Below are 288,358 nucleotides of genomic sequence, written 5' to 3'. Positions count from 1 at the left end.
TGTTGCTTGCTTCGTTGAATTTTTTGGGCTGTGTGATATTCTCTTCACGTTTGTCTAGCATGTAGAACCGATATGCTCACACTTCTCATTGTGCCTCCGTTCACTTTCATAAACGACTGATAAGTTGGTTTGGCATGTTATAAAAATGACACATGAACGTGACACATGTAGCAATAGGCAACCATTACGAAGTAAGTTTAATTTACTCAATAACAAAACAGCTTAGAGGCAAGAAGAAATAGTTTAATTCGCTGGCATATAATTAATAGGTAACCAGCAGGAGGACCAGGGCGCGCTTAAGCACTGTAATGTACAAGCCAGCTTTTCCGCACGAAGGAGCATTGTGCCGGAGATGGTTACGGATTACAGAGAGCTGCAGTAACGTTGTCTAGCCGCGGGTTCTTCACGTGGCTGTGGTACGAGAGAGAGGCAACCAATCCACTACGTACAACTTGAAGCAGCATCACCGACACCACACTACTCGACAAAGCTTTGCAGCAAATGCATTTCTTTGAACGTGTTTGGGCTTATATTCACGAAGAGCAAGGAATGAAAGGACAAGCGTTATTAAACTAAAAGAATTATTTTCAGCGAAATCAGAACAAAGCCCTAACAAAAATAAGGGCAGTCTATTAGGGATTGAGCATCAGAGAAATCAAAGTCTTGTGCTGAATACCATTCGAGACAGTATTGATTCACCCCGTGCAACGGCACGCTGTCCACTCGACGGTCGAGACGTTGCCGTCCAACCCGCTCCACTGATCGTCAGAAAGTTCTGTTGTATTTTTCCCGCGAAATCTATAACAGTCATAATTCGCTGGTGTTGTTCTGGACGACCACTATGAAGCACATCTTCACTGTTTTGCGACTGACGATAGCGACTTATTACGATGTGGATCGCAGACTTTTCTAGCGCACACACACACACACACACACACACACACACACACACAGGAGAAAGAGTTATGAAATATTTACTTAATATTAAATCTAATCACAGATTCGAACTACAGAAGAGACTGCGAACTCGATGACTGCAATCACAATGCTGTTGCGTGCATAATCAATGGTCTGGTAAACTTCGTAGGCAAATTTATCCAACAAAAGTAGTTTTACCCGCGATACCGAATCGACCGAGGTGTTGCGAAGCAAAAGAACAACAGGAGGCAACTCCGGACAGTTTTGAAATTATTGGAAATCAATTTATTACAACAGACACAAAATGGCGCGTTCGTTAGAATGGAAGAAAGAAGCCGTTGATTTCAAACTTGCGGCATTCTGGTCTAGCCATCGTAACAAACTGTAATTTGGCGCCGGCAGGAGTGGCCGTGCGGTTCTAGGCGCTACAGTCTGGAACCGAGCGACCGCTACGGTAGCAGGTTCGAATCCTGCCTCGGGCATGGATGTGTGTGATGTCTTAGGTTAGTTAGGTTTAATTAGTTCTAAGTTCTAGGCGACTGATGACCTCAGAAGTTAAGTCGCATAGTGCTCAGAGCCATTTTGTAATTTGGCCCTGCCACTCAGCAATAGAGTAGTAGGAGGCGCCAGGGCCACCTCCCCTGTGAGGCTGGCGGCGCCACCCGTGTTTCGCAGCGGAGGCACATCGGATAGGCACGGAAATAAAACCGACGGAGGCATGTTCTCCTCCACTCTCTCAAGCAGCATCTAGCTTCAGTCGGTTGGCTTGACTACATCGTGACGACTGGTGTGCAAGTCTGCCAACATCCTAGTAGCATCGTATTCTGAACTTCATTACCTGGGAGTGAGACCGGTAATACGCTCTTATCTCAAGAAGATCCGTGCTATTTCCGCGAGCCCTGTAACAACACACGCTCGCATCTGATTGTGCAAGCGGTCTATCACCAGCATGCCGATGCGTCCGTAGTCAGCTACATGCACATGCGCCCGCGCCTTCATAGTCTCGTCTCTATTACCCTTATGGCTGTTTTCTGTGTGTGATTTTGTGTATATTTTCCCTAGAATAGCTTGCCTGTGTCAGTTACGATCCAGAATTGTGGACTCATGACTTTTCACACAGTCTGAAGATTATCTCGCCTTTCCCCGTCTGTCTGAGATGAATACACGAGCTTTGCAGTATCTCCGTTGCTCTTCTGTAGCCTTCCCCTACCCCTAAAATCTCCAACGCAACCTCCTGCGGGTTGCGAGTTCCTATGGTGAAAATTTAATGAGACAGGTAGATGTTTTAGGTAAGCCCTAATTTATTTGCAAAATTGCAGAAAGAAATGACAGAGTTACAGCTACGCTTGCGGTCATCGGTAGGAATCAGTCATCCTGTTTCCCCATAAACTACCCCACCCTTTTCATACATTAATCACGAGTGGTGACGATGCAACGCCATAAATCTCTTCAGGGTTTCACAGGCCTGGAACATACACTATGTGATCAAAAGTATCCGGACACCTGGCAGAAAATGACTTACAAGTTCGTGCCGCCCTCCATCGGTAATGCTGGAATTCAGTATAGTGTTGGCCCATCCTTAGCCTTGACGATAGCTTCCACTCTCACAGGCATACGTTCAATCAGGTGCTGGAAAGTTTACTGGGCAATGGCAGCCCATTCATCACGGTGTGCTGCACTGAGGAGAGGTATCGATGTCGGTCGGTGAGACCTGGCACGAAGTCGGCGTTCCGAAACGTCCCAAAGGTATTTTATTGGACTCAGGTCAGGTCTCCGTGCAATTACAGGAATGTTATTGTCGTGTAACCACTCCGCCAGAGGTCGTGCATTATGAACAGATACTCGATCGTGTTGAAAGATGCAATCGCCATCCCCGAATTGCTCTTCAACAGTGGGAAGCAAGAAGGTGCTTAAAACATCAATGTAGGTTTGTGCTGTGATAGTGCCACGCAAAACAACACCATAACACCACCGCTTCCGAATTTTAGTTTTGGCACCACACGCTGGCAGATGACGTTCACCGGGCATTCGCCATACCCACACCCTCCCATCGGATCGCCACGCTGTGTACCGTGATTCGTCACTCCACACAGAGTTTTCCACTGTTCAGTAGTCCAATGTTTACACGGAGCGAGGCGTCGTATGGCATTTAGCAGGGTGATATGTGGCTTATGAGCAGCCGTTCGACCATGAGATCCAAGTTTTCTCACCTCCCGCCGAACTTTCACAGTGCTTCCAGTGGATCCTGATACAGTTTGGAACTCCTGTGTGGTTGTCTCGATAGATGTCTGCCTATAACACATTACTACCCTCTTCAGCTGTCGGCGGTCTCTGTCTGTCAACAGGCGAGTTCGGCCTGTACGCTTTTATGCTCTGTGTCCATTCACTTCATTATCACATTGGAAACAGTGGACCTGGGGATGCTTAGGAGTGTGACACCCAAACACCTGACCACGTTCGAAGTCCGTGAGATCCACGGAGCGCCCCATTCTGGTCTCTCACGATGTCTAATGACTACTGGAGTCGCTGATATGGAGTACCTGGCAGTAGGTTGCACCACATTGCACTTAATATGAGAAACGTTTGTTTTTGGGTGTGTCTGGATACTTTTGATCACATAGTGTATTCAAGGAAGGATACAAGATCGCTGTGGTGTTTGTCAATTAGGAAGGCAGCTTTCTATAACTGAACAGCTCGGTGTTCTGGGGTGGATATGAACGGAATGACCCTTCTTCTCACATGGGACATGAAAGCAAACGGAAATGCGGATCCGGTAGAGTTTTGTGACGCCAGAATTTTGAATTTCACTTTGGACTTTTGCGTTCCCAAGTCGAAAAGTCGTAATCAGACACGTCAGATTTTTGCTGCATCTCTCTATGCCAGTGAGGTGAGAGATCGCTTTCTTCGTCACAAGCAGAACGCTGTGGTCGAAAACCACATTTATAAGCACGTTCCGTGCGGCGCATCAGTTCATTACTGAGCGTGCACCAACCGCGCTTGGTGTGCTTTACGTTGAGAAGGGAGTCTTGTGTGAGAAAGCCGCGAGGCACACGACGAGACCAAGAGGCTGTCTGTACATGTTCGGCGAGCGTTCGTCCGTGTGACAGTGGAAACAGTTCCAGATGTGCTGGTCGCGTGAAGGAAATTTTATTCACTACAGAATTCTCACACAGGCTTATGATGCCGTTTCGTCGACGTTGCGGTGATAGCCGCGTTGTCCTCGATTCAAGATGCTTGTGAAGATTTTCAGGACATTGCCAAAATAGAGTCCCCAACCTGTTGATCTGTTCCTTCCTTATACAGTCCCTATTGAGGCCTAGAACTACGCCACTCCGACACACTCCTGCACGGTTTCCAATGTCTTTCCCAGCATGAAGTACACATAGCTGCAGTGCACCTGCCTAACATCTGTCCTCAATTCTGACAAGAGTGCAACCCTCCCTCCTGCTGCACAACTTAGTCACACAGTAGTTTACCATTTGTCTGTAGTCAGGCTGATACGACGCCCAATTCTACAATCGCACACTACAGTTGACAGATGATGTCTGAATCTGTACCTTGCTACACCGTAGGTGTGTTCCTCTATAGTTCATTAATATACAGAAATGTGTGATTGAGAAAGAGAAAATATCATTTTCTGCGTCAGAAGGGGGGAAAATACAGTGTTAAAAATCGAGATGAAGAAGATCACTTCAAGAAATGGATCTTCTCAAATTCCCTGGGGTGCAATACAGCACAATGTACAATCACAGAATTACGAATGCAGCAGTCCACTTGTTACGGCTGCGCAATCACATGCCAAAATGGGGAGATAAGGCTATCCTGGTTCAATATTCGGCTGTTAAAGAGTCCACTGTGCCGCCCAATATGTGGCTGTTGTTGGTGGTTTCTCACTTTCACCTTGCCAAGTGCTGGACCTGGCTACACGTTTACTCAAATATTCCTTAACTTTGGAACTCTATTTTAATACACGTTAATTGCGTCAGTCAACTGTAAAAAATACAAACCACGAAAATAATGCAATAAATCCATTAACGGGAACAGAAGTTTTTTAAGTACTGTTACAAGTGACATAAATGGAATAAACGCCGATAAAGTTTATTTCTTGTTCATTTTGAGGATTCCTAATCAGTGACATATTTCCTGGTTGCTTTTGTTGAGTTTGAAAAGGAATTTCTCATGTTTTCTGATATCAGAATGGCAAATTTACAATCTAGCTGACTATTGCAAAAATTTCTGTGGACGTCTGTGGCGTGAAACGGAGCCACGTCGAGGGCGGCTGGTGGCGGACGAGTGCTGTGCCACGCGGATGCAGGCGGGCCTCTGCCAACTGTTGTCGAGAAGCCAATAAGAACATCCCTGACAGTCGCAGCTTCCTACTGCGAAGCGCTAAGGGCGAACAGTGGCGTCTACACAGCTATGGCAACACTGAGGCGTTGCAATAGTGGCGTTTACAAAATCACGTTACGTTACTGTTGTAGGTAGGCTCGCGAACCTGCCGCGCCCAGCATACTGCGGCTTACATCGACTCAACAAACTATACTATACACATATACAGGACGTATCAAAAAGAATCATCTGATTTTTAAAAATCATAACTATTATGTTATCTGAGATATGTGCGTGAACAACGTACTGTTGGAAAGAGCAAACTCTCCGAGTTTTGCTGACCGGTGTGGCCGAGCGGTTGTAGGCGCTTCAGTCTGGAACCGCGACACCGCTACGGTCGCAGGTTCGAATCCTGCCTCGGGCATGGATGTGTGTGATGTCCTTAGGTTAGTTAGGTTTAAGTAGTTCTATGTTCCAGGGGACTGATGACCTCAGATGTTAAGTCCCATAGTGTTCAGAGCCATTTTTTTTTCTCCGAGTTTTACATGGCTCCCTCTAGGTAGCAGCAGCGTGCGCCCAATTCAGTTCTAGTAAAAATGGTGTAGGGACAACAGAAAGCGTTCTGTGCTCTTCGTATTGTGCAGTGCAGGTCAGTAATAATTGTTCAGCGTGACTTTCGTACTGGGTATGGTGTGGATCCTCCTACAGCACAGAGCATTAGACGATGGTGTGAAGAATTCCGAGAAACAGATCTTTTTTTTTTTTTGCGTAAAGGCAAATACCCGGTCCGTCCCGAGTGTCTGACACAGACGTCGAACGCATCCCCCATAGTTTCACAAGGAGTCCGCAGAAATTCGTTCGCCGCCCAGCTCGACAGCTAAGCATGCACCCCATGTCCATCTGGCGTGTGTTGCGTCGACGTTTACACATGAAACCATACAAAATTCGGCTACTGCAAGCTCTTGGTGAATATGACAACCTACAACATGTGGAGTTCTGTAATGTCGTCCTTGACAAGATGGAGGATGACGGTTTTCTTCCACACCTAGTGTTTAGTGACCAGGCAACATTCCATTTAAATAGAAAGGTGAACCGTCATGATGTGAGAATATAGAAGTTATAAAACGTGAGATGGACTCTCCAAAATGTAATTTGTTTTGTCCAGTTTAATGGGAAAAGAATGCTGAAAATTAGATGGGTAGATCACATAACTAATGAGGAAGTATTGAATAGGATTGGGGAGAAGAGAAATTTGTGGCACAACTTGACTAGAAGAAGGGATCGGTTGGTAGGACATGTTCTGAGGCATCAAGGGATTACCAATTTAGTATTGGAGGGCAGCGTGGAGGGTAAAAATCGTAGAGGGAGACCAAGAGATGAATACAGTAAGCAGATTCAGAAGGATGTAGGTTGCGGTAGGTACTGGGAGATGAAGAGCCTTGTAAAGGATAGAGTAGCATGGAGAGCTGCATCAAACCAGTCTCAGGATTGAAGACAACAACAACAACAACAACAACAACAATGGGAAAAGGTGTATGGTCCATTTTTGTTTGCCGAGAACACTATTACAGGAAGCACACATCTCGGTATGCTTGAGAACTTTCTTTTGCCACAGTTGGAGACTAGACTGATTCTAAAGAGTTCATTTACCAACAGGACGGGGTACCGCCATACTGGCATCTGGAGGTGCGGGAATTGTTAAGTCAAAGGGATACTGAATGATTGATCAGTCGCACTGGACCAAATTATTCAGCTTCACATTACTGGTCTCCAAGGTCACCGGACTTGACTGCACGTGATTATTTCTTGTGGGGGTTTAGAAAAGACTGTTTATGTGCCTCCGTTACCAACAACAATGAATGAACTGAGACATCGCATGACGGCAGATGTGGAAGCTGTACTTCAAGATATGCTCGCTGCAGTGTGGGAATAATTTGAATGCCGCGTTGACATATGCCGTGCATCTCAAGGGGGACATCTTGAACAGCTATGAAAAGGAATGGAAAGAGCTTATTGAGTTTCCCGTTCGTCAAAAAACAAAGTTCATTGTATATGTTTACTAGTCTCGGGAAATATATACGTGCCAAATGGGATGATTGTTTGTGATGCAGCAGCGGCTGCTGCGGTACTCACCCCGCGGCGGGCAGGCTGAGCGCGAGCGCGTGGCGGGCCAGCATGGCGGCGACTCCCCCAGGCGCGCGCCGCCGGCGGCCGTGCGCTGCAACACACCGGGCGGCGGTCAGCCAGGAACTCGGACACAGCTAGCTGCCGACACGTACCGACATCACCACACAAAATATTACTCACCCCCACTGCCGTACCAGCTGTTTTTAGTGGGAGGCGACGCAAGCAAAAATGTTCACTGTTTCATCTAATACGAATTAGGCAAACATTTTCAGCAAAACCTTTAAGCGCACACATCTGCCGAAAGTGTGCGTATGTGTCCAAAGCCGCCAGTCTTATGCTGTTCCAAAAACAGAAATAAAAGTCATTTATATTACAAGTCGTCTGCGCCTTGGAAACAATTCCGTTCTTTTTATTTTGAAAAAGACGTCGTATAGCTGCGAATACAATAATTCTCCGTTGCTCCGAGACCAATTGTCAACAGGACTTTAGATTTACTGTAGACTGCAATATTATTCGACCACAGGCACTCCTCTAAGAAACAATAATGACGACAATTATAACACATTTTTAAAACTACTGGTACAGCGACTACACTGCATGTCTAACGGAATTTTCGGTTTGATTGAAAGACGACTTAACATTCGCCACATTGTCACAGATACGCAACAACGAGAACCACGTACGAAAAATCTGAATAAACACTTTTTCAGGACACACAAGGGAGGTCATATTAACCAAATTAGCACCGTGTTACAGACACAAATGATGGAGAACCACAGGTCAGAACTGTACGACAGGGTGAAATACTTAGCACGGCAGTTTTCACCCAGAACTCACACTATTAAAGGCGAGCAAGGCAATATTATCACAGACGCAAAAGGCATCGCCAAAGTATGAAGTGAATACAGCATCAAGCTGTTCGCTGAGAACTCACAAACAATATCAAGTGACCAGAACACAACGAACACTGAACCAGTGATCCTTAGAGAAGAATTGTAACAACCACTGAAAAAGTTGAGGGATCAAAGGGCACCAGGCCAGGATGGAATTATTGCTGAACACCTAAAAATCATGAGTAACTTGGGTGTCGCCGTTATGCATAGGCTACGTCAAAAGATCTGGCTGGCTGGAAACTGGTCAGACCAATGGTGCCACATCATTTTCATACCACCGTTCAAGAAACTTTCCCCACTTGGCTGTCTCAACTGTAGACTGGTAGCCCGTATCTCCCATGCCAGTAAAATCATGCTCACTACATTGAGTGAGCGGTTCAATACCTTCTTACCTCGACAAATATCGGATGAACTAACCGGGTTTATTCCAGGTAAAGGAACCCACGAGCACTTTCTGAACATCCAGCATATCGTCCAGATAGCAAGGAAATATACGCCGAGGTCACAAAACTCATGGGATACCTTCTAGCTCGTGTCGGACCCGGCGCAGCGCAGCAGCGCGAGGTAGCATTGACTCAAAAAGTGACACTGCCTCTGTAGCCGTCCGTAACTGCGAAAGTGTTCCGGTGCGGGATTTTGTTCACGAACTGACCTCTAGACCACGTCCCATAAATGTTCGGCCGGATTCATCGCGGGCGATCTGGGCGGCCATATCATTCATTCTAATTGTCCACAATGTTCTGCAAACCAATCGGGAACGATTGTGCCTTGGTGACTCGGCGTTCTGTCATTCATAGAAATACCGTCGTTGTTCGGGAACATGAAGTCCATAAATGGGTGCAAATGGCTTCCAACATAACCATTTCCAGCCAATGGTAGATTCAGTTTGACCAAAGAACCCAGTGCATTCCATCTAAACACAGCCCACACCACTATGGAGCCACCACCATCTTGCACAGCGCCTTGTTGATCACTTCGGTCCCTAGCTCCGTGGTGTCACGCCACATTCCAAACCTACCATCAGCATGCACCAACTGTGTGTGTGTGTGTGTGTGTGTGTGTGTGTGTGTGTGTGTGTGCGTGTTAATTCCAAAGCGACCAAACTGCTGAGGTCATCGGTCCCTATGTAAACTAACTTATGCTAAGAACAACACACACACACACACACACACACACACACACACACACACACACACGCCCGAGGGAGGACTCGAACCTCCGGCGGGAGTGGCCGCCCGGCTACAGGTGCCATGTCACTGATTGCAATCAGTGACATGGCGCCTCTAACCGCACGGTTACTCCGCGCGGCTGTTTCACCAACTGAAATCGGTACTCATCTGACCAGTCCACGGTTTTCCAGTCGCCTAGTGCCGAACTGACATGGTCACGAGCCCAGGAGAGGCACTGCTGGCGATGTCGCACAGTTAGCAAATGAACTCGTGTCGTTCGTTTATTACCGTAGCCTATTAACGTCAAGTTTCGGCACACTGTCGTCCTACGTCCTACATTATTTCTGCGATTATATCATGTAGTATTGCTCATTTGTTAGCATTGACGACACTACGCACGCGCCATTGCTCTCGATTGTTAAGTGAAGTCCTCTCGGCCGGCGACTGTATTGTACGTGGTGACAGGTAATTCCCGAAGTTTGGTATTTTCTGAACACCATTGACGCTGGAAATCTAAGAATATTGAATTCCCTAACGATTTCCGAAATGGGATGGTAGACGCGTGTAGCTCCAACTTCCATTCCGTGTTCAAAGTCTGACAATTCCCCTCCTGTGGCCACATTAAGTCGGAAACCATTACTCATGTATCACCTGAGTACAAATGGCAACTACTTCAATGCACTTCCGTTTTATTCCCTGTGTGTCCGATTATACCGCCATCTGTGTATGTATATATCGCCATCCCATGACTTCGTCAGCTCAGTGTAATATCAAACTGTTCGTATAGTTCGTGGATTACAGGAAAGCTTTCGACTACCCTCATCGAGATGGGTAAGCCAAGACATCTGGTGTATCTGATACAGCAACTGCACTTTTGGAACACAGCGAAAATAAGAATCAACAACTAATGCCAGCGTGAAACAAGTATGCATTCTCTCTCCACTATTGTTCAATACATACAGTGAGCACATTATGAGAGATGTTCTTGAAGACTGGTATGATGGCATCGTTGTGTAGGTGGCAGAGAAATTAACAGTATCTGGTATGTAGATAACTCTCTGATAATTGCAACAGACATCAACTGGAAATCACCGAGCGAAAGTTGGCCGAAGGAATGATTCTAGATCTCCATAATGACAACAGATCTGACGTCACAAATATTGCTGGCTACGAAGTCGTCAATTGCTTCGCGTATTTAGGATCTGTTGTCACTGATACTGGAGACTGCAAGCCTGAGATCCGTAGGGGTGTTTCGATTGCGAGAAATTCTACAGCAAAACGTGTTCGCGTCTGGAAGGACACCTCCATGACTGCCAAGACAAAGATTGGCCTCGTCCGATCTCTAATCTTCGCTATCGCGACCTATGCAGCAGCAACATGGATGATGAAGATGGCGGATCGTCGCTGGACTAATGCTCTGGAAATGCGGTGCAACAGAAGATTACTTCGAAGACCACGTACTGCGCACCAAACTAATCAGCTCGACATCTGAACAAGACTGTCGACTGTTATCACCAAAATTGATGAAAATCTTTTGGTAACATTCCCAGAAAGAGGCAATGGGAAGAACCGTCAGACAGGGAAAAAGAGGACGGACAAAAAAAGACTTAGTGGACGTGCGCCACTGCGGTGGATGGACCTTATTACGAACTTGGCGGGGTTGTGCTTACAACAACCAAGTCACCATTCCCAAGACAGCGTTTCACGGAGACAGGGCGTCAACAGGACTTACCCTGCGATACTACTACACCCTAGCGAAGGGTTAGAGCAGAGAGAGACTACTGTTTTACAAACACTGTGAATCGTACCTTAATAACAAAACGAAAAATAAAATTTCTTTGAAAAAGAAGAAGGCATTTATATTGCTGCCTTTTAGACTTCAAAACGTTCACATACAACGTCCAAACGTGGTTTTCCGTTCACAATTCTGGAAACAACAGAGCTCTGTCGTGATGGACATGAAGGAGAAGGGGCTGGTGCGTCACGAACGTTTCACTGCTGGTCTTATGAGGTCTGTAAGTCGTCGCAAGGCACTGAATGACATCTCAGAAAATTCTGACGATGCTGAAACTAACATAATCAGAATGATCAGAGGACTAGTTTCCTGAAACAGTTCTTTAATCATATGACCCTTCAACAATAAGATATGTTCTAATTATATTCTTATACACCAGTAATGGTTCGCAGCATTCAGAGCTGTGCGAGAAGCCTGTTCATATTGAAGTCTGCTATGTGTACTCCACGCAGCCCTCACAAATGACGTGTAGATGGAGAGTTTCTTTGGGAGAACGTAACAAGTATCTCTTCAAGATGAGATAGTCGCTTTAGATCCTGTTGACTGAATCTTCGACCACTCTCAATCCGAAACAGATGAAGAACTTCAAAAGTTTAACCAAGTTTCTTAAATCCTCGTTCCTGAGACAGTTTTGCAGGAACAGGCGATGTTCCTGTATGTTTCAAATTCGCTTGTATTTTGATTGCTCTGCGGTAATTGGATGTTTCAGATTTAGTTTCTTGAATTAAGTTTTGGCTTTCTCTGTTTGTTATGTAGGCTTGTCTTCCGACGCAACGACTGAAAAACTGAGACAAAGGGAAAGAGAAGGCGAAGCACAGTATACGGTGTTAGTTAATTACTTACATGTTCCATAGAGCGTTTGAACGATTCGTTCATTGCAACGATATGGAACCACTTAGTTTACAGGATATGTATACGTCATTACTGTTAACATTCATGAATACATTATTCTTTTTGGTCCTACTAATGCAACTACGAGTACACTTTCTTTTTTACTGGCTACCAGTTTTCAAGTAGAAATTCGTCAGTGGAATACAAGGAATTGTCCAGGAGAACTGAAATAAGCTAGATTTCAAACCTGTGTTGCTACCCATCAGACATTCTATGTTAGTGGAGAAATGATCAAAACTTTTTGCCGTGGCAAACCGAACTCCTTTCCGAGACAGTGGTAACTTTAACAGTGGGTAATAAAGGTCTTTTTCCCTCTATTGCTGTAGACATGGACGTCACTGTTCTTCTCAAACTATCATGGATTATTTATGACTAATTTCATTAGCGAATATGTGTATTGTGATGGCGCAGTTAAATGCCTAGATCCTTGAACAGGCGCCTGCATGACGTCCTTCGGTGAACACATATTATTCTTACTGATCGCTTTTGCGCAATCAACACTTCCCTTCTAAGTGATGAGTTACCCTAGAAAATTATTCTGTAACACATTACTGAACGGAAATCTGCTAAATACGTCAGGAGGTTGCTACGCTTGTTTCCAAGATTAGCAATTAGACGAAGAGCAAAAGCAGCTAAACTTAATTATCTGAGGAGCTCAGTAATATGGTTTTTCCAGTTTAAGTTTTCATTAATATGTTCACCCAGAAATTTGGAGCATTCTACCCTACTTACTGACTACTGCTTATTCATGTGTTACATCAATTGTTCTTATGACTATTTGTTATGCAGGACTGGATGTAGTGCGTCTTTTTCAAAATGAATGCGGGATCAGTTTTCAGAGAACCACTTAACTCTGTGGAAATTATCATTTACCAATTCTTCTGTTGTTTTGTCTCTAATTGGATTTATTATAACACTAGTATCCTCTGAAAAAAGTACCTATTTTGCTTGTTGAATATTAACTGGGAGGTAATCCATATGTATAAAGAGTAAGACTGGTCCCAAAGTTGAATCCTGTGGGGACTCCCTCTGACTATTTTCCCCCAGTCACTAAATGTTTCTACTTCTGACATAGTCTGAATTATTCAGCGCAACCTTTTGCATTCTGTTTGTTAACTATGATTCAAACCGTCTGTGCGAAAGCCATCGGTTCCATAAAACCTACGTTTTTCTACGAAAGTAACATGATCTACACAATTAAACGCCGTGTAATGCTCACAAAAAATACCAACTGACGATATATTGTTATTTAGGGCTTGTACTACTTGATGAGCAAATGTCTAAATAGCATTCTCAGCCGGGCAGTCCTTCTGGAATCTAAACTGTAACTGTAAAATAAATTGCTTCCGCTAAAGTGTGCCACTACTTTTCAGTACGTTACTTTCTCAAATACTTTGGAAAAAGATGTCATTAAAGAAATTGGACGAATTGTTTAAGTCTGTCTTGTCAGCTTTGTTATAAAGACGTTTAACAATTGCAGATTTTAACCTGTCAGGAAAAAGCCCCAGTGTCAGTTATGCATTGCATATAACAATAAGGACATCCTTATTAAGCCGGGACCACTTTTCAGAATTCTATTTGAAATTCCATCAACACCGCATGAGCTTATGCTTATTAGAATTTTTATAATTCTATTAATTTTGGTGAAGGATGTTGGTGCTGCTTCTACAGTAGGTGACCAAAAGTATACGGATACCCTCAAAAGCATACGATTTTGAATATCAGGTACATTGTGCTGCCACCTACTGTCAGGCACTCCATAAAAGCGTCATCAGTAACCATTAGACATCGTGAGACATCCTCAGAACTCGCGGACGTAGTCAGGTGATTTGGTGTCACTTGTGTCATACGTCTGGGCACGAGATTTCCACACTCCTAAACATCCCGAGATCCACTGTTTCTGGTGTGATAGTTAAGTGGAAACGTCATGGGACACGTACAGCACAAAAGCGTACAGGCCGACCTCGTCTGTTGACTGACAGAGACCGCCGACAGTTGAAGAGGGTCGTAATGTGTAAAAGGCAGACATCTATCCAGACCATCACACAGGAATTCCAAACTGTATCAGGATCCACTGCAAGCACTATGACAGGCGGGAGGTGAGAAAACGTGGATCTCATGGTCGAGCGGTTGCTCATAAGCCACATATCTCGCTGCTAAATACCATACAGGCCTACATTTATGTTTTAAGCACCTTCTTGCTTCCCACTGTTGAAGAACAATTCAGGGATGGCGACTGCATCTTTCAGCACGTTCGAGCACCTGTTCATAATGCACTGCCTGTGGCGGAGTGGTTAAACGACAATAACATCCCAGTAATGGACTGGCCTGCTCAGAGTCCTGACCTGAATCCATTAGAACACCTTTGGGATGTTTTGGAACGCCGACTTCGTGCCAGGCCTCACCGACCGAGATCGATACCTCTCCTCAGTCCAGCACTCTTTGAAGAATGGGCTGTCATGCTGTCATTCCCCAAGAAACCTTCCAACACCTGACTGAACGTATGCCTGCGACAGTGGAAGCTGTCATCAAGGCAAAGGGTGGGCCAACACGATATTGAATTCCAGCATTACCGATGGAGGGTGCCAGGTGCCTGGATACTTTTGATCACATAGTGTACGTAATGGCTACTGTACTGCTGTAGGATCTACACTATATTATTATTGTTATTATTAGTATTATTAGTATTAGTAGCAGTGGTCAGGGACACAGCGTTGGCACTAAGAAGTCTTCCAGTTCCTTACACTTCTAACTTAAGAAGTCCAGCAGTCAAGTGGTTTACAACAGTCAATACGGTGCACACATTTCATTTCATCTCATTTGGATTCAAATTTTTCCGCGCGGTATTTAGAGAATGGAATAAAAGAGAATTATTTTGAAGGTGACTCGATGAATCCTCTACCAGGCACTCTGTGATTTGCAGAATATCGATGTAGATGTAGATGTGAATGTGGATGCCGGGTGTGGGCGAAGCAACTGTCGTTAGGATGAGAAGGGGTGTAGAGGAAGCATGTTTTGTAGCAAGTGCCTACCCTCAATGTGGATGGTTAGGTTTCTTTTGTGGTCCACTGAGAAGGTTGTTACAAATGAGTAATACAATTTGCCTGACTCATTAGTTCCTTGTTTAAGAAAACACTTCAAAAAGCTAAATAGCATTAATCACTGAAAACAATAGTGTTCACGGGACTTTATTGCATTCTAAAGTTTAGTTAGGCGTTAATATTGATGTCGTTGTGCGGAGAGTAGGGAAGGAAGTAGAGTATTCCATTTAATATCTGATTGTACTCAAGTATTACAGTCCCAGAAAGGTTGGGAATCACTGATGTGATCGAATTTAAGTGGAAGGAACAGCCGGTCAGGGGAATCAATCGACAGATCTTTTAGCAGCGCTTTTTTAAAAAATTAGAACTGATATCTTCTAAAGTGCCTGTTTTACTAAATCGTGTAGGTGAAATTTCGGAAGCACGACCGGTGACTTCTGCAGTGTAGACCGAAATTTCGAAAAAACAGGATGCGATGTCTGAAATTGCAATTAAACAGGGCGTTATTGCGTTAAAGATTGCAGAACTTTTGACAAACGTGGGGCTTCACGGAAAGAATTATCTGAGGAAATATCAGCTTTACAATTAGCACACGCGAGTACCAGAGGCCAAGCAGAGGTTAATAGATGAGGTAGTTGGGGTTAAACGAACACACTGCGATCTGTCTACAATTGTTCAACAATTATCCATTAGCGTGAACAATACTGCTGCCCAGTGGGAGACAGCGATACATCATCAGTTCAAATGACTCAGCAAGTACTTAGCTCGCTTCTTGGATGTTTGAAAAGGAGACAGTAATTTTTCAGTTAGTTGATACAAAATTCCAAGGCGCTATTGACAGAATTTCTGGTGAGATGACAACAGAGCATACTTGTTCCAATTGTCCGATAGAGAATGAGTCCTGTAAAGCAACAGAAAATGTAGTAAATAGTCTTCACGGGTTGCCGCCGGATCCGGCATCAAACCCCTGAAGACTATTTACAACACATCTGCCGGGAAAGCTTGAAGAGTCACAACAGAAAATGACTTATCACTATGGGAGACTGCTATTAGTGAACAATTAGAAAGTGTTAAGAAGAAATTAGTGGAAGTGAAGGAGATGGTGTATGATGACAAATCGGTTGCACAAGGTTCCGAGGAAAATTTGATTCAACGGACCAAAGCCGAACAAAACGTAATGAGTGCAGTCTGGACTGTTAACTCCATTATTCACATTTCACTGTGTGTTGAGGAGACTGTATCATTCTTTACTTCTGTGATGATAGAGGAATATCTAACTTCCTGGCAGATTAAAACTGTGAGCTGGACCTGGACTCACCCCTGGGATCTTTGCCTTTCAAGGGAAAGTGGTGTGCCCACTGAGCCACCTCAACATGACTCAGGAGCCGCCCTCACAGCTCTACTTCCTCCAGTACCTCATTTCCTGGCTTCCAGCAGTAACTTCTGTGAGGTACTGGCGGAAGTAGAGCTGTGAGGAAGGGTCGTGTGCCATGTTTGGGTAGCGCAGTTTGTAGACCACCTGCCTATGAAAGGCAGAAGTCCCAAGTTAGAGACGCGGCCCACGACACAGATTCAGTCTACCAGGAAGCTTCATATCAGCACACACCCAACTGCGGAATGAAAATTCATTGTGGAGGAGAATCTAAACCGATACAGACAATTTAAAGCGTTTTTAGAGGTAAGAAGAACGTTCATCCTGTTGAATATATAGAACATTTTGACGGAGCAATGCCACGATCGTGATTGGATGCTCAAAGGACAGTATTTGCCAGTGAATATATACGGGCAACAACGTATTAGGGGCCATAGAGGTAGTCGAATATTGTAGAACGTACGACGAATTCGACAAATGTTTTCTAGCCAAGAATTCGTCTGCCGGAGTGCAGGAGCAGCTAAGAACAGAAGATTTCAATAAAAAGCCGCCTCAACGACACCAGGGCACCCTAAGAAATCATTTTCAGGAATATTTATACAAAAGAAGGTACAGGGACATCCTACATCACACACGGATTTGTTGAGGATATTAAAGCACAAGTTGCCCATACACATTTGAGAAAAGTTGATAAATGTACCAGAATCGAACGTTGAGGAGATCATCTGTGGTGTCTAGGAAACCTGGGTACTCGGTTCTCTGGACAAACATTCAAACAAATGGTATAAATGAGTTTTATTACAAAAAAGAGACAATACTTAACTTTTGCAATTACACAGATGTGTTGCAAGCAATTTTCTTCAGTACAAACAATTCCATGTCTGTGCTACATAGAGAGTATAAGCGAAGTAACTTGAGTTAACGCTGCTATTGAACTCGCTAATTGGCCGGCCGAAGTGGCCGTGCGGTTAAAGGCGCTGCAGTCTGGAACCGCAAGACCGTTACGGTCGCAGGTTCGAATCCTGCCTCGGGCATGGATGTTTGTGATGTCCTTAGGTTAGTTAGGTTTAACTAGTTCTAAGTTCTAGGGGACTAATGACCTCAGCAGTTGAGTCCTATAGTGCTCAGAGCCATTTGAACCATTTGAACTCGCTAATCTTGCAGCTGCTATTCAACTGGCGCGTCACCAGTCGGTCACGGCGCTTATGTCTTCACATAGGGTCCCTGCTGTCGTGTTGTCCAATCGCACGCTGACCGACCCCTCTTCAGGATGACGTCTTCTCACAGCCATCTCTCCTCTATTGTTCCCGACTGGCGTGACGGGGCTTGACTTTACGCCGTAACATCACTTCTATTTTACATTCCATAGGCTCAATGAAGACACGAGAGCCACATCGGAGAATAGAAACGTCTCAACAATGCAGAGTCATCCGCAGGGACAACAAACGAATCAGAATTAGCATACTCCAGTTCCTGACGGGGGTACAGCCGGTAATAGAAGTCAACACTGCTACCCAGAGAAACTAATTACGACGCCATTAGCCTCTCAAATGGCGCTCGAGAAAGGGGGAGAATCAGTGAACATCCACTCACATCCACTCAGTATAATTAGATATAATAATGGGTGTGACGTTCAGTGTTCTTAACACCACTAATTGTGGTAATCGACACATTACTGTGTCGCAATCTGAACTGAATGCACAGCAAGGAAACATTCAACCATGGCCATATTGGACGCAAGGCTTGCAGTAAATGTAATCTCTACTTGTTTGTATAGAAGGGTATGTTAAGGTATGGATGTCTGACCTTGACAATCAGCAACTATAAGATACTGGGAGCAATAGGCACCAGACTGCGCAATATGAAATGGCAAACTGGTGTATCACTTGACACAGGAAATGCAGCGACTCAAAAATAAAGCTAGTACCACCTGCTGCGAGGAGCAGTGGGCATTTCTGAGCCACTGCTGGGATTTTGACAACCGACTGTCTCTCCTGGCTACACAGTTTTCACATCTTGCTTTCACTGTAACCGTCGAAATACAGGTGTCTCTGCATCCCTGCGCCACCTCAAGGATGAAGAAGAGCTATTTAAATTTTTATCTGAATTTAACGAAATCTTGAGTAAATAATTAAATCCTCTCATAATCATTGCATCCGAAATATGATTCAGGTATACTGTTCCTCAGTGTGTCAGAAACCTACCTCTTATGGTTTCTTCTCTCTTTGAAGTTTTAATTTTGCAGAACATTAGGGAAGTGTTTTCTGTTTTATATTGCTTTAATAAGGAGTTCAGTTGCATTTCAAATATGTGGAATCTTCGAATGAAATTGATAAACTGATGACGAGTTCACCAGTGTGCCATTCATTTAGAATTGGTCTGGAAACAGCAATGATATTTATTTGGGACTTCTTTCTTCGCTAATGGTCTCTCAAGAAAGCTCATGTATGCATACAGATGCATGACAAGTCTGGCTCAGCTCACTGTGTTACGAAACCAAAAAAACGTTTATTATGTAGCTTTACTTTTCCGAGATGAAAACTGTAGAACTTTGCAGCTAAACTTGGTGTGTGTATATAAATAAAAATCTCCGCGAGATCCCACCAATGACTTGGTACTTTGAAAGAGTGGAGGAATTAGCTCCATCAGATATAGCCAAAAGCACTAATGTTAACAATGTCATTAGGAAACGTATGCACACAGACAAAAAATCATTTTCGTAATTCCCTTACATTAGAAGTGAAAGGATCAATGGTTTTTCGAGTACTGTTAAGCCAATTGTTCCGCAAAACAATTCTCGCAAGAGCTGCACTACCTGTTAAAACTGCTGTCATCATATACAACCATCATCAGAAAAGATTAACATTTCATAAGAGCACCGCAAACTTTGTTTTCTAGAATTCATACGAAGCAGCAGCTAAATGGTTGGCCGGAAATCTTCGACAGCTATTTCAGTAGCTTCGCACATTTTCCAGGTTTTGCTCTCATCACGTCCTCCAAAAGATTTTATTTGTTTTAAACTAGAACAACATTTGGGTAGCCATTGTGAGTGAATCCGCACAGATTCATCAAATCAGGTTACGTTATGTCTTGTTTCTTGAGTGGTTGTAATTGGCAGCTGGAAAAGCCTAGTTTCTGAGCGGATGTGAACTGTGCGATGAGTCATTGTTTCCGATCGTCGGAGTAAGAGCGTTACAGAGATGCTCGAACCCCCGCCAGTTGGCAGACGCTGCATGAAAGGCATTGTGCGCCATGTGTAACCTCAGAGAGGGCTCCTTTCAGCATTGCACACCCTCCCGCATAAATATCGCGAAACGACCAAGACAGTAAAATCGGAGACATTCGACATTATAGATAGCCTTGCCGGCATTCCACCTGGAACAGGAAAGGAGGGAAGTTTTTGCAGTACACGAGTTCCCCTCCGTCATACTCCGTATTGTGGTGTAGGGAGCATACTTTCCCTACATTCCCTGTCAGTCGAAATATATATGTTGTTTCCAAAACTTCACTTTGCTATAGTTTATGAAATGCATTTTCAGTCTTGTTTTGAACTTCATAGCATATCTTTCAGTGCCTTTGTTGAAACAGAGATGTAACACGAGTTTATGTACCACATTCTTTCTAATATGCAAGTGTCAATTGATTCTTCAATTTCAATAATTCGTCGTATCTTTTATAAACATAAACGTCTATGTATTTCTGTGCTGTATATATGTCGATTGTGCTATTGCTGCGTCGTCAACATCAACTGCCAGCAGTATAAGCTGCCTGTCATCTATTGTAGGTGAGGCTACATGTTGGTAAGTGGGAACGTCTATTAATGCCGCACAAGTATACAATAACTGCATTTATTAGAACACTCAAACGTAGGTACAATTCTGGTACAACTGATTAAAAATAGTACTTCCTGGATAAGGTAACTTTAGTAACTATGTCCGCAACCTGACACACAGTACATATCTGATAGTTCCTCTCACAAGTCCATACCTACCACGTAATCTTCCGAGACGACTTCCTGTAGGTCAACAAATGAATAACCATGTTTAGATCTCGTAACAGCACTGAAAATGCTGATGACTGCTGTAGACAGTAACTCGCTGGCCTTTTAGCGTGGACTCCAACTGCGGACTTATCGCCCATGAACTCACTCTGAACTTGTGGTCAGCTGGCTGTGAAGACCTGGCGGAGCTGGTTATGTTATCATGCAGATGAGGAGATTCAGTCCGCGTAATTGGCTGCTGCCAGCTGGGATGACGTTCTGCTTGCTTGTTGGCCCTCCGCATAACGTGATGTCATCCGGCCGGTGAGTGACGTCTGTGGAAGGCAGCCATTGCTCTCTGTCTTGCCGAATGTCCGTGCCAGCTGATTATGCGGTTGCACCCCGTCGCACTAAGGGATCTTGTCTGGCTAACATCCCTCCCCATTACGGGAAGTGAAGCGAAGGATCGTAGGTATGGCCTGAACCTGCGACTGGGGTGACGTCCGTCTAACGCCCACTCGTTGGTTGATGTAGTAGGTCACTACCACTGGTCAGTGAAGTAGTGAAACGTCCCTTTCCCCCCTGCAGGAAGACAGGACAACAGCACCTAGAATTGACAAAGGTTCTGATACGGCGAAAGAACTGATGCGTGGTCGTAGGTCAGCGGCAAAAGGGCAGAAGGAACATTTGAGGTGACCAACCTATGGCACCGACAAGGAAGCAATGGCCCAAATGGAGTGGTGCCGTAGTACAGGAGGGCAGCTGGGTTCATCAGCAGCGTTGTAGTGACAGTGTACAGACCCAGACAGAGGGTGCAGCCTGTTGAGCTTGTAAGACCCTCATGGTGGCGATGTGTCACCTAGAGTGGAGAGCTTGGGAGGAGAGCAGAATTGAGGCCAGGCATACGCCTGAAGAACAACAGCAGAAGGATCCTGTGGGGGAGCAGGAGATGGACAGAGGAAGCTGCCAGTTGGTCTGCCCGAGATGCCATTGTGGAGGCATACCCATCTTGCTGCGTCAGGAGGCAAAGGATCCCACAGCTTGAACTCAGCGTCTGAGTCCAATACAATGGGACGAGGAAGGTCATCCTGTTGCACGACATATGGTATACCCAGTGGAAGCATCCAGTATGACCACCCAATTAGTACCACAAGGGGCCCACTGAAGTTGGAGGGGAGCTGATACCAGGTGCCAGCAACTCTTGTACAGGAGGGAAGGTGGAGATGAGGCAGCATAGTTGGTCACCTCACAGATATGGACATGAGCTGTTGAATCGTAACGGAGATACACAGACACGAGAAACTGTGCTGGTACACTGACTGAATTGTACTGTGCATACACATGACACTATCATGAAGCGACACTTTACAGTTGTTATAATTTGAGAGTAAAAGAAGAGCAGAATTACACCACAAGTATCTGCGTTAATAATGGACTGAAAAGACCCAGTATCTATTTGATATTTAAGAATAATTCGAAGTCCACAAAAATCGTATCACCAAAATGTTCCATACATTATTTTGTACACAACTGATAGGAGAGCAAATTGTTCTGTATTTATCTGCATTATGTCTAAGAGAATTTATACCGGAACAACTATTGTGAGCAGTATCACCATTACAAAATTATAACTGAAAATGATATGCCTAATTCTCAAATTCATCTGTTAAGAATTAGTTTTCCAAGCCTGAGAGGACAAGTCAGACAGAAACAATGGTTTTCTTGTAACTTCAGAAGGATCTGTGTGTAGCAGTTTTTGTAAAGATGCTTCAGCTTCGTGATCCCGTTTGTGACAAAATAGGCGCTGCAGGCGCCGAAAAGCACAAGATGGCCTGTCGTAGTGGATGAAGCACTAAGGGCAACGACAGATTTCTGGCAGGTGGCGAGTCCTGGTCCTGTGGTGTTACCTGAGGGCACGTTGGCGAGCAACACGCAGATGAAGTGGAGGCCAAGGACTGAGGCGTAGTCCAATGCCTGTGCGGCGGACGAGTAGCAACAGAGGGGGAAGGGTGGGGGGGGGGGGCATTTGATCCTGAGTTGCGACCTGAGGTCTGGGTGCCTCGCGCTGACGACACAACGGCTGACTGTTGGTAATGGCACGATGGTAATCTGTCATATCGAAATCATCGCAATGAAATGTCCGTGCAGAACTTTAAACATTCCCTAAGCAGTGAAGTGTTTTTCCAAGTTGTTCACATGGCAGGTCCACCGGCCCTGCACTGGGATGAAGGGGGATGCAGGGGGTGGACGCCGAACGTCTAGGCTTTCCTGCGACTCTTCCTCCTTGTGGTGTCCAGCGTAGTCTGCAGGGACTGGAGGAGAGTAGACATGGAGCTGAGAAGTCCACAGCTTCCGCCATATTGAATTTTACACACACAATAAAAAATTGTAGCACGGAAAGCAAACCAATGCCTGACGGCGAGCGGAGCTCTGTGTAAAGTTCCAGCAAAAGGTCACAACAGAAATGATGAGTCATCTAAAAAATATCCAGACACAAGAGCAAGCAGACTGCACTGCAGTCAAAACGAGAAAAAGAAACAGAAAGTACCACGATGGAGACGGCCACAATGTCAATGCATGTCACTTGAAGATAATCAAGAAAATCGTCTGTACCTTGGCAGGTGCAGGAGAAGTGGAGGCTTCGAACCACAACACCGCTGCAACAGATGTGTGAGTTTCGGATCAATACCGACTGCGCCACTGTTGTGTATGTCCAACTGTGCCACTGTTATGTCGACACCACCAACTGCCAACGTCAAAACCTGCCAGTTGTCTACGTGGAAGCCGACCTCAGCGAAGATCAATTTGGATTCAGGAGAAATGTAGAAACACACGAGGCGAAAAGGCAAATCTACGTTTATGGCATCTGTAGACTTAGAGAAAGCTTTTTAGAACATTGACTGGAATATTCTCTTTCGTATTCTGAAGGTAGCAGGGGTAAAATACAGGGAGCGAAGAGCTATTTACAACTTGTACAGAAACCAGACGGCAGCTGTAACAGTCGATGGCATGAAAGGAAGGCAGTGGTTGTAAAGGGAGTGAGATAGAGTTGTAGCCTATCCCAGATGTTATTCAATCTGCACATTCAATGAGCAGAAAAGAAACCACAGAAAAAATCTGGAGTAGGAACTAAAGCTCAGGGAGAAGAAATAAAAACTTTAAGGTTTGCCGATGACATCGTAATTGTGTCAGTGGCAGCAAAGCACTTGGAAGAGCAGTTGAACGGAATGGAGAGTGTCTTGCAAGGAATATGTAAGATAAATATCAACAAAATGAAAACAAGGATAATGGAATGTAGTCGAATTAAATCAGGGACTGCTGAGGAATTACATTAGGAAATGAGACGCTTAAAGTAGTACATGAGGTTTGCTATTTGGGCAGCAAAATAACTGACGACGGCCAAAGTAGAGAGAATATAAAATGTAGACTGGCAATGGCAAGGAAAGAGCTTCTGAAGAAGATAAATTTGTTAACACTGAATAGAGATTCAACTGTTAAGAAGTGTTTTCTGGAGGTAATAATGAATTTACATTAAAAGGTAGAGAAACTTTCGAAATGTGGTGCTACAGAAGAATGCTGAAGATTAGTTGGGTAAATCATGAAACTAATAAGTACTGAATAGAATTGGTGAGACAAGAAATTTGCTGCACAACTTGACGAAAAGAAGGGATCAGTTGACAGGATACATTGTGAGACACCAAGGGATCACTAATTTAATACTGGAGGGAAGCGTGGAGGGTAAAAATCGTAGACAGAGACCAAGAGATGGATACAGTAAGCAGATTCAGAGGGATGTAGGTTGCAGTAGTTATTCAGAGATGATGAAAATCGAACAGGATAAAGTATCACGGAGAGCTGCATCAAACCTGTCTTCGCACTGACGACCACAACAACAACAGCATTAATATGGTTAGTGATTAATGAATACAGTTTTTCAATAGTTTTTAGTTTTATTTCGTATGAAATTGGTGTACTTAACGTCTCGTTCGGTGAAAGCAACACGAGTTATCGACCCCGCCCACTCCCTCCCATTCCCCCAGAACAGATCCTGGGAACGCTCGTAGTCTTTCAGTTTTTCTGCCTAGTCATTATTTTATACCAGCAGACTGTCAAAGTTGCGATGTGAAGCTGATCAGTCTCCTTATTTATTTGCTCGTTCTGTCTTAGGCATCGGGCTCATGTCGTTTACAGCTTTGTGCGTCAGAATGAATATCATTTTCGTTCTTAACCCTCGAAACTCCGAATTTACCGTACCCCGTTACCTTGTTGCAGTTTAAATCTCTCTTTACTGCAAGGATAACATGATACTTCCACCTTAAACTGCTTTTCTTCTTGCTATTCCAACTACTTGCTACTTACATAAGCTCAATGGAAAAGTGGAAAATGGGTCCATTGTACCACCAACTACCAAGTCATAACTGAACAACAAATTAAGCAAAATAAACAACAGGAAAGTGACTCGAACGGATAACATCCCTACTGAGTAATTACAGAATAATGGAAATAAGACGAAAGAACAACAATACAAATTTATATCAATCCGTTATGAGGATAGAACTCTACAAATGGAATTGATAAAAGGTTGAACAATCACCATACCTAAGAAAATAAATGCCAATGATTGGTCAAGTTATAGAACAATTTGAAACCTGTAACATACACCAATCTAATTATATTTACGGTTTTTTTTTCACTTCTCAAATAGACATATCAGGCCAAAAATGCCTCAAGAAGTACAGATTCAGAGATAAAAAAACAACTTTTTTTATTATAAAAGAAGTAACCCAAGACCTTTGGTTATTTGTATGCTTAAAAAAAATAATCTACGCTATTACAAAAAAATCTTTATGACACGAAACAGTGTTTTTTTTTTCTTTGTTGGATCTTTTTTCTTCAAAAACTAGTAGTAATGGCCCATCATGGCTGGATTCCATCGGTAGTAGTATCTGGTTTTGCGTTGTTCTAATGACTGATGAAACCTTTCACCGTGTTTGTCATTAACTGCACCTAGGTTTTCTGGGAAATAATCCAGAGGTGAATGGGAAAAGCGTAATTTTACAGACATCCAGCATCTCATGGCGTTATTTGTCCTCAGAGGGACTGTAACAAGACACTCACAGTTTTTCTCCTTGTTTTTATCGAGAGAAAACTTTCCCTTTGTTCACAAATGACTTCCATGCAGCCTACTTCCTACCGAGCAAGGTAGCATAACGGTTAGCACACTGGACTCGCATTCGGAAGAACGACGGTTCTAATACCCGTTTGGCCATCTATATTACGTTTTCCGTGATTTTCCTATATCGCTTAAGGCAAATGCCTGGATGATTCCCTTGAAAGGGCACGGACGATTTCCTTCCCAATCTTGGAAACATACCGAACTTGTAGGCCCTCTCTGAAGGCAACGTTGTTGACGAGACAAACTTTTATCTTACTTCTTCTTTCCCCCTTTTTATTTAGCTTACTCTAAAATTTCGGGTTAATTATCACTTCCTGAAGAGGGGCAGCAGCCTTTTCAGTAGTTGCAAGGGCAACAGTCTGGATGATTGACTGATCTGGCCTTGTAACAATAACCAAAACGGCCTTGCTGTGCTGGTACTGCGAACGGCTGAAAGCAAGGGGAAACTACAGCCGTAATTTTTCCCGAGGGCATGCAGCTTTACTGTATGATTACATGATGATGGCGTCCTCTTGGGTAAAATATTCCGGAGGTAAAATAGTCCCCCATTCGGATCTCCGGGCGGGGACTACTCAAGAGGATGTCGTTATCAGGAGAAAGAAAACTGGCGTTCTACGGATCGGAGCGTGGAATGTCAGATCCCTTAATCGGGCAGGTAGGTTAGAAAATTTAAAAAGGGAAATGGATAGGTTGAAGTTAGATATAGTGGGAATTAGTGAAGTTCGGTGGCAGGAGGAACAAGACTTCTGGTCAGGTGACTACAGGCTTATAAACACAAAATCAAATAGGGGTAATGCAGGAGTAGGTTTAATAATGAATAGGAAAATAGGAATGCGGGTAAGCTACTACAAACAGCATAGTGAACGCATTATTGTGGCCAAGATAGATACGAAGCCCACACCTACTACAGTAGTACAAGTTTATATGCCAACTAGCTCTGCAGATGACGAAGAAATTGAAGAAATGTATGATGAAATAAAAGAAATTATTCAGATTGTGAAGGGAGACGAAAATTTAATAGTCATGGGTGACTGGAATTCGAGTGTAGGAAAAGGGAGAGAAGGAAACATAGTAGGTGAATATGGATTGGGGGACAGAAATGAAAGAGGAAGCCGCCTGGTAGAATTTTGCACAGAGCACAACATAATCATAGCTAACACTTGGTTTAAGAATCATGAGAGAAGGTTGTATACATGGAAGAACCCTGGAGATACTAAAAGGTATCAGATAGATTATATAATGGTAAGACAGAGATTTAGGAACCAGGTTTTAAATTGTAAGACATTTCCAGGGGCAGATGTGGACTCTGACCACAATCTATTGGTTATGACCTGTAGATTAAAACTGAAGAAACTGCAAAAAGGTGGGAATTTAAGGAGATGGGACCTGGATAAACTAAAAGAACCAGAGGTTGTACAGAGATTCAGGGAGAGCATAAGGGAGCAATTGACAGGAATGGGGGAAATAAATACAGTAGAAGAAGAATGGGTAGCTTTGAGGGATGAAGTAGTGAAGGCAGCAGAGGATCAAGTAGGTAAAAAGACGAGGGCTAGTAGAAATCCTTGGGTAACAGAAGAAATATTGAATTTGATTGATGCAAGGAGAAAATATAAAAATGCAGTAAGTGAAACAGGCAAAAAGGAATACAAACGTCTCAAAAATGAGATCGACAGGAAGTGCAAAATGGCTAAGCAGGGATGGCTAGAGGACAAATGTAAGGATGTAGAGGCCTATCTCACTAGGGGTAAGATAGATACCGCCTACAGGAAAATTAAAGAGACCTTTGGAGAAAGGAGAAACACTTGCATGAATATCAAGAGCTCAGATGGAAACCCAGTTCTAAGCAAAGAAGGGAAAGCAGAAAGGTGGAAGGAGTATATAGAGGGTCTATACAAGGGCGATGTACTTGAGGACAATATTATGGAAATGGAAGAGGATGTAGATGAAGATGAAATGGGAGATGCGATACTGCGTGAAGAGTTTGACAGAGCACTGAAAGACCTGAGTCGAAACAAGGCCCCCGGAGTAGACAATATTCCATTGGAACTACTGACGGCCGTGGGAGAGCCAGTCCTGACAAAACTCTACCATCTGGTGAGCAAGATATATGAAACAGGCGAAATACCCTCAGACTTCAAGAAGAATATAATAATTCCAATCCCAAAGAAAGCAGGTGTAGACAGATGTGAAAATTACCGAACTATCAGCTTAATAAGTCACAGCTGCAAAATACTAACACGAATTCTTTACAGACGAATGGAAAAACTAGTAGAAGCCAACCTCGGGGAAGATCAGTTTGGATTCCGTAGAAACACTGGAACACGTGAGGCAATACTGACCTTACGACTTATCTTAGAAGAAAGATTAAGGAAAGGCAAACCTACGTTTCTAGCATTTGTAGACTTAGAGAAAGCTTTTGACAATGTTGACTGGAATACTCTCTTTCAAATTCTAAAGGTGGCAGGGGTAAAATACAGGGAGCGAAAGGCTATTTACAATTTGTACAGAAACCAGATGGCAGTTATAAGAGTCGAGGGACATGAAAGGGAAGCAGTTGTTGGGAAGGGAGTAAGACAGGGTTGTAGCCTCTCCCCGATGTTGTTCAATCTGTATATTGAGCAAGCAGTAAAGGAAACAAAAGAAAAATTCGGAGTAGGTATTAAAATTCATGGAGAAGAAATAAAAACTTTGAGGTTCGCCGATGACATTGTAATTCTGTCAGAGACAGCAAAGGACTTGGAAGAGCAGTTGAATGGAATGGACAGTGTCTTGCAAGGAGGATATAAGATGAACATCAACAAAAGCAAAACAAGGATAATGGAATGTAGTCTAATTAAGTCGGGTGATGCTGAGGGAATTAGATTAGGAAATGAGGCACTTAAAGTAGTAAAGGAGTTTTGCTATTTGGGGAGCAAAATAACTGATGATGGTCGAAGTAGAGAGGATATAAAATGTAGCCTGGCAATGGCAAGGAAAGCGTTTCTGAAGAAGAGAAATTTGTTAACATCCAGTATTGATTTAAGTGTCAGGAAGTCATTTCTGAAAGTATTCGTATGGAGTGTAGCCATGTATGGAAGTGAAACATGGACGATAAATAGTTTGGACAAGAAGAGAATAGAAGCTTTCGAAATGTGGTGCTACAGAAGAATGCTGAAGATTAGATGGGTAGATCACATAACTAATGAGGAAGTATTGAATAGGATTGGGGAGAAGAGAAGTTTGTGGCACAACTTGACCAGAAGAAGGGATCGGTTGGTAGGACATGTTCTGAGGCATCAAGGGATCACCAATTTAGTATTGGAGGGCAGCGTGGAGGGTAAAAATCGTAGAGGGAGACCAAGAGATGAATACACTAAGCAGATTCAGAAGGATGTAGGTTGCAGTAGGTACTGGGAGATGAAAAAGCTTGCACAGGATAGAGTAGCATGGAGAGCTGCATCAAACCAGTCTCAGGACTGAAGACCACAACAACAACAATATCACTTTTCTGATGTCAGAGTCACTGAAAATTCCTTCATTTAGTTTGTCGTCACAGAGTTTAGGAAAGAGTTATGTCAAACCTACACCATACGAAGGTAAAGAGAAGTACATTCTTAGGATCAACTAAGGGAGTTCATGAAATATTCTTTTGGGCCAACCTTTGCCAGCAAAATGTTTATCTATTGCCCTTCGGTGCCCCACAAGCATAAAAAATAACAGTACGTTGTGTAATCTCTTTACAGTCGAACTAACATAGCTATATCCTTCAAATCATAACATATTTCTCACTTAAATTCGTCATACTTCATTCCACTTAAAATTGTTACCATATTATCACAAGCCCCTGAGTAATCGAAATGAGTAATTTTTTGCGTCCATCGCGAAGTAAAGCTGTTTTCTGGCTGTATTTGTATGAATAAATTAAGAGGTGTCATCTGTAGTGTTGATCGATCTCAAGCTTATTCAGTAACTCATTAATTTCAAACAAACGCAGAAATTACTTTTTTTTAATACCGAATAAAGCACCATTATGGTAGTATTTTCATATAAAAAGTTACAGTCTCGTAATCTTTTACCAAAATGTTTAGCTGGCTGGTTAGAGAGGCCTAAATCGTGGATTAAGTCATATAGTTCACATATAGTTCATGCTGCAGGAATAATGGGGTTCTTTAGAATTTTCAAGTTCGTAAATGGTGTCAAAGTTATTATATGGGGCTTCTTCAATTGAATCGCTGTCACTACTACGCACTGTACTTTCGGAATCTTCCCATTCTAATGGAAAGGCTGGTAATGGTAAACCTTATCCATGCGGAGCTAGTCTAATGCCGGATGACACATTTAGGGTAGACAATTTAATTAATATTATTTTATGTAATGTCTTTTAAAAAGAACAGTCATCAAATTGGTTGGTAGCTCACGCCGAACCATGGGCACGCAAATGGCACTGAACTTAACTTTCATACACTGTGTCAGATTGTCGTCGCAATTTACGCAACAAGTATGCGGAGCCCACTGTTTATTTTGATCAGCTACTCCACAGCCAAAATATAAGAAATATGCTTTTTACAGATTTATTATTGACCTGACTTGTCCTTTCAGTATAAAAATACCACAAGTACAGCAAAACTTATTCGATGCGTTTTTACGACTCTTCGGGTTGTTATAGTCATTACAAAACTAAATCGCTTTTGAAAACAAATACAATTTCAGCCTATCACTAGTCTTAGTATACAAAAGTAGCTGAGTTTAAAGCTGATTGAGCAACTCTTTACTTCTACCATCAACGCCTCGAGTGATATGCCAAGTCTAAAACTAAAAAATACGCAGTCTGAACTGCACAATAAAACAGCGATGCTCTAAACAAAAAATACTAAGTAGTATGACTTTTTTTACTTATTTTCGTTTTATCAGTAACCATTATAAAAAGCATCAATGATATTTTGGATAATGTTAAAAAATCTTTGTTGACCTGTGATGTTGTTAAAGATTACAAGCTAAGATTAACAAACCCTTCGGCGAACACCAATTTGGATTTACCAAAAGAGAATGAAGCAGGGAGGCTATAATGGTACTACGAATGATTTTATAAAGAAGAATTGAGCTGAGCAGGAAATCGTATGATGCATTCACTGACCCAAAGGATACGTTTTATAGAATGGTATTAAAGATACTGCTTAGAGAAATGAATAAAACTGGAATAGTCTGGAAAGATAAAAGGTAGATTCTCGGTCTATACGATGTAGACAGAGTACGACTACAGAAATATCTACCAGTAGCATTAAGAAAGAAATGGTACGAGCATGCGAGGATTGTGGTAGGGAAGGTGAATGGTCTACTTCTGTTGGAGAATTTTAGGACAATGTGGTTTATCTGAGAAGAAGACAGCATATAGGACACTAGTGCGACCTATTCTCGAACACTGATCGAGTATTTGGGATCCGCACCAGGTCGGATTAAAGGAAAGCATAGACGTAATTCAAAGGCAGCTGTTACATTTGTTAGCGACACGCAAGTGTCACAGAGATGCTTCGCGAACTCAAATGAGAATCCCTGAAGAGAAGGTGACGTTCTTTTCGAGAAACAGTACTGACAAAAAGTTTAGAGAACCGTCATTTAAAGCTGACTGCAAAACAATTCTACTGGTGTCAACACACATTGCGTGTAAGGACCACAAAGTTATACGAGAAATATGGCTCAGAGGCATATAGACAGTCATTTTTCCTCGATCTACAGCAAAGAATATTGGTACAAGATACCCTCCTCCACGCACTGCACGGTGATTTGTGGATTATGTATGTAAACGTAGATATAGCTGCAGAAGGTAGAATAAGACGAGGTGTTCGACAAGATTGTCCCCTCTCTCCATTATTTATTTACAGAAAGTGGAATACGAACAACCTGTGGGAAAACAGGGAAAGAAATAGTAGAAGCAGTAGAGGTGTGGATACGGAGTTTAGTCACAAAAAAATCGAACCGAAAGAAAATCGGGTGAAAAGACACTAAAAGACATTACACAAAAAAGAACATTGATTAACATGGTACAGAAAAGAAAATGCTGAGTTAATTGGACACCTAATTCGACACACTACGTCACGTAGGAAACCTCCTAAAATGGAAAAATCTGGGAAAAGAGTAACAGGCAGACCCGGAACATCCGTATTACAAAGTGTTGTTAGTACAGTGGACTGCAGTATCTATAATCAAATGGTAAAGATGGTGAGAAACAATAAAATAAGGTCTTATTGACAAGGTGTTGACTTTAGTGTCTGCTGACTACGCTGTTCGTGTACTACGAAACGAATTACTCTTAAAATTACAAGAACTTATCTTCCGTGAGCAGATAGTGAATGTATCTGAATCTGCCATAAACATTTGACGTTATGTCCACGGAAGTATAACAGTTGTTCGTTACGTTGTTTTGCGAGTAAAATTCGAGAATGGAAAAAGATTTGAAGGAGCGCTAATTAAGCTGTTACATTGTGTACTCTGCATTACACATCGTTTGGTGGTTAATTTCAGATGTTATTATGGCTGATACCACTCTGAATGAGGGAAACTTTATCTGCTGACACAACGTTCCACGTGCAAGAGTAGGGTAGAATGAGCACTGCCTTGCTATGAAAAACTATGTTTTTACGTAAACTTTTTTGTAGTAGTTTTTTATTAGATCAGTGCCCTTTAGTCCTACATTTAATATGCTGTGACCTGTACACTAGAATCGTGGTGTTTCCCAAACTACACGTTTCTTGTGTTATTTCACCGGCGTATGATGATTCCTAAATAATATCGCATACTTAACAGGGCGGCGTCTTCCAGATAGTGTAATATATGGGAAGGTGGTTTGTTTCTGTCCTTGGATTGCTGTACATCATTCTCCCAGCAGAGAAAGGTAATTCTGCAATCCTACTACAGCTTCAAGTATACAAGCCGAAAGTATATAGCTTACTACAGGAAGACGCCTAGAGTAGAAGAGGCGATCAAACCAACGGAATAAATGTCGGGTACACTGTAAATTGCAGACAAGCGTGAGCGGACTGCATTCGTAGTGTTCGGTTCGTATGCGCTAGTGTTCACACCTGTTCCCTTGGTTGTCGGTCTTTAGCGAACTATCAAACAAATTTCTCGTCCTCTTCGCATTGGCGCCAACAATACAGAATGCACATGTAACAGGTGCTTCTGGGCTCCACGAGATTTACAGCACAAATTTCGAAGGAAAAGAAGTATGGATGATGGAGAACTAACAAAGCAGGTAATGAGGTAAGGCAGGACAAGTCGCATGACTTTACGACCTTAGGGAAGCGAACAGGAGCGCATGTTGTGATTCCTAAGCACTCGTATCACCCTCAAACCTATTAAATTGTGATGTTTAGTGAACAGAGCCATTAGTGTAACAATGAGTGCATGAGATGGATTAAACGAATTAAACATTATTAAACAAATTGTAAATAACAACACACACGATGTAAGCATCGTGACTCGACTTATCCACAGGGGGGAAAGGAAAAAGGATGAGCAACTAGCTGTGGTAAAAACCAAATGGCGAACGTTTTTAGGGCATACAATGTCTGGATGACGAACACAGTAAAAAACGTAGACAGAGTTTATGGTAGGAGGTAGGGAACAGGATAAGTTAACTGGAACAAGTGGGTGATATATAAAATACAATGTACATAATGTGGCGGGCAATACATAGGACACATGGGGAGAAAATTTTCGACGAGGTATAATGAGCGCACAGACAGTTTTACACGGGGCAATTACGTTAAATTGGTGATACTCCAAAATGTACGTGAGACAGGCCATCCCCTAGAAGACCATGAAGAGGATTTAGAGGTGATGCGCGCAGCGAAGAAAGGGAGAGAGGAAGATCTAGAAATATCAATCCACCTAGACAGAATCGGTAATGTGCTTAATATACAAACAGGAGGGAGATGTAACGCTTTTTTGCACGGGTTTATGGACTTTATTTGAGGTTATCAGTAATATGTTACATATGAGTAGTTTGCATAGATACTAATGCTTTATTGTTTCTCCATCACGTCTATGACATATTTAGAATACTACTGAGCAGCTGGCCTTTATGCCTGAATATTTTTATTATATTTTTATGTTATGACTACTTTGTGCCTTTTAAGTAGGAGTGTATGAAGGGTTGAACGTAGACAGGCGGATGGTGGGTTCAAAATGGTTCAAATGGCTCTGAGCACTATCGGACTTAACATCTAAGGTCATCAGTCCCCTAGAACTTAGAACTACTTACACCTAACTAACCTAAGGACATCACACACATCCATGCCCGAGGCAGGATTCGAACCTGCGACCGTAGCAGTCGCGCGGATCCGGATTGAAGCGCCTAGAACCGCTCGGCCACAGCGGCCAGCGGATGGTGGGTGCTTTACTCCCCAAACACGTAGCTGTGGATTGCGTTCCTCACGTTTGTGTGTTGTATGTGAAACGAGATCTCTTGCACCGACTGTGCCTGTATAGGTAGATGACATAATTGCTGAAACTGCGGTCGCTAGATTAATGTAACTATGACTTCTCTGAAGGAGTAACCGCCCACATTAATCGAAACAGAAATGGTGTGGATCCTAGACATCGGTTCGATCCTACTCGCAGGGCTGGACAGCAATATTGTGACCGTGATTCGATCCCACAGCTGTAAGATGAGTAGGCTACAAAATGCATTTCAATTCACAAAGTATAGTCTCCTTTGATTTTACTAGTGGCGATCCTTTACAGTGGCAAGAAGGATGGAATCAGAAACAGAAGCGTTGCAGTTACAGAATCCTGACTAGTTTAGTTACATCTGAGAATTGGCAAGGCATGGGCAGTCAGAAAAATGAAAACGACATATTCAGAACCATTATCAAACACTGCACAAAACAGCGTCTCAGCCTAATTCGGCAGCGAGATCTACTATTCGCAATAGGCAACACGCAAGAAGTGGTGAAGCAGAAACAGTGACTGAATATTCATTCTCTAGAGAAACCGACAGAAGCCAGAATGCAAATTGCGCTTTATGTAAAGGGAGTCATTCGACACACAATTCTTTGGGAACTATGAATGAAAAGAGATTACGTATTTTGTTGAAATATCCCCATTTTGCAGGCAACAAATCATATCATGATCCCTCGAAATACAGGGTGTCCCAGAGAGATGGTCACAACTCAGAGATAAGGCAAGAACGATTATTCGAAGCAAAGAAGTCCCGTAATCATTGGCTCTAAACTGCATGTCCGAAGAGCTATCCATAAGCACGACTACATCTTCGATAATGCGAAACAAATCTCTCCCACAGCAAGGTCTTTGTTTTCCATATTTTAAGAGATAGTAGACCCTAGTATGGACCAAACCGAGTGAACAATGTTCAGTAAACATGGACTCTGAAGTTCGTACCTCCAGAGCTATGAGAACTTTTTCATCTTCTAAACTGTGAGACGCATCTCTTCTACTGAAAAAGTGCTCATAGCTCTTAAGGAATGCATTGTAGAGTACCTTTTTAGTAGACTTTTTATTCTGAATGATCGTTACTGTGATATCCCTGGATGCTGACCATTCCTCCGGGATACTCTGTAATGCTGATAGTGGCACCTATGACGTGCATGTTCCGATCAATTTACACACCATAAAGAGAAACTGCTCTGTTGCTTTAGAAAATATTTTCCTTCAAAGTAGAACAGATTTGGTTTCCGTCTTTATTCTACGTATATATCGGAAAGAACAAAATGCATATTAATCTTGATTAATAAATTAAAATCCCCGCAGACATGTTTTGATCTGTGAAGAAGGCAGTGCGCCAGCCTGCGTTACTGTAAATTACCCAGCGAGGCGGACGTGCGCGCGTGGGACGCCCGCTTAAGGGGTTAACCGCTCAAAATGAAGAAGCGGGATTCTGATGAAATTTGACAAACTTTGGGCGAACTTACATCGTGACAAACCACTCAACAAAATGCAAATATGAAAGCACATAATCCCAGTTCACCCATTTGAAACCAAGACATCAAACACATTCCTTTAAAGCTGTGTACAGGAAACTATTCCGTATATCAAGCTCACTCTTTAGAACTGTGGTATCTGCCACTGTCTGTTGGGCCGCGTCCCCTGCAGCCTTCAGCGCGGCACGTGGGCGCTGCCACGAACGGTTACGCAGCTGCCAGTGAGTTGCAGGCAACCCCTCTCCGGAGCTCCAGCGGCGGGTGTACTCATGTTCGAACGTTATTGCACTGACCCGCTTTGTGTGTTTCCAGTTGAATATTACAAGTTTCTACACTCCGATCTACTGTTAGCAAAGATGCTACAACTTCAGCAGAGAAGTTATGTATTATTTTTACAACTTGATATTAAATGTACAAAATGTACAATTTTGCTTCCGCCTTTTTTTTTGTCCAACATTTGAGGCTTTAATGAAACATATTGGTTACACATGTAACATTGAAAGTATTTTCCGTCGCTGGCCACTAGTTTCTCGCATCTTTCGGACAGTGTACCAATCCCGCGTCGAAGCAATTCTTCATCTTATGAAACGATCCACAAATCGATCCAATTTGTGACTTCTTCATGAGATCGGAAGTGTTGGTCATCCAGGCCATGCGCCATTCATCTAAACAGGTGATAGAGGGAACAATATCTGGAGAATACGGGAGGTGGGGTAGGACTTCCCATTTTAACGTTTGCAAGTGCGTTTTGACCTCTTTTGCAATGTGGGGTCGAGCGTTGTCGTGCTGCAAAATCATTTGATCGTGCCCCTTGCTGTATTTCCGCCGTTTGTCTTTTAATGCTCTCCTCAAACGCGTTAATTTCGTTCGATAACGAGTACCTGTGATTGTTTCGCTTGGTTTTAACTCCTCATAATACACGACGCCGAGCTGGTCCCACCAAATGCAGAGCATGATCTTGGATCCGTGAATATTCGATTTGGCGGTCGGCGTGGAAGCATGGCCGGGGTATCCCCATAATTTTTTGCGTTTAGGGTTATCGTAATTAAACGATTTTTCGTCCCCGGTCACAATGCGATGCAGAAACCCCTTCCGTTTTTGGCTCTGAAGTAACTGTTCACAAACACACAAACGCCGTTCAACGTCTCTTGGTTTCAGCTCACACGGGACCCAAATTCCTTCTTTCTGAATCATGCTCATAGCCTTGAGAAGTTTTAAAATAGCTTGCTGTGTCACTCCCACTAATCGTGCCAATTCTTCTTGAGTTTGACGCGAGTCTTCACTCACCAATGTCTCCAATTCTGCATCTTCGAAAACATTCTCCCTTCCACCACTATTCCGGTCTAATACGTTAAAATCACCGTTCTTGAAGCGTTGAAAACACTCACGACACGTTCTTTCACTAATAGCGTCCTTACCATATATACTTGAGAGCATTCGATGAGACTCGGCCGTTGTTTTCTTCATAGTGAAACAAAACAGTAACATCTCCCGCAAATGACGAGAATTAGGCTCGCAAACTGATGTTTTCAATCAAGAACAACTTTATGATGCAGACACAAATCGATTAATGTTTGAATGAGGTTATGTCGACCGAGGTCCCAGCTAATTGCCTGACGTCTGCGATCTGTTTCTTTCGACCGCTACTTACCGTTGTCGCCACCTATCGGCAAATGGCGGAAGCAAAGTTGTACACCTGTTAGGCTAAATTAATATCTGAATTCTCAGTTCATGAACGGCATACTTTCCTCGCTCCTGTAACCGCTAAAAACTCACTCAGGGTGCGAGGGAAGATATAACAAGAACTTGTGTTGTTTTTAGAACATGCATCAAGAGACCCAAAACTTTTAATCGAATTCAGCGTCATCTTTATTCTAGTTCGAGAACATTTCACCTCGCCTTCGCAGAAACGATAATGAAATGAAAGTCGATAATTTGCTAATTACGAACACTACCGAGAACTATATCACGGATGAGCTTATTTATTACAGTTTAAGCACGTTATTGGCCTCTGCATAGAAGGGGGAAGGAGACTGCCACTTTCTGTGACCCAACATGCATTTTATAGCACAATTTCATATCCGACAGCTCGTATCGACATAACAGAGTGGTAATTACGGTGCGATGGATGCCGGCCATCCATCGCGGTGAAGCAGTCTGTTCAATACATGTGACCGGTAAACGGTGGGAAAGTGGAGAAGTAATTTCGTTCCGAAACAATTACGTAGCAATTACGAGCCAGTCACGCGAAACAGAGGCAAATAACTACTACAAAGTCGGACGTTTAATTAGCAGCACATCACAGAGGATGCAGAATTGGCCCCCTGTCAGCATATCGAGTGTGAGTAAACTGGCGTGTGGCGGGTGTATCGTGCCTTCCGCTGACTTCCCGTTAGTGACCGGCTTGGCCATCCAGTATGTTCTCAACTACAGCCGTAATTTGAGGGTGTAAGATAAGCAGGCGTAAAAAAGTACCAACAGTTGTAGCGCGAACGACGTCCAGAGTTGTCATCAGCTTCTCTGGTGGCCTGATGCTATGGGAATGGAGTGCTCTCACTTTATCCCTGTGGACATTCCACACCCCTTCATCGCAAGCCCATCGTTCGTACCTCCATCTTAACGTTCGCTCTTTGTGATTTTATAGGCAAATTGTGGTCTTAACCTCAGTTGGGCTGGATCCAAGGCCTCGCTTTGGTGGTACACCGAGTCGTGGTTAATTAGGCCATAGGCGAATAGGCGATACTAATTCACCCGCCGTGACAGCTGCGAGCGTTCGCAAGCCAATTCCAGGACCCGGAGAGAAGCGTTGGTCCCGGACCGAGTCCGGTCGGCGGATTAATAACGAGGGCCGATGTGCTGCTCAGCCTGGACGTGGTTTTTAGGCGGTTTCCCACATTCCACTACGTGAATACTGCCTCAGTTACACATATCTCAGAGTCCGGCAGGAGTGGCCAGCGGTAGCAATCTCGCGCGCGCGCGCGCCTCTGTGTGTGTGTGTGTGTGTGTGTGTGTGTGTGTGTGTGTGTGTGTGTGTGTGTGTGTGTGAATGTCTGTTTCTCTTTCCTGAAGAAGGCTTCCGCCGAAGCTTATATGTAACAGTCCTCCTCGCGCCTGTCCGCAACTCAATGCACCGTTTTCGGTGAGCAGCAGTCTATCCTTTAATAATACTGTTGATATTCCAACACGGATTTCCCATGGTTTTACTTTCGAACATTTTTAGTTTTCGTCCCTCTATGAAGAAAAACGAAATTAATATCCGTATTTAAATTTTAGATACACCATTTATGATGAGAAACCTTTAAAAACACATATCTGTATTATTTAGATCCTTCTCCCTTTTTTATGTTAGGATAAACGTTTTCACTTAACATCTTCAAGATTTCTTTGACGAATTTCTTGATGCATCTATCACATAATATAATTTTATACTTCCTAATGTCATCCATTTGTGACTTGACTAGTTAATATTTCCTTTCTTAAACGCTACAGCTTTCAGAAATTTTATCATCCGTCTTCAGGCATTTATGGGCGAGAATAACGTGACATGGAACCACCTGCGAATCAGAATAACGATAATGACGAAATCGTTGTCATTAAATGCCTGGAAATGAAAGATTAATCTTGCGATCCTGCTATCCTTTAGTGAAGGAGCCGCGCGGGATTAGCCGAGCGGTCTTAGGCGCTGCAGTCATGGACTGTGCAGCTGATCCCGGTGGAGGTTCGAGTGCTCCCTCGGGCATGGGTGTGTGTGTTTGTCCTTAGGATAATTTAGGTTAAGTAGTGTGGAAGCTTAGGGACTGATGACCTTAGCAGTTAAGTCCCATAAGATTTCATACATTTGAACATTTTTTTAGTGGAGGACATCACGAGAGAGGTAACCTGCATTTACAGTAAGTTTATAATTATTTGCGGTGTATTTCATTCACTTACAAAACAATCAGAAAAGTAACATTTTTATTAATTGTGAGTTCATTCAATTTATACACTTGAAAGTTTTTTGACTTTGTAAAAATTAATCCGTTTACATAGAGGAAAAATAATTTTTTTTTCTTTTCGTAAAATTTTCTTGAATAGATTATCAAATAGTGTATTTTAATAATGAGGTTTTGTCTTTAAATTCCCATCCACACTCCCTCTATTGCTGCGGAGCTTCTAAGGGTTGTAATATAGAAATAATTTGCACAATTTAATATGATTTTTGAAAAGGAGTAATATGATGAATGTTTAACTAAACTGGAATTTTCTCAATGAAATGTATATGAAGTAATAACCTAGCGGAATAGTTATTACTAAGAGTGCAAATAGTTTCTCAGTTTCCTCTATACCAGAAGGAAACATCACAAGGTATTTCAGAATATCCTGAAAATGTTATCCATGCCCGACTCAGGACGTATCGGAACAGTTCCACTCCCGCCAGTACATTTCATGTGCTTTTGAGAGCTTAAAGAAGTGCTCCTGCATACCTTGCGGGATAAGTGCTCCTGGAATAAAAGTTCCGGGTTCGAGTCCTGGCCCTACAGGCAGTTATAAAGTGCCAGGGAGTGTCCAATCGGCTCATGCTTCGCTGAAAAGTGAAAATTCGTTCAGGAACAATCCTATAGGCTGTGCGCTACGCCATCCCTCCGCAATATCGTTTCTTGCAGGAGTACTAGTCCCGAAAGTTATGCAAGGGAGATTCTATGAACTATTGGAAACACGAGAAAAGTGCTGGCGGAAGTAAAGCGGCGAGGCCGGATTGCGTACCGTGCAGGAGGCATTTCAGTAGCGCACTTAAATGTGGCGACAAGCACTTCTTTACTAATGATGACAATGTCGTTTCTGTTGTGTCTAGGTAGTATAGGAAGACCTGGAGACAGTAAATGCAACAAATATAATTAAATTACTGTGTTACCTTACGCATTTATAAAGTAGGACGATATCGATCTTGAATAAGGAAATAAAAAGTGTTTTATTGTGATATCCATAGAATTTAGGGGCTTTTTGGAAAGAAATTTAGCCATTTTTGCGACGTTTCTCTGTTTAAGATAGAAAGAATTTAAACTCAAAAAATCTGGGAGTAATGAGATGCCTTGTTACTATTTAAACAAGATAATGTCGCTGGCTTCGCTGGCTACGCCATGGAGCTTAACACATGGCGTGGCAACATAGGAAATTTGATCTTGGGACCTTATTTCATTCCAAACGTGTTAAACAGAAACATACACATTTCTTTATTTATTTTGCTTTTAGGCGTCCTTTCCGCCGTCGCAGCTGTACAGGTAGTATTGCTTGTAAGTCTCTTTTGAGGCTGTAACAAAGTCTTATTAGGGCATACACTTTTCATTTTATTTCAAAACATCTTTAGTGTTTACTGTAACAATGTTGATTTTCTTACAAATCTGTCAGCCAAGACCATAAACATATCTTTTGATTTAAATAACTGCTGCTGAACTGGATTAAATTTCAATAACTACTCACAATTTTTCGTTTCCCAACTCACAGAGAGATTTATATGCCAAGAAAAAGACATATGTATTCCACATACTGCTATGTTGATTTCATTCGATGTAGAAAGCGAGTACTCCACAATTCCAGTCAAGGGAACAGTCAACACAACAGAACACGACGCAGATACAATCAGTCACCACAGTAAATCTACACAGCTAAAATCACATTCTTACAGCTAATTACTGACCTAAACTACTTTAAATTAAATAAATAATTCTGTTTACAAGAGTAAGGTCTGCCAATGGGATCGCCCACTTCAGGAAAGTTAGCGAATACCTTCAAGAACAAAACAGAGAAAAGAATTTTCAGAAAACATACAATCCACTACACTGATGGAGATATCTAGATGACATCCTCTACTTGGAAGACAAACCAGAAATGAAGAGACAACAACTACACACATTGCACAAAAACAAACAGCACCATACCAACTGTAAAACAAACAAACAAACAAAAAAAACAGCTCGCAGGTACATGGCCCACTGATTACAACATTACCACTAGATGATCACAATTACATCAAGGAGTTAGAAATAACAACTCAATTACAAAATAAAACGAATACCAAGAATATACAGTTACAAAACTGAATAACAAAGTCCAGAAAGATACAAAATTAAATCTCGCTAAAGAAGTAAAGCAAAAGACCACCCAAATCAGTGACCAATAACAGTCACTAAAACACACACTAACAATACCACTACCACACAACAAGAACACAGTATTAAACCTCACCAGACAAGCTGGTACACACTAAGATATGGAAACGGAACTGGTAACATCTTTGAGAAACAAGGAAAAAAAATAGCTTACCAAAGTAATAACTCAACAGAGAAACGTTAAAGGAGGAGCATAACACAAATCTATATAAAAATCTGGTATTGACTAGCTTCAGTGAACAGCAGTAGTGCTCTACACTTAGGACAGATCAGCAGCACTTTTGAAACATGATAAAAAGCGCATAGAAATATGACAGCAGCCATCAGCTATTCAACATTAGCAGAACACCACCGACTGAAAACCACCACACTACCACAACAGAAAAACACGGACACACACACAAACACAAACGCACGCGCACACAGGTCGGAAAACACAAAGATGCGGTGTCATCGCACGCAGTGTCGGCCGCCGCAGAGAGATTGCACGGCAAAGCGGCAACACGAGGCGCCAGTGAGATGCTACGGGGAAGCGGTGCCTCCCGTAGTTGGAGGCGCCACCGCCGGGCCTCTGCCACGAAGTAACACCACCAGGGGTCATGAGGGCAGTTCGGTCACAGGTCGGATCCTGCCCACTGTCGCAGTGGTGTCCACTCGCCGTGACACAGCCCGTGTCAACCGTCGGGCAGTGACGAGACTTCTGTGTCCTGTGAACTGTGCCAACAAGTGCCTGCGAATTTGTGTTTTCTAATGACTGTAATGAAGCACAGTGCGGCCACTCAGTAATTATGCCTCATTTAGTGTGTTATGAACCGCAAGTCCACGTGTGCAGTTTCGTAGCTATAGCTGAGCCTTGCTGTAATTAAGAAACTGTTACTTATTGAGAGTGTTCTAACCAACTGTATTATTACTAGCCACCTCTATGTCCAAGAAGAGGACACAACAAAACACACACACACACACACACACACACACACACACACAGACACACACACACACAGAGAGAGAGAGAGAGAGAGAGAGAGAGAGAGAGAGAGAGAGAGAGAGAGAGAAATAGCAGACGCTTCTACAATCATAAAAGCATCACAAAAGACGATGGCATCTCAAAACATGACAACAAAGTAGACGAGGCATAAGTGGTTCTACATGAAAACAAAAATACATTTAGTGCTAGTGAAGTGCAATACACTGAAATCAAACATTAGAAATGGAGTGGGAAAAGAGAAAAAAATAGGAATAATAACTGAATAGCAGTAATTTAAAAGATAAGAACTATTTATGATCATGGCAAACAAACTTGTAAGAAAACCTACGTTGTTACTATGAACACTGGAGATTCTTTGAAACACGGACGTTCTAAATAAGACTTTTATTATAGTCGCAAACGACGGCATATAACCTATATTACTTGCTGGACACACACTCAAGCGTCAAAGAAACTGGTATAGGCACGCGTATTTACATACACAGACATGTAAACAGGCAGAATACGGCGCTGCAGTCGGCAACGCCTATATAAAACAAGTGTCTGGCTCACTCGTTAGATCGGTTACTACTGCTACAATGGCAGATTATCAAGAGTTAAGTGAGTTTGAACGTGGTGTTACAGTCGATGAACGAGCGATGGGACACAGCGTCTCCGAGGTAGCGATGAAGCGGGGATATTCCCGCACGACCCTTTCACGAATGTATGGTAAATATCAGGAATCCGGTAAACCATCAAATCTCCGACATTGCTGCGGCCGGAAAAACATCCTGCAAGAACGGTACCAACGACGACTAAAGAGAATGGTTCAACGTGACAGAAGTGCAGCCCTTCCGCAAACTGCTGCACATTTCAGTGCTGGGCTATCAAGAAGTGTCAGCGTCCAAACCATTCAACGTAGGTATGAGCTTTCGGAGCCGAAGGCCCACTCCTGTACCCTTGATGACTGCGCGACACAAAACTTTACGCCTCGCCTGGGCCCATCAACACCGACAATGGACTGTTGATCACTGGAAACATGTTTCCTGGTCGGACGAGTCTCGTTTCAAATTGTATCGAGTGGATGGACGTGTACGGGTATGGAGACAACCTCTTGAATACATTGACCCTGCATGTCAGCAGGGGACTGTTCAAGCTCTGTTGGAGGCTCTGTAATGATGTGGGGCGTGTGGCAGTTGGAGTTACAGGAGACCCCTGATAGACCTAGATACGACTCTGACAGGTTACACGTACGTAACCATCCTGTCTGATCACCTACGTCCATTCATATCCATTGTGCATTCCGACAGAGTTGTGCAATTCCAGCAGGACAATGCGACATCCCACAGGTCCAGAACTGCTACGGAGCGTCTCCAGGAACACTCTTCCGAGTTTAAACACTTCCGCTGGCCACCAAAGACCCCAAACATAAACATTATTGAGCATTTCTGGGATGGCTTGAAAGGTGCTTTTCAGAGGAGACCTCCACCCCCTGGTACTCTTACGGATTTATGGACAGCCCTGCAGGATTCATGGTGTCATTTCCCTCCAGCACAACTTCAGACATTAGTCGAGTCCACGCCACGTCGTGTTGCAGCACTTTTACGTGCTCGCGGGAGCCCTGCACGATATGAGGCAGGTGTACCAGTTCCTTTGGCTTCAGTGTATATACACGCACCTTCTTACTAATACGTTACCCGCTGCTCTACCGAGGGAGACGACTGGGTAGGTGGCGGTGCATGTGGATCTAACGCGGTTTCTCGTGTTCCATAAAGAATGAAAAGCACGTTTCAAACCATCCCAGAAATGCTCAATAACGTTTATGTTTGGGGTGTTTGGTGGCCAGCGGAAGTGTTTAAACTCGGAAGAGAGTTCCTGGAGACACTCCGTAGCAGTTCTGTCTGCTGAATAATTAGGAAGAAACAGCGTCAGACACACCGGCGTGGAAGTTTACCGCAGTCAATATCGCTGTGGATATATAAGCATCCGCGCAGTCCTCTAATTGTATACAAGAGCGCTCTGTGTTCTTACTCTAATTTGCCTGAGATCCCCATTCGAGTACGACGAGCACTGCAGTTTGCAGAAGAATAAGTGCTGACTGAAGTGTCGCAAGAAATGTGACGGTACTACCATAGTTGGGATACTATAGCATGTATTGTTGTTTTGTTACATCACATTATTTGTTTAATTTTTTCATCAAAAAACCTATTATTGTCTTGAAAGGAGAAACACATGAAATTAAGGTGAATGGAATTCCCATTCACTGGATAAGATTTGCTGGCAATATTTTCTTAGAAAAATATATGCATGCAGAATATACTCCGTAAATTTTCAGCGTCTACAAAAAATTTGGTCTTAAAATTAATATTTAAGAAATCAGAATTTTATAGTAAGCAACTCGCAAACCAGAGCGACACTTGACATCAACACTGAAACATATATAATAGAATAAGTTGATTAGGCACATTCATCACAGAATATAAGAGAAGCAGAAGGAAAATCGGAGAAGAACTGCAATATCTAAATGAGAGAAGTCAACCACTAATAAACTAGTCGTTAATAAAGAAAAAAAAAATTTCTCATCACGCTCATCTGAACTGTGTTCCTGGATGGCTGTGAAAGCTAGCCGCAGGCAGACAGAAAGCATTTGGAAGCGATGGAAATGTGCCAGAAGGTAGGAGACGAGGTACTGGCAGAAGTAAAGCTGTGAGTACCGGGCGTGAGTCGTGCTTCGGTAGCTCAGTTGGTAGAGCACTTGCCCGCGAAAGGCAAAGGTCCCGAGTTCGAGTCTCGGTCGGGCACACAGTTTTAATCTGCCAGGAAGTTTCGATGGAAATGTGGTTTTGGAGAAAGCTAGGTGTTCTATAACAGATTACTGAGCAGAGAAACCATATAGGATCTATCTAAAAAAAGGAAATTGTTTGGAGATTTATTTTGATGCAATGACTTCTAAACAACATATTAGAAGAAAATATTTGGAAGAGTAAATTAAGGAATGGCGGAGAGAGAAAAAAAGTGAAGCGTAGCTGACGGAAACGAAATGTCAAAACTATCAGTAAATGAAGAAGACAGTATAGTACAAAGACGAGTGGCTGCAGCGAGAAAGCAATGCCGCTGAAGGTAACAAGTGATTCCGTGGTTTTTTTAAAGAATCGAACTCCTACGCATGAAACACCTTAAGCATTCTTATTACTTTACAAATTAAGTAATATGTTAAATATTTGATGTAAAGCATGCAAGCGAGAAAAGTTTACACAAGCTTTGGAATTAGTTTTAAAGAATGCTGTGGAAATCTGCGTTTCGTTTCGAGCGAAAGCTAATTTACCACGCGTTTCAATGTTTATGACGACGTAACTCCTGAATTACATGTTGTACAATTACACAGTTTCAGTGGTATTTGTGGATGCTGTCTGGTGCCTGTGTTGCGAACAGAGTTGGTAGTAAAGAAGTAATAAATTAACACACCATACCTGATGCAACAGTTTTACTGCACGAGCATCGAAAATGTTGTGTGCGATAAACCTTTTTTCCTTTAATCATTTTGTGTGGGGATGTCAGCGAGAACAAGATTTGTAAAAGTTTGAAATTATATGTAAAGTTTGTTGGAAGTCACCAGGTGCTGTGATAATCAAATACTGGATGAGTATAGTCTGCGTATTTGCCCTCTGAATATAAGGGACGAACAAAATGTTTCCGTTGGAAGTCGGTAGAGTCCAGAATCGATATGGCAGCCAGGCAAGACCGCCGTGAGCACTGAGACAATCATCCAACCGGCACACAGGTTGAAGGAACACAGTGCCCTGCTGCGTGAAGTAGCCGTAGCTGCCTGCTGCGGCATCCAGCACGAATCACCTACCCTTCGAGGCATTTTTTTAAGGGAGCGAAGGCGTGATAACCACACAGGGAGGGATCAGGACTACAGGGCGGCTGCTCGAATGTCTCACACTGGAGTTGGCGGAGCTTCTGCTGCGTTACATCGTTCGCGATATGGGGACATGCGCTATCACGAAATAGCAGCACTCCTTGGCGCAGCCGGCCGGTGTGGCCGGGCGGTTCTAGGCGCTTCAGTCTGGAACCGCGCGACCGCTACGGTCGCAGGTTCGAATCCTGCCTCGGGCATGGATGTGTGTGATGTCCTTAGGTTAGTTAGGTTTAAGTAGTTCTAAGTTCTAGCGGACTGATAACCTCAGAAGTTAAGTCCCATAGTGCTCAGAGCCATTTGAACCATCCTTGGCGCACCATTCCACAACGGTGGTTTTCGACGAACATGGTACCCCGTAGACATTTTCCATCCTCCTACAATTGTCTATCGGTGTTTGTCCTTCAGCAGCCACGAAAAGAATGACAGCACTGTCTTCCTACTTAGACGCATTTGCTACTTACGTCGCTACAGTTCACGCTTCCGCATTTACTGCACGCACTTCGGGAAGACACGAATGCCACACTAATTGCTTTCGTACATGTCGGTTCTGATATATCCGCATTGCGCTGCGTTGCATATGCGCTGCAGCAACGTCCAGAAACGGAAACATTCTGATCGCCTCTTACACAGGGTGTCCCACCTAACACTGCCCTCGCGTATATTTCTGAAACGAAACCGAATGTGAAAAATGCGATTGGCCAGGTATGGACCCGATTACACAATGAGTTGGAATCCACAATCAAATGGTTCAAATGGCTCTGAGCACTATGGGACTTCACATCCATGCTCATCAGTCCCCTAGAACTTACAACTACTTAAACCTAACTAACCTAAAGACAGCACACAACACCCAGCTATCACGAGGCAGAGAAAATCCCTGACCCCGCCGGGAATCGAACCCGGGAACCCGGGCGTGGGAAGCGAGAACGCTACCGCAAGACCACGAGATGCGGGCAATCCACAATCCTTAGAACTAAACAAATATCACATTCAACACAAAGTAACGTTTTATTAAATGGCACATGTATGTTTTCTATAGAAATGAAAACTGGAGCTATAGTTGGTGACGGCAAACTTGTTTTCACTGTTCTAAACCTCATACCTCCTGCAATATGTAGACATTAACATATGCCATTTAAGAAAAACGTAACTTTGTGTTGAAAGTGTTATTTGTTTACTTTTAAGGCTAGGTCGATTGCATTTTTCACATATTATTTCGTGTCGGAAATGTATGAGGTGGCAGAGTTGGGTGGGACGCCATGCATATACGTGTACACAGTTTACAATTGAAATTTTGTTTTATTATGGTAACATAGGCTTATAGATCTTAATGCTAGTATTATGACAGCATTTTAATTTTTTATTTTATGCGAAATACTGAAAATCAAATTCTTGTTGCCCCTGGAGCCGTTGGAACTATGGACCGCGTAGCGGTTTAGTAATACAGGTGATGATAAAAATCAAAATGTGAAATCTCAACGATTTAAGTATTAGTCACCTCCATCCCCCTCCCCTAAAATTGCAGACTGTTGGTCGTGGAGAACTGCAGGCGGTGTAGAAGTGGTAGGAGAAGGTCAAGTGACTCTCCGCTGCTGACGTAAGACACGGCAGGTAAGTGGTGCGATGTGTAGGTGCAGCCGGTTGTACGGAATCAGCGCAGTAAAATGGGTCGACGTAAACAAGTGAAAAAAATCATTGAAAGGAGCTATAGTGCTTGGTGTGCCCATGAAATAAAAAATTAAAATGGCTCTGAGCACTATGGGACTTAATATCTGAGGTCATCAGTCCCCTATAACTTAGAACTACTTAAACCTAACTAACCTAAAGACATCACACATCCGTGCCCGAGGGAGGATTCGAACCTGCGACCGTAGCAGTCGCGCGGTTCCAGACTGAAACGCCTAGAACCGCTCGGTCACAACGGCCGGCGGTCGTGTGAAGATACCATCCGGAAAAATAGGAAATTTGTGGTAAGATCTTATGGGACCAAACTGCTGAGGTCTTCGGCCCCTAAGCTTACACACTATTTAATCTAACTTAAACTAACTTACGCTAAGGACGACACACACATCCATGCCCGAGGGAGGACCCGAACCTCCGACGGGGAGAGCCGCGCGAACCGTGACAAGGCGCCCCAGACGGCGCGGCTCACCTACCGGAGCCGAGTGTCGCGCCTTGCCGATCTGTTTCAAACGAGAAAGAAATTGCTGCTGTCACTGAAGCAGATCGATGTCGACCAGTTTCCGAGTGAACACGGCTATAGTAATGTCCATGCAAGAGTCATTTTGGTGTAGGGAACCTCGCAAAAAGCCAGTATTCACAGCGGCACTTGAAGATACTTGTCTCGAGTGGGTCAAACATCGCGTGAAATGGACAGCAACTGACTGGAGGCCTGTAGTGTGGTCCGGCGAGTCGCGATTTCGCCTCTTCTCAGATGATGCAAGCCGTGGAGTACACCGATGGCAGACTGAGGGATGCAGTTCCGTCTGCACGTGCGTCTGTGATGTTTTGGGCGTGTTTTAAGGACAACAAATGGGCCTAGTCATTCGGCTTACTGTGAAAATCTATCAGGACGCTTACTTCAACTTTCTCTGTGAGGAAGCGTTGCCCTTTCTCCAGCATATTCGTGATGACTGTGCTGCGAACACTTCTTTCTTCCAGGACGATGACAGCTTAAAAGACGCCTACTGTTTCTTAACCAATCAAAACGTCTAAAAATCGGTAGTTGATATTTTGGTGGGACGATTTTTTCCCTGTGACGGAGACTTCTGTAGCCACGAGCTAGATACTGAATAGATACCGTGCTTAACACTCTCTGCCTTTCCCTGAGAGCCATTTGGTCAGAAGTCCAAGAAATATTAATTAGATTTAGTCCTGAGTCCTATCACAAAGAAAATGTGCAACAGAAATCTAAGCACCGGACAGTATATCGGCCGATCAAGGATTGAACTTTATTAAACGCTTTGTAGTAAGCGCATTAGGTTAGTGGTCACAAGAGCATGGATGGCGTGCTGGTATTCACTATGGCGAAAAGTTTAACGACCAAATTGATGTTAACAGGACATTTATTCACAAAAACGGGAGTGTTTTTGAGAACATCGCTGAACATGTAAAACGTATATAATCGTAACGTTATGGTTCAGTACGAGACACCTGCATTAATCAACACTGTTGAGCGAGTGTTAGCCTGGGTGAGGGACGCAAGACAGACGCAACGACTCAAACATCCTCAGAATAACCAAAGACAGTATTCAGTATTTTTAGCAAAAGTGGAGTCGTCATAACTGGCTTGTGCCTTGCAGCGGAAATATTCCGAAATTTAGTCGGAAACACAATGCATGAAGTGAATAGTGACAGAGTAAAGAGTAAATACTGCACTATCTCAATGTAATCAAATCAAAACTATCACTGGCGAGACCGCCATAACACTTCTGACAAATAACTGTAAGATTATACGATGTGCCTAACTCGAAAAATCTGAGCCAATTCCCATCGAAATTCCCTGTCTAAGAGCGCACAGGAGTAGCACATCCTACTCGTTACAAAGCAGCTATGCGACTCTTCCACGATCTGCCAGCTCTGCCCAACATCCAAGCTGCCTCGACTTCGTGCACATAGACCGAACAAACTTGGAGGCGGCGAAATGACCAGTTGACAAGACGATTTTTTTTCCCCACTGACAGACGCCGCCTCTAATTAGGAGACAGTAGAGACGATGCCTGTTCCAAAATTTTCAAACGGTTCAACGTCTGTTATTTACACAAACGCGTCCCTCGCGTGACAGTCTGAAAGAGCCAATAACGAGGGCACCCGTTACGAAAACCCATGCAGATAAAGATTCACCTGAGTGTCGCCTCAAGCCAGCTTTCAAAGTTATACTCAACTACTGTTCTGAGTGCTCTGCTGAAGCAAGAAAATACCACGTGCATTCAGTCCAGCGATCGTCCGTGGTTAGGACAGGTGGTTACAGCTACACAGTATGCCGAATATCAAACGTAATGAACATGACATTAAAACAAACTCAGTTTCGGTTCCCAGCGTGATCTTCGTCCCTGGCGTCGAAAAAAAAATGAGAAGTCACAGGCAGGGAAAGATACACTCTGCAGAACTTAGTAAAACGACGAAATTGTATGAAAGATGGATTGAGTGAAAGATTTCAAACTGAGTTGACAGAGCCACGCGCATACGTTCCTGGTTTGGCGAACACTAAAGCACCCTATCGCACTTCGAATTTCCGTCTAATCTACTCGGTCTTAATCCTATAGAAAATGTATGTATTTGGAACGGTGGATAAAACGTAGCAACATCCCCGCAATTTTGAAGCTCTACGCGAGGTAAACTTCAGTCAGTAGCTTCATCTGAATGCGGCATATGTGAAGAAACTTGCGGGCCGTCTAAGTCACCGAACTGAGGCGATTATGGAGACTGGACGAATTGATACACTGTTTATGGGTCACGTCTCCTGCGGTGGCGGGTGTGTGTGTGTGTGTGTGTGTGTGTGTGTGTGTGTGTGTGTGTGTGTGTGTAAGGCTTTGCCTGGTGTACTCACAAGGGGAAGGCCTCAGACACGGCCAACCGATTCGGTTCAGATTTGACAGGTCGCTTGTGTACAACCTAAAACGAAAGAATCTAAGATATTTTGGGTCAACACCCCCGCGTGTTTGAGAAAATCACCCCTAAAGGTTATGACGAGCGATCGACTCAAAATTGGCGGTATCGATAGATAATTGTAAATAGAGCATTTTTCATTATCAGGTATGGGGTCCGAAAACGCATACTTTTCCAGAAATAGAGGTAAGAAACTTTTACAACTGCCGCTTCTGTACCCACATGGTCAACGCTTTTCGCCGACAGCACCGATAGCGCAACGGCCAAGGTAACTGGCTGCAACGTAGTGGATGTTATTCTTTTGGTTTGTATTTTTCCATATCTCAATTGATAGGGATAGGACGGTTAATAAGGTAAGTAAATCAACAAGGAATGGTAATAATAAGGTGGGCAAATAAATTTCTCAAACCTCTTGGGATAGTAAACAACTAAAATGTTACGCCAGGTCACTTTACAATGGCTCTTCCAGTCACTGTTACGTGTCCTCACGTTTCTTCGAGCAACTAGATGGATGGTACTTGTCATATAAACATTCCAAACAAATATACTCACGGCACCAAGAGCATCTAATGAATGCAATCTTTCGACAGCTACACTGTTCCTTCTCTATGATATGACGAAGAGGCAACCGGGACATCATAACTCTCCCCGCGTGCATTCTATCCCGTGCCTCGCTGTAAACAAGCGTCGCACGGTTGGCTATCCGTGATCCCTCCTGAGGAAGTCGCAGCACTTTTACTCGAAGTTCTTTTCATGTGACAAGACTTAAAAGTTTGATACTTTACTAACTCACGGCGTTTGGGAAATTAGTTTGCCTACCTTATTATCATCATTCCTTATCGATTTACTTATTTTATTAACCCTCCTATTCCTATCAATTGAGATATGGAAAAATACAAACGAAAACAATAACAGCCGCTAGCTTTCTTCAGGATTCGAACCCGGGTTTTCCGATTCCCAGCCAGTTACCTTCGCCGCTGCGCTATCGTCGCTGGCGACGACAGGCGTTAACCATGTGGTTACAGAAGCGGCAGTCGTAAAAGTTTCTTAGCTCGATTTCGAACCCTATACCTGATGATTAAAAGTGCTCTATTTACAATTATCTCGCCAATTTTGAGTCGATCGCTCGTCGTAACCTTTAGGGGTGATTTTCTCAAAAACGCGGGGGTGTTGACCCAAAATATCTTAGATTCCTTCGTTTTAGGTTGTACACAAGCGACCTGCCAAATCTGAGCCGAATCGGTCGGCCGCCTCTGAAGCCCTCCCCTTGTTAGTTGCTCGGACAGTTTTCATAGCGGCTCTAGACGGCCGTCGGCAGCCGGCAGGCAGCAGGCAGCAGGCAGCAGGGAGGGCGCGCCTGCGCCCTATTGAGCGACAGGGCGCGCGTGGCAGTGGTCTGGCACGGCTCCCGCCGCGGCCGGCCGGCGACGCGTGCTGCCGCCCCGCCAAGTGAGCGAGCACTCCCTGCCGTCTGCCGCCCGCCCTGCACGTCTTCCACTCCACCACAGCCTCTCCACTTCCCTGCGATAATCGCTGAGCGCTTCGGCGCCTGCTTTCCCACACATTTCACCTACTGCCTCCGTGGCTGGTCGAGAGTCTGTCCCGGAGGCTGCACTGACGCGTTCGTAGAATTACCCCGGCGAACACGTTGAACACGGAGCCGCTGAGTGTGCAGAGCACCTCCTTGTAGTGAATCCTCAGCTGTCGTCAGTCAGGTCACTGCAACATTTGTACACTTCATTTCCTTCTTCGCGCCCTTGTAGAAGAAGCGCTCATTGGCCGTAACAAAAATTTCTAGCTGAATGGCTACTAGCTGGCGTGTGGGTTCTGATGCAGTCGTTTTAAGATAATAACCGGACACCATTTGAATGACATTTATTGGAAGAAGCCAAATGTACTGTCGTCGCTAAACTGTCCATAGAACAACTGTTTCATTTCTGTTAGAAATACCATATTAAGGCACACATGACGTGGCATTAACCAGAGCTCCCACTGCACAGTAAAAACATATTACTGACACTGAATTACCACAAGTTGTACACCATATTACCTCTACGAGACACCATCGCTGAATATCTTGCACTGCACTAAATTTCAGTAATATTATTCTTACCATTCGTCATATCTTCGGCAGTGTTCCTAGTGGCATAACACTGCCAATTTTTCGTGAAACAGCGGTTTGCTAAAATGATTCTGCGCTTGCTATAATCACTATAATCTTGCCTTTGCGGGAGAGACGCAGGGGGCTGAAGAACGTTTCTAGATTCCTCGCTCAAAGATGGTTCCTAACATAAAACGTGTCGCCTGGTCGTACACAACACGCAGACCGGGGGAGGGTAGCACTGAGTCGCGGGAGACACTCACCACGTGTTCCGTGGCACCTGCAGCATTAGTGCAAGGCATCGTAACAGCAGTGGAGTACGCAAACGCTACTGTGGAGTACGTAACGTTACTGCGGACCATCTGCACCACTATGCCTGTTCATGGTTTATGGTTCTAACGTGTCCCAGGGACAGCAAAACTTTGATTTTCAACATTAGCACAATTATTGACCGAATTTAAAAATCTGTGAATCTGCTAATCGAGAACTATATTATTACGTTAAAGGTAAAGCATAACGAGACAACTGATCCACATAGAAACTGTATATGCTTTGAGGCGGGGACGTAACTTATCGCGCGCAGATAACCATATTGTTATTAGAGGATGCTAGACTTGCTAACCTCCAACTACCTTTACACATCATATCAAACATTTACAGAACTTTTTCTGACTGAGACCTTCATCATCCCACAAAATGATTAAAGGAAAAATGTTTATCAATTACAACATTTCCGCTGTTCGTGGTGTAACATTGCCGTATCAGGAATGACATGTTACTTTATTAGTTCTTTACTACGGACTCTATTCAAACACATTTTGCAAACATTGTCCTTTAATTAACACTGGATGTAGCTGCAAAATTTTATAACTGTACGACACATAGTTCAGGAGATATAACGTCACAGACATACAGAAGTGTACTGATCCCCGTTTGGAAAAGTGAGGCAGTTATTCTGCGTCTCATGGATTCGAAAAAGTATTTTGCAGTTTAGTAATATCACGATGACAAAAATCGGAATATCTAACTTCGAGGAACGAAATAGTAGTCAGCCCCTCAATACCTATCTTTCAGAAGGAATATGGAAACATGTGTCTACGCACAAATACCCCAACTCGCGTAAAATGCAGACCGGCGGTATGAAGACTAGAAGGTAAGTCACATGTATGCAATTAGGTTTAGATCAGGTTTTCAATCTTATGCCTTGTAATACGACTGCGAGTGGTGTATCATTCCTTCCTTGTAGACACGTTGGACAGTTCGCATCCTGGGCAACTTCACTCACAGAGTTGTCATGAGCTCGGCTAAGCACGATACCTCCTCTCTACGATTCGGTCACGAATCCACTTCACTGCACCGATTCCATACAATCGACTGACAGACACACACACACACACACACACACACACACACACACACACACACAGCTTCACTGCCACGTCTACGGCGCAAGTTTACTTGGTTTCCTCTTCTAAGCCGTCTGCAATGCTCCAGAGCTAGAGAGCAGTTTAACGCCTTCCAGCAGGATAACAGCGTCACAAGGTCACAACCGTACAGCAATAGTTTGGGAGCGTGATAGTGAACTCGCGTTGCTGCCTCGGCCACCAGACTGTCCTGAACTGAACCCGATGGAAAACATGTGAGGCGCCTCAGGCGGCAGCTCCGTGCCCAAAAACCACTGGCCCGAAATTTACTGGAGCTTCGTGATCTCTGTGCAGACGTCTGGTGCCACATTCCCCCGAAAATGTACCCAGGACTTACACTATTCATGTCACACAGAGTCGCTACTGTATTGGACTCCAAAGATGGATCAGCACGCCATTAAGCCGATAATCATAATGTTTTGACTCATCAGTGACTGAAATAGCTCGTTGAAATATAAATAATTACAGTTGTGTAACCATATACTTCAGTTTATTTAATATCTGAAAGCGCCGGCCGCAGTGGCCGAGCGGTTCTAGGCGCTACAGTCTGGAACCGCGCGACCGCTACGGTCGTGGGTTCGAATCCTGCCTCGGGCATGGATGTGTGTGATGTCCTTAGGTTAGTTAGGTTTAAGTAGTTTTAAGTTCTAGGGGACTGATAACATCTGCAGTTAAGTCCCACAGTGCTCAGAGCCATTTAATATCTGAAAGCTATTCACCACAATATAGACAAAATACTGATTGAAATGTCTCACACATTCATTGTCTTCTTGTTGTGCGATTGAGCGTGGCTATACTGTTGCACTTTTTCGTATGTATCGATCAAAGTGCCACCCATCGTCTCTCGAACACAAGTGAAGTTCCCTTTGAGGCCGCTCCTTTTGCTTAGTAAGGTGTCGAAAGCACATTCACCTAGCTCTAGAAAGCCGATCACAAAAATTTTTCCTTTCTCTCAAAATAGTTTGCAGTATCTTCATTACGTATTCCTGAAGTGGATGTCCTTCATGATCCACAGATGCGTGAAGTACATTATGAGATGTTCGTGTCTGGTGGTGTACTGCTAGAATCGTTTGCCAGGCACAGACATTTAAGAAGTGTTTATGAAAAAACTGTGCCACATTGCGCTCTGTATGCACCGTTTGACTCGCCGATGTCTCGATGATATGTAGAAAAATAAATCAGAGCGACCTTCAAAACACATTAAATAATATGAGGCACGAAAAAAATGCCACCTCGAGAAACGGATGTATTCTCAGTGAAAAGATCTGCACTGCACGACTCGCCTCTCGGCCTGGAAGCATTCGGGCGTCCGTCGCAACTGCAGGTTGCATGCACTGTCACAAGACTGTCGTCTAGCCAAGGCACCACTGTGGCCGGAACCTCTCAACAACGTCTGCTTAGAACTGATCTTCATTCTGCCTCCTATTCTTAGCTACAATCTAATACCCAGATAAAGGCTGATAACATTCATTTCAAATAAAAGTGTATGCTTTCTCAATACTAATCCAAATATTTGACTAAACTGAAATCTTCTTTAAATAGAATACGTAGTATTTCATTGGGCTACGTAACCGGATGCGACAGTAGCATCATGTATACTTCAGTTGACGCGTCCGATATTATCGACAGTATTTTTAAAAGCTATCGACGCATCGATTAACTATAGATTCTTTTTGTTCTGGTATTTGAAATGAAAAATAGCTTTCTAAGAATTTTCATTGCCTAAAATACAAAAATTCAAGATATGCAAATTTTGTTTTATATGAAGTAAGGTCTTGTCCTCTAATCCGTTGTTTGAAATGCAACATTAAAAGACACAAACAAGGTGCTTAAATTCTTGTCCTTTAGTCTGTTGCGTTTTTGAGTAATTATTATCCTGCCTTGGAGAAAACCCTCCCTGCAGAACTGAAGTCGCTGGGCACCACAAAAATTTAGTGTCCATTACACGCAATGCACAATATTTTAATACACAAGCATGCTTGTCTGTTACAGGTTTTTCAAAATACTGATGTAGATCAATTACGGAATCATTGACTGGTGTAACGCCGTCGACGTTACGCTGTTGCTAATTGAGCAAAAAAAAAAAGTAGGTGATCTAATTTCAAACTGTTAGACGCACTGCTCATGGATGCTTCTGTTTCAGATATTATTCTTTTAGTTAACACGATGATAGCAGCATACTCGTTCTGAAGTACTTGTGCAGCGTTCTCTGCCTCTTGAAATGTCCTGAAACAAGTTTTTAAACTTAGGATCTAATAATGTCACAAGCATATTAACAGTCAATGTGTCAAATGGTTTCATTCTTTCACTGACTGACTTAATCAAGGAATCCAAAATACTTCGTCCTTCATTAGTTGTTCAGGTGCTTTCCAAGTCTGAAAACTTCGCAGCAATACCTCGTATAAGAGGTATAATTAAGGAAGCAATATTCTATAGTTCTCTTGAGGTGGTTGTTGTTTCAACCTCAGAAAGTTCAAGATGATCTTTTATCTCTTGTATTGCTAAGAAATTTTCTGCTATGAGGGAAGGCGGTTCTTTTGAACTTTCATTTATCGCAATCTCAAGCTCACTTCGTACTTCCAAATTATTTTGAGCGTGTAGCACGAACTGTTCTATCGAGTCGGAACCTCTTGTATCAGTTCTTTTTCGTTTAGTCTTTTTTGAACATTGCTCAGTTTGTAACTGGCTAGTGTAGATTTATGAAATAAAGTCACAATAGCCATTGTTTACATTAAAATTTTTGAAAAATGTTTCTGCTTTGCAACAATTAGGTACTGTTAAGTTCATGCAGTGGGCAAAACATGATGAATGTCGAATCCTTAAGACTTTTTATAACTTCAGCGTTGTCTGTAACCACTACTACTGTCTTATCACGAACATTGTACGTCAGTAAGATTTGATTGATGACCTGAAAAAATGTAATCTTAAAGTACCCTTCCAGTATGTCCGAAATTTCGGATAGTATTGTCAAAAAATTCCTACACCGACATGTACCGATCACATGAATGGATCGAAACTCAGAATGGCATTGACAAGTTATAGAAGGAAATATTTTTAAAAATGTTAGTTACATGTGAATAGATTCTGCGTTGTGATGACCTGTAGTTTTTGTCACCTTTAATATGGGCGAAACTAATTTTTCGTTCATTATAAAGAGCCGAGTCAAGGGCAGTATGCCTTCATTTGCGTTCCTTTTCCATATGTCCGTTGTAACACTAAAACGTTACATTTTGCAAGGACTTTTTCTAATTTATTTTTTCTCTCTTTCTATAGTTTTGAGATCAGTAGACATTTAAGTATGGTTTTACCTGCTAACTCTTATCTGCTGTCTAAGGCATAAACAAATTTTTCCAAACCTTGATGGTCGGAAGTTCTGTATGGTAGCATATCGATAGCAGTCATTTGCGCATAATGAGAATGAAGTTGTTTTTTTACTTTTGAACCGGCATCGTAGAACTGACTTCTGTTGATATAATTTTTTATAGAGCTTCTCGATTCTTTGGCTGCACCTCTTGTACTTCATCTACCTCACAAGTTGATCCCTCACCTTTCAATTCTATTACTAATTCGTGGTTCTCTAGTTTTTCATCATGCTGTCATTTTAGTGGTCTCTTGAATTAGTCCTATCCTCTGATCATATTTATAATCTTTAATGCAGACGGTACACTTTCAAAACTGACTATTATTCCCAACTTCCTTGAAAAAATTCCACAAAGATGACTGATTTTTAGGGTTAATTTTTAAAACAATGACAAAAGAACTCTATTTATGCACCCCTTATACAAACAACATATGCTTGGAAGCGCGGAATTTCCTCAGCTAACTGAGACCGTCGGTGGCGTGCGAAAAGCACTCATCGTTCCATGTCGGCACGATTCGGAACACTCCGCTACTGTGCTCTATGTCTCATTGCTGCCAACGACAGTGATTCAACGGATGTGGCACTGTAGTTCGTGATGAAGAATAATCTTGTTGATGTGTGGCGTTTAAATAGCGAAATGCGTGACGAAGAAGCCATTGTTGGCACACTGAAGTAACCGCCTACGATACCCCATAGAGCTAGAAGCTTTAGAGGCAGAATTCTTCCACGTGACGCTCGAAAAATTATTAATCAGGGTGCAGAATGATGTAAACTCGAAAAAATAAAAAATGATGGGATTATTCACAGCTGCACAAGTTTCAAACAAAGGGTTTCAGCATTAATGGGCAAGAACTTAAGAAATATCTAAGGATTTGGAGTGTTGTAAAAGCGTTCCCCGAAAATTCACAGTCAATTCTTGGCAAGAAGAGATTAGTTCTGTCTCACATCCACTGAAACATTGATGTTGTTGTTGTTGTTGTTGTTGTTGTGGTCTTCAGTCCAGAGACTGGTTTGATGCAGCTCTCCAAGCTACTCTATCCTGTGCAAGCTTCTTCACCTCCCAGTACCTACTGCAACCTACATCCTTTTGAATCTGCTTAGCGTATTCATCTCTTGGTCTCCCTCTAGGATTTTTACCCTCCATGCTGCCCTGGTACTAAATTGGTGATCCCCTGATGTCTCAGAACATGTCTTACCAACCGATCCCTTCTTCTAGTCAAGTTCTGCCACAAATTTCTCCTCAATTCTATTCAATACCTCCTCAATAGCTATGTGATCTTCCCATCTAATCTTCAGCATTCTTCTGTAGCACCACATTTCGAAAGCTTCTATTCTCTTCTTGACCAAACTATTTATCGCCCATGTTTCACTTCCATACATGGCTACACTCCATTCAAATACTTTCAGAAATGACTTCCTGACACTTAAATCTATATTCGATGATAACAAATTTCTCTTCTTCAGAAACGCTTTCCTTGCCATTGCCAGCCTACATTTTATATCCTCTCTACTTCGACCATCATCAGTTATTTTGCTTCCCAAATAGCAAAACTCCTTTACTACTTGAAGTGTCTCATTTCCTAATCTAATTCCCTCAGCATCACCCTACTTAATTCGACTACAATTGATATTTCACCCGAATTACTTATGAATGTGCACTGCAATGCTGTGAAGCAGATAATCATTAAAATATACAGCTGTATTTACATGCTAAGTCAAGCCACCACACAAATAAAAAAACTTGACACTCGAAAGGTTGTGCTTTTACTATATTCAGTTTTGCAGGAGGTGGTGTGTCCTTGAAGGCACAAGTTCCATTAACTGAACACAACAAGAGCAACCAACATATGAATCATATTTGCGCTTCTGCAAAAGCAGAAATGACGCAGGGGCATTAGACTGCGTCAGTGTTTTGTGTTTACGAATCACCTTACACACACTCATGTACAACTGAAAGCACTTGTAAATACCATGAGGACTCAAAAATAGAAGAGGACAGCAGCAGCTGTGTTGAAGCCTGCATAGCTACTGGTGGGTCTCCCGGATCCTGACTTGTGTGAGCGATTCGTTTCGGTTAGGTTCACAACACGGCACACGAGCAGCGTTCCCCGCGGCTTCCTACCTTACACAGCTGTGCCATTTGCTCGTCAAGCGACGGTGGAAGTACGCAGTCTAGGAGTGTTCGTAGCGTATTTGGGTCTGCCAGACCGACCATAGCAAGTAGCTAATTACTTGTTGGGGCTATAGGACCCATAGTAGTAATGATGGTATCGTTTGTTCCAACACTAATACGTTTGTAGCACACATTCAAATTGCTGACTCGGCCTTTTTATTTCAGACGAGGGCTCTAATAGATGTAACAGAAGATCTGTGTAACGATACACTGCGAAATGAAATCGTTAGTGACGAATCAGGTGACGAAGGTGGAGACGCAGACGTCGAACTGCATAGTGAACACGATACGGAAAGCCACGAAAGTGGGGATGACCGTGATAGATATCAGAACAATAAGAAATATTTTGTTGGTAAGGACAAGTGTACTAAATGGATGAAAGACATGCCTACTCCTCGTATCAGAACGAGGTCTCGTAACGTTGTGTCACATATTCCTGGTGTGAGGGGAATGGCAAAGAATAAAATGACAGATGTAGACATATGGCGGCTGTTTTTCACGGATGAAATCATGGATGAAGTAGTGATACATACTAACCAATGTACCGAATCCGCTAAGTCGAGATACTCTTCGTCTCAGACCTTAATTCAGGAGACAGATAAAGGTGAAATTGAAGCATTTCTTGGTCTGTTGTATTTGGTTGGAATCTACAAGGTTGGTAGGGCTAATTTAGAAATACTCTGCGACAGAGATGGAACAGCATTGCAATTATTCTACAGAGATTCAGGTTTCTGGCACAGTGTCTGAGATTTGACGACAACTCAACGAGGTTCCGACAGGCGAAAAGAGGATAAATTGGCTCCTATGAGAAATATATTTGATTTGTTCACCAGAGCTTGCATAGCACACTATTCTCTTGGAGAATATGTCACCGTAGATGACATGCTTGTCAAATTTCGAGGACGATGTAGTTTTCGAATGTACGTTCCTTCCGAACCTGGCAAATATGGAACAAAAGTGTTCAATCTAGGCGATGCAAGAACGGCGTATACGTCAGGTTTGGAAGCTTATTTAGGTGAGCAGCCAGATAGACCGTACAAGTTGAGTAATCGTGCAGCTGATTTCAAAAGATTGTGTAATCATATTTTCAAAACATCAAGAAAGATAACGATGGGTAACTGGTTTACGAGCTATTAATTTATGGTCTTTCAGAAGTGAATGGATCATTTAACACTTTTGGGAACAGAAAGGAAGAACAAGACGGAAATCCCAAAGAATTAGTGAACACGAGAGGTAGAAATGCTTTTACAAGTATCTTTGGCTTTCAGAAGACTTGTACATCAGTGAGTTATGTACCAAAGAAAAACAGGTGCCTACTTCTAATGAGTACTATGCAGCATGACAACAAAATAGATGCAACAACTGGGGAAGAAATGAAGCCGGAGATGCTATGTATAATACTAATAAGGGTGGGGTAGATTTAGTAGATCAGATGTGTGCCACCTATGATGTAAGAAGAACAACAGGAAGGTGGCCGTTGGCCGTGTTCTTTTGCTTATTGATTGTAGCCGGCATAAAAAGTCTCGTCACCTTCAGAGCTAACAACCAGGGGGAGACCACGAAGAGAGACCTTCTGAAATCGCTTGGCAAGGTCCTTGTCAGAGACCAGTTATTACACAGGGCTGGCAGTAAGCATATCGACCGACCACCAAAAGATCTGTCAACAGACTGGCGGGGGTCGAACAGCAAGACCATGGGAGTGTGGACCAGAGTACGGTGCCTAAGAGAGAACGGCGCTATGGTGTTGATATAAGTCTCTTAAAACTTTATAATAAAACTCCATTGTATTCCTCAACTCCCTGTGCCTCGCTACACTATAATGCATGACAACTTTCCGCAGCCATGGTTTAGGCCTCCTAGTCCACCAGCCAATGACTGTTGGGTGCTTGTCTACTGTGCGGAGGCACATAGTCCACGCTGCTCTTATTTTCTGTTCCAGTTCTTCGTCATTTAAAACAGAGATATTCAAATTCCATTGGCCTCTGAATCGACGGGTTGGCTGTACACTTAAATTAAAGCAAGTTAAAAGTGTACTGTGATAGCTAAAATACAGGGAACAGTTTCAACTTTTAATTAAAAAATTTGCAAATTGGGTGACACGTAAATTCTATCTAGTCTGTTGCGGGAGTGGCTGGTTATATACGTGAACTCGACTGAGGTCGGGTGCTGAAGTTCCCACACATCCTTAAGTTGTAGATCACTTACTAACTTTTTTAACTGTGGCGAGTAGTTAGAATTGGGTTGTTGATCTGGTTTAAAACACATTTAAAATCTCCACCTAGTATAAGAGAACACGGATTTTTCCTCAATAAATAAGTTCATCTTGAAAAAACTTAGCACGATCCAATTTATGGGATTTTTCTGATGGAGCGTAAAGGTTAAGCACGGTCACATCGAAAATTTTTATGCCTACGGCTCTTCCTGATTCTAGTCGTTCGATTTCAGTCACCGGAATGCCTTCCCTTATACGAATGGCTGTACCGACATTGGCTTCCGTAGAAACATTAACAATTTCAAAAAAGCCTGGGATCCGAAATTCCGCTATCGCAACTTCTTGTAGCAACGCGATATCTGTCCCAGACTCGTACAAGAATTCTTTTAGTGCTGCCAGTTTCAAGGGTGACTGTATTTTATTAATGTTAATAGTAGTAATGCTATAAGCTTGCATCACAGACATACCAGAAGAAGCTATTTGGGATGAGGATCGGTATGATTATAGAAGCAAAGTGCTTCTCTACAAGTCACGATCTTTACAAGCTGTGTGCCCATTACATGTACTAACTTCCTAGAAAAAATTTTACTGCTTTTAAACAAAGTGCTTGAAAAGAAAAGTATCCTGAAATCCTGACAATGCATTGCTGTAAGTCACCGTGGTCTTTCTCTTTCTCCTCATCAATGTTGGCCCTGATGACTTCATATTTAATATTCTTTTTCTTGATGTCTTTCTTCTCTGGTGTGGCTTTCGCTTGATGACGCGTGACAGCAAGACCTGGTTTCGGTCGCAGCCTCCGACGGTGGCTGTCTGGCGCAACGGCGGTGGCTTGCGAGTCGTCAATATTTGGCTCCGGCGTGTTGTGCTGTGTTGCGCTTCGGAGTCAGCAGATTGTTTACTTGGTACTTCCTCGTACTGTTCGCACTGTATGGGCTGTGCAGTTGATGCTGTTATTGCAGCTGTGACCTCAAGCTCAGGGTCACATTTCTGTGAAAGGTCACTACCAGCTGCGTCACTATCTGTTAGTGGCGGTATAATTCCTTGTGCGGAAGTGGAAGCCACATCGACCTTCATTTCATTTCCTTTTTCCACTTCCAACAGATCTTCAGGACTTGGCTTCGGCTTCCTGTCAACGGGTGTTTCACAGGAAGAGTCCTCATCAACATCTTTTTCAGTGTCCTGTAGAGGACGCTTTTTAGTGGGAAACTCGCTGTCACGGGCCGGAATGTCAGCAGTTAATGAAGGTTTTAAAGACGGAAATTCAGTAACATTAAGTGCAACATTTTCAGAGGTAGTAACAGGGTTCACGACAGCCGCCGGCTCTGTTGTGTGACTGGCTGGCAACAAATCGTTGAGTGTTAATTTCCGGCGTTGCGTAAGGTTATTTTTAGCACAAAAACACGGCGAGAACAGTCCTGACGGAGGTGACCAGACTCGTTACATATGTGACATGTAGGGGTTTGCCCTGAGTAAATAACATGCGCCATGTGCCCGTCAACAAAGATGTGGGAGGGAATGTTCGCCTTCACTTCCATCTCCACAGAGCGAATGCCGTTAAAGCACTGCAGCTTGAAATGCGAAGCCCACCATTCGTTTACGATTTTCCCGACAACCCCATACTTTGAAAGGACATCTTTAATTTTCGAGTTGTCTAGTTCTATGGGAATATTCAAAACCCTAACATTTCTAATTACAGACTCGGAATTCCTGAGTTTTACAGTACTTTTAGTACCATCAAGGTGTATAAATTCCGTTTCATAACCAAATTTTTCCAGAAAGCGGTCTACACTCACGGGATCGTTAAACTTTACAAAAATGCAGTATTCATCAGAGTCTAGCTGCGTGGTATGAACAGATTCAGAATGAAGACCAATTACCTCGGTAATCCAGTCGTGTATTTCAAGTGCAGAGGGCTGTACTCGACGGGTGTACTTGTCGAAGGTGAAAATCACGGTGTTTTTTCTCACGGAGTTTGCCATGGTGTGCTACAGCGAAGAAATTTCGGACAACGCCGAAATCCCATCGGCACTACGTAGAAAGACGACGCGAACGAAGACCAATAGCTCAATTTATAACACTTAATTCACGTGCAAAAACGCCAATAAACAATCACGAAAACACTGGCGTAAACACTGAACGTTCACGGAGCAAACTTGAGGAACGTGCGGCCGCGGCGACAGCTAAAGCCAGACTGTCCGCCACAACGGCCGGCATTTGTACAGCAACCAGATGGCAGTTATAAGAGTCGAGGGGCATGAAAGGGAGACAGTGGTTGGGAAGGGAGTGACACAGATTTGCAGTCTATCGCCTATGTTATTCAATCTGTATATTGAGCAAGCAGTAACTGAATAAAAGAAAAAATTGGAGTAGGAATTAAAATACATGGAGAAGAAATAAAAACTTTGCGGTTTGCCGATGACACTGTATTCTGTCAGAGACAGCAAAGGATCTGGAAGAGCAGTTGAATGGAATGAACAGTGTCTTGAAAGCAGGATATGAGATGAACATCAACAAAACGTGTTGCTGAGGGAATCAGATTAGAAACTCAGACGAAGTAGTAGATGAGTTTTGATATCTGGGGAGCAAAATAACTGATGATGGCCGTAGTAGAGAGCATATAAAATGTAGACTGGCAATAGCAAGGAAAGCGTTTCTGAAGAAGAGAAATTTGTTAACATCGAGTATAGATTTAAGTGTCGGGAAGCCTTTTCTGAAAGTGTTTGTATGAAGTGTACTCGTTTATGGAAGTGAAACATGGACGATAAATAGTTTAGACAAGAATAGAATAGAAGCTTTCGAAATGTGGTGTTACAGAAGAATGCTGAAGATTAGATGGGTAGATCACATAACTGATGAGGAGGCACTGTATAGGATAGGGAGAAGAGGAATTTGTGGCACAACTTGACTAGAAGAAGAGATCGGTTGGTAGGACACTTCTGAAGCATCAGTGGATCACCAATTTAGTATTGGGGGGCAGCGTGGAGGGTAAAAATCGTAGAGGGAGACCTAGAGATGAATACACTAACTTAGGACTGAAGACCACAACAACAGGAACAACAAAAACGTCAGTTCCACATGGAAGCCTTATTTCGGATCTTTTGTTGTGGTTTTCAGCACGAAAACTGGTTTTAATGCACGTGTTAGGAATTTGTAACTATGACTTATTGAACTAATTCTTTGCTAAAACAGTTCGCCTGCTTAGCTGAGTGGTGACGTGTTTTCCTACCATGCAGCGGACCCGGGTTCGATTGCCGGCCGAGCTTCAGATTTTCTTCGACGCCGACTGGGTGTTGTGTTATCATCATCATCATCATCATCATCATCATCAACAACAACAACACGAAAGTCGCCCAATGCACTTCTGCATCCGAACTTCCCCCGGATGGGGCCTCCCACCCATCAATGCCACACGATCTTTTTTTTTTTTTTTTTTTTTGTAACACACACACACACACACACACACACACACACACACACACACACACACGTCAGCACATAATTTCTTTTGGACTAAATTTGTTACATTCTTCTTAAACTCTAACGATTTTTCGCTGATATAAATCTTGTATCACACATAGAATACTTTCTCATGACATGTTATTACAAGGATGTCAATAACAAAGCACTGGAAACAAAGGAACGACGGCGATTTAGGAGTTTTACGACTTTCATCTGTTCTGCAGTACAGTATCGTTACTGCAAGGATACAGACAACTTGCAACTTGTTAACACTTCTCAGAAGAAATTCACGCCGCATGTTGTGTTGAATAATACATCACCTGATGTCCTCTAACAACAGGACCGTGCCTATTCGTCATCACAGAATTCCACCAAGTTTATGGTGTATGCATAAATGTGACAGATGTGTGAGATCTAGACGGCCAAGCGTTTAGAGAAAATGTCATTTTCGGTGCTGGTCACGAGAGGTACGGGCTATTTACGTTAGGGTCATTTACAGCCGGCAGTTGGCGCAGCGGAAAGAATACACAACGACAATCCGAGAGTAATGTGATTGAGTCCCTACGCGGAACTATTTTTTTTTAAATTTTCAATTTTTACGTTACATACACACGTATTAACCAGCAATGATGCTCAATATACATTGTCTTTTTTAATAATTTTCAAAAAAAGCATGAAAAGGAATTCAAACGGACAACTGGGCATTTCGAGTAAATTTCCGGACGGCATTGTAAACTGTAGACGAGAACTTCATGTATACAATTAAATACTTTTATTACTGTGTAGTTGATTAGTTGCACGTGCTGGGGTGATATTTATCGTAAGAACGGTGGAAACAGTAATTTTCTTGTTATCTTGCACACGTCATAAAAGCCGAATTTTTACAATTACATTGTTGTTTCAAAGTTTTGTGTAGACATAAAAATTTGATTTACATTCGCAGAAGGTTCTTCCTCGTCGCACACTTGGGCAGCAAATCACGACCGACGTATCATTTCGCCAAATATTGCCGAGAATAGCTGGTGATGAAAAATGGAATGTATTCTCAGTATGTGACTTTTTTTCTCTTTCTATGCCATAAGGGCAGTTTTGAAGGTTTTTGATAAAATTCTTTGTCGGACGATAAAAATAAAGATCGCAGGGTTTCACTAGCGGACAGCATTTGAGGCAATCACTTTAATACGGTGCGTTAGCAGTCTTTCATCTTGGAAAGTCTCGGTGTATAATCGTGCATTTGGTTGTCTAGTCCACGAGCTGGTTAACTGTAGAAATTTGTCCTTTTGCAAGTAACGCTTCATCGCACCAATGTTTTCATGCCTTTTATGAAAATATTAATAAGCGCAATACATTCAGCACTATTTCGGTTTATTTGCAGTGTAAGGAGTATAAGCATCGAAATTTAAGAAGAGTAAAAAATGTCTCCGCACAGCGACTCGGACCCACAAACCTCGGATTACCGTCCTCCCGCTGCGCCAAGGGCACCCTGGATATAGTGCTCAAGTAAAAGCCTTACACGTCGCTCGCTCCGCGCAAAAAACTCTACTGGCCATCTGGAGTCATCGCTTCTCTTACTTTCATTTCCGGCCGAATCCTGCATATACCGCAAATATGGAGGAAATTGTTATGACCAGTAGGTGTAGTCCCTTGCTAGGATATAGAGTTCTAATCATGAACTTTAACCTTGGCAGAGGTGGATGAGCACGATAAATGCAAACAAGGAAATACGCGATAGCATACTGAAAGCAACTTGGCTGAGAAGCATTAGAACTAAATAACTTGGCTTCTGAAAGGAGTGAACTAATATCGTGTCCCTACATGGGTGATCGTAACTCTGACCCATCTTATCAATCTCGATGTGTAAATACGGTAGGTGGTGACTATAGCGGCTGGAGAACCCCTTAAAAATCGCGTTCCTGTGCAGCCATATCAGAAGTGGAATGTCATATGTCCTTTTAAGACATACGAATGTAAGGACAACATGACACCCAGTCCTCAAGCCGAGAAAAATCTTTTAACCGACCGGAATAGATCCCGGGCCCCTTCAGCAAGCAATCCGCCGCCCTGAACGCACAACTACTGAGGCAGGAAGTTAGAGTTCAGCCGTGTGGCCCTACTCATCACTCAAGAGGAGGCGTCTGGTTGTGCGACAGAAAGGCTTGCCTCATCAGTTGTCCGATAACAAGTCTTTACTCAACTTCCAACAGCAAGTGTCTTTACTCCTCCATCTCCTTGCAGCAGGTGTTCTCACTGTGTCGGCTAGCACAAGTGAACACTTTGACCTCCTATCTCCAAGTGTCTTCAGTGTAAACGCTCCGAAACTTCGCTGTTTCAGTCAGCAGGGAACTCACCGGTCAGTGGTGGCAGAAATTGCGATTTCCGTCAAGTAAAACGTAAGTAAACAGGTTAAACAATTTCAAAAATGGTTCAAATGGCTCTAAACACTATGAGCCTTAACATCTGAGGTCATCAGTCGCCTAGAACTTAGAACTACTTAAACCTAACTAACCTAAGGACATCACACACATCCATGCCCGAGGCAGGATTCGAATCTGAGTCCGTAGCGGTCGCGCGGTTACAGACTGAAGCGCCTAGAACCGCTCGGCCACAGCAGCCCGCTAACAATTTCCTACTCTTTCTAATTTTCTTTATATCCCACCAATACTCCTAAGGGTTGTGGAGGCAGTCAGAAAAAACACTCCCCCCCCCCCCCCCGATGGAACATTTTCGAAACAGGTCTACGACAAACTTGTCACAGACAAAAAAGTGTATGCTGCATGGAGAATAACAGTAAGAACCAAATAGAACGCTGGATTCTGAAATTTAAACCTAACGTTAATTTTGGCGTCACTCCTGAGATAAAGGAGGTTACCAGCTAGCCTCTGGAGAGCAACACCCGACTACAGACTCCTAATCTATCCAAAGGATTCTCTGAAAAATGCTTTTTTTTGTTGTTCCATCCACCGCCGGGAGTGCGGTGGTGGGGGAACTGAATGCCAGGTCGGTTATCTCAGCCGAGACCGCTGGTGGTTCTGAACATTGATTGCTATTATTATTCAGGGTTGGAGATCGACTGCATTGATCAAGGGAATGAGCATAAAATACTCTGAAATATATTGCATGAAGCTTTGAGGAATCGGAAACTATAGCCGCAGCACTGCCGAGCTGGAGGGATGCCACCAGCGTTTGCAACTTAGTTCTCCAGCAGCCCTTCCAGCGAACACCGCCGACGTACTGTACGGAAACTCCGGCGCTCAGTGATGTGTTACGATGTTCTTTTCATTTGCCTTAGCTTTTCGTGTAGAGTTGGCTCCAGTTCTTTTTGTCTAGGGGTCAGATCTTTGAAGCTGAAGTTCTTGCGTTATAAGTCCTCACGGTTGAATTGATCTAAATAAGTTTGAAGCTCGTTGTTGCAGAATTTTTGTTGTTACGTTAATATGTTTTGTCAAATTGCAGTATATCATACAGTCTCCCGATTTTTCACACTAACAAAGCCGAAATTGAATTGTTCGCCCAAAATACGTCCGATTACATCAGAGACATGCTTCTACTACTTAACTCTGCAGTAATAACCATATTCCAAGGGGTTAACAAGTTTTCTTGGCACATGAATTCCTATTAATTTCGATTATTATTTCATAAATGAATACAGAAATAAACATAATACACAGTACTAGATTACGTAATTAATAATAGAAATTTTAAGAGTGCGAATAATTCCTAACTTCAAATGTCTCTAAAAAATAATTTTAACTGTACTTGGCGACTGTAAAATAGAAAATAAGGCAATTCCTTTTCATAAATTTTAGCTTGAAATACAACATATTGTGTATAAAATTATATGAAAGTTTTCAGAAAAGCAACTGAAATAATACTGACCTGTCCAGAATTCGAAAAACAGTACTGTTAACGACAACTACTGTTGAGGAAAAGTAATTGTAGAGGATGTCCCGTTACAACTGGAAAACGTGCAAAAGCAGCAATGGGGCCCCAACACTAACCGCCATGTGCTCGATGTAATTAAGTTCAGTGTGAAAGTCAACATAAACGAGTCCAATTATTATGGATCAAGGGACACTCTGGTATCTAATGAAACGAGATGGCGGACCACCAGGCGAAACAAAGTGTGGTTGATTGCCAATCTTACTGCACTTGCCTTCCACATACGGATCTTGTTCCTGGAAAAAGGTCCATCAAGAACGGTCACATACGCGGGAGATCTCACGACAGTCCAAATGAAGACGTTCTGCCACAATCCAGCCGAGCACTCCGCAAAAATCCTGGTACTCGCAAATCAAGCTATCTACCACTAATACAACGCGCATCCGGCTGGATCACGGCTGTTATCCTTCACATCTTTATAGGATGAAAGTTCAGCCGTCTCCATGTTGCGAAGTCCACCCAACTGAGATTGCAGACCTCAGTCATGTGATACTAAGGTCTTCACGCTATGAGGGACAACGCCGGAAGTGTCTTAAGGCTTTGATCAGAGCAGCAATTCCCCAACCTACGTCTGCGACGGACCTGTTTCGACTGCTGACCAGTCCGCAGCCCGTGGTCGTGCGGTAGCGTTCTCGCTTCCCACGGCCGGGTTCCCGGGTTCGATTCCCGGCGGGGTCAGGGATTTTCTGTGCCTCGTGATGACTGGGTGTTGTGTGATGTCCTTAGGTTAGTTAGGTTTAAGTAGTTCTAAGTTCTAGGGGACTGATGACCATAGATGTTAAGTCCCATAGTGCTCAGAGCCATTTGAACTGCTGACCACAATCAGTACTGCCCGGTTTCTGCAAGGAGCGACATCCACTTATGTGACACACAAAGGTTCCAGCGTAAGTGATAGATGGACTGTATAGAGTGCGTACTTGTACAAAGTGTACCATGAAGTTTACCTTGAATTACCGAACAGTGTTCCCGTGTTTATGTAACCTCACTACCAAGAACAGTAGAATAGCTCAGAGAACGCATGAGTGCTGCTGTGACAACCATTGACAGGATGTTGCTACACGAGGTATGGAACGAATTTGACTTACGCTTGGACGTGTATCGTGTGACCAAAGGGGCTGTCATTGAACATCTGTACAGCGTAGAATGCAAACTTGGTGACCTTATGGTTCTATGCATGCATTAGTCATATTTGTGCATTTAATACTTCGTAAATATAGAGCTTTGAAAATGAATTAATTCATTTATAGTAGGCATGCGTTTAAGCAATTAACAAAGAATAATTATAGTCTTCAGAACAAAATAAAAGTAAATTATTTTATCTACTGTTGTTGCAGCTCTTTCCGTGCTGTCAAAGGAAAAATTGGTTTGGAAAGTTTTGCCTGATGCAAGACAATGATCTGTCTCTGCTTCTGCCACACATGTTCAAGATCTGCTGTGCTGTATTAATGTCACTTTACTTTCTACATAACGTGCAGTTGGTATTCTCTGCTGGAACTGTTTGAGAGTCAGCGAAGCCGGCCGCGGTGGTCTAGCGGTTCTAGGCGCTCAGTCCGGAACCGCGCGACTGCTACGGTCGCAGGTTCGAATCCTGCCTCGGGCATGTATGTGTGTGATGTCCTTAGGTTAGTTAGGTTTAAGTAGTTCTAAGTTCTAGGGGACTGATGACCACGGATGTTAAGTCCCATAGTGCTCCTAGCCATTTGAACCATAGAGTCAGAGAAAACAGTAGTATCTGCATTCGGTCGTGTTCGGTTTGCATTTACTTATGTTAATTCGTGCTTCACTGGTTACTGGGTTTTGCCGGTGTGTTCTCTGCGTTTAGGCGCTGCAAGTACATGAAGCTTTCGCCTTGTATCTTATCTAGTTGTTGTTGTTGTTGTTGTTGTTGGTGGTGGTGGTGGTATGAGCTGCATGAGCGATGGGTTCGTCCGAAGAGAATGCAGTGTTGCTGATATAAGAATACAGATATGATACCAGCTTCTGGAATGCAACGGATCCGCTGTTCAAATGCCGAAGGGAAGGAAATATGATTGATATAAAATGGTTCAAATGGCTCTGAGCACTATGGGACTTAACGTCTGTGGTCATCAGTCCCCTAGAACTTAGAACTACTTAAACCTAAGTAATCTAAGGACATCACACACATCCATGCCCGAGGCAGGATTCCAACCTGCGACCGTAGCGGTCACGCGGTTCCAGACTGAAGCGCCTAGAACCGCGAGGTCACACCGGCCGGCAATTGATATAAGGTTGCCAAAGCACTGTAAGGTCCTGCTGGGAACATAAGAAAAACGATAAATTAACCAGATGCTAGCGTCGAGAACGGAGCGATTAAGCTCATACTTTGTATTTTTTATCATTATTGAAAAGGGAAAGCACAACAAATTTTTTTGGAAGTAAACAAGTGCGGATAGTATCCATTATGTTGATTAGAATTAAAAATATGCCAAAGACCTAACTATTCTCGTTGCTTATGTTCACGGTATCTATATCTGTGTGGGTGAGGTGTCACTTTTATTAGAGTATTTTATGTACTAACCAATTAAATAAAAATAATGTTCCTGTGATCACGCTGTTTCCATTCTAACAAGCCATACGGAAAATTTCATCAAGTAGTCTACGTGACAGGTCGTATGTAGGTTTCACATTCCATCAATTTAATTTCATTGATATCTCCCCTACACGCACTGTAACAAAATCTTTGAAGTGTTCCCCACACGTCACTGCACACACCCCGGAAGCTATGTGTTGTATAGCAGCTACTGAAATGGGAAACAATCAATAACGTATATGTCTCCGGTTGCTAATAATCATAGTGTAGATGTTAACCGTTCTTCAGGTTACGTTGGTGGTCGGCAACCAGCGTTCTGGTTTCAAATTTTCTCATCAAGTATAACGAGAAGCTAGGGAAAAAAATTGACTTATATGCAATGTTTTCGACTGATTCTAAGTACAGTTGGAGCTAAAATTCGGTGTTCAGTGTGTGGTGTCGTCCGAAGTAGTAGATCCCGTGTCGAGGCCGGTACCTCATGGCGGAACCACAAGTAAGAAAAGTCGCTGCCCGAGGCAACAACGAATGAGAGACGTCGGCGTAGTTAGGCACTCAAGAGTTTGTGCTCGCCGCCGCTGCTGGAAGATTACTTACGTCAGAGCGCAGCGCCGCTCACCCCACTCAGTTGCGATCGCCTTAATTCATCAGGTCCGGCTTCGACCTCAGTTTATAGAACTACTAGTCGGAACTGTAAATCAAACTTTACAGTCAACTGTTCCTTACAATAAGACTATCATTTTGTATTGAACCAAGTGATAAACAGTCACAGATTTCAGAGACAGTAACAAATCCTTTCTGTCATTCCTGTGCTCAAGCATCGTTTACAGGCTAAGTGTTTCAGACTATTCAACTGTTAATAAAGTATGTAATATTTTGTGTTGTTGCAGTAACCGCTCCATCTTCTCCAGAAGTAAACCTAGGCCTGCTACTACACATTACAGGACCAAAGAGGATGTCTCAAGAATTTTCTCGTCCGCCCACTTCACTTTTTTGTACAGAGAGTCCTAAATTTTTCCTCTCCTCATCTTTTTGTTTATTTCATCAATAACAGTGTGGTCGCCGTGAAAATTTATATCTATAACGCTGTATCCTATGTGGCGATTATTATTAACTCCAAAATCAATAACGCACCGTTCATAAGCTCTGCTCGCTATTTCGTGTTCTCCTCCCTCCCCTGCAGTGTGAAAGTTGTTCACAGAGACAAGCGAGTGGTAGCGAACATGTAAGTGAACGCTCGTCCGCTTGTGTTACATTCGCTCCCGAATAAAGCAGGCTTAAGACGGGCCCGGCTTTCGCTTATCGCCACAGACTGATTCACATCACTTGTAGTCAGTGTTCGTTGTCCTTTGCATTTCCGGCTATAGACTTAGCGTCGATGTTATTTTCCACACACTACGGTGTTGGCAGCAGTGACCTGTCAAGCTACTGTCGGGTTAATTGCCACCATAAAAAATACGTGTATAATGACTGCTTTGTGATTATAGAGACTGGACAGTTGTATCCAAAGACGTCGACAAATCCTTCAACTAGCAGGATCTTGTATGGAGGAGATGACCACTGGCGACGTACCCTATCACAAAAACCCTGATATCTCTCATTTCGTGCCACTTATTCTAGTTTCCTTGGGTAGCTAACGCCCCGACAGCAAAATTTGCTCACCCAGACCTCATACTGTTTTGGGGGTCTGATCTGTCACATGCCACGTTGCGCCCTAAACACCTTGTATTGAAGTCATGAGCTGTAGTTGGGTAGAAAAAGGGCTGGCATGATTGGTAGGCGTTTTATGGAGACAGGAAATAATCCCATTTGCTGCAAAGTTTACACTGCCTCGAACATAAGTGACGGATTAAAACTCTGTAATGGGTTAAGACTCTGGTTCGGATATCTGCCTTCCACAGGTGCTGTTCTACCAGTTGAGCTTTAATATCGCGCCGCAGAAACTCTTCTCAGCCTATTCCATTTTTCGTTGATCTTCACAAAGGGTTTAACTTTTCCCATTTGTAGTGACTTCCTCCATTGTTTCAAAAAATTTTAGTAAGCAGAACCCCAGTTCTAAAATGGCCGACTTCCACTATCACAGGAGCCAATCACGTCTCTAGCTTCCAGAAACAACCTCTGACTATGTCCCACTGATACACGACGTATTCTTTACCATTTACCCATTACAAATGATTGCGCTGCTTTGCCGCCGTATCGTCTAATATTCCAAAGCCAGCAGCTGAAGTACTGCGCTTCCACCTCTCTTAGAACCCACAATGCAATATCATACTCACTTTTGTTCTCTTACCCATGTATACATTAACATTGTCAACTGTAACTATCATTATTATTATTAGTCAGTACTGATATCGCATATAACATCAATTATTGCACTGACAGTGCAATTACTGGAATAGTTCTTGTTATGGACGTACGCAAAATTGGTTGGCTATTATTATCATCATTATTAGTATTAGTTACGATTTTTAAGTCTTCACCATTATTTAACTAAGAAGCAATGCAAAAGTTCTGTCTTTGTAGAAACCTGGTGTGATGCTACTGAGATCCAAATCCTATTAGACTAAATAAACAAACAAAAAATACATATCAGTTTCCCAGAACCACTCCACGAAACTAGGTGCCACGGTTATCCATTAATAACACTGCTACCACCAGAACGGAGCGACGGACATTGAGGAAAATCTTCGGGTGTATGGTACAAGATACTACCCCTGATTATCAGAAGGGCTGTGTTCTCTGGACAAACGATTTAGATCCAATGCACGGAAAAGATAGCTGAATTTTTACGGACATACAGCGCTTTAACGACTTGCGATTGATCAGGAAATCTTACACATCATAAACTGAAGTACCCTTGTCAACTGTAAGGGCGAATTATGGGCAGCTCATCCGTACACATACAAACGACCGACAGAAAGGAAATTGTAACTCAAAAACACACGAACACTACATGAACGACGGACACAGAGAGTATAGTTCTGTGAAGACTAGAGCGAACTTGTTGTCCACGTGTCCCGTAGAGGCCTGCAAAATGTTCTCTTTATTTTAACTGAGCTCTACGGCTGAAAATATTCAATAACCATTGATTTTTCGTAAATGTGGATGTTTTTAACGTCATTTGCGTGTCTCACACGCTGAGTCACCTCGTCCTGTCTATTCAACAGTTGCGTCCCTTTTCCTGCATTTATTGCTATATACTCTGGCGCATTTACGCCAGGCAAACGATTTAATTAATTTACGCTGACGGGGACGCATACCGCTCAAGTTTCACAAACGAGCGTACGAGAGTGGCAGTTCGCAATTTATCGGCAAATCTGTGTACAATATGAATTTCTCGCATGATACTAAAACTATCAATGTAATAAATTTACGCTGTAAATTTATATAGACAATATAAAGTTATTCTTTCATAAATAAGAAAGAGTAAATTACGATTATTTGTATCCTAAAAAAGGCTCTGTTGGCAGTTTTAAAGCAAGCTGATGGCCGCTGCACCTATCGTAAGACGTGTGTGTTGGCAGTAAAGGAATGCAACTGTCCGGCTGTATCGAGTTGGAGTACCACTGAGTCACTAAGGGATATCGTTCGTCAACGGCTTTCTTTGCTTCTTCATGGAACGGATAGATGTCTGAGCGTCAAGCTATAATAGCTGAAGCAAACAACTGATGGTTGGTACTGATGTGAAAACTTAAATCGGCACGGCGTCTTCAAAGTGTAGAAGTACTACGAACAGTCATAAATTTCTGGTCATTGCTCCACAATGTTTTTCTCGAGGTATATAGATACTGTAACCTCAAATATGCTGCGAGAAAAAATAGTACAGCCTTTAACGGGTTTCCAGTCCCCTCAAGATTTATTGTTGCAACAGTGCATACAGAGCACATGAAATGATGACATTTACAAATCAATAACACAAGCGGTTCTGGGGTACCAGAACCACGCTGGAACACCCGTATCAGTACGTGATGTAGCCTCCGTGGGTGGCAATGCAGGCGCTGACTCTTGGCATCCAGTCGATCGTACAGATGGCGATTACTGTCCTGGGATAGGGTGTGCCACGCCTGCTCGACCTGTTCACGTAGTTCTGTGAGAGTTGCTGGGTGACGAGTCGCACGAGTCACTTCTCGTCCTATTATATCCCTAGATCGTGCTAGCCAGGGGAGTTGAAGCACATCTTGCAGAGCACAGAGTTTCACGGGTATGGTGTGCGCGGGAATTATCATGCGGGAACAACATACCACATTCCTGTTCAAAGAATGGCAAAAGAACGGGTCTAACGACATCCTGCACGTACCCTTCAGAAAGATCAAAGGTGGACGAGAGTTGTAGCTTATCGCACCCCACACTGGAAGGTCTGTATTGGGGTTGATTTGGGGAGGAGACCAACTGCGAGGTCATCGGTCTCGTCGGATTGGGGAAGGATGGAGAACGAAGTCGGCCGTGCCCATTCAAAGGTACCATCCCGGCATTTGCCTGAAGCGATTTAGGGAAATCACGGAAAACCTAACTCAGGATGGCCGGGCGCGGGATTGAACCGTCGTCTTCCCGAATGCGAGTCCAGTGTGCTAACCACTGCGCCACCTCCCTCGGTCTTGGACGAATGCACTCTACACGACGGCTCTTCCAGGTCTCGGTGTTCGCACAAACGACCATCACTTGCGTGCAGGCAGAATCGACAGCAGTCGTGCCGTGGATGTCGATGCTGTGGCGTGAGTGAAAGGCAATTTACGGGTGTGCATGCCCGTAGTCCCAACGTTAATAACTGGTTCGCAACAGTTCTTGTTGACACGTTTGGACTCACAAACCGTCTAATCTGTGCTGTAGCAGGTGTATGATCTGCCACTGCTGTAGTTCAAGTACGACGATGCTGGTGGGTATCTGTGCTGCGTGGATCTCCAGAACTTCGCCTACAAGTGTGACAATGTTCACGTAATCACTAGTACCAGCATCGTTGCACAACTGACGCAGCACTTCCACTTTGCGCGGCAATTCTTCGAAATGACCATCTCACGACTCGGAAGGCCACAATTGGACCGCTTTTCAAACTCGCTCAGCTGGATGTAGGAAGACTGGTTGCTTGTTTGCTTCACGCATTTGTACCACACCGAGTCTTCTGGCTGTGAATATTTCCTATTTAAGGATAGCTGTAGATGGCGCCTTGGTAGCTATACCACTACATTATCTGTTGGTGGACGACGTTGAAACCATTATCAGTACATCTATTATCCAATAGGTGGTATGCGCCATCACCAGATCAAAATGGATGTCGTCTTTCCAAGTACTAATTTTTTTCCCCGTTAGTGTATTTTAATATCCTTGGATTTCGCTATGTAGCTTTCTACAAAGCAGACATTTTGCGCGAAGAATAAAATGTTACGATTCCATGAACAGAGAGGACTGTCATCATATTCCCAAATACCATACTACCATGATATTTAAAAAGACATAAGTGGAAGCGAGAACTACTGAGGGTCAGTGCGATTTATGTCACTTGCTGACTGATAACTGGAATTCCAAAGTGGAAGAGTAACTGAAGAGGCAGTAGATGTGAATCACTTTATCTTCGAAAAACGTAAAGTAACACGAGAAGCAATTCTGTGTCAACCTTAGTAATGGAAGAAAAATGAAGTAACATTAAGTAAATTCTACAAAAATTTTGGGCTAGAGAAAACATTCGACAGAACAGAGTGAAATAAGATCTAAATTCCAAGAAGAACTACTTTATTACAGAACAGACACAGGTCACCAATGATCAGCATTGTCAAAAACAAAGGGTGAGGAATCAAAATTTAATGTTAAGAAGGCCGAACGTCACCGTTCTTCAATTTGTACTTGAAAGATGTAATGAAAGACAAAAAAATTCTAACACGAGCAAATCGCAAGGGGACGAGGTTCCAGTGTTAAGCTACGCAGGTAACACAGCCCTTGTGCTAGACAGCAAGCATGACTTCAAAATAATGCTTAACGGAATTGTCGGACAAATTTACGTAAAATTCAGTACAAAGACAAGCGAAACAATCCCGAGCGCAATGAAGAGTATTAGAAAGAACAATGATTTCTGAATATTGGTACTGCAACTGAAGGTGACTTTGAAATTGTAGGTCTGAAGCCTACAATCGTAGGGAAATATCGTAGGAAAACCAAATTAAAAATACTGAGAGCAGTCGAACTTTCGTGGTGCAAAACGACGTTGAGAACGATGTAGACAGATGAGCTATATACTGAAATTAAACTAAACGAGTAACACATTCTGCGACTGTCGAGAATTAAGCACCGTTGGACGGGATAAACTGTAGGAGCACTTATAGGTAAATCAACAGTTTGGAGAACAGCGTGAAATCAGTAGAAAGAATTCCGGTTAACACATTACATATGTAGTTAAACGTCTGGGAGACAGATTATCAGGTTATGCGTATTATCAGAAACATTAAGTTGGAAAATCTGCATATTAAAATAAGCAAGGTTCGAATCCTGCCTCGGACATGGATGTGTGTGATGTCCTTAGGTTAGTTAGGTTTAATTAGTTCTAAGTTCTAGGCGACTGATGACCTCAGAAGTTAAGTTGCATAGTGCTCAGAGCCATTTGAACCAAAATACGCAAAATATATCACTACGCGGGAGCTAATAAATGTGATATAACAGTTTATATTAAAATTCAGTATCTCGAAGACACAATGCTACCGGAAAAAGCCCATAAGCTAAATAGAACAAAAATGGCTCATGGCAGGTGGCCTCTCCAAATGACCAGTCACAGGAATGCGTATGCGACTGGAATTTTCTCAAAATCTATAAAGGAAGCTAATATTTATCTTTATTTTGACCGCTATTTTCATGGCATACAGCCATCCATAAATTACACATATTAACGCTAGTCAGCCTTTAGTGTTATCTGGATACAGTGATGTAACACACACCAATAACAATACAACTCCATCTACGGAAAAAAATTATGAAATAAGTAGTATCTCTGTCACTGAAAGGCTACAACTGTCACCCAGTCACCTGTCCCAGTTGCGGGTTGATTACCCAGCGGCTTCCAAGGCCATCAAAAATTGATCATTATTTCATATAATTATTGACCATATTTAAAAACTTAAATTGCTGTCATGATCGAAATATTAAGAAGTATAATCTTACGGTAAAGGTTTAATATAATAAATCAAGCACTGCAGTTAGAAACTGCGTGTATGTCTTGCGTAATGCACAGAGCCGAAATGAGCCACACTGTATTCATACAGTATCCGAGAATGGGAACAATTAACGACTTCCATCAAATTATACACATCGGATTTCAGACATGGTGGGTGAAAGTTTTTCTTGCTGACAGGCCCCACAAAATAATGAAAAAAATAGTTTGTTATTTATTACATATTCACTGTTTATACAGTAAAACTTGAGCATCAGGCACGACGTTTTAACTTTTTTACTTCTTTATTACTAAATATATTCGCAACATATTTTGCAGATAGTATTCACATACACTGCATTACTAAACATTTATGTCAATGCACGACACACAATTCAGTTCAGAAGGTGTGATATTATAAACAGTGAGATCCATGGAAACCTAGCTTTCCTTAAAACAGAGTGGAAATTACCCAGACTATACTCATTCAATGTTTGATGACGTCCAAAAAACTGTAGTCATAATTTCAAATCTCTTCTTTTTTTCGCTCACAGTTCCACAAGATAGTGAAAGTGCAATAACCATAATGGTTTTACATGCTCATCTTCGGATACATACCTAACACATCAACTCTTTCGTGAAGTAATCAGACGTTTGAAGCTGCTGAATACGGTGGGGAGGGTGTGGGGGATTCTGGTAATCCTGATTTACTAGTAATTCCATAATTTTATGTACACTAGACTGTGTATGTCTATTTTGTCTTCTGTTGTTTTGTGTACGTTCTTCTCCATCCCGCTGCTGACACCTCGAAGCGATCCTATTCGCATGTGGCCTCGCACTGTCTTGAACGGCTGAAGAAGAATGCCTAGCCAATAGTGTCATACCAAATAATTATTTCTTTTTATATCATGAATGTGCTCCTGTGAGTTCGAAACTCAATAAGGTTATGTGATGTTTTACATCCTATTTCTTATTTCGAAACACGTCAGTAAATGCTCACTTACCATATAAACTTTGGCAACATCATTCACGACCTGGCTTAACTCAGGAGTGCGCTGAAAATGAGACTGACATATTATAGGACAGAGGTAAAAGAAAATGAAACCTCTGTTCTATTACATGTAAAGGAGGGCTTTGCAGGAAGTAAGTATAATGTATGGAGCATATATGTATAAGAGTAACCACAATTCCTGGTAACAGTCAATAGAATTGCACACCACCAAGATGCCTGAAGGATTGTATCATGTACTTAGATGAGCAAAATGTTCAATTCTAAGAACAATAAGGCTACCTGTCTGTTGTAGGTACTCAGCAACCATCTTTACTGCATATATCATACATAGCTGATAACTTGTTATTCAGTTGTAATTGAATTAATGCACTCTGACTCACATAATGCAAAATCGTTTTGCAATGTAACAGCATCCAACGAAATAAAAATAAAGTAACAAAAATAGTATGGGGGCCATTTTCGAACTAGACCAAATGACGCTTCACTGGTCGAATTATAAATTTGCCACAGCGCACTAAAAATATCCTTCTAAAAGGAAATCATACCCAGTCTGGTATAGCGTTCTTGCATATCTACGGCATCGCACCTATGGAATCCCACTATTAAGGACACGCAACTATGTGGTTCCAATCCAGCACAACATTACTTATTTATTTTACAGCACAATGTATATCATAGGGTATACGATAAACAGATCAACTAGCAGATAATTAGTATCGTGAGAACGTCACTAATTAAAGGTAGCAACACGCAACATCCTGATCAACTTCTAGAGGAATGACCAGTTTAACAGATAGTGAGATTGTTTGACCCTTCCGAACTTCGTAGAGTTCCCAGTCCGTATCTTCCCATCTCTTTCCTCATGAAGATGATCTATCCGCGCCTTCCACCACGTGTGGCGTGGACAAAATTCCTTCTGTACAAGAATGACATCGCCTTGCCGTAGTCTTCCTAAACCTGTCCTCGGTTGGTAAATTTCATGCAAGATTTTGAGCAAGAATCTGTAGAGTTTCTTCTACGTATGAGTGAAGTGTACGAACAACGCTTACTTATTTGCCGATGTACACGCGAGTCGCCTGCCGATAGTTTAATTAGAGAGACTTAAGATATTAATCATCTGTAAATTTATGTGCATGTTGTCTACTCTTTGATGACGTTCTATTGTTAAAATAAAAAATGTTGGAGAGTATTGCAATCATGTTGGTGTGCGTCTGTATCATTCTGGTGCCGTTACGTGTCTAGAAATTCACGATTTTCTGCGCGATTTCAACAACTATTGCTTACTTTACCACGGTACATGGTAAGAGGTTGACAAATGATAAGGTAGAAAGCGACGAAGTGAATTTCTTCAAAAATATTTGCAGCGTGGAATACTTGTTTCAGTAATACACACGAGGTGACAAAAGTTGTGGGGTACCACCGAATATCCTGTAGAAGCTCCTTTTGCTCGGCGTCGTTCAGTAACTCGACGTGGCAAGGACTCAACAAGTCATTGGAGGTCCCCTTCTGAAATACTGAACCATACTACCTCTACAGCCGTCCATAATTGCGAAAGTTTTGCTTATGCAAGACTTTGTGTATGGACCGATCCCTCTATTATGTCCCATAAATGCGTTGTTCATACAATCTATCAGTGAATGAAATGGCAAAAAAACTGAAACGTACCGTTTACATTGCATCCTATAGTGATTCAGAGAGAATAAAACTAACTTTAAATAAAATCACTGGCGGCTATTTCGACCAATAAAAATTCTATTGTGACTTGTAGCTGCATAAAGTTTCGCTGTCAATTGATGAATGATTTACTAACAGAATGTTTGGGGACTAATGTTGTTATGTTTAGTAAAAAGTTTTAGTCTGGCCGATCCATAGCGTTAGATGACAGCCGGTGAGACAGCTTCCCGCACCACAACTGACTTACCACGGGACAGGTGTGAGCACGCCTGTTTAGGGTGCATTGGCAGTTCGTCTACGTTCCAACCTCTCTTCTCAGTCCTCTGTCTCTTGTGGCTGACAACATAACACGCTGGAGTAATGATATAATGTCCAAATTTAGTTCCCGAGTCACAAATTGTTGTCAAGACCCTTAAACTGCACCCAGTAGCGAAAAGGTATAACCCTCCTCTTTTATTACTGCAGGTATGGTTCCTTGCAGAGTAGTTCTGGCACATGAGATTTTACCTCCTACTTTCTCTAAGACAAAACTGAAACTTCTTCCATCATTCTCGACGTTGAAAAGCATTCCTCTGTGCCTCTAACTTCCAGTTATGAGAAATGCACATCGGATATTCTATGAAAACCTCTTTTGTAGATTCATTTTGATAACTATTTTCTCTTCTTTAGATTTCATGAACCATGGACCTTGCCGTTGGTGGGGAGGCTTGCGTGCCTCAGCGATACAGATGGCCGTACCGTAGGTGCAACCACAACGGAGGGGTATCTGTTGAGAGGCCAGACAAACGTGTGGTTCCTGAAGAGGGGCAGCAGCCTTTTCAGTAGTTGAAGGAGCTACAGTCTGGATGATAGACTGACCTGGCCTTGTAACATTAACCAAAACGGCCTTGCTGTGCTGGTACTGCGAACGGCTGAAAGCAAGGGGAAACTACAGCCGTAATTTTTCCCGAGGGCATGCAGCTTTAATGTATGATTAAATGATGATGGCGTCCTCTTGGGTAAAATATTCCGGTGGTAAAATAGTCCCCCATTCGGATCTCCGGGCGGGGACTACTGAAGAGGAAGTCGTTATCAGGAGAAAGAAAACCGGCGTCCTACGGATCGGAGCGTGGAATGTCAGATCCCTTAATCGGGCAGGTAGGTTAGAAAATTTAAAAAGGGAAATGGATAGGTTAAAGTTAGATATAGTGGGAATTAGTGAAGTTCGGTGGCAGGAGGAACAAGACTTTTGGTCAGATGAATACAGGGTTATAAATACAAAATCAAATAGGGGAGATGCAGGAGTAGGTTTAATAATGAATAAAAAATAGGAGTGCGGGTAAGCTACTACAAACAGCATAGTGAACGCATTATTGTGGCCAAGATAGACACAAAGCCCATGCCTACTACAGTAGTACAAGTTTATATGCCAACTAGCTCTGCAGATGAAGAAATTGATGAAATGTATGATGAGATAAAAGAAATTAGTCAGGCAGTGAAGGGAGACGAAAATTCAAGTCATGGGTGACTGGAATTCGTCAGTAGGAAAAGGGAGAGAAGGAAACATAGTAGGTGAATATGGATTGGGGCGAAGAAATCAAAGAGGAAGCCGTCTGGTAGAATTTTGCACAGAGCATAACTTAATCATAGCTAACACTTGGTTCAAGAATCATAAAAGAAGGTTGTACACATGGAAGAATCCTGGAAATACTAAAAGGTATCAGATAGATTATATAATGATAAGACAGAGATTTAGGAACCAGGTTTTAAATTCTAAGACATTTCCAGGGGCAGATATCGACTCTGACCACAATCTAGTGGTTATGAACTGTAGATTAAAACTGAAGAAACTACAAAATGGTGCTAATTTATGGAGATGGGACCTGGATAAACTGACTAAACCATTGTTGGACAGAGTTTGAGGGAGAGCATAAGGGAACAATTGACAGGAATAGGGGAAAGAAATACAGTAGAAGAAGAATGGGTAGCTCTGAGGGATGAAGTAGTGAAGGCAGCAGAGGATCAAGTAGGTAAAAAGAAGAGGGCTAATAGAAATCCTTGGGTAACAGAATAAATATTGAATTTAATTGATGAAAGGAGAAAATATAAAAATGCAGTAAATGAAGCAGGCAAAAAGGAATACAAACATCTCAAAAATGAGATCCACAGGAAGTGGAAAATGGCTAAGCAGGCATGGCTAGGGGACAAATGTTACGATGTAGAGGCTTATCTCATTAAGGGTAAGAGAGATACTGCCTACAGAAAAATTAAAGAGACCTTTGGAGAAAAGAGAACCACTTGTATGAATATCAAGAGCTCAGATGGAAACCCAGTTCTAAGCAAAGAAGGGAAGGCAGAAAGGTGGAAGGAGTATATAGAGGGTTTATACAAGGGCGATGTACTTGAGGACAATATTATGGAAATGGAAGAGGATGTAGATGAAGACGAAATGGGAGAAAAGATACTGCGTGAAGAATTTGACAGAGCACTGAAAGACCTGAGTCGAAACAAGGCCCCGGGAGTAGACAACATTCCATTAGAACTACTGACGGGCTTGGGAGAGCCATTCCTGACAAAACTCTACCGTCTGGTGAGCAAGATGTATGAGACAGGCGAAATACCCTCAGACTTCAAGAAGAATATAATAATTCCAATCCCAAAGAAAGAAGGTGTTGACAGATGTGAAAATTACCGAACTATGAGTTTAATAAGTCACAGCTTCAAAATACTAACGCGAATTCTTTACAGACGAATGGAAAAACTGGTACAAGCGGACCTCGGGGAAGATCAGTTTGGATTCCGTAGAAATGTTGGAACACGTGAGGCAATACTGACCCTACGACTTATCTTAGAAGAAAGATTAAGGAAAGGCAAACCTACGTTTCTAGCATTTGTAGACTTAGAGAAAGCTTTTCACAATGTTGACTGGAATAGTCTCTTTCAAATTCTAAAGGTGGCAGGGGTAAAATACAGGGAGCGGAAGGCTATTTACAATTTGTACAGAAACCAGATGGCAGTTATAAGAGTCGAGGGGTATGAAAGGGAAGCAGTGGTTGAGAAGGGAGTGAGACAGGGTTGTAGCCTCTCCCCGATGTTATTCAATCTGTATCTTGAGCAAGCAGGAAAGGAAACGAAAGAAAAATTCGGAGTAGGTGTTAAAATTCATGGGGAAGAAATAAAAGCTTTGAGGTTCGCCGATGACATTGTAATTCTGTCAGAGACAGCAAAAGACTTGGAAGAGCAGTTGAACGGAATGAACAGTGTCTTGAAAGGAGGATATAAGATGAACATCAACAAAAGCAAAAGGTGGATAATGGAATGTAGTCAAATTAAATCGGGTGATGCTGAGGGAATTAGATTAGGAAATGAGACACTTAAAGTAGTAAAGGAGTTTTGCTATTTGGGGAGTAAAATAACTGATGATGGTCAAAGTAGAGAGGATATAAAATGTAGACTGGCAATGACAAGGAAATCGTTTCTGAAGAAGAGAAATCTGTTAACATCGAGTATAGATTTAAGTGTCAGGAAGTCGTTTCTGAAAGTATTTGTATGGAGTGTTGCCATGTATGGAAGTGAAACATGGACGATAAATAGTTTGGACAAGAAGAGAATAGAAGCTTTCGAAATGTGGTGCTTCAGAAGAATGCTGAAGATTAGATGGGTAGATCACGTATCTAATGAAGAGGTATTGAATAGAATTGGGGAGAAGAGGAGTTTGTGGCACAACTTGACAAAAAGAAGGGACCGGTTGGTAGGACATGTTTTGAGGTATCAAGGGATCACCAATTTAGTATTGGAGGGCGGATTGGAGGGTAAAAATCGTAGAGGAAGACCAAGAGATGAATACACTGAGCAGATTCAGAAGGATGTAGGTTGCAGTAACTACTGGGAGATGATGAAGCTTGCACAGGATAGAGTAGCATGGAGAGGTGCATCAAACCAGTATCAGGACTGAAGACCACAACAACAACAGATTTTCAAATAAAACAAAAGTAACGGAATATAGCGGTTTTAAATCAGACCTTCATAGGGGGAGGGGGCGGGGGAGGAATAGCTTAGGAAATGAGAAACTAGAAGTGGTAGGTAAGTTGCTTCGACAACAAAGTACGTAACGACGGCCGATGTAGAGAGAGCACAAAATGCAGACTGGTTATAGCAAGAAAGACAGTTTCCGAAAAAGTTAAGTGTTAGGAACACTTTCCTGAAAGTACTTGTCTGGTGTATAGCTTTGTATTGAAGTGAAGAGAATAGAAGCTTTTGAAGTGTAGTGCTACGTAAGTATACTTGTCTGCAAAAAACAGGTTCTGTTCGGGTTTTTTAAAATTATTTATTTGCATTTGGTTTCGTGATAACAGAGCCAACCATACTTTACGCTTGGTAGTAACAATGGTTAATTTTGACTATTACATGTGCAGAACGTTTAGATCCGCTTCTAACGAAAGAGGTATAATTTTTATAAAATTTGCATGTATACACTATGCTTATTTATGAACAAAAATTAACAAAAGGATTATTATTTTCAAATGGAAACTTATGCATATACACTACACTTCACGTGTCTGGCTTATCTTCGACGTACTGGATAACTGGCATCCGGTCTCCGCGCAAGACGGTCTTTGGTTTCTACTCTGCTCCCTTCGGTTCGCCGAATTCATACATGGTATCGTGTTGTCAGTCTATTCCGGCGAAAGGGAACCTAGACCTAAATTTTGACGTGGCTGATTATACGGATAGATCTAACGCCTCGACAGCTCTGTTTATGCGTTTATACACAGTAACTTCTGTTGTTTCCTAAACAGTGGTAACGCAGTGGCGCGGCCGCTGATCTGTGCAGTCTATCTTTCCGAGACATTCTAAGATGATATGGTTCATGTCTTCCTCTTCTCCACAGGTACAGAGAGGGTTGTTGGACAGTTCCAGGCGATTTATGTGACTTTTTTTTATAATTAACCGTGACTGAATTTCAATCTTGCAGTGCTTGTATAAATTCCTCTTGACACAATTTGCTTCCATATATCAATGAGTTGTCGGCATCACAGAGTGTATCACTTTGTAATGTTTCCCTCTGTCACTGGTTCTTCTCCATTACTCGTCCCACCTCAGGCGCATTGCTCTTTTAAGTCTATGTACGAAGTCTATGCGCGGTCCCATTACACAGCATGGCGTTCCTGAAGCTGCGCCTTGTTTAGACAGATGGTCTGCCTGTTCATTGCCACGAATGCCTCCGTGAACTTTGATCGAGATTTTGCTGATTTTGTAGCCTACAGACTTGCTACACGATTTCATAGACGATTGGATTGTTGTATCTGTTTGTAAATTAGTTTTTTCAAGATCATGACTGGTGTTTGGGCGTCAGTTAAGACAAAAATTTTGCCCTCAATACAGTTTCCCGCGTACTTAGGTGCTTCTAAAACGATTACTAGCTCTGTCGTCATATAAAAACTGCAATTTACGTCCCGAAGTTGGTGTTGTAGGCAGACTCCAACACATTTACACGGAACAGAGTATCGTGTGGAGCTGAATCAAACCAGTTGCCGGACTGAAGACCCCAACAGCAAACAACAAGAGTTTTAACTCTTCCTTCATCTCTTCCACGACTCGCCTTCGTTCTGCCAATTATTTTGCAGCGCTCACCGCAGAGCAGCAGCCACACGGACCGAACTGCACCGTGTGTGGAAGCCGACTCCCGCTTGGCGTCTCCTCGTACAGCAGAGCAACTAAATCACTCGCCACCAGACTTAATGACTGACAGCGCGATTGGTGGCGAGCCCTGCCAGCGCCACTGCGGAGCACGTGCCGTTTGGCGCGGCGGGCAGGCTGCCCGGATAAATCTGCGTGACCTTTACGACGGCCAGTAAACAAAGGCGGGTCAGCTGGGGCGCCTGCCCCCTGCACGGCTGGGCAGAAGGTGGGGGGGGGGGGGGGGGGGGGGCGGGGGGCTGAGCCCGCCTCCGCGGCCACACGATACCGTAAACCGTCAGTGAATGGAGAGGTCTATAAATGTCAAAAGCGCATGCACGAGGTCAATCGAAACATGTTCACACACCGCACGCATCAGTTTCCGTTACAAACTGTGATAAACTGCGACATAAGATATCGGCCATTTGAACTGCAACACGGGGATAGTAAATAACGGACGTCTCCTTATACGGTTCGAGCCGTTGGGCGTCAACGACTCTACTCAACAGTTGCCCTCGATCATGTAGCCACTGCGAGTACGATTTGGTATATAAGGCGGCGCGGCATCAACTAGTAAGGTCTTGTTTTGTCCTCTGGGTGTTGCCGGGAACCAGGCGGTTATGTGGCGGTTATGTGGTAGCTTCCACGAGGTGATCTACGAATGCGCAGTCGCGCTTTTTGGTAGAAAGGCCGGTGTGGCAATGTGAGCCGCCTAGTGTGTGCCCAATCGAGCTAGCAGTGAGACCAGTTGGTTGTAAGTTGCAGTGCGCTACTAGCAGCTAGTTCTTCAAGTGCACAAATAGCCGCAGTGGATCGCACAAATCAGAAGGCTACTCGTCCAGGTGCTTCTCGACGCCAGCTACCGGGTTGCCAACAGATGTCATTCCAAAGTTGCTTCAAGGCAACGATGTTCGTTAAGCTATCTCTTAATGGCGCTGTGGTCCTAGCTGTTTGAGCTCTCTCTGATTGTTTCTGAATTTGCCTTCTAGAAGATGGTAAAAAACGATTTTCTTTGTGGTTGTTTGTTTGTGATCTGCCTTGTATGTTAAAGTATGCTGGAACTATATCTTAGTTATAGTATTAGAATACGCGGCATACGTGAAGTCTTACAAAATTTGGAAATTTGTGGTAACGTCTTATGGAACCAAACTGCTGAGGTCATCGGTCCCTAAGCTTACACACTACTTAATCCAGCGTAAGGTAACTTATGCTAAGGACGACTCGAACCTCCGACGGGGAGACAAGACGCATGGCATGCACTAATGTGAAACTGAAATCTCGTTGTACATGAAATCTTCTTATAACTTCTGGTGCTTATTTTACGTTTGGGTTTTAATTTTTTGTTTCTTAGGTGTTTTTCAATTTTGCTACTTATTTTATACTTGCGGTTTACATTTCTACCTTTTTGCGGTTTTTTAATGGTTAAATCCAAGAATTTACTTCACATAATATTTTTAAAAGGTTGTTTCAACATAATTAATTATTAAATTAAAATGTATTAAATTTGTTGCAAGAGAAAGTGTTAATACTGTTACAGTTTACTTACAGCTCTGAAATTATTTCTTAAAAAGGGATTAGGCACGAGGATACATTCGTTGTTAATTCTAAATGGTTTGTCAGCATCTCTCACGAATTGTCGTAATAAACAGCAAATGGTATCCGTTCTTTTAATATTTACATTCTGTGTGTTTCCTTTTTCACTGCACGGAGAATACACGACTACATTTGAAGGTGCTTTACGAGTGTACCAGCATCGAAATTGGGCAGTTGTAGCAGCCACCTCTGACCCAGCTAGGCGTCATGTCATTCCACGCTGCTTCAGCTGAACGCCAAAGTTCGTCAATCATACTCTTTCAAACGCTCTCTGTATAGAGCTACGTCACGTTGCCATGAGAAACATGCGGCCTTCCGTTATCTTGTTGAAAGATAACGTTACGGAGATCTGGAAGATAGCGCACAGCCGTCGGCCTTATCACGTCAGAAATGGAACAACTGCTGTCCGACTTCACGGCTGTGCAGAACGTGTGCCCAGCGGCACTACACACCACCACACCAAGTACTGTGCCCGTGTAACGAAGACGAACGCGATGTAGCAACGTTAGTTCTTGTCTGAGGTTTCACACACGGATACGTCCATCGCGATGCTGCACACGGAGCTAGGAATCGACTGAAAGAGAAAGGCGACACGGTGTCAGCCCAGTGTCCAGCTTCGCCGATGGGCGCACAACGGCCGGCGCGCCGTGACAGCGGTCGCCGTGGCGCTGCACACGCGGTCGCACCGTCCGCTTGCAAATATGTCCGCTTCACGGCTCAGTGTAGGTGCCGTAGCTCCACGATACCTCTGTCCCTTCGGGCGCTAGTCAACACGTGCCACTGAGATCCTCAAGGGCGTCGATTATGGCCCTCCCGGACCAGTCGACTGCATATTCCCACGGCAGTCGTGATACCCCGGCTGACGCGAGCTGCTACGTCGGGAAACGACAAATGGGTTGCGATGGTGCCACTGTCAAATTCTGACACGTGCGCGTAGACGTTTCTCCTTCTTCTTTCACGAGGCATAACACACTTTTCTCATAAACGGCTTAAGTTCGCATGCGACTTCTGAATGAGAAAATCGCTGTCTATTCTTTCCTTATGTGTAGAATTTAGATGGCGTTACTCCACATTTAGTGCGGCCATGTTTAAGCGCTAATAACTTGTTTAAACTTTTACTACATTTTATGTCAGTTTAACGTTTAAGACAAAAAGGAATTACGGACCTTGGCTGCGACCGGGCACTGATTGAAATCAACGGAGAAATAAGAAAATTTGTGGAGGACTGTGATTCGAACCAGGGTCTCCTGCTCGCTAGGTACGTGGTCTGATAACTGAGCCACCCGAACAGAGGGGTCGCCGCAACTGCAGGGACTGCCCTAGCACGCCTCCCGCCAGGCCCAAATTCTCAACGTACCCGCACACTACTGACGTAGTGCCCCTTGCTCATTACCCTCAGTACTCGTGGCATTTCACCGATTCCCGTCTAAGAGTTCTAGCCTGGTGTGCATCTGCACTGAAGAGATAGTTGGCCGTCTCGCCTTAAATATATGTATGTGTGGTGGCTGTTCTTTCGGACACGTCCGAAAAGACAGACACCACATATACGTATAGTTTAGCGTTTGTTGCATACCATATTTAGGGTGTTACAATTTTTAATGCTGAGCAGCGTAAATGCACACGATTTCGGTGTAACTACACGGAACAGAGACCATGAGCAGAAAATATCTTCGTGTTTAGTTTAAAGGCCCTTGAAACGGACAGTACACTGCCGATGCAACACGTCTGACAAGGGGAGGCCACGACGTTTGGAACGCTGATTTACTTCAAACTTCGTACACTCCTAGTACTCCATTACGACAACTAAATGTGTAAGCAGTAGCGCGTACTTCTCAAGCGTTATTGAGAAAATCGAAAGTTAATTCCGGTCGTCAAACATATAACTGTGCGTGGCTGTTCTTACTAGGAAGCACCGGCAGCTGAGTGGGTACCGTTAAAGCGCCGTAATCGCTGGATCGAGTCCAGTTCGTCAGTTTATTTTATTTCTAACACAGTCATTTTTTTACTATTTACATTACAATTGATATAATGGGAAAAATACGTGTAATCGAATGAACTTTTATTAAATTTACAATATTATTTGGCAGTCTACACATTTTTATTATCACAAATAGTATTTTATTCATAACTATCGTCTACTAAACGGCCAAACACATAAAGTGATACTGAAAACGTATGCTTGTCCGTGTCTTCAAAATTGTTCGTATTTAATCGAAAAAGAACGAGAAATTGCTTCTCGTGGAGACACTATTAAAACACACTCGATACTCCATGATCAATTATCAGCGCCGATATTTGAGGAAATGCTGCGTTATGCATGGTTTGCTTCCAAATTATCGGCTGAAAGAGAGGTTTTTGAAAACGTTAACGAGGTCTGTTTTTCCACGGAAAACCTCAAAAGATCTTGCGTATGCGCGAACAGCATTTATTCACTGCAGCTGGTCCCGTTTAACTTTATGTTTTCCATGTTTTTGCGAAAAATACCATCCTGCCATCGTACTCTTAATGTCGAAAGCGACGATTAATTGTTTATCTTTCGAAAACCGTCGGTGCAGGTCAAAACTTGGAGGTAACAAGTAGTTTCGGGCTCCTTCCAGGTATAAGGGATTTCTCATACATTTTCAGTATCACTTCATGCGTTTGGTCGTTTACTAGTCGATAATTATGAATATTATATTATTTTTGATAGTAAAAATTTTGTAGACTGCCAAACAGCGTTGTAAATTTAATAAAAGTTCATCAGATTACACGTATTTTTCGCATTATATCAATTGTAACGTAAATAGTAAAAAAAATGACTGTGTTAGAAATAAAAAAAATGTCGAACGGGACTCGACCCAGAGATTACAGGGCTTGAACGCAAACTGATTTTTTTTTTTATAAAAACATTTATTAAAAAAACAACGTTACACATTCTGCATACATACTAAGTTCACGTACCAACCATGGACACTTGTAATACATGAAGTTATTTAAAAAAACAGTTCGATCATTTCGGTTATGCTGACGTTAAAGAAAGACAACGGAAGATTGTGTTACTCCCTGAATTACCAGAAGGAATTAAGTTAAACATCAAGAAAAGTTTTTTTTTCTTTTTTAAGACATTCAAGATTCAACATGAAGAAATAAAATCTGCACTTTGAATTACATGAGCTCCAATCCTTACAGAAGTATAAATATTTCTTTATGATGGATATCAGCAAGTTGGTGGGATAATTTTAAATATCAAACAATTTAATAATCATATTAGAGAATTTCTGAAATACTTGAGAATGGCAGAAAGGAGATATATAATAAAGTTGACTAGCCTTCCAACTACACTTTCTGGACATTAAGTGAATGTTAAGTATCGGAAGTAATCACACCTATATAATAAGTCTTTCACTGCCAATCTGACTTACACATCACAGTGCAAAAATGAATAGGGCAATGTGCCTGCCATTAAATATTGCATTATTAGATAGAATCTTATGGTTGTAACCAATCGATAAGGACCTTTCCATAAAAATTGTCTATTTCCAGATTTCTAATATAAGTCAATAATGCACCTTTAATGTTTTGTGTTTTGACACTACTAAACACACAATCTCACGGTCACATAAGTTCTGTACATTAGCTTATAAGTTTCAAAAACTAGAAGTAGAAAAAGCACAGACCAAAAATATGCTGTGAAATTTTGAATAATATCCTTAAGGTAACTACAATACATCACTGTCAACACAATCTTCTTTTTTATATTAACCAGTGCCCTTTCTTTCAAATACAATTTTTAACATATTACCGAACTTTTTCTTGTGATTCGAATACCTTCTAATTTTATGGAATTCACACAGCATGTGTACTTTGAACTCTATGATGCTACCGGATCCCAATTTGTTAAGGACGTAATTAACAAAATTTCCCAGCAACCAGTACACAGCGTTATTTTTTGCTTCTGGGAAATAGCGTGTTTCAGGCCTGTGTATCAATGATAGCGATATATACTCAGGGGATGTTCTTGTAATCAGAGCTATTTGTTCCCGGATCCACTTCCAACTATTCATGTGACCACTGCAAGTATATCTATGAATTATTGTGTCAGCTACATGGCATTTTTGACATATATGTGTTTCACAGAGTCCGATTGCGTGCAGTCTTTCATTGGTACTAACTATGTTGTTAACTGTCTTGTACCATGACGTTTTTGCATTAGACGTGAGCACATTAGAACTAATGTTTTTACAAATCTCAGTCCACTCAATGTTTGGAAACTGTCGTTCTATTTTGTTCCTTCCTTCTCTTTTCTTTCGTTCCCGCATTATGGCTCTCGACGTTAAGTGTCGTGACTGCCTGAGTTCGACACTGACGTAACTAAACTCACATGCTGTAAGCGACTGTTGATATTCTGCACGTCAGTTGGGGGAAGCAGGCTTCGAGGTTTAATGATCTCGAAAAGTTTGCTGGTTATCCTTTCTCGTGTGTCTCTTATTAAACTAACTTGCCTTTTGATAAAAAGTGCACAGGCTTTATCCGTTATATCAGTTAATCCTAGTCCACCATTTTTAGGATCTAAAGTGGCTACTTTAGTAGGTACTCTGAACACTTCACCTCTCCACAAAAAGTTGGTGATTTTGGACATTATTCTCCTCGCTATCATTCTCGGTATTGGAAACAGCTGGGCAGTATAATAAGCTTTAGCAAGGATGCACGAGTTGATATACTGTGTTCTTTGAACTTGGTTCATACATCGAGTTAAATTCTCTATAATGGCTCCTTGCACTTTATCTGCTGCAACTTTCCAATTTAAAGCCGTCATTTTCATAGGGCATGCTGTCAGGGTGATCCCAAGTGTTTTATGTTGTCGGACTAATTTTGCCCACTCGACGTTGACATTATCAAAACCTCTGAGATTTAAGATCTTACTTTTTTTTCGTTTGCATTGGCTCCAGATGCTCTACAGTACAAATCAATCACTGTTGCTAGAGTGGTCACCTCGTCATTATTCCTTATAATGACCCCTATATCGTCAGCATAGGCTCTTATAACTGTTTTATTTCCTGATAATGTTAAGCCTTTTAATCTAGCATGGAAATGTCGGAGGAAAGGTTCCAGCAAATGGCGAAGAGCGACATGGACAAATGACTTCCTTGAGGAACACCTCGTTGTTTTTGCATCGGCCTGGATTGTTGACAATTCACCGCTATCTTAGCATTTATTCCAGCTGCTATGTTCTTAATCAACTGTATGACCTTATCGTTGAAACCTATTTTCTTCACTGTCTGTAGAAGATATTCATGATTTACTACATCGAACGCTTTATAAAAATCTAAAAACAATAAAGCACACTTTATGTTGGTTACAGAAGTTATTGCAATGATATACCTGAATTCCGCTAGATTTTGAAAAATGGTTCTGCCTTGCGCGCAGTTCTGATGTTGACAAATAATTTTATCTGTAAGGCATGAAATTCTCTTGTTTCCTATTCTAGCTATTAATTTATAATCAGAATTAAGCAGTGAAACTGCGTCGGTATTTTACTTCGCGGCTCATCTGGAGCAGCAGCAAACGCTTTCGCAATTTCGGTTGCCGGCGCCGGCCCTGAGGTGTTGACCGTGATTTCAGTTTGGCCACCACTTCCTCGTTCTTTATTAATTTTACTCACTTCCTGATCGAGGGAAACAAATGGAGACTGCAGTTTTTGCAACCTCTCCCTGAATTTGTTTATTAACAGATAGCTGCTGATCTTTGCAATCGGCTACTGCACCTGTTGTTTCTTGCAAATTAATGCTGATTACACGCCCTTCATTTGTTGGTACCGTATGTGTATTATCTTTTTGTTCAGTTTCTATTCGCATTTTGCCTTCAGGTTCCTCTGCCTCCTTATCGCACTGCTTTTGCTCGCGAAGTGAGGGAGTGAGACAATACAGCTCGTCCTCTGAACAACTATCAGTTATCTCCAGAGCTCGTTTTTTCGGTTGCATTTCAGTTTCACGAGTAGTGGTAACAGGGTTTCCCTTTGTTGTTAACGGGGGAAATTGACTGTTATCGTGAAGGGAGACATCAGCTTGGCCCGCTGCGTTAACATCCTCAACCAGTTGATCTGGGCTATTCTTTGGTAACATATCATTTAAGGTACGCTTCTGACGCTGTATCAAATTACTTTTAAGAACAACAGTTCGCCGCGGACATTCCTGGCTGAAGTGGCCGGTTTCGTTACATATATGACATGTAGCTTCCTGACCTGTATAAACAATTTGTGCCTTATACCCACAAGCAGTTATGTGAGACGGAATATTCGTCTTAACATCCATCTCTACACAGCGGACCCCGTTGAAACACTGCAGTTTAAAGCGAGGCGACCATCTTTCATTTGCAATTGATTTAACGTCTCCGTAGTTTGAAAGAGCTTCCTTAATCTTATCATTTTCAATTTCAATGGGAAGATTCAAGACACGAACGGTTTCGTAATGAATGTCCGCTCTATAGATAGAAACCTTACTTTTATAACCATTTCCATGCACAAAATCTACTTCATAGCCCCACTTTCGTAACACTTTATCAACAGTCGCAGCACTAACTTGACAAAAACACAGTATTTTTCCTGATCCAGTTGCCAGGTATGGACGGTTTCAGAATTGAGACCAATTACCTGTGTAATCCAGTCATCTATTTCCAGGGATGTCGGCTGAACAGGACGGGATTCCTTGTCAAAAGCAAATACCAGAGTATTCTTCCTGAGGTGTGTAGCCATGGTTAATCCAGCGAAGCAATTTCGGTTAAACAACCGAAACTCCAATTAGCAGCAGCAAGACCAGAAAGAGCTATCAGATTACAAGGAATACGAACGAACACGGAGATTAACGGACGGACGGCACTCGGCGAAGCACAAGTACAGCCATGTAAACACTGAAGTGCAGCGCAACAGTCAACAGCGGCCACTCGCGAGCGCGGCTGAAACGGAACTGGGTTCTCTCATACATTTTCAGTATCACTTTATGCGTTTGGTCGTTTACTAGTCGATAGTTATGAATATTATATTTGTGATAGTAAAAATTTTGTAGACTGCCAAACAAGATTGTAAATTTAATAAAAGTTCGTCCGATTACACGTATTTTTCGCATTATATCAATTGTAACGTAAATAAAAAAAATGACTGTGTTAGAAATAAAAAATCTGACGAACTGAACTCGATCCAGCGATTACGGGGCTTGAACGCTAACCACTCGGCTGCCGCCGCTTCCTGTCAAAAACCGCCACGCACAGGTATATATTTGACGACCAGAATTATCTTGCGATTTTCTCAATAACGCTTGAGAAGTACGCGCTACTGCTTACAAATTTTGTTGTCCTAATGGAGTACTACGAGTGTACGTCGTTTGAAGTAAATCTGCGTTCCAAACGCCGTGGGCACACACACACACACACACACACACACACACACACACACACACACACACACACACACACCTCACGCAGTATTTCAACACTGCAGCAGCCCGACGGCGCTTGTAATTTGATTTGGGGCACTATCGTCGGCCGGCCGGAGTGGCACAGCGGTTGTCGGCGCTACAATCTGGAACCGCGCGACCGCTGCGCCGCAGGTTCGAATCCTGCCTCAGGCATGGATGTGTGTGATGTCCTTAGGTTAGTTAGGTTTAAGTTGTTCAAAGTTCTAGGGGACTGATGACCTCAGATGTTAAGTCCCATAGTGCTCAGAGCCATTTGAACAATCTGAGTCAACTCTTGAAACGTTGTTTTTGGGTGTTCCACAAAATAAGAAGATGCGTAAAATGTGTTTGCTCTGTGCCGGTAAATTGCCACCACGTCAGCGCACAAGTTCCCTAATTTAATTAAAAATGTTTTGCACAGTGAAGTTATTGATTCACCTCTACATATGCTTTCCCACTGTTACAAGGAAGGGTAGCGTCACTCAACGAAATTAAACTCTTCGTCAAAATTGTTGTTTTACCCTATTTCACGTACGTTATTCGGTAGGTCTGTCGTTAGAGCTGATGTCCATAGGTCGCTAGTTTGAAACTAACCAGAATGAATATTTCAACTTATGCGTAGAACGAATCGACAGTCCTGTCATATGAAAACCAAATCACAAAAATTTCACAATACCGATCTGAAACAGAATTTTATTGCGGTTTCCTTCCGGTTTACATGTGCTTACAATATTGCAATCGCTCTTCAAGCACGTCACGTTCGAAAGGATATTTTCTAGAAAATGTGACCAGCAGGCATTTTTACATTATTGGAAACAATGTTTTTATATTCGTATTGTCCAACTAGGATCCTTACTTTTTAAACTTTTAAAGTTTCATCATCTTATATAAAGATGAAGTAAGTCTGCTTCAGACACTGACGTTAGTTTACATCCACAAACAGCGCAGCCCTTACATTTGTCACCTGAATGTTGTACACTTTATATCTCTGCATATAACCGCAACGTCCTACACGTCATTGCACCGGCGGACGTATGCTTATTATATCTTCACTACAAGCAATGCTTTCCAAAAAAGTGAATTGTTTGTTCTCAAAGTAAATGCATTTATCCTCTGTTGTCCGTTTCTCAGACTAAGATTAATGTGAAGCTATGTATAATACATCCCACAATGGAAACAACTGCTACAATCAGTTCTTGCTAACCCTATTTTCGTATTTCGTGTAAAACCTTTAAAAATATATAACCGCTACAGGATTCGAAAATGTACCCTCTTGCGCTGCAGTCGAATGCGTTGTTCGTTGCACCACGGAAGACCTGATAGATGCAATATCTCTGCTGAGTGCTTTCTACACAGGAAATCAGCACAAAGTTTTACCACGAATAATTTGTGCTCTGGGTCGTAGCTCATGACTGACAGTCGAAAATCTAGTTGTAATATACTGATCCATTTGCAAAAGTTCTACAATTCCTTAGTTTTGAGCGAGTTTAATGGTGTTGCAGGGAGCAGGGAAAGAATGTCCGTCGTTGCACATATCGCCGCTCTAAATGGGCGGAGCATAAATGGATCAACTTTCACAAGGCTTCCACTATCAGCGTTCGCAAAATTCCTTTCCAATGTTACTTAAAAGTTGTAATTGCGTTTTTCATCACTAAATAGCTAAACCTTTTGCAGTAAAAGTATGTAAAAACCTGGCAATTTCGGCTACCGCTAGTATAACATTAGTCCTATAATATATACTATACAGGGCTATTACAAATGATTGAAGCGATTTCATAAATTCACTGTAGCTCCATTCATTGACATATGGTCACGACACACTACAGATACGTAGAAAAACTCATAAAGTTTTGTTCGGCTGAAGCCGCACTTCAGGTTTCTGCCGTCAGAGCGCTCGAGAGCGCAGTGAGACAAAATGGCGACAGGAGCCGAGAAAGCGTATGTCGTGCTTCAAATGCACACACATCAGTCAGTCATAACAGTGCAACGACACTTCAGGACGAAGTTCAACAAAGATCCACCAACTGCTACCTCCATTCGGCGATGGTATGCGCAGTTTAAAGCTTCTGGATGCCTCTGTAAGGGGAAATCAACGGGTCGGCCTGCAGTGAGCGAAGAAACGGTTGAACGCGTGCGGGCAAGTTTCACGCGTAGCGCCCCGGAAGTCGACGAATAAAGCAAGCAGGGAGCTAAACGTACCACAGCCGACGGTTTGGAAAATCTTACGGAAAAGGCTAAAGCAGAAGCCTTACCGTTTACAATTGCTACAAGCCCTGACACCCGATGACAAAGTCAAACGCTTTGAATTTTCGGCGCGGTTGCAACAGCTCGTGGAAGAGGATGCGTTCAGTGCGAAACTTGTTTTCAGTGATGAAGCAACATTTTTTCTTAATGGTGAAGTGAACAGACACAATGTGCGAATGTGGGCGGTAGAGAATCCTCACACATTCGTGCAGCAAGTTCGCAATTCACAAAAAGTTAACGTGTTTTGTGCAATCTCACGGTTTAAAGTTTACGGCTCCTTTTTCTTCTGAGAAAAAAACGTTACAGGACACGTGTATCTGGGCATGCTGGAAAATTGGCTCATGCCACAACTGGAGACCGACAGCGCCGACTTCAGCTTTCAACAGGATGGTGCTCCACCGCACTTCCATCATGATGTTCGGTATTTCTTAAACAAGAGATTGGAAAACCGATGGATCGGTCGTGGTGGAGATCACGAATAGCAATTCATGTCATGGCCTCCACGCTCTCCCGACTTAACCCCATGTGATTTCTTTCTGAGGGGTTATGTGAAAGATTCAGTGTTTAAACCTCCTCTACCAAAAAACGTGCCAGAACTGCGAGCTCGCATCAACGATGCTTTCGAACTCATTGATGGGGACATGCTGCGCCGAGTGTGGGAGGAACTTGATTATCGGCTTGATGTCTGCCGAATCACTAAAGGGGCACATATCGAACATTTGTGAATGCCCAAAAAAACTTTTTGAGTTTTTGTATGTGTGTGCAAAGCATTGTGAAAATATCTCAAATAATAAAGTTATTGTAGAGCTGTGAAATCGCTTCAATCATTTGTAATAACCCTGTATATAATATACAATATAATACTAATATAACATTACTCCTAACATGTGACGTCACAAGAGCATCCGCCAATAACAAAGCGTTTTCGATCACGTGGGCATATATTGACATTTAATGATTTTTAAGCTATAATTACATAAAAATAAAATTTTGTTAGAATATAGACCGTAAATGCTATTTAAATGTTACAATCAATCAGAGTAACACCAATCCGAGCTTTATTTTTAACATATGGAAATTTCCTGATATTTTCTACTCAGCTTAATTGCATGTCTTTTCGTTAACTTTATTCAAATACTAACTACTCGTCTACGTGCACTGTCGCTACGTTCGTTTAAGCTAAATAAATGATTACTTTTCGCGACATAGTTGAAAGACTGCAAGTAAATCATCAAAGAAAATACTGTATCTTCGTCGATACAGATATCTCAAACACCCCTTAATTCAGTGTGGTAACTATTAGCATGTTTATTGCCAGCTACACCTAAAAGCAATTTTTGACAGTACGTTCTTCTTTTACACAGACTATCAAAGACGGCGGAAGATGTGGATATATTAACGACGCGTGGCACCAGACTTTATTCAGCCACCCGCTACACCTGCTGGCTGACGTCCACATCTGCAGATAGGAACACACATTAGTGAACACGACAACCCTAATTCTGAGATCAAAATAACCGTCGTTTACAGGCTCCACTGTCTAGTTCTTACAGAAACGTGTGCAAAATCTTGAACACTCCATCTAAAGTAAATATAAATGTCCGCCGTACGCCACAAGAGCGCTCGTTTCATACTCTGTTACTTTTACTTAATCTATAGAAAAGTATATAGATTACTGGAGTCCACTTCAGTCTCTGCTGCATGACTCACGAATGAACGCCAAATATTTGGTGGTACTAGTAACATACTAACAAGGCTTCGTAATAGCTCCCCAAGAATCGTCGGATGGAGCCGCTGTTTTTGCTTTCCTTTCTGAATTTTTTCTCATTTTCTTACTAGCTCCTGATGTTCTTCACCTTGTCTTTCATACAATTTGCATCTATTATTCATGGAGGTATGTCGTACGACACTTTCTCGGTGAATACGTTATTTGATTTCTTCTCGTGTCTTCTGCCGGACTGACGCGTGAAAACAGTTAAGATTATGGATTTATTCATCCCACCAGTCTCACATGCTGCTCTCCTCCTAAAGAGAAAGTATCTTCTATTTCCTCTTTGTTACACTAATCACTGCAAATTCTTCTCACACCTCAATTTTACATTCTAAATCTACATCATCTTGTAGATCGCACCTCACCAAGGCAGCTTTCTCGTATTGTTGTTGCTGTGGTCATCAGTCCTGAGACTGGTTTGATGCAGCTCTCCATGCTACCCTATCCTGTGCAAGCTTCTTCATCTCCCAACACTTACTACAACCTACATCCTTCTGAATCTGGTGTATTCATCTCTTGGTCTCCCTCTACGATTTTTACCCTCCACGCTGCCCTCCAATGCTAAGTTTGTGATGCCTTGATGCCTCAGAACGTGTCGTACCAACCGGTCCCTTCTTCTTGTCAAGTTGTGCCACAAACTCCTCTTCTCCCCAATTGTGTTCAATACCCCCTCATTAGTTACATGATCTACCCATCTAATCTTCAGCATTCTTCTGTAGCACCGCATTTCGAAAGCTTCTATTCTCTTCTTGTCCAAACTATTTATCGCCCACGTTTCACTTCCATACATGACTACACTTCATACAAATACTTTCAGAAACGACTTCCTGACACTTAAATCTAAACTCGATGTTAACAAATTTCTCTTCTTCAGAAACGCTTTCCTTGCCATTGCCAGTCTACATTTTATATCCTCTCTACTTCGACCCTCATCAGTTATTTTGCTCCCCAAATAGCAAAACTCATTTATTGCTTTAAGTGTTCATTTCCCAATCTGATTCCCTCAGAACCACTCGATTGAATTCGACTACATTCCATTATCCTCGTTTTGCTTTTGTTGATGTTCATCTTATATCCTCCTTCGCTTTCAAGACACTGTCCATTCCGTTCAACTGCTCTTCCAGGTCCTTTGCTGTCTCTGACAGAATTACAATGTCATCGGCAAACCACAAAGTTTTTATTTCTTCTCCATGTATTTTAATTCCTACTCCAATTTTTTCTTTTGTTTCCTTTCCTGCTTGCTCAAGATACAGATTGAATAACATCGGGGAGAGGCTACAACCCTTTCTCACTTCCTTCCCAACCACTGCTTCCCTTTCATGTCCCTCGACTCTTATAACTGCCATCTGGTTTCTGTACAAATTGTAAATAGCCTTTCGCTCCCTGTATTTTATCCCTGACACCCTCAGAATTTGAAAGAGAGTATTCCAGTTAACGTTGTCAAAAGCTTTCTCTAAGTCTACAAATGCTAGAAACGTAGGTTTGCCTTATCTTAATCTTTCTTCTAAGATAAGTCGTAAGGTTAGTATTGCCTCACGTGTTCCAACATTTCTACGGAATCCAAACTGATCTTCCCCGAGGTCGGCTTCTACCAGTTTTTCCATTCGTCTGTAAAGAATTCGCGTTAGTATTTTGCAGCTGTGACTTATTAAACTGATAGTTCGGTAATTTTCACATCTGTCAACACCTGCTTTCTTTGGGATTGGAATTATTATATTCTTCTTGAAGTCTAAGGATATTTCGCGTGTCTCATTCATCTTGCTCACCAGATGGTAGAGTTTTGTCAGGACTGGCTCTCCCAAGGCCGTCAGTAATTCTAATGGAATGTTGTGTACTCCCGGGGCCTTGTTTCGACTCAGGTCTTCCAGTGCTCTGTCAAACTCTTGACGCAGTATCGTATCTCCTATTTCTTCTTCATCTACATCCTCTTTCATTTCCATAATATTGTCCTCAAGTACATCGCCCTTGTATAGACCCTCTATATACTCCTTCCACCTTTCTGCTTAGACGCCCATTTTTTAGTTGGCACTACTGTTATTGCTGTGCAAAACATAGATGGAGGAAACTGGGGTCGTTCGAAAATTTTGAACTTCACGTCACTTCTCTTTTGGCAAGTGCACATCCTCTGACACGGAAATCTAATTTTATTTCGTTTATACGTGTTCTTCCAATATTCTTATAATGGCGGTCACCTTCCAAAGCATTTGAAACGTCCTTGTGGAAACGCTATTAGCCTACGCTTCCTTCTTCAATAGCGCGCTAGAAAGTACATTTACAATTTCAGATTCACAAGCGTGAGCAGCGGAGCTACGAACACTGAACGCAATCAGCAGTGACGCGGGTGGACTCCATGTGATTGTGACCACTGCGTACTGAGCGTCTGGAAAACCAGTAACAGACACACAGATCCTGGAGAACCAGTAACTGACAGACAGATCTAAAAGTAACAACAAGAGAAAGCGAGACAATAGCGGAATCTATGCGAGAGGTGTGATATGCGCGTAATGACGAGGTGCATACCGACTGCGCTGACTTCACGGCGCCGTGCAGCCAGCCCTACAGCCCGTCCCCAGCAGAGGGCGTCGCTCATGCAGCGGCTGCTTGCACCTCGTTGTGCTACGGCGACAACCCTACATTGCTGCAGATCGCAAACTTTATCGGTATCGGTTGTTTTGCTAGGTGGCGATACGACGTCAGCACCCTTTCATCATTCCATAGGACCATAGTGACTGACTTTTGTCTAGGAATTCTAGGGGCAGGAGGAAGGTTCACCGGTGACCCACGCAGGTTTCTACAGGTACCCGCTACTGGGTCCAGGGGCATCTCGGCTTCTGGGAGGAGTGTTCAGTCTGTGTTGCGGCCTATGACACCTCGTTGGGAGATGGTGCCCCCTGGTGGCTCTGGTGGCCGAAGTCGACTGCGATGTTGGACCTGCTTCTCGTCACTGGCGACAGTGTCAAACAACTGCCAACTACACCTGACGACACCTGAGGTCCACCCTTGGGTGCGGGCGGACAAAGGTCCGACCGCACACCTGAGCGCCTGTGCAGAAACCCAGTTTTACACAGAGGCCCACTGTCACACGCGCGAAAGGCCAAAGAGGGACCGTGATCTGCCACCGAACTAGACTACAACCAAGCTGTCATCGATGACAAAGTGCACCGATATGTAATCTGGAAGGCAGCTGAGCAGAAACGTGGGCGATTATTTTATACCAGGAATTTTGGCGAATAGTCGCTACGGCCCAGATTGCAGCGGCTGTTACTGATGGCGTCTGAGGAATATACGGGAAATTTGGCACCTACTCCATTGAGCGCTTCGGCCACGAAAAAAAAAAAAATCGCTGGGAATTGTTTGATTTGGGGCACACGTCGACACTTGCAGACTATATGCTCTACCTTTGCGTCGATTTGGGGCCAGTATACATGACGTCGGACCATAGCCTTCATTCGACACATCCCCTAGTGCGCAGCAACTGGCTCACTCAGGGAGCGAGAAAAGAGGAAACGACGACCTGGCATTCTGACTCGTCAGTGGTCAACAGCAAGACACGACGAGGCGATATCCAAGTGTTACGTCCTCTGGCGCCCGCCAGAAGACCTCCCTCTGTACGGCGCAGTATCATTGGTGCAATATCAGCATATGTGGCCGTCCAGCTAGGCTGACAGCGATAGCTGCCTCAAGAGTACATTGCAGCCGAAGGTACTACGTTGCCACGCTTTCTGCAGACGCCAGTTACCTGCCGGATGACAACACATCATGTGGAGCCAACGAGCAGGCAGCTCATCAACCCTGCCGGCGGCAACCAACCACGAGGATTGAGTGTACTCCTCCGCGTGATACTATAACCAGCTGCACCAAGCCTCTACAGTCAGTTTACAGCGAGTTGACGGCATGAGCAATCCACGGCTGGAGTCCACGCTAAGACGACAGTGAGCTACCATATACTGGGGTCATCAGTGAGTGCTATCACTGCCAGTATGGTGGACCTACAGGCAGCTATCTTAGAAGATAACTAGGTAGACACAGACTTGTAAGAAGAACTATCAGACTTGCACTTTATGTCAGTAATTGTCTCCGACACTACACTGGCGCAGTCGATGATAGGCGTTCCCACTTAACACACACTCTCGCCTACAATAGAGGATTGGCAAGTTATACAGGTGACAGCTGGTCACACTGCGCTCCCAGCCATTGTCAGTTTTCGTGACCGGTGTCTCTACTTCTCAATCAAGTAGCTTCTCAACTGGCCTCACAAGGGCTGAGTACACCCCGTTTGCCAGTAGAACTCGTCAGACCCAGACGGTTAAAGTGCTAGCAAAGCGCGACAGCACCTAACCCTGGTGATCTGACAGGAACCGGTGTAATACGGCAAGGCCTTAGTAATTCTTATCGTGTGGGTAATGTTCTAGATGACGGATTTCACTATTCCCATGTCTACTCTCCTCCAGTCCATGGAGACTACGTTGGATACATTCTTAATTGCTCAGGAGCAGTTGCTGCACTACTTGGAGGACGGTCACAGCACAACCTAGACTTTTGGGGTCCATCCCCTACGTTAGCCCCATTCAACGCAGGGCAGGACCTGCGGACTTCATATGTTGCCCACTTGGAACAACATTTCGCTGATTATGGATCTTATGGAGATCTGGCAAAGGGTGTATTTTTCTCGTCCACCGCTGGCGCTCCTGTGTTTGAACTTGTCAAGCAGCTCCTTCCGGGTAAGCAACAAATTTAACAGAGCTATGCAGACATAACGCATAAACCAGGCAAACATTTCCAGGATAACCTTTCTGTGGTGGTAGCTTGCCCTACGTTTCTTGTACTTATAAGCAATCTGGACGATCATACACTGAATCTAAAGGCCATAAATTGAACTAAAGACCTAGGAATTACAGTTACGAACAACTTAAATTGGAAATAACACACTGGAAATGTTGTGAGGAAGGCAAACCAAAGACTGCGTTTTTTTGGCAGAACACTTAGAAAATGTAAAAGATCTCCTAAAGAGAATGCCTACACTACGCTTGTCCATCCTCTTTTGGAGTACTTCTGTTCGGTCTGGGACCCTTACCAGACAGGATAAACGGAGTACATCGAGAAAATTCAAAGAAGAGCAGTCGGTTTTGTATTATCGCGAAATAGGGAAAGGAGTGTCACTGACATTATAGAGGATTTAAAACAAAGGCGTTTTTCGTTGCGGCGGAATTTTCTCACGAAATTTCAATCACCAACTTTCTCCTCTGAATTCGAAAATATTTTGCTGACGCCAACCTACGTAGGGAGAAACGACCGTCATAATAAGGGAAATCAGAGCTCGCACAGAAAGATATAGATGTTCGTTTTTTCCACGCGCTGTTTGAGATTGGAATAATAGAGAATTATTGTGAAGATGGTTCGACGAACCCTCTGACAGGTACTTTATCGTTATTTGCAGAGTGTCCATGCAGTTGTAGATGTAGAATGGATTGCGTCCTTGCAAGGCCTAACCCGTGGCTGTTAGGGCACAGTTCAGATTTTCGCATGTAAACTATCTTACACAGATTTCTTTGTCAGAGACATGCAACTTGTTCACGCTCTGACCTCGAGGCTAGAGAACGACCCCCTTCGCCTGAGTAACAACTCATGAAATGAATGTTTATCAGTGGTGCATGCTTTTGAATAAGCTCCAATGTGATGCTCTGCGTGTGTTTCAAATCATTTTTCAGCATCCTGCCATTGCGACTATCATCGGTCGAGGAGTCAGAGTTAAAACACTCTGATCTCGGCCACACTTCACCATCTGGCACCTCCCTCTTCTGCTGGTTACCCACCAACTAGGCCTCGGGTTACACCTCGGGACTCAGACACTGTTTCATCTGCTGGTCGCTCGCCACCACGACCCTGGGCTATGCCATGAGACTAGAACTCACCGCTTTCCTCTAACCTGTCACCACCGGTCAAATCTTCCGGCCAGTGCTTCATCCACCACGACAGCATGATCTGTCTTTTTCAACGCCTGCAATTTTGCACAAACAGGGTAAAAAAGCAGGACTGGGTTTACAAAAACTGCGCCGTACCGATTCTTCTAGTGTTACAGCTGATACAGTGTCTCCATGTGACTCGTCTATTCAGGCTTGGAAAACCGGTTACTATACCAAAGACTTTGAAAATGAGGTGTATCATACTCAATACAATGTTCTAATAGTAACTGTGGTCACTTTGTTTGTTTTACTATAAATTCTCTTATACATAATGTGGATGGTGATAAAACTATTTGTTCTTCTGTCAGTTCTATTCAAAATAACGTGTATTCAGTTCTTGAATATTTTGGTGATGCGGATTTGATCAATGATGGAGATATTGTTAAATTTCAAATATATACTGTGTCTTGTAAGTCTATTATTAATGCAGATATTTATGGTTTAATTGATTCTTCGCAACTGTTCTCTTCTGGTACTCTCACATCTATTACAATCATGAAGTGTCACCTCTCGGTAGTTGTCATGTCCATCTGCAGCATCATTCAGACAGTGCACATACATCAGCTAACATTAGGCCCTTATCTTTTCGGACGTCCACGACTCAAGCACATGCACCCAGATCTCGAGGGTGGCCAACAGTGGTATCGTACTAACTCCTCCTTCGCCTGGACCAGAGCTACTGCCACCAGGGTACCAACTGCCCTTCTATTCCAGTGGTCCCCTTCGGGATACAAATTGGATAATCATTCTGGGTGCTTCCATTGGATACCAATGTGTTGCGTGACAGAACAATGCCCCATCGCCCAGGGGCTTTGGCGAATTTACGTTGTGGATAGCCTTCCTCAACCTGTCATATCGGACTGAAGCTCACTTCGTGTCACGGGATCCTTCCATTGTCTGACATGACCAATTGCACATGTCTTGACCACAGCACTTAGGACGAGCCCACCAGTAGCTTCCTCCAGCCACTTCCAGCCACATGCAAGGTACTTCTGCTGTTGCTGTACTTGTCTCCTGCCAGGCGCTCTTCTTTCGGGAACAAGTCACCCCCAGGAGGGTCTCACGAGTTCAACAGGCTGCACCTTTCGTCTGGGTCTGCATTCCAATACCACAATGCTCATGATGCATCTAGTTCCCCTCCTTTACTATAGTTGCACTCCGTCTGAACCTTTCCTTCCCCAATGGTGCCGCAGATGGGTTGACACAAGGGCACCCACTGCCCTTCTGTCGCAGTACTATGTCCGCAGTTTAGTTCATTTGGTCCATACCCATCTCAGGACACTACCAAATTCCAGGTTTCATTATCCAGTCTTCCAGCAGGAGTTAAGGAGACGTTTCACTGCTTCGCTGCCTGGAGGCAGCTACCGACTATGTCACCTGATAACTGGCACCAGACGTATTTCGAGCGCATATACACTACAGGAAAAGAAAATTATTACATCTTTTTAGAGGTATTCAATTCACACAAAATTGTTGCAACAGTAAATGAAATGATTACATTTACAGATCAATAGCACAAGTACCAGATATGCTTAAATACCTACATCAGTACATAGCGAGATAGTAATGCAGGCGCTCTCTAGCGTCTGGCCGACCATACACATGGCGAATACTGTCCTGGGGCACATTACTACAAACCTGCACGATCTGTTGGCGAAGTTCTATAAAAGTTGTTGGTTGACGAGTAGTACGAGTCACTTCTCGTCCCATCACATTACACAGATGGTCGATTGGAGACAAGTCAGAAGATCGTGCTGGCAATGTAAGTTGCTGCACATCTTACACAGCAAGTCGAGTTTTCCGGGCAGTATGCGGGCGAGCACTGGAACAATACATCGCCTTTCTGTTGCAAGAATGGAAAAAGAACGGGTCTGACAACATTCTGCACGTATCGAGTGCTGGTTAACGCCACTTCCAGAAACACTAAGGATGAACGGGAGTTGTAGCTCATCACAGCCCAGAGCGTAAAGACCTGCGGTGGGGCCAGTGTGTCTTGCACGAATGCACTCTACGAGACAGCGCTCACGAGATGAAGACCACGGCGAGGCATTCCATTTTCCAAGCGATCCTCTCACGGCACCAGCCGAGCCGTACACGTCGATGCTGTGGCGTGAGTCGAAGATGGGCTAGAGGTGTGCTTGCCCGTAGTCCCACTGCGAATAACCAGCTCGAAACAGTCCTTGTTGACAATTCTGGCATCACAAGCCCTGTTACCTGTGCTGCGGCATCTGTACGGTCTGCCACAGTTGACCTTACAAGATGACGAGCCTGGCGGGCGACTGTCCAGAACCTCGTCTACGGATGTGACAATCTTCACGTGACAACCGGCACTAGCATCGTTGCACAACTGACGCAGCACGTCCAACTTGTGTGGCAGTTCTCCGAAAGGACCATACCGCCACTCTGAAGGCCACAATTTGACACCTTTCAAACTCCTTCAGTTGGCTGTAGGAAGCAGGAGTGCGTTTGCACGGCATGGGTGACTGTTTGTTTCACACATCTGCACCACACTGTGCCTTCTGGCTGTGAGCTATAGCACTACTATATCTGTTGGTAGATGATGTTGAAACCAATATCAGAAATCTACTATCCTCCAGGTGACACGTCATCATCGCTTTAAAACCGACGTCGTCTTTTGAGGTGTACCAATTTTTTTCCAGCAGTGTCTTTATAAACACTAAGACATACAACTGTGGATCTTGGAACACATATATATGAATCTTTCAAGTTTAGATTACAGACATTCAATACGTGCTCCACCAGCGACACGAACAATATCACACCGATATTCGAATTCCTCCCGTACTGAGGGAATCGTGTCGATCGTCACTGATGTTATGGCAGTACAGATCCAGTACCACAAGGAGGTCCACAAAGAGGCCGCAGTAGCGACACTTTATGCCGGCGACCACGGTATGGAGCCAGCTGCACGACGGGCTATAGGCAGAGGTGTAATACACACGTCCTTCATGCCAGGCAGTGGCAGTGTTTCTGCACAAACGTTGTCCTTCAGGAAACCTCATGGAAAGAAGTCACAGGCCGTCAAAGCCGGCGACCGTGCAGGCCACCTGAGGAGTGGTAAGGCGCCTGCTGTTTAGCGGCCGATCCAGCAACTCGGTAGAGTTTCATTCACACGTTCAAGCACTTGGAAACTCCAGTGACTGTATCCTCCTGCTGGTTGGAAAACGAAGTTGTCCTTGTTCAGTTTTGGAAACAATCATTTTTGTAACACAGCAAGATACTACTAACGTTAACCATGTTTCCGTCAAAGAAGAATGGGCGGTAAACAGATGATTGGAATACGTATTCATTGTGTTCATGTGGGCTTCGTAGGCCACAAATTCGAAAATTGTGTTCTTTCTCTTTCCCACTAAGGTGGAAAGTCGGTTCATCACTGAATACGATGCGTAGTGGGAAAATGTTATCATTGTCATTGTTAGAAACTTCTACACGTTTGCGTTTGTAATCATGATGTAGAGTTTTTAACAACTGTAACTTTTATAGCTTCATAACCTACATACGTATCAAAACAACCCAAATTGTTGTTGCAGGCAGCTGTAACTGTCGGCTGGTACGACCAGTTGGTTTTGTGGGACTACATAGGAAAGCGGTTTGAAATCATGCGACATTTTCGGCGGAAATACGAGGGCGGCCAGGCTCTTTCCTTTACATATACATCCCATGAGGATCATTTTGGTACGCCAGCCTGCAAAGACTTTTCACTGTAATCACGGACTTCGCAAACTCGAGAACAAAATGATTTCTGCTGCGCAGTAGCCATTTTACAACATGTGACAGTAACTGAGCAAACATACAGAGACAGTGGCCATGGGTGAAGTTGGCCGTGATTGGTTGATTAGCTTTGGCTGAAAAATGGCGCCTAACGTCTCTCGCGCTTCCTATGTTCGCCGTGCTTTTGAGTTGAATTGAAGTTCAGAGGACTTTAGGAAACGATTAAAAGGTATTTGAATTACTGAGAGACTTGTTATGCGTTGTGCATGGATGTTCGATTTAGTTGTATATCGTTTTTAGTACGTAATTAGCGTTTGCGATCTTAAATACGAGTTGAAATAATGAAGCGTTTTGTGATGAAGTCTGTAGGCCTACATGTCTGAAGTAAACACTTAAGTAATTGTACAGTATTGTTTTTGGCATCTGTAATTCGTTCTGCATACGTTTCTAAACGATGCCAGGTTGTGCTGCATTTGGTTGTTCCCACAGGGGCGAAGGTAGATTTCGCATGTTAGCATTTCCACGCAATGAAGAAAGACGAAAGCAGTGGGCAGTCGCAGTCAACAGGGCTGACAAAAATCAAACAGGAGCCTTGTGGAAACCAACCAAGTACTCTTATCTATGCGAAGTAAGTCGTTTTTGCTTTTTACTACATATAAAACAACTTGCAATATACATAGTTAAATTTGAAAACAGACCAGTAAATTGGCTGTGTGAAAATTATTATAACACATTATTCTTATAAACAAAGGCATTTAACTAATGATTTCGCCATATTGTCTTGTGCTTCTGATTCGGTGAGTGTGTACTCCACTACTGGCCATTCAAAAGTCCCGCCCGCAGTTTGGCAGAAAAATGGCCGCCGTATCGTCCGGATGGCCACTCTCTCCCTATACAGGCTCTCTAAAGCAAACAGGAGACAACCAACGTCTAGTGGCAATGAATATTTCCCCAATAACCGAACCGTGGCGCAGCGATCGACAGTTTTGACAACATAATATTTTGTAATACTATATTCTTTTTTGAAATGCCCTGAAGACGCCTGTTGCGTAGAGATAACCCGAAAGAAGTGTTAAAAACTGTTGCCTTCCTTGTTTCAGCGTCCTCCGGCAACTGCAAATAATAGTCCGCTAAATCAGTCTCACAGAAGAATTGACTCCCTGCTGATGTAACTAACAGTTCACCCGGACGCGGAGTATGGAATACATCTATTTTAAACTGGGTGTTAATAGTTGCCTTAAAATCGCCACAAATGCGTAAAGAAACTTTTGGTGTTTTAATGACGACCATCAGGATCTACCAAAAGTGAAGCTCCTTTTGAACTACTAAATCCACTGGGAACAGAATCGGGCGGGCGCAACAATAACGGGGCTGCACCCCTGGCATGAAGGATGTGTGTACTACACCTCTGCCTACAGCGCGTCGTGCAGCTGGCTTCATACCGTGGTCGCCGGCATAAAGTGTCGCTACTGCCGCCGCTTTCTGGACCTCCTTGTGGTACTGGCATCGAACCCAGAGCATTGTAACTCGCAGACGGTACAGGCATTCATCATGTCGGACGAAGGCCACCATTATCAAGTTGACTACTCTTTGATGCCTCAGGATGCATTTTAATTACCAATCTCTTCTTCTGATTGTGTTGTGTTACAATTTTCTTTTCACCTTTGCTCGATTCAGTACCTCTTCATTATTTGTACGATCTGTCAACCTAATTTTTAACAGTTCTCTGTAGCAGCATACTTCAAAAGCTTCTATTCCATTCTCTTCTCGTCTGAACTGTTGATCATCCACTTCCGTACACGGCTACGCGCCAGACATGCTTTTTTTTAAACGCTCTCCTTGTAATAGCTATGCTGTATCACTTCTACTTCGCCTTTCGTCAGTTATTTTGGTGGCCACGTAGCAAGCCTAATTTACTCACTAATGTCTCATTTCATAATCTAATTCCCTCAGCATCTACTACGCTACATTACCCTAATGTTACTTCGGTATTCGTGTCATAATCTCCCAATCCATTCCGTTCAGTCACTGTTCCAAGTCCTTTACCGTCCTGTGTTTAATCCCTGCTACCTTAAGAATTTCAAAGAGTTTTATTCAAGTGAAGATTGTCAGAGTCTTTCTCTAAATCTACGAATGCTATAAACATAGGTACGACTTCCTTTAATCTGTCTTTGAAGTTAAGTCGTGGGGTCAGTATCGCTGTGCGTATTCGAACATCTCTCAGAATTCCAAACTGATCTTCCACCAGGTCGACAGTCATCATTCTTCGGTAAAAAATTTGTGTCCGTATATCGCAACCATAACTTATTAAACTGGTGATTCGGTAATATTCACAAGAGTTAACACATGCCTTCATTGTTGTTGACCTTTGAGTGTATTTCGCCTGTCTCATATATCTTGTAATAGTTTGGTCGTAGTATGTTCTCGTTACGAACTCAGTAATTCTAAAGAAATGTCTACTTTAGGTACCTTGTTTCGAGTTAGGTCTTTCAGTGACCTTTCAAATTCTTCTCGAAATATCTAACGTCCCATCCCGTCTTCACCTACTTCCCATTCCCTTTCCTGCAGCAGCTCACGCGATCACACCGTACGTTTGTGAATTACTTTTACGCGCTTCAAAGAGGGCAATTTACTATCAGTTATCTGTGTGGTTTCTAGTTTAATTTTTAAATCTCCTGCGTGTTTGGGTGCTCTAGACAAAGTATAGTGTTGTAATAGCTGCGTAGTGTAGAATTTTGCTGTATTTGGTTTGGATAGGGACTGTGACTGCTGTGTTCACTTGCGAGCTGAGTCGGTGGCCGCTTGCTCACAGCTCCTGGCAGGCTTGGCTTCGGTCACAGCTTGAGGCTGTCGTCAATGTGCATCACTGTGAGGGGGCTGGTCGCGGGCATCCGAGGGATATCCAGCAGATCCATCATTTTTACCGATTTCTCCGCTACTGTTACCAGCCCGGGTACTGTCCGCATTGCAATTTGATCCCTCACCCATGGTCGAGTGGGAGGTCGCTCCAAGGTGCGGCAGCCAGTGAAAGACCTGAGAGAGAGAGAGAGAGAGAGAGAGAGAGAGAGAGAGAGAGAGAGAGAGAGATTACTGGTAGTTGTGAGATGCAATGCTAGGCGCATAAGAAAGCCACTTAGGGATGTGGTTGCCAACGAGGGGGAGGAATACAATGTACACTGTGGGTGAATACCGGGACAATTCCTTCCAAGTGTGGAAAACCCTGCTTCCCGATATCATGAAGAGCGCAGAGTGCTGCCAACTGCAGGTGGTGGCTCGTGTCAATACTAACGAAGTGTGTCGCTTTGGATCACAAGAGACTGTCTCTTGTCTCGGACAGGTAGCTCAAGTTCTGAAGCCTACCAGTCTTGCTTGCCACATGAAGGTGGAACTCACCATCTGTACATCGTAGATAGAACAGGCTCTAGTCTTGTCGTACAGAGCCGACTAGAGGGTATGAATTAAGAGGTTCAGACGGTTGTGGGACCGTGTAGGCTGCAGATTCCTCAACTTGCGCTAGCGGGTGGTGCGTTTCCGAGTTCCACTTAGAAGGTTAGGATTCCACTGCACACAGGAAGTTGCTACATAGGTAGTGGGAACTGTGGTATTTTCGAGGTTAGAGAGTCTCGGGTAACTACAGGTGGGGCGTCCGTCAAAGGGTACAGGAAAAACACGGGAAGGTAGATCTACCTACAATCAGAATTATACTTGTAAATCGTTGTAGCTGTGTTGCGTAAAAACCAATTCTACAAGGGCTAATAGAATGCACTAGAGCTCAAATCCATATAGGTACGGAAAGCTGGCTAAAACCGGAAATAAGTTCAACCGAAAGTTTTACGGAGGACCTAATCGTGTTCAGAAAGGATAGATTAAATATCTATTGTGTTTTGACGCCTTCACAAGTAGCTTACCTTGTAGTGAAATTGAAGTAGATATCTCCTGTGAGTTAGCATTGGTAGAGGTTATATTTACACTCACAACCGGAATAAATCAATAACTGGTTCTTTTTACCAACTCCTCCTTCCCTCCCACCCGGACTCAAATGATACAGCTTCTGAACAGTCCAAAGGAAACTCATACAATTATACTTGGTGGTGACTTCAATCTATACTCGGTAAGTTTCCGAAAATGGATGTTTAACGTCGGTTATACGCATAAAACGTCGTCCAAAATCGTAATAATGCTTTCTCAGAAAATTATTTTGAATAATTAGTTCAGGAGCCCACTGATGTGTAAATGGCTGCTTAAACATACTTGGCCGCATAGCAACCAATAACTCTAACCATATAAAGAGCATCATGATCGACAAAGGGATCAGGGACCACAAAGTTGTAGCACGACTGAATACCGTAACGTTCAAACCCACTAGAAATAAACGTAAAATACATTCGCTCAAAAAAGAAGATAAAAATTCGCTTGACGCCTTCCTAACAGACTGTCTCCACTCCTTTCGATCTCACCATTTACGCGTAGACAAGATGCTCCTTAAATTCGATCCCCCGTGGTGCACAAAACAGGTCAGAACACTGTTGCAAAAACAAAGAAAAAAGCATGCCAAATTTTGAAGAATGCAAAAACCCCAAGATTGGCCAAATTTTACAGAAGCTCGAAATTTAGCAGTAAATTCAATGAGAGATGCTTTTAATAGTTTCCACAACGAAACTCAGTCTCTAAATCTGGCAGGGAATCTGAAAAGATTCTAGTCGTATGCAAAGTACACTAGCAAGACTCAGTCAATACTTTCATGGTATGATAAGAATGGTGGTGTTGCTGATGATAATGCCACTAAAGCAGAGTTACTAAACCCTGTTTTCTGAGTCTCTCACCAAAGACGACGAAGTAAATATTCCAAAATTCGAATCAAGAACAACTGTCAACATGAGTAACTTGGAAGTAGAAATCCTCGGTGTAGCGAAGCAGCTTAAATCACATAATAAAAGCAAGGCCTCCGCTCCAGAATGTATACCGGTCAGGTTCCTTTCAGAACACGCTGATACAATAGCTTCATTCTTCTCAATCACATGCAACCTGTCGCTCGTTGAACGATCCGTGGATAATGACTGAAAAGTTGAGCAAGTCACACCAGTGCCCAAGAAACGAAATTGGAGTAATCCTCTGCATTACAGAGCCGTATAACTAACGTCGATTTGCAATACGATTTTGGAGCATATACTGTGATCGAACACTATGAATTACCTGGAAGAAAACGAATTATTGACAGATAGTCAGCAGAGATTCAAAAAACATCATTCATGCGAAACACATCTAGCTCGTTATTCTCGCGAAGTAATGAGAGATATCGAAGGAGATGTTAAATTGGTTCCATATTTTTATATTTCGAGAAGTCTTTTGACGCCGTTTCTCACAGGCGGCTTCTAATGAAATTCCGTGCCGATGGAGTATCGTCTCAGTTATGCGACTGGATTCGTGATACCCCGTCAGAAATGTCACACTTCGTAGTAACCGACGGAGAGTCATAGAGTAAAACAAAAGTAATATCTGTCGTTCCTGAAGGAAGAGTTATAGGCCCTCTGCTATTCCTGATCTGTATAAACGATATAGAAGACAATGTGGGCAACCCCTTCAGACTGTTTGCAGATGATGCTGTCATTTACCGTCTTGTAAAGTCATCTGATGATCAGAAACAATGCAAAATGATCTAGATAGACAAGGGATCTGTATGATGCGAAAAGTGGCAATTGACTCTAAACAAAGAAGTGTGACGCCATCCACATGAGCACTAAAAAAAAAACTGCTAAATATCAGTTAAGCAATAAATCACACAAATCTAAGGGCTGGAAATTCAATTAAATTAGGGATTACAGTTACGAATAAATTAATTGGAACGATTATATAGATAATTCTATAGGGAAAGAAAACGAAAGGCCGCAATTTTTTTGGCAGAGCACATAGAAAATTCAACATGTCTACCAAAGAGACTGCCAACACAACGCTTGTCCTCACTCTTATGGAGTAAAACTGTGCTGTGTCAAATCTGCATCAGATAGGACTGACGAAAGAAATCGAAAAAGTTTAATGAAGGGTAGCTCGTTTTGTACTATCACGAAATACGGGAGACGCAACAAGCAGATTCCATATTACTAGATTTCCGGAAAGCATTTAACACGGTGCCCCGCTGCGGTCTGTTAACCAATGTACGAGCATATGTAAAGGTTCCCAGATATGAGAGAGGCTCGAAGGCTTCTTACGCAATACAACCCTGTCCGTGTGTAGAAGCCCTCGAAAAAATAACCGTAACCAGTAGTTGGAGAAAAAGCAATAGTCACACCCATCTCCAAGAAGTGTAGTAGAAGTGATCCACAAAACTACCATCCAGTACACTTGAGATCTATTGGTTTTAGAATGTTAGATTATATTCTAAGCTCAAAAATAATGAGGTACCTCGAACCGAATGACCTTCTCCATGCTGATCAGCATAGATTCCGAGAACATCGATCATGTGAAATCTAACTCATACCTTTCTCACATGAAATACTGAAACCTTTGGACCAAGGCAGTTAGGTAGATGTGGTACATCTTTATTTCCGAACTGCATTTGACTCAGTGGCACACCTATGCTTACTGTCAAAAGTACTATCATATGGGGTATCAAAAGTACTATCATATGGGGTATCAAAAGAAAGTCAACGTCAGATGAAGTAGCTTCGGGTGTGGCCCAGGGGAGTGTGTTGATACCCTTGTTGTTTATGCTGTATATTAATGATCTTGCGGACAATATTAACAGTAACCCCTGCCAGTCATCTTCAGCTGAGCCATCGAAGACTGACGAAGACATATATATGAATGTGTGGTGTCTATTCTTCCGGACATGTCCACGCGGAATCCGCAACTGTGATACAGTATTTGTACATTGAAGGTAGAGGGGGGGGGGGGGGGAGAGAAAGGAAAGCAAAGGGATTACTGACGACTGATGCCAGCTGCATCGGAACGTTACGCGCAATCAGCGGCGACGAGTGAAAATATATACGGGTTCTCCTGCTTATTTATTTATTTTTGCATTTTGTTCGTTGTTGATCGTTGTGTTTGGTCGTTGCGGACGTCACATGACATCCGTTAAAGTTCGTTTGTTGATCTTTCGACTCAGTTTTTTATTACAGAGGCCAACCAGCTCTCTGACCGAACACGCTGAGCTACCGTGCCGGCATGCTTACTAGGTAGGCGCGTTAACCACTATGCCATCCAGGACGCAGTGATATTGCAACTGCGTGGACTACCTCGGCACGCCGCATGGCCGACCCAAATTCCCACCGAGCGCCAGTTGTCCTCAGTCCCTGCCCATGTCCAACCCCCCCCCCCCCCCCCCCTCGCTACTCTGAGACTTCCGCAGGAGGTCGGATGTACTTGTGCATCCGCTTCGAAGAAAGTGGATCTCCGCTCCGCCCTATATAGCGCGCACGCGTCAGAGTCACGGTGACAGATGGACCATTCCGCCCCGCGGCAGTCCCCTCGCTGATGGAACTGCGAAGATCAACTGTCTTAGGCGTTGACGATCGCCGCAGCCATCGGAGTATTTTGCAGCAATTTTCGGAGATGACGGAATTCCACGCATTATCCATCTGGCAGCCCCCCGTCACGTTCACCAGATTTTTCGCGATGCGTATTTCAACGGATTATTTCGTAATGGAGTCTCAAAAAGATGTTGCTGCGTCAAAAATTAATTTTTTTTGTCATACTCCATTGAATTTCCGTTGGAGATACAATGTTGCGCAGTTGCAGACTTGCTGGGTTGCGAAAGTCGAGTGCAACCTTTATGTTCTGAGCAGCGTTCTTCTACCGTGCTTCTTGTTTGTCCTATACAGGGTGTCAAAAAAGTGTCTAATATTTTGAGAGGTGGTATTACTCACAGAAACAAGAGAAATAAGTCCAATACACATGGGTCCAGAAACGCATACTTTCTGCGACAAACACGTGTTTACAGGAGGTGTTCAACGTGGCGTCCATTCATGACAATGCGCTCTTCTGCCCTCAAGCACAAGGAATGACGTACCCTTTGAAGCATACCCGGTTATTATTGTACCGACTGGCACGATTGAAGACGCGACCCTATAGTGTCCGCACGTTCTTGATCGGTGTGGCGTGGATCAGTTCCTTCACGTGTTCCCATAATCCAAAGTCTATGGAATTGAGGACAACGGAACGAGCTGGCCAAGGTGTGGGGTCCCAGATCAATCCAGTGGTCCTGAAATGTGCATCATATGTTCGCGCAAATTGTGACGAAAGTTTTTTTTGTTTTGTTTAGGGAGCTCAACTACTAAGGTCATTAGCGCCCAGTCACAAACGTTAGTGCACTAATAGCGTAGAAAAACGCAAGGGGGGGCAACACCAGAAAGTACTTACAAAGACGCAGATAAACAAAAGAGTTCGATCTCTTTGGACAAATCCACCAATGTAATACAACTAAGCACACGAGCAGCTGCTCGAGCGTCATCAGCTAAAAGTTCCTGTAAGGTAGACGGCAGTCACAAGACAACACGAGAGTGAATAAAACGGGGACAGGACAATAAAACGTGGCGCACCGTCAATGGATGACTACAGGGGCACTGAGGGGGCTGGGTCACCGGACAGCAGGTAGCGGTGGCTAAATCGGCAATGCCCAATCCGCAACCTGGCCAAAATGACCTCCTCTCGCCGGGAAGGGCGTGAGGAGGTCGTCCAAGCCGTCGGGATCGATTTGATGGCCCTAAGCTTATTTTCATGGAGAGAGGACCAAGCCTCATGCCACAATGATGAAACGCGCTGACAAAGAACTCCACTAACATCAGTTGATGGGACACAAAAGGAAGCCGTCCGAGGCAGGAGGACAGCAGCCTTGGCCGCAGCATCAGCAGCTTCGTTCCCAGGCACACCAACGTGACCAGGAATCCACAAGAAAAGGGCACGAGCGCCTGAATCAGCTAGCGACTGAAGGGACCGTTGAATTCGTTGTATGAGAGGGTGGTCCGAATATGGGTCACGGAGACTGAATGGCGCTCAAAGAATCAGAGCAGATGGCATAGGGAGAATTACGATGGCGGCGAATTACTGACCAGCCTGATAGAGAGCAAAAAGCTCAGCTGTAAAGCTTGAACACTGGTCAAGGAGCCGGTATTGAAAGGTATCATACCCAACGACAAAGGCACATCCGACGCCAGCAGTAGTCTTGGAGCCATCTGTGTAAATAAAGACGTTATTAGCGAGCCTCGAACGAAGTTCGACAAACCTCGAGCGGTATATCGAATCCGCGGTCCTCTCCTTTGCGAGCGGGCTGAGTTCAAGGTGAACGCAAACCTGAGCATGGAGCCAAGGTGGCGTCGGACTCTCACCCACTCGAAAAGTCGTAGGGAGGATAAAATCAAGTTGCTGAAGCAGGTGACAAAAACGAACTCCAGGAGGTAACACGGCAGAGACATACAGCCCGTATTGGCGGTGGAGAGAGTCGTCAAAGAAGGAGAAATATGACGGGTGGTCGGGCATTGACATCAGTCGGCAGGCGTACCGACAAAGTAACATATCGCGCCGGTAGTTTAGCGGTAATTCGGCAGCTTCGGCATACAGACTCTCAACAGGGCTGGTGTAGAATGCTCCAGTCGCCAGACGTAACCCCCGATGGTGGATAGAGTTTAGACGGCATAAAATGGACGGCCGGGCAGAAGAGTAGACAAAGCTCCCATAACCCAGCTTTGATCGGACAATGGACCGATATAAGCGAAGCAGCACCATTCGATCTGCTCCCCATGACGTACCGCTGAGAATACGGAGGATATTTAGGGAATGAGTACAACGAGCAAAGTAAGACACATGTGGAGACCAGCAAAGTTTCCTGTCAAATGTAAGACCTAAAAATTTTGTCGTCTCCACGAATGGGAGAGCAACGGGATCGAGTTGTAAGGATGGTGGAAGAAACTGTTCGTAACGCCAGAAGTTCATACAGACCGTTTTCTCACCAGAAAAACGGAAACCGTTAACGACACTCCAGGAATATAGACGGTCGAGACAATGCTGAAGACAACGCTCCAGGAGACATGTTCTCTGAGCGCTGTAGTAGATCGCAAAGTCGTCCACGAAAAGGGAGCCTGAAACGTCAGCAGGAAGACAATCCATTATGGGATTGATAGCTATGGCAAAAAGGGCCACGCTCAAAACGGAGCCTTGGGGCACCCCATTCTCCTGGCGAAAGGCATCTGACAAAACAGAACCCACACGTACCCTGAACAGTCGATCCATTAAAAATGCATTAATAAAAAGAGGGAGGCGACCGCGAAGGTCCCAAGTGCGCATGGTGCGGAGAATGCCCGCCCTCCAACAGGTGTCGTAAGCCTTCTCCAAATCGAAGAACACAGCCACCGTCTGGCGCTTACGCAAAAAGTTGTTCATAATAAAGGTCGACAAGGTAACTAGGTGGTCAACAGCAGAGCGGCGCCTACGAAAGCCACATTGGACATTGGTAAGGAGGCGTCGAGATTCAAGGAGCCAAACCAATCGAGAATTTACCGTGCTCTCCATCACCTTGGAGACGCAGCTGGTAAGGGAAATAGGGCGATAACTGGAAGGGCGGTGTTTGTCCTTTCCTGGTTTGGGTATGGGAACAACAATTGCTTCACGCCAGCGTGTGGGAACATGACTTTCAGTCCAGATGCGATTCTAGGCGCGAAGAAGAAAGCCTTTACCTGCAGGAGAAAGGTTCTTCAGCATCTGAATATGGATACCATCAGGCCCCGGAGCAGAGGATCGCGACCGGGCGAGTGCACTTTCGAGTTCACGCATGGTGAAGGTGGCATTTTAACTTTCGCGATTCAAAGACTGGAAAGAAGGTGGCCGTGCCGCCTCTGCTTGTTTTCGGGGGAGGAAGGCAGGGTGGTAATGGGCAGAGCTCGAAACCTCCGCGAAAAAGCGGCCGAATGCATTTGAGACATCCTCAGGATCTACAAGGACTTCATTCGCTACAGTCAGGCCAGAAATCGGGGAGTGGACCTTTGTGTCAGATGGCCCAGACAACCGAAGAAGGAGTAAAACTGTTGAATGAGCTGGTGAAAGCCACCCAGCAGGCCTTTTTGGTTTCTTTGATAACACGACGACATTGTGCAGGGAGTCGTTTGTAACTGATACAGTTCACCATCGTAGGGTGGCGTTGGAAGGTGCGTAAAGCACGTCGCCGAGCAGGAAAAGGGTCGCTGCATGCTGTAGTCCACCAGGGGACTGGGACTCGACTTGGAGAAGAGGAAGTACGCGGGATGGAATATTCAGCAGCAGTGAGAATAACGTCTGTGGGGTATGCGACCTGACTATCGCAGCTGGAGAAGTTTTGATCATGGAAGGTCGCCAAGGAGGTGAAAAGCCCCCAGTCGGCTTTGGAGATGTTCCAGCTAGTGGAACGTGGAGAAGGGGTGTGATGCAAGAGGTGGATTACGCAGGGGAAATGGTCGCTCGAGTATGTGTCAGACAGAGCATACCACTTGAACCGACGTGTAAGTTGGATAGTGGATATGGAGAGGTCCAAGTGGGAATAGGTATGCGTTGCGTCCAAAAGGAAGGTAGGTGCACCGGTATTTAAGCAGACTAGATTGAGGTGGTTGAAAAGGTCTGCCAAGAGGGAGCCTCTCGGGCAGGATGCTGGAGAGCCCCAAAGGGGATGGTGAGCATTAAAGTCTCCAATCAACAGAAATGATGTAGGAAGCTGAGCAATCAGTTGTATCATGTCTGCCCCAGTAAAGGCAGACGATGGAGTGTAAACAGTACAAATGGAAAATGTGAAAGTGGGGAGAGTAATTCGGACGGCAACTGCCTGCAGGTCTGTGTGCACTGTGATTGGATGGTAGAAGACATCATCCCGAACCAGCAACATGGTCCTTCCATGAGTCGGAATACCTGCCACGGGGGGTAGGTCAAAACGCACGGAGGTATAGCGGGCCAGGTCAATACGATCGCTTGGGCGTAACTTCGTTTCTTGGAGACCCACAAGAAGCGGGCAGTGAATTCGAAGGAGCAATTTCAGTTCCTCTCGGTTGGACCGAATGCCGCGAATATCCCATTGAAGAAGTGCCATTATGAAAACGAAAGGAAATGAAGAAACAAAGGGTCACCTCGATGGCCGCGGAGGGCCTGGCTTCGAGGGAGCACTGCTGCTGCAATCGACAGGTTGTGAGTCATTGTCCATCAACTCCACAGTTGCGTCTGCCACCGCCGCCGGTGAAAGGCCAGACCATCGGCTACCAGTGGTACGGCCTGGCGAAACTGAAGACGGCCGGGGACGGCAACAGCTGGGTGGCGCAGGAAAAGAAACGCGCCTCGGCGGAGATGGAAATCTCTTTTTGCTATGAGCTTTCTTTGAAGAATTACGTTTTGTCGAAAGAACAGTTGATGGCTGTGAAGTTTGTGTACGCAAGAAATCTTCGCGTGTCGGTTCTTTTTTGAAGGTCCGAGCATCAGATTTAGAGGTCCTCGTCTTAGCAGTAGCAGATGATTATATTCGAGCCTTAGGGTTGGTTGGAGGAAGAGGAGACGTTGATTGGGCGATCTTAGCACTGGCCGATCTGACGACCGAATCGCAAAATGTTAGATCGCATCTCTGTGTAGCTACCTCCCTGGTAGGCCGAGGAGAGGCGAGAACGGTACTGTATGGACCAGCCGGAGGCACAGTGGGCTTTCTGCTATTGAATAACTTGCGAGCAGCCGAAGTCGACACCTTCTCTCTCACTCGAATTTCCTGTATACTTTTCTCGTCTTTGTAGACGGGGCAGTCGCGAGAGGAGGCAGCATGGTCGCCCATACAGTTAATGCAACGAGGGGACGGAGGTGGACAATCACCCTCATGGGCGTACCTGCCACAGGTAACGCATTTAGCCGCACTTGAACAAGACTGCCGTGTATGGTTAAACCGCTGACATTGGTAACACCTTGTAGGGCTGGGTACATACGACCGAACAGAAATGATCTCATAACCCGCTTTAATTCGTGAAGGCAATTGCATATTGTCGAATGTCAGGAATATGGTTCGGGTCGGTATGAGGTCCTCGTCGACCCTTTTCGTGATCCGATGGACGCCGTCACTCCCTGATCAGAGAGGAAAGACAAAATCTCCTCATCAATTAGGCCGTCGAGTGACCTGGTATACACCACGCCACGCGGCGAATTCAAGGTGCGGTGGGCCTCCACCCGTACAGGAAATGTGTGCAAGAGAGTGGCTCGAAGTAATTTTTGAGCCTGGAAGGCGCTCTCTGTCTCCAAAGGCAAGGTACCGTTGCGCAACCAAGATTTCACTGGTCCTGCAATCGCATCGACACCCTTCTGAATGACGAAAGGGTTGACTGTTGAGAAATCATGACCGTCAGATCTTGTGACAACAAGAAACTTCGGTGCTGGTGGTACAATTTTCGAAACAGGAATTTCATCTAGCTTTCTTTTTTGGGCAGAAGACAGGGAATAAGAAGAGAAATCCATCGCGGATGAATCCCCCATGATTACCAGCGTCTCCTATGGCGCGCTCCTTCCTTGTGGGGGCCCTCTCAGAGGGCACTCCCGCCTTAGGTGATTGTCCACACCTCAGGTCACACCTCCCAAGAAAGGGACGGAGGGACCAATCGGCACGTTCGGAAGGTAACATGCAATCGCCCCTCCCTGGGCCTGGCCTCTACCAGGGGGTACGTGCGTGCCTTATTTGCCTACCTAGGGCGGGGAATTACGCGTTACCCCGTCAGCAGCTACGCGTGCGAACGCGTGGGTCGGCCTTCAGACAGGCACAGGGAGGAAAGAAGTGAGGAAAGAGAGAGAGGGATAGAAGAAAGAATCTCAAAAGCCGAAGTGGAGAATAAGACGGAAAAAGAAGACAAGGAGAATAAGGGAAGGAGAATGAGGCAGAGATAGAAGTAAGGGCATGAAAGCAAGGAGAAGAGTGAACGTAGGGAAAGAACAATAGAGGAAGAAAGCGTGAGGATGGAGAAAAACAAGGGAAGCAGGATCCTGGAGTTTGCAAACGTCCATCTCCGGACGAAGGCTCGATACATTACTCCCAAGAAGGAGTGTGAACGGGAGGTAAGGGGGGGGGGGGGGGAAGGATTGAGGACGAGGAGGGATGTGGAAGGGGAAGGGGGGTAGGGCAGCCCGGAAAGGAAGGAGAACTGCACTAGTTCGGGGCCCCGTGCTCGCCACACACGTATCCACAAAAGAGATGTGGACCCCCTGTGGGGGGGAGGGGGTGACGAAAGTGTGTTGGTGTACTATCCTGCAGGAACCACATTTATATTCGTTGCTGCAATGGCACTACCTCCAGCAACATTGGAAATATGTTAATGGGAAAGTCCAGATAATGCGTTCCATTTAATCTTTGTGGTAGCACGTATTGCCCTATTAATCCACCGCTAAGTACGCCTGCCCATAAGTTGATCGAGAATTGATGTTGATGCCCTCTTTCCTGAATTGCTTCAGGATTTACATTCGCCAATACAGGCTGGTTATGATAATTCAAAACACTGTCTCTTGTAAATCCTGCCTCATCGGCAAATAAAATCTTGGATGTGAATAGTGGATCTGTGAAACACTTGTGCAACAGTCACTGACAGAATCACCATCTGCCATGGTGGTCCTGCGGCCTTAGGGCCTGAACGCTCTGCAGGTGATATGAGTACAGCAATTGTTCATGAAGTACCCCCCCCCCCACCCCCCACCAGATAAGAGAGTGAGACACGCCTTCTGCTGCTGCTGAACGCCGCACCCTGGTCCCAGAGGTTTCTTCCACCAAATATAGCACACGGTCCTCCACGTCAGGCGTACGGACCGTGCGGGGTCATCCACTGTCAATCTTCCGAGGTGCAACAGCTTATCAGTGGCACTCTGCGCTGTGGATATTTTATAGCGTAAGAGTGCACGGGCTCGCAGGCTACCTCCATTTGATAAACCATAGCAGAATATCATATCCGCCATTTCCCTTTTCGAGTAGTACTCTTCCATTGCTAGCAAGTGGTGGAAGGGAGAAAATGTAAATGTACTACACCATTTGTACGCACAGGCAGCGCTATAGCAGTAAACACGTAAGTAAAACTGCGTTTGGAAGCAGTAAACACGTAAGTAAAACTGCGTTTGGAAGAAGATAAAACACCACGTTACGTACCCAGGATTGACAGTACTGTACAATAAGGCAAACAAACACGACGAAAACTAACGTAGCTTATAACACGAATAGAACCACACAACTGTAGACACAGGTAGAGCACTGTAAGACACATTTGACGGTGCCCAGTGCATCGACTTTGCTAATATTCGCAACGAAGCGCCGCGCAGCCCTTCCTATAAACACGTGTTTTTCTCTGAAAGTATGCGTTTCCGGACCCATGTTTATTAGACTTATTTTTTTTTTGTTTCTATGACTCGATGAGTGCTACCTCCTCTAAAAGTATTCGACACTTTTTTTGAACATCCTGTATAGGCCATATTACACGGGCAAGATATTTTATAAATTCCTGCCTTCCATAACAAGAAATTATCATTCACTGATCCCAGAATGTCCGAAATCTTAGATGGTTGGCGAAAATCACTTTCATCCGAAAATTGCCAAGGTATCATGTTGCTTTGCAGGAAATACTTCCAACGAAGGGAAGAAAAGCTAGGGACTTTGCTGGCGCGCGGCCTGAGTGGCCAAGCGGTTCTAGACACTACAGTCTGGAGCCGCGCGACCACTGTGGTCGCAGGTTCGAATCCTGCCTCGGGCATTTATGTGTGTGATGTCCTTAGGTTAGTTAGGTTTAAGTAGTTTTAAGTTCTAGGGGACTGATTAACTCAGATGTTAAGTCCCATAGTGCTCAGAGCCCCCCTTTGCTAGCGCGTTCTCCTCTTTACCCTCTTCCTGGTTCTTGGTTTTAGCTGAGAATGCGCTGTTAATTTGCCGGGTAGAGTATCCGTTGTCCCTGAAAGCTGTCTTTAAATGTGGACGCGCTTTAGGCAAACTATTTGCATCCTACACTGTATGGGCTCCGTGTACAAGAGTTTTAAGCACACTCATCGTTTGAGATGAGTGATGGCAACTTGAAGAGGGTTAAATTCAGATCAGTGTGAATGGGCTTACGATAAACAATGTCCAGAGAACCGTCACTCTTCCCTCTAACCAAATCATCCAGGAATGCGGCCGGCCGATGTGGTCGAGTGGCTCTAGGCGCTACAGTCTGGACCCGCTCGACCGCTACGGTCGCAGTTTCGAATCCTGCCTCTGGAATGGATGTGTGTGATGTCCTTAGGTTAGTTAGGTTTAAGTAGTTCTAAGTTCTAGGGGACTGATGACCTCAGATGTGAAGTCCCATAGTGCTGAGAGCCATTTGAACCATTTGAACCTGTACATGGTATCACTAAGCAGGCAATACATTTTCTCCAAATACGAACTACGAGGCAACAAAACTACTGAGTTACCTTTATCAACCTTCAACACCGCTCAATATAGATCCTCTCGGAGATTTCATAGTGCAGTCCTTTCTTCAGAGGTTATATTACCGAGTTGAGGAGGAGCTTTCAAAAGAGCACGGCAAACTTCTCTTTTTATTTCTTCTGAAGGCGTGGTGCAGCTTATTCAACAGCACTCACAAAACTTGTCAGAGGTAGTGCACTTGGGGTAGTTGCAAAATTCAGTGCTTTACCCAATACAGACAGCGTCACCTAGTCCAAGTTCTCCTCCGTGATGTTGACAACAGAACGTCGTGCAGTTATTCCCCGTGGCAACGGCTGTTGTGGCGCCAAACGACCAAATTTTGACATCTGTCGAGAACTTGCATGATTATATATCCCTTGAAACTTGGCTGAAATCCCTCCATCAACCAAATCCAATGACACAGGAAAGGAAAGGGTTGCAACGTCCAGATGTAGGTGGAACAGTTATTTTGATATTCTCCATTATCTTCCGTGCAATGGCAGTCTTAATACAATGTGTATGCAGACAGTTTGCCTAAAGAGCTTGCACATTAAAGACAGTGTTCAGAGAAAATGGACACACTACCTGGGAAATTAACAGGGCATTCTGAGCTAAAAACAAGAACCGGGAAGTGGATAAAGAGGAGAATACGCCAGCAAACTCCCTAGCTTTTCTTCCTTTCATTGGAAATACAGTATTTCATTCAATATAGCAAGAATCCTTAGAAATTTTCAGGTGAAAGTTATTTTCCACTCACCATCTAAAATTTAGGACCTACCGGGGCCAGTCAAGTACAATTAGTTACTGTGGAAAGCAGCAGTTAACAAAATACATTGGCAGTGTGGTATGGAATGTATAGGACAAACAACACCCACAGTGGAGCAGCGCTGCACAGAACGTAAACGTTGCACTCGCCTTTTGCAGCCCAGAAATTCTGCGACTGCGGAACATTGCATCTCCATCGGACATTCAGTGGAGTATGACAAAACATTAATTCTGACCATAGCAACATCTTTTTGGGACTCCATTATAAAAGAATCCGTTGAAATACGCATCGCAGAAAATGTGATGAACCGTGACAGCGGCTACAAGCTGGATAAAGCGTGGAATCACGTCATCTCCGAGATCTACCCGAGGCGATGACGCCAGAATACTCCGATGGCTGCGGCGAGCGGTGTGGTCCATCTGTCACCGTGACTGACGCATGCGCGGCAATATTCTCAGCGCGCTATAAAGGGCGGAAAACGTCAGTCTTGAATGACTCACCTGAAGATGACTGGCAGGTGGCCATTTGAAATATCGTGGAGTGAAGTTTAAGACGACCGGCTGCAATCCCGAAATCTCTTCGAACAACCTGCAGTTGCTCCCTGATGATACTGTGCTGAACGTGAAGGTGACTGTAGGAGGATACAAATGACTTAGACAAAATTTTTTAACTGGCTAAATTTAGAAAAATATAAGTTAATGAGGATTAATAGGAAAAGCAAACCCGTAATTTTCAGATATAGCATTAGTAGTGTCCCGCTTGACACAGTCACTCAGATTAAATATCTGGGCGTAACACTGCAAAGCCATCTGAGACGGAATGAGCATGTAAGGATTATAGTATGTATGTGGACAGTTCATCCATGCCGAGAATCTAGAATCTCTACGATTTCTGCCTGCTATTGACATTGACACTCGCAAGATATCGGTCCCGGAAATAAGTTAATTCTAAGTTGGAGTAACGATTGACAAAAGAATTTTTTTTCATTTGATATAAATACAGATCCACTGATTTCAGATTTTTTCCTTTACTTGTACTGCGAAACCGAGTTTCATGTCTAATTTCATCATTCCAGGCTAGCGGGATGTACTCAACAGATTTTGATGAGCGAGTTTGCGTGTGTCAAAATGTGTGACAAACTGCCGTATCTTGATTGCACTGACTTATAAACTTCAATTTTTTACACCGCCAAGGGACCGCAGACCTCAGTATGTGATATAAATTTCAAATTGATATGGCTATCGGTCCTGAGAAGAAGGATTTTTAACAGTCGAACAGTCAGACGGACAACAAAGCGATCCTATACAGGTTCCATTTTTACGACCTGAGGCACGGAACCCTAAAAATGGAGGCAATGAAATACAAAAGGAACTTGCAATATTATTCGGAGAGTTTACGAAAGACGAATATCCCCCGAAACCGGCGCAAAGTTGTGATCACACACTTTCGCAAGAAATGTACATACGTGATCAAAAGTTTCCGGACACCTAGCTGAAGAGACTTACAAGCTCGTGGCACCCTCCATCGGTAATGCTAGATTTCAGTATGGTGTTGGGCCACCCTTAGCCTTGATGACAGCTTCCACTCTCGCAAGCATACGTTCAATCACGTGCTGGAAGGTTTTTTGGGGAATGGCAGCCCATTCTTCACGGAGTGCTGCACTGAGGAGAGGTATTTGTGCCGCTTGGTGACGCCTCGCACGAAGTCGGCGTTCCAAAATGAACAGGTGCCCGATTCAGTTGAAAGATGCAATCGCCATCCCCGAATTGCTCCACAACAGTGGGAAGTAAGAAGGTGTTTATAACATTAGTGTAGGCCTGTGCCGTGATAGTGCCACGCCAAACAACAAGGCGTGCAAGCCCGCTCCATGAAAAACACGACCACACCATAACACCACCGACTACGAATTTTACTTTTGGCACTACATACGCCGGCACATGACGTTCACCGGGCATTTGCCGTGCCCACACCGTGCCATCGGATCGACAAATTGTGTACCGTGATTTGTCACTCCAAACAACGTTTTTCCACTGTTCAGTCGTCCAATGTTTACGCTCCTTACACCAAGCGAGGCGTTGTTTGGCATTTACCGCCGTGATGTGTGGCTTATGAGCAGCCGCTCGACCACGAAATCAATGTTCTCTCCTCCCGCCTAACTGTCGTAGTACTTGCAATGTATCCTGATGCAGTTTGGAATTCCCGTGTGATGGTCTGGATAGATGTCTGCCTGTTACACATTACGACCCTCTTCAACTGTCGGCGGTCTCTGTCTGTTAACAGACGAGGTCTGCCTGTACGCTTTTGCGCTGCACGTGTCCCTTCACGTTTCCACTTCACTATTACATCGGAAACAGTGGACATAGCGATGTTTAGGAGTGTGGAAATGGGGCGTACAGACGTATGACACAAGTGACACCCAGTCACCTGACCACGTTCGAAGTCCGTGAGTTCCGCCGAGCACCCCATCCTGCTCTCTCACGATGTCTAATGGCTACTGAGGTCGTTGACATGGAGTACCTGACAGTAGGAGGCAGCTCAATGCACCTAATATGAAAAACTTATGTTTTTGGGGATGTCCGGATACTTTTTATCACATAGTGTATGCATAAAGCTGTAGATGTATCAGCTTCCTGCGCCTAATTTACAATACAGTCGTTATAAACATCATAAACAGCACAGGAAAAAAAGATTAGAGTTTAAGAAGGCAAAGTACCAGCTGGCATTAGAAATGGACATGCGAGAATGGACTATTTGCGTAGCACGAACGGCACGACAGAACTCTGTTATGCATAATACCAGTCTGTTTGAGATTCATAGATTTTGGAAAAGCATTTGACTCCATTTCGACGAAATTTGTACCGACAACACCTGAGAAAGAAATACACTTATTCAAGCTATACTATTATACTGAGGAATATACAAAGAAAACACAGTGACCAGTTAAAGCGAGATGTGAAATCGAAAGGTCTTTGTAAAATGCTGGAAATCATACATCCCGGTTCCAAAAACCACCTGAGCACGTCTCCATCACAACAAATATGTAGTAATAGCATCACAAATAGCAACTGAAGATGCTTCAGAAGTAAAAAAGAGCGAAACGCGTATTACACAATAGAAACAGCTTTTCATTTAGCTGCATTGAACAAACTACGGCCCAAGAATAATGAAATAATTCTTCTTCTTAAGTCATTGCTAATGTAGAAGTGATTGCAGTCTAGTAAGATCCCCACTGAAAAAGAATATCGCGGAAAGAAAGGGCATCATTATTCTTCTGGTTAGAAAAATTCAAAATCTTAGATAACGATGATTACATAGACGACAAATGTACTTATCCAAACTCAAAAAGACGTTACAGGTACGCATCGAGCAAAAGATACAAAAATCACAAATGGCACGAAGCTGCCTTTAGAAAGAAAGGAAGACCCCAGCAGGGGTACGGTATGAAATATTGAATTAAACAAAACTTTTTGTATACGTCTTCGGAGGAAGTGAAAAAAGAAACAATTATTAAAAAATACGCGTATGAAGAAAACATAACAGAAGAAAGAAACAGTGTCGTTTTGATAACGATGTGTTTCTGTTTTCCTCCATTCCAAACAAACTTCAATGGCGAATAGAAGAACTTAACACAGCAAGTTTGAAAGTAGCCCTAAAAATCAGTCGTAATAAACCAAAATGATGTTCACTGAACGACACACCAAAAGGAACAAATTGACGAGTTTTCGTGTGTAGAGTAGTTGAAGGTAGCATTTGGACAGACAATAAAATAAAAGTACCCATGGCTTGGATTGCTTAACAGAATAGTGTTTGCAACACTAAACTTCTTATGTGAAAACGAAGTGATTTAGTTGTCGTGTACTACCAGTTTCCAGTCATAGCAGTAAGACAGTTACCTTTAAAAAGCACTCATATCTGAGGGACGGGCTGCGAGAAATGGAGATACGAATATTGGAAGTTATTAAGGGAGACATTAAAAACAAGTAGCCAGAGAACAGATTGAAATCGAAGAGTCAATTACGTCCGAATTAAAATGAAATACAAGGTGGTGATGGATGGATCACGGAAGTTTTTTGTTGAGCTCCAAGAGATAAAAGATGGTCGAGACGGAGACCTATTGAAAGATGGGTAGGTGACATGAAGCATGTGGAGCAAAATGGTTGGGTTTAGGTGAAGACTATAATACTTGGAAATGCCTAGAACATGCATTTATATAGCCTGACAATCTATCGCTGTCAATTCCATTTTCTTGCTTCTTCTGCGAACCACTGAAATAAGTAGATCACAATACCGATACGTTAACTCTTCAACATGCCGAGTGTGACCGAACAGGTAGAGAGAGCGCAGGGCATAACAAACCAAAGAAAGCGCACCACTTTTCCTGAAAATTGCTACATCATCAAGGGCAGCATCCAAATGGTACGAAATTTGTATAATATTCAGTGTAGCGCATGATGTGGAGAACTGTAGACAGAGACAGGCTGCGTGGCCAAATTGTACATCGAAGATGGGGAAAGAAGAGAATCGAACGAATCTGAAACTAGGTATTGGGCAGGTAAAGTAGCATTACCGTAGTTTCTTTTTGTTATAAGCATATCTTATATTTATCTACATTTGAAGAGAGCTATCATTCATTACCCTAAGTGCGAATTTTGTCTTAGTCCTCCCGGAAGTCGCCACGCTCGTCCAACAATTATACTTCCCTATACACACTGCTTTGTCAGTGAAAGACTATTTAGTGCTGCTGGCCATATCTAATAACTTGTTTATGTGTACTGAAAATATTAGACGGGAAATTACGCTCCTTTGGAGCACACGCAATATTCCGGGAAGATTGATTTTTTTTCCGCTAGTCGATCGGGCGATTCTAGAAAATCATCTACAAAGGACAATTGAAGGCTCAACAAAAGCCATCTACGCATTTTTACAGCAGAGGTAGTTATACTCAGTATAGTCGAGTCAAAAAATTTCGAAAATATAATGCTGATCATCCACGTAGACATGAATTGATGAAGGAATAACTGAAGTTCATCAGTAACCTCCTTTACTGAAGAAAAAGAGTTAGAAATTACCAATTTTTACAAAACAACATATTCATGTTCTCATCCTTGTTTCTTCTATAGCGCCACGGATACTCTCATATCCTCATATTATCTTTCCAAAGGAGTAAGTGAATTTTAAGACTTACGAGCTCTTTTCACGCATAAATTGATGCTCTGCAACTTGTGTGCATGGCACTATTCAGTTGGTGTAGCGGTTTCTGAATTACAGGTGTTGGAAGATGAGCATAATTCACTATTCCACCAAATTCGTAAAAATTGATTGTGGCTAAACGACTGAACCGATTTTAATTCTTAAGTAGATCATTTTACGAGAAAGTTTATGCTCTTTCATCCTAGTTATTTTGGAATTTTTTTAACGATGTATCGTTTTCAAGTTATAGGCGAAAAACTGAAAAAAGCTCAAACATTTCGTGGAATTTCTGCCTTCAAAAGTTTAGCAAAAGCCAGAAAACGTCGCAAACTCATTTGACCCTCATTTGAGATGCCTAATGTCGATTAAAATTGAAACGTCCTGGCAGATTAAAACTGTGTGCCGAGTTCGAGTCTCGGTCCGGCACACAGTTTTAATCTGCCAGGAAGTTTCATATCAGCGCACACTCCGCTGCAGAGTGAAAATCTCATTCTCGATTAAAATTATTTTCTGCCTGTGCATATTTATTGACCAGCAAAAGTCTAATCTGCCTACATTAATCATAATGCGAAATTATACTGTTCAACTATCATTTCGTTCATATACAGGCTATCTCTAAAGTGAATAAGATCACTGACATACAAACATCCTGCTTTGCTTGTTTTTCCAAAAAAAGAAAATGGCTCTGAGCACTATGGGACTTAACATCTGAGGTCATAAGCCCCTATAACTTAGAACTACTTAAACCTAACTAACCTAAGAATATCACACACATCCATGCCCGAGGCAGGATTCGGACCTGCGCCGTAGCGGTCGCGCGGTTCCGGACTGAAGCGCCTAGAACCGCTCGGCCACAGCGGCCGGCTTTGTTATTTCAATATGGTTACAATCTATATTCAGATCTTCATTTGAGGGTGCAATCGTGCACTTCTCAATTTTGCTTCATCTTGCATATTTCACGTACTGAACTGTTCCAAGAAGAGCATACTACAATAGCTACTAATCTTGTAGTAAACCTGGTTGAACATTAAAGAATTAAGCGGGACACTGTTATCCAACAAACACTTAGCAAATCTTTTGGTTCATTTTATAGTATATTGTGCAGTTGGCAGACAGTAAACACAAGTGAGTGTAAAGGCTATTAAATGTAAATTTGCATTTTATGTTCTATGTCGCAACCATGGAGTATATACAGGAAGGATTAGTTGAGCTTTGTAAAATCTTGAAAAATGGACATGTCGAGTTCTGTAGCGCCTTTTACAACGGCTAATATTCAGTTTCATCGTATTTTCTTTTAGCCATTGTGTGAGGCTCATATTAAAGTACCAGAATACGTTAAAAAACGTATTTTGACAAACATGGTGTTTGCTGAGTTTTGTTAAAACGGTCCTGAAAACTGAACACACGAAGAGAAATACTGTCATCACGCATTGTCCCTTTACGACAATGCTCATGGAACAAACACGCTCCGGCTGCGCTTCCGCTGTGCAGTGTTTGATCACCCACCATACGGTCTGGACCTGACTCCCTCTGATTTTCATCTCTTTGCTCACTTGAACCGCTTGCTACGAGGATAGAACTGTGGCACGGACAACAACCAACAGACCAGTTTTGAGAATTGGCGGAGAGCACAGGCGGTTGCTTTCTGTGACTAGGGTATTGGAAAGTTGGGATCACGATACGACAAATGGCCAAGTAGGAGCGGTGACTACGTACGGAAGTAGCTGGAAGGTGTAACTAAATTTTGCAAATAAAACATTCACGATTTTCACTGTGGTTTCATTTCGCGAGCGATCGGACTTTCAGGAAAAAAATCCTCGTATTCGTCAAACATTCATTGTCCACTATAACGACTAGTTTGTATTTGTCATATACAGATCGAGCCAGTATCATATTAGCGAAGATTTTCCTAGTTAGTAGGCGCCGGTGGGTTACATTGTGGAACACCTCATTCTCCTTTCTTACCTCCTTATATTTTTCGCATGATAAGGTGGGTGGATAAATCACGAAAGTGCTGCAGACGACTCTTCTTTTTCAGAATCCGTGTTCATTCTTTCTCCAGAAATGCCGTAATTGTTTTGATTCTCACCCTGCAGCAGAAGGACGTCAGCGATATTGGTCTCTAAATCTGTGCGTCCGATCTAGTACAGCAAAAGTGACGTGCACTCTCATCGAGTCACAGGGAACTATACAAAGTCGATAGCAAAGAACAGCAGAATGGAAAAATGAAGGAGGAGGAGCGGAGAAACTGCCGTGACGATTCGTTCGGGCACAGGAAGCATTCAATTTAGAGAGCATCTGGGAGCGCGTAAGCACGCGGCAATCACGTCACGGCGGAGCGTGTGTCCGTCATTACTGGCTCATTAGCGCCGCTTAAGACTTCCTACGCAGCGCCCGACTCGGAGACGCTGCCAGTACGCGCAGAGCAGTTTGCTTCTGTTGGCGAACCCAGCTCGCTAAGGTTAACGAATATCTCGCTTTTACTGTTCCGTACCTCCATCGGTAAAAACGGATTCCTTATCGGATCATATTGTTGTCTGTCGGTCTGTCCATTTGTCCAACTGGTTTTGCCCATTTTTCTCTGGAAAGATTAAATTGATGCCACGTAGTAAGGTCCACGGTCCTTTAGCGGTGGAACAAGTCAATGCAATCAAAAGATGTGGCCATTTATAACATATATTTTGATACTTGCAAACTCGCTCATGAAAACCTATACGCCATTTCCCGCTGACCTAGAATCGTGAAATTTGGCAATAAGCAATGTTTCAAGGTACAACTAAAAGAAAAAATCCGAAAATTGTTGGTTTATGTCACCCGAAAAAAATATTTTTGTTATTTGTTATGCAGCTGTGTCTGTTCGTCAGTTAACACCTTTCTTTCTCAGGAACAGGTAAATGTATCAATTTTAAATTTGCGTCACGTACTATGGTCTATGGTTCTTCCGCGGTGTAAGAAAAAAGTTAGTCTTCTAAGTCACTACAGCCAAAAGTTACGACAACTTGTGTCATATTTCTATACTCGTAAACTCACTCGTCAAAACCGTATGGCATTTCCCGTAGACCTAGAGTCATGAAATTTAGCAAGAAGCAAGGTTTCACAGTACAAGTAAAGGAAAAATTCTGAAAATTGTTAATCTGTAATTATATCATACAAAAAATATTTCTTTCGTCTCTTGTTATTCGACTGCAAACGACAAATTAAAACATTCTCGAAAGTCTTGTAATTCCCGGGACCGGTTTCATTAAAGCCGAAGTCGTGAGGCATCGAAACTCACAGCGCACAAATTACCGGGACTGTAACAATCCAACACTCTAAAATGTGGTCACTTTATCATAGTTTTAAATCTCCTCAAATTTCTCATCGAACGTGCCACAAAATAATAAAAGGAAACAAGTTAATTGCTTTCTAAGATTTCGCTGTTCATACATGACTTTCCAGTTTATTACTTCCTCACTACTAACTCTAGTTGAAACGCATTTTGGAGACAGAATCAACATATACGCCTTTACGTCCGTACATAATTATATCATTGTACGATAAATAGTTAAGGGGATATGAAGTCATAAACATTGGAACTGGCGTTTCTTAAAAGAGTGTTTGACTCTAAAAGCACTCTGCAACGACATCCAATTAGCTTTAAATATAGTTTCAAAAATTTTGTAAACTTTTCTCGCTTAATTCTTGAAGTCGAATACTTAACACTTTAACTAAGTTGTAAAGTAATCAGACGTTCGAATTTCATACATGGGAGCTTGATAATTTAAGTTACGGGGTTGGGGTGGGTATTACTCCACTAATTACAGTGTGCAAAAATTTCTTTCTCTAAGATCTTGCCCAATCTCTGTGTCTTGAACGAACAAATACATCGCAAACTTCTCTTCACAGTGATGAATTTCTTTCAATTAGTGTGACGCCCTGCACATTCGGCTTTTCGGGCACTACATCTTACTGCACCACACATTATAAGAACGTCTGCAATTTCTTCAAAATGGTTCAAATAGCTCTGAGCACTATGGGACTTAACATCTATGGTCATCAGTCCCCTAGAACTTAGAACTACTTAAAACTAAGTAACCTAAGGACATTACACAACACCCAGTCACCAAGAGGCAGAGAAAAATCCCTGACCCCGCCGGGAATCGAACCCGGGAACCCGGGCGCGGGAAGCGAGAACGCTACCACACGACTACGAGCTGCGGACTGCAATTTCTTGCAAGGACTAATGCTCCCTATATAAAAACCATTCATGAACTACAAATACTGTTAAATTCGACTGTGAATTCATCACAAACGGTTGTGTACTGTTTTTCTAGGCGGTCACCAAACTCGATGAACCACGCAATGAAATATAAGCAGCTTACTAACTATTGTCTAACCGCCGTTCCTCAGCCAAGAGACGGCACCGCCAGAAATATTCACTTTCGGGCATTCGTTCCTTATCTCAAAATACTTTTTTTTTTCTAAAAGTATTTGCATGGAATGTAGCCACATATGGAAGTGAAACATGGACGATAAACAGTTTAGACAAGAAGAGAATATAATATTTTGAAGCTTATTGCTTCAGAATGATGCTGGAGATTAGATGGATTGATCACGTAACTACTGAGGAAGTACTGAATAGAATTGGGGCGACAAGAAATTTGTGGCACAACCTGACTAGAAGAAGGTATCGGTTGGCAGGACACATTCTGAGATATCAAGGGATCACCAGTTTAGTATCGGAGGGCAGCGTGAAGGCTAAAAATCGTAGAGGGAATGTTTCTTAATGAGACATTTACAGTTTCATTGCTAGTTCGTGTGCTGCTGCTGCTGTGTGTGTGTGTGTGTGTGTGTGTGTGTGTGTGTGTGTGTGTGTGTGTTATACAAACGCAGAGAGACTCCTGGAGCTATTAATGATTGCTAGTGACGTCTGCGATAATAGTAAACCAAGAAACAATACTCTATAAGTATTGTAAGAGCCACAATTTTTTTACAGCGCTAGATACTATCGTGTCTTTCCTCTGAATTCACGAAGCAGGCATCAGGCTAACCTTATAATCGCGTATATAAGGAGCGGCAAGTAGGTGACTGCAGAATATTTCTAGATTACTTCCTGAAAACAGATGATCGGCGTCTTCCACTTCAGATTCCTCTGTATATCGGTAACACTGTGGCACGGCTTAAATGTCCCTTACATATCTCCAAGTTCCCAATAAGTCTGCCTGTACAGACTATACGGACACTTAACTATGCAGGACGTAGTGCAAGGAGGAAGTTACCTCGGTGCCATCTTTATAGCTAACTTTCCTGCTTCACTTCCGACTGAAGTGCGATAAACTATGTACGTGCTCTAGTGTCCATTAATTAGTATTACTATAATAATAATAATAATAATAATAATAATAATAATAATAATAATAGTCATATTCGTGACCACATATATTAGAGGTGCTCTAAGGAATCTGGATGAAATGCTCTTATCACAGTGAGATGATGTAACCGCTTGGTATAAGGTTCTTTTTCCCTGCGATATACGCATGAATGTACCTGAACATAAATGTTGCCCATGACTTCTTATGATGCCTCCACTACACCTTGCCAAGAACATATCGCTATTACTATTATTATTACTGTTCCTTTCCGAAGAATCATGATTCCTTGTAAACGATACAAGAGTTTCGTGATAAGTTATAAAAAAACTCATCACAAAGGTGTTCCACTGCGTACAAGTCGAGGCTCTGGTCACTCCTGTCCATTCCAGGAGTTTAATCTTAGAAAACAGGTTAAGGAAAGAAAAACCTATGTTTACGGGTTTTACACATTTGGAGAAAACTGTGACAATGTCGACTGGAATACACTGAAATTCTGAGGGTAGCAGGGCTGACACGCAAGGAGCTAAAGAGTATACACGACTTGTACAGAAACCAGATGGCAGTTATCAGAGTTGAGAGGCATGAAAGGGAAGGAGTGGTTGAGAAGAGACACTAAACACTCAAAGTAGTAGGGTTTTGCTATCTGAGCAGTAAAATAACTGATGATGGCCGAAGTAGAGACGATATAAAACGTTGACTGGTAATGACAAGAAAAGCATTTCTGAAGAAGAAAAAATTTGTCAACATGGAATATTGATTTAAGTGTTAGGACGCATTCTCTGAGGGAAGGTGTCTGGACTGGAGTCTTCTAGGAAGAGGCACGTGGACGATGTACAGTTAAGACAAAAAGACAATGGGAGCTTTTGAAATATTGTGGAACATCAGAATGAAGAAGATTAGGTGGGTAGATCTTTTAACCAATGAGGAGGTACTGAACGAACTGGGGAGAATAGAAATTTGTGACATAGCTTGACTAAAAGAAGGGTACAGTTTATAAGCCACATTCTGAATCATCTAGAGCTCACCAATTTAATATTGGAGGAAAGTGCGGGGCGTAACAATTTTAGAGGGAGACCAGAAGATGAATACAGTAATCAGGTTCAAAAGCATGTCAGTTGCAGCAATTATTAGAAGACGAAGAGACAGGTACAGAACAGAGTAACGGTAGTCTTCGGACTGGAGACCACCACCACCACCACCACCACCACCACCAACAACAACAACAACAACAAAGACGTTGTCCACAAACAGCTACCTCAGAATGTAGATTTATGACAGGATGCACTCACATGCTGATACGAACAGTCATCGCCTCTAAATTGTTCCTCTACTGCATGCAGTTCACAATGCTTGAAAATCTGTTCGTATGCTTCTGCATTTAACACGGTAACCACGAGAGACACCTTGATACTGTAACACCATATGCTTCGTATTTTCCTATTGGCACTACACATGATGGCCGGTAACGTTCTCCAGACCCAAATCTTTTTATCGGATTGGTACAAGGTATAGTGTGATTCGTCACACCAAATCACTCGTTTCCAGTCACTCACTGTCGAGAGGCGTCGCTCTTTACTCCACTTCGAACGTCGTGTAACCCTGAGAACAGAAATGTGGAGGAGCTGCTCCACCAACGTACCCCACTCTTTTTAACTCGCCATGCACAGTCATTGTGCCATCTGGACTCCTGGTAGCACTTTGAAACTCACGAGTCACTCTTTCCGTCGATTTCGTGCGATTTCTTACAACTATCCACGGCAATACTCTGCGTTCCTGTGCGTCAGTCCAAGAGGTCTCCTGGTCTCGCTTTAACTGTTGTTGTTCCTTCGCGTTTCCCCTTCGCTCGCAGAGCACTAGCAGTCGACTTGGGCAGCTTTAAAAGGGTTGAAATGTCCCTGATGGATTTATTACTGAGATGAAATCCAATGCCTTAGTCACTTATCTCTCCTGCTGTCACTGCTCCTCTGCTGACAACACAATGCTGCACACCTCCTTTTATACCGGCGGGTGCGTCTCTCGCGACATCTTGTGTTTAGTTTCGCGCTGCACGCGGGTGTCCTTACAGCGTTCCTTGGCGCGAACTCTACTGCTCGGCGACCGTCGCTCTCGTGTGGTTCGTCGAACTCCGCACCTCGATTTCTGAAAAACATCTGAGAAGCGCATCGTACTGGAACAGCAAATTTCTTACATCTGACTACGAACTTCAGCTGCGCGGTGATCCGTTGGGCGTACGCTTCCCCTGTGAGATTAATGCTGTGACTTGTTTAAGCCACTAAAAATCTACTATTCATCCTGCATTGTGAGTCTTTACCTTAGACAGTTTATAATGTATAGAATTTTTTTCCCGCACTTTAGCGACACACTGCGTACTGGTGTTCTGGCTTACTATAGCTCGATGATTCGCAAGCACAAGTGCACGAAATCGCCAATGGAGGAAATACAGCCACCCACAATGCCGAAATCACGGGGTGAGAAGACAAGCGATGTCGCGTCCAAAACAATCTCTCTCCTTTGACATTGTTTTTCAGTTTTTCTCTATAGCACCGGTGCCCAAACACTACTGTCTGTTAAAAATACTGACGCACATGTTAGTTTCCACCAATTGTTTGATAATACAGTCGCTTTTAGACGAATCGTTGGGCATAATTTTGGTGTCTTCAGAGAATACGTTAGACACTTTCCTTTTTTACGTTCCGTTCGGCCTACAGCAAAGTATACATTATTATAACACAAAATGAAAGCTCCAAAAATAGCTGTAGTACTGTAATATATTTAATAATTTACGCGACAAGTCCGCTTCGGCTTATTTGCCATTATCAAGTGACCTGCGAAAATAACAGTGGTGGCCATTTTCGTTTACATCTGCATTGGTACTTACGTGTAGTCCGAAGTGACAACCATATGCATCTAAAGTAAGTTTTTTGTCAAGCCGTAATAAGTATAAATTTTTTGTAGTTACAAAACGCAAAAAATATTTGACAGATATATTTGACAGTTATTTACTACGATGCCTTGCGTTTGCAAGGTATATACAGCTTACCAGAGATGTTTCATTTCGTTGGTTTTATTTTGCTTTGTATTTTACATACGCAACATAAAATGTACACAGACCACAGATATAATTCAAAGGAAAATAAAAAATATCAGAATGTAAAATTCTCTCTGGTAGGCTGTGTATACTTTGTAAACATATAGCATCGTAGTGAGGAACTGTCAAAACATCTGTCAAAAACTTGTTGTTTACGCTTTCTAACTACAAAAAAATTACTTGCCACGACATGGCATAAAATTTTCTATAGATACAATATAATCGTCACTTCCAACTACGCTTTAGTACCAATGCAAATGTAAAGATAAAACAGACATGATTTACGTATAATAATCTTACAAACGTTATTTTCTGAGGTCAGTTGATAATGGCTATTAAATCGAGACAGTGTAATTTATTAAGCATATTACCTCATTGCAGCTAGTTTTGGAGCTTTCATTCTCATTAGATATTTTCGTTATGCTAAGTTCCACTATCACTGATTTTTCAAACATGAATTTTGTGTGTCCCTTTCAGGTTTATTAGTGTTCGGACACAGAGGGTATTGTCTGCGCTACGTACTTGTGGATGCATTCACATGGCAACTTGTCTGCACCACGTATCACTACTACACCCATAGTAAGACAGAACGTCAATATTCAGGAGGCGCATATCGATTCCGAAATATAGTCATCGCTGATGACGAAGCTGGTGCAGATCCTGGAACGAAAATATGGGAACAGTGACTCTTGAATGATTAATTTAGGCTATACACTTCTACGTCATCAGCAGATCATGGACTGGTACCTCTCAAAAGAGATATCTCTGACAAGCACTGAAAACCACATGAAATAGTTATCGCATCTAATCTTTAGTTACGGTTCCCAGTCTTGTTTATACTGAGAGTATAACATTAAATGAAATAAACTGCTTCTGGCTAAAAGGTCGGGTGATGTGAGCGTCCTGCTGGGTTTTAAAGCATAGATTACCTGTGACAGTAATTCCTAATATCAAACCAACAAGCACCCATACAAACATTTTTGACCCATAAATCAATCGTAACACAATTTGACTGCAAGACTTTATAGAAAACTACCAAGTCATTGAAACCGCCCTTTTTATAGCACACACTGGGCACACGAGAAGAAAAGTTGAGTTTAAGTGAATAAAATCAACTGTATCAGATGCCTCACCTATTAATAAAGTGTCTTACAGTCACTTGTGCAGATGACTATGCTGACCCAGTTTGTATAATAAAGACTCACTCATAAAGCGTCGACTAAAGCTTTTTGTAGGTGAAGGCACTGTGTCTCTGCCACCTCCGTCACCACCAAAATCTGCCTTCTTTGCTGAAAAACTTGCACATAAATGGGAAGTATAATATTCGTAGTGATTACTACTGTTGTTGACCTACACTGCAATGAGGAACTTGGAAGTAACTACCACATGCGTTAGCCAACCACTACGTTTCAGGTCAAGTTATCGTGTACCAATCGCGGAATACAAATATGACTAACTCGCTTAAAAAGGAAAATGCATGGCAAGGAGAATGATTGTAAAGAATACTTATGTGTAAATTCATATAACGGAACCCGGACACGTGGGTACGTCGCAGTGATACATACGAGTACTCCAAAATATAAAAGAACCTCAAAAGTTATGATCCAATATAAATTACAAATATTCATTAATAAGTGACTAAATTGACAGGTTTCAAATGGTTCAAATGACTCTGAGCACTATGGGACTTAACATCTATGTTCATCAGTCCCCTAGAACTTAGAACTACTTAAACCTAACTAACCTAAGGACATCACACAACACCCAGTCATCACGAGGCAGAGAAAATCCCTGACCCCGCCGGGAATCGAACCCGGGAACCCGGGCGTGGGAAGCGAGAACGCTACCGCACGACCACGAGCTGCGGACAATTGACAGGGTTACCATTCGAATGAATTACTGGCAAGTAGATTCTGTACCGAGTCTCGAAACATATTTGCCTCACAAACATACAAAAACTCTACAACCACATGTGAGACGAAAGTCCAACACGTGAAAATTACAGCAATTTCACAACCTGAATCAAGAAAAAAGTTAAGCCTGAATCACACGTTCGTTGCGAATGATCAACGAAATCGCCTTGCACGTGTGCTCTTCCAGCACGCACACCACATCACCGTCCCACGTCCAGCAACTCCCTCCATTCGACAATAAGCACTTCTTCCTTCAATGCAGCGGAACATAAGAGTGCCTATTCAAACTCATGGCCCAATGTTCTCCGCAAGAACGCCGCAGCCTGACTTTCTGAAGGCCTCAGACGAGCCCCAAAGATAAATATGTTTTTCATAGTCAACACTTTGAATAGAATTACATTTTTGCAATAACCCCACCACTTCCTTGCGTTTATTACGTGGGATACATAGTTAATGAAGTTCTAATTTACAACTATCTTCTCGTTATCACTGCTGTTCTCTCCAAATTACCATAGAAATAAACATAAAAGAGAGTAACATTTTTTGAGTCTCAATTGTTAATACACGTGTTGACTAAGACGAACAACAAGAGCAGAATAGTTTTCAACTGTAGCACGTACCAAGTTGAAAGAACGCTCTGCTCTCGCAGCAAGTAATAGGCGCGCGAGGCAACGCTCCGAGAGGCCTGTGCGCGAACCTCCTCGACGTTACTAGCGATCAACTGTTCGCGACCTCACCTGGCCGCCACAATTGCAATGTAATAGCCGACGGTCGAATTTACGTTGTAACTACCTGGGTTTACGGCGTTGCCTGGTAATGTATTTATTCCATTTCTATTGGCCTCTCGTTCTGTCCCCCCTCTCCGTCCATGTCCTTCACCTCCCCTCTGTTTGTGCACCTCCTCCACCCCTACTGTTTATCTCCTGCTGTCCCTCTCTCTGTCCATTTCCTCCTGCCGTCTCAGCCCATTTGCTCCTCCCCCCTCTTTCCATCTCCTCCACCCCACCTCTGAGTTCATGTCCTCCTACCCCTCAATCTCCTCCTCACTCCCTCTATCCCCTTCTGCCCCACTCTCTCTCCCCTCCTCCTCCTCCTCCTCCTCCTCCTCCATTGCTCTGCCCATTTGCCCTCCCCATAATTGTGACCATCTACTCCTGCCTCTTATCTGTGTCCATGTTTTCCTTTCCCCTCTCTGCCTGTCCACCTCTTCCTTCCCCCTCCATTCTCCATGTTATCATCCACACCCCAATCGCAGGTTGATGGTACTGACCCCCCCACCCAGTACTTCTTTTCAGATAGTAATGTGTGTACTATATTTGGTACAAATCAATCCAGGAGTTTAGAACGAGCTTTCAGCCGTATTTAGCCTGCATCTGTAACGATTTTCGTCCTGCAATTTCGATTTCACACAGCTCAGTCTCTGATGCCATATTTCCTCAACAATATATCATACAATTTTGCAGGTAAATACAGTGGTATTTTTTATACTGTCTGTGAAATATGTTGGGAATAGAGTTAGTAGTAAAGATGCAATAAATTAAAACGTCATGGGTGAAGCGGTAGTTTTTGACGCATCTCAGTATTAATGACATATCTCTTAGACTATGTGTGATACAATTATATAATTTTGCAGGTACATTCAGTAGTATATGTGAATACTGCCTGAAAAATGTGTCGTGAATACAGTTAGTGGTAAAGAAGTAATAAATTAAAACGAAATGCCTGATGTGGCAGTTTTACTGCACGAACGACGGAAATGTAGTACACGACCAACCTTTTTCCTTTAATCGTTCTATGGGGATTGTCAGCGAGAAAAAGTTTCGTAAGGATTTGAAATTATGTGTAAAGCTTGCTGTAAGTCACTAAAGGCTCTCATTCTCATGTACTGGATGAACAAAATCTGACCGTCGTGAGCTCCGCTAGTTTTTCACCTCCACCCCGTTCATTTCATGAGTAGGTGGTACTTACCCCTTACTCTCTAGGCGGTAAGTTATACGTCTATATATATATATATATATATATATATATATATATATATATATGTGTGTGTGTGTGTGTGTGTGTGTGTGTGTGTGTGTGGATACACTGCCGGCTAAAATCAACAGATCGCAGACTAATACGAGGAAAATCACGAAACTAACTAAAGTAAATAATTAATTTTCGAGACATGGTTACTGTAAGTACACTGAACTAAAAAAGTGAGCATAATGGGTTTTCTGCTAACTACTTGTGAGATTTTCACTCTGCAGCGGAGTGTGCGCTGATATGAAACTTCCTGGTAGATTAAAACTGTGTGCCGGACCGAGACTAGAACTCGGGACGTTTGCCTTTCGCGGGCAAGTGCTCTACCATCTGAGCTACCCAAGCATTTACTGGTGTTCTGTTTGGAAAATGGATCCAAGTTCACTTCTACTGAATTCTGCAACACACCATGTCACTTGCCGAGTTATCTTAGACCACAAGGTCCTAGTTGGCGACAGAGTACTTCAACAGTTTTGACAAGGAAGAATGGGCATCCCTCACGAGTACAGTTGGAATCTTTAGTATCCTATTCAAGAGCGGATACCTCTGAAGACAAACAAATAAGTCAACGCTATTAAAATATGCCACTGAAACATTCGCAGCTAATACATTAGAAATCGATAGAGAGACTTCGTTCGTTTATTAACAACATATTTCTCGATGTGAAAACCGGGACTTGCTGAAAGTGTCGCGGAAGACATACAGTAACATAAGGTAGACGTGAAGTTATTGTATTAATCAATGAACTTCGAAATGGAAAAAGTAAAGCAGAATTCAAACGTTCGGTTGCTCCTTTGACCAAGAACAGAACGAACTGTTCGACGCGAAACAACAATTGGAAGACAAAAGAAGTCAATAGCTGGAAAGCTGTTTTTGGTTTCTCACAATAACGTGGTTTCCAGAAGAAACGGAGCCATAGACTATCAATATTACTCTTCAACATTGTCGGATGTGGTGTAAGAGTGAACGTGTATGCGTTGATAGGCTGCGCAGTAATATTATGCTGGTCGCAAACTTTAAATGCTAAGTACTAGGCCTGCTGTGGGCAGTACAGCCAGTGTCTTTTCCAGTCGTTCACGTGCTTTGCAGCCGTACAGTTTCTGTGCTTCTTTCTGTTCCCTGTTAACGCTTATCTCATTTATCTCGTTCAACCTCAACTCTCTCAACAAATTTTCGTCATAGAATTTTTGAAGTCAGTTATGCCAATGTGTCATCCACCTTTTTTTCCTTTCTACTTGCAACAACTTGCGTGCTTAGCCGCCCCAAGTGCAAGATTTCCATTGTTGGTGCCCCACAACTTCGGTGATTTTGACCGTGATAAATTGACGCAGAAGTCAACGCACGCTGGTGCATAAAGTGTAATAAATTCAGATAAGTAAAAAACCTGCATCTTGCACTTTAGTTTACATACGCAAGCTGACTTCAGAATTTTACGTTGTGTGCGGTTGTGTGTCTCAGATACATTCGAAAGTCTAGACTAATTTTGCTGTCTGTGTCACAATCTTTCACTGATTGTGTGAAGCCGTATGTGTGTGTCGTGATACAGTGGGTGTTTTCGAACAGCGCGTGCCGTAGAAAATTCATATTATATTGTGAATTGTGAACTTAACTTGTGGTTTTAGAAACTTTTGGCAACGGTATACTCGTTCACAAAGAGTCGTTCCCTAGTGTCATTGTATATTTGCGAGAAAAAAGTATATTTTTGGAAGTTTTCTGACGCCTGTAACTGTTTATGCGTTATACAATTGTTGCAGTAGTATCGTCATTAAAAAATCCTTCCTTCCACATTTCAATGCGTATCTATACGAATAAGCGCATATTTTTGAGAAGATATTTTGTAGGAAATCGACGTTTGTGATTCACAATTACGAACTGTAACATTTATTATAACCAAAATAACGTGTGCATTTACTTTGATTTTTTAACGTGAACTTGTAATCTCTGCATTTACCGTCAATTAAAGCTATTTTCGAGTTTGTTTGTGCTCTTAACGTAGAGCACGTTTCTGGAAACTACTAAATGTCATCCCAAGTTTTTCTCTTGTCGTAACACGTATTTCTTTTCGGATGTAAATAGCTTTGGTTCTTAATGGCAATTGGTAATACTTTTAGCATATCAAATGCATAAATTAAAAGAGACTGAGAAAGTTTAGTTTACTGTTTCGTACAATGTATAATAATTTAACAATTCACGATCGCTTTAAAAATGTGTAATATTTGTATTACTGATTTCGGCACCAAGTTGTCATCTTTCAGAAGTGATTAATCCACCAAAAATCATCGTATATAATAGTTGCAGTTACGCACTGTGAACATCATGGAGTCTAAAATACTACAATGACTGTACATTATATCGTCACTTTTTTTTAAACAATGTGACAATATGATGTACATACATTGACGTATTTTAGACTTCATGATGATCAACGTGCCTAATTGTAACTTACATATCTTGACGATGCTTTTTACTTGACTAGTCACACCTGAAGATGGCGACTTCGTGCCGAAAACGATCGTGACGTAAGACATTATACAAACATTTATGGAGATCGTATACTTCCATTTGGCAATACGTCAGTTTTTACAAACGTTCTTCAAAATATTGCACCAGCCACAACGCAGCCCTACTGTGTCTGCTGTTCTTGGGCATAGGATGAGTTAGTTGTTCATAACCAGATGGAAATCGCCTTGACCGTCAAGCGGTTGGCAGCTGCTACGAGTAGGGATTTTCGAGTATTATCCACATTTACAAAATACCAATGTTGGGAATATAAAGCCAGTTCAACAGATTTGCGACTTGTCAAATGTGTCCAAGGGGGAGAAGGAGCGAGCTAAATATTTCTGAGCGAAATAAAGCAATTGCTTCGGCTGTTGTAACTAAGCGACCGGAAGGTGCCTGCGACGTTCTGCGGCCTATAGAAGAGAGTACTCGTAAAATTTACGTAGAAAAGTATGTCGTAACGAGTAAAGCAATTTCAGTAACTGGAAAGTTAAATATCACAATATCTGACATGAAACCATTTGCAAGACGGAGAGGATCTGAAGAGGAGGGACACTATAACAGAAATCAAAAGGAACTTACTACCAGCTGAACATAAGGTATTATCTTATCGACGTTGCTCATTCTAGATTCAAGAACATACACTTCCAAGATGCTTTAGGAATTTGAAAGCTGAAACGACTGTCAATGATGATGTGCTACACGTTGATTACTGGAAAACAGAGAACCAATTTTTTATTTTTTAGTAAACATAATAAAATACCAGAAGAAAAGGATAATTTGCAAACTAGAACACAGTTGACCCACCATCACAGTTCAGTTATCTGAAAGATTGCCTTCTAGGTCTTGAATAAGTTCAATTCGAAGTATGAAATTACACTATCGGTACTACCTACCCAAAGCTACAAAAAAAGAAACTGCATTTCAACATTTGAGCTGTACAGACGCCTCGACAGCTTCTGAAAGACTCTTGTCAACAGCAGGACATGCATCGATGGCCCACACAGGTAAGAACTAAAATCCTAATCGACCACAAGACTCACCACCAAACGTAACCGAAAACTTTGGATGTACCTCAAGTTTGCTAGTACGTAAGTTCCCCGATGATACAGTAATCGTCGGAGAAGGCTTTAACCATTCAACAATCTGTAGTTTGTATTGGGCGTGACATGACATTCTGCGAAATTTTACTACATCTCTTCTCTAGAAAGACCTAGAACAGATATTTCGTAATCGCACTCATGCCGGAAATATATTGCACCTTACTGCAGTTAGGCCTGACCTCTCTGAGGATGTCCGGAACGAACCTGGTAACAGTAACAATGAGCGAGTTGTGGCAACATCGACTGTCAAAAGCACAAAGGGCAGCAAAACCAAGCAAAAAGCATTATATGTTCAGTAAACAAGATAAAATGGGCGCAATGTCACATTTCAATGATGAACTTCAAACATTTAGCTCTGGACAGAGTCAAGTGGAAGAACTATGGCTCAAGTTTAAAAGAACGCCTGACCATGTCCAGTATAGTTAAGTACCTAGAAGAACACTTCATGCCGGCCGGGATGGCCGAGCGGTTCTAGGCGCTACAGTTTGGAACCGCGCGACCGCTACGGCCGCAGGTTCGAATCCTGCCTCGGGCATGGATGTGTGTGATGTCCTTAGGTTAGTTAGGTTTAAGTAGTTCTAAGTTCTAGGAGACTGATGAATGGTTCGAATGGATCTGAGCACTATGCGACTTAACTTCTGAGGTCATCAGTTGCCTAGAACAGAACTAATTAAACCTAGCTACCTTAAGTCATCACACACTTCCATGCCCGAGGCAGGATTCGAACCTGCGACTGTAGCGGTCGCTCGGGTCCAGACTGTAGCGCCTAGAACCGCACGGCCACTCCCGCCGGCCGGGACTGATGATCTCAGAAGTTAAGTCTCATAGTGCTCAGAGCCATTTGAACAAACACTTCGTGATGGGAGGGACCCTACATAGTACACTGTAGGGGAAGGGTATCTCAACATTTCCATCCGTCTGAAGTTTATGCCACCGCTGCGGAGATGATTGAATTGAACATGGGGCATTGGCAAAAAGTCTAGGAAGCGCTAGTATGAAGCATGCAACTAAAAGACCAACGCATCCATATATATGAAGCTTTGGAATAAGTGGAAATGCTTGAAACCGTCTTCGCATGTTTTCGCTTTCGGTGATAAGTGCTATTATCAGAAACACGTTTTATTTATGGGCAGTAGCTTTGCAATATATAATAATAATAATAATTGAGAAACAGTTTTTAAGATAACCAAAGCATAAAGAACAGAACCATATGTTACAGGAGATACGTTTATAATTCAGTTATTCTTTATCAAGGCAATGAAGATGATATAGACCACGTAGCAAAGAAAATAAGTACAATAAACTCAAAAACAAAATTTACTGAAGATTTTAAAGTGAGAAAAGTCCATTTTCCTATACTTTACGATCTCAAGAAATGAAAAAAAAAACAACTTTTTGTATATACAGTAAGCCGACTTGTGTGAGCGTGATCATTAATGCCTATTCGAACCATCCTGATAAACACGCGTACTTCTATTCTGTGCTACAGGACTTCCGCGTTTGCTACTAGCGAAAACAAGAGCTACGAATTTAAAAACAGGTTGCAGACGAGGAAGGTTTTCATCTGAACTACATCAGCTAAAACTGAGCAAATTTTTCGAAGAAAAGGTATTATAACTGCGGTTAAAACATAAAAAATTAAAAATTTCGCCTCCGACATGGCATAAGAAGTTTACGAATCCCGGTGTTTACAGTAATACAATAATACACGTGAAAAACATTATATAGGCCAAAGGGATAGAAAATAATTATCTGACATGTTACAAAGAACATACATACACTACAGTCGAATCGGCGTAAGAACTTCAGCTGCGTAGCACAAACGGCTGCAGACCAAAACAGTACACGTCTAGCAGGCTGTGACGATACTATGACGTTGCCACAGAGATGTTTACAACACCGCGTTACGTGGAATGGTTGAAGTAGCCGCGCCCAGCCCACTGCAACTGTCAGGAATTATCTTACGCCGATTCCACCACAATAACAAAACATCGACAAAAAATAACTGTTTTGCACAAAACCAACAACGGACTTTATATGGGTGTACTGGAGGAGCTAAATTAATACACAGCAAACAGGAAGGAAATCGTATAAATTACTGAATGGGCGAAAGGAACTCAAGGCTGACTTCCAAACAACACCTGCGGCCATGTGTTTCGTCATTAGTGACACGTCCGGCAGGCCTACAGATATGAATATCAGTAAACGGTCGATTCCCTTTGCCTGTAGTAATGCTGAGTGGCTTTAATCCAAACTGTTTTAGACACAATAGTTCCCCGAATAGTTCATGATATCTAATCCCCTTTTCTGAACAGCAGTAAAGAGGATGCTCAGCCTAGCAATCGTAGAATTGATTAAGTGGCACTCATTAAGATTTCAAACTTTTATCCATATTCAACAGCCGCAGTGACACTACTAGAAATTTTTCAGGCGTTGTTTAATTGTATAGTCAAAGATACAATACAGCCGAACACAGCTACAAAACTGTCGAGTAACTATAGCAGTGTCTGTAAATACTTCTATACTACAATTCTAAAATATAATTTTTATCGTAAATTGTTACACTCACAGGTTACTTAAGTTTCGGATGCACCGTGCTGTTAATTCGACGATGCGTAAGACAAAACTCACATCGTTTTGGGCTACACAAAAACAAATGCACTATTCCTGGATCATAACTTCGGCCATGTTCGTATAGGAAACGCGCGAGTTCCAAAGTTCTCGCTGCGAAAGATATGCTTGTCACTGTTTCAACAATTCGCGACTTACGGACACTTGTTATAACAATAACAAAACGAACTTCTCAATACAGAGCAAGCAATCATCTGTGACGAAATATAGAAGAAAAGCAACTTGACGTGAAGTACCTAGCTTCCACTGTTTTTCTGTTTCAGTGTCGTACAAATTACGTTGTCGGAGACATCTAAATAAAAAACCGACTAACAAAAGGCTTTGCACCTGAGTGAAGTGTCAGCGATCCAAACAACAAACACTGCAGTCACAACAAAAAAATGATGTGTGCATTATTTGCTTGTGCAGATAACTGACGGAGGCGATTTTATTCTCCTATCATTGGTTGAGAAATTATGCGCTCTCTCAGACCAAAAAGGTAACTTATCACTGTTGAACTGTTGTAAGAAAATATGATACGTACTGTAGAAATGTGGCCTCAGAACCTAATTGATAGTTTTAGTGACGAGCAACTGCATCATATAGGGTCTGTTAAATAATTGAGATACTTATTGATATATACAAATCTTGTAATCACCGGCCGCAGAACTTTCGGTAAGGATTTGTTACGCAAATTATCAGTTTTCTGCTGGTTTTTCTTGCTTACACATGACGCAGTGATTGAAAGAGATGAACAGAAACTGCCACAACCCATATTTGTAGATATGTTATGATTTTTATGTAAACTCTAAGTATTTAATGTCGTATCCGACTTTCGAATAGTTTACCGGAATGCTCTCTTAGATTCCATGAAATTTATATAGGCCTGCGAAAGGCAAGAGTTTAACGGATCCCTCGTACAGGGTGCGTCAGATAAAAGTGGCACAGAGAACAGAGTTCCAGGTCACAAAGAAACACAGGGGAGGAAAGGGAATACAGTAATAACCTGACAATAGCAGATGTTGAAAGTGACCACCTCTCATCTCTTGGCACTTTTGGACCCTGGTCAGCAAGACGCTGAAGGCGGATCGACGATGGACTGTAGAATAGTTGCAGTCTCATCTGAAATGATCTGCTGCAGTTCCTGAAGGCTATGAGGGTTGTTGCGATACATCTTAGACTTGAGGGCTCCCCACACAAAGTAATCGCACACGGACAGATCAGGTGAGCTGGCTGGCCAGCTAGGGCCGCGACCTCTGCTAACAACTCTGTTGGGCGTAAAGATTGTGCTCCAAGTTCGGCTGGTTGTATGAGCAGGTGCTCCATGGTGTTGAAAGTAACTGTAGATCAAAGTAACTGTAGATCACGGGGTGTGGTTACATGCTTACATTAACGCCCAATCGTACCCACTCGTCCGGACCAGTTTTATTTGCCCCACCCTGTATGTGGGTCGGAACACCAGGACCGTTGAAGAACGTCGTCACACCCGCTCAGAACAGCCACGTGTACCTGACTCTGCGGATCACTGTCACGATTGTGTTTTAATATAATCTGTCTAGATCTCCATACATCTAGATCTTTTGAATTCTGCGTGCGGTACCGTTCTCTCGATGGTGAAATAACTCATGGATGGAGTAACCGCTATTCTTTCCTTTGTTGGTTTAGCTATAGATAACATTTCTGCAGTAGTGATCTCTGATTAGCAGGTGCTGCAAGTCTATTATGTAGTCTGTCTTCCTGCCAGTCTTGGGTTTAAATTGATAAAGCAGGTCGTGCTGCAATTTAGAGCCCAAAGACTGATGCTGAAGTTACCGCTCAAAACATCAGCTGATTGGTCGATTCTAGGGGACGTTCCTGTTATAAATAAGAGGGAGTTTGTGGCTTATTCAGAATGGATCTTTACCATATTTCAGCCACTTTGTTCAAGATGCACTGGATGAAACACCCCTTTACAGCCGGATGGAAATGGGAAACCATTCCATGAGCTGCCCGTTTAACCACCTCAGTCCATAGATTTGCTTTCTGCGAGCAACATAAAGTAATTGTTTCATGCTGTGTGTGTGTGTGTGTGTGTGTGTGTGTGTGTGTGTGTGTGTGTTTGTTTGTTTGTTTGTTCTCGTTATCAGTACGGAGTCAGGTTTGCCACAGCTCTTCTCGACAACCTATCCTGTACAAGTCGCTTCATCTCTGCAACTACGAAAGCCTACATCCATTTGAACCTGTTTACAGTAGTCAAGATTTCGTTGTTTGATTTAGTTCATCAGTTCGTCTTTGACAGCTACTCTCTAGGATGTAACACGTCTACTCCATCTGCATACATCCAGAGCAAATCCCTTGTGCAGCTGTGAGAAAGTTACCAAAATGTTTGGGGTGAGACGGGACGTGAGTAGCTGCCTGGTACTTACCTATTTCTAGTGAGAGGTAGAAAACTGCAGGCTGGCTGGTTCACCAGGCCTCGTCTTTAATCCGCGAGGAGGATTCGATGGCATGTCAGGCTCACTACCCGTACCGCAGAGTCGGTGCGTTAACGCGCTCGACTATTGGCGCAGGTTTAGTCAAATTTTGTCATAAATTTCTTTTTTTCCAAGTTCGTTTCACTTCCTCTTGAATCTTTAGCATTCTTCTGTAGCACCACATTTCAAAAACTTCTAATTTCTTCTCCTCCGAATTGTTTATCATTTACGTTTCACTTCCGTACATGACTAGACTCCAGGCAAATACCTTCAAAAAGACTGCCTAACACTTAAATTCATCCTCGATGTTAACCAACTTCTCTTTTTGAGAATTTTTTCTCCTATTTCCAGCCTGAATTCAGCTTCGTCTCTATATCGGCCATCGTCAGTCAATTTTCTGGCAAATAGTTAAACTCATCTACCAGTTTTAGTGTCTCTAATTCACTCATCATTTCTTGACTGAATTCGACTACATTATTTAAGCGCAACACACATTTCTAACGCTTCGTGAACGTGTAGAAGTCAGCGAAAACATTCGGGGATGTTATAACTGCACAGGAGTCTACACTTAACAACTGTGTGCATACAAGCAAGCGGGTAACTTTTTTAACATATGTTAAGAGTTTCAGACTTTGATAGTTTCCAACGTGGTATTTCGCTATTAGCTCATAAACAAATGATTTTCATGCATACTTTTTGATACACATTTCATGATTTATAATACCTTTGTAGGACATGGATGACAATCGAAAGTAGTCCCATAATGTAGAAAGGAACGTTCCCGGCATATGTTTGGGGAACTCGTCATGACAAGTCGTGAACCTAGCGTCGCCATGCCATGCCAGACGGTTGCCAACTCCTCTTAGCGCCTGCTGAAGACGTAGGCTGGAGAGCTTTCAGATTGGAAGTATCTACTTTCGATCTTTCCTTCCATGAATATTTTTTCCAGAGTTTCTCTATCTGTTCTCTCAGTGTGGTCTAGCATGGAGAATTTTCGGTTAACACGAGAAGAAAGGCGCCTGGGGACTAAGTTGTACACACAATTCTGGATGCTGGGCATACATCTGATCCTGAATTTCCCCCGTTCCCGTAGGCGTTCGCAATTATCAGGGAATACTGACATTTTATTCATTTCAAATTTGTCAGATACTCCTGGCGATGATTGTCTACCATTCCACTAAACCACAGAGTTAGCATTCCCGAGCGATAGGGGAAATACCGTGCCTTCGGCAGTCGCTATGTATGTGACTTGGCTTCGTTTGTTCATCTCTCTTGTTAATGGGAAATTACGCTATTTGCTTGGAGCGGTGGTGGCTTCTGAATTGTCCTGGAGTCAAGGTAGATGTGAACCATCATAGAACAGAGTTGAAACAGTGTCTGTAGTCTTTTCTCTGTCACTTCCTCGAGCATCACCTATGGAGTCGCAGAAAAGAACCGGTTCAACATGCTGGAGCGCGGATTTCGACAGCAGTTCAAAGAACAACACAAACATGGTTGCATTGTACCTGCCAGACAACACCCCCAATCCCCACAAGAACGCCCCATCCCCCAACTGCACAACTTGGTCGTAATATTAATTTAGCATTTGTCTATGTCAAAGGAAATCTGTGGCGGCCTACTGAATGTACATTCATTTTTACACGACAGAGCCCTAGTACTAGCTTGAATAACAGGACCACGCCGTACTGTAAATATTTACGGAGCCGGTCTCCTAAGCTGAGAAGATAGGATAAAAAGTGTGCAACTACATGATCTAAAAGACGGAATATGTCCTTTCCAAGGTTTGAGATCTCCCCATACTCTATGGGGCGCAACACAGCACAAGATACGTTCATAATAAGGAATCCAGCAGTCCAATTCACATGACAGCACAATAATGAATGAAACTTGGAAGACCAGGTCACTCTTGTTTCGTTCCTAATCGATTCTACTGACAAATCCGAGGGTGAGTTTACTAGTTTTTCCACAGTCATCTGGTCGAATGCTGGCTCTGGATTACACTTCATACAAACAACTCAAACAACTACCTTTCAAATACAGTTTTAATCATGCCAGTCTATATTTAACACTAGAAGGCACGAAAATAATGCAACAAATCCATTAATACGGCCCTATGTGAAGTTTAAGAGCGAGCAAAGTATTGTAAATAACATCAAAGTTTACTAAGCTTTTTCAAAAACTTCGAGGAGTATTAATGTCGCATTTTTGTGGGTTTTTTTTGTTCTTACCACACAATATTTGCTCAGCCATACTGCTCTTTTTTTATCTTGGACTTTCAACTCTCAATGTCAGTCTAACATCATGTTGTTGTGGTCTTCAGTCCTGAGACCTGTTTGATGCAGCTCTCCATTCTACTCTATCCTGTGAAAGCTTCTTCATCTCCCAGTACCTACTGCAGCCTACATCCTTCTGAATCTGCTTAGTGTATTAATCTCTTGGTCTCCCTATACGATTTTTACCCTCCACGTTGCCCTCCAGTACTAAATTGGTGATCTCTTGATGCCTCAGAACATGCCCTACCAACCGATCCCTTCTTCTAGTCAAGTTGTGCCACAAACTCCTCTCCTCCCCGATTCTATTCAATACCTCCTCATTAGTTATGTGATCTACCCATCTAATCTTCAGCATTCCTCTGTAGCACCACATTTCGAAAGCTTCTATTCTCTTCTTGTCTAAACTATTTATCGTCTACGTTTCACTTCCATACATGGCTACACTCCATACAAATACTTTCAGAAACGACTTCCTGACATTTAAATCAATACTCGATGTTAACAAATTTCTCTTCTTCAGAAACGCTTTCCTTGCCATTGCCAGTCTACATTTTATATCCTCTCTACTTCGACCATCATCAGTTATTTTGCTCCCCAAATAGCAAAACTCCTTTACTACATTAAGTGTTTCATTTCCTAATCTAATTCCCTAAGCATCATCCGACTTAATTCGACTACATTCCATTATCTTCGTTTTGCTTTTGTTGATGTTCATGTTATATCCTCCTTTAAAGACACTGTCCATTCCGTTCAACTGCTCTTCCAAGTCCTTTGCTGTTTCTGACAGAATTACAATGTCATCGGCGAACCTCAAAGTTTTTATTTCTTCTCCATGGATTTTAATACTTACTCCGAACTTTTCTTTTGTTTCCTTTACTGCTTGCTCAATATACAGATTGAATAGCATCGGGGAGAGGCTACAACCCTGTCTCACTCCCTTCCCAACCACTGCTTCCCTTTCATGCCCCTCGACTCTTATAACTACAATCTGGTTTCTGTACAAATTGTAAATAGCCTTTCGCTCCCTGTATTTTACCCCTGCCACCTTCAGACGTCATTGTTGGACGAATAAAAATACTTTTTTTTTTTATAAATAAGTGGATCAGCTGGATTCTATCACACAGAGAATGTCATTCTAAATTATCGAATCTAAAACATGTCATTCACATTTACATTAATAACATAAAGCGATATACTTCTGATTTATGAATAAACTATCTATACCACTGAAGTATGAAAGCAATCTTCCCTAGAAATACTGAATAGATACCCAGCAATCGCTTCAGATACAACAAGTTTTGTGTATTTACTATTAAGCTTAATCCATGAGGCAAGATATGTTCTCAACTGCTTTTACTTTTGCAATCGTTCCCTCTCTTGAATAAATTTCTGCGGCCGCTGACGCTTGGACCACGAGTTACTCCACCGGCAGCCTAGGTGACATGTCGAGCAAAGGAGTGTCGCGACAGCGACAGGGGTCTCAGCGCTTGGCCGCCGTCGGGTCTTCCTGGCCAGTCATACGGGGCAATGGTTTTGCGGAGTTCCCCCGTGTCAAGTACGTAACTCGAGTTGCTCGGTTCAGGTCAATCAGCTGTCTCCTAGATCAGCTGCCCTGGTCAACAGGGAGAGAATAACAGTTGACTCACGGCTATTTCCTGCTACACGGAGCACAGTGTAGCAGACCACTCTACAATTCATTAAATAACAATTACCAGTGGGCAGACAAAATCTGGAAGTTCTATCAGTCGAGTGCGTGGCAAGTCACGTGAGACACAGATTAACAGGGACGCAAAAACCCATGTACACTACAGACACGGAATCGAAACGACAAGCTCTCCGTTCGAATCCGCTTTTGGTTTGGAAGTGGGTTTTAAATGTGCCCTAACTGTGCATGTCCAGTGAACACATTCAGACGTGTCCAGAATGTACAGTGGCTGGTTCAAATTCCATCGGAAGTAAAAGAAAAGCAATTTTGAATCACCTCGAAGGGAACGATCTATTGATACGTAATCAGCATGGTTTCAGAAAACATCGTTCTTGTGCAACGCAGCTAGCTCTTTATTCGCACGAAGTAATGGCCGCTATCGACAGGGGATCTCAAGTTGATTCCGTATTTCAAGATTTCCGGAAAGCTTTTGACACCGTTCCTCACAAGCGACTTCTAATCAAGCTGCGGGCCTTTGGGGTATCGTGTCAGTTGTGCGACTGGATTCGTGATTTCCTGTCAGGAAGGTCGCAGTTCGTAGTAATAGACGGCAAATCATCGAGTAAAACTGAAGTGATATCAGGTGTTCCCCAGGGAAGCGTCCTGGGACCTCTGCTGTTCCTGATCTATATAAATGACCTGGGTGACAATCTGAGCAGTTCTCTTAGGTTATTCGCAGATGACGCTGTAATTTACCGTCTAGTAAGGTCATCCGAAGACCAGTATCAGTTGCAAAGCGATTTAGAAAAGATGGCTGTATGGTGTGGCAGGTGGCAGTTGACGCTAAATAAAGAAAAGTGTGAGGTGATCCACATACTCATGTGGAATTCGATTACTCGATAAATAGTACAATCTCAAGGCTGTCAATTCAACTAAGTACCTGGGTGTTAAAATTACGAACAACTTCAGTTGGAAAGATCACATAGATAATATTGTGGGGAAGGCGAGCCAAAGGTTGCGTTTCATAGGCAGGACACTTAGAAGATGCAACAAGTCCACTAAAGAGACAGCTTACACTACACTCGTTCGTCCTCTGTTAGAATATTGCTGCGCGGTATGGGATCCTTACCAGGTGGGATTGACGGAGGACATCGAAAGGGTGCAAAAAAGGGCAGCTCGTTTTGTATTATCACGTAATAGGGGAGAGAGTATGGCAGATATGATACGCGAGTTGGGATGGAAGTCATTAAAGCAAAGATGTTTTTCGTCGCGGCGAGATCTATTTACGAAATTTTAGTCACCAACTTCCGAATGCGAAAATATTTTGTTGAGTCCAACCTACATAGGTAGGAATGATCATCAGAATAAAATAAGAGAAATCAGAGCTCGAACAGAAAGGTTTAGGTGTTCGTTTTTCCCGCGCGCTGTTCGGGAGTGGAATGGTAGAGAGATAGTATGATTGTGGTTCGATGAATCCTCTGCCTAGCACTTAAATGTGAATTGCAGAGTAGTCATGTAGATGTAGATGTAGATGAAATAAAATGTGTTTAACGAGTATCTTGCACAAAACATAACACTAATATTACGACTGTGTGGTAAAGGAAGCTGAAAACCATGTTGTTACTGTGGTCTTTAGTCCAAAGACTGGTTTCTTGTAGCTCTTCACACTATTCTATCCTCTGAAAGCCTCTTCAGGTCTGCTTACGGTATTCGTTCCTTGGCCTCCCGCCTCCATTACCGCACCGAGGGTTCCTTGATACCTAAGGATGTGGCCTGCCAACTTATCCTTTCTTGTATTCTAGCTGTGCCATAAATTTCTCTTTTTCCCCAGTTCGATTCAGCATCTTCTCATTAGTTATTCGATGTACCCACTTATCTTCATAATTCTTCTAGAGCACCACATCACTCCTTTTGTCAGTCGTCCACTGTTCACTTCCGTACTAGGCTACACTGCAACGGGAAATACGTTCAGAAAATTCTTTCTAAAATCTACATTTGTGTTAGATGTTTAAAATTCCTTTTTCTTAGTATTACTAGTCTGCATCTTATATCCTCTCCTACTTCTGTCATCATTAGTTGTTTTACTGCTCAAATAGCGAAGCTCATCTCCTACTTTTAGTATCTGATTTGCAAATCTAATTCCCTCGACATTGCCCGATTTGATTACCTCACATTCCAAACTCTTGTTTTACTTTTGTTCATATTATAAGCTCTTTTCAAGACGCTGTCCATTCCATTCAACTGCTCCTCCAATTCCTTTTCCATCTATGACACAAATACGATGTCATTTTCAAACCTCAGTGTTTTTATTTCTGTTCCCTAAATTTTAATTCTCAGTTCAAATTTGTCATTGGTTTCCTTCACAACGTTTTCAATGAACACAAAGAAACGATATTTGAAAATAAAACTGAAGGAACGTAATGACGCAGCAACGTATCTGTTAATATTTGTTTTGAGTGCACTTCAAACAAACATTTAGAGACTATTCCTTATATTCTGTTCTGCGCTTAGTGTCAGAGATCGAAACGTATTTTGAATAAGAGCGTGACAACTGAGGAGATTTTTAAATTGTGGTAAGCAAATTTCGTATCTGCCATTTCATGTGTTGCATGTGTCTTCAGACTCATTTATAGCGTTATGAAAAATCTTTTATGTTCTCAGTTATTAGATTTTTTGTGGAGCGCTGTTACCCCTTCCGCAGTAGTTACAGCTTTCCAATGACTTTCACCGTTTCGGGGCTGCTTTACTTATTTTGTATTGTAGCATTTTCACGCACACTTTTTTATGTCAGCTATACGTGGTATGCTGGTGCGGAGGAAATCAGTTTCTGAATTGCGTGTCTCCTTTATTGCGTTGTAGCTATAAGAGTGTCGAATAGTGAATTTATTTTTATCCGAAGCACTGTTTTTATATTCTGCAGGGCGCTATAACCTAGTTCAAGCATTATATTTCCTTCATACGCGTAGTTTTTGCAGCCATTGTTCGATTTACTTTAATTTCGATTGCCATCATCGGCCTTTGTGAACTATTTTTTGTCCTTAGGTTAGTTAGGTTTAACTAGTTCTAAGTTCTAGGGGACTAATGACCTCAGAAGTTGAGTCCCATACTGCTCAGAGCCATTTGGATTAGTTATTATCACAACTTCTATACCTACGTGCTCGTCGGGATTGTCTACCGAACAATATTAGCAGCAACAGTATCGGTACAAGTATCTCAGAGGTATCTCAACGAGTTTCTCTTATAATTTTCGACTCGGCCGTTTCTGGATCAGGCTCCCTTACCTCAAACTGATGCATTACTCTTCTGCACCATCGTTGTAAATTTGTAACGTTATCACAGTATCACCCTGCATATATCATATTGAGACGTGGAAGAGCATTAACAATATCACGCAAATGCACCTAAGATGGTAAAGTAAGTACGTGGGGGTAATCCCATGAACGTACGTGACTCTAGCCTGCAGTCTTTCGTTCGCAGAGGCGGGGGGGGGGGGGGGGGGGGGGTGACGAGCCCATCGATCCGTCCGCTGTTTGCTGCCGGGAAAGATTCCCGTACTCAATTTAATTTGATTGCGTGCAGATTGCACCTATGGTCACCCTGGATGGACTGCAATGCGAAAAAAAGTCCTCGCTCCAACCAGGGATTCAATCCACGACCTCCCTATCCGTTAGACTGCCGCGGGCACTAAATGCATCTAGCGACAATGCCTATTTTCAAGGCTATGGGCACTTATCAGGATGAAAACCTAAGATAATGGCCATTCATTATAACGAGTTGCAGTACCATAGATTGCGGTAGATTGTCATAGGTCGCAGCACGGAATAAAGAGACAACTACGAAACGGCATACTTTTTGAAAGTATCGTGGATATGTGAATGGGGTGACAAATGTGTGTCTCTCTCGCACTCTATGTAAGGTAATGATGCCGTTGGTCTACACAAACAATATGTTAACGCCGCAACCATTTGTCGCAGCCAATTGTCGCTATAACGTAGGGTGAGAGGACGTATTACCCACTTGTTTCTTGTTCTGATGCATACCACAGCTTTACACATTGCTACTTAACGACTTGTGTGTTAGCTACCTCTGCTTGCAGCACGCTTCCAACGCTCTGTTCGGTTTCAGGTCGCATATCACAAATCAGTTAATACAATATTTATTTACGAATGGAACAACATGTTTACTGTTATTAGTCACTGATTATTATTCCGACACTCGTTTCTAACCTCCTTCATCAGGTGAATTTTTATGTATTAATATGGCTTGTATTTGTTGTGTTACGAGTTTGGGGTAACATGTGGTACTGTCTAGTGGAGGAAAACAAAACACAATATCAGTATGTAGCTCTGTGGATGTCTTTGACTGAAGACTGAACGTGAATGTAAACGTGAAACTAAAATAACTTAAATAAAATACCTCCAATGGTATTAAGCTCCTTTCTCTGTGGTAATACATCATATTTTGCAAAAGAAGCTGGTGTGTTGAAACTAATAAGTACAAAGAACGTTTAGCAATACAGAAACGCTGTTTCAAATTGTATAAGAGATGCAATCTTGACAATCGACAGCCCTGGCAAAACTAAACCTTTTCTCTCCTTCTGTCACTCCTTTCACCCTCTATCGCTTTGTATTTAACATGAATTATTTTAGTTATTTACAAGTTTCCTTGATATTTTCTAAATTAACACGTGACTCAATACATCCACTCAAAGATACCACAATTTGTACCTCATAACAGCACGAGAGTACGTATATCTGTTTATATTATTAAGTGTATAACTATCTGCATATTTTTATTCCTTATGAATAAGTTAGTTCAAAATTTACTTAGTTATAACATGTAAGAAATGTAATCTTAACAATTCACAGTTGTTCAGTAACCAAAATGTTGTTCCTCTCCTGTCACTCTTCACCTCTTCTACCTCTGAATCCCAGCCTAAATGTTATTTATTTTTAATGTCTGCCACTGTTGGTAACATAATAACTCAACTTTATGTTCTCAGCATGTCACCTCACTACATAACTTACATAAAGGTGACCACTGAAATATTTGCATTAACATGTCTATTCATTTACAGATCCCCACAATGCTTTAAGAGTTACTGCGAAATACTGTTTTTTTTTTTTTTTGCTATATATTCTTAATAATTTGAAATTGTGTTCTCTGTTGCTATATGTTCTTTGCACTTATTCGTTTCTACACGCCATCTTTGTTTACAACAATGTATACGTGATGTATTACGACAGAGAAGGGTGTAAGACCACTGGAGGTATTCTATTTTACATTTACGTCCAGTCTTTAGTCACAGACCTTCACAGATCCACGGTATGAAATAGTGTGTCGTTTTTCACCACTAGATAGTGCATGTTACCCCAAAACCTTAACAGAATACATACCTGCCATATTAGTACACACAATTCTACCTGCTGGTGAAAGACTCAATCTGCGAAATGTGTTGTGGAAATAAACAGTGACTGGTAACACTACAAATGTTGTTTCATTCGATGTAAGTGTCACTCTCTGTGAAGCGTAACCTAAGATGTTTGCATTTAAAATAGTTATTTCTGTTTGCTAAACAGAGGGATGCTCTCTGTGACCACAGCGTTTTTAACAGCAGCATTTTTGTAACTGATTGCTAACACTGAGCACGTAACTCATGCAAAAAAGGTCTTTCTGTTCTAGCGACTAAATATGAGATCTTTAATATCTGCGTCTATTACTTGGTACGCAGGCCATCTATCGGCAACTGCTCTCAATAGCGACGAATAATTGTCTTACATTGATCGAAGCACTCTGCGGGCTTCGTGCTTCGAATCGTCGCCAATGAGGGCCTGCGGCAGCGCAGTGGCTGAAGTGGTGGCAGGGGAAACGACCAAGTCGCAGCGGTGCAAGCCGCCATGATGCGGCACGCCAGAGGCGCCTGCCCTGTCTCACGCCTTTGTTCTCCCACAAAGGCACGTAACTGTCACACTGTAGAATCGGTTTCGGCTGTCACAGCACACACATTACAATATCATATTACTGCAATCGCACTCTTTTCCTTCGGATAAACTGCAAGTGTTAGCTATCTGCCTGTTCCGATACCATTTTTTCTCGGCCCAATGTTCCTGAGTCTGTTTTGGGTATTGTAAGTAGTTCTAATGCCACTGAATAGTACTAATTCAGAACAGACGTAATGGAGCTGCCACCTAACGTCCCTCTGCAATGGTATGTGCTTCACATGTTATCTACGCCATATACACTCCTGGAAATGGAAAAAAGAACACATTGACACCGGTGTGTCAGACCCACCATACTTGCTCCGGACACTGCGAGAGGGCTGTACAAGCAATGATCACACGCACGGCACAGCGGACACACCAGGAACCGCGGTGTTGGCCGTCGAATGGCGCTAGCTGCGCAGCATTTGTGCACCGCCGCCGTCAGTGTCAGCCAGTTTGCCGTGGCATACGGAGCTCCATCGCAGTCTTTAACACTGGTAGCATGCCGCGACAGCGTGGACGTGAACCGTATGTGCAGTTGACGGACTTTGAGCGAGGGCGTATAGTGGGCATGCGGGAGGCCGGGTGGACGTACCGCCGAATTGCTCGACACGTGGGGCGTGAGGTCTCCACAGTACATCGATGTTGTCACCAGTGGTCGGCGGAAGGTGCACGTGCCCGTCGACCTGGGACCGGACCGCAGCGACGCACAGATGCACGCCAAGACCGTAGGATCCTACGCAGTGCCGTAGGGGACCGCACCGCCACTTCCCAGCACATTAGGGACACTGTTGCTCCTGGGGTATCGGCGAGGACCATTCGCAACCGTCTCCATGAAGCTGGGCTACGGTCCCGCACACCGTTAGGCCGTCTTCCGCTCACGCCCCAACATCGTGCAGCCCGCCTCCAGTGGTGTCGCGACAGGCGTGAATGGAGGGACGAATGGAGACGTGTCGTCTTCAGCGATGAGAGTCGCTTCTGCCTTGGTGCCAATGATGGTCGTATGCGTGTTTGGCGCCGTGCAGGTGAGCGCCACAATCAGGACTGCATACGACCGAGGCACACAGGGCCAACACCCGGCATCATGGTGTGGGGAACGATCTCCTACACTGGCCGTACACCACTGGTGATCGTCGAGGGGACACTGAATAGTGCACGGTACATCCAAACCGTCATCGAACCCATCGTTCTACCATTCCTAGACCGGCAAGGGAACTTGCTGTTCCAACAGGACAATGCACGTCCGCATGTATCCCGTGCCACCCAACGTGCTCTAGAAGGTGTACGTCAACTGCCCTGGCCAGCAAGATCTCCGGATCTGTCCCCCATTGAGCATGTTTGGGATTGTATGAAGTGTCGTCTCACGCGGTCTGCACGTCCAGCACGAACGCTGGTCCAACTGAGGCGCCAGGTGGAAATGGCATGGCAAGCCGTTCCACAGGGCTACATCCAGCATCTCTACGATCGTCTCCATGGGAGAATAGCAGCCTGCATTGCTGCGAAAGGTGGATATACGCTGTACTAGTGCCGACATTGGGCATGCTCTGTTGCCTGTGTCTATGTGCCTGTGGTTCTGTCAGTGTGATCATGTGATGTATCTGACCCCAGGAATGTGTCAATAAAGTTTCCCCTTCCTGGGACAATGAATTCACTGTCTTCTTATTTCAATTTCCAGGAGTGTATTATGGATGGGCGACAATACTCGATCTGAGAGCCTCGTGGACTAGGCAGAATAGACGAGGAGCTGGTAATGCTGACGGCTAAGTGAGAGTTCGCATCACCACCTGTAACGCTATAGTATGAGGCATCGTTTACCATGGCATCGCATTCATGCACAGTCAAAATGGTTCAAATGGCTCTGAGCACTATGGGACTCAAAATCTGAAGTTATTAGTCCCCTAAAACTTAGAACTACTTAAACCTAACTAACCTAAGGACATCACACACGCCGGCCGGAGTGGTCAAGCGGTTCTAGGCGCTACAGTCTGGAACCGCGCGACCGCTGCGGTCGCAGGTTCGAATCCTGCCTCGGGCATGGATGTGTGTGATGTCCTTAGGTTAGTTAGGTTTAAGTAGTTCTAAGTTCTAGGGGACTGATGACCTCAAAAGTTAAGTCCCATAGTGCTCAGAGCCATTTGAACCATTTTGAATGCAGTTATTGCAGATGAGTCATGCTTGTTACATGTAAAATGGTACATGTAGAAACATTCCCTTAGAAAAATTATAAATGACTGTGCTTAAACTGACACACAATACTTTTAGCGCAACGCAATCTGACTTTTAATAATCCCTACAAAAGAATGGCCCTGACTAACAATAACCTATACCTTTCACGAATCACTTACCTCACAAAAATCTTCATTACTCGAACTACTGCAATACAGAGAGCGCCAATACTGCCAGCTAAATAAAAGACTCTAACTTCTGAAGTCACTAACTAATGACAGGCATAGTTAGCAAATGAAAGATTTTGATAAAGAACAAACAATGTATTTACCTTAATAGTGTTCAAAAGTCATAATATATGTATCAGTTCATGACATCCAGTCTTACAAATTTACTGTCTCTGATGGACACACGTCCAGATCATCCGCTCTCAAAACTCCGCCATCTCTCTCCCCACATCCACCACTACTGGCAGCTCACCTCCAACTGCGCAACGCTACGCGCTGTTAACAGCCAATTGCCCAACACTACTATAGCAAATTCCAACAATGCAAACCAGCCACAGCCTTCACACAGCACAGTCAGTGATTTTCATATAGAGCGCTACGTGGCGTTACCAACATAAAAACCTTAACAGCCTACTTACAATGTAATCGGCCGTGAGCGTTGGGGAGTCGTTTGCCTGCGGTCCAGACTTGGCGGATCACGGCTAGAACCTGTGATCGACGAGTTCCAGTTCAAGGAGCAGAGAAGATAACCGTAGAAACGGGCTAACCTAATGATCACCATTCTTGAAAGTCACGTTTATTGGTAACGAACAAATATGTTATAACGAGGTTAGTAGCCATTCGTTTGCTTTTGGTTAATCATTTTCTTTCCTTCTTTGCTGTGATGGTCAGTTAGGCGGAAGCGCCTACTGGCTGTTCGTTGGAGAGCAGACTTTACTTCCATGTTCAGAAACGTAATGGACTCCCAAAATGGTTTACCCGTGCTCTCTCCCAACTATGCGTCTATCTGTGTTTGGTTTCCAGCCCCTGTCGCGGTTAGGTCGTGGTTCTTCTTCCTTCTACGCGTGGCAGCAGTGATGTGTACCGATATTTGCGCCATGTTCAATCTTTGGTTTGGTGCAAATAGTTTCCAGCTAGGGGGTCTGGAGTCAGTCGGTCGGTTGTTGCGGACGAGAGAAGTTATCTCCACGCGGTACAGTCGGCTGTGTCCGCTGGCAGCCCGTGCGCAGTGTCGGAGCGTGTGTGGAGCTGTCCGACCGCTACGAGCTTCGTGGTTCACCGACCCAGGACGTCACAGTTGAGGAGTGGTTTGAACTACCCAAGCCATGTGTATTCATGTTGTGGCGGTTCGCTTCAGTGGTCTGCTGTTGGGGAGGTTTTCCGGTGAGCAACACCGAGTGGTTCTACTGCTGAGATTTAGCCGCCATGCGGTGCAATTAACTATTTTGGTCGACTACGATTTGAGTGTACCAGTGGAATTTTCTGTCTTGTGGCCGTTAGTGTTCTGGTTACCTACCCTGGGCACTGAGGTAAATTCAGACAGTGTTCTTTTAAGCGAAGTTAACTATTACCGTGTTTCAAATTCAAGTGTACCAGCGGAATTTTCTGCCTAGTAGCCGTTAGTGTTCCGGTTACCTGCCCTGGCCACTAACGTAATTTCAGGCAGCGTCCTTTCCTCACCTGTTGTTGCTGTCCAACATGGTGTGTAATTTTGACAGCTAATACATACTCCATTGTGGATAATCACGCCCGTAACATTTGCTGTTTGAATTCTCATGTACCGATTGATGGCAAGCAAGTCGTTGTGTCGGTCGGTCCGTGGCTGTCCCCTGGTTGGGTTCCGACGGATCAAGTACAGTTGGGCTCACCACCTGTCTGGCCTAAGTGAACGAGGGCAGACCGACCTCCCTGAAGGCCTTCTGAGTGCCACCGGCGTTTAATTATCTGTAGTCAGCTATTTTAAATTTTAGGCTTATGGTTATTTGTTTGTTTTCTTAAAATTTTGCAAAATTAATTTTTAAATATTTCTTTCAATCTTAAACACTGTGGCCTTCTGCCTTTATAGCTTATGGTAATATATTTTAAAATTTTGAAGTTCAATTGTGGCCCTCAGTCATTGGTATTGAACCTTGCATACATTGCTTCTTTCAATTATTTTATTGCTATCTTAATTGGATTTTTATCTTGTTGATTTTTAAGATTTCTTGTTGTTAGACATCCTGGCCTTCTGCCTTTAAAGCTCTATAGTAATATATTCTGAAGTTTTGAAATTTAATTGTGGCCCTCAGCCATTTGTTGCACTTGTATATGTTGCTTTTGAGTTTTAAATTATTTAATTGCTATCTTAATTGAATTTTGATTTTTTTTTAAGATTTATTGTTGGCCTTCTGCCTTTAAAGGTCTATGGTAATATATTCTAAAATTTTGGAATTTAATTGTGGCCCTCAGCCATTTTTATTGCACTTTGTATATGTTGTTTCTTAATTATATTATTGTTATCTTAATTGGATTTTTATCTTGTTAAGGTTTCTTGTTGGAGGTCTTCAGCCGTGAAAGAGTTGCATTCGGCAAAGATTCGGCTATATGCTGCTTTGGTTGTAAATGTTATTAAATTAAAATAAATGACAATCAGAGTCAGAAACTGAGCTCAACCCTTGGCCCTTTCCACAATCCTATTACTTGTTCTGTCCAGCGGGTTTACTGGGCGTATCAGGTAATGCAATATCGCTCCTGTAATGTTTAAGACTATTAATATCGACTAGGGCAAGCACACAATGACTCACAGATGTTGGTGAATATCGCTGACTCATGGACAGTCAATAGCATACACCCAAAGAGGGTACAAGGTTTGTTTTTTAAATGGTAGGAGGAAAGTGGTGGACATGCTTAGGAGGTTTTGTGCATTTTTAATGGAATACGCTTTTAGTTCAGAACAGAGATGGAAAATCGATTCCACTGTCACTTGCAGTATAATATAAAACAGACAATAAAAGAGTGGTATGTTGTTTTCTACAATCAAACATCTCAATTTTGTCCTTTCGTAGTGTACAAAACCAAATTTATACAGCAAAGTGTGTGGGAATAGTATTCACTTGCTTTATTGTACTGTACTGCAGGAACTACACGTACCGATGAGCATGGCAGGGGACAGGTTGAGATGGATAGAGGAGAGGTTGGACAGAGCAATGGGGAGGAAAAAATCAACAGAAATAGTGGAGGAGGATGAGGAGGGGGAGATGCATTTGAGAGGTACAATGCGTAGAGGGGCAGTGGGCAAGTGTAAAAGGAAGAGGGGGAGGCGGAGATGGAAAGAGAGAGGCGGAGTAGGATGTGGTCAGAGGGAGGGGGTCGAGGGAATGGACAAAGAAAGGGGGAGGTGATGAAAAGACTGAGTGGGGACGAGGAGATAGGCAAATAAAGGTCTGAGAGCAAGGCGGGCACAGAGACGGGCAGGAGGAGGTGTGTTGAACACAGATGTCCATGAAGCAGTAAGGAAAATTCTGGTTTATAAATATTTCTGGGGCATATGCGTATGGCATTTAAAAAGAGCGAGCACATCATTGCACCTACAGACATATTTTCAAATAAAAGTCATGATTTCTGCCTCCGATAGAAATTAAGTTTCAGTTAAGAGAACAGATTATTTGGTAGAACTAAAAGAGGAAAACGTTGTCAGATATCGATATTATTATCAAGCCAGCGAGAGTAAAATCATAACATTATACTATTTTACCAGAATTCATTGCTCGCCGTCTAAACAAAGTGCTGCAATAGTATCGTTGAAAATGAAGGAAATAATTAACGGTCGCATATCAATATAACGACAGGGTTTCCAGTTTTCATTTTGTTAAATAAAATTTAGTGTCACTTGAGGACTGGTCACTCATAATCTTATGGTGACTTTTTAACTGCATTCTAATTAAAATCATTGCTAACGGAAACCCGGAAATTATAGTTTTTCCAACCACCATACGCGCGCTTGTAATAAATATAGGGTGTACTACACAAAAGTGCAGCGAAACTCGCTCTGCTACTGCTGTTACAGGAAGCGTCTACATCGTACTGGGCTGCTCACAGGCGGTGAAGAAGAGTGTGTCAGTCACATCTTTTTTTGGCTGCACGAACAGGTACAGCGCAACAAGCTACCTCTTACAACGTCTGGTCACAACTGGTTGCTGACTGCCGACATGTATCACCGTACACCGGTGCTCCACTTGAAAGAATTGAAAATATGTCGTCATTTATACCATTTCTGCTGGTAGAGCAGCTCAACTAGTAACATGATTCTACTGTAATTTTAAGTTTATGATAATGTACAATGTTTTACATCCAATGTGTACCTTGCTCTTCAAAGTGCTAGATGTTATATGTATGATGATGGCTGTACGAGTTCTTCTGAGATGCCAAAATAAAAAAAAACCTCGACTGCAGCGTAATTACACGATTGATACTTGGTATAGGTTTCACATAACGTAAATGAAGCGGAACGTTGCACACCGCGTTAGGAAACATCATACTGATGAATTATTTCATGTACAAATATACGTGAAACAAAAACTCTGCTCGGTTCACTAAAGCCCTTAAACAGGACTGATGGAACACCTCTGATCCCTCCTCCAGAGTATTAATTACTTTGCGATCTCGTATGTTACATCTTAAAGTGGATATTTTGTACATGTGCTAGGGTCGACTCCCAGCACCTAGGCTCTTGTGGGCCACACACTGTGCTAAAAGTAAATACACGCTGAAACGCAGTTTTTTCCTTCTGTTAGACAGCTTTCGTTGCAGATTCTTTGCTGCGTCTGGTATTTGTTTTTGTGGCCTACTGTTACTACTGAAGCCTGCCATTTGTGTGTGTGTGTGTGTGTGTGTGTGTGTGTGTGTGTGGTGTGCCCACGAATCGTATAAATTCCCTCCTGTGTTTTATCATATGTTGGTTTTATATAATGTGCATGGTGGCCCATAAGTAGCAAAGCAATAGATGAGTCCCTGTGATGTATAGCAGAAATGCATTTTGTAAGAGATTTTACGCATTTAAAGGAAGTGGGATATTGCAAAGTTCTGAAGAGCTGTTTTCATAAAAGTTACAGGATGAACTTCTGAAGTTCTATTTCTTTTTAAATTTTTATATTTTAGGCCTCTATCCATATAGACGTCTACATACAATTCAATTTCTAAACCTTAGTTCTCAATTCCGACAATTTCTTAGTATTTGTAGCTGGTTTAAGCAGGTAGGATATAACATTTTTTGGGAAAAAGGTAATGTGAATATTTTTTACGTATCTAAGCGATCCTGACGTAATAAACTATTATAGAAAAATTTGCAGATCTGTCGCAACAGAACAAGTATGAGACCAAGTAAGACGTCAACTCCATCCCAGTGGCAGTACCCAGTATATCAAGGACCAGTTACAACAGATGTGGGCCAGATTGCCTCAGGACACTATACAGAGGTTTTGTAGCACACCTCCCAACCGAATCAGTGCACGCTTTCCGGACAGAAGGGATGCAAAGTCATACTAATCAGCAGACTCATATTACAAAATTCTTTGTAGATTTGGTTAGAGTTTGTAATCAGCGGAGTAACACCACGTACCCTCTCAACTAGTGAAGTTTCATTTCGCCTTCTCCTCCCCTTCTGGGTGCTGCAGTTTTCGTTTTGTCAGCCAGTGTGTGCTCTTAGTTCTGCGACTTAAAGTTGGTTCTTGAAACTTTGCATATAGGTTTTCTCGGGATAGTTCGTGTCTTCTTGCAAGACACTTTTATGACATCCATGGATCAAACAAATCTGTCACCATTCGTGCTGCCCTTCCTGGTGTGCCTTATATGCCCCCATTAGACCTATTTTGTACGGGTCCCACACCATTACAGCATTATTCCACCCATAACTTTTGAAAAAACAACACTTTTTAACATTCTAATATAATACTTGTGTTACAATTACAAGTAAAACCTGGCAGAAAATAAACTTCCTCTGTTATCGTGGTTCAATCCGTTGCGTAACACTCACGAGCCACTGTATACCTCTGAGGTGAAGATGGGAAACCAGCTTCCGTTCCTCCGTACGGATGCGGGAAATGGCCTGTATCCGGCTGGTCAATGACGCCAGTGGTGAACTCTTTCTGCCGAACCCTACCGCCCTACCCAAAACGCGGTAGCCAGTGCTCTTTAGCGCGTATGGGAAGCAGAAGAAGATCTAATAGTTTCCATATATTGTCGCCAACTGAACCTTCCCCGCACCCCCCCCCCCCCCCCCTTCCCCACTCCCGGCCTCAGCCGCTAGGCAAACATTTATAAGTTAGTGTCATCATTGGTTATTGTTCCATTACGTAATTGCTACTATGTTGTAACCGCACTAAGCTCCATGTGTTTTCTTCAACGTGTAGTCGAAATGGAGGCTGTTAACATCCAGGTCGAAGCACCGAAAGTTTTCAACACATCACTCATTACATGTTATCGCTATCAGCCTAGGTGCATCAGCAGTAGTCCAGCGGCGATTTCAATTACCGTGTCTAAGTATTTGAAATATTTTGTACCATTTACATCACTTTCCAAGCAACCATCGCCTTGCCCAATTTCGCGCACCGGGTGTTACTGCTTCCGCTTTAACATACATTTATTCCGGCCATAGATATTCCATATTGATGACGTATAGCCAGCAATCCGAACTGCAGCCAAATGTTCGTCCATTTTTCCCCGACACATTATGCTACAATATATTCCGGGCAACAGGCGACAGTACGGCCGCGAAATGGACAAAAGCAAGCTAGCGGAAGTGTACAGCGGCAGCGAAGGGGAGAAGAGGTTGTTGGATTCTGCTTACGACAACAGCATGTAGCAGATCGAGAGATCAGGACGTGTGACTGGGCATCCAGGGCTGCCGTTAAATGACAGAACAAGCAATTAGGTACAATAAAGAGAATATACACTCCTGGCCATTAAAATTGCTACACTAAGAAGATGATGTGTTACAGACGCGAAATTTAACCGACAGGAAGAAGATGCTGTGATATGCAAATGATTAGCTTTTCAGAGCATTCACACAAGGCTGGAGCCGGTGGCGACACCTACAACGTGCTGACATGAGGAAAGTTTCCAACCGATTTCTCATACACAAACAGCAGTTGACCAGCGTTGCCTGGTGAAACGCTGTTGTGATGCCTCGTGTAAGGAGGAGAAATGCGTACCATCACGATTCCGAATTTGATAAACGTCGGATGGTAGCCTATCGCGACTGCGGTTTATCATATCGCGACATTGCTGCTCACGTTGGTCGAGATCCAATGACTGCTAACAGAATATGGAATCGGTGGGTTCAGGAGGGTAATACGGAACGCCGTGCAGGATCCCAATGACCTCGTATCACTAGCAGTCGAGATGACAGGCATCTTATCCGCATGGCTGTAACGGATCGTGCAGCCACGTCTCGATTCCTGAGTCAACAGATGGGGACGATTGCAAGATAACAACCATCTGCACGAACAGTTCGACGACGTTTGCAGCAGCATGGACTATCAGCTCGGAGACCATGGCTGCGGTTACCCTTGACGCTGCATCACAGGCAGGAGTGCCTGCGATGGTGTAATCAACAACGAACCTGGGTGCACGAATAGCAAAACGTCATTTTTTTTCTGATGAATCCATGTTCTGTTTACAGCATCATGATGGTCACATCCGTGTTCCGCGACATCGCGGTGAACGGACATTGGAGGCGTGTATTCGTCATAGCCTTACAGGTGTATCACCCGGCGTGATGGTATGGGGTGCCATTGGTTACACGTCTCGATCTCCTCTTGTTCGCAATGAAGGCACTTTGAACAGTAGACGTTACATTTCAGATGTGTTACGACCCGTGGCTCTACCCTTCATTCGATCCTTGCGAAACCCTACATTTCAGCAGGATAATGCACGACCGCATGTTGCAGGTCCTGTACGGGCCTTTCTGGATACAGAAAATGTTTGACTGCTGCCCTGGCCAGCACATTCTCCAGATCTTTCACCAATTGAAAACGTCTGGTCAATGGTGGCCAAGCAACTGGCTCGTCACAACACGCCAGTCACTACTCTTGATGAACTGTGGTATGGTGTTGAAGTTGCATGGGCAGCTGTACCTGTACACGCCATCCAAGCTCTGTTTGACTCATTGCCCAGGCGTATCAAGGCCGATATTACGGCCAGAGGTGGTTCTTCCGGGTACTGATTTCTCAGGATCTATGCACCCAAATTGCGTGAAAATGTAATCACATGTCAGTTCTAGTATAATATGTCTGTCCAATGAATACCCGTTTATCATCTGCATTTCTTCTTGGTGTAGCAATTTTAATGGCCAGTAGTGTATTTCAGTGTACGGAATACAAAGGACGCACCTAGGGAGCAAGTTACCAGGTGTAGGCCAGTGTAGGACGACGAACAACTAAATAAATGGCCAACGGATGGGGAGGCGGTTCATGTTAACTTAAGCATGGAACGCAGACCCAGAGACTCTGCCTCCCAAGAAACATGTCTGTTCCGCTCGAGGTCTGGATCACAAAAGAGACAAGCAATTGTTTCCCGCGCTGCAGAATCATCCAGCGTCCATACACGTGACCTGTATCCCACGCAGACTACTGGCTAAAACCGATGGCGTGCATTTGCTAGCAGTTTCAACATAGGGCTCAAGCCGTCACTTGTCATCAGCTTTAACTGCCTAGTTCTGAAAGGCAGGCAACTTGTGTCACGTAGGCAAAGCGAAACTTGTAAAGATCTGACTGGGCCTTTGAAATAAATTTTTTAAACCAAATCCCTAAAAAATCCCTTGAGTAGCTGCCATCCTGTACAGAACCAAGCACTAGGAAAAAATTTATAAAGAAAAGTAAAATTGGACTTTGCGGGCGCCTTCTTTTTTAAGCACTCGAACTGCATCCGAAACTTGTAACTCGTGGACTGACATATATCTTTCTTAGAATGATGAGGTATGATTTTAAATATACCGCAAAAACAATTCACCCGACAATTGGCGAGATCAGTATCAATATGAAAGAGCAGTTACAAACAGACTGGAGATCATCCTTCAGTTTTTGGCCACCACATCTATGTACATACACTGCAAGCTACCGTAAGGTGCGTGGTGAAATGTACTCTGTACCAGTAGTCATTTCCTTTTCTGTTCCACTTGCAGACAGAGCTGCCTATTTACTTTCGTACGAGCCCTAATTTCTCTAGTCCTCGCGTTCCTTACGCTACATGTACGTACAATAGTTCTGCAGTCAGCTTCAGATGCAAATTCTTCAAATTTTCTCAGTAGCGTTTCTCGAAAAGAACGTCGTCTTCCCTCCACGGATTGCCGTTTGACAACACAAAGCATCGCCATAATACTTACATGTTATTCCAACCATCCGGTAACAAATCTAGCAGCCCGCCTCTGAATTGTTTCGATGAGTACCTTCATTCGGACCTGGCGCGGGTCCCAAATAGTCGAGCAGTACTCAAGAACTGGTCGCACCAGTGTCGCATAAGCGGTCTCGTAGTCACTAGTGATTCATAAAGAAGTTTGAAGTGTTTTTCTCATCGGTCTGTCTTTTGGTATCTTCGTTTGCAACGCTTTGGTCGAAAGACTCAAGGAATTCATGAAGGCAGTTTGAAATAACAATCAAATGTTTATGGTTCTATTTTATTGTACAGTGAAAGGAAGATGAATTGCATAAAAACGATACATCTGCGAAGAGAGATGTTGGACGTCAAAAGTAACGTATACAAAGACCGTAACCAAAAACGGACAGTTTGTATGTCGCCACCCATGAACACGGAGACACATAGTAAAGCTTCACAAAGGATTGTAAGTCTTAAGAAGCTATGTAGAATACAATTATACAGTTATACCTCACTGCAGCACGTCCTCTACAATGACGGTAGCAGCGAGACTATTCTTTGTTTAAGATTGCGGTACATGTGTACATTACTTTCTGTCTTCCACGGTTCTGGTAGCAGATGTACCCTACGGATCACGTTCATGAAGTACCGCACGTACATGGTCCTCTCGTTTGCCAACTTTTTTATTCTTGACAACAAACAAATCGAGTACCTCTACTTGGTTATAAGTGAAGGAAAACGGTAGACCTATTGTTTCAGCGCTCGAAGTCGGATTACGTGAGTAGGGATTGCAGCGCTGTCGGCGTGCGTGAGAAACAGGATGTGAGGCTGAGTGTGAAAAGGAAGCATTTCCAGACACGTACAGGTATAAATACCGCCCAGCCACGTGAACTACATCTACATCTATATGGATACTCTTGAAATCACATTGAAGTGCCTGGCAGAGGGTTCATCGAACCACCTTCACAATTCTCTGTTATTCCAATCTGGTATAGCGTGCGGACAGAACGAACACCTATTTCTTTCTGTACGAGCTCTGATTTCCCTTATTCGTGGTGATAGTTTCTCCATGTGTATGAAGGTGTCAACAAAATATTTTCGCATTCGGAGGAGAAAGCTGGTGGTTGGAATTTCGTGAAAAGATTCCGTCGCAACGAAAAACGCCTTTCTCTTAATGATATCCAGCCCAAATCCTGTATAATTTCAGTGACACTCTCTCCCATATTTCACGATAATACAAAACGTGCTGCCCTTCTTTGAACTGTTTCGATGTATTCCGTCCATCCTACCTGTTAAGGATGCGACACCGCGCAGCAGTGTTCTAAAAGAGGACGGACAAGTGTAGTGAAGTCAGTCTCCTTAGTAGATCTGTTACATTTTCTAAGTATCCTGCCAATAAAACGCAGTCTTCGTTTAGCCTTCCCCACAACATTTTATGTGTGTTCCTTCCAATTTAAGCTGTTCGTAATTGTAATTCGTAGGTATTTAGTTGAATTTACGGCCTTTAGATTTGACTGATTTATCGTGTAACCGAAGTTTAACCGATTCCTTTTAGCACTGATGTGGATGACTTCACACTTTTTGTTATTTATGGTCAACTGCCAATTTCCGCACCATTCAGATATATTTTCTAAATCGTTTTGCAATTTGTTTCGATCTTCTCATGACTTTATTAGTCGATAAACGACAACGTCATCCGTAAACAACCTAAGACGGCTGATCAGATTGTCTCCCAAATCGTTTATAGAGATAAGTAACAGCAAAGAGCGGATAACATTACCTTGGGGAACGCCAGAAATCTATTCTGAACTATTGGTGGACGTCGCCTGCGGCACCCCGGCCATACTTCGGCAGCTACCAGCAACAGGCTCCTCCATCAACAATATTGCCCGGCCATACCACAATATCGCTTCTAAGTAGGCTGTTTAGGTTTTTATGTTGGTAACGCCACGTAGCGCTCTATATGAAAATCACTGGCTGTGCTGTGTGAAGTCTGTGGCTGGTTTGCATTGTTGTTCGCTGTTGTACTGTTGGGCAGTTGGGCGTAGCGTTGCGTTGTTGGAGCTGAGCCGGCAGAGAGAGAGAGATGTGGGGAGAAAAATGGGGCAGTTTTGAGAGCGGATGATCTGGACGTGTGTCCATCAGAGTCAGTAAATTTGTAAGACTGGATGTCATGAACTGCTATATATATATTGACTTTTGAACGCTACTAAGGTAAATACATTGTTTGTTCTCTATCAAAATCTTTCATTTGCTAACTATGCCTATCAGTAGTTACTGCCTTCAGTAGTTTGAATCTTTTATTTAGCTGGCAGTAGTGGCGCTCGCTGTATTGCAGTAGTTCGAGTAACGAAGATTTTTGAGGTAAGTGGTTCATGAAAGGTATGGGTTATTGTTAGTCAGGGCCATTCTTTTGTAGAGATTATTGAAATTCAGATTGCGTTGCGCTAAAAATATTGTGTCAGTTTAGTGTTGATCAGAATAGGTAAAGAGCGAAATGTCTGAGTACGTTCTGTTCTGCTCAGCTGTTTGAAAATCAAATAATGTAGGAGGTTTATCAGCACAGTAATTCATTAATTTTTCCTAGGGGACGTTTCACGCTGTGTACTGCAACCACACTCGAACAGTATTGACGGTGACCCTATTGTGGACACACATTACTGTAAAATATGGCTCGTGTAACGCACCTTTAAGCTGCTTCACAACAGAACAGAGTCCTAGATGCCCTCCCTTCCTGCCCCCGCTAGATGCCTCTGGAACGTTTCCTGGCACTCTATAATGGTCCAGCAGGCGAGTTACATTGTAGGTATTATTGTAGCAAGGGGAAACGGGTGTTTCGCAATGCCAGTCCCTAGATACACAAGCTGTGGAGCAACTGCCAGGCTAATATTGACACGTGCGCTAAGCACGTCGCAACTGCTCATTTCAGCTGGCGTCTACAGCAGTGCTGGCCATAGAATGTCTCCTCCAGTCGTGATGTCCCTCTGCACTATTACTCGCAGAGTCGTAAGCAAAAGACTTGCTGAGTTTTGACTGCCATCTACGTGTATCTCCAACTAAGATCTACTCCACACTATGAAAGTTAGTGGCTGGCTCTGAGCATTATGGGATAACTTCTGAGGTCATCAGTCGCCTAGAACTTAGAACTAATTAAACCTAACTAACCTAAGGACATCACACACATCCATGCCCGAGGCAGGATTCGAACAGTTAAAGTTAGTCTGGATTGTTTAATTTATTTAAAGAATTAAGAAAAGTCCAGAATGAGATTTTCAATCTGCAGCGGAGTGTGCGCTGATATGAAACTTCCTGGCAGATTAAAACTGTGTGCCCGACCGGTCGGGCACACAGTTTTAATCTGCCAGGAAGTTTCAATTAAGAAAAGTGTTTATTTGAACAGCCTTATGTCGTACACTGCTGGCTATATGCCTCCTCTAGAGTTTCGCATGGATCACACAAGTGTAATGACTAAATCACGAAATGTTGCGAGAAAAAGGAGAAAAATATCAGTATGAATATTAGGTATAAGCCTTGCAACTTAGGTTGAGACATACGCTAGTGCAAGCCGCTTTCGTCAGTTCATTAAGAGGTCATACGCATCGACAAAGCGCTTATTTCATGCGCATTGGAGGTAAAATGCGACGCGACGTATCGTCTATAAGTAAAAAGCCTCAAATACCGTATATAGATACCCTCTTACGCCAAGCAAGGCTGAGTTAGGCACAGTTCGAGAGTCCAAAAGCCCAGCAATTAGAAGAGTTCCAGCCTCGGATGACTTAACGGCCTACAGCAGATGCTATGTAAGTGAGCAGACAGACTAATTTGAGTTTGTGCACTCAGGAGGATTTGTAAAGCTTGAGTGCACTTATCTTTGGGATAGGGATATTGTTTCCCATTGTAAATTTCTACATACGTACCTATGTCTGTATGTGACTAACATTGTGACGAGTACGTGAACCTAAGGGTTCGATTTGAACAACAGAACCTGGCATCTCCACGGTTCGTGATCTGTACTACGACATGTTAATGTGTGTATCCGAATCTTAACAGAGTATGGGTAGGGGTGGCCATTTGTTTTGGTAATTTATTGGAGAATCTAGTAAGTTTCATCTATGTTTTTGTAAACCAGTGTCTGTGCTTCTTTCTAACATTAGGAAAAGCAATAAAAAGCAAACCATTAGTCAAATCCAGAGACTCATTTCCCTTATCACAACCATATCTAACTCCTTAGCCTAACATCCGAGTCGTACTGTACTGTCTCCAATCATAGAGACCTGGAAAATCGCAGCTTGACCCCGTCGCTGTTTCACTCCTGTACGCAGCCGCTCGCTTACCAACAAAGGGTGACCAAAAGCTCCCGTCTCAGCTCTGCTCCGTGAGCTTCTGAAGGAAGTATATTGGGACCCACGTCGGGTTACGACACGAGCCTCAGATACCAGCAGTCCCACCTTCAGTCTTTAAAGAATCGAACTCGCACATGTAAAACAGCTTGAAACGAGTTCGCAAACGATAAATGTATTAAATATTTGACGTTAGGCATTAAAATCTTAGTGGCAGAAGACGCAAAACCCCAATTATACAGGGAGTAGACTGTGCTCGCAGTCCGTTACATGTAGTGGTTCAAGTTCGTGGGGAAGGGATGAAGCGGATAAGAACAACGTTACAACATGCTGGACAACACGCTGCGGACGACGCTCCAAAAAGCCGCGCGCGAAGATGCGATTTTTCAGGGGTCACCTCTCCCGATGACAGTGATAATGAGTTAAGTTGTCTGCATAGACATTGACCTAGCGACCGCATGCACACCTGTGGTACGAAAGGGCATGCTGTAGCTATGCTACGGTACAAGGTCAAAATTTAAACGTTACACTCTTCCTGCAGCCCATTTTGCATTAGGTGTGATCTAAGATGGACCTTAGGAGGCTTATATAATACCATTTGTTCATAGGACGTTCCTGAGAAAACCACGAAAAACCATGATTGTTGGATACGGAAAGTATCAATTACGGGGATGGCGACTTCTATAATTTCTATTCATAGCATATCGTTGAAATTTTTGTCGTATGTTCTTAAGATGATATTCTTGACGAATTTCAAAACTTCTTTCGGCGTCATTATCGGATACCGAGATCCTAAGTTTCAAATTTGCCGAACATGTGCACGTAAAATATGCAAGTAATATCCACTTTGAAGTTTAAATGTAGTTCTAACTGACGTACTGGACACATGGGGGCAGTGTTTCCCAAACTGTGTTCCGCGGGTAGAGAATAATTGCTTCGTGAAAAACTATTAATTAATAACATGGTGTTTTCTTGCATTTTGATGATACTAATCACTTTCTTTTTAAAATTTGATTATGGTTTCGGTGTTATTAGTTCTGATTTAAAATTGAAGTAATCACTGAAGAAAACAAGCTTTTTTCGAAGTGTTCTGTCGAAAAGTTTGGGAACTCCTGTTGTAGGGACATCGCAACAATTTCTGAAGTCACCAAACTGTTTTTTTCCGCATTCGGCAATAAAACTTTATGAGGCACTGTCTCTGTATAGTGGGCACTTCACGCCTATACATATACGCCCTAAGTGGTACTACAGTGACGGCAAATAGTCTAAAAACGGTCTTAACATGACTGAATAGAACTTAAAATGACTGCCAAAAATTGTATAAACTGAAAAAGCTGCAAATTCTGTAGAATAATTCCATTAAGATTTCTACTCCTTGAAGATACGTATTATAAGTGGGACGTTATCGATGAATTCCGATCGATCAGCAATCTGAAAAAAACTAAAGCAAACGCATTTCTCTCAGCTTTATACTATGATTACTTACGTATTTGTTGTTTGTATGTGTCAAAGTCGTATGTACACTGGTGTACAAAACTGAAGCAACAAAGCGCTCTTTCCCCGTCCAGTGTCTAATTCATGATATAATCATACGAACTGTCAACCAGTTGTCCATACGATCGTGCTCTAACGGAAGATGGTATTCCAGTCAACGGGCAACAATGCCAGCGATGACGTCAGGGCACCTATGAAATGAGGTAGTGTTTGCCGGGTAGCTCCACATTCACAATCTTTGAATACACAGTCGCAGACGGTGCAGTATGGCGCAGAGAAGATGCCTATCAGACTCTCTGCGGTGGAGGGTCATGGAAAGAAAGGAAGGATAGTCGCAACTGATGTAGCCCGATGGCTTAATTTGAATCGTTCTGCTGTTTCTCGGATGTGGCTACAGTTTATAGAGACCGAAACTGTATCCGAAGAGCAGGTCAGGGCAGGGCCAACCACTTGTGATTTCAGAAGAGAGGATCATTATTTGGTACCGCCTTACTACCACGCGGCAACTGGTATGTGAGCTCGCAGCATCCACTGCACGTGTTGTATGAAGGTGGACAGTGTACAGAAGGCTTCGGCAGAGTGGCCTTTACTGTCGGAAATTTGCTGTATCTCTACCTCCGACGCGTCTTCATAGAATGCAGTGGAGTCATCAACTGCCACCTGGACCGTCGAACAGCGGGCCAATGTTGCTGTCACAGATGAGTCCCGATTTCGTAGGGAGAGTGATTCTCGATGGATTCGTATATGGAGGGAACGTGGAACACGATTTCGGGAAGCAAACATTGTGGAAAGAGACCTATATCGAGGATGATCCCTAATGGTGTGGACGTGGATTATCTTTACCACTCGGGGAAGAAGGCCCGTGTTCACTCTGTCTGCTTGCCGGGGGTCTCATCCGAGATGTGGAGGAGGCCCTGCCGGCGGCGATAGAGAGCAGTGGGTGCACCCGACTGCAAATTGTTGCTCATGTCGGCACCACCGACTCCTGCCGTCTGGGTTCAGAAGTCATCCCCAGTACTTACAGGCGGTTGGCGGAGTTCGTGAAGGCGGAAAGCCTCGCTCGCGGGGTGGAATCTGAACTAACTATTTGTAGTGTCGTTCCCAGAACCGATCGCGGTCCTTTGGTTTGGAGCCGGGTGGAAGGCATAAGCCAGAGGCTAAGACGATTCTGCGGAGATCTGGGGTGCAAATTTCTCGACCTCCGCTATCGGGTGGAGAAATGTAAGGTCCTTCTGAATAGGTCAGCCGTGCACTACACGCAGGAAGCGGCTACAAGGGTAGCGGAGTACGTGTGGAGTGCACATGGGGGTTTTTTAGGTTAGAGAATTCACTCCCTAGGCCCGAGGAGGCGCCTCCTCAGATGCGACAAGGTAGTAGTAGGCAAAACGCAACAGGGAACAACAGTATTAAGGTGGTAATAGTAAATAGCAGGCGCGTCTATAGAAAGGTCCCAGAACTGCTCTCATTAATAAATGGTCACAATTACCACATAGGACTGGGAACGGAAAGTTGGCTCAAACCAGATGTAAACAGTAATGAAATTCTAAACTCAGATTGGAATGTATACCCCTAAGATAGGCTGGACAGTGAAGAGGGAGGCGTGTTTATAGCGATAAAAAGTGCAATAGTATCGAAGGAAATTGACGGAGATCCGAAATGTGAAATAATTTGGATGAAGGTCACGGTTAAAGCAGGCTCAAACATGGTAGTTGGATGTCTCTATAGACCCCCTGGCTTAGCAGCTGTTGTGGCAGAGCACCTGAAGGAAAATTTGGAAAATATTTCGAAGTACAGATAGTGCTGATGATCAGTGGAAAAGTTCAAAACCATCGTACAATATGCATTAGATGAGTATGTGCCCAGCAAGATCGTAAGAGAAGGAAAAGAGCCACCTTGGTACAACAACCGAGTTAGAAAACTGCTAAGGAAGCAAAGGGAACGTCACAGCAAACATAAACATAGCCAAAGCCTTGCAGACAAACAAAAACTACACGAAGCGAAATGCAGTGTGAGGAGGGCTATGCGAGAGGCGTTAAATGAATTCGAAAGTAAAGTTCTATGTACTGACTTGGCAGAAAATCCTAAGAAATTTTGGTCCTATGTCAAACCGGTAGGTGGATCAAAACCAAATGTCCAGACACTCTGTGACCAAAATGGTACTGAAACAGAGGATGACAGACTAAAGGCCGAAATACTAAATGTCTTTTTCCAAAGCTGTTTCACAGAGGAAGACTGCAGTGTAGTTCCTTCTCTAGATTGTCGCACAGATGACAAAATCGTAGATATCGAAATAGATGACAGAGAGATAGAAAAACAACTAGAATAGCTCAAAAGCGTTCCAAAGGATTGGAAAAGGGCACAGGTCATCCCCGTTTTCAAGAAGGGACGTCGAACAGATGTGCAGAACCATAGACCTATATCTCTAACGTCGAACAATTGTACAATTTAGGAACACGTATTATGTTCGAGAAAAAGACTTTTCTGGAGACTAGAAATCTACACTGTAGGAATCAGCATGGGTTTCGGAAAAGACGATCGTGTGAAACCCAGCTCGCGCTATTCGTCCACGAGACTGAGAGGGCCATAGACACGGGTTTCCAGGTAGATGCCGTGTTTCTTGATTTCCGCAAGGCGTTTGATACAGTTCCCCACAGTCGTTTAATGAATAAAGTAAGAGCTTATGGACTATCAGACCAATTGTGTGATTGGATTGAAGAGTTCCTGGGTGGCAGAACGAAGCATGTCATTCTCAATGGGAGAAGTCTTCCGAAGTAAGAGTGATTTCAGGTGTGCCGCAGGGGAATGTCGTAGGTCCATTGCTATTCACAATATATAGAAATGACCTTGAGGATAACATCGGAAGTTACTGAGGCTTTTTGCGGATGATGCTGTAGTATATCGAGAGGTTGTAACAATGGAAAATTGTATTGAAATGCAGGAGGATCTGCAACGAATTGGCGCATGGTGCAGGGAATGGCAATTGAATCTCAATGTAAACAAGTGTAATGTGCTGCGAATACATAGAAAGAAAGATCCTTTATCATTTAGCTACAATATAGCTGGTCAGCAACTGGGAGTAGGCATTACGAGTGATTTAAAACGGAATAACCATATAAAAATTAATCGTCGGTAAAGCAGATGCCAGACTGAGATTCATTGGAAGAATCCTAAGGAAACGAAGTCTGAAAACGAAGTAGGTTACAGTACACTTTTTCGCCCACTGCTTGAATACTGCTCACCGGTGTGGGATCCGTACCAGATAGGGTTAATAGAAGAGATAGAGAAGATCCAACGCAGAGCAGGGCGCTTCGTTATAGGATCATTTAGTAATCGCGAAAGCGTTACGGAGATGATGGATAAAGTCCAGTGGTAGACTCTGCAAGAGAGACGCTCAGTAGCTCGGTACGGACTTTTGTTGAAGTTTCGAGAACGTACCTTCACCGAGTTGTGAAGCAGTATATTGCTGCCTCCTACGTATATCTCACGAAGAGACCATGAGGATAAAATCAGATTAGAGCCCACACAGAGGCATACCGACAATCCTTCTTTCCACGAACAATACGAGACTGGAATAGAAGGGAGAACCGATAGAGGTACTCAAGGTACCCTCCGCCACACCCCGTCAGGTGGCTTGCGGAGTATGTAGATGTAGATGTAGATGTAGAACCCCTCTTCATGAAATTGTACGGGTGAATCGGCAAGGTTCAACTGGTGCCAGGTACCGTTACGAGATCTTGGGATCTCATTTGTGGTTGTTGCGAGGTGCTGTGGGCCCAGACTTCGTACTGTTGGACGATAATGCTCGACCTCATACAGCACGGGTGGTTGATGGTTTCTTAGAAAAAATATATTGCAAGCAGGGCGTGACCTGCTCGCTCTCCCGATTTGAATGTCTGAGATGCACCAGGGAGACGGACTGCATCACGTGAGCGTCCCCCAACCACTCCCCACGACTGCGAGCAGCTCTGCAGGAAGAATGAACATGAGACTGATGACATCATTCACAGCATGCCCCGTCGTTGTCAGGTCTGTATTGCACACTCCGTAATGAGCACATTAACCGGTTGTCGGAATATGTGCACAAATATGTGCACAAAAGTTGAAAAAAAAAACGAAGAACATTTCTGTCTACCGTTATGCATGTTGCGTTTGTTTACTTTCTATATTCTTTACGTTGTTCCTGCTGTACTATCAGCTGTTTATACTGTTTTGTGGCAAAATAAACGCAGCTTCGCAAAATTTCCGTTTGTTGGTTTAATTTTGGAGACCAGTGTAAATGTATCGAAGTATATCAATAAACTGTTAAAACTTAACTCACTCCGTCTTCAGGCCACAAGTGGCCTACGGGACCATCCGACCGCCGTGTCAGTGGGTAGCATAGGAGGGGCGTGGGGTCAGCACACCGCTCTCCCGGTCGTCATGATGGTATTCTTGACCGAAGCCGCTACTATTCGGTCGAGTAGCTCCTCAATTGGCATCACGAGGCTGATTGCACCCCGAAAAATGGCAACAGCACATGGCGGCCTGGATGGTCACCCCGGCAGCGCTGAACTTCGGTGATCTCACGGGAACCGGTGTATCCACTGCGGCAAGGCCGTTGACTGCGTTAAAGCTTAACTGACCTATAGATTTAGTTTTAGATAGGGTGTTGAAAGCAGAGTGTCGAGTACTTTGAGAGGTGCTAGTAGTCATCGAAGCACGGAAAATAAGTCCAATAAACACGGTTCCAGAAATGCATAGTCTCTGAGATAAGCCCAATAATCATGGACCCGGAAATCCATACTTCTTGCTATAAAAACGTGTTTACAGAAGGTGTACAACGTGGCGTCCATTCATGGCAACGCACCCCTCTGCTCTGCAGCGCAAGGAATGACGCGCCCTTTGTAGGATATCCAGCTGTTGTTGTACCTGCAGGCACGCATTGAAGACTGGAACCTGTAGTGTTCGCACATCGTTGACTGGTGTGGCGTGGACCGATTCGTTCTTGCGTCCCCATAACCAAAAGCCTAGGGAACTGAGGTCTGGGAACGAGCAGGCCAAGGCGTGGGGCCCCCGACAAATTCTGCGGTCCTGAAGTGTCTGCGTCATATGTTGGCGCACGTTGTGACGAAAGTGAGCTGGTGCGCCATCAGGCATGAACCACGTTTGTATTCGTTACTGCAATGGGACAGCCTCCAGCAAGGAAGTCCAGATAATATGCCCCAGTTATTCTTTGTGCTAACACGTATGGGCCCTATTAATCTATAGCCAAGTACGCCTGGCCATACGTTGATTGAGAATCGATGTTGAATCCTTCTTTCCTGAATTGCTTAGGGATTTATATCTGCCCATGCAGGTTGGTTATAGAAATTCACGACACCACCTCTCGTGAACCTTGCCTCGTCGGTAAATAAAATCGTGGATGTGAACAGTGGATCTGCGGCACGCTTCTGCAACAGTCATTGACAGAACTGCCGTCTGGCATGATGATTCTGTGAGCTTAGGGCCTGAACGCGCTGTAGGTTATATGGGTATAGCAATTGCTCACGAAGAAAACCCCAGATAAGGGAATAAGACACGCCTTCTGCTGCTGCTAATGTCGCACAGTGGTTCCAGGGGTTTCTTCCACCGGATTTAGCCACGCTCCTCCTTGTCAGGCGTGCGGACTATGCGGGGCGTTCCACTGTCTGTCTTCCGACGTGCAAGGGCACTTGTGTCCCTCACACTCTGGAAACGTCTGCCGAACAGCTTAGAGGGCACTCTGCGCTGTGGATAATTTTTAGCGTAGAGGCACCGGCACGCAGGCTACGACCATTTGCTAAACCATAGCAGAATATCATATCCGCAGTTTCACTTGTCGAGTAGTAGTAGGCTTCAACTGCTGACAAGCGGTGAAAGAGAGAAAATGTAAATGTACTACACAATTTGTACGTACAAACAGCGCAATAAAAGTAAATACGTAAGTGAATCCGCGCTTGGAAGGAGATAAAACATCATGATACGTACCCACGGCTGACAGCACTGTACAATAATGCACACAAACACGACGAAAACTAACGTAGCCTACAACACGCTCGAACCACACGACTGACTGGAGACTGCCTATTGGTAGGTAGATGACTGTGAGTGAGACATCATACTACCGTGCCGACACATTTGATGTAGCACCAGTGCAACGACTGTGCTAATATCCACAACCAAGCGTCGCGCAACCCTTCCTGTAAACATGTGTTTATCTTGGAAAGTATGCATTTCCGGATCCATGTTTAATGGACTTATTTTTCTTGTCTCGATGAATACTACCATCTCTCAAAGTATTCGACACCTTTTTTTGAACAATTTGTGTAAGCCGCGCACCCTAATTTAGCAGGGAAAAGAAAGGAACCAGCGGAAAAATGCTCTTGTCGGAGCACAAGAAATGCATATATGCCCCCTTTTTAAAAAGACTCTGACAGAAAAGTGGGGAATCAGCTCATTCCGCCTTCCTCAGCAAAATTTTTGACATTCGAGCATGTTCGCGCTTTTTTGTGCTGAAATATAGTAGCTGTGTGCCAGTGACGGTGAAAGAGAGAGGAGAGAGTGCCAGTGGGAGAGAAAGAGAGAGTAGACGCTGGTGGTGGGAAGAAAGTGACAGTGAAAGAGAAAGATGGGTGAGGACATAGCAGTGAAAGCCAAAGAGAGAGGAGATACTGGTAGTCAGTGAGAAACAAAGGCAACGAAAGAGAAGGAGAGACAGATGAAGGCTGAAGCAGTGGACGCAAAAGAGAGAGAAGACAGTGGAAATAAAAAATACAGATGAGTGGAGACAATAAATAGACCTGGACTTTCTGGAGCCTCGTACCCGTAGGGGGGGGGGGGGGGGCACATGTTAGACTGAAATTTTAAACACGTGGGTGCAGGGGAAAAATAAATACTACCCACAGAATTTATGAGCTGCCGAAATATGGTGAAGACAGTGGCAGTGGGAATAGAAGACAAAGGAAGACGGTAGACCACTTGCCCACGAAAAGCAAAGGTCCTGAGTTCGAGTCTCGGTCCGGCACACAGTTTTAATCTGCCAGTAACTTTCATATCAGCGCACACTCCACTGCAGAGTGGAAATTTGACTATGGAAACATGCCCCAGGCTGTGGCTAAGCCATATCTCCTCAATATCCTTTCTTCTAGAAGTGCTAGTCTTGCAAAGGTTCGCAGGAGAGCTTCTGTGAAGTTTGTAACGTAGGAGACGACATACTGGTGGAAGTAAAGCTGTTAGGAAGGGGAGTGAGTTGTGCTTGGGTAACTCAGTTGCCCGCCAAAGGCAAAGGTCCCGAGTTTCACTCTCGGTCCGGTACACAGATGTAGTCTGCCAGGAAGCTTCAAAGGAAGACGGTGTAAGGGAGAGAGGAGACAATGTCAGTGGAATATACTGTAAATCGCTGGAAGAAAAACGAGACCGTGAGAGATACGTACATAGAAGGTGGCACTGGGAGGGATATGTTGAGTATGAAGTAACACTACAAAGAAAGACTGAGTGAAAGGATTTAGGGTTAAAGTTACGTCGCAGATCTCGTATCCCCCTCCCCCCCCCCCCAAAATATCTTTGTTGTAGTGACAGTCTGATTTGAAGCGTAGCGAGAGGTCTAGATCAGTGTGGAATGTGACAGTTTGGTGGTAGGTTGGTGGAGCCAGCGACTGTGAAAGCAGAAAATCTGTTTGGGGTAACAAATTGCCCAGTAATGAAACCTAATGTTTACGTCAACGCCAAATTGAAAAATGCAAAGGGGATCGGGCTCCAATACGTAACTTTAACCGGATTTAAAACGTCCAGCGACAAACGAGCGGCTGCCAAAATGTTTGGTGAGGAAGATTGAGTGACGACTGAGGCAGCTGGTTCCCTACTTTTCTGTTGGGTCTCATCTTCAACTTTCATGTTCTGTCAAAGAAGCGTTTTTTCGCTGGTCTCTCGCTACTTCACTTTAAGTGTCTGTTTATTGATCTGTTTTGTCTTAAAAGAGTGGTCGGACATCTTTGGACCATCCTGTACGCTTTCGACGTGACTCAAGTCAAGGAGAAACTGTCAACGTATGCGGTTGGAGAAGCCATTTCCGATCAGGTCACCGAACAGTTATTTTGGATCTCCCAACTGAGACCGACATGTAAGTCATTTTACACAGACTGAGCGCGGAGAAAAGACAGCGGAAAGTTTCACAACACTTGTAAGAAACTTGAAAATGGAGTCAGAAGTTTGCATCGGCTATTTTGAATCGGAAAAGTTAGCCAGCAGCAGTTAGGGATAGTGATCGAAGGAGATGAGAACCTAACAATTCCGCTCAGCTCTCGTGAGGCCTGGTACAACTAAGTGTCTCCGGTACACAGCTCCTGGCCGCTAGTGGGCTAGAGTACCCAAGAGGGCGTATTGTGCCGAACAGCTGCTACGCGTGGCCAAATGCGGCAGGGAGCCGCAGCAGGCGTGTGCGCCACAAATCAAATCAGTTCTCACGACTGGTGTCCAGGGACGTCGCTCCTGCAACAGTTCCACGTCCAGAACAGGATTCTTTTGAAACCAGAATCGTATCACGTGTTCGACCGCTACGAGGAAAACAGCGGCGGTCGAGCCTTATGCAACACTCTGGCGTCTCGCAGTTCAAGTCTACAAACTTCATGAATTCCAACTGCGTTACTAACCGGTGACGAATAAAAAGAAATAGAACTCTAACGAGGAAAAACCACTTCTTCAAAGCTCTGAGAGGTGATCAACAACACTAAAACAAACTACTTTCCTCGAAAGAGGTCGTTGCAAAATAACTTTCCCCTATTGCCGAAGTTGTGGTTGTTAGTGCGAAAACTGGTTTATTGTTCCTCTCCGTGCTAAGTTATCCAGTGCAGACATCTTCGTCGCTACGTAACTACTGCTACCCTAAATCACACGACTCTGTTTCCTGTTGTGAAGCCTTGTTATACCTCCACAATTTCTTTCCCACTTCATTCTCCCATTACCAAAGCACTGTTCCATGACGTGACTGGATGGATCCTGTCACTATATTCCATCTTTATCACAAGTTGTGCCACAAGTCTTTTTTCTCCACATTTGGCTGCAGTGCCTCTTCTTTCGCCATCCAGTCTACCCATCTAAAGTTCAGCGTTTTTCTGTATCACTACATTTCAGTAGTTTCTTCTCTATATTGTTTATCGACCACGTTTCTCTTCTGTAAGAGGCTACACTCTATAGTCAAATACTTTCAGAAATTGGTGTCTAACGCTGAAGTTAGTATTCGATGTCAACAAACCGTTTCAGGAAATATGTTTCCTGCTGCCAGCCTGGATTTCATGTTCTCTTTACTTTTGCAGACGCCAGTTACATCACCGACTACTTTTGCTGTCTCGTTTCCCAACCTATTTCCTTCAGAATGTCTGATTTAACTCTACTGCACTTCACCAAACTGTGTTTTACTTTTGTTTCACCAAGTAGCACTGTGTTCAAGTGATCTTCCAAGTCCTTTGCCGTCTCAAAGAATTAAAATTTAAGTAACATAGGTTATACACCGTCTTTAGTGTTTCGCTTTATTTTAAAGCATCTTCAGTGGTCCATTTTTTTCCAACTTCATTCCTAACATTCGTCTACACAGAGGTGTTCGTTTTCAGTACACTGCTCGACTGACACTAAATACATTTTCGTTTTCAGGCAAGATGTTTCCAGTCATCATCAGTCCATTGTGACAGGCCCAAGCGAAATAGGTGAGATAGTGCCACACTATCTCCCCTATTTCTGCGATAATACAAAACGAGTCGCCCTTCTTTGTACTTTTTCGATGCAGTTGTGTAGTGCAGTTATCAAGGGTACATTAATGGGCCTTTGGCTCTGAAGGCCCATATCGATGATGTTTCGTTAAATGGTTCGCACGCTTTGTTGATGGCTCAGCATTGAAATCTGCAGTAATTTGCGGAACGGTTGCACTTCTGCCACTTTGAACGATCCTCTTCAGTCGTCGTTGGTCCCGTTCTTGCAGAATCTTTTTCCAGCCCAGAGATGTGGGAGATGTAATGTTTTACCGGATTTCTGATATTCACGGTACACTCGTGAAATGGTCGTACGGGAAAATCCTCACATCATGGCTACTTCGGAGATGTTGTGTCCCATCGCTCGTGCGCCGACTATAACACCACGGTGCGGTTTTAGGCGCTACAGTCTGGAACTGCGTGACCGCTACGGTCGCAGGTTCGTACCCTGCCTCGGGCATGGATGTGTGTGATGTCCTTAGGTTAGTAGGTTTAAGTAGTTCTAAGTTCTAGGGGACTGATGACCACAGATGTTAAGTCCCATAGTGCTCAGAGCCATTTGAACCATTTTTTTTATAACACCCCGTTCAAACTCGCTTAAATCTTGATGACTTGCCATTGCAGCAGCAGTAACCGATCAAACAATTTCGCCTGACACTTATTGTCGTATATAGGCGTTGCCAACAGCAGCGTCGTATTTTGTCTGTTTACATATCTCTGTATTTCAATACGTTTGCCTATACCAGTTTCTTTGGCCCTTCAGTGTATAATGCAACAGAAAACTAATAAATCTGAAGCGAAAGTCCGTTGGGCAACGCTTTGTTTCGGCTCTATTTCATTGTAAATATGGCAGAACAGAGATGAAGCGGTGTACCAGCCTATTTAGGCCACACATTTTGGAGAGTTTCCAGTTCCTTTGCGAAAGTTTCACTCACGTCAGCATCACAGTCTGTGTCACTGCACTGCCCTTCTCGCGGGGTCACCAACACAAAACTTAGTTCGATTAAAAAAAAAAAAAATTGTTCAAGTGGAAATAGAACTCGCACACTGAGGATTCCGTGCAAACTTCATTATTATTTTTATTATTACCATTACTTGCGTCGAGACCCTGTAGGACAACGGAAAGCATTCTACTTTATTTGAGCATTCTTTTTGATCTTCCAAGATTCTTTTTTTTTTATCCATGGAGTCTTGTCCTATCCTCTGTCCACTTTTTCACTGGTTTCTTTGGGTCTTCATTCTCTGACCTAATATTCCACTTGTATATCTTTTCTCTGTATATGTTTATGTTTTCAGTTTCTGTTGGATCGATTTTTCTAGCCTGATCCATGGCGCTGTTGACGTGACCTCTTGTACGTATGTCAGAATTCTGTTTGTGATTGTTGTTGGTAGTAGGTTGTTGATATGCCCCTAGAACTTTAACCTTCTTTATCTGACATCTGCTGCTAAGTTTGACATTTTCTCTGTAGTTCTGCTAGAGTGTAACATATATCCCCCCCATGAACCAATGAACCATGGACCTTGCCGTTGGTGCGGAGGCTTGCGTGCCTCAGCGATACAGATGGCCGTACCGTAGGTGCAACCACAACGGAGGGGTATCTGTTGAGAGGCCAGACAAACATGTGGTTCCTGAAGAGCGGCAGCAGCCTTTTCAGTAGTTGCAGGGGCTACAGTCTGGATGATTGACTGATCTGGCCTTGTAACATTAACCAAATGGGCCTTGCTGTGCTGGTACTGCGAACGGCTGAAAGCAAGGGGAAACTACAGCCGTATTTTTTCCCGAGGACATGCAGCTTTACTGTATGATTAAATGATGATGGCGTCCTCTTGGGTAAAATATTCCGGAGGTAAAATAGTCCCCCATTCGGCTCTCCGGGCGGGGACTACTCAAGAGGACGTCGTTATCAGGAGAAAGAAAACTAGCGTTCTACGGATCGGAGCGTGGAATGTCAGATCCCTTAATCGGGCAGGTAGGTTAGAAAATTTAAAAAGGGAAATGGATAGGTCAAAGTTAGATATAGTGGGAATTAGTGAAGTTCGGTGGCAGGAGGAACAAGACTTTTGGTCTGGTGATTACAGGGTTATAAATAAAAATCAAATAGGGGTAATGCAGGAGTAGGTTTAATAATGAATAAAAAAAATAGGAGTGCGGGTAAGCTACTACAAACAGCATAGTGAACGCATTATTGTGGCCAAGATAGACACAAAGCCCATGCCTACTACAGTAGTACAAGTTTATATGCAAAATAGCTCTGCAGATGATGAAGAAATAGATGAAATGTATGACGAGATAAAAGAAATTATTCAGGTAGTGAAGGGAGACGAAAATTTAATAGTCATGGGTGACTGGAATTCGTCAGTAGGAAAAGGGAGAGAAGGAAACATAGTAGGTGAATATGGATTGGGGGGAAGAAATGAAAGAGGAAGCCGCCTTGTAGAATTTTGCACAGAGCATAACTTACTCATAACTAACACTTGGTTCAAGAATCATAAAAGAAGGTTGTATACGTGGAAGAATCCTGGAGATACTAAAAGGTATCAGATAGATTATATAATGGTAAGACAGAGATTTAGGAACCAGGTTTTAAATTGTAAGACATTTCCAGGGGCAGATGTGGATTCTGACCACAATCTATTGGTTATGAACTGCAGATTGAAACTGCAAAAAGGTGGGAATTTAAGGAGATGGGACCTGGATAAACTGAAAGAACCAGAGGTTGTTGAGAGTTTCAGGGAGAGCATAAGGGAACAATTGACAGGAATGGGGGAAAGAAATACAGTAGAAGAAGAATGAGTAGCTCTGAGGGATGAAGTAGTGAAGGCAGCAGACGATCAAGTAGGTAAAAACACGAGGGCTAATAGAAATCCTTGGGTAACAGAAGAAATATTGAATTTAATTGATGAAAGGAGAAAATATAAAAATGCAGTAAATGAAGTAGGCAAAAAGGAATACAAACGTCTCAAAAATGAGATTGACAGGAAGTGCAAAATGGCTAAGCAGGGATGGCTAGAGGACAAATGTAAGGATGTAGAGGCTTATCTCACTAGGGGTAAGATAGATACTGCCTTCAGGAAAATTAAAGTGACCTTTGGAGAAAAGAGAACCACTTGTATGAATATCAAGAGCTCAGATGGCAACCCAGTTCTAAGCAAAGAAGGGAAGGCAGAAAGGTGGAAGGAGTATATAGAGGGTTTATACAAGGGCGATGTACTTGAGGACAATATTATGGAAATGGAAGAGGATGTAGATGAAGACGAAATGGGAGACAAGATACTGCGTGAAGAGTTTGACACTGAAAGACCTGAGTCGAAACAAGGCCCCGGGAGTAGACAACATTCCATTAGAACTACTGATGGCCTTGGGAGAGCCAGTCATGACAAAACTCTACCATCTGGTGAGCAAGATGTATGAGACAGGCGAAATACCCTCAGACTTCAAGAAGAATATAATAATTCCAATCCCAAAGAAAGCAGGTGTTGACAGATGTGAAAATTACCGAACTATCAGTTTAATAAGTCACAGCTGCAAAATACTAACGCGAATTCTTTACAGACGAATGGAAAAACTGGTAGAAGCCGACCTCGTGGAAGATCAGTTTGGATTCCGTAGAAATGTTGGAACACGTGAGGCAATACTAACCTTACGATTTATCTTAGAAGAAAGATTAAGAAAAGGCAAACCTACGTTTCTAGCATTCGTAGACTTAGAGAAAGCTTTTGACAATGTTAACTGGAACACTCTCTTTCAAATTCTGAAGGTGGCAGGGGTAAAATACAGGGAGCGAAGGGCTATTTACAATTTGTACAGAAACCAGATGGCAGTTATAAGAGTCGAGGGGCATGAAAGGGAAGCGGTGGATGGGAAAGGAGTGAGACAGGGTTGTAGCCTGTCCCCGATGTTATTCAATCTGTATATTGAGCAAGCAGTAAAGGAAACAAAAGAAAAATTCGGAGTAGGTATTAAAATTCATGGAGAAGAAGTAAAAACCTTGAGGTTCGCCGATGACATTGTAATTCTGTCAGAGACAGCAAAGGACTTGGAAGAGCTGTTGAACGGAATGGACAGTGTCTTGAAAGCAGGATATAAGATGAACATCAACAAAAGCAAAACGAGGATAATGGAATGTAGTCAAATTAAATCGGGTGATGCTGAGGGAATTAGATTACGAAATGAGACACTTAAAGTAGTAAAGGAGTTTTGCTATTTAGGGAGTAAAATAACTGATGATGGTCGAAGTAGAGAGGATATAAAATGTAGACTGGCAATGGCAAGGAAATAGTTTCTGAAGAAGAGAAATTTGTTAACATCGAGTATAGATTGAAGTGTCAGGAAGTCGTTTCTGAAAGTATTCGTATAGAGTGTAGCCATGTATGGAAGTGAAACATGGACGATAACTAGTTTGGACAAGAAGAGAATAGAAGCTTTCGAAATGTGGTGCTACAGAAGAATGCTGAAGATAAGGTGGGTAGATCACGTAACTGATGAGGAGGTATTGAATAGGATTGGGGAGAAGAGAAGTTTGTGGCACAACCTGACTAGAAGAAGGGATCGGTTGGTAGGACATGTTTTGAGGCATCAAGGAATCACAAATTTAGCATTGGAGGGCAGCGTGGAGGGTAAAAATCGTAGAGGGAGACCAAGAGATGAATACACTAAGCAGATTCAGAAGAATGTAGGTTGCAGTAAGTACTGGGAGATGAAGAAGCTTTCACAGGATAGAGTAGCATGGAGAGCTGCATCAAACCAGTCTCAGGACTGAAGACCACAACAACAACATATATCCCTGTTCCGTCGGCTTTGGGCCGAGAATTTCTCTGAAGATTTTGCGTTCTTTCTTCAGTATGCTTTACATGTCGCTTTTCGTATGGAGTATTGGGGGTTCACCTGCATACAGTCTTTCAGACTTGATTACTGTGTTATAGTATCTGACTTCGTTTGTTATTATATATGTCTTATGCTCTGCCGTAAGTTCTCTTCACGTTTTCTAGTCGAGTCTCCTGTGAGATCCTTTCTTCTCCTATACGTTCTAAGATTTCACCTATATATTTGAAACGCATAACTCTGTTTATCTAGCCGTATCTTGTGTCTGATTTTTGTATGTTTAATTTTGAGCAGAAGAATTCAGACTTCTGAAAAGAGATTTGCAGGCCAACTTTTTCTGCACATTGTATTAGTATTTCTGTTTGTTCGGTTGCTGTTGCTTCGTTGTCTGGGAGAATGGCCAGGTCATCTGCGAAAGCTAGGTTTGAGATCTCTATCGTGTCCAGGGATCGTCCTAATCGTGTTGGTTTCCAGTTGATTCTCCCATTCCCTCATTATTTTGTTCAGTACTGAGTAGAACAAGAGTGGGGATAAACTTCCGCCTTAGCGTGCTCCTGTCTTGATCATGAAAGGGTCAGAGATTCACCCATGAATTTAACTTTCGATGTTGGGTCAGCCGATGTCTGCTTGATTAGTCGCAGCGGTTTTAGGTCGATTCCTTGTTCTTCTAAGATGTTGAACAAGGACTGTCGGACAGAATCGTATGCTTTCTTAAAATCTATGAAAGTGCCGATGATTGGAGTAATCTTGATAGCCTTGTAACGTGACGGGAAAAAAATAGCACCACCAGGAAGGAGTTGTGCGAATAAACTAAAGTTGGCAGGAGTGTTTCTACATCTGAAAGATAATGTCTACTCAAATTCCGCGCCAGTCGCCTACGAGTAGCGCTAGTAGCGCCAATATGAGGGTGCAAATCGGGTTTGCTTTAAATACACGCTGTAGCCTTTGAGATTGGACGTGGTGAATTGATGTTAGTCAAGAATGCCTTTAAGGCGATAAAGACGCCATCATCAACACGAGATCATGTAATAGGTCTATGAGAAGCTGGTCGTTCTTTCTGCGACGCTGCAGAAGGACTTGGTAGGAATGTAGCCACTGCACATCACTGCTGGCAGCGGTGGCCGCCGGAATGTACGGCCGCAAGAAGACTGGTCTCCGGACCCCCACGTGGCACTACCGACAGGGAAGGCCGTCGTGTCAGGCTCCTGGCTCTGGCGCATCGTGCTGCATCTGCAGCAGCAATCTGAGCAGCAGCTGGCACCACAGTGACACAGCGAACTGTTACAAGTCGGTTACTTCAGAGACAGCTCTGAGGCAGACGCCCAGCAGCGCGCATTCTACTGACGCCAAACCATTTACGGCTTCAATGCTGTCAAGCGAGGGCTCACTGGAGGGCACGATCTGTGGACTTGCCTCTGATCGAGGACGTGTGGGACGAGAAGTGACGCGTGCGACACGCCAACCAACTCTTACCGAGCTACGTGAACAGGTCGATCAGGGGTGTCGTAACGTATCCCAGCAGAGTATTCACCATACGTATCATCGGCTGGATGTCAGGGTCAGCACCTTCATTGCCGCCCGAGGAGTCTAACCACCTACTAATGTGGATGTTTCAGATGGGTCGATGCCTGGTACCTCAGATCCGCCTCTTCTATTGATCTGTAAATGTGATTATTTTATGTACTCTGTATGTACTGTTGCAACAATAAATCTTAAATTAACTGGAAACATCTAAAAGGGTTTACTAATTTTTTTCAAGCAGAGTGTGCTATCTAGACAAATGTATTCCCTAAATTTCACTACTCTACATTAATTACTTTTTCGTGTTGCCATTTTTTTCCGTCAGTGTATTTTAGAACTGTATACAGCGTGTAGATTTGTTCTGTGCATCAACGAAGCCTGCCTGGTATTTAGCAATTTTCTGCTCTAACTGTTCTTGTGTTCTATGGAGTAAGCACGGTGAGGCAGTTTTGTAGGTGACTTGTAGCAGGGAGATTGCTCTCATATTGTTTACATTCGCCTTGCCTCCTTTCTTGTACAGGGAGTTTGTGATTATTTGTGTTCCTGTAAAGACTTTGGTCCGAGGTTCTTTAGTAGCTCTGCAATGATATCCTCTTCACCAAATGTCCTGTCGTTTTTAAGTACTCGTATATGTTTGTGGATCTCTTCACACGTTGGTGGGAGTGACTCTGGGTGACTGGAGGTGCAGTCCTATGGTGGGAATATTGTTTCAGGTTCAGGGCAGTTAAGGAGATCAGACAATACTCTTGATTAGTTAATGTCAGTTTTCCATCTTCTTTCCTGAGGCATGTGAAAGTCCTGTAGAAGTCTTTTGTATTGTGGTTGCGGAAATTTTCCTCTGTAGCGTCGAGTGGCTCTTGCATGCTCTTGCTTGCTCTTGATTTGCCTAATGAGTTTTGCTGCCTGTTTTCTGGACTCATTAAAATGACAGGTTTTGTGCGGATTTTTTGGTGTTGTTGTTTGCGGTTTCACATCGGAGGCCCACCATGAGTGTTCAGTGTTTTTTGCCCGCAGTATCGGTTTTTTTCGTTTTGTGTGACTTTTCTATGGAAATTTTTCCATGTTATTGCTTGTTGTCTTTCCTAGTTCTGCTTTATGTTGGTTTCTATGATCTACTCCATGAGTGTTCTTTTCTGACTGATTTTCTTCGGTGTAAATTTGATTTTGATTCGAGTTAGGTAGTGATCTGAATCAACATTCGCACCTCTTAATTGTATATCACCCATCCTGGGAATCGAGAATCTCACAGATGTTTGACTGTTTTCGATGTGGATCTGGCAAGACATTGGTCCAGGGAATTCCAAGTCCGTATCAAAATTTCTACTGTAATTTTTCAGACTAGACCGGACCTACAAAAAAGAAGCGAGAAGTGGACGTTAGTGTATACGTGTAGATGTAAAAGATTTAACAAAATCTTTTAATTTGCTTCTTAAAACATGACCACAACTTACATGTTACTTTTGCATGCAGTAATGTTCGTCTGTTATGCTTTTGACGGACGATGAATGCAATATACTAATGGAAGAAATATATTTTTATTTGATATAATTACAATTTAACAATTTTCAGAATCTTTACTTGTGCTGTGAAACATTTCTCCTTGCCGAATTTCGTGATTCTGCGACAACGGGAAGTACTCTATAGGTTCTGATGAGTGTGTCTGCGTGTGTCTGAGTATGTGACATAAACGAACGAATCTTTTGATTGCACTGAATTGAAATTACATTTTCCATACAGCCAAAGGACATTGACCTTGGTACATGACACAAATTTTAATTCGATACGCCAAACCACGAGAAGGAGGAGTCTTAACAGGCGGACAGGCAGACAGATAGACAGACAGACAAACGGGTAAAAAATGAAGAAAAGAAAGTGTGTTGTGTAACTTTGCTTCTTGCTGGATTTTATGATTCTAGTCAACGGGAAGTATCCTATAGGTTTTGATGAGAGAGTTTTCGTGCATCAAAATATGTGACATAAATAGCTGTATCTTTTCATTGCACTGACTTACAAGCTTAAAATTTTTACACCGCCAGTAAACCGTAAACTATAGTATGCGATACAAATTTGATTTTGATACGCCGACCTGTTAAAGAAAAAATGGGGTCTTAAAAGACAGACAGACAAACACACAGAACGAATAAAAAATCCAAAATATATTTTTTGTGTTATATCAGTACAAATTAACAATTTTCGGATCTTATACTTTATATATAGTGTATAACCTCGCCTCTTGCCAAAATTCATGATTCTAGGTCAACGGGAAGTACCCCTTAGGTTACAATGAGTTTTCGAGTATCTAAATATATGACATATATGACCGTATCGTTTGACTGAATTGACTTAGAGTCGTAATATCTTTACGCTGCCAAGGGACCATAGCCCTAAGTATGTGGCATAAATTTGAACTTTATACGCCTACCCGTTCCTGAGAAAAAGGGTTCTTAACAGTCGGACGGACGGATAGGCAGGCAGGAGACAACAAAGCGATACTATAAGAGTTCCGGTTTTGTAGACTGAGGCACGGAACTCTATCTTGGCAGATACATAGTTTATGAGCGTTAGTCACACAGCAAAATATTCGCTCTTTTACGTTCTGCGATTTTGCGAAAACCTCGATTCGATGTTTTTAACTTCATGCAAAATTGAGAGCGTTATGTCTTAGCTGACTTACGCATGGTGCATGGGGGCTTAATTAAATATAATGCAAATAATTTTAATTTTTTGATTTAGTAGCTGTCTGATCGGTTACGCTGTCTCGTAACCGGTTGGCCCTGACTAGTATTAGTACGCAATCTGACTGCATAGAATAACAACAAAGAATGAAAGGAAACTTCCGTTAACACAATTAATGAATTAAGTCCCCAGCAACTATAAAAGCTACGAAACAACAACTACGAACAACAAACCACAAGTGTAACTGTTCTGTGTGTGGAAGTGTGATTCAACGTACACATCTGGCACGGTTCTTCCTCAATAAGACAAGATATTTTAAATACCATTTACACTGAATTAAGTAAATAAAACTGAAATACTATAATTGCACATAGAAACCCGAATTACAGTCTAATACATGAACACAAGCCAGATGCTTTGTTGACTGAACCTGTGACCAAGAGGCATTGTCAGTTAGGAAATTAAAAAAAAAAATAAAAAAATGTTTTTTACCTTCATATATATTGACTAAAAATACACTCTGATCATTACAACATCTCCATTCGAACAACTTCTGCTGTCTAGCCCATCAAAACAACTGCACACGACATGGCCTCAAATAATACAGCTATCAACATTCTCTCAGCAAAGCACTAACCACCACAACTTCTGAACAAGCACTGCCAGTGGAGGCGGCGGAATAAAACTCTTTGGCGCAATCTCTGCCGCTGTGACTCAGTGTAGCCACCTTTCATATGCCCCTCCTCTACGGGCTAGAATTTGATGGTATTTTTGCCAGCATTGGTGGTGAAAATACCACCAAATTCGTCAAAAAAATAAAGACAAAAATAAAAGATAATATTAATAAGTAAATATCACATAACTAGATAAATTTTGGCTTTGCGCTGACCCTTCAATAACCTAATATATAAAATATAGTAAGGAATACAAATGCTTGCATACATGTGATTTTACATAATAGTTTACACAAGTATCATTCAATCAATGGCACCAGCAATGACGAATAGGTGTGGGTACATTTCATAAACAGGAAATACACAAAAAATCAGTTTATACAAATATTCACATAAAATCTTGTCAATAGTTCAATAAACAAGTAGCACTCCTCAGAGTAGTTGACAGTTCCAACAGTAGCACCCAGCAATGGTCAACAGGTGCAAATAGCAGTCTCATAACATTTCATCAACACTATTTAAACAGCTCCAACAGTGGCACCCAGCAATGGCGAGCAGGCGCAGACACCAAAACGTGACATCATTTCAGTAGAAGCAGTTCCATCAGTGGCACCCAGCAATGTTGAGCAGGTGCAGACACCAACAAGTGACATCATTTCAGTAGAAGCAGTTCCATCAGTGGCACCCAGCAATGTTGAACAGGTACAGCAGGTGCAGGTAACAGTCCATAATATTCACTGTCACTAATTAGACAGTTCATCAGAGTTCATCAGCAGAAATTAAACATCTCCTAGTGGCACCCATCATGTTGAACAAGTGCAGGTAACAGTTCATAATATTCACTATCACTAATCAGACAGTTTATCAGAGTTTATCATCAGAAATTAAACATCTCCTAGTGGCACCCATCATGTTGAACAAGTGCAGGTAACAGTCCATAATATTCACTATCACTAATCAGACAGTTCATCAGAGTTTATCATCAGAAATTAAACATCTCCTAGTGGCACCCATCATGTTGAACAAGTGCAGGTAACAGTCCATAATATTCACTATCACTAATCAGAGTTCATTAGCATAAATTAAACATTTGTAAGTGGCACCCATCATTTTGAACAAGTGCTGGTAACAGTCCATAATACTCACTATCACTAATTAGACAGTTCATCAGAGTTCATCAGCAGAAATTAAACATTTCTAAGTGGCACCCATTATGTTGAACAAGTGCAGGTAACAGTCCATAGTATTCACTATCATTAATCAGACAGTTCATCAGAGTTCATTAGCACAAATTAAACATTTCCAAGCGGCACCCACCAATGTTAATACGTGTAAGCACAAACAACAGTTTGAATGCAAACACAATTGCTTTTCACAAAATTATCATCAATACTCTTATACAAAACATACAAATAATAATAAACATGCAAATGATATCAGATAATTGTCATATTAAATATTACAAATACACAAATATCAGTAAACCTATAATATTTATGGGTGTCAGTGCAAGCCACAAAAAACAAGTAAAATATTATTTAGGAGATAGGTCGGTACCAATTATTTGGGATTAGGAACGGAAAACACACAAAACACACTCACTCATCTTTCATCCACATTAAGTACTACTGTGTAATTGAATAGTGTTAACTGTGTAAGTGCAATTCTGTCAAAGATTTGATGTTCGACATGTGTATCAAGTAATAGTGGCAGCAATGTATAACAGTCAATAATAATTAGTTAACGTCATAATCATCATGTCAAGACCAATGTTTGCCAAGCCAAATCAAATGTACAGTTGCTGAACAACTGTCAATGTGCCAAGATATGCAAATGCTTCCTCTCTCCAAAAAAAAGTATATACTGCTTACTGATTTAACGAAGTGTGTGTGTGTGTGTAGACAATCTTCCTTCTACTTGAGTATTCTAGTCTGCCATCTTCATCCTCCTTGTTCCATATAAACCAACAAAAAGATATGCTCCTCACTTACTTTACCTCTTGTCCACCAAAACTCCAATAATCATCAGCATCACATAAACTTAATACTTCAATAATACCTCTTATGTCGATACATATAAACCTTATCATCAATATCATTTACCTTACCTCTTGTCCACCAAAACTCCAATAATCATCAACTTCACACAATCTCAATACCTCAATAATACCTCTTCAATACGTCGACACATATAAACCTTATCGCCAATATCATTTCACTTCCATAACAACTCTTTCCTCTAGTCAGTCTCCTCGAACAAGTACAGATAAAATCCTAGTGCAAACTTCAATTCATCATCCCATACAATCTGAAGACACAATGTCCACACACAACCTCTGTGTAATCCATCTGACCCAAATCTTCTACTCATTATGAATTATAAAATATATTTTGGTTACCTTGTCCATCATTAAATAAGAGAAATGCCTACATGACCTCTAACAGCCTTTAGTTTGAATAACTCTCAGTAAGTAAGTACGAGTACGGAGTGTGAATGATCATAATATTTCACAGTGTGTACACCACTTCAAGAATTATGGCAAAACAGAAGCAAACATGTGTAGTATTTCCTTTGTGAGACAAGCGATGAGGCTTAACACCTTTTGACCAACTGACAAGGTTTTTAAACGACCAGGACGTTTAGCTGATCTCTCTCTTCTAGCAGCCGCAGATGCAATATTTTGCAGAGCCAGGTTCACAACTTCAGAGTGCCGCAGTTTCCGTGTAGGCGGAAAAGGAACGATTTCAGAAATGCGATTTGCCGGTGCTTTATTTTTTTAATATCAATATAGGCAGTAAAGAAGTTGAATCATTAGGGAGTTCATTCAGAATGTTTTGAAAAATATGAAGATACTGATCCCAAGCTCTGTGATTCTGATGACAATAAAGTCGACACAATTTATTTATTTCCTTCATCCATCTCTCTGAAGCGTTATATTGAGGGTGAAAAAGTGAAATGAAAATTGGTTTAATCTTACGACGCATTAGAGTACGAAGCCAAATTTTAGAGCGAAACTGGGATCCATTATCTGATATAACCTTATCAACATGACCCACTTCTTTAAGAAAATGTTTGATGAAAGCATTAGATACTGAACGAGCTGTTGCTTTACGTAAAGGTGTAAAACACACATATTTTGATGTCAATTCCACCACCACCAAAATGTACGCAAAACCATTAGCAGAAGAACCACTGGACCGAACAAATCGACTGCAGCCATCTCCTTTAATTTCGCTGGAATGATGGGAAACAATGGTGCTCTGTGAGAAATAGTTGGCGGCTTAGCCTTTTGACATAATTTGCATTTGGCAAGAACAGATCAAATACGTTTTTCCATATTACTGAAGTAGCAATTTTCTCGCAATTTATGAAAGCATTTTCTGGGACCAAAGTGTGCACAACTGAAATGTGTATACCAAATCAATTTATTAACCCACTCATCAGGAATACGAACTAACCAAACAGAGTTGTCGACCGATTTTCGTTTAAAAAGAATATCATTGCGAACTAAATAATACTGTCTAATCGCTACGCTTTCCTTTCTCCTCCACTTCTCCTTAATGCCCTTCCAGATTGGATCCTTATTTTGATCCTTAGCGATGTCCTGGAGCGAAGACGAAATAAAATTTTCAAACGCAACACCTTGAATATACATCAAATAATAATTATTTTCTTTGCAGTCCTCTTCAGCACTTTGTTTCAAACCCATAGGTGCATCAGCAATAATATTTGAAGAACCCTGTATGTAAACAATACTAAAATCAAATTCCTGTAGATACAGCGCCCATCGTGACAATCTTCCATGAGTTAATTTTGTTGACATAAGAAATTCCAGAGCTCGATGATCGGTGTAAACCTTAGTATGTCTGCCATACAAAAATATGCGAAATTTTGTGAAAGCCCAAACAACAGCTAAGGCTTCAAGTTCCGTAATCGAATAATTCTTTTCTGATTTAGAGAGAGCGCGACTTCCAAATGCAATAGTTTTCTGTACTACAACGCCGTTTTCTTCTATCTCTTGAAATAAGTGTGCACCTAGGCCTTTGTATGATGAGTCCGTCGCCAAACAAAAATCTTTAGATAAATCCGGATGTGAAAGAAGTGGAGCAGCAACTAAAGCATCACGAAGTTGTTCAAATTCTGATTGAGCTTCCTCATCCCAATACCAATTAGAATTCTTTCCAGAAAGTTCACATAAACGAGGTGTGGCCAAATCGTCCAATCTAACAAAGCGTCTAAGAAAATTACAGACACCAGGGAAACTACGGACATCACGTTTTGTGGTAGGAACAGCATAATTACGAATAGCGTCTAGTTTCTCTGGATCAGGAAGAATACCTTCTGTAGAAATAATATGACCAAGAAATTTCACCTGAGAACGACCAAATTCAGATTTTTCCAAGTTCACTGTAATGCCAACTCTTGCAAAAATACGTAATAATGAATCCAAAATTTTGTTGTGCTCACTCCAAGAACGTTTAGCAATAAGAATATCGTCAACATATGAAGATAAACTGGTAAAATTTCGTTTAAACTACGAATGAATGCTGCAGAAGGTATAGTAAGTCCAAACGGTAATTTCCGAAATCACTTTTGGGTAAAATAGTCATATCCGGTTATTCTTTACCGACTCTCTAGATAGATTGATAGTTGAAGAGTTGTTTTGATAGATACAAAGAATAGTAAAAGAGTAGGCAGCGGTGCAGAAAACTAAAAGGGAAATAGCACCACTGCAGCTCGGGGCCCTATGCACGCTACGGCACATATTCACTTAGCGTAGTGAATCCCCTGAGGACCTTTACATCTTCCGGCTAAAGCAATGTGTCTTATCGATTGTGGCAGCTTAATTAAACAAATGCGAATTAATTCAGTCGGGCTATAAGGGTTGGAAAGGAATTGATTCTTTCGAATCATGTCTTCAAAGTATTCTGCCGGCGTGCGGAACTCCGACTTTTTAAAATTACGCTGCATAATAAGACTATGTTTGTCTTGCGTGTTTTCGGACCAATATGCCGATAGGAATGCATGACAAAAATCACTTAAATTATTACAACCTCTAATAAGTGCGCGCATGCGCGTCGCCGGTTCGTTTTCTAAATATCCACACATAAATTCCAGTTTGTGACTTAGTGGCCAATTTGGTGAAAGTGCGTACATAAATTGATCTAACCATGAACATGGATGTATGTCATTCTTAGAATTGCGGAAGATCTTAAATTTCCGAACAGTTAAAAAGTGTTTATAGTCAAAGTTTTCGCCTTGTGGCGACAAAGACCTACCGCGTCTGTCCCAGTCCGAATGTCGATTATTGTCAAGTTCGCGCCCCTGGTGCTCTCTTCTTGCATCTCGTAAATGAAATAAATTATTTTCTTCAAAACCCTCTGCTATCTGTGATTCTAAATTTCTTCTGCTGTCTCTTCCTACGATTTCGCTTTCAATTTGTATGACTTGCTTTCGTAACGACTCAAATTCCCTTTTAACGCGTTCATTAAATTTTCCCTGATTTTCAACATGTTTATTCATGTTCTGGTACTCTTCGGTTTCTGCAAATTGCAATGGAGCTGTATCATCTGAATCTCTGTCCCCTTTTAAACTAAGATTTGTCAATTTATTTGAAATCTCCTCAACTCTTTCCGATAAGTCACCTATTTTTTCTTTCTGTTTATTTACGTCTTCCGTAAGTGTCGCGACTCGGGTTTCAGTATTGACACAGTTAGTAGTTAACTGTTCATATTGTTGTGTTAGGTTATTTATTCTGTCATTTGGTACGGATTCCTCGATTCTCTCAAATATTTCTTCCTTATCGTGTGGACGTTGTAAATTTAACTCTGAAAATTTTTGTACTATCACGCGATCTCTTTCTTCCTGTTCTCTATCCTGTTCCTTTTGTCTAATTTCTATTGAAATTAATCTATTATTGTGAGCATTCAAAATCGGTTGTACTTCTCTAATTTCTTTCTTTAATTCATCTTTCATATTTTTGAAACATGTCCCTATTCGTGAGTCTAACCGTGTTTCCATTGTTCCCATATCAGTTTCTAAACGTGTTGGCAAAGTTCCCATCTCTGTTTTAAATTCAGATCGTAACTGTGATTCCACTGCTTTTAATTCAGATCCCAAATTAAATATTGCACTCATCAACTGCTCCATATTAACTGGTTCGAAATTCTTTTCGCCCCTAACATTTCCCGCAAAACCAGCTTCCTTCGTCATAGCTGTAAAGCTATCTGTGTTCGATACTATTCCAGAATCTTCTGTCGTTAATCTCGTATTCTGAAAATTCTTTAATTGTGAAAAGTTTTGAACTGGTTCCGGACTATTTTCCCTGCTTATTAAATTTTTTTCTACTTCATTATTCATCATACTGTTCTCCTGTGTTGGCGAGTTCGCCGTGTTAACAATTTCGTCATTCTCACTATCCATCATTTTTGCCTTTTTCATCGATCGCGTAATCATTTACAAAACATACAAAACTCGTCACTATACGAAAATTACACACAATATGACACTTTATCACCAACAATACCATTCACACGAAATGCTTCCCTCAAACACGATTAACGAACAATTGAAATCTTCATAATTGCACAAAATTGTCAAACGCGTATACAAGACATCAACAATTACATTCTGCAAAAATACCATTAGAAGAATGACAAGGCAACTACAAATGTTCAATTACCAAATCTACACATGCAATATAGACTACAATTACTGAACTACAAATTACTACAACAATACTACTGTCTGCTATTTTTACTATCAAAAGAATTCCAAGGGACGATCCGAAGCAGCGGTCGCCACGTGCATGGGGGCTTAATTAAATATAATGCAAATAATTTTAATTTTTTGATTTAGTAGCTGTCTGTTCGGTTACGCTGTCTCGTAACCGGTTGGCCCTGACTAGTATTAGTACGCAATCTGAGTGCATAGAATAACAACAAAGAATGAAAGGAAACTTCCGTTAACACAATTAATGAATTAAATACCCAGCAACTATAAAAGCTACGAAACAACAACTACGAACAACAAACCACAAGTGTAACTGTTCTGTGTGTGAAAGTGTGATTCAACATACACATCTGGCACGGTTCTTCCTCATTAAGACAAGATATTTTAAATACCATTTACACTGAATTAATTAAATAAAACTGAAATACTATAATTGCACATAGAAACCCGAATTACAGTGTAATACATGAACACAAGTCAGATGCTTTGTTGACTGAACCTGTGACCAAGAGGCATTGTTAGGAAATTTAAAAAAAATTAAAAAAATGTTTTTTATCTTCATATATATTGACTAAAAATACACTCTGATCATTACAACATCTCCATTCGAACAACATCTGCTGTCTAGCCCATCAAAACAACTGCACACGACATGGCCTCAAATAATACAGCTATCAACATTCTCTCAGCAAAGCACTAACCACCACAACTTCTGAACAAGCACTGCTAGTGGAGGCGGCGGAATAAAACTCTTTGGCGCAATCTCTGCTGCTGTGACTCAGTGTAGCCACCTTTCAACAGGACGTTTCAGATCAACTCCAAACTTTACTGGGTTAATCAAAGTTCATTGTTAATTATTTTGATGTAAGTGCCTTCGACCTCGAATCGTTTGCTGCTAGTATTCGACTCCAATAACGTCGCCGCCGATGTAAGTTAAACACTAATCTTCCTTCCTTCGTTACAGAGTAACTTATCCAGTCTCTTTCTACATCTACATGGATACTCTGCAAATTATATTGAAGTGCCTGGCAGAGTGACTGTATCAGTCTGACAATGGCTAAACACCGCTGCTGTCGCGTGTAGTACGAAATGTGAGACGTCTTTGTAAACAAAACATTACCGTTCACTCATGGTGCTGTCTGTTGACAACACTATTAAGCAAGCAGCTGGCTCTTGAAACGCGGAGTGGGGCTGCGTGATTCGCACTTAAAGAGTTATACCGCACGGCTGGGTTGATGCTACGCCAATCTCCAGGTATTCTTTATCTCGCACGGCTGTCAGACAATGCAAGATGTGTTGCTGTACAATCTCTCGCCATCATGGTGGTCGCTGTTCTCAGCAGCTCCTACAAAGAAATAGGTGTGTGTCATATCATGCAGCGAACATCATTGCTACAGGGCTCTATGTTTTCGTTATCTGATTGTGTGTCCTACCGTTGCCAGAGTCTTAGCCTGGGTGCGAAGACACAAGAATGAATATAACTTTACTGTCGACAGCGAGTGCTTTTCATTTCCCGATCAAAAACCCGTATGTAAGGCAGAGGCTGTCGCTAGAAAAGCAGCAAATTTCCCTGAGACATACAGGACACCTCAGTCTACATCCAAATCTACTTCTACATCTACAGCATAATCCGCGAGCCACCTAATGGTGTGTACCGGAGGGTACTTCTGGTACCACTAACTGGTCCCCTCTACCCTATTCCACACGCGAATGATGCGTGGGAAGAATGACTGTCCATAAGCCTCTCTATTGGTTCAAATTTCTGGAATATTCTCGCCGTGGTCATTATGCGAGATGTAGGTGGGAGGAAGTAATATGTTGTCCTACTCTTCCCGGAAAGTACTGAATCGAAATTTCAGTAATAAACCTCTCTAGCGCACAACGCCTCTCTAGTAAGTTCTGCCAGTGGAGTCTGTTGAGCATGTCGGTAATGCTATCGCGCCAGCTAAACGATCCCGAGACGAAACCAATCTGTTAATCATGACTGAGTCTAATACTGTATTGCAGTCATTAGAGAACCCAAGTAGAAAACTGAGACAACCTATTTCATGCCGCACATGGCCCATTAGATAGTGCAAATAATTGCAGCGAAATAGCTTCTACCTTTTTTGTGGATACCATTTCATACAGGAGTAGTTTTAATCAGCATTGTATTTGGCAAACGACGTTTCAGCTACATGAACACTTCGAAACAGAACCATTACACAGTGAGATTTTCTACCACTGATGATAAAGCTTTAGAACGTTGGAAGAAGTCCTCTAGGGCTTTTAACCGCAACTGATATGGCAATATCCAGATTGTAACTCCTTTAAAATCTTGGTTCACCAAGGACGAGACTAGAACAATCTTGCCACCAGCATAACATGCATATGATTCAATCATGGCAATTTCGCAGTTCGCACGTTTAGAATCGGTGTTGTGAACAGTACTCAATGTGACTGCGATGATGAATCTACTGGACGTATGTACCATATGTGCTTCGCACGTCCTAGATGTGAATATCAGAGGTAAGATGTAATCAGTGAACTGGAGAAATCAGAACTCCCATTTCCTTTTTGTATCCCCAGCTTATTATCCGGGAACTAAGTAAACATACCAAACGATATAAAAATTTATCGTAATGAGTCAATTTTACTTCTAGCTGTTTTATATTCTCAATGTGCTGCTAAATTTATTACAAACGAAAACAATTTGTTACAGACATTATAATAAAACAGAAATGTGTGTAGTTAAATTGTAAATTATGTAGAGAAAACAAACATTTTTAATACGTGTAATGCATATGAGAATGCAGGCTTTCTCGGTGAATCTTGATGATAAAATCTTCTCGGTTTGACAGCGGAGTCATTGCGTTGTTCTCCCGCAACGTTTCATCAAGTTTCCTACTTTCCATCTTCGCCTGAGAAAAAAGGTGAATCACTCAGGAAGAGCGAAGGAAACGTAATGAAACTACACAGGTTGAGAGAGTATGTGATGTTATTTCAGTGATTACAAATTCCAGCCAGTTTTACAAAGAACTTGCGAATATGAACAGACTTATCACTCTGGCGCTACACACCCTCTGGGCCGGATGCATTCACTAATTCTGCTGGGAAGGGTGCCATAAAGCCGTTGGACCCTTGTAAGTATGTAGGTAACGCCACGTAGCGCTCTCTATTAAAATCGCTGACTGCGCTGTGTGCAGTCTGTGGCTGGTTGGACTCGTTGTTGGAAGTTTTTCGCCAGTGTTTAGTCTTGGCCAGTTGGATATGAACAGCCCGTAGCGTTGGGCAGGCAGTTGGAGGTGAGCCGCCAGCAGTGGGGGATGTGGGGAGAGAGATACCAGAGTTCTGAGATGTTATATGATCTGGACGTGTGTCCGTCAGAAAAAGGAAATCTGTTAAACTTGATGTCAAGAATATATATATATATATATATATATATATATATATATATATATATATCCTGACTTTTGAACATTATTAAGGTAAATACATTGTTCTCTATCAAAAACTTTCATTTGCTAACTTTATATCTATCAGTAGTTAGTGCCTTCAGTAGTTAGAATCTTTTATTTAGCTGGCAGTATTGGCGCTCGCTGTATTGCAGTAGCTCGAGTAACGAAGATTTTTGTGAGGTAAGTGATTCATGAAGGGTATAGGTTATTGTTAGGGCTATTCTTTTGTAGGGATTATTGAAAGTCAGATTGCGTTGCGCTAAAATAGTATGTGCCAGTTTAGAAATGATCAGAATAAGTAAAGAGGAAACAGTCTGAGTACGTTCAGTTTCACTCTGGAGATTGAAAATCAAGTAACGTAGAAGTTTTACCAGCACAGTCATTCTTTACATTCAAAGGGCAAGTTTGACCCTCTCCTGAGGCAAACTGGCCCGCCGCTGTTGTCACTGCTGCCCCAGATACTGGCAGAGGTACGGAGTGGACACAGGAGCTGACCCCACACTCGATCTACTAGGAACAGGTCTGGGGACCTTGCTGGCCACGAGAGTACGTCAGCACCACACAGGCAGTTCGCAAAGACATGTGCCATCTGTGGAATTTGTCCTGTCAGGAAACGGTACCACGATACTGACCCATGAGAGGTAACACACGAGGACGCAGGATGTCCCTAACGTAGCGCCGTGCCTTCAAAGTTCCCTACTCACTACCAGACACGACTTGAAGCCATTTTTTTCAGTCATCAGTCTTCTGACTGGCTTAATGCGGCCCGCCCACGAATTCCTCTTCTGTGCCACCTCTTCAGCTCAGAGTAGCACTTGCCACTTAAGTCCTCAATTATTTGCTGACTTTGTTCCAATCTCTTTCTCTACAGCTTTTACACTCCACAGCTCCCTCTAGTACCATGGAAGTCATTCCCAGATGTCTTAACAGATGTCATATCATTCTGTCCCTTCTCCTTGTCACTGTTTTCCACATATTCCTTTCCTCTCCTATTCTGCGCAGCACCTCCTCATTTCTTGCCTTATCAGGCCACGTAATTTTCAACATTCTCCTATAGCACCACGTCTCAAATGCTTCGAGTCTCTTCTGTTCCGGTTTTCCCACAGTCCATGTTTCACTACCATACAGTGTCGTGCTCCAAACGTACATTTTCAGAAATTTCTTCCTCAAATTAAGACCTATGTTTGATACCAACAAATTTCTTTTGGCCAGGAATACCTTTTTCTCCAATGCTAGTCTGTTTTTGATGTCCACCTTGTTACGTCCGTCAATAGTTATTTTGGTGCCTAGGCAGCAGAATTCCTTAACTTCATGCACTTCGTGACCGTCAATCCTGATGTAAAGTTTCTCGCTGTTCTCATTTCCGTTACTTCTCATAGCTTTCGTCTATCTTCGATTTACTCTCAATTCACATTCTGTAGTCATTGGACTCTTCATTCAGTCCAGCAGATCCTGTAATCCTTCCACACTTTCATTGAGAAAAGCAATGTCACCAGCGAATCTTACCATTGTTATCTGGTCACCTTCAAATTTAATTCCACTCTGAACTTGTCTTTTATATCCATCATTGTTTCATCGATGCACAGATTTAACAATAGTGTCGGAAGACTAGATCCCTGTCTTACACCCTTTTTAATCTGAGCCCTTTTTTCTTGGTCTTCCACTCTTATTATTCCCTCTTGGCTCTTGAACATACCCATCTCTTCCTATAGCTTTCCCCTGTCTTTGGAACATCTTGCACCATTTTAAGTTGTCGAACGCTTTTTCCAAGACGACAAATGCTACCAATGTGTCTTGATTTTTCTTTAGTCTTGTTTCCATTAACAACCGCACCGTCAGAATTGCCTCTCTGGCTCCTTTACCTTTCTTATAGCAAAACTGATCGTCATCTAGCACATTCTCAATTTTCTTTTCCGGTCTTCTGCATATTACTCTTGTCAACAATTTGTATGCATGAGCTGTTAGGCCGATTGCGCGATCATTATTCTCGCAAGTCACTTCTTGCAAATTTCGCAATGGCCCATAACCAGAGGCTGTTTTGAGTTTCCTATATGCTGAGTCAGTCCTTCCGACAGTTATTTCACTTTCGATTTCTTTACATTTTTCACGCAGCCTTTTCGTGTTAGCGTCCCTGCATTTCCTATTTATTTCATTCCTCAGGGTCTTGTATTAATGTGTCCTGAATGTCCTTGGACATTTTTGTACTTCCTTCTTTCAGTGATCAACTGAAGTATATCTTCTGTTACCCACGATTTCTCCGCAGTTACCTTCCTTGTACCTATTTTTCCTTTCCAACTTCTGTGATTGCCCTTTTTAGAGATGTCCATTCCTCTTCAACTGTACTGTCTACTGCGCTATTCCTTATTGCTGTATCTATAGCGTTAGATAACTTCAAGCGCATCTCTTCATTCATTAGTAGTTCTGTATCTCACGTCTTTGCGCATTTATTCTTCCTGACTTATCTATTAAACTTCAGCCTACTCCCCATCACTACTGAATTGTGATCTGAGTGTACATCTGCTCCTGGATACGTCTTACAATCCAGTATCTGACTTCGGAATCTCTGCCCGACCATGATGTAATCTAACTGAAATCTTCCCGTACCTCCCGACCGTTTCCAAGTATACCTCCTCCTCTCGTGATTCGTGAACGGAGTATTCGCTATTACTAGCTCAAATTTGTTGTAGAATTCAATTAGTTGTTCTCCTCTCTCATTCTTGGTATCAAGCCCATATTCTTCCGTAATCCTTTCTTATACTTCTTCCCCTACAATAGCATTCCAGTCTCCCAGGATTATTAGATCTCCATCTCCCTTTACGTTTTGAATTTCTCATTCAATATTCTCATATACTGTCTCTCTCTCCTGATCATCAACTTCCGACGTCGGCATGTATACCTGAACTGTGGTTGCCGGTGTTGATTTGCTGTTGATTCTGATAAGAGCAACCCTATAACTGAACCGTTCAGAGTAACACACACTCCTACACCATTTGCTTTTGCTGTTGATATTACCCTATACTCATCCGACCAGAAATCCTTTTCTTCTTTGATTTCACTTCACTGACGCCTACTATATTTAGACTGAGCCTTTGCATTTCCCTTTTCAGATTTTCTGGCTTCCCTATCACATTCAAATTTCTGACACTCCACGCCCCGACTCTTACAACGTTATCCTTTCGTTATTCCATCTTCTGATGGTAACCTCCACCTTGGCAGTCTCCTCCCGGAGTTCCGAATGAGGGACTAGTTCGGAATCTTTTGGCAGTGGTGAGATAATCATGACAATTTTCCAGTTACAAGCCTCATTTTCTGTGGATACACATTATACGAGGTACGACAGGAAAGTAATGAGACTGATGTGAAAAAAATGTTGCTTGCCGTTTTAGTCATGTTTAGTGTTGTCTCCTTCAAAGTAGTCCCCTTCTGATTGCACACACTTTTTCCAGCGGTTCTGCCATTGATGGTAACATTTCTGGAACTCATCTTCTGTAGTATCCTTCCAAGACCCTCGTCACAGCTTTTTGGACATCTTGTGTTGTTTGAAAATGGTGTTTATTTGAAAATGGTGTCCCTTGACCGCCGTTTTAACACTTGGAAATAGAAAAAAGTCGCACGGAGCAATATCTGGTGAATAAGGTGGCTGTGGTAGTACTGAAATTTGTTTGAGGTTAAAAATTGCTGTACTGACAGAGCATTATGGGATGGCGCACTATCGCGATGCAGAATCAAATTATCAGCAATGTTGGTACGGACACGAAGAACTCTTTTACGAAGTCTTTTTAAAATTTCTTTGTAGTAATACTGGTTAACTGTTTGTCCAGGAGGCACCCTCTCTTTATGAACAATTCCCTTGGAATCAAAGAAGCACACAAGCATGCATTTCACTTTTGACTTTGACATGCGAGCTTTTTTTGGTCTGGGTGATCCCTTTGAGCACCATTGTGAACTTTGGCGTTTTGTCTCTGGATCGTACTGAAAAAACCAACTTTCATCACCAGTGATAACAGGGCTCACCAATTCTGGATTGATTTCCGTTTGCTCTAACAGATCAGTTGCCACATTTTTCCGTGTTTCTCGCTGTTGTGGTGTGAGATTTTTGGGGACCATTTTTGCACAAATCTTTCTCATAGACGAACCATTTCTCGACTGACGTTCAGTTCTTCTGCAATCATTGTCATGGATAATCTTCGATCAGATCGTACGAGTTCACACACCCTGGCCAAGTTGACATCCGTCCGTGAGGTTGATGGTCGTCCACTGCAGTCTTCATCTTCAACATTCGCTCTGCCTTCACTAAACATTTTATGCCAACAAAAACTTGAGCTCTTGACGTAAGCTCCTCTCTAAAAGCTTTCTGAAGCTTACCGTAGGTTTTCATCGAATTTAACGTGAAAAGAAATGGAATACCGTTGCGCAAAATTACGCGGTTCCATTTCCGTGACGAGAGACACAAACACATGTTAACTTACTACAGCACAACTCACGACTGAACAGTTGCATCGATGTGCCGCTTGGACTAGGAGCAGCTTATAGACCAAGGTCAAAGATATTGTGCCTACGCAAGGTTGCCACGTCTTGCAAAGAAAATCAGTCTCATTACTTTATTGTCGCACCTTGTATGTCTTTAATGCAGTGTTTTCCCCCTTCCTGAAGTGATATCCGCCAGAAGTAGCCCCGCTGTGCCTCTGCAAAGCATTGGAAGAACTGTACCACTGGCTGGGGCGCCGCCATACTCGCTGGCGGTGATCACTTACGGCAGTCCAGAACCACGTTTCGTTGCTGAACACAGAGCGACGCCATTCGTCAGCAGTCCCTGCTGCCCGGTCATGGCAACAGTCCAAACACAGCCGTTTGTGTTGTGGTGTTAACGGAAGTCTACGTATCGGGCCGTGATTCCCGTATGCGGCTGCTGCCAGTCTTCGAGCAATGCTACAGAGAGTCAACTGGTGTTTACAGGCACAGACATTGCCGGGTTACCATATGCTTGGTGCACAGTACAGCGATCCCCCCTTTTCTTGGTCAGCTGCGGTCGCCCGGAACCAAGACGACGAGTATATCTGCCATCACGTTCCCATGCAGTCCAAAATGAGGCCAGTGTCACATACGAGTATCCCACAAATCTGGACCTTCCATGATTTGACCCATAACGTAGACCCATAGTGAGGCCCTTTCCAAACTGTTCCAGGTGCTGATAACGTTCACACGAGTATGCTGCGTCTCCGCGTCCTTGGCTATGAACTCTCAACATTAGACGTTCACCCCCGTTATTCTCCTTACTAGGCCTGATCTACATCTACATCTACGTCCATACTCCGCAAGCCACCTGACGGTGTGTGGCGGAGGGTACCTTGAGTACCTCTATCGGTTCTCCCTTCTATTCCAGTCTCGTATTGTTCGTGGAAAGAAGGACTGTCGGTATGCCTCTGTGTGGGCTCTAATCTCTCTGGTTTTATCCTCATGGTCTCTTCGCGAGATATACGTAGGAGGGAGCAATATACTGCTTGACTCTTCGGTGAAGGTATGTTCTCGAAACTTCAATAAAAGCCCGTACCGAGCTACTGAGCGTCTCTCCTGCAGAGTCTTCCACTGGAGTTTATCTATCATCTCCGTAACGCTTTCGCGATTACTAAATGATCCTGTAACGAAGCGCGCTGCTCTCCGTTGGATCTTCTCTATCTCTTCTATCAACCCTATCTGGTACGGATCCCACACTGCTGAGCAGTATTCAAGCAGTGGGCGAACAAGCGTACTGTAACCTACTTCCTTTGTTTTCGGATTGCATTTCCTTAGGATTCTTCCAATGAATCTCAGTCTGGCATCTGCTTTACCGACGATCAACATTATATGATCATTCCATTTTAAATCACTCCTAATGCGTACTCCCAGATAATTTATGGTATTAACTGCTTCCAGTTGCTGACCTGCTATTTTGTAGCTAAATGATAAAGGATTTATCTTTCTGTATATTCGCAGCACATTACACTTGTCTACATTGAGATTCAATTGCCATTCCCTGCACCATGCGTCAATTCGCTGCAGATCCTCCTGCATTTCAATACAATTTTCCATTGTTACAACCTCTCGGTACACCACAGCATCATCTGCAAAAAGCCTCAGTGAACTTCCGATGTCATCCACCAGGTCATTTATGTATATTGTGAATAGCAACGGTCCTATGACACTCCCCTGCGGCACACCTGAAATCACTCTTACTTCGGAAGACTTCTCTCCATTGAGAATAACATGCTGCGTCCTGTTATCTAGGAACTCCTCAATCCAATCACACAATTGGTCTGATAGTCCATATGCTCTTACTTTGTTCATTAAACGACTGTGGGGAACTGTATCGAACGCCTTGCGGAAGTCAAGAAACACGGCATCTACCTGTGAACCCGTGTCTATGGCCCTCTGAGTCTCGTGGACGAATAGCGCGAGCTGGGTTTCACATGACCGTCTTTTTCGAAACCCATGCTGATTCCTACAGAGTAGATTTCTAGTCTCCAGAAAAGTCATTATACTCGAACACAATACGTGTTCCAAAATTCTGCAACTGATCGACGTTAGAGATATAGGTCTATAGTTCTGCACATCTGTTCGACGTCCCTTCTTGAAAACGGGGATGACCTGTGCCCTTTTCCAATCCTTTGGAACGCTACGCTCTTCTAGAGACCTACGGTACACCGCTGCAAGAAGGGGGGCAAGTTCCTTCGCGTACTCTGTGTAAAATTGAACTGGTATCCCATCAGGTCCAGAGGCCTTTCCTCTTTTGAGCGATTTTAATTGTTTCTCTATCCCTCTGTCGTCTATTTCGATATCTACCATTTTGTCATCTGTGCGACAATCTAGAGAAGGAACTACAGTGCAATCTTCCTCTGTGAAACAACTTTGGAAAAAGACATTTAGTATTTCGGCCTTTAGTCTGTCATCCTCTGTTTCAGTACCATTTTGGTCACAGAGTGTCTGGACATTTTGTTTTGATCCACCTACCGCTTTGACATAAGACCAAAATTTCTTAGGATTTTCTGCCAAGTCAGTACATAGAACTTTACTTTCGAATTCATTGAACGCCTCTCGCATAGCCCTCCTCACACTACATTTCGCTTCGCGTAATTTTTGTTTGTCTGCAAGGCTTTGGCTATGTTTATGTTTGCTGTGAAGTTCCCTTTGCTTCCGCAGCAGTTTTCTAACTCGGTTGTTGTACCACGGTGGCTCTTTCCCATCTCTTACACACTGAAGGCGAACAACACTAATGCACCCTGGCGGCCGCCTGCCAGTCACAGCAGTTCTAGCCATTTACAAGCCCGCCAATGGTTTGCGTGTATTGTATTGAACAGCAAGCCTAGAAATGGCGGAGAGGCTTCGTCCCCACTGTAGCCCTCAGTGGTTCACAGCCCCACAACAGGCTACAGCAGTCCACTCACCCCACCGCCGCCTCAGGACGTCTCACACCAGACGGGTGTAACCCCAATGTTTGCATGTTTGCGCAGTAGAGTAATTATGATGTACGCGTACGTGGAAAAACTGTTTGCGCAGCAATCGCCGACATAGTGTAACTGACGCGGAATATGAACACACCGCATTTCATTGTATTGTTCTTATTCAATTACGACCCATGCTTCGGCTTTTTATATCATTTTCAAGTGATTGAATTTATGTCATTAACATATATTGCATAAGAAAATTATTCGCTCCAAACAAAATGCCAGATGTAAAATTTTAATTTATGTCCAATTTTGAGCTTGATGTCCTGCAGTATATGCTAATCACATAAAATCAATCACTTGAATACGGCACAAAAGGCAGAAACCTGGGTAATAATTAGATAAACAACAATACAGTCAAATGGCGGCGTGTTCATTTAAGAATTATTGTATGACTGGTGCTCAGCAACATCAAAAACTGCTTATATTCAAAGGCGTTGTGAATCATTTCACGTCTCTGAGTGACTCTCTGATCTGCTACCACTCGGAAATGAAATTTACATACGAGATAGAAATCATTTCCAATAACATCGTCCATGCTTCTTCTTGTTATCTTATTAGGCACAAAACGGCATTTTTTCCTGTTACGGCTGACAGCATGTTTGGGGTCCCTCTTACTGTCCATGTTATTGCCATAGAACTTAACAGGGAGAGCTTTTAAAACTCGTTTTCGCTAGCACTTACTCAACGGAGATTGTGAGAATTCTTATAAGTCAACTTTTGACGAACATTTTAATTTCAAAAACACAATTTCCCCCCGCCATCTTTACTCGACATGGAATAATGGGTATAGTCGACAAAGGGTGCAGAATGACTCTTTTAGAAAAGTTGAAATTTGTAAACATTCCCTCTTTAACTAAGAATTTGCTAAATGATGGATTCGCATTGAAAAACAATTTGATCTTTGATGTATAGCTTCCCTGTTAAACAATTTACAGAAACCTACTTCACATACAACTCTTGTTGTATCTGATTACAAGTGGCTCTGAGCACTATGGGACTTAACATCTGTGGTCATCAGTCCCCTAGAACTTTTTTTTTTTGATCATCAGTCTACTGACTGGTTTGATGCGGCCCGCCACGAATTCCTTTCCTGTGCTAACCTCTTCATCTCAGAGTAGCACTTGCAACCTACGTCCTCAATTATTTGCTTGACGTATTCCAATCTCTGTCTTCCTCTACAGTGTTTGCCCTCTACAGCTCCCTCTAGTACCATGGAAGTTATTCCCTCATGTCTTAGCAGATGTCCTATCATCCTGTCCCTTTTCCTTATCAGTGTTTTCCACATATTCCTTTCCTCTCCGATTCTGCGTAGGACCTCCTAATTCCTTACCTTATCAGTCCACCTAATTTTCAACATTCGTCTATAGCACCACATCTCAAATGCTTCGATTCTCTTCTGTTCCGGTATTCCCACAGTCCATGTTTCACTACCATACAATGCTATACTCCAGACGTACATCCTCAGAAATTTCTTCCTCAAATTAAGGCCGGTATTTGATACTAGTAGACTTCTCTTGGCCAGAAATGCCTTTTTTGCCATAGCGAGTCTGCTTTTGATGTCCTCCGTCCGTCATTGGTTATTTTACTGCCTAGGTAGCAGAATTGCTTAACTTCATTGACTTCGTGACCATCAATCCTGATGTTAAGTTTCTCGCTGTTCTCATTTCTACTACTTCTCATTACCTTCGTCTTTCTCCGATTTACTCTCAAACCATACTGTGTACTCATTAGACTGTTCATTCCGTTCAGCAGATCATCTAATTCTCCTTCACTTTTACTCAGGATAGCAATGTCATCAGCGAATCGTATCACTGATATCCTTTCGTATTTTAATTCCACTCCTGAACCTTTCTTTTATTTCCATCGTTGCTTCCTCGATGTACAGATTGAAGAGTAGGGGTGAAAGGCTACAGCCTTGTCTTACATCCTTCTTAATACGAGCACTTCGTTCTTGATCGTCCACTCTTATTATTCCCTCTTGGTTGTTGTACATATTGTATAGGTTACCCCTACTTTTTTCAGAATCTCGAACAGCTTGCACCATTTTATATTGTCGAACGCTTTTTCCAGGTCGACAAATCCTATGAAAGTGTCTTGATTTTTCTTTAGCCTTGCTTCCATTATTAGCCGTAACGTCAGAATTGCCTCTCTCGTCCCTTTACTTTTCCTAAAGCCAAACTGATCGTCACCTAGCGCATTCTCAATTTTCTTTTCCATTCTTCTGTATATTATTCTTGTAAGCAGCTTCGATGCATGAGCTATTAAACTGATTGTGCGATAATTCTCGCACTTATCAGCTCTTGCCGTCTTCGGAATTGTGTGGATGATGCTTTTCCGAAAGTCAGATGGTATATGGCCAGACTCATATATTCTACACACCAATGTAAATAGTCGTTTTGTTGCCACTTCCCCCAATGATTTCAGAAATTCTGATGGAATGTTATCGATCCCTTCTGCCTTATTTGACCGTAAGTCCTCCAAAGCTCTTTTAAATTCCGATTCTAATACTGGATCCCCTATCTCTTCTAAATCGACTCCTGTTTCTTCTTCTATCACATCAGACAAATCTTCACCCTTATAGAGGCTTTCAATGTATTCTTTCCACCTATCTGCTCTCTCCTCTGCATTTAACAGTGGAATTCCCGTTGCACTCTTAATGTTACCAACGTTGCTTTTAATGTCACCAAAGGTTGTTTTGACTTTCCTGTATGCTGAGTCTGTCCTTCCGACAATCATATCTTTTTCGATGTCTTCACATTTTTCCTGCAGCCATTTCGTCTTAGCTTCCCTGCACTTCCTATTTATTTCATTCCTCAGCGACTTGTATTTCTGTATTCCCGATTTTCCCGGAACATGTTTGTACTTCCTCCTTTCATCAATCAACTGAAGTATTTCTTCTGTTACCCATGGTTTCTTCGCAGCTACCTTCTTTGTACCTATGTTTTCCTTCCCAACTTCTGTGATGGCCCTTTTTAGAGATGTCCATTCCTCTTCAACTGTACTGCCTACTGCGCTATTCCTTATTGCTGTATCTATAGGGTTAGAGAACTTCAAACGTATCTCGTCATTACTTAGTACTTCCGTATCCTACTTCTTTGCGTATTGATTCTTCCTGACTAATGTCTTGAACTTCAGCCTACTCTTCATCACTACTATATTGTGATCTGAGTCTATATCTGCTCCTGGGTACGCCTTACAATCCAGTATCTGATTTCGGAATCTCTGTCTGACCATGATGTAATCTAATTGAAATCTTCCCGTATCTCCCGGCCTTTTCCAAGTATACCTCCTCCTCTTGTGATTCTTGAACAGGGTATTCGCTATTTCTAGCTGAAACTTGTTACAGAACTCAATTAATCTTTCTCCTCTTTCATTCCTTGTCCCAAGCCCATATTGTCCTGTAACCTTTTCTTCTACTCCTTCCCCTACAACTGCATTCCAGTCGCCCATGACTATTAGATTTTCGTCCCCCTTTACATACTGCATTACCCTTTCAATATCCTCATACACTTTCTCTATCTGTTCATCTTCAGCTTGTGACGTCGGCATGTATACCTGAACTATCGTTGTCGGTGTTGGTCTGCTGTCGATTCTGATTAGAACAACCCGGTCACTGAACTGTTCACAGTAACACACCCTCTGCCCTACCTTCCTATTCATAACGAATCCTACACCTGTTATACCATTTTCTGCTGCTGTTGATATTATCCGAGACTCATCTGACCAGAAATCCTTGTCTTCTTTCCACTTCACTTCACTGACCCCTACTATATCTAGATTGAGCCTTTGCATTTCCCTTTTCAGATTTTCTAGTTTCCCTACCACGTTCAAGCTTCTGACATTCCACGCCCCGACTCGTATAATGTTATCCTTTCGTTGATTATTCAGTGTTTTTCTCATGGTAAGCTCCCTCTTGGCAGTCCCCTCCCGGAGATCCGAATGGGGGACTATTCCGGAATCTTTTGCCAATGGAGAGATAATCATGACACTTCTTCAATTACAGGCTACATGTCCTGTGGATACACGTTACGTGTCTTTAATGCAGTGGTTTCCATTGCCTTCTGTATCCTCATGTCGTTGATCATTGCTGATTCTTCCGCCTTTAGGGGCGATTTCCCACCCCTAGGACAAGAGGCTGCCCTGAACCTCTATCCGCTCTTCCGCCCTCTTTGACAAGGCCGTTGGCAGAATGAGGCTGACTTCTTATGCCGGAAGTCTTCGGCCGCCAATGCTGATTATTTATCAAAATTTAGGCAGTGGCGGGGATCGAACCCGGGACCGAAGACGTTTTGATTATGAATCAAAGACGCTACCCCTAGAACTTAGAACTACTTAAACCTAATTAACCTAAGAAGAACGCACACATCCATGCCCGAGGCAGGATTCGAAACTGCGACCGTAGCGCTCACGAGGTTCCAGACTGAAGCGCCTAAAACCGCACGACCTCAGCGGCCGGCTATCTGATTACACATTCGAAACTGGCTTGTCCACAGATTGTAAAATAATTTAATTGTCTAGTTTCTATCCAACATGTACTAATAGATTTTATGTAATATGGAGCTTTTGACGATTTTTTCTTGGCTTAGCCACGAAGGACTATTTATTTTTAATGTGAACAGTCACACGTTGACTTGCTATAACACCTAACCCGGTTTATTATCTCTCACACACTAGGTTTTATGTATAACCTAGATAAGCTACAGCCACGATTCCACATACCGAGTCAATTTGCAAACATGGAGAGGGGCTCCCGTACGCCCTCGGATCGGCGGCATCCACTCCCTAATATCGGAGCCCGAGTGCTGCACCTCACTTGTTTCCTGTTAACAAGGGAACCTCCCCAGCGCACCCCCCTCAGATTTAGTTATAATTTGGCACAGTGGATAGGCCTTGAAAAACTGAACACAGATCAATCGAGAAAACAGGAAGAAGTTGCGTAGAACTATGAAAAAATTAATAAAATATACAAACTGAATAGTCCATGGGCGAGATAGGCAACATCAAGGATATTGTGAGATCTGGAGCGCCGTGGTCCCGTGGTTAGTGTGAGCAGCTGCTGAAGTAGAGGTCGTTGGTTGAAGTCTTCCCTCGACTGAAAATTTTACTTTCTTTATTTTCGCAAAGTTATGATCTGTCCGTTGGTTCATTGACGTCTCTGTTCACTGTAATAAGTTTAGTGTCCGTGTTTTGCGACCGCACCGCAAAACCGTGCGATTAGTAGACGAAAGGACGTGCCTCTCCAATGCGAACCGAAAACATTTGATCGCAAGGTCCAACGATTCCTCTACAGGAAAACACGTCTGATGTATTCTATACGACACTGGTCACGGCATGTGCGTCACATGACAGGAATATGTTGTCGGCCCACCTAAATTGTACACTTAGCGAATGGGTAAAATGATTCTTCTACCTTGCCCGATTTAGGTTTTCTTGTGGATGTGATAATCACTCCCAAAAAAGTGATGAAAACATAAGAGTTTGTCACATAAATTGAAAATAAAAAATTAAAATTTTCACTCGAGGGAAGACTTGAACCTACGACCTCTCGTTCCGTAGCTGCTCTCGCTAACCACGGGACCACGGCGCTCCGTGAGTCCCGTTGTCTTTGATGTTGCTTATCTTGACATGGACTACTCAGTTTGTATATTTTACTAATTTTTTTCATAGTTCCACACAACTTCTTCCTGTTTTCTCGATTGATCTGTGTTCAGTTTATCAAAGCCTATCCACTGTGCCAACTTATAACTAAATCTGAGAGGGGTGCGATGGGGAGGTTCCCTTGTAAGTAACGCGCTTCCGGCGACCACCCTCCCGTCAATATACACGACAGTTCAACGTATCGCCCCTTCTCCACTGGCCCATGGCGCCACCATAAACACAAGCACCAGCCGACCGAACGACAAACTGGACGTGTGTTGGCGTTTGACTGACCGACCGACGAAGTTTCCGTGTGTGGTTGACACGACAACCGGATCGGACCCCGCCCCCTCCCTCCCCCGTCACAATCCATCCCACCCAACAAATTGTGCCGTGTTACCGCTGTTGTGGCAACTGCTCCATAAACGATGTCTTTCGTCACTGCGCGCGGGATTAAATGCTGTTCTAGTGTATTTGATGGGATGTGGGGTAGACGAAACTTTGAGGACAGAATTCATGCTGCAGATATTTGTGGGGACATGATGTGCGAGGAGCATAGTTGTGACTTGTATGAGCATTCTCGTACGCATACCAGAATTTCACAGTTTGTATGAGGCAAAAGCAAACGTCGCGCGGGGTAGCCGAGAGGTCTCGGGCGCGTTGTCACGGTCCGCGCGGCTCCCCCGTCGGAGGTTCGAGTCCTCCCTCGGGCATGGGTGTGTGTGTGTGTGTGTGTGTGTGTGTGTGTGTGTGTGTGTGTGTGTGTGTGTGTGTGTGTTTGTGTGTGTGTTGTGTTTAGCCAAAGTTAGTTTAAGTTAGATTAAGTAGTGTGTAAGCTTAGGGACCGATGACCTCAGCAGTTTGGTCTCATAAGACCTTACCACAAATTTCCAATTTCCAAAAGCAAATATCGTACGCGAAGATATGATAATTTTGCCTAACGTCTAAGTTTTGATCAAATATACATCATACACATTTGATGGGGAAATAATTAATTCACCCGGTATATTTAACAAAATGCGGATAAGCTGTTACGGATTCACGATTAAAGACAAAGCTGTTTCTGTCAGTCATCAAACTCAGCCAGAGAGACTTCGCGCCATGCCGCCGACCTGGCTCAAAACTAATTCGAGAAGAAGGCTTCAAAGCCTGATTCTAGAAAAAAAAAATTCAGAAGCTAACAATAACGGATCACTTTGTTTTGTATAACGTTTCGCACTCAAAAAAATGGTTCAAATGGCTCTGAGCACTATGGGACTTAACTTCTGAGGTCATCAATCCCCTAGAACATAGAACTACTTAAACCCAACTAACCTAAGGACACCACAAATGCCGGCCGAAGTGGCCGCGCGGTTCTGGCGCTGCAGTCTGGAACCGCGAGACCGCTACGGTCGCAGGTTCGAATCCTGCCTCGGGCATGGATGTGTGTGATGTTCTTAGGTTAGTTAGGTTTAACTAGTTCTAAGTTCTAGGGGACTAATGACCTCAGCAGTTGAGTCCCATAGTGCTCAGAGCCATTTTTTTTGACACCACAAACATCCATGCCCAAGCAAGGTTCCAGACTCTAGCGATTAGAACCGCTCGGCCACCCCGTCCGGCCATTTCGCAGTTCAGATGATTAAATTTCAGAAGTTGAGCGGTCACCTGACTCTCAAAGCGCTAAAATATTATTTCAAATGATATTCTCACGTAAGTGGAAAACAGTTAACAGTAATTTACACTACAACACTCTGGAATCCCTAGTGGAATTGTTAACTGTCACAGTAATGCTTAATTTCAGGTAAACCTCATGAAAACCAAAATCAGGAACCGAATGCAAACCAGTACTTTGAATGGAGTACATTTTCCATCAGAGCGTATTCAAGAGGGTCCAAAAAACAAGGGGTACACACGAAACTTCTCAGCTAACGCATGAAATGTACCAGAAGATGACTTCGGCTACTCTGTATAAAACAATAAAGGAAGAAGAAGAAGAAGTGGACTTCGAATTTGAATCATAGGTGCAAAATCTTGTTGATATTTTTATTCTGCTTCTCTTGTAAATTAAGTGTTTTTTAGAGATGTGGAATATAACGTACCACGAATGCAATATTTTTCAAAGCGTACGGGAATTTTTTGTAAAATACGAGAATTTTATGAGCTTGGTAGGAGTATCGCGGGCTCTGGATATCACAAACCTGGTGAGATGCAAGAAATCCATAACGGTTTCGTGTGGCACACGAGTGGATAAAAGTCTGTCGATCTACCGTATTTCCGTTTTTAGGTTTTATTTGCGATATTTACTGGAAATGAAATCTAAAAATTGAAATCTCGACATTCAATGGACGTTAATTCATAAAAAGTATACTTGCCTATTGTTGTAAGTGTTATAAGAATCCAGCCTGTATCAAAGTCTTCTCCTACGGAAAATAAAGTGTTGGATGCTTTTTTACATTTGAAACAGGTGCTAAATCCTTGACTTCTTCTGTGTCTGTTGTTGTACTTATAAGATGATGTGCGCCCCCACCATGTGTATTCTTTCTTTTTCGAATCTGAAATGAGTGTCTTAAAGTTACTGCTCCTCAAATATTCAAATGTGTGTGAATTCCTAAGGGACCAAACTGCCGAGGGTCATGGACTGTGCAGCTGGTCCCGGCGGAGGTTCGAGTCCTCCCTCGGGCATGGGTGTGTGTGTTTGTCCTTAGGATAATTTAGGTTAAGTAGTGTGTAAGTTTAGGGACTGATGACCTTAGCAGTTAAGTCCCACAAGATTTCACACACATTTGAACATTTGAACTGCTGAGGTCATCAGTCCCTAGACTTACACACTACTTAAACTAACTTTTGCTAAAAACAATACACACACACACACACACACACACACACACACACACAGACCCATGCCCGAGGGTGGAATGGAAACTCCGGCGGGACGGGCCGCCCAATCCGTGGCGCCGCAAACCGCGCGGTCACTCCGCGCGGCTTCCTGGTCCTGTTGTACGTTGTTGTTTTCACTCCAGAGATTGGTTTGATACAGTTCTTCAAGCCACTCTATCCTGTGCCAGCCTCTTCATCTTCGAATAACTACTGCAACCTACATCCTTCTGAATCTGCTTAGTGCATTCATCTCTTGGTCTCCCTCTACGATTTTTACCCTCCACTCTTCCCTCCAGTACTAAACTGGTGATCCCTTGATCCCAACCGATTCCTTCTTCTAGTCGAGTAGTGCCACAGATTCCTCTTCTCCCAAATTCTATTCATTACCTCCTCATTAGCTATGTGATCTGCCCATCTAATCTTCAGCATTCTTCTGTAACACCACAGTTCGAAAGCTTCTATTCTCTTCTTGTCCAGAGTATTTATCGTCCATGTTTCACGTCCATACATGGCTACACTCCACACAAATACTTTCGGAAAAGACTTCTTGACACTCAAATCTGTACTCGATGTTAACAAATTTCTCTTCGTCAGATACGCTTTTCTTGCCATAGGCAGTCTACATTTTATATCCTCTCCGACCATCATCAGTTATTTTGCTCTCCAAACAGCAAAACTCATTTACTACTTTCAGTGTCTCATTTCCTAACTTAACCCCCTCAGCATCACCCGACTTAATTCGACTACATTCCATTATTCTTGTTTTGCTTTTGTTGATGTTCATCTTATATCCTCCTTTCAAGACACTGTCCATTCCGTTCAGCTGCTTTTCCAGGTCCTTTGCTGTCTCTGACAGAATTACAATGTCATCGGCAAACCTCAAAGTTTTTATTTCTTCTCCATGGATTTTAATTCCTACTCCAAATTTCTCTTTTGTTTCCTTTACTGCTTGCTCAATATACTGATTGAATAACATCGGGGAGAGGCTACAACCCTGTCTCACTCCCTTCGCAATCACTGCGCCCCTCGACTCTTATAACTGCCATCTGGTTTCTGTACAAATTGTAAATAGCCATTCGCTCCCTGTATTTTACCCCTGCCACCTTCAGAATCTGAAAGAGGGGGTGTTCCAGTATTTATGCTATGTGCATAAATAAAGTAATAACGTTTACATGAACATCGTTTGTTTTATTTATTTTGCTTTGCTGTGATGCATTTCCTCAGTCAACTTTTAAATCGCCTTGAGGTTCCCGGAATCATTTGAATTAACAATTGTGGGGATACAACAGCACTGGAGTCCTCTTAATTTCTGCATTCGTAATGCAGCTAACAGACTCTCCTCGTAGCTGACAGCCTCTCATGTATCATGACTGTAGTCTGTTCAGTTAAGAGTGTTTTGATGACGTTCTGCAGCACCGAAGTGCATTATGCATCAATTCTCAGATAATAACGAAGATCATCGGTACCAAGCTGCTTAAGTAAGAGAAAGAGGGTGGATGCATTTCCTTGCATTACCCATTTCTTTGCCCATAGTTCTCTCTCGGCGTTTTTTGGCTTTGTTACCTCTAAAACAAAAAAAAATGGTACAAATGGCTCTGAGAACTAGGGGACTTAACTTCTGTGGTCATCAGTCCCCTAGAACGTAGAACTACTTAAACCTAACTAACCTAAGGACATCACACACATCCATGCCCCTGGCAAGATTCGAACCTACGACCGTAGCGGTCACGTGGTTCCAGACTACAGCGCCTAGGACCGCTCGGCCAACCTGGCCGGCCCTCTAAAACAACCAAAGCAGAACATCCTTTTTCTTTCCGTATGAAACCAAACCGGATCTCACAGAACGGAAACTCAATGAATTTAAGTGAACAAATCATAACAATAGGGCAGCTCTATAATCGTTGAGTGTAGTCGCTCGGGACTTGTGTAGATTGCACGAAATTGGTCGGTTGCTCGGTCGGTCGGTTGTCCTATAAATCGGTGCGTTTGAAGGGGTCTTAATGAAATTTCAGCAGTTCTCCTTCCGCTTTCACTACGTAGTATACTAGTTGGTTAACATTTGACGCATCGTTTGTCACGTGCTTAAAGGCATTTGTTAATAATTTTATTTGGTTATATAACGTTTAATGCATCCTTGCGCTTCAATTGTTGCAGACTCCATTACAGTATATAACACGCTAGCGCTCCCACTGTACACAGAGGCGTGTTCAGTGTCTTTCATGTCATCGATATGTTGGTTGACTTTGCGTTTGACAGTTCATTGTTTGCTGCTCATCACACTCATACTCATTTTTAGCGATGTCACTCTATTTGATTGATTCTGTAACGAAGCTGTGTTGCGGCTCTCAGGCTTGGCTATTTTACATTTGTACTAACAAATCTGTTTCACTTCTGCTATTTATTCTTTGTACTTTTGTTCTTAACGTACTTGTTGTACGTACTTATATTTTTTGCCAATCCTCTGTAGGACACTACCGTCCAATTCTTGTTTTGACGTTGGCTCACCAACGATCAGCGCCTATTTCACTTCTGAAGCTGTTTAAACTGTTGAAACTGCTAAAGTGAAACAAATGAAGGATATGGATAACTTTTTCTTTATTTTATGGACTTTTTTTTGTTCGAGTGAGAAACAAGTGCAATACGAAGTTCTTATCATTAAAAAGGAATTAAAAAAAGAATAATTAAATTACACTCCTGTTAACCAAAATCCAGTGACTTCAACTGCACTCGGAGTCGCATCCACATCTTCTTTTCTGCAAGATGGGAAGGCATAGTTGACAGTCTGTCACAGTTGATGGTTGTTGCTGTTGTGGTCTTCAGTCCAGAGACTGGTTTGATGCAGCTCTCAATGTTACACTGTCCTATGCAAGCTACATCATCTCCAAGTAACTGCTGCAACCGACATCCTTCCGAAACTGTTTACTGTACTTATCTCTTGGTCTGCCTCTATGATTTTCATCCCCCATGCTTCCCTCCAGTACTAAACTGGTGACCTCTTGATGCCTTAGAATGTGTCCTACCAACCAGTCCCATCTTCTAATCAGGCTGTACCACACATTTCTCTTCTCCCCAATTCTATTCAGTATCTCCTCATTAGTTACTTGATGTACCCACCTAATCTTCAGCATTCTTCACATTTCGAAAGCTTATATTCTCTTCTTGTCTAAGCTATTTATCGTTTACGTTTCACTTTCATAGATGGCTACGGTCCATGCAAATACTTTGAGAAAAGACTTTCTGACACTTAAATCTGTACTCGATGTTAACAAATTTTACAGTTGATGGTATACACAAGGAAATGCCATTTCTGAAGTTTACTCCCGTGTCTTCCAACTCCAGAAAGAAGAAAATTGTGTGATTTCTACAGGAACTAAATGAGTTGATGCTCAGGTGTGAGGGTTTCCTAATGGAGAGGCCAGCTGAAGTTATTCTCAAGTCAAGAGACCCACGACTGTTTCCTTGCTGTAAATGCTGTTGTTTGCAAGACCGATGTGATCTCGAGGGAACTTCTTCTAGATATCAGTCTTAAGGCTGCTGTAATGCCCCCAAGTAATTAATGCGTTTGCTGATGAGCCTTAGTTGTTCTCTCTGCGTCGACAGCTACTTCACGACGAATATCTGGTGGCGATATGCCTGCGAGCTGGTAGAGTAGAGTTTTACAAGCGGCGTGGGTTTAATATCATTTGTAACAGGACCACCCTACACGTTTCGCTTGATGCCTTGTCAACTATGTTTGCACGGGTGCATATGTACCAGACTGAGCACAGCGACTGTGATCGGGAGCCCAGCGTGGTACTGGTGACGCTACGAAGGATATTGTCTCTGCTTTCCACCTTCACTCATTCTTGCAGTGCTGCTTGTACGTCAGAGTACTAGTTAGAGTAAGACCTGTTCTTCACTTGTTCTTAATTTGTGATTCACTTTTGTAAAGTTATTTTTCTTTTGTTCGTATCTAATTCTACAGGTTAAAACAGCACGTAGTTGGTCTTTGTCCTGCTGCTGTTTTCCTCAGTATATGATTCGTACGGAGGTATCCGTTTCAAGTCCGCGCTGCATACAATCTTCGTGACCTTTGTTGTACCCACGTCGACGACACGTTTCAGCTACTTAACATTCTTCACATAGTTCCGATTACTCGCTGTTCACGTATTGATATCCTCATCTAATGTCCAAGTCAGTGTGTGTGAATTCCTAAGGGACCAAACTGCTGAGGTCATCGGTCCCTAGACTTACACACTACTTAAACTAACGTATGGTAAAAACAACTCACACATCCATGCCCCAGGGAGGACTCGAACCTCCGGCGGGAGAGGCCGCGCAATCCGTGACATGGCGTCCTAAACCACGCGGCCACTGCGCGCTGCTTCAGATCCGTCCACTTGGGTTAAGTCTAGAATAATACCGGTGACTACAGAGAACTAAATTCCATGATCCAAAAATAACACTACATGAAATTTAAAGAACGGCACGATTATTATCATTTGTGACAGCTGCCACTTAATACGTGCATCTATGCGTCAATGTCTAGCTGACAAAAACTGCAACTGATTATAGATATGTACTCGAGGCCAGGGAATATTCCTTTAACTTGATGTACTGGTATTCGTAACCTGTAGATGAGCGCTTCGCCGAAACTCTTTGTCTGTAAATAAACACGCACCTCAGTAGCTTGTGCTGGTTTCAAGACGCCATTTATGAGCGCACTGGTCACGTTGGTCAGGGTGGTATACCCTGTTTTCGACGACGGTTCTCTTTAACTTGCAGCAAGGCAAGCGGGGGCGATAAACACGGTTTGGAGACCGCAGCATGGACGTGAGGCGCATGGTCGTGTTAAAGATATTCAGCTGGACGTAATGCAGTTAGTTAACGGGGCAGAGACGAAACAGTATCGCTATACATTTAACCAGAACGTCTTACGTCGATACGGTTTTAACAAATAGGTACACTGATTCACGAGGAAGGTTTTTGTATGTAATTTATAAACATTTCGAATAAATTGTCTAAATCACGACGAATTAAAGCTATGATGTGCGAACGATGCAACTGCCACCTAGCGAAAAGCTATTGTAACTCTAGAGTGTAGCCTGTGCCTTGAGGCAGTAGAAAGCTTAGGCAAACTCGAATCTGGTGGTGGCAGAGCGTTTGGTTAAAAGTCAAAATGCTGTAGGATCGAATACCTACTGGGTCACGTTCTTTCAATTCTGCCTTTTAGCCTACCATTCACGTCTCGGTAATGTGGAGATTCTCTAGGAACGAAATGTGGCTGGGATTCCACGTCCCCTGTTGCATAACTGGTTACAAACATGCAGGTCGCCTAAGTGACATCAAATTGATTATACAGTCGCTTCAGAACAACTGCACAGCCAAAAAATATGCTAGTCCTAATAATATGATTTACAGAATTATACACACATCAAAAAATGTTTTGCATCACCCCTGTTCCCAGAACTCCTGAAGATATACGTTGACTGTGAATATTGTATGACAGACACAGTGACTGTCTAGAGATGCCACTAAATCCGCCCAAACATGTAAACAATCATGCATGAGCAGCGCCTATTAGACGGAAGGGGTCCGACAGCCGATCAGTTCCAGTCGTTCCACCAAGGAGGTACACGGCTCGTGTTGTCTGTAGTTCAACCATGCCTAGACGGTCAAGACCGCGGTTCGATGGCGTCCGCATTGTTATTTTGTGCCAGGAAGGGCTCTCAACAAGGGAAGTATCAAGGCGTCTCGGAGTGAACCAAAGCGATGTTGTTCGGACATGGAGGAGATACAGAGAGACAGGAGCTGTTGATGACATGCCTCTCTCAAGCCGCCCAAGGGCTACTACTGCAGTGGATGACCGCTACCTACGGATTATGGCTCGGAGGAACACTGAAAGCAACGCCACTATGTTGAGTAATGCTTTTCGTGCAGCCACAGGACGTCGTGTTACGACTCAAACTGTGCGCAACAGGCTGCATGATGCGCAACTTCACTCCCGACGTCCATGGCGAGGTCCATCTTTGCAACCACGACACCATGCAACGCGGTACAGATGGGCCAAACAACATGCCGAATGGACCGCTCGGGACTGGCATCACTTCTCTTCACCGATGTGCCTTCAACAAGACAATCGTCGGATACGTGTTTGGAGGCAACTCGGTCAGGCAAAATGCCTTAGACACACTGTTCAGCGAGTGCAGCAAGGCTGAAGGTCTCGCTATATGGTGGTACAACATGCAATGTGTGGTTTTCAAGAGCAATAAAAAGGGCGGAAATGATGTTTATGTTGATCTCTATTCCAATTTTCTGTACAGATTTCGGAACTCTCGGAACCGACGTGATGCAAAACTTTGTTTGATGTGTGTATGAACAAAGTTTTGCAGCGGTGCAGCAGATGATTCAATTTTCAGCTGTCTACCTGTCTACTTTCCTTGAGTGAAAAACAGATGCGATCACGATTTTCTGCTTGGTGTAGTGGAAGATATTATTTGTTTGAAGACATTCAAATTAGAAAGAAGGCTGATAAATGAATCACTACCATAAAGACAAGGTCACGACCTGCTTGAATGGGATTCAGAAATTTCTTGTGAACGAATACACGTGATTTAGAAATACTTCTATAAGTTTTTCAGGGACATATTTCGCAATATGACGACACTTTCAGACTGCTAATTTCTGTTTCCCTTGGATTACCAAGTCACGATTCTCACTCTTAATTTACTGAAAATTTTTCGAACAAGTAGCAATGAGTTACTCAAATTTGAAGTGTAGTAATAAATTCAGTATGGGCAATAACGAAAAAATAACCACCTCATTAGGCTGTGGTTTGAGAAAATTTGAAATTATCAAATGTTTTTAACAAATAGTTTACATGCAATCATTTGAGATCGATTTTTTATGATGTAAGTAAAATGTTTTCCGAAAAATCTCTTCAGTAACTTTGCTTCTTTTACACACAGGAGACCTACGTTCATTCCGCAGTGCAGCGGATGATTCAGCTTCCTGCTTTCGATGACAAAATGCGGTACGCCAGACAAGTCGTATGGCCATTAATACTTAATGCTACCCGTGCGAAGCCGGGTTGGGTCGCTACTTTAATATACTGCCAAGAATTATCCCTGGTGATGCACTTACTTGCACGAAACAGACTTATAATTTCAACAGTGTGTGTATAAGAGCTCGTAGCGACTGACATTTGATAACTAACTCCAAAAGGCCCTGAAGAGCTTGAGCTGTTTTTATTTTGTATTTTTCTAGTCAGTATTGGTACATTCTAGTAATAATGACTTAAACCGTAGTGATATTTATCAGGACACACGATTAATAATAATAATAATAATAATAATAATAATGAGGGCGTGATGAAAAGTAGTGCCTCCGAATTTTTTATGTGAAAACTCTTAAGGTTTTTTAAATAAAACAAACTTTACTAACATCCTAAATCTTTATTCTTCATTGCTCCATATTCATTTTTCAACATAGCATCCCTGATGACGAACGCATTTCTCCCAACGAGAGACCAGTTTGTCCAAACCGTCACGGTGGAGTGTCTGACTTTGTTCGCACAGCCTCGCCTCCGCTTTATCACTATCAGACTGAAGTCCTCGAAGGTGTTCTTTAACTTTTGTAAAAAGATGAAAACTAGATGGAGCCAAGCCGGGACTGCATGGAGGACGATCGATGACGGTGAAGGCGTCGGACGGTTGCCAATCTCGCAGCCGTTTTGTGTGGCCTGGCATTATCGTGCTCCACGTGTGGACGAACTCTTAGTATTCGAAACTCGATTACAGCACGCTTCCTCACGCACCGAACACTTACGTTACACACCGCAATGGTGCACGCTACATTTCGGAGCCCTCTAGCGGCAGAGGGATTTACCAGTTTCTTGTCAGTATACAGGGTGGGAAAGTGGGTATTTTCATTTTCATCGCCGGACCGGGTGGCGAATAAGTATTTTGCTCAGTGATCTCTCAGGGATCACTGATTTCGCTGGTAACATTTTTATTTGCTGAGATAGTATAGAAACTGTACAATCTCACCAGTGATCGAGAATCCTTTGAAAGAAATGATATGTCATTTTCTGGTCTCCAGTGAAGTTTTGAGAAAACATTCGTGGATTTGTACGAAGTACGAAAGCGAGACTGCGGAGACTAAAATTAATCTAGTTTGTCACGAATGCATAAATAAATATAGACTTTGATGCAGCTACTCGCGGAATGGTGTCCCGTTTGGCATTCGTATTTTTATTTCTCACCCCTTTTAGCGAGAAGTTTAACTACAAATTATACCATGCGTAATATCATACCACACTGCTTTTTTTCAAGGGTTAGCGAGTGACAAGGAGTTAGTTCTAGTTTTATGGAAATAATTCCACACTAGGCTCACAATTTCGTGTGATTCCATTCCGCGAGTAGCCGTATCACACCCTATATTTATTTATGCATACGTGACAATAATCAGCTGAGATCATATAACAAAATATCGATGATAATAATACCTATCCCTGTTGTGGTTTGATTAAAATCTTATGTCGACATTTGCAGCAGTTTCGAAAATACATGAGTTTTCCCGTACACGCTTTTCTTCCACATAGTATTTATGGCTAAGTTGATTTAAATAATATTCATGTTTGAATCCTAGAAAGCTAACGGCATAGTTAAGTGTTCCAATAGGCGACAATATATATAGAAATATCTCATTTCGCAAAATTTATCATATTGCAGGCGAGATCTTTGTCACGTAACTTATTCCCTGTCTTATTTAGCCGATCATATTTTCTGCTACAACGAAGTGATTGTCTCCTAGCCTCTGCTTGAGTCTGTAATTCTTCGCAAGATTGTCCTTGCGTCTCTTTTATTCCTGAGAGTTTTTAGGACTTATGCCAGACAGCCGATCAACCCCAGACATTTGTTCCCACCCAGTAATGCTGTACTATCATATATATATATATATATATATATATATATATATATATATATATATATATATATATATAATTTTTTTTTGCCTCTGAAACCCTATAACGAATAATCACGTCTACTTTCGAAAGCTTCGAACTTGCTGTAAGTATTATAACACTATGCAGTATTCTCGTGGCTTGTACGACCTTTGTTCTTGTGTTTATCTGGCGTTTGATGAAGGTGACTAGTAAATGGATTGAAATTTGTGTGAAGCAGACACTAGAACTGCTATACATGCACTATGTGGTCAAAAGTATCCAGCTGAAAATGGCTTACAAGTTCGTGGTGCCCTCCATCGGTAATGCTGGAATTCAATATGGTGCTGGCCTACCCTTAGCGTTGATGACAGCTTCCACCCTTTCAGGTATACGTTGAATCATGTGCTGCAAGGTTTCTTGGGGAATGACAGCCCATTCTTCATGGAGTGCTGCACTGAGGAGAGGTATCGATGTTGGTCAGTGAGGCCTGGCACGAAGTCGGCGATCCAAAACATCCCAAAGGTGATCTGTAGGATGCAGGTCAGGACTCTGTGCAGGCCAGTCCATTACAGAGATGTTATTGCCGTGTAACCACTCTTCCACAGGCCGTGCACTATGAACACGTACTCGATGGTATTGAAAGATGCAGTCGCCATCCCCGAATTTCTCTTCAACAGTGGGAAGCCAGAAGGTGCTTAAAACATCAATGTAGGCCTGTGCTGTGATAGTGCCACGCAAAACAACAAGGGGTGCAAGCCCCTCCATGAAAAACATGACAACACCATAACACCACCGCCTCCGAATTTTACTGTTGGCACTACACACGCTGGCAGATTACGTTCACCGGGTATTCGCAATGCTCACACCCTGCCATCGGATCGCCACATTGTGTATCGTGATTCGTCACTTCACACATAGTTTCTCCATTGTTGAACAGTCCAATGTTTACGCTCCATACACCAAGCGAGGCGTCGCTTGGCATTTGCCGGCGTGATGTGTGGTTTATGAGCAGCCGCTCGACCATGAGATCCAAGTTTTCTCACCCCCGCCTAACTGTCATAGAATTTGAAATGGATCCTGATACAGTTTGGAATTCCTGTGTGATGTCTGCCTGTTACACATTACGACACTCTTCAGCTGTCGGCGGTCTCTGTCTGACAACAGACGAGGTCGGCCTGTACGCTTTGTGCTGTATGTCTCTCTTCCTGTTTCCACTTTACTATCACATCAGAAACAATGGACCTGGGGATGTTTAGGAGTGTGGCAATCTCGCGTACAGACGTATGACACAAGTGACACCCAATCACCTGACCGCGTTCGAAGTCCGTGAGTTCTGCGGAAGGCCCCATTCTGCTCTCTCACGATGTCTAATGACTACTGAGATCTGAATGGTGGGCTCCATATGGTTCCCAAGTTGTGCAGCGGCCGTAAACCATAAGTTGATCACTTTATGTTTGACTTGTGCTTAAGACAGTGTCACTAGTCAGGGAACATAGAATTGAAAACACCGATGATGGCTGTTAATCAGTTGAAATCGATTTGCAAGAGTAAATAAAGAAAACATGATTTTGCGGGACTGGTTGCGGTTTATTTGGTAATTTTAACTACTGAGATCGTTGATATGAACTACCTGGCAGTAGCGCACATAACATGAAAAACGTGTGTTTTTGGGGGTGTCCGGATACTTTTGATCACGTAGTGTAAGTGAGAACACAATGTCGTTGTTATCTACGTCGACCAATTTTATACTAGCATTGCACGCGACCTTTCTGAAATCTACAGTTAGAACTAGCAATCAAATGAAAACGAGACAGATGGAAAATCAATAAGTAAACTATTTATTTTTTTTCAAAAGTAATCGCCATAATTGTTTACATATTTATCCCAATGTGAGACAATATGACGGTGAGAAATATGGACTGCATAGAGGATGTGTGACGGCTTGTCAACGAAGCTTCTGCAGTGCAGCTGAAACAATCTTTGTAGCAAATAGGCAGGCATTGTCCTGGAACAGAGCGAAGGCGCCCGTCGACGTTCGTGGGCGTTTGGACTTGATGGACCACTTCAGTTTTTGCAGGATGTCGACGTACCGCCGTGCGTTAATTGTGGGGCCGTGTTCCAGAGGATGACTGAGCAGCAGGTCCTTGCAGTCAAAGAAAATGTCGTCACCACTTTCCTGCAGCTGGCGTGCCTGTTCTTTAGACTATTCTGTGGACGACTCGCTGGGAAACCCTCACACACCTTTCGTAGAGTTCCAATCTCTCATCACGCGATTTCCATATTTTGGAGCCACAAGGAAAGACATTCGTGGCCGACGATTTGTTTTGGATGAAGAGGTGCACGTCTGGGCACAATGAAGGTTCCATAGGCACCTGCAAACATTTTTCCTTAAAGGCATAGACAGTGTTCTCTCACAGTGGGTTCTGTCGATTAGTTTTCAAATACTTTGTTCCTTTCCTTCTGATTCGTTTTCAGTTGACAGCCACCTACAGTACTTAGCATGGTATACGACCTTGCCGCCATCTACAACTACCAGCAAGTGCACTGCATACTTTCGAGTAGTGCCTAAATCGGCAGGCAGCTTACAGATTGTTTGAACATCTCGAATCTTTGTGGAACTGTTTACTAAACGACCCGCTTTAGGTATGTAAGATGGCAAGAACTACGCCCCTTACATTAAGTCATGAAAGATCACCTAACTCATGCTGAGCGAACAGTAGGGCTGAACAAAAATAACTGACAAGGCACAATGCATCTTGTAGAGGGTATAGTATGGACGTATTGGAATAATTAATGTCGGGTGATGGTTTTAAAGTAATTCACATGACATGAAAACTTTGTGGAAACGTGTCGATTTACTGGAGGCTAGTTTATCCCAGGGAAGTATTCGAGTGACCGTGGCCAGCTGGGGAGTGGCGAAGGGAAGCGACAATTGGCAGCTTAGGGCGGCTAAAGCTCTGAGAAAGCGGTAACAGGGCACGGCCTCCAGCTGCCTTAATGATGAGTGACAGTGTGTGGGTGGTTGACCCCATGCTGGTGTACTGGGAAGCAGATGGAGAACTTGTACGCCTGTTGATAAATGTCCGTCGTCCCGTTTTCAGTGAAACATGCGAGAAAGCCGTGCAAAGCTACAGTGGAGCGGTCAACACAGGTCAAAATATGCGTGTTTGTGACTATAGCAACTTCACGCTGAATTCACGATCCACAGAGTCTGAAGTAAATCAGGTGAAGAGCGACAGAATGAAATATACCGGCCTCCGATGGGAACGTAGGACCAAGGAATCTTAAGTACTCTCCTGGGAGTCAGAATTCCGGAAAAATTGGTGTTTTGTGCAGACGATAACCTTGATGGATGGCCTGGGAGGAGCTAAATAGCAGAAGTTGAGAGGAAGGGAAATTTTGTGGGAATTTGTTCACTTCCCAGAGCAGGCATTGGTCGGCGCTGGGAAGTGACGCATAATTAACGCCACTTGCGCTGCTATTAGCGTAAGTGTTTTTGCTGGAGGGAAAACCGAGGCGAAGAGTGGACTGGGAGTAGTCTCCGTAGTGGACTCCCGTTCCGAGCTTGCCTAGAGTGCGGACGTGGCGTTCTATACTCAGCTTGCCTGAGGAAGAGTGAGCATCTCTGCAGTTTAGGACTTAGCAAATGGAACGATTGAGCTTGGAGATAGGAAGTTTTGGTTCAGCTATGTACTGAGCAAGATAGCTAGGAGTGAATAGACGAGCGCAGCGTTGCAGCACCACGAGGTCGGCCGACGTCCGCACAACTGCCACTCCGCCATGCTGTATTCGGTGATATTGCGCCCACTCTGGCCACTGATTAATTTGTCGGATCACGTCGGCAAAGTTTCCACGAGGGTTTCATGGGCCGTGGATTGTAGAATTCTTCTCGCACTTCGCATTACGCCCGGGTCAGTCGATAGGAATTACTTTTGAGTTATTGTGCTTTACTCCACACAAACGCAATTTGTTACCACTGCCTGGTAGGAGAGTCATGTAATGTGATGATTGAAGGTCGTGAGTTAAAATAAATTTGTGATAATCGACTGCATCTGTTTTCAATTAAGTAGTTGAAATCCCAAGTCACTTTGTTAATTAATTTTATGTTCAACATTTGCATCTGGTATTAGCTTTAGTTAAAAGTTTAGTTTCAGTTAAAAGTGATCAATTCTGAATCAATTAAATTCAACACTGCCACTGCAGTTCAATCAGGAGCCACAGGGCCTTATTACTTTCTTTGCGTTATCCGATATTGCGGCAGTTTTGCACTCTCTGTTGATATGTTAGTCAATTACCTGGGGTGGACACACGCCAAAACCAGATAAGTGATGGGTGGGGCGTTACAAGTAACTGCAAGTATAGTGAATGTGCTAGTTTCAAGCTGAGTCGGGTAAAGCCGCAACTCACCTCTGCTACCGCTCGCATCGGAGTAGGACCTGCCGGTGGTGCCGCGCCGCCTCCAGGTGGCGCCGCCGTCGGAGCTGCTGGAGGGGGCGGCTGGGGCGCTACTGCTGGTGACGCTAGCGCTGGAGCTGGAGGTGCTGGAGTCGCTGCTGGAGGCGAGGCGCCGCCGGCGACGACGCATGGCGGCCGTGAGCTGGGCGGCCGCGGCCACCTGCGCGGGCACCGGCCGCGCGCTGGAGGAGCGCCGCGGAGCGCGGGGAGCCGCCGCGACGCTGGGGGCGTCGCACGTGGACCTGCTCCTGCGCGGCGGCGGAGGCGGAGGCGGCGGCGCCGGCCCGCGGGGGCTGTCGCGGCCCGCGCCGCCCCCCAGGATGGCCAGGAAGGGCGAGCGCGACCGCCGCCGCGCCTCCGCGCCGCCGCCTGCCGAGTCCAGGAGGGCGGGGGCGGGCGGCGGCGTCCTGCTCTTGGCGATGTGGCGCACGACGTCCAGCAGCGACCTGGAGTCCCTGTGCTGGCGGGCCTGCTCGCCCGCGCCCCTCGCGTCGCCCGAGGCGGAGCGGCCGCGGCGGTGCAGCACCCTGCCCGCGATCGCCTCCAGCGGGCTGGCCTCCCTCGACAGGCTGCGCCGGTACGCCCTCAGCACCGACAGGAACCCGGAGCCGTTCTTCTCGGAACTGTCGTCGCCGCGCGGGCTCAGTCCCGGGCGCGCTTCCTCGGCGGCGTCCGGAGGCGTCTCCGGTGCGTACATCTCTGCCCTCGACCGCTCTTCCACCTCTGAGGCACTCCAGACGTCTCCGGGAAAGAAGAACGCGTGCTCGTACGTAGAATCCTCCGCTTCGACCCTCTCCCGAGGCGAGGGAGGAGTCACCGTGAGTGCTTCGGGTGCGTCGCCGGCATTCTCCTCGGCTTCGGACTCCTTGCCGACGCCGCGCAGGTCCCAGGCGTTGCCGTAGTTGGAGCTGAGCTGACTCTCCCGTCTGTCACGCTCCGCCACTTCGGGACTGATGCCGGCTGCCGACTGGCGCCTGCTCTCCCGGAAGTTTCGGAGGAACTCGTCGCCAACGGCGGCCGCCGGCTCGGCGCTGGGGCTGCGCTCTGCACTCGCTTCGGCACACCTCGGCGAATCCAACGTCGTCAGCGACGAAGCTCTCCTCAGCCCCAACTCGGAAGGTCGCACTGCGGCCCGACTTGGCGCGGCCGTGCGCAGCTGTCCGGTGTGCTCTTGACTTTCCTGCAGGTCGACCGCTTCTCCCGGCGGACTCTCGGAGCTGTCGCCGCGCCCCCTGCCGTCCGAGGTGCCCGCGTCGCCGCCACTGTCCGAAGGGCTCCCACTGTCGCTCTCCCGGCGCCCGACACGCCGCCTCTTGCGCCGCGCTTTTCCGGTGAGGTGCGGGGAGTCGTGCCTCTTGATGGCCCCCTGGCGGCGCAGAGGGCTGCCCTCGCGGGAGCCGGCCTCCTCCCTCACGGCGCTGACCGCCCTTATCGGACTCGTCCCGTCTCGAGAGCCTTCCATCTCACAACAGCGCTTTTTCCCGAGCGACAGAGATGCACACTCCTAGCAGTTCCTCAGTACCAAATTTCGCACGACAGATACTCTCGAAGGTGGAATGCCACCGTTTACACGTACACGAGCGCACAGGCACTTTAGAACGTCGGCAGATGACAACCTGGTCGGTTACAAACTTCAGACGTGTGCAACAGGCCGCCCAGTAGCGTGCTCCAGAGTAACTGAGGGGCCGGTCAGAACGTTACCGGCAACCGTCCGGCGGCGGGATCCGCGTCGACGCGAGCTTCTGACTGTACTGGAGGTGTTCGAGACAGCTTCGCAATCGACAGCCGCCTTCGCGCACAGGTGCTAACTGGACACCCAGCTGCGCTCGGCTTGTGTTGCCACAGCGCCGGCTGGCGCTCTCACGCCGAAGCTGGCCAACAGCTGTCCCACTGCGCAGCGGGCGCGACAGGAACTGTCCCGCGCGACGTCTGTACCCTCGTCGCTACTATCCCTCAACCAGTACTTCGATTGCGGAACAATTAGCTGTAACAAAAACGCCCGGTAAGATAGTTCGCGGCGATGAGAAACTCGCAGCTGTCGCACAAGAGAAGGCGCAGGTCGCCACGTGCTCCTGCAGTCCACGCTGTCGGCGAGGAAGTAACGGGAGGTCTTCCGCGGCCACAAGGCCTGCGCGTCGGCCGGCGTCGCGCGCCCGTTGTCTGCCTGGCTTCGCCCGCCGCGCCGCGCCGCGATGTTCTAAGAATAGTGGCGGCACCTGCTGTGCTGCCCCCTCCCCCTCCCCGCCCTTCCCCCCACCACGGACACACTCGCCCCACCTGTACGGCCGCCCGTCTGATCAGAGTCTAGTGCCACACACACACACACACACACACACACATGTCCGCGCCAGAACTAGACTGCGCTTACGGCGACGCTGCACACATGTTGCACAGCCCCGCCGCTGCCATCAAGCAAGCTATTAACAGAGAAAACGTATACGCAGGCTCTGACTAATACTACCCCACCACGTAGCTCGTCTCCATTCATTCCCTCACCCATTCATTCAATCTTTTTTCCGTAAATTTTTTCACGAACTAGGGCTGCAAGGATAAGGGCCGTATCTATAACATTTCTCCACACAAGCGACTTATCTTTTACGACTTCGTAATACCCCTTTATAAAAAATATTTTCTACATAACATTTTGTGTAAACGATCAGTAAAAGAAGGTGCGCCCTTCAATTTTTTTACAGAGCAGCTAGGAGAAGCCTATCTTTCTGCTCCCGGCTTTCATAATTTATAAGCATCGTGGGCTATAATTGTAAATGACCCTCAATATACGAACTCGTTTTGAGTTACTAATACGCTGATTCTTCGGTAATCTTTCAGCTCACATATTTATCTCAGTATTTATTGTATAACAAGTTCTAGGTATCATCATTTTTCGCAGGGAACACCCAACTCTTCAATGTGTTACCTATCTGCCATTAGCTTCATTACATTCAAAATTTGCAATCATAATTGTTTACTTATTGTATGACCATAGCCTGTAGTCATTCAGACGCAAAATACGGAAATTTATTTATTTATTGCTAATTGAATGACCTGTTACTTGTAATTTTAAAACAGGTTGTACATATTAGTTTTGGTTTATCATGTTTTTTGTAGCTTTTTGTTTTGTTTCTATCTGTAACATTTGACACAGAATCTATACTTTCTTAAAATAACAAACTTTTTAGGTTGAACTATAAGTAAAATTTTGTTCTTTTAAGAAGAATGTAGAAAGATGATAGGATAGAGCAGAGATTTGTTAGTACCATCATCGATTGTGACTGGCGGTGAATACCACGGAATGGTTTCTTCGAGCTGTTGGCCGCCAGTCACAACAAAATACAGCACCGTTACTAATGGAAAAATAGCATCGCTATAAATGTTTGTGTGGTGTCACCGCCAGACACCACACTTGCTAGGTGGTAACTTTAAATCGGCCGCGGTCCATTAGTACATGTCGGACCCGCGTGTCGCCACTGTCAGTGATCGCAGACCGAGCGCCACCACACGGCAGGTCTCGAGAGACTGACTAGCACTCGCCCCAGTTGTACGGACGACTTCGCTAGCGATGCACACTGACGAAGCCTCGCTCATTTGCAGAGCAGATAGTTAGAATAGCCTTCAGCTAAGTCAATGGCTACGACCTAGCAAGGCGCCATTAGTAACATTGCATGTATCTACAGAGTCTCACTTGTATCGTCAAGAGCGATGTACAACAATGATGGTTTAAAGTTAAGTATTCCAGCAGCTACGTACTTTTCTTTGTAGCATTCATTACGTATCCTGTTTCAGACCTATCTCTAGCCTGCGTGGGTTAACGCGTGCATATCGGCTTCCTCACTCAGGTAGTGTTCGTAGCGTTGGCTAACTGCTAACACTACAGTTTGCAATACCGTTTGGTATTCGTCGTATCTGGGTCCTTTCTTGGCTATACTGCCAGCACCTTACACTACATTACTCCAGATCAAATGGTTCAAATTCCTCTGAACACTATGGGACTTAGCATCTGAGGTCATCAGTCCCCTAGAACTACTTAAACCTAAGTAACCTAAGGACATCACACACACTCATGCCCGAGGCAGGATTCGAACTACGACCGTAGCGGTCGCACGGTTCCAGACTGAACCGCCTAGAACCGCTCGGGCACACAGGCCGGCATTACTCCAGTATTCGCTATACTTAACTATTACTATATTGATACGTACAATTTGTCAGTGTACTTTGGCATGTTATGTCTGGTTCATACTTCTAGGTGTCTCATTCGCTGTTAAATCTCATCCTCCTCGTCGTCCTGATCTTCTTCGGTGTCATTGTTGTCGCTGTCTCTGTGGGTGCCACTGTCCACCCTCTGGACATTGGTGTTACGTTGCCTGTGGCCATTTCTCTTATGCCGTGTCCGCAGGTACTATTCATTAGTTGTTTCTGAAATATTGTCTCTTAACGTATTTGATTGTGCCCATTGTTCTTGGACTCTTATGGCTATGTGTGTGTGTGTGTGTGTGTGTGTGTGTGTGTGTGTGTGTGTGTGTGAATTTGTAAGGGACCAAACTGCTCAGGCCACCGGTCCCTTCTTACGGCTGTGTATACGCATATATGTATATATTAGTTTCTCTGTAGTCTGAGTGTAACATATGTCCGTTGTTCCAATATTGCCCGCATGTCCATATAGGTGTCTGTTACAGACTGACGCGGTTTAAGTGCACAGGATAACGTCCGTGTTGCGTTAAGAAATATATCGTTGGGGTAGATTGTTTCATCCTCAGTCGGTGCCGAATGTCAGGGAGGAAGTAGTACAGTCTACGTCACGTGTCATTTACGTCCCACTCATTTTGCAATGAATCCAGACGCCAACTTTTAAGCTGACGCGTCGTTTGTATCGATAAACCAGTTACTGTGTGTATCTTATTAAGTTTCCCCATCTTTGAGTAGTACCTTGCAGCTCCGTATATGATTGTGATGTGTATGAGCCGTATTCCGAGCACCACTCACAGCGCATCCACTGAGCTGGTGATTTGATTTTGATTTGATTTGATCTGATTCATTGCTCATTTACAGACCTGTTGCTTACAGTTTATAATAGGTCATTCATTTTGCAGCTTTTCTTGTAGATTACAAAACATCTCCCCTATTATAAACAGCAATTGTTATCAGGAATTACAACGGAAGTAACAATAAATTAAAAATACAATAGAAATTGAAATAAAAAACACAAAAGGTGTTCAAATTTTATGAAGATGTGATGATAGATGATAGGAAAGACTTGGATTGAAAGAGAGAGAGAGAAAAAAAAATGGTTCAAATGGCTCTGAGCACTATGGGACTTAACAGCTATGGTCATCAGTCCCCTAGAACTTAGAACTACTTAAACCTAACTAACGTAAGGACATCACACAACACCCAGTCATCACGTGGCAGAGAAAATCCCTGACCCCGCCAGGAATCGAAACCGGGAACCCGGGCGTGGGAAGCGAGAACGCTACCGCACGATCACGAGGTGCGGACGAGAGAGAGAGAGAGAGAGAGAGAGAGAGAGAGAAATGCTACCCTATCTTAGCCAGCCTGGTCTGAAAGCCTCGGAATTACTTCGAGCCTCGCAGTCCCAGTTCGCTACAGTTTAATTTACGGATGAATATTTCTAAACACTACTTACAAAAACAGTGTAACTATTATGTATATTGTGGAAAGGGCAGTGGTGTGTGAAAGTGAAGTGTGTTATTTCTCGGTGTTATTAATTAACCTTCAGTTCCTATGCTATGTATCTTCAATTTTACCTATTCTGTTGCTTATATTCTAAGTGTTCAGTTACAAGTGTTACATCCCAACAGCGGTATAACGACCGAGGGATGGATATGCTTGCTGTTTATGCTTCAACTAGAACAGGTTTGCAGGGTTGATTGCATTACACTGTTTATTCTGATACAGATTAATTATTATAAATGTTGTCTGCGGTAGGTGTTGGTGAAAGTGTTCGCCGTTTGAGTGAGTGTGTGTTTCGGTACTGGTGTCCGAGCTGGTGTACTAATTGGAAGCGCTGTCGTACGTGCTTCGCGTGTGCTGCAGTGTTCTGTTATACAGCCGTGTCTGTCTGTCTATTCGTCATGTAATGTCCCTGAGACATCTTCAGCGATTTTATTTACTATTTCCCACTCGTCTTCGCCTCTTATTGCCCGTTTCATGTCATTGTCGTACTGTGTTGATGTCTGCTGTGCTGCTCTGTATCGGTGACAGTGAAAGAGTGTGTGTTCTGGGGTCCATGTTCCCCACATGTACAAACAGCACCATGTTTAATTGTTTGTAATGTTCCACTGGCTTTCTCTTATAGCTGGGCTCTATTGTTTGCAGTGACTATAACTAATAGGTCATCTGTACAGGCGAAAATTCCGTCTGACCTGTCATCTCGATCTAGCAGTTATGGGACGAGTTCGACTGTTGAATCCCAGATGGAAAATAGGGGAAAGAGTATTCAGTAGCACAGATATGTCTCACAGTAGAGAAAATGAACAACTGCTCATAGGTCTTGTTGTTGTTGTTGTGGTCTTCAGTCCTGAGACTGGTTTGATGCAGCTCTCCATGCTACTCTAGCCTGTGCAAGCTTCTTCATCTCCCAGTACGTACTGCAACCTTCATCCATCTGAATCTGCTAAGTGTATTCATCCCTTGGTCTCCCTCTACGATTTTTACTCTCCATGCTGCCCTCCAATACTAAATTGATGATCCCTCGATGTCTCAGAACATGTCCTACCAACCGGTCCCTTCTCCTAGTCAAGTTGTGCCACACCCTCCTCTTCTCCCCAGATCTATTCAATACCTCCTCATTAGTTATGTGATCTACCCACATAATCTCCAGCGTTCTTCTGTAGCACCACATTTAGAAAGCTTCTATTCTCTTCTTGTCCAAACTATTTATCGTTCATGTTTCACTACCTCGTTTTGATTTTGTTGATGTTCATCTTATATTCTCCTTTCAAGACACTGTCCATTCCGTTCAACTGCTCTTCCAACTCCTTTCCTGTTTCTGACAGAATTACAATGTCATCAGCGAACCTCAAAGTGTTTATTTCTTCTCCATGGATTTTGATACCTACTCCGAATTTTTCTTTTGTTTCCTTTACTGCTTGCTCAATATACAGATTGAATAACATCGGGGAAACGCTACAACCCTGTCTCACTCCATACAAATACTTTCAGAAACGACTTCCTGACACTTAAATCTATACTCGATGTTAACAAATTTCTCTTCTTCAGAAACGCTTTCCTTGCCATTGCCAGTCGACATTTTATATCCTCTCTACTTCGGACATCATGAGTTATTTTGCTCCCCAAATAGCAAAACTCCTTTACTACTTTATGTGTCTCACTTCCTAATCTAATTCCCTCAGCATCACCAACCTTAATTCAACTACATTCCATTATCCTCGTTTTGATTTTGTTGATGTTCATCTTACAACCCTGTCTCACTCCCTTCCCAACCACTGCTTCCCTTTCATGTCCCTCGACTCTTATAACTGCCATCTGCTTTCTGTACAAATTGGAAATAGCCTTTCGCTCCCTGTATTTTACCCCTGCCACCTTTAGAATTTGAAAGACAGTATTCCAGTCAACATTGTCAAAAGCTTTCTCTAAGTCTACAAATGCTAGAAACGTAGGTTTGCCTTTCCTTAATCTTTCTTCTAAGATAAGTCGTAGGGTCAGTATTGCCTCGTGTGTTCCAACATTTCTACGGAATCCAAACCGATCTTCCACGAGGTCGGCTTCTACCAGTTTTTCCATTCGTCTGTAAAGAATTCGCATTACTACTTTGCAGCTGTGACTTATTAAACTGACAGTTCGGTAATTTTCACATCTGTCAACACCTGCTTTCTTTGGGATTGGAATTATTATATTCTTCTTGAAGTCTGAAGGTATTTCTCCAGTCTGGTACATCTTGCTCACCAGATGGTAGAGTTTTGTCAGGACTGGCTCTCCCAAGGCTGTCAGTAGTTCTAATGGAAAGTTGTCTACTCCCGGGGCCTTGTTTCGACTCAGGTCTTTCAGTGCTCTGTCAAATTCTTCACGCAGTATCATAAGGTAAGTATTTTACAGTCCATGTTTACCAGACTCTTTTCCTTGTTTTTGTTAAAACTAATACCTCTGAAAGTTTGTCGGCGGAGTTGTGCTTTATTCTACATGGGGATTGGTTGATTTGGGAGACGGTGCATAACAGCGACGTCATTGGGCCGAGCGGTTAGGGAAGGATGGGAAAGGAGGTCAGCCGTGCCCTTTCAAAGGAACTATCACAGCATTTGCCTGAAGCGATTTAGGAAAATCATGGAAAACCTAAATCAGGATTGAAACTTCCTGGCAGATTAAAACTGTGTGCCGGACCGAGACTCGAACTCGGGACCTTTGCCTTTCGCAGGCAAGCACTTGCCCGCGAAAGGCAAAGGTCCCGAGTTCGAGTCTCGGTCCGGTACACAGTTTTAATCTGCCAGGAAGTTTCAATCCTGATTTAGGTTTTCCATGATTTTCCTAAATCGCTTCAGGCACTTGCCCGCGAAAGGCAAAGGTCCCGAGTTCGAGTCTCGGTCCGGTACACAGTTTTAATCTGCCAGGAAGTTTCATATCAGCGCACACTCCGCTGCAGAGTGATGGTGGTGGTGATGGTGGTTGTTGGGATGTTTAAGGGGGACTAAACAGCGAAGGTCATCAGTCCCCCATTCCAAAATCAGGCGAGCCGAAAATCTATGGAGCAGATAAAAACCAAAGGGAGAGGAGACGTCCCCCCAGGCGCTAAAAGAACACAAATGCAGCAACAAACACTACAGACCAGAACAGGACAGAGGAACACCAGACAGACAGAAACAGGAGAAAGGAGGATGGCCGGAGACTGGTTGACTGACCATGAGAAAAAAAAGAGGAAAGAGTCAACCATCTGACGGCACACCAGAACAGCAACAGACGCAAGGACAAAAGACACAGAATGGGAAAGGCGCAGGACCTCCCTAAATAGAACCATAAAAACGACTACTACGGATAAAATGTAAAACATTGTCAGCCATGGAGGCATCGTCGGATAAAACCAAAGCCAAAGTGCCCGGGAGATTAATAGATTGCCGGAGTGTGCGCAGTCGAGGACACTCCAGCAAAATGTGGCCGACCGTCAGCCGGGACCCACACCGACACAAGGGGGGGATCCTCCCGACGCAACAGATGGCCGTGCGTCAGGTATGTATGGCCGATGCGCAGCCTACACAGGACTACCGAGTCCCTGCGAGAAGCCCGCAGGGAGGAACGCCACACATTGGTCGTCCCCTTGACAGCCCGCAGTTTATTCGGGGCTGTCATGCCACGCCACTCAGCAGCCCACATCCCAATCAGCTTACGGCGCAACACCATCTGCTGGTCGCGAGCCGTAAGGCCGACCTCCAAAGCCGGGGCGTCGATCGCCCCTTTGGCCAGCCTGTCTACACGTTCGTTCCCTGGGATGCCAACATGACCGGGCGCCCAAACCAAGACCACCGAACGACCAGAACGGGCAATGGCGGAAACAGACTCCTGAATGGAGGACACCAGAGGAGAGGAGGGATAGCAGCGGTCGATGGCCTGAAGGCTGCTCAGGGAGTCACTGCAGATGACGATGGACCTACCTGAGCAGAAACGCAGATGCTCAAGAGCGCGCATGATTGCCACCAGCTCTGCAGTAAAAATACGGCAGCCAGCCGGCAAGGAGCGTTGCTCAACATGGGCAGCGTGTGCAAAAGCGTAGGCAGTGCGACCATCAACCAGGGAACCATCCGTGTAGACAGGCTCACAGCCCGGAAATGATTCGAGGAGCGCAAGAAAACGGCGACGGAGGGCCACAGGCGGAACCGAGTCCTTGGGTCCCTGTGCCAAGTCCAGACGGACGGACGGCCGGGACAAACACCAGGGAGGCGTAGGTGCACGGACCCGGAAGGGAGGCGGAAGAGGGAATGAACCCAATTCCGACAGCAGGGACTGAACGCGGACAGCGACGGAAAGCCCAGACCTAGGTCGCCGTTCGGGCAGATGGAGGACCATAGCAGGGAAAAGCAGGCGACGATTGGGATGATCTGGCGCGCAATGAACGTGGACAGCATAATCGACGAGCAGACGATGGCGGCGAATCCGCAGCGGGGGAACCCCGGCCTCCACCAGTAGACTATCCACGGGGCTGGTGCGAAAAGCGCCAGTGGCAAGCCTAACCCCACAGTGGTGTATGGGGTCTAACAACTTCAACACTGAGGGGGACGCAGACCCATAGGCCAGGCTCCCATAATCAAGCCGGGACTGCACAAGGGCTCGGTACAACCGCAGCAGCGTGCAGCGATCTGCACCCCAAGACGTGTGGCTAAGGCAGCGGAGGGCGTTGAGGTGCCGCCAGCATTTTTGCTTTAGCTGAGTAACATGAGGAACCCATGTGAGCCGGGCATCAAACACGAGTCCCAAGAAGCGGCAAGTGTCCACCACTTCAAGCAGGTGGCCGTCGAGGTAAAGTGCAGGATGAGGGTGGACCGTCCGACGCCTGCAGAAGTGCATTACTCGAGTCTTGGCAGCAGAGAACTGAAAGCCATGAGTCAGAGCCCATGATGCTGCCTTGCGAACGGCGACTTGCAGCCTGCGTTCGGCGACTCCCGTAGTCGTGGAGCTAAATGAGATGCAGAAGTCGTCGGCATACAAAGAAGGAGACACCGACGACCCCACTGCTGCAGCCAGACCATTAATGGCCACTAAAAATAAGGAGACGCTCAACACCGAGCCCTGGGGACCCCATTTTCCTGTATATAAGAGGAACTAGAGGTGGCACCGACTTGCACCCGGAAAGAGCGGCGCAATAAAAAGTTTTGAAGAAAAGCCGGGAGCCGACCACGAAGACCCCACCCATGCAACGTGGCGAGGATGTGATGCCTCCATGTGGTGTCATACGCCTTCCGCAGATCGAAAAATACAGCAACGAGATGCTGACGTCGGGCAAAAGCCGTACGGACAGCAGATTCCAGCCGCACCAAATTGTCCACTGCAGACCGGCCCCGACGGAAGCCACCCTGGGATGGAGCGAGGAGACCGCGCGACGCAAGGACCCAACACAAACGCCGCCCCACCATACGTTCGAGCAATTTGCACAAAACGTTGGTGAGGGTAATGGGACGATAGCTGTCCACCGCCAGCGGGTCCGCACCAGGCTTCAAGATGGGGACAATAACACCCTCTCGCCATTGCGACGGGAACACGCCTTCGCTCCAAATGCGATTAAATATCGCGAGAAGGTGTCTCTGGCAGTCCCTGGAGAGATGCTTCAGCATCTGCGCGTGGATGCAGTCTGGGCCTGGTGCCGTATCAGGGCAATCGGCGAGGGCAGCAAGGAATTCCCTCTCGCTGAAAGGAGCATTGTTTGTTTCAGAACGACGCGTGTGGAATGAGAACGGCGTCCGCTCGGCGCGCTCCTTTAGAGAGCGAAAGGCGGGGGGATAGGAGGCAGTCGCAGAGCTCTGAGCAAAGTGCGCGGCAAGCCGTTCAGCAATGGCGGCAGCGTCCGTGCAGACAGCGCCGTCCAAGGAGAGCCCAGGGACACCCATAGGGGTCTGGTATCCATAAATCCGCCGGATCCGGGACCACACGAGTGAGGGGGAGACATGGGAGCCCAAGGATGAGACATACCTCTCCCAGCACTCCTGCTTACGCCGTGCAATAAGACGACGGGCCAGGGCACGGAGCCTCTTAAAGGCGATGAGGGTCTCGAGAGACGGGTGCCGCCGATGCCGCTGGAGAGCCCGCCGACGGTCGCGAATAGCCTCAGCAATCTCCGGCGACCACCAGGGTACAGCCTTCCTCCGAGGGAGGCCAGAAGATTGGGGGATGGCAACCTCGGTCGCTGAAATTATGGATGTGGTTAAAACACGGACCACCTCATCAATGTCACCCTGTGGGGGAGACGCAAAGGCAGCAGCAGAAGTAAAAGCCGGCCAGTCTGCCCTGTGGAGAGCCCAGCGGGGCAGGCGCCCAGAAGAACGACTCTGGGGTAGTGACAAATAGATGGGAAAATGGTCACTACCGCACAGGTCAAGGTGCACCCTCCAGTGGAGGGATGGGACAAGTCCGAGGCTGCAAAGAGAGAGATCGATGGCCGAGAACGAGCCATGGGCAACACTGAAATGCGTGGGAGCACCGTTGTTCAAGAGGCTAAGGTCGAGCTGAGCCAACACATGCTCCACGGCCCGACCGCGGTCATCAGAGGCAGTCCCACCCCATAGAGGGTTGTGGGCATTGAAATCGCCCAGAAGCAGCAATGGTGGCGGGAGTTGAGCCAGCAGCGCAGCCAAGACATGGCGGGGGAGCTCCCCATCCGGAGGAATGTAAACAGAGCAAACAGTAATAGACAACGAGAGCTCAACCCTGGCAGCAACTGCCTCTAAAGGCGTCTGAAGGGGTACTGGCGAGCTACAGACAGAGTGGTGAACAAAGAGGCAAACCCCACCTGACGCTCGTTGACAGGCAGCACGGTTCTTATAGTATCCCCGATAACTGCGAAGGGCGGGGGTCCGCAGTGCAGGAAACCAAGTTTCCTGCAGAGCAATGCAGAGAACAGGGGAATCACTCAGAAGCATCCGGAGCTCTGGCAGGTGGCGGAAATAACCGCCGCAATTCCATTGGAGAATGGAAGCGGGAAGGGACTGGGAGGGCGTGAATGCGACTAAGAGGCAGACAGCGCTTCAGAGCCAACCGCCGCCACTGGGGGAGAGTCAGCTGAGTCCATAGGAGAGGCCCCCAAGGGTTCCGTGAGGGCGAGATCCGCGGCAGAGGCGAGGATCTCCACCTCATCCCCGGAGCCAGGACTATGTACAGCAGGCGGTGCTGAAACCGCCGGAACGTCCTTCTTCTTGGACACATTCCGTTCCATCTTCTCGCGTCTGCCCTTAGGGTGAGAGGGCTGGGAGAGCTTCTCTGAAGGAGCGTCGGAGGCTGACGACGACGCAGAAGCCCTACGATCAGCAGGTGGCGGAACCTTCAGCCACTGGCTGACATCTGGCTGGGAAGGAGAAGAAACGGAGGAAGGGAGAGCCCCGAGGGACCCCTTCCGCGAGAGAGGAACCGGCGGAGGCAACGCCGCCGGAGAAGGAGGGGGAGGAATCGAGCCTTCCGGTTGTGGAGCAGATGTCACTCCTGAAGTAAGCTTGGGGGGAGCGACAGAAGTGGGTTTGCCCCCAACTGCTAAGGGGGCAATAGAGGAAGGCTTGCCCCCGGCACGAGGGGGGCAGACAGAGCTACATGGCCCCGAGGGCCCACTGAAGGCGGCACAGATGAAGCGACAACCGTCGCTCGCGCGGGCGACGATAACGTGGCTGCAGCATAAGATGTTCGAAGGGAAGCAGGATACAACCTTTCATATTTCTGTTTAGCCTCTCGATAAGTAAGCCAGTCCAGGGTCTTAAATTCCATGATCTTCCGCTCCTTATGAAGAACGGGGCAATCCGGCGAGCATGGAGAGTGGTGCTCCCCACAGTTGACACATACAGGTGGAGGCGCACATGGAGAATCGGGATGAGAGGGGCGTCCGCAATCTCGACATGTAGCGCTGGATGGGCAACGGGAGGACATATGCCCAAACTTCCAGCACTGGAAGCACCGCATTGGGGGAGGGACGTATGGCTTCACGTCGCAACGGTAAACCATTACCTTGACCTTCTCGGGCAAGACATCACCCTCGAAGGCCAAGATAAAGGCACCGGTGGCCACCCTGTTCGTCTTGGGTCCTCGATGGACACGACGGACAAAATGCACACCACGCCGTTCCAAGTCGGCTCTCAGCTCGTCATCGGATTGTAACAAGAGGTCCCGATGGTAAATAATCCCCTGGACCATATTTAAGCTACTGTGGGGAGTGATGGTAACAGGGACGTCACCCAGCTTATCACACAAGAGCAACGCTCGTGACTGGGCTGGGGAGGACGTCTTGAGGAGGATGGACCCATTCCTCATTTTTGACAACCCTGCCACTTCCCCAAACTTATCCTCCAGGTGTTCCACAAAAAACATAGGCTTCGTCGGAAGAAAGGAGTCACCATCAGTCCTGCTGCAGACAAGGTATTGCGGTACATAAGGCTCCCGCTTGGCACTAGATCGGCGTCCCTCCCATGGCGCAGCCAACGAGGGGAACGTCTGAGGGTCATACTGCGCAGCATCGAAGTCGACTCTACCTCGCTTAGAGACGCTGGTGGCCGTGCGACCACCAGTTTGGTGTGATTTATTGCGCTTCATTGCGCCACATCCGCCCAGATGCCACCTACTCCGAACGAGGGCTCTCCCAAGGGCGCCACCCAGCCAAAGCAACGGGTACCTGGCCGATATCCCGTTGCCCGGAGTCCCCGTGCCCCAGACAAGATGGGCACATACTCCTTGGCATGCATGGGGAGGAAACAGCTCTGGCATCTGTAGTGCGATCCCTGCGTGGTCAGGGGGCTACCACCAAGAGGGTACATGACGACCCCACCACAACGGACTGGCTACCGTGCTGGATTTGAGGTGTTTAAAGGGTCCACAGTTGTCGTAGGCGCTAAGAAGAAGAGTGCGCACAAGGCGAGAAGGAGACCACCCAGAAGATGTTGGGCGTAGTCCCCCCCACACGACAATAGGTAACATGCAAGATGGTGGAGCATGATGGACCAATACAAAAACACCACGTAAGGTGTCCTTCCCCAAATGGCACGCACTGACGACGGAAATTTGGAAGAAAAAAGGAGGTCAAACCCAAGAGGGGACCATCACAGAAGGCCGAAACGTTTGAGACTCCTTTTAGTCGCCTCTTACGACAGGCAGGAATACCGCGGGCCTGTTCTTACCCCCGAACCCGCAGGGGGCGCTGCAGAGTGAAAATCTCATTCTAAATCAGGATTGCCGGACGCGTGTTTGAACCTTCGTCCTCCCCAATGCGAGTCCAGTGTGCTAACTACTGCGCTAGCTCACTTGGTGCTATACGGTGATTATGATGATCTCCTGAACCGTTAAAGATACAGTAACTCTGTTTCCATACAAATGAACAGTGAAGAAGTGTCCAGTAAAAGATATCTTTTAGTTGTATTATTTAGAGATATGATCGGTAGGAAGTTCGTTTTCGAATGGGACTCTAGTAATTTCTGCTGCTGCTATCGAGTTTCTAAAACAGACAAATTGAACGTCATATCACTCTTCAAAGTTCGGTTAGCAAATGGTTCAAATGGCTCTGAGCACTATGGAACTTAACATCAGTCCGCTAGAACTTAGAACTACTTAAGTAAGCCTAACTAACCTAAGGACCTTACACACAGCCATGCCCACGGCAGAATTCGAACCTGCAGTCGGGCGGTTCCGGACTTCGCGCCTAGAACCGCTTGGCCACCGCGGCCGGCGGTCGGTTTGTAGTTCCTGGATGCTTACAATACTTAAAACTTACGATTTACGTGTTTTCAACACAAACCGACTGCTGCTTTATGCGGAAGATAGTGATTTCGTACCTCAAGAAGTAAATCCATCTCTCTGGATAAAAAGAAAACAAAATGTTGCACCCCGACGATACCGGTATAAAAGGGGCAGGGAGAAAATGCAATTACTTTTCGTTCTGTCCGTGTCGTTAATGTGTGTTGAGGGCTGGCTAGTTCACAAATCAAGAGAAAGTAGACAAACTACTACTTTGCGGAAAAAGCAAAAGGAACGCGAAGAGAACAGGTGAGCTATCCGCACAAACGTATGGCAACAGACATTCCCCAATAAAAAATTGTTCCTGGAAGGCCGTTACAGTGCAAGAAAAGTGACTGTGTCCAGAAATTACAACACCTTTGAATAATGTCGTCTATTTCACGCATACGCTGTTCATTTGCACATTCAGATGCTGAGCAGCACCACAGTCTCGCGCATCTGAGCGAAAACAAGAGGAAACCTTCTTGAGTATGGTACTCTGCGGCTGGCAATTCGTCTACCGCACTCTCTACAAAGAACAACAGCGTTTCCGTTACAAAAGCCGTTCACGAATACCGTATTTTGGCGTAATCGGCATTTGTAAATCCGTGCCGCATGCGCGATACAGGTATCTCTGGCCAGCAAGTCACAGTCACAAGCACTGTTGAAAAATTCTGTTTATGTAGGCTCAGGCACGACTTCACAGCCTGAAGTTTCAAAACAAAAATTAAAAATGATAAACAAACCTACACTGATCACTTCTGAATACATCGTGGGAGCAGACAGCGATGAATGCTATCACTAAGAGTTACTGTTAAAATCAGTCTTGATCAAAAATTCATTTATTGTGGTAACCGGTTTCGACCACGCCTGTGGTCATCTTCAGACCAAAATTCTATATGAGCAGGAGCCTCCTTCTGGTGATAAATCACCACCAGAAGGAGGATCCTGCTCATATAGCATTTTGGTCTGAAGATGACCACAGGCGTGGTCGAAACCGGTTACCGCAATAAATGAATTTGTGATCAAGACTGATTTTAACAGTAACTATTAAACCTTCATTGAACAGCGACTGTTTTTATCTAATGCTTCCACCGAAGTATTTGTGCACCTTTAGACAAGACACTATGAGCTGTCTTGGTTAGGTAGGGAGGTAAGAGTCACATAAGGTGCTGACTTTAACTACACTGCTGGTCGTTAAAACTGTAATGAAGGCAGCATGCAGCAAACGTGAAAATGGCACATAAAGAACTACATACATCGATAAAAAATGACAAGCATTTCAACGCAACCGCACCCTCCCTCCCTCCCTCCCCACTAAGTAGGTAGGAAGAACGTCACATATTTTATTACACGTGTCTGGAATCGACGGCGACAGCATCGCGGCCTGCCGAAAGTGCGCTAATTTGGGCAGCTGGCGCCTTAAGGCCAGTGGCTGCGTGTGTCCGTTCTGCGAGGCTTGTGTAATGTTATTTTTCAACAAGTTAACGCAAGACCGCATGTTCCCCGTGCCTTCCTGACCAACCTCGATATAGAGGTGTCTGACAAGGGGAAGGTCTCACACACGGCCAACCGATTCGGTTCAGATTTGGCAGGTCGCTTGTGTACAACCTAAAACGAAGTACACTAACATATTTTGGCTCAACACTCCCCCGTTTTTGTGAAAATCACCCCTCAAGTTTATGATGAGCAATCGACTCAAAATTGGTGGGATTGATAGACAATAGTAAACAGAGCATTTTCCATCTTCAGGCAAGGGGTCCGCAAACGCATGCTTTTCCAGAAATCGAGGAAAGAAACATTTACAACTGCCGCTTATGTACCCGTATGGTAAACGCTTTTCGCCGAGAGCGCACCGGTACGGTAACTCAGCGTGTTCGGTCAGAGGGTTAGCCGCCCTCTGTAATAAAAAAACTGACTTAATGGGTCAACGAGGAACTGGAATGGGTGCAATTAGGCACGCTCACCCCCTCCCCCCTCCCGACGAAATACAACGAACCATAATGAACAATACGAGGTCAGTAAAAAAATAAATAAATAAATAAAAAAATAAAAAAAGAGCGTCGATAGCGCAACGACCATGGTTCGAAGCGGAAACTCCTGGTTCGAATCTCCAGGGAATATTACGGTTTTCATTTTTTTTAATTGTAATTTTTCATATCAGAATTCTTAGGGATAGGAGGGTCAATAAGGTACGCAACTTAACACGGAATAATAATAGTACTAAGGTAGGCAAAGTAATTTCCTAAATAATGTGAATTAAACTTTTAAGCCGTGTCACATGAAAACAACTCCGAGTAAGACTACTGCGAATTTCTCACGAGGAAACACAGCCAACCGCGCGACGCTTGTTTTCAGCGAGGCACGCGATAGAATGAACGCGGGGAGAGTAATGTTGTCCCAGTTGCCTCTTCGTCGTATCAGAGTTGTGAACCTCGAAGAGAGAGGGTGTCCAGCATGAACCTTATAGAAGACAGTCGGAGAAAGTTGTCATTTGGCTGCCGCGAGCCTCGAGCATACATGTATAGGGCTTTCATCACTAATCCGCCGAATAAAATATGTTTCGTGACAAAATACAGTATTCTTCCGTAAGTAACATATGAGCTGACTGGGAACGCCTAGCGAGGGAGTGCGACATTCCTGCCTTGCCAGGGGGTGACACACACCAGGACATAGACATAAATGAGAGAGCAGAGGAACTGATGAGCGGAATAACCAGAGCGGTGAAAGCAGCCATACCAACTAGGAGGAAGGCCATGGCGGACTCTCCGTCACCATGGTCGGCCTCACTCGAGGACATGCGCCGGTCTGTCAGACGGCTGAGGAGGCACTACCAGAGCATTGTCGTCTGGCTGGAACGGCAAAGGTGGCTGCTGCAGTATCGGGAGGCCAAGCTAAGGTCCCAAAAGGAACTAAAAGCCGTATGGACAAGAAGCTGGGAGAGCTTTGTTCAGAATCAATTAGCATTAGACCCCTGGGGCATACCATATAAATTAGTCAGAGAAAAGATCCGCTCCTCTATGGAATTGTCAACAGTCAGGCATGGGGACAGGATGTGGGAATCCTGGCAGGAGACTGCTGAGGTCTTCTTCCAGTCCCTACTGCCTGACTATAGCGCGGATGGGGAATCTGAAGGACAGCGGCAGCTACGACATGGCGACCTCGAAGAATACAACAATAACACGGCAGTCTACCCTTTCTCAGAAGAGGAGGTGGCTGCCCACATAAGATCACTAAAGAGGCGTAAAGCTCCCGGGCCAGACGGCATTGCGGCGGTGGTGGTGCAATTCTTAGTTCCACAGCTAACTGCACCACTCACACACCTGTTTAACGAATGCCTCAGACAACGGAAGTTCCCGAAGATCTGGAAGACAGCGAATGTTGTGATCATCAGAAAAGGACCCGATAAAGACCCAACAGAAACAAAATCTTATAGACCCATATGTTTGCTGGACATACTTGGGAAGATATTAGAAAAACTAACTGGCTGACTGGTTGCACACCGAGTGCTGTGTGGGATGAGCAGTAGGCAGTTTGGCTTCAGACCTGGGCGATCGCCATCTGATGCAATCGCCCTGGCGGCTCTACCCCTCATATGTACGTGGTTGGCATCATGGTAGACATCATCGATGCCTTCGACAACCTGTGGTGACCTTCGCTCTTCTCCTGTTTGTGGGAGAAAGAGTGTCAGGGCCGCTATATGGCTGCCTGAGGAGCTATTGCGAGGATCGGCAGATCTGGATCATCCCCTAGCGGGAGAGTTGGAAAATAAATAACAAAGGGATGCCCCCAGGGTTCCGTATTAGGACCCCTATTTTTGGACATCTACATGGAGCCGATACTGGATACCTTACAACATAGTGAAGAAGTGCAGAGGACATAGAGCCCAAAATAGAAAGGGCCATGAATAAATTGCAACTATGGTGCGAAAACACCAAAATGAAAATATCACCAAGTAAGTCAACATGCCTATTACTAAAAGTACAGCTAATTAGAAACCCAACTGTAACAATCGAGGGCTCACCGGTTCTTCGGCGACGTGAGACACGGTACCTGGGAATCATCATTGACCAAAGGTGGAACTTCGGGAAACACATTGACAATGTAACCCAGGAAGACCTCCAAATACTAAACAATCTCACCTTCATCGGACATAAAAGATATCATCTTCCCCCTTACCTCATAAAACTATATCACAACAGTATCCTAACATCAATAATGGGTTATGGCTTGGGAGTCTGGGCACACAGGCTCACGAGGGATGTGCCCTCCATGACAGAAAGGTTCTGAGAAACATGATACTGAAATCTGTGTGGGCTACAGAACATCCCCAGGGGGAGCCCTATTAGTCATAATGGGACTCTGCCCTTGAACATCAAAATTCGAGAACAGGCTGCGTGGTTTTGGGCTAAAAAAGGGAATACCGCGAAGATGGAAGAGATATTAGGCACTGGGGTTGAGGACAAGGGTGAGATAAAGCGAAGAGGCGAGTAATTGTGGTAAGTATTATGAGAAGCAGAAGAAACAGGTCGCGGAACATTTGAACTTCTTCCTAACGTCAGAGAACGACTGGGCATGAAATACTTTGAACCTACCCGAGGACTGATCCGTTTTCTCACTGGTCACGGGCCATACCCGACATATTTATGTCGGTTCGGGAAAAGGGCCACACCCGCGTGGGAATGTGGTGTATCAGAGGGTACTCTCGATCATGTGGTCTACGAGTGCCTCCTTTTCAATGATGTAGCATCCACATTACGTGACCAATTACCTGACCATGACACATACCACTTACGTAGACAAGAAGACACTTTTCAAACTCTTAACCAATTGGCGGATGAGGTATCACGAAAAACGAAAAGTGTTAAAGAATTCCTGAGGGACATGAATTAAATTAACAATTTGAGACACACCAAACACTGAATCTAGCGCCCTATTCCCATACCGCCTGTGCGTGGACAGGCCGACTTTCCTCATAGACTGGAATCCGCCGCGTACAGGACCAGGGGGAGTGGGATAGGACACCACCGATACAGGACAAAGCAACGGACTTGACTTAGATTAGAACTAGTTAGTAGAACTTAGATTAGGAAATTAGTCATTTACGAACCGTCAGCAAATAACAGCCTTGGCCAGCCCAGTGTCAGGGGCACGACCATCGGGATTAGCTCGATGAGCAGGGCTCTAAAAAGTAGGCTTATAAACTACTGACACAACTGTGACGCTGCAGGCAGTAAAGTTTAGTTAAGCGTAGGTCATATAAAGTTAATATTAATAATGACAAACAGATTTGTTGCATATTGCTATCTAGTTGGCTGTAGCTCACTAATTAATTAAATTTGTATCTAGCTGCAATTAATGTTGAATAAAATTAGGACCCACTAATCATTTAAGGAAGAGGGTTAAGATTGTATAATTATTATACATTTGTAATAAAGATTTTTTTAATAAAAAAGTAAAATATGACTTGTAATGTATTAATTTTTTAGTAATTAGCTTCTCTGTTTATGCCGTAGTAAACTAGTTATTGTTTGTTGTGTCATATCTTTCAGTTGCATAATCTGATTAGTACTTCGACCAGCGCTGAAATGTATAGTTGTGAGCCTGTCACAGACGACGGCAAGCGGGAAGTTTCCGATGCTGTGTTTTGATTTGTAAAAGTGTTGGAATACAGACAGATATATTATCAATGCACTACCGGAAGCAGGCAGTTCTGTTTCTCGGCTTTCAGATTGATGGGAGCAGCTATCGTCGAGTGGTTTATGGAGCTGACGAACGAAATGACTTTTGTTGATACTGAAGAACTATGCCATGAAGGCAAAGCGGAAGGTGATTCAGAGGAAGATATCACGACTAGTGAATATTCATAACACTTTGGAAATGTCTACGTCGCAGACAATCTGTGCTTCATCCATTCCCGATGAGTATTAGGAACTGGTTACTAAACGACTGAACTACGGAGCTATACCCCTTGAAGTAAAAGTAAAGGCGGTAGCGCTATCCGGGAATTATCCAAATTGGAGCCTACAGATCTAAAATTGTGGGGAAATGATGACGTAAAAGGAGGGACAAGATACGACAAATGCCAGGCGATAAATCAGTGGACAGTGTGACCGATTCGATATTCGATATACAGAAAGTGGAGCTCTTTTCAGCGCGCAAACGGCGTCACTTTGGACCGGTTTCAGTCGTTATTACGTGATAAACACAGGTCAAACACGATGCGTGTGTCACGTGAACATTCGACGCACGTTATCGCATAATGGAGAAAAACGAACCCTTTTCGCAGTTGGTATAAAAAAAAAAATTGACACATTCGTACACGGCGCAGTATACCATCACAGCCTCTGGAAAAGTGTTGTCTAAGGTTTTCCTCTGTTTACAAGAAACGAATGTTATATTTGGTCATCTACATCTACATCTACGTCTAAATCTACGTGATTACTCTGAAATTCACAATTGAGTGCCTGGCAGAGGGTTCAATGAACCACCTTCAAGCTGTCACTCTACCGTTCCACTCTCAAAGGGAGCGCGGGAAAAACGAGCACCTAAATTTTCCTATGCGATCCCTGATTTCTCCTATTTTATCGTGATGATCATTTCTCCCTATGTAGGGAGGGGGGGGGGGGAGTGCCAACAAAATGTTTTCGCAATCGGAGGAGAAAGCTGGTGATTGAAATTTCATGAGAAGATACCGTCGCAACGAAAAACGCCTTTGTTTTAATGATTGCCACTCCAATTCAGGTATCATGTCTGTGGCACTATCTACCCTATTTAGCTATAATACAAAACGAGCCGCCCTTCTTTGAAGTTTTTCAATATCATCCGACAGTCTTACCTGATACAGATCCCACACCGCACAGCAGTACTCCAAAATAGTGCGGACAAGTGTAGTGTAAGCAATGTCTTTAGTAGATCTGTTGCACCTTGTAAGTGTTCTGCCAATGAATCACAGTCTTTGGTTGGCTCTGCCCACAAGATTATCTATGTGATCGTTTCAATTTAGGGAATTTGTAATTGTAATCCCTAAGTATTTAATTGAATTTACAGCCTTCAGATTTGTGTGACTTATCGCGGAATCGAAAATTAGCGGATTTCTTTTTGTACTCATGTGAATAACTTCACAATTTTCTTTATTCAGGGTCAATTGGCACTTTTCGCACCTTATAGATATCTTATTTAAGTCATTTTGCAATTAATTTTGGTCATCTGATGACTTTACAAGACGGTAAATGACAGCATCATCCGCAGATAATCTAAGAGGGCTACTCAGATTGTCTCCTATGTCGTTAAGATAGATCAGGAACAATGGAGAGCCTATAACACTTCCTTGGCGAACGCCGGAAATTACTTCTGTTTTACTTGATGACGTTCCGTCTATTACTATTAAATGTGACCTTTCTGACAGGAAATCACGAATACAGTCGCACAATTGATGCGATATTCCTTAGGCACACAGTTTGGTCAGAAGACGCTTGTGAGGAACGGTGTCGAAAGCCTTCTGAAAATCTAAAAATATGGAGTCAGTTTGATATCCCCTGTCGATAGCATTCATTACTTCATGAGTATAAAGAGCTAGTTGTGTTCCGCAAGAACGATATTTTCTGAATCCGACTATGTGTCAGTAAATGGTTTTCTTCCAGGTACTTCATATTGTTAGAATACAGTATATGTTCCAGAACCCTACTGCAAAGCAACGTTAGTGATATGGGCCTGTAATTCAACGGATTACTCCTATTTCCCTTTTCGGGTATCGGTGTGATATGAGCAACTTTCCAGTCTTTAGGTACGGGACTTCCTGTGAGCGAGCGGTTGTATATAACTGCTAAATATGAAGCTATTGCATCTGCGTACTCTGAATGGGACCCGACTGGCATACCATCTGGACCGGAGGCCTTGCCTTTATTAAGTGATTGAAGCTGCTTTTCTACAGCGAGGATATCTACTTCTATGTTTCTCATCTTCGCAGTTGTTCTTGATTGTAATTCGGGAATATTTACTTCGTCTTCTTTGGTGAAGGAGTTTCGGAAAGCCGTGTTTAATAACTCTGTTTTGGTGGCACTGACATCAGTGACTTCACCGTTGTTATCGCGCAGTAAAGGTACTGATTGCATATTGCCACTGATGTGCTTTATATATGACGAGAATCTCTTTAGGTTTCCTGCAAGATTCCGAGACAGAGTTATGGAAATTACTAAAAGCATCTCACATCGAAGCACGCGCTATGTTTCGAGCTTCTACAAAACCTGCAAATCTTGGGGATTCTGCGTTCTTTTAAATTTGGCATGCTTCTTTCGTTGCTTCTACAACAGCGATCTGACCTGTTTTGTGTACCATGGGGGATCAGTACCATCACTTATTAATTCATGTGATACATATCTCTCAGTCGCTACTGTCTCTTTGAAATGATTCCTCATCTTTTCTACGCTTACGTGATCAGATCGAAAGGAGCGGAGACTGTCTCTTAAAAAGGTGTTAAGAGCATTTTTATCAACTTTTTTCAATAGAGGTACTTTGAGTTTCTTTTTGATGGTTGTGGGTGTTACGGTATTTAGCCTAGCAGCAACTGCCTTGTGGTCGCTAATCCCTGTATTCGCCATGATACTCCCTATTTGTCCAGGATTATTTGTTGCTAAGAGGTCAAGTATGCTTTCGCAACCATTTACGCTTCGAGTAGGCTCTTGAACTAATTGTTCAAAATAATTTTCTGAGAAAGCATTCAGTACAATTTCGGATGACGTTTTATGCCTGCCGCTGACTTAAAACGTATAATTTTTCCAGCATATCGAGGGTAGATTGAAGTCGCCACCGACTATAATTGTATGAGTGGGGTACCTAGTTGAAACGAGACTCAAGTTTTCTTTGAAATGTTCAGCAACTATATCTTTAGAGTCGGAGGGTTGGTAAAACGACCCAGTTAATAGTTTAGTCCGACTGTCATGTATAACCTCTATCCATACTATTTTGCAGGAACTATCTATTTCAATTTCACTACAAGGCAAACTACTTCTGACACCAATAAATACTCCACCACCAACTGTATTTAATCTATCCTTTCTGAACACTGTTACATAATACGAAAAAAAATTCGGCTGAACTTATTTCCGGCTTTAGCCAGCTTTCGGTGCATAAAACTAGTTGAGCTTCAGTGCTTTCTATTTTGGCTTGGAGCTCTGGTTCTTTCCCAACACAGCTACGACAATTTACAATACCGATAGATTCTACAACTACCTTACTGTGTTTGCCAGACCCTTTTTAGATAGACGCCCTTTCTGTGGTCAAGGACTCTACACAGTCACAGAACCGCCTGAGCCTCTGATTCAGACCCTCCACTCGGCTCTGCACCAAAGTACCACAGTCGGTTCTATCGACAATGCTGCAGATGGTGAGCTCTGCCTTAACCTCGGAGGAAAGACTGGCACACAGAGTGCACACTGGCTTCCTTCTCCTCCGTGGAAGCCATGTTCCTAAGGGGACCCATTACGCTCCTAACGTTGGAACTCCCAGCTACCAGCAAACCCACCCTCTCTGAATGCTCAGACCTTGTGGGCCGAGAAGCTTCCTCTGGAACAGGGTGGGCGACTGTATCCAGCTCAGAGACTTCGTCAGCCACAGATAACTCCCGAAACCTGTTCGTCAAATGAACTGGGGAGGCCCTACGATCAGCCCCACAGAAAGTCTTTCGCTGCCTGCCAGACTTTGGAATGATCTCCCACTCAATCACAGGTGAGGGGTCAACCTCAGTGCAGGCAGTACCTGGGTGGCCACAGCAGTGGATCGATCGGGGGACGTGTGGGTCGTGCTCGACATACCTTGCATCGTCGCATCCGATCCTCCACAGTGATGCCCCTTGGCAGCAGCTTCAAGCTGTGTGATGGAAGCCAACACTGCCTGGAGCAGTGAGCGAAGGAACTCAGCTCGCATCTGTACACACCAATCACAGTGCCTATCCATTTCTGAACTCGCTCCTGTTTGAAACTCGTAAAGATATATAATAGACAAAGGGTGCACTCGCCTTGTTAGCAGCAGGAACTAGCTGTGCTGTCTCACTGACGGTCTGACCGACACTGAGCTGTTCTAAGCAAATCAAACTAAAGCCTGTTCGATACGAGGGTCAATACGTACGCTACACTGTTTTTAAAATGAAAGGTTGCTCCTAGTAGGCACTCAAACACGCAAGAAATTACAAAAATATACTGGTAACTACTAAGGTAACTGAAAAGAATTCGCTCCTGTTTGAAGCTCGTAAAAATATGTAATAAACATACGGTGTACTCACCTTATTAGCTGCGGGAACTCGCGGTGCTCTCTCACTGACGGTCCAACTGACATTACATTACTTGCTCTAATCCCGGGAAATTCACATATACGATTTACAGAACATTTCTTGAAAATGTTTTAAACCTGAGTGTCGCTGATAACAAGTTTTGCCTAATACTGGATTCCTGAGGAGGACAAACTAATGACACCATGTTTATAGATGACGATGGTCAACCGACGTGCACGGTAAGCGTAATACCGCCAAACTGCACACCTGTGTGCCAGCCGTGTGATGTTTATTTCTATCGCCAGGTTAAAAACTTCATTTCGAGGCTTCAGAATTGCACCGTGCTTCTGGAAACCCAGTGGGAATTGCACAACTGCAAGGATGCAATAACTATTAATAGCAAAATTCATAACCAACTTTCAACACCCATTTTTCAGGCAGTGATATCGTATGTGTGGTATGCATCAAACTTAATTACCGAAATAATTCCCGAAAAAGATATATTTTTAAATGTAAACCCAGTTTGTTTTCCGCCGACTCTTCGGAAGGAACAGTGTACCTGTCGAAAGGTTGCATTCATTAGATGTTCTTGGTGCCGCGAGTATATTTGTTTAGAATGTTTATACGACAAGTAGCATCCATCTAGTTCTTCGAAGAAAAGTGAGGACACGTAACAGTGACTGGAAGAGCCATCGCAAAGTCACCTGGAGTAACATTTCAGTTGTTTACTGTCCCAAGTGGTTTGATAAATTTATTCGCCTACATTTTCATCATTCCTTATTTATTTACTTACCTTATTAACCCTCCTATTCCTATCAATTGTGATATAGAATAATACCGACGAGAGCCGGCCGCAGTGGGCGACTGGTTCTAGGCGCTTCAGTCCGGAACCGAGCGACTGCTACGGTCGCAGGTTCGAATCCTACCTCGGGCATGGATGTGTGTGATACCCTTAGGTTAGTTAGGTTTAAGTAGTTCCAAGTTCTAGGGGACTGATGACCTCAGAAGTTAAGTCCCATAGTCCTCAGAGCCATTTGAACCATTTTTGAATACAGACGAGATGAATAACATCCTCGAGATTCGCACCCGTGTTCTCCGCTTCCCAGCCTTTTACAGTTACAGTTAACTTGACCTATCCGCTATCGGCGCTCTCGGTGAAAAGCGTCAGTTGTAAAAGTTTCTTTCCTCGATTTCAGGACCCCATATATATATATATATATATATATATATATATATATATATATATATATATATATATATATATATATATATATAAGGAATTGTCCCGACTTACTGATCCATCAGCGCCCATCAGAAAACACTATATATATATAAGGAATTGTCCCGACTTACTGATCCATCAGCCCCCATCAGAAAACACTAATGACAGAAACGTGAAATTTGGAGTGCGTGTTCATTTTATCCTGTAGCCAACATTTAACAAAGAATTTTTCGAAATTCCACCTGTAAGGAGGTGAATTAACGGATGAAAAGTTTTTTGAAAATATGTCGCTAATAAGGCAATTTTGAAGCTAGAACTACGAAAACTTCTACTTGGTTTTTTGGTCAGAAATAAATAAATATGTGTTTCAGAAATTTGGGATATTTAGCGCATGGTTGCTGAAATTTTTTAAAAATAATAAATCATTAATAAAGATCTACTAAAGAATTTTTAGATCTGTATCTATGAAAACTGGTGTTTGACTTCTCGGTTAGAAATACAAAAATACATGTTCCGGTGTTTTTGGAAATTCAGCCTTTATGGCGGTGAAGCCAGGAATTAAAGTTTTTACGAAAATATTTCTTTCGGAAAGCAGTTTTGAAAATAAATCTCTGAGAATTAGTGTTTTGCTTCTCGTTTGGAAATTAAAAAATACATATTTCAGTGGTTTTTGGAAATTCAGCTCCTAAGGGTGTGAAATTGGGGATAAAATTTTTTGTGAAAAGATTTCATTACATCAAAATTTTTAAATCTAAATAACTGAAAATTTGTCTTTGCCTTCTAAATAAATATGTGTTATGGGGTGAAAGTTTCTATAGGAATGTCTCCACTATAACTCGAAAGGCAGGATTAACAAGACTTCCGACACCAGTTACCAAAATCGCTTTTTGGTCAGAAGTATATTCGGAAAAGGTAATACTTCTATGGTCTTAATCACCGTAAAATGTTTGGAATATGTTGCAATTTGGGTATAATATAAGAATTCGATTAAAGAAAACCCGAAAATTTGTGCAGCTCATACAGTCAACGTAAGCGAAGTAGTGTGTGCTAAACTGTTACTACATATGCTCAATGAGTATTCTCTTTTTATTTGCTATCCTTCCAAGTGTTGCCATTTTAAAGGCCAGCAGTTTTTATCTAGAACAATTGCAGATATCAAAGCAAGATTTTTTGTTACGGATACATCGGCAACAGCTAACAACATCGATGTTTCGGTCAGTGTCAATAACTTCGTGTATCTGGTAGTACATTTAAACAATCATGTTACGTTTAAATATTATACCCTATTTTCTCCTCGGAATTTGAGAAGTCTTGAAAAGGACAACTATCCGACGAATAAGCCACCCTGAAGTATCACAACTGCTGCCACATGGTAAGATTGTTACTTGGACGAGGAACTGAAACTATTGTTTTGCGAGTTTTGCCTTTCCTACTTAGTAAAAGTATGACTGGAAACCAAAACACGCGGCTAGTGCTAAACTGCTATCTTCCGTGACTTTCGGACAGCGTCACAAAATCATTCACTGTGTGTGTGTGTGTGTGTGTGTGTGTGTGTGTGTGTGTGTGTAAAAACTTGTTACATCAAATACTTGTGTCTTTGCATTTTGTAGCTTGTTTTAATTCATAGGTAACTATCCTTAACCGTCCAGTGAGAATATGAGCGTAGTTGCTAAAATATCTCACCTTATCATATGGTGTCATTTATGGCGTACTGTATCGTAAACAATGTCAGTCCGTTACGAATATAGTGTCAATGTCGTATAAGTGAGAAGAATGTGCGAAATAGTTTGTTATCTAAGATATTGCTTCTCTTGTATCTAATGAAAAAGCACCAAAAATTCTTCGATCATATCACAAAGCAGAATTAACGATTGTTAGTATACCATGTGATTGTCAGACGTTTTTTATCAGCTTTTCTGTAGTATATGGAATTTTTTCCTGACGCGGTTCCAGTCGACACAGACGGTACAGATTTATAGGACATCAAAACATTTAACACATCCTTCTCGCTTCTACAACGTCGCCTCAACCTCGAAGCTGTTTACTCTGTAATGTACTGCAAATAACTCCGTGCTTAGTCTTTGGAGATACCTTATGTCTAAAGACGAGAATTCCATGTACTATAAAATCCGAAAACAATGCAGTCATGCTCTATCAAACTACAATAGATTCAGTCAAGTGAAAAGTACATTAAAATATGGACTCTCATTTTTTTCCCAATCTACTAATTCACTTTCCCTTTTGTACAGTGAGCAAATAAAAACATTTCTAATTTTTTTCTGTAATGTTCCCTCGCTAGTGAGTCAAATATTTTTATAGGCAGAAAATGAGTTCTTTACAGCCGGCCGTGGTGGTCGAGCGGTTCTAGGCGCTACAGTCTGGAACTGCGCGACCGATACGGTCGCAGGTTCGAATCCTTTCTCGGACATGGGTGTGTGTGACGTCCTTAGGTTAGTTAGGGGACTGATGACCTTAGAACTTAAGTCTCATAGTGCTCAGAGCCATTTGAACCAAAATACGCTAAATATATCACTGCGTGGGAGCTAATAAATGTGATATAACAGTTTATATTAAAATTAAGTATCTCGAAGACACAATGCTACCGGAAAAAGCCCATAAGCTAAATAAAACAAAAATGGCTCATGGCAGGTGGCCTCTCCAAATGACCAGTCACAGGAATGCGTATGTTTTAATTAGTGAATCTAGCTCTTTTTAAAATTTAAGGAAAGGTGCTGAAACTGAGGACATCGCAGGTCTTATTGGAGCACCTTCTGTGTGAAGTATAGTTAATCCATATCATTAAGTTATCTGACAATGACCTTAGAAGCCAAAAGCTGATTCATGTTAAACTGGAAATATTATTGTGGAACATTAATGCTACGTATTCAAGTGGTTAATATGTCTATGTTCCTCCAAGAACCGATGGAATATTCCATAAATATTGAAGTATTAGTTTTATTGCAATTAACTACGTCATACCGATTTAATGGAATCAGAATTCTAGGAAAGAAACTTTGCAGCATCCAACCAAGTACCCCGGTTAGTAATAACAGATTGAGAGGTTAACGGTAACTCAGGTAGACTCTATTTGTAAGCAGCTAAACGTGCAGGGGCTATTGAAAACATGTGTATAAAACAAAATATCATTTTAAAATCAATTACTTTTTACAGCTTTGGGACCATTAAAACTAATACATCCCTAAACTTTACATATACTTTTTTAGTTGAGAACATCAAACTACTAACATTGTTATAATTACAGCGCATTGCTTCTGCAACACGTTGGAGGCCACGAGCAAGACATGTAATCTGTTTGGTTAGAATATCTTAATTACTTTCCAGCTCGTCAACATGTAGAAAGCAGCATCACTGAACAGAAAAAGAGCTCTGCTTTTATTTATATTATTTGGTCACAGAATACATGAAATATAAAAAGTATTTTCTCAGGAAGTGATACATAAAAATAGCCTTAAATGAGAGTAAAATAATTATTTAAAGTGTTCTTCAATAGCAATATGTGATTACAACTTACAGAATCAGTCTTTAAAGAAACTAGCAATTATGGAGTTATTCGCTTGTTGCGGGACTTTACAGCACATACCCATACACAGTTAATTTTCCTATAATTAGGTTAGCAACGTAGCTCTCCATAGGATCAGTTGTTTTATCTACGAATGTCCATATGTTTGGAGTCCCCAAGTCCTCACGAATTTTATCTAGTACCTGGTTAGTCCCCCACCACGAACCATGGACCTTGCCGTTGGTGGGGACGCTTGCGTGCCTCAGCGATACAGATAGCCGAACCGTAGGTGCAACCACATCGGAGGGATATCTGTTGAGAGGTCAGACAAACGTGTGGTTCCTGAAGAGGGGCAGCAGCCTTTTCAGTAGTTGCAGGGGCAACTGGTCTGGCCTTGTAACACTAACGGGGACTACTCAGGAGGACATCGTTATCAGGAGGAAGAAAACTGGCGTTCTACGGATCGGAGCGTGGAATGTCAGCTCCCTTAATCGGGCAGGTAGGTTAGAAAATTTGAAAAGGGAAACGGATAGATTAAAGTTATATAGTGGCAGGAGGAACAAGACTTCTGGTCAGGTGAATACAGGGTTATAAATACAAAATCAAATAGGGGTAATGCAGGAGTAGGTACAATAATGAATTAAAAAATAGCAGTGCGGGTAAGCTACTGGAAACAGCATAGTGAACGCTTTATTGTGGCCAAATAGACACGAAGCCCACGCCTACCACAGTAGTACAAGTTTATATGCCAACTACCTCCGCAGATGACGAAGAGATTGATGAAATGTATGATGAGATAAAAGAAATTACAGTATTCAGATAGTGAAGGAAGACGAAAATTTAATAGTCATGTGTGACTGGAATTCAGTAGTAGGAAAAGGAAGAGAAGGAAACGTAGTAGGTGAATATGGAATGGGGGTAAGAAATGAAAGAGGAAGCCGCCTGGTAGAATTTTGCACAGAGCATAACTTAATCATAGCTAACACTTGGTTCAAGAATCATAAAAGAAGGTTGTATACATTGAAGAAGCTTGGAGATACTCGAAGGTTTCAGATAGATTATATAATGGTAAGACAGAGATTTAGGAATCAGGTTTTAAATTGTAAATCATTTCCAGGGGCAGATGTGGACTCTGACCGCAATCTATTGGTTATCAACTGTAGATTAAAACTCAAGAAACTGCAAAAAGGTGGGAATTTAAGGAGATGGGATCTGTATAAACTGAAAGAACCAGAGGTTGTAGAGAGTTTCAAGGAGAGCATTAGGAAACGATTGAGAGGAAGGGGGAAAGAAATACAGAAGAAGAATGGGTAGCTTTGAGGGATGAAATAGTGAAGGCAGCAGAGGTTCAAGTAGGCAAAAAGACGAGGGCGAGTAGAAATCCTTGGGTAACAGAAGATATATTGAATTTAATCGATGAAAGGAGAAAATACAAAAATGCACTAAATGAAGCAGGCGAAAAGGAATACTAACGTCTCAAAAATGAGATCGACAGGAAGTGCAAAATGGCTAAGCAGGGATGGCTACAGGACAAATGAAAGGATGTAGAGGCTTATCTTCACTAGGGGTAAGATAGATACTGCCTAGAGGAAAATTAAAGACACTTTTGGAGAAAAGAGAACCGCTTGTATAAATATCAAGAGCTCAGATGGAAACCCAGTTCTAAGCAAAGAACGTAAAGCAGAAAGGCGGAAGGAGTATATGTAGGGTCTGTACAATGGTGATATACAATATTACAGGAATGGAAGAGGATGTAGATGAAGATGAAATGGGATATATGATACTGCGTGAAAAGTCTGACAGAGCACTGAAAGAGCTAAGTCGAAACAAGACACCGGGAGTAGATAACATTCCATTAGAACTACTGACAGCCTTGGGAGATCCAGTCCTGACAAAACTCTACCATCTGGTGAGCAAGATGTATGAGACAGGCGAAACACCCTCAGACTTCAAGAAGAATATAATAATTCCAATACCAAAGAAAGCAGGTGTTGACAGATGTGAAAACTACCGAACTATCAGTTTAATAACCCACGCCTGCAAAATACTAACACGAATTCTTTACAGACCAATGGAAGAACTGGTAGATGCCGACCTCGGGGAAGATCAGTTTGGATTCCGTAGAAATGTTGGAACACGTGAGGCAATACTGGCCTTACGACTTATCTTAGAAAATAGATTAAGGAAAGGCAAACCTACGTTTCTGGCATTTGTAGACTTAGAGAAAGGTTTTTGACAATGTTGACTGGAATACTCTCTTTCAAATTCTGAAGGTTGCAGGAGTAAAATCAGGGAGCGAAAGGCTATTTACAATTTGTACAGAAACCAGATGGCAGTTATAAAAGTCGAGGGATATGAAAGGGAAGCAGTGGTTGGGAAGAGAGTGAGACAGGTTTGTAGCCCCTCCCTGGTGTTATTCAATCTGTATATTGAGCAAGCAGTAAAGGAAACGAAAGAAAAATTCGGAGCAGGAATTAAAATCCATGGAGAAGAAATAAAAACTTTGAGGTTCGCCGATGACATTGTAATTCGGTCAGAGACAGCAAAGGACCTGGAAGAGCAGCTGAATGGAAAGGACAGTGTCTTGAAAGGAGGATATAACATGAACACCAACAAAATCAAAACGAAGATAATGGAATGTAGTCGAATTAAATCGGGTGATGCTGAGGGTATTAGATTAGGAAATGAGACGCTTGAAGTAGTAAATGAGTTTTGCTATTTGGAGAGCAAAATAACTGATGATGGTCGAAGTAGAGAGGATATAAAATGTCGACTAGCAATGGCAAGGAAAGCGTTTCTGAAGAAGAGAAATTTGTTGACATCGAGTATGGATTTAAATGTCAGGAAGTCGTTTCTGAAAGTATTTGTATGGAGTGTGGCCATGTATGGAAGTGAAACGTGGACGATAAATAGTTTGCATAAGAAGAGAATAGAAGCTTTCGAAATGTGGTGCTACAGAAGAATGCTGAAGATTATATGGGTAGATCACATAACTAATGAGGAGGTATTGAATAGAATTAGGGAGAAGAGAAATTTGTGGCACACCTTGACTAGAAGAAGAGATCGGTTGGTAGGACATGTTCTGAAGCATCAAGGGATCACCAATTTAGTACTGGAGGGCAGCGTGGAGGGTAAAAATTGTAGAGGGAGACCAAGAGATGACTACACTAAGCAGATTCAGAAGGATGTAGGTTGGAGTAGGTACTGGGAGATGATGAAGCTTGCACAGGATAGAGTAGCATGGAGAACTGCATCAAACCAGTCTCTGGACTGAAGGCCACAACAACAACAACCTAGTTAGTGCAACAACAATTATTTTTATGTGCGTGAAAATAGTTTTATTTTTACAGGAAATTAAATTTATTTGGTCAAATACATTGCGTAGACCTACCTGCTTATAAGATTTTGGATAATAGTTTTTCCCCTGTGTCGAGGACTCGAGGACATCTTTTGATGTGTAGTTCTCCAAAAAATCCTAAAGAGTTGGATTTCTGAATTTCTCAAATAGTACAGTTGCTCTTACCTAGGCATCGTACAAATCAACGTAAAAACTATTAGCTATTAGAGGTGTCTTAGATACGGGAACAGCAATAAATTACTGGATTTGGTATGTTGCAGATTCATTTGTTTTTTTGGATCTTCCAATATTTGACAAAGATGCGACGCTTTATCTGAAATTATAAAAGGTCTTGCGGTTATATGGATATGTTTTTTTTTTAAAAAAACTAATTTTCTTGTTTAATTAATTATTTTAAATAAATTTTGTGGTGATTTGGAAACAAGTGCCATAGGAAATTTTCGGGAGATGAGTAGCTTTTCTCTTTACAGAACAATCACAGAATGTAACATCTCCATGAGATTTAATAAAATCCTTTCATTTTATCGATTGTCCAAGGAGTTGATTTCTGGAACTTTTAACTGGAGATATATTAGAAGCACCTTAACACACACAAACAAAATAACACAGACTTGTGAGGCTGACACACGCACCACTGCGAATACGGTACAGCGAATGATTTCAGTTTCAGAAGAATCGAAATTGCTAGTGAGGTTAGTTCAAATTCCTCAAGACCGCCCTGCAGCTGTGTGTCATTGTCGTGTCTGCCACTGTACCTGACTTAGCAGGCTCAATTCACACTGTCGCGAAATAATAGGCTTGGCTGTGGTGGTTGTGGATAAATAACAAGCGTTCTGCACAGGACTGTCGATAAAATTCTGGGAAGTCATCCTGCTGTGAGAATGTTACCTTTCTATTCTTGTTATTACCCCCGCCCCCTTTTCTTTCTTCAATCCTGATTTCTGAAGTAAAAATAAGGATCATAAAAATCTAAAAACTGAGATGTCTACTCAAAACCAATAACACATCCATGTCAACTGAAAATTATTTTTCATTATATGCATATTTAAACTAAACGTGTCTTATATATGCATTATGCATGTTTTTATCACCAAGAAAGTCACAATATGCAAATACGCACGGACAAAGGATATACATTCGGAATCAGAAATTAGTGAAATGGGTAGGTACCAAGTATAAGTTACGACCACTGATTTTATAAAAACTTGCGTTTGCGTGGAATTCCCGTCGTGACAAAGCAAACATTAATAACAACTTCGTGGCGTTCAACGGCCTCGTGCAAGTCTTTCAATTGTTCGTCACTTCGGCGACTTGAGTGTAAGTAGCCCACCCCAGTAATTCAACTGGGAAAAGGTGATCTACACTTTAACGTGGAGCGCTAACCACGTGTCGTTTCTGGCGAATCTTCACATCACTTAAAAGTGATGGTTGAAGGAGGACCGGAAAATTTCTGTGGTTCGATAGCGCGATCTCTATCTTTCTAGGCACGCTCTTTATTACTAGCCCCCAGGTCAGACTAAATATACCTTTCGAGAGACTGAATCACAACTGCATATCGTTTTCGCTAGAACTAGCCTCCAAATAAATTGAAAGAAACTATCAAAAATGTACGGTGTTTCCAGCATTTGAGGTAAAAAAGAAAGCTAGAGTTGTCGCTAACATGAAGACTGGTTCGAATATCGTAGTATGCCGAAGAGCTGAAGAGACTGGTACACCTGACTAATATCGCGTAGGGTCCCCACGAACACTCCGAAGTGCTGCAATACGACGTGACATGCATTCGACTAATGTCTGAAATACTGTTGGAGAGAATCTACACCATGAATCCTGCAGAGCTGTCCATAAACCCGTAAGAGTACGAGGGGGTGGAGATCTCTTCTGAACAGTATGTTGCAAGGCATCCCAGATACGCCCAATAATGTTCATGTCTGGCAGTTTGGTGTCCAGCGGAAGTGTTTAAGCTCAGAAGACCTTTCCTCAACCAACTCTGTAGCAATTCTGGACGTGTGGGGTGTCCCATTGTACTGCTGGAATTGCCTAAGTTCGTCGGAATGCACAATGGACATGAATGGATGCACGTGATCAGACAGGATGTTTATGTGCATGTCACCAGTCAAAGTCGTATCTACACGTATCAGAGACTCCAACTGGACACGCGGCACACCATTACAGATCCTTTATCAGCTTAAACAGCTTACATGCGTGATCCACGAATTCATGAAGTTGTCTCCATACCTGTTCACGTTCATCCGCTTGACACAATATGAAACGAGACTCGCCTGATCAGGCAACATGTTTTCAGTCATTAACACTCCAATGTCGGTGTCGACTGGCCCTGGCGAGGCGTAAAGCTTTGTGTCGTGCAGTCATCAAGTATACACGACTAGGCCTGCGGCTCCGAAAGCCCATAGCCATGATGTTTCGTTGAATGTCTCGCACACTGACACTTGTTGATGGCCCAGCATTGAAATCTGCAGCACTTTGCGGAAGGGTTGCACTTCAGTGACTGAAGTGTGAACCAACAGGGGCCTGCATTTCAACTTGGAGTAACGAACCATTCTGCAGCTTGGCATTTGAGGACCGTACATAGTCCTCAAGCCTTTCCGGTATCAACATCTGATTTCAAGAAAGTATTTTCGAGTTGCGCCTTCGCTGACTAACTTCTTTAGTCATCTGTGTATCATCTTTTCCCCGACATTTGGTGATTCTTAATTGACATGGTTTTCTTTGCGGAGAACGGACGTGGGTAATAGATAGTTAATAGAGAAAACTCTCTTCGTGCGGCACCGGTCCTTACGGTCTGTATTAGAATATGTATCTTTGTTGTACCATTATTAATCAGCCGCTCTACTGAAGTAAAAACGTTGCCTTGAAAGTAGAATTTTTCAAACCATTTACCTTGTTTATTGAATACGTAAGTAACACACTTACTAACACTTGCTAACACTTACTCAGCCATGCTCATAACAGGGTTGCCATCCGTCCCGATATATCGGGACTGACACTGTTATGGATATTCTTTTCCCGACATCCCGACGAGACCCAGTTTTGTCCCGATTTTAAAAACACTATTGCGAGCTGACTCAAGTACTGAAGTAACGCCATTTGTTATCGCAACATGTAAATGAAACCTCAGTCAGTCTTATTTGTGTCAACAAATGTATGCTGACAAGGTCGTCTCACGGATGGCATTGACGTTGCGTATCCTATATCGACGATGCAAGCACCTTCTAGATCTAGCGCCATCATTAGAGAAAATATCAAACTTTTCGTGTAGTACGGGATGCGGAAGAATCGGACAGCTCTCCCCCATTCGAATGGCGAACTGATAAGACGATTCTTTCTAAACGTAATACGAACGACAAGTGCAAGTTAATAATGTCTGAAGTGTTTACTGCGGGTATACAGAGCGTGAAAAATCTGATAAACATTTTATTATAGTTTACGAAAATGCCTAATGAGGAAAGAGAAAGTGTGACTCTTCGGATGATTACACAAAAGAGTGGTCTTTTGTCAAGAAAGGAGGAACGGATCAGGAAGCGTTGTGAGTGAGATTTGCAGCTGTTCATCTCGGTACCTCACGGAGGTAAGGCATCACATTTCTACGAAGAATCATACAAATAGATTCGCCGTAGCATCCACATTAAAGCTTATTTCTACGTTCATGACTAAGGCAGATACCGGGGAAGAATTGCTCGTTGCTGCTGCAGGACTAACAATAGCTTATGAAATTGTCAAGCATTGTCAATCCTTCAGTTCTCTTGACTGTACCGTAAGACGGAATGCCGCAATGTATCCTGACTTCAAAGGTGCAAAGCAGTCTCAGCCAGGACCAAAGCTGCAGCGACTGTTAATAATATTCTCGCACCACACTCCGTGTCCGAATGCATAAAACAGTTGTAAGAAGTTTCATTTTACGGCACAGGCACCGACACGTCGAACCACAAGGCTGAAAAGATGTTTCCTTTAGTTGTTGAATACTTCACTGAAACTGACGGAATCCAACAGAAGCTGCTGAGGTTTGATTCGCTGCATAACGAAACATCGGAGACAGTTGCAAAGTTTTGTCTAGACACTTTAAGACGACTACAAACTCCATTAGATAAATTAATTGCTTTTTGTGGAGACAACACCAATCCCAACTTCGGAGGGCTTTATCGACGCGGCCAGCGGAAGGTTTTTCACCAAATTAAAGAAGAACTAGCAAAAAAATGTAAAAGGTATTGGATGCCCTGCCCGTATTCTCCGCAATACTGTATCAAGCGCTGCCGGAGTCTTAACTGTTAACATTGAAATAATCGTCACAAAATATTTAACTATTTTTCAATATACAGGGTATTTTTCAGTATACACGGAAGCTGAAAGAGTTCTGCTTATACGCAGATGTCGATCATCGTACTCTTCTATCTCACTCAAAAATGAGATGGCTGTCGTTAATGCACGCAGTTGAGAGAATTCTGAAGCTTTGGATTCGATTAAAACAAATTTTTGACAACGAAATCAGGCCACCTAAATTAATTTCAGGTATTTTCAGTACTTCGATGAGTGAATTTTATTTCACGTTTCTGTGGTCAAACTTGGCTCTGTTTGAAAAAATATATAAAAAGTGTGGATAAGAGTGAAGTCACGTTAACTGAAATGAGAAATATATTAATCGACACTAAAAGATGTCTGACTGAAAGGAAGACTGCCGGAAACCAAAATGAACTTGAACAAACTGAAGAATGAGCGTCCTAACCAAGAAATAATTAATCTGACTTCGAAATCTGAGAAAGAGACAATGGCTTTCTGTACCATAGCATTTGATTATTTAAGAGATATGGGCTGGTCCTTTTAATACATATCAAGTATTTGATTGGGTGACGCTATCTGAAGTCGCAGACTGAGTGATGATTGAAAACACTACTACATACTTGACTAAAATGCTGTGAAGATTTCAGGAGACAATATCTGAAGAGATTTTTAGAAACTAAGTGTCTAAACACTCCGTAGAGTAAAACTGGATATACTTTCTTAAGGAAACCGAAAATCCTGAATGCAAATGCCAACTGCTAAAATTATGCGAGTGTTTGTTTTCTATTCCCGCACACAACGCCACTGTGGAAAGAGTATTTTCGCTGATGTAGGCCCAGTGGACTAATGAAAGAAATCGACTGCTGCCAGGGACTGTAGAATCAATCTTATAGTGCCATTTTAACTACAAGCTGACATGCATGGAGTTATATAAATACGTAAAAGGGAAAAAGACTTCCTGAAAAAGGTGAAATCTTCCGAAAATATGGTGCACCAACTATTTCCGCCGCAAAAAGTTCTATGTAATTGTGTTCTAAATAAAAAGTAATTATATGAAATAAATATTAACTTGGTTTTTTCACCCCTATCTTAGAGTGGCGCAACGAGGGACCAGCTAGATATGGGAACCCTAACTCATAATAACAGTTAAACTCAGTTCCACTTTGGTACTGATGTTTTGAGTTTCCAAATTAAACTACCACGGTCGTCTTAACAATTGTTCAAGTAATGGATGGTATTGGTTACAAACGACGATACAGATTGGCTGACATGTGTGAAACAATGCGCAACCTCCGCGCATAAGCAAATTAATAACCCAATGTTGTCCAACCACTCGACTGGAGATTTCCAGTTATATTTTACCAACATATTCAAACTGTCCATACTTTTTGGTGCGAATCGACTGCGTGGGCTCGTCCCACGCGGAGATAATACTATTCTCGAATGGCAAATAGGCGTGCGAATGGGCGCGCGTTTGGCGTTGTTGAACGAAACAGCAAGACAAATGAAATGGTTCGTGCCTGAAAAGAACCAGCGATGCGTATGCGTAAGGGATACGATTGGCTACTGAAATTTAACCTATAGGGAGGGGGGGGGGGGGGGAAGGTTCAAATGGCTCTGAGCACTATGGGACTCAACATCTGACGTCATCAGTTCCCTAGAACTTAGAACCACTTAAACCTAACTAACCTAAGAACATCACACACATCCATGCCCGAGGCAGGATTCGAACCTGCGACCGTAGCGGTCGCGCGGTTCCAGACTGTAGCGCTAAAGGTGAGCCGCCAGCAGTGGTGGATGTGGGGAGTGAAATGGCGGAGTTTTGAGAGCTGATGATCTGGACGTGTGTCCATCAGAGAGAGTAAATTTGTAAGACTGGATGTCATGAACTGATATATATATTATGATTTTTGAACACTATTGAGGTAAATACATTGTTTGTTCTCTATCAAAGTCTTTAATTTGCTAACTATGCCTATCAGTGGTTAGTGCCTTCAGTAGTTAGAATCTTTTATTTAGCTGGAAGCATTGGCGCTCGCGGTATTGCAGTAGTTCGAGTAACGAAGATTTTTGTGAGGTAAGCGATTTGTGAAAGGTATAGGTTACTGTTAGTCAGGGCCATTCTTTTGTAGGGATTATTGAAAGTCAGATTGCGTTGTGCTACAAATATTGTGTGTCAGTTTAGTGATGATCAGAATCAGTAAAGAGAGAAATGTCTGAGTACGTTCAGTTTTTCTCAGCTGTTTGAAAATCAAATAACGTAACGGGTTTACCAACACAGTAATTCATTAATTTTTCTAAGGTGACGTTTCAACACATTTCCAGAATCGCGAACCGTTCCAGTAAAATAACTGCGTCTAACTTCCTGTGCAGCGTGTTGTTATAAAACGCCACGTAGGCCATTCAGAATCTTAGGCACCTGAAGGAGAGCAGACGAAAAAAAGTCCCGTAAATCTCCTCTGCCCTCCATCCTCAACTATTACATGTGACTACTGCTGTAGTTAACTTCTATGTCACCATTGTGATTTACAAGATATAAACATACGTCATGTTAAAGACACAATATACTGTTCGATAATTCGTTTACAGTCCATTAATACACAGATTAAATTTACATAAAGCTTTAATTATGTGTTTTAGATAACTACACTAGTGTCCAAAATTTAAAAAACAAAAAGAAATTTTGCAAGGTTGCGTTTCCTTTGCCACAAAAAAGTGTAAACAGGTGATAGTTAGGTATAAACCATGTAAAGAATACAGAACGTAAACAACTGCAACATCCGAAACAGTAGACAAAAATGTTCTTCATTTTTTCCAACTTGGATTTGCATACACAATCCGACAACTGGTTAACGTGCTCAGTGTGGGGTGTGACGACCTCTGGCAGCAATACAAGCCTGACAACGACGAGGCATGCTGTGAATGATGTCATCAGTCTCATGTTGAGGTAATAACGCCCGTTCTTACCGCGAAGTTGCTCCCAGTTTTGGAGAGTGGTTGGTGGACGCTGACGTGATGCAACCCGTCTTCCTAGTACATCGCAGACGTGCTCTATGGGATTCAAATCATGAGAGCGAGCAGGCCACGCCATGCGTGCAATATATTCCGTTTCCAAAAAACGTCAACCGTCAGTGCTCTATGAGGTCGAGCGTTATCGTTCATCAATACGAAGTCTGGGCCAACAGCGCCTCGCAGCAACCGCAAATGAGGCTCCAAGATCTCGTCCTGATACCTGACGGCAGTTAAAAGTTGCCGATCCACCCCAAAAAGTTCATGAAGCGGGATTCGTGTGGTCAACATAATCCCTCCCCTTACCGTTAAGGATCCTCCTCGATGTCGGTTTCTTTTCACATTGTTTCGGTCCTGCAGTCTTATTCCACGTTCCCTCCATATGAGAATCCATCGAGAATCCCTTCCCAGACGAAATCGGGACTCATCTGTGAAGACGACATTGATCCACTGTTGTCCGCAGCTCGTGGTAGTGCGGTAGCGTTCTCGCTTCCCGCGCCCGTGTTCCCGGGTTCGATTCCCGGCGGGGTAAGGGATTTTCTCTGCCTCGTGATGAGGTGTTGAGTGATGTACTTAGGTTAGTTAGGTTTAAGTAGTTCTAAGTTCTAGGGGACTGATGACCATAGCTGTTAAGTCCCATAGTGCTCAGAGCCATTAGAACCATTTTGATCCACTGTTTGACCACCCACGTGGCAATCTGATGACTCCACTCTAGAAGTTCCCTTCTGTGAGGATGTGCAGCAGATCTCCGACAATAAAGGCAGACGTTCATACTGTGATTTAAGTGTTTCGTGTGTGTGTGTGTTAAGCACAAAGGTACCTGCGCAGGTTCTCTCTACATAAGAAAATTTGCTGAGATCCCTTCAACCGCCATAAACGATGTGAAATTGGTTTAAAAAAGGCAAAGACCTTCAAAAAGAGAGGCTTTAGCCTACCTGTATCGAACTTATTAATAAAAAGCAAGTGACGACTCGTCACCAGACTATATAAACGACAGTAAGGTGACGGTGCAGACTCCTGAAAAATCTGGGCTCAGTACTAGCTTAACTAGCTTAGCAGTATCTCCTGCAAAAGCTGCACTCAGTTGCTCGGCATAGTCGGTATGCAGCAGCCAAACGAAAATTGGAATCAGCAGCTGGGGCTCTGAAAACTAAAATTTCACATACATATCAAGTTGAGCTGGCTGTTGATGCAAGCACCATCCCTGACAATGATTTAACAGAACTGGAAGAAAAGGCAAAACATCATGATGAACCCAAGGACATAATCAAACAGGAAACTGAATATGCAAATTGTGGTGTCACCGCCAGACACCACACTTAGTAGGTGGTAGCCTTTAAATCGGCCGCGGTCCGGTAGTATACGTCGGACCCGCGTGTCGCCACTGTCAGTGATTGCAGACCGAGGGCCGCCACACGGCAGGTCTAGAGAGACGTCCTAGGACTCGCTCCAGTTGTCCAGCCGACTTTGCTAGCGATGCTACACTGACAAATACGCTCTCATTTGCCGAGACGATAGTTAGCATAGCCTTCAGCTACGACCTAGCAAGGCGCCATTACCAGTTTATATTGAGATTGTTATTAATGTATCAACAAGAGCGATGTACACCAATTATGGATTAAAGTTAAGTATTCAAAGAGCTTCATACTTTATTTATTAGACTCAACTCCTTTAATTGTTCCAGACCTCACGCCAGTCTGCGTGAGCTTAAACACGTGCATTTCGGCCTCCTCTAGCAACACGGTGTTGGCTCTTCTGCCAACACATCACATGGCGCCGAGGATATTGTGTTCGTATTGATAGACTGCATTACTTGTGTCATGGCTTCGCCAGATGTACTGTCCGAATTTTATCGCTTGCAGAATCAGCAGACGCAGGCCTTATTGGACGCCCTTGGACAGAGCGTCCAGTGTCAACGTGCGATGCAAAACGATGCGGCAGCCGCCGCTCCACCGCTACCACAGCCACAACACACAGTTGCACCACCTTTTCGTCCTTTTGATGCGACACTGGAAAGCTGGACGGAGTGGTCACGCCAATTAGGATTCCATCTCGCCGCCTACAGAATTCAAGGTACTGAGCGGCAGCCTTTTTTTCTTTCTTGTGTAGGTGTGTCCACCTACCGGGTGATAGTGAAATTTTTTCCCCGATGCGACGTAGCAACTCTGTCCTACGAAGAAGTTTTGTCTGCATTAGATGCATATTTCAAAGAATCAGTCAATGTAGTTGCCAAACGGAATACGTTCTTTCATACCAAACGTACGGCCGGTCAAACTAATATGGAGTGGGTTGCAACTTTGCAAGGCCTTACTAGGGATTGTGCTTTTGAGTGTGAATGTGGACTCCCTTATTCACATACTATGGTACGTGATGCAATTGCACAGAACGTTTCTGATGTTCGTATAAGGGAACAGATTTTGAAACTTGTCAATCCCTCCCTTCAACAAGTGATGGACATATTGGATAGGCAGGACACACTTGACTTTGCTCAGAAATCATTTGAACCTTCGCCAGCCGTGTGTCACGTTAACCGGCCCGCCGGGCGAGCTGCACTGAACAGTAAACAGCCCACGCGCCCGTCCGCGCAGCTGCCATCAAGCTATTCTCCACGTGTGCCGCGCAAGCACGCAAATGCAGTGCTAAAATCATGCCCGCGGTGTGCTACTAGACATTCGCGTGAGAATTGCCCGTCACGCCAAGCTATTTGCTTTTTCTGTAATAAGAAAGGACATGTTCAGAGTGTTTGCCAGAAAAAGCTCAGATCGGACACTCACAACCATTCCAGGCCCTTTGCTTCGCGCCGGAATCGGAAGCGAACCAAGAATACTCAGGCTCGTGAACCTTCGCCCATGGAAATTCATGCAGTTCATTCCACTCCGCCCAGTGCCTCTCTCTCTAACAGTGACTGTGTTCGTCCCACAAATAGTGTGCGTCGTCATCGCCGGAAATCCCGTCAAGTCGCAAGTGATTCTGTACCAGTGTCAGTTCACGTTGCACGAGACAGTCGCTCTTGTCGTCAGCAGGACAATAAACTTTTTGTAGATTTGGTCATTAACGGCAATGTGATCCCATTCCAGCTCGATACCGGGGCTGCAGTTTCACTGATCAATAAAGCCACGTACAAACAACTGGGCACACCTCCGTTGCGTGCCGCAAATGTTAAGTTAACTAGCTATTCCGGTCAGGATATCCCTGTGTTAGGACAGTCCAGCCTTCTTGCAACATACAAGGGACAAACAAAACTTGTGTCTTTTTACGCCCTTCGCTCTTCTTCTGCAGTGAACTTGTTTGGTTTACATTTATTTCGGTTGTTTAACTTGTCTATAGTAAAGCAGGTCCTCTCAGTGAACCAGACTGTGCCTTCAGCCAGTGTTTCTCGTCTATGTGAAGAATTTGCAGACATTTTTGCACCGGGCCTCGGTTGCGCTAAGAACTATCAAGCACATTTGGAACTGAGAGTAAACGCGCAACCGAAATTTTTCAGAGCGCGCAATGTTCCCCACGCATTGCGTTATGAGGTCGCAAAAACATTACACGATTTGGAATCACAGGGTGTGATTGAACGTGTGCAGGCTTCTCTCTGGGCATCACCCTTAGTAATTTTGCAAAAAACCTTCCGGAAAATTGAGACTTTGTGTGGACTTCAAGGCAACAGTGAATCCACAACTAGTGATTGCAACTTATCCTTTCCCCGCCTGGAAGATCTTTTTGACAGACTGTGCCCGGGTAAATATTTTTCGAAGTTGGACCTAGCAGATGCGTACTTGCAAATACCGGTGGACGAAGAATCCCAGCGCGTCTTGGTGGTTAACACGCATCTGGGTTTGTATCGATTCAAAAGAATGTCATTCGGGTGTGCATCCGCCCCTGCATTGTTTCAGCAACATCTGCAAACTGCTTGTGCGTCGGTCCCTACTGCAGCAAACTATCTGGACGATATTGTGATCTCCGGAAAGACAGAAGAAGAACATTTAGCAAATCTCAGAACATTATTTCAGGTCTTGCGACAAAATGGTCTTCGCTTGCGGAAGGACAAATGTGTGTTTTTTTTCTCGTGACTTACCCTATCTGGGACATGTAATCAATGCCCAAGGCATACATCCCAGTCCCGAGTACCTCCGTGCCGTACAAGACTTGCCTTCGCCGCAGAATTTGAAGCAGCTACAGAGTGTGCTGGGAAAAATCAATTACTATAACAGATATGTGCGCCACGCCTCTTCCATTTCAGCTCTGCTTCATCGCTTACGCCGTAAAGGTGTTCCGTTCGTCTGGACGACGGAATGCGAACGCGCCTTTCGCCAGTTAAAATCGGCGTTGCTTTCCACTACTTGCCTTACGCCATTCGATCCCCAGAAACCCCTTTTGTTGATGGTAGATGCCTCGGATTTCGGGATCGGTGCTGTGCTTGCGCACAAAGATGGATCGCATGATCGCCCTATTGCCTTTGCTTCCAAATTGCTCTCGTCTGCGCAAAGAAATTATTCACAGATAGAGAAAGAAGCTTTGGTTCTCGTCTTTGGTGTTATTAAGTTTCATGATTTCTTGTATGGTCGTCACTTTACCATCATCACAGACCACAAACCCTTGACGTCGCTTTTATCATCCGAACACGCCTGTACCTCCACGTACAGCGCAGAAATTCATTCGCTGGTCTATTTTCCTCTCGCAGTACCGCTACGATATCTTGTATCGGTCCACTGCTCAGCACGGAAACGCCGATGCGTTGTCCCGTTTGCCTGTTGCTGAGGATAGAGCATTCGATTCTTCCGAACTTGCTTGCATGTTCATTGATGCGGAAACCGATGACGTGGTCGAATCGTTTCCGATTGATTTTCGTCGTGTAGCTACAGCCACAGCTGCTGACCCTGTCCTTGCTACCGTTTTGCGTTTTGTTGCTACGCAATGGCCCTTGTCAAAGTCACGGATCGAGGATCCGTTGGTTCGCCGATTTTTTGCTCACAAGGAGAGACTTTTTGTTCGACGTGGTGTTTTGCTGTTGCGTTCTGATAATGATCAGTCCAGGGTCATGGTCCCACGTCCGTTACAGTCCTCTGTCTTACGGCTTCTCCACCAAGGACATTGGGGTCTAGTGAGAACGAAACAACTTGCTCATCAGCACTGTACTTGGTTCGGAATCGATGCTGCGATTACGAATATGTGCTCTTCTTGCATGGCGTGTGCCGAACACCAATCCGCACCACTGCGGAAATTCTTTGCATGGCCGAAAGCCACTATCCCTTGGCAACGCTTACACATCGATTTTGCTGGTCCATTCTGGAATGCTCGATGGTTGGTTGTGGTAGATTCATTCAGTAATTTTCCTTTTGTTGTCCGGATGTCTTCCACGACGTCATCTGCCACCATCCAAGCGTTATCCGCTATCTTTTGTATTGAAGGTCTTCCACACACTATTGTTTCCGACAATGGCCCACAATTCATGTCCGCAGAATTTCAGTCATTCTGCAAGGCCAATGGTATTCACCATCTGACATCCACGCCGTTTTCGCCTCAGTCAAACGGTGCCGCTGAACGATTGATCCGGACTTTCAAGTCACAGATGTTGAAGTTGAAAGAGTCGCATTCTCGGGAGGACGCGTTATTGCTCTTTTTGTCTTCGTATCGCTCTCAGCCCCGAGATGGTCGCTCGCCGGCTGAGTTGCTCCACGGTCGTCCTCATCGAACCTTGATGTCTTTGCTGCATCCGCCGCATCCGGTTCCTGTGCAGCGGCAGACGCCTGCTTTTGCTCCGGGCGACGTTGTATACTATCGCAACTATCGAGGTTCACGGCGTTGGCTCGCAGGGCGCATTCTTCGCTGCCTCGGCCGCGCTATGTATTTGGTTTTGGGGGCCTCTGGTGAGGAGCGTCGGCATCTCAATCAGCTGCGCCTCTGTAGTCGCACGGGTTCTGCCGCTCCCCGTCTGCTTTCAGCGACGGTGCCGCCCGGTCAGCGCCCTGGGGACCCATCTACTGCCTCGCCTCATCCCCAGGTGTTACCGACGCTGCCTTCCATTTTGCCCCATGGCGACGCGCCGCCGCCGCCGCCTGTTCTCCCGCCGGCGACGCCCGCAGTGGACGTTTCGCTGCAGCCGCCAAGCGCGACCATGGGTCACGCGCCGCCGATCGCATCCCGTGACCAGCTATCCTCCGACATGGAACTCTTGCCCGCTCCGGACCAGATGTCGTCTTCGCCCGTCGGGTGCCCCGTTCTGATGGAGGTCGACCCTTCGGCCCCTCCTGTCTCTCTGCGGGCGCATACACCGCATGTTGGCGTGCACCCTGGACTAGGTTTTCAGGCGTTTCCTAGCTCCCCTCTGACCGAATGGCAGGGTGCGGGTGGCACAGCCTCGCCTGTTGTTAGGCTCCCCACCTCGTCGCATACGTCAACATGGGGTCCTCCCCACGGCGGGCGGAAGCCTTATAACACAACCGTTCGCCGATTTGCTAGGTGGTAGCCTTTAAATCGGCCGTGGTCCGGTAGTATACGTCGGACCCACGTGTCGCCACTGTCAGTGATTGCAGACCGAGCGCCGCCACACGGCAGGTCTAGAGAGACGTCCTAGCACTCGCCCCAGTTGTACAGCCGACTTTGCTAGCGATGCTACACTGACAAATACGCTCTCATTTGCCGAGTCGATAGTTAGCATAGCCTTCAGCTACGTCATTTGCTACGACCTAGCAAGGCGCCATTACCAGTTTATATTGAGATTGTTATTAATGTATCAACAAGAGCGATGTACACCAATTATGGATTAAAGTTAAGTATTCAAAGAGCTTCGTACTTTATTTATTAGACTCAACTCCTTTAATTGTTCCAGACCTCACGCCAGTCTGCGTGAGCTTAAACGCGTGCATTTCGGCCTCCTCTAGCAACACGGTGTTGGCTCTTCTGCCAACACAGCACAAATAATCGTGAAAAAATTCAGTTATTTGCTCTTTTGCCGCCAACTTGGTCTCGTCAGAAAGTCAGTTCCAAATTTCAGGTTTCTGAATATCTGGTACGTCAAGCAAGAGC

The 288,358-nt window shown here is 43.5% G+C and overlaps 1 protein-coding gene across 1 annotated transcript; it reads right to left on the bottom strand.

Annotated features, from left to right (window-relative positions):
- Window positions 1-52,547: 52,547 nt before the first annotated feature.
- LOC124805022 (splicing factor, arginine/serine-rich 19-like) lies at window positions 52,548-241,720 on the bottom strand. The gene is made up of 2 exons (XM_047265433.1): window positions 240,211-241,720; window positions 52,548-52,768 (listed from the first exon to the last, which is right to left on the bottom strand). Exons 1-2 carry the CDS (start codon window positions 241,718-241,720, stop codon window positions 52,548-52,550), a joined length of 1,731 nt encoding a protein of 576 aa, XP_047121389.1.
- Window positions 241,721-288,358: the final 46,638 nt, after the last annotated feature.

This window comes from Schistocerca piceifrons, chromosome 7 (assembly GCF_021461385.2).
Source record: "Schistocerca piceifrons isolate TAMUIC-IGC-003096 chromosome 7, iqSchPice1.1, whole genome shotgun sequence".
NCBI lineage: Eukaryota > Metazoa > Arthropoda > Insecta > Orthoptera > Acrididae > Schistocerca > Schistocerca piceifrons.
This window is presented reverse-complemented; position numbering and strand designations above follow the sequence as displayed.

What these genes read in the sequence shown, in the direction of transcription:
- LOC124805022 (XM_047265433.1), bottom strand. Translation starts at nt 241,720, where the DNA reads ATGGAAGGCTCTCGAGACGGGACGAGTCCGATAAGGGCGGTCAGCGCC. An exon ending in CGATGCGAGCGGTAGCAGAG is followed by an intron (nt 52,769 to 240,210) that starts GTGAGTTGCGGC and finishes CGATTATCGCAG; the next exon opens with GGAAGTGGAGAGGCTGTGGT.